The sequence below is a fragment of the Phoca vitulina genome, unplaced genomic scaffold (genome assembly GCF_004348235.1).
Source record: "Phoca vitulina isolate PV1807 unplaced genomic scaffold, GSC_HSeal_1.0 scaffold33, whole genome shotgun sequence".
NCBI lineage: Eukaryota > Metazoa > Chordata > Mammalia > Carnivora > Phocidae > Phoca > Phoca vitulina.
Window position 1 is genome coordinate 1 of NW_022589736.1, and position 245,036 is coordinate 245,036.

At 51.2% G+C, this 245,036-nt stretch overlaps 17 protein-coding genes, 1 long non-coding RNA gene, 16 other non-coding genes and 1 pseudogene across 44 annotated transcripts; 12 read left to right on the plus strand and 23 right to left on the minus strand.

The window, feature by feature from the left end:
• Nucleotides 1–6: 6 nt before the first annotated feature.
• Nucleotides 7–2,689, plus strand: TIGD7 (tigger transposable element derived 7). Its single transcript, XM_032426040.1, has one exon. It carries the CDS (start codon nucleotides 672–674, stop codon nucleotides 2,316–2,318), a length of 1,647 nt encoding a protein of 548 aa, XP_032281931.1. The 5' UTR covers nucleotides 7–671; the 3' UTR covers nucleotides 2,319–2,689.
• A 4,342-nt stretch (nucleotides 2,690–7,031) lies between these two features.
• ZNF263 (zinc finger protein 263) lies at nucleotides 7,032–14,482 on the minus strand. Of its 3 annotated transcripts, XM_032425960.1 has the most exons (6): nucleotides 13,820–14,482; nucleotides 12,770–12,950; nucleotides 12,248–12,321; nucleotides 11,844–11,970; nucleotides 10,226–10,342; nucleotides 7,032–9,735 (listed from the first exon to the last, which is right to left on the minus strand). In XM_032425960.1, the coding sequence occupies exons 1-6, from the start codon at nucleotides 14,204–14,206 to the stop codon at nucleotides 8,567–8,569; spliced, it is 2,055 nt and encodes a 684-aa protein (XP_032281851.1). In that variant the 5' UTR covers nucleotides 14,207–14,482; the 3' UTR covers nucleotides 7,032–8,566. The 3 variants fall into 3 exon arrangements, with proteins under 3 accessions (XP_032281851.1, XP_032281853.1, XP_032281852.1); XM_032425962.1 differs by lacking the exons at nucleotides 12,248–12,321; nucleotides 12,770–12,950; XM_032425961.1 differs by lacking the exons at nucleotides 11,844–11,970; nucleotides 12,248–12,321.
• A 1,866-nt stretch (nucleotides 14,483–16,348) lies between these two features.
• LOC116645592 lies at nucleotides 16,349–18,831 on the plus strand. The gene is made up of 3 exons (XR_004301975.1): nucleotides 16,349–16,390; nucleotides 18,406–18,520; nucleotides 18,707–18,831. It is a non-coding gene; the product is annotated as an uncharacterized LOC116645592 (long non-coding RNA).
• Nucleotides 18,832–34,622: 15,791 nt separating this feature from the next.
• Nucleotides 34,623–49,432, plus strand: MEFV (MEFV innate immuity regulator, pyrin). The gene is made up of 10 exons (XM_032425731.1): nucleotides 34,623–35,687; nucleotides 37,835–38,671; nucleotides 40,236–40,618; nucleotides 41,047–41,142; nucleotides 44,450–44,680; nucleotides 45,061–45,083; nucleotides 46,906–47,021; nucleotides 47,201–47,233; nucleotides 47,580–47,612; nucleotides 47,776–49,432. Exons 1-10 carry the CDS (start codon nucleotides 35,411–35,413, stop codon nucleotides 48,327–48,329), a joined length of 2,583 nt encoding a protein of 860 aa, XP_032281622.1. The 5' UTR covers nucleotides 34,623–35,410; the 3' UTR covers nucleotides 48,330–49,432.
• Nucleotides 49,433–52,429: 2,997 nt separating this feature from the next.
• On the plus strand, nucleotides 52,430–64,224 carry ZNF200 (zinc finger protein 200). Of its 2 annotated transcripts, XM_032425732.1 has the most exons (5): nucleotides 52,430–53,026; nucleotides 53,716–54,046; nucleotides 54,644–54,735; nucleotides 55,075–55,195; nucleotides 62,149–64,224. In XM_032425732.1, the coding sequence occupies exons 2-5, from the start codon at nucleotides 53,800–53,802 to the stop codon at nucleotides 62,898–62,900; spliced, it is 1,212 nt and encodes a 403-aa protein (XP_032281623.1). In that variant the 5' UTR covers nucleotides 52,430–53,026; nucleotides 53,716–53,799; the 3' UTR covers nucleotides 62,901–64,224. The 2 variants fall into 2 exon arrangements, with proteins under 2 accessions (XP_032281623.1, XP_032281624.1); XM_032425733.1 differs by lacking the exon at nucleotides 52,430–53,026 and having other exon boundaries at nucleotides 53,165–54,046.
• Nucleotides 64,225–68,956: 4,732 nt separating this feature from the next.
• On the minus strand, nucleotides 68,957–74,495 carry LOC116645488 (olfactory receptor 1F1-like). Its single transcript, XM_032425734.1, is given in 4 exon segments — nucleotides 68,957–69,608; nucleotides 69,611–70,108; nucleotides 70,111–70,336; nucleotides 74,406–74,495. Coding segments are annotated over 4 exon segments (942 nt in total). The 5' UTR covers nucleotides 74,430–74,495; the 3' UTR covers nucleotides 68,957–69,414.
• Nucleotides 74,496–77,937: 3,442 nt separating this feature from the next.
• LOC116645368 (olfactory receptor 1F1-like) lies at nucleotides 77,938–81,424 on the minus strand. Its single transcript, XM_032425499.1, has 2 exons — nucleotides 80,497–81,424; nucleotides 77,938–77,948 (listed from the first exon to the last, which is right to left on the minus strand). Exons 1-2 carry the CDS (start codon nucleotides 81,422–81,424, stop codon nucleotides 77,938–77,940), a joined length of 939 nt encoding a protein of 312 aa, XP_032281390.1.
• A 7,737-nt stretch (nucleotides 81,425–89,161) lies between these two features.
• Nucleotides 89,162–89,234, minus strand: TRNAR-CCU. Its single transcript has one exon. It is a non-coding gene; the product is annotated as a tRNA-Arg (tRNA).
• Nucleotides 89,235–91,979: 2,745 nt separating this feature from the next.
• TRNAP-AGG lies at nucleotides 91,980–92,051 on the minus strand. The gene has a single exon. It is a non-coding gene; the product is annotated as a tRNA-Pro (tRNA).
• Nucleotides 92,052–92,524: 473 nt separating this feature from the next.
• Nucleotides 92,525–92,597, minus strand: TRNAK-CUU. Its single transcript has one exon. It is a non-coding gene; the product is annotated as a tRNA-Lys (tRNA).
• A 4,098-nt stretch (nucleotides 92,598–96,695) lies between these two features.
• On the minus strand, nucleotides 96,696–96,767 carry TRNAP-AGG. The gene has a single exon. It is a non-coding gene; the product is annotated as a tRNA-Pro (tRNA).
• Nucleotides 96,768–98,175: 1,408 nt separating this feature from the next.
• TRNAP-UGG lies at nucleotides 98,176–98,247 on the minus strand. Its single transcript has one exon. It is a non-coding gene; the product is annotated as a tRNA-Pro (tRNA).
• A 3,083-nt stretch (nucleotides 98,248–101,330) lies between these two features.
• Nucleotides 101,331–101,403, minus strand: TRNAK-CUU. Its single transcript has one exon. It is a non-coding gene; the product is annotated as a tRNA-Lys (tRNA).
• Nucleotides 101,404–102,446: 1,043 nt separating this feature from the next.
• On the plus strand, nucleotides 102,447–102,519 carry TRNAR-CCU. The gene has a single exon. It is a non-coding gene; the product is annotated as a tRNA-Arg (tRNA).
• A 7,236-nt stretch (nucleotides 102,520–109,755) lies between these two features.
• Nucleotides 109,756–109,827, minus strand: TRNAP-CGG. Its single transcript has one exon. It is a non-coding gene; the product is annotated as a tRNA-Pro (tRNA).
• Nucleotides 109,828–113,683: 3,856 nt separating this feature from the next.
• Nucleotides 113,684–113,756, minus strand: TRNAK-CUU. The gene has a single exon. It is a non-coding gene; the product is annotated as a tRNA-Lys (tRNA).
• A 4,126-nt stretch (nucleotides 113,757–117,882) lies between these two features.
• Nucleotides 117,883–117,955, minus strand: TRNAK-CUU. The gene has a single exon. It is a non-coding gene; the product is annotated as a tRNA-Lys (tRNA).
• Nucleotides 117,956–118,180: 225 nt separating this feature from the next.
• TRNAP-AGG lies at nucleotides 118,181–118,252 on the plus strand. Its single transcript has one exon. It is a non-coding gene; the product is annotated as a tRNA-Pro (tRNA).
• Nucleotides 118,253–121,223: 2,971 nt separating this feature from the next.
• On the plus strand, nucleotides 121,224–121,296 carry TRNAK-CUU. The gene has a single exon. It is a non-coding gene; the product is annotated as a tRNA-Lys (tRNA).
• A 3,183-nt stretch (nucleotides 121,297–124,479) lies between these two features.
• On the minus strand, nucleotides 124,480–124,551 carry TRNAP-UGG. Its single transcript has one exon. It is a non-coding gene; the product is annotated as a tRNA-Pro (tRNA).
• A 1,101-nt stretch (nucleotides 124,552–125,652) lies between these two features.
• TRNAK-CUU lies at nucleotides 125,653–125,725 on the plus strand. Its single transcript has one exon. It is a non-coding gene; the product is annotated as a tRNA-Lys (tRNA).
• Nucleotides 125,726–132,582: 6,857 nt separating this feature from the next.
• TRNAR-CCU lies at nucleotides 132,583–132,655 on the minus strand. Its single transcript has one exon. It is a non-coding gene; the product is annotated as a tRNA-Arg (tRNA).
• Nucleotides 132,656–134,130: 1,475 nt separating this feature from the next.
• On the minus strand, nucleotides 134,131–134,203 carry TRNAR-CCG. The gene has a single exon. It is a non-coding gene; the product is annotated as a tRNA-Arg (tRNA).
• Nucleotides 134,204–135,025: 822 nt separating this feature from the next.
• Nucleotides 135,026–137,449, minus strand: LOC116645670 (annotated as a pseudogene).
• Nucleotides 137,450–141,434: 3,985 nt separating this feature from the next.
• ZNF213 (zinc finger protein 213) lies at nucleotides 141,435–147,751 on the minus strand. The gene is made up of 6 exons (XM_032426039.1): nucleotides 147,440–147,751; nucleotides 145,797–146,309; nucleotides 144,963–145,086; nucleotides 144,485–144,555; nucleotides 144,158–144,281; nucleotides 141,435–143,089 (listed from the first exon to the last, which is right to left on the minus strand). The coding sequence occupies exons 2-6, from the start codon at nucleotides 146,193–146,195 to the stop codon at nucleotides 142,407–142,409; spliced, it is 1,401 nt and encodes a 466-aa protein (XP_032281930.1). The 5' UTR covers nucleotides 146,196–146,309; nucleotides 147,440–147,751; the 3' UTR covers nucleotides 141,435–142,406.
• An 8,917-nt stretch (nucleotides 147,752–156,668) lies between these two features.
• On the minus strand, nucleotides 156,669–174,435 carry ZNF205 (zinc finger protein 205). 5 transcript variants are annotated; one of them, XM_032425953.1, is made up of 8 exons: nucleotides 174,240–174,435; nucleotides 166,770–166,881; nucleotides 163,783–163,920; nucleotides 160,749–160,962; nucleotides 160,341–160,432; nucleotides 159,823–159,943; nucleotides 158,171–158,269; nucleotides 156,669–157,992 (listed from the first exon to the last, which is right to left on the minus strand). In XM_032425953.1, exons 3-8 carry the CDS (start codon nucleotides 163,837–163,839, stop codon nucleotides 156,860–156,862), a joined length of 1,716 nt encoding a protein of 571 aa, XP_032281844.1. In that variant the 5' UTR covers nucleotides 163,840–163,920; nucleotides 166,770–166,881; nucleotides 174,240–174,435; the 3' UTR covers nucleotides 156,669–156,859. The 5 variants fall into 5 exon arrangements, with proteins under 5 accessions (XP_032281844.1, XP_032281843.1, XP_032281846.1 ...); XM_032425952.1 differs by having other exon boundaries at nucleotides 166,770–166,983; XM_032425956.1 differs by having other exon boundaries at nucleotides 156,674–157,935; nucleotides 166,770–166,983.
• A 5,753-nt stretch (nucleotides 174,436–180,188) lies between these two features.
• On the plus strand, nucleotides 180,189–183,807 carry ZSCAN10 (zinc finger and SCAN domain containing 10). Its single transcript, XM_032425568.1, has 4 exons — nucleotides 180,189–180,471; nucleotides 181,177–181,241; nucleotides 181,415–181,475; nucleotides 182,246–183,807. The coding sequence occupies exons 1-4, from the start codon at nucleotides 180,219–180,221 to the stop codon at nucleotides 183,805–183,807; spliced, it is 1,941 nt and encodes a 646-aa protein (XP_032281459.1). The 5' UTR covers nucleotides 180,189–180,218.
• A 3,560-nt stretch (nucleotides 183,808–187,367) lies between these two features.
• On the minus strand, nucleotides 187,368–193,686 carry IL32 (interleukin 32). 2 transcript variants are annotated; one of them, XM_032425922.1, is made up of 7 exons: nucleotides 193,600–193,686; nucleotides 190,293–190,344; nucleotides 189,087–189,125; nucleotides 188,873–188,932; nucleotides 188,460–188,486; nucleotides 188,220–188,282; nucleotides 187,368–187,765 (listed from the first exon to the last, which is right to left on the minus strand). In XM_032425922.1, exons 2-7 carry the CDS (start codon nucleotides 190,314–190,316, stop codon nucleotides 187,451–187,453), a joined length of 528 nt encoding a protein of 175 aa, XP_032281813.1. In that variant the 5' UTR covers nucleotides 190,317–190,344; nucleotides 193,600–193,686; the 3' UTR covers nucleotides 187,368–187,450. The 2 variants fall into 2 exon arrangements, with proteins under 2 accessions (XP_032281813.1, XP_032281812.1); XM_032425921.1 differs by lacking the exon at nucleotides 193,600–193,686 and adding an exon at nucleotides 190,460–190,518.
• A 1,388-nt stretch (nucleotides 193,687–195,074) lies between these two features.
• On the minus strand, nucleotides 195,075–203,863 carry MMP25 (matrix metallopeptidase 25). The gene is made up of 10 exons (XM_032425920.1): nucleotides 203,654–203,863; nucleotides 203,137–203,269; nucleotides 201,552–201,693; nucleotides 201,184–201,476; nucleotides 196,688–196,864; nucleotides 196,514–196,598; nucleotides 196,263–196,345; nucleotides 195,819–195,971; nucleotides 195,489–195,746; nucleotides 195,075–195,359 (listed from the first exon to the last, which is right to left on the minus strand). The coding sequence occupies exons 1-10, from the start codon at nucleotides 203,741–203,743 to the stop codon at nucleotides 195,088–195,090; spliced, it is 1,686 nt and encodes a 561-aa protein (XP_032281811.1). The 5' UTR covers nucleotides 203,744–203,863; the 3' UTR covers nucleotides 195,075–195,087.
• A 16,966-nt stretch (nucleotides 203,864–220,829) lies between these two features.
• BICDL2 (BICD family like cargo adaptor 2) lies at nucleotides 220,830–226,984 on the plus strand. Its single transcript, XM_032425883.1, has 9 exons — nucleotides 220,830–221,213; nucleotides 223,492–223,706; nucleotides 223,844–223,961; nucleotides 224,038–224,184; nucleotides 225,049–225,240; nucleotides 225,344–225,493; nucleotides 225,936–226,066; nucleotides 226,293–226,413; nucleotides 226,512–226,984. The coding sequence occupies exons 1-9, from the start codon at nucleotides 220,932–220,934 to the stop codon at nucleotides 226,671–226,673; spliced, it is 1,518 nt and encodes a 505-aa protein (XP_032281774.1). The 5' UTR covers nucleotides 220,830–220,931; the 3' UTR covers nucleotides 226,674–226,984.
• Nucleotides 226,985–227,052: 68 nt separating this feature from the next.
• Nucleotides 227,053–229,781, minus strand: THOC6 (THO complex 6). 2 transcript variants are annotated; one of them, XM_032426016.1, is made up of 13 exons: nucleotides 229,701–229,781; nucleotides 229,012–229,127; nucleotides 228,841–228,905; nucleotides 228,647–228,750; nucleotides 228,526–228,563; nucleotides 228,394–228,442; nucleotides 228,199–228,270; nucleotides 228,003–228,105; nucleotides 227,863–227,912; nucleotides 227,707–227,769; nucleotides 227,498–227,608; nucleotides 227,277–227,411; nucleotides 227,053–227,199 (listed from the first exon to the last, which is right to left on the minus strand). In XM_032426016.1, the coding sequence occupies exons 1-13, from the start codon at nucleotides 229,737–229,739 to the stop codon at nucleotides 227,119–227,121; spliced, it is 1,026 nt and encodes a 341-aa protein (XP_032281907.1). In that variant the 5' UTR covers nucleotides 229,740–229,781; the 3' UTR covers nucleotides 227,053–227,118. The 2 variants fall into 2 exon arrangements, with proteins under 2 accessions (XP_032281907.1, XP_032281909.1); XM_032426018.1 differs by lacking the exon at nucleotides 229,701–229,781 and adding an exon at nucleotides 229,572–229,658.
• Nucleotides 229,782–229,784: 3 nt separating this feature from the next.
• Nucleotides 229,785–232,201, plus strand: HCFC1R1 (host cell factor C1 regulator 1). Of its 2 annotated transcripts, XM_032426019.1 has the most exons (4): nucleotides 229,785–230,238; nucleotides 230,537–230,593; nucleotides 230,703–230,831; nucleotides 231,068–231,450. In XM_032426019.1, the coding sequence occupies exons 1-4, from the start codon at nucleotides 230,144–230,146 to the stop codon at nucleotides 231,201–231,203; spliced, it is 417 nt and encodes a 138-aa protein (XP_032281910.1). In that variant the 5' UTR covers nucleotides 229,785–230,143; the 3' UTR covers nucleotides 231,204–231,450. The 2 variants fall into 2 exon arrangements, with proteins under 2 accessions (XP_032281910.1, XP_032281911.1); XM_032426020.1 differs by lacking the exon at nucleotides 230,537–230,593 and having other exon boundaries at nucleotides 230,110–230,238; nucleotides 231,068–232,201.
• TNFRSF12A (TNF receptor superfamily member 12A) lies at nucleotides 231,685–233,721 on the minus strand. Its single transcript, XM_032426021.1, has 4 exons — nucleotides 233,578–233,721; nucleotides 232,713–232,817; nucleotides 232,398–232,532; nucleotides 231,685–232,312 (listed from the first exon to the last, which is right to left on the minus strand). Exons 1-4 carry the CDS (start codon nucleotides 233,669–233,671, stop codon nucleotides 232,257–232,259), a joined length of 390 nt encoding a protein of 129 aa, XP_032281912.1. The 5' UTR covers nucleotides 233,672–233,721; the 3' UTR covers nucleotides 231,685–232,256.
• Nucleotides 233,722–236,291: 2,570 nt separating this feature from the next.
• Nucleotides 236,292–237,144, plus strand: CLDN6 (claudin 6). Its single transcript, XM_032426093.1, has one exon. The coding sequence runs from the start codon at nucleotides 236,479–236,481 to the stop codon at nucleotides 237,142–237,144; it is 666 nt and encodes a 221-aa protein (XP_032281984.1). The 5' UTR covers nucleotides 236,292–236,478.
• A 1,048-nt stretch (nucleotides 237,145–238,192) lies between these two features.
• On the minus strand, nucleotides 238,193–239,369 carry CLDN9 (claudin 9). The gene is given in 2 exon segments (XM_032425784.1): nucleotides 238,193–238,402; nucleotides 238,404–239,369. Coding segments are annotated over 2 exon segments (654 nt in total). The 5' UTR covers nucleotides 238,932–239,369; the 3' UTR covers nucleotides 238,193–238,276.
• Between the last annotated feature and the right edge of the window lie 5,667 nt (nucleotides 239,370–245,036).

A 245,036-nucleotide genomic window follows, 5' to 3' on the forward strand; every position in this document is an offset into this window, starting at 1 on the left:
TACTAAACAATTGTTCAGGAATGCCAGCTCTCCAGACATCCCAATGTTAGGATAGCGTGGACTCTTTATCCAGGTGGGTGGCCTGCTGCCCAGTGAACACTACGTACAGAGCACCACGAGCACTTTTGTTTCTGGCAGTGAGGTAAAATCAGGTCGTTTTGGAAGGGGAGAAGCCACTCTGCATCTGTGCTACATAAGATTACTCTCTATGCCTTTGAGGCTTTCACACTCCCTTCTCAAGCACTACTTTTTATGTAGACTCTCACTTGGCTTTGTTCTTGGGGACACATCTCACCTCTGCTCCTGTTGTCTTTTTCTGTGTTGAGTTAGGGAGAGTATGCAGGTATTCCTGTTATTCCTGACTGGTGCTGCTGTATCTGTCAAGAAAGGAGGAGGTGGATGGGGTTCTGAGAACACATCATCCATATCTTGCAGGAGCAACAGCTAGATAGGGCTTTGATAGTGGTGGCTTTCTGAGTTCCTAAGACCTTCATCTGTAGACTCACACTTCAGTCATGAGCCTTTATCCCTTTTAGCCCAATACCCTTCTGTACAAATGCCTGTGCCTTTTGGGGCTTTAAGCTAGTTTTTTGTTTTGCTTTTAATTTTTTCCAATTCAGTAAGGCTTTTCCCTCTTTTTCTCCTGTTGGTTGTTTGAAACAAAATTCACTATGAATAAAAGAGGGAAATATACAACATTGAATTTGGAGGAGAAAATGAAGGTTCTCAGTAGGATTGAAGCTGGACGATCTCTTAAAAGTGTAGTGGATGAATTTGGAATCAGTAAATCAACATTTTATGACATTAAAAAGAATAAGAAATTGATTTTGGACTTTGTACTGAAGCAGGACATGCCATTAGCAGGGGCTGAGAAGAGAAAAAGGACAACAGGAGCCAAATATGGTGATGTGGATGATGCAGTCTACATGTGGTACCAACGGAAACGCTCAGCTGGTGTCCCTGTTAGAGGTGTGGAGCTTCAGGCTGCTGCAGAGAGATTCGCACAGTGTTTTGGGCGAACAGACTTTAAAGCTAGCACTGGTTGGCTTTTTAGATTTCGAAATAGGCACGCAATTGGGAATCGAAAAGTATGTGGGGAACAAGTCCTAAGTTCAGCTTCAGAAAATGTTGAACCATTTCGACGAAAACTGTACATGCTTATCAAAGAGGAGAAACTGAGTCTAGCTCAGCTGTACAGTGGGGATGAGACTGACCTCTTTTGGAAGTCAATGCCAGAAAACATTCAGGCAAGCAGAAAAGAGATCTGCCTGCCTGGGAGGAAAATAAACAAAGAACGGTTGTCTGCTCTTTTATGTGCAAATGCAGATGGAACTCATAAGTTAAAGTCAATCATTATTGGAAAATCAAAGCTGCCCAGAAGTGTGAAAGAGGACACAAATACCTTACCTGTGATATATAAGCCTAGTAAAGATGTTTGGTTCACCAGAGAATTGTTTTCAGAATGGTTCTTTCAAAACTTTGTTCCCGAGGTCAGGCATTTTCAACTTAGTGTTTTAGGATTCCATGAAGAGGATGTCAGGGCCTTGTTACTTCTGGACAGTTCTCCAGTTCACTCTTCCGCCGAATCACTAACCAGTGAGGATGGTCGAATAAAATGCATGTTCTTTCCCCATAACACTTCAACCTTGATTCAGCCAATGAATCAAGGTGTGATCTTGAGCTGTAAACGACTTTATAGGTGGAAGCAACTTGAAGAGAGTCTTGTAATTTTTGAAGAAAGTGATGATGAGCAAGATAAAGGAGAAAAAGGAGTTTCCAAGATTAAAATCTACAACATAAAAAGTGCAATTTTTAACTGGGCAAAGAGTTGGGATGAAGTGAAACAAATAACCATAGCAAATGCATGGGAAAATCTTCTTTACAAAAAGGAACCTGAATATGATCTTCAAGGCTCAGAAGATGGAGATTATAGAGAAATCCTGGAGAAATGTGGGGAGTTGGAAACCACACTGGCTGATGATAGAGTGTGGTTCAATGGGGATGATGAAGAAAAGGGTAGCCCCGCAAAAACAAAAAGTGGAATTACAAAGGAAGTTGTTCAGAAAGGTGGAGGAGCTGAAGAGCAGACTGCTGAATTTCAGTTACCTGCTGTCAGAGAGAGTTTGGACTACCTACTTGACTTTGTTGATGCCACACCTGAGTTTCAAAGGTTCCATTTCACACTGAAAGAGATGCAACAAGAAATAATTAAAAAAGAGTTCCACAGTAGAATCCATTCTAGGATTGGTAGTTTTTTGAAACCCAGGCCTCGTGTTATGAAGGATTCCTTCAATATGCCTTCAACTTCTAGTAATTAGATTTTGTGTTTAAAGGTTTCTGTAGTTACGTATGATGCAGACCTGTTATGAATTGTCATTGTTTTTATCAGCTGACCTCATTTTGCATAGCACTGCCCATTTATATATTGTTTATAATACATACAATTTAAAAATAAATTTCTTTAAAATATAAAAACATTCATTAATCCATTTTTATTTCTGTTTTAGCCAAGGATCTGAATAACGAAGAGTTATTGTCCCAGATTATCTAAGGTGGAATGGATGTGGGAAAAGCATTACATTCTATCTCATTCAGAGCATATAACAAGAAGCTATATGCTGACTAGTTCTAGTTATTTTTTAAAAGATTTTTTAAAAGTACATAAAATAAAAAAATAAAAAGATAAGAGATTTGGTTTTCAGTTTAATGGTGTGACATGCTCTGCTTTCTTAAATTTGTACCACCTGCTGTCCTCCCCTTCTCATGCAAGTAACATGCTGATTATAGAAGATACATATTTAAAAGATGAAAAGCACCCAACATCTGTCGACCAATGATAGTTTAACACTTTGGTATATTTCATGTATTTAAAAAATAGGCAGATTACTTGGTAAATACAAGTTTTTATATCTTATTGTGTTAACATGCTTTAGGCCTTGGCATTAATAAAACGTTAGCATTTGTTTTAAGCCTAGGGTAGAATGGATTGTGGAAGAAGTTGATGGGAATGTCAGATGAGTTTACTGGACAGCTCTCTAGTTCCTTTTAAGTCATTGCATCAAACGCCCCACCCCCACCCCACCCCCGCCACAGGTAATACATTTCCAGAGTAAATGACCGGCAGTCACACCCTTTTGAAAAGTATTCACTAATTCTGGAAGCCTCACGTTGCCTTTCCGTGCTAGGTACCGAGCCTGGTGTTGGGCATTGGACTTGAATTAGAGAGAAAACGAATAGGAACAAACCACCATTCAATGTGTAAGTGCTAGGTGAGTGTGGAGAGGGCTTTGGGAGTGTTTGGGTAGCAGGGGAAGTATCTAAGAGGGTCAAGTGTGACTTCTGAGCTGAGCTTTAAAATTTAGTGCTGGCAGTAGCAGGGCAGTCCGGGCAAAGAGCTCAGGCTCTTCGATTTGAGAGTGAATCTCCCTGGGAAGCTGCAAGATCCCTGGATGGTTGCTGTAGGAGCAGCTGGCAAAGAAAAGCAGGAAAGACAGGTCCGAGCCAGATTTTCATGCTAGGTCATCCTAGGATTTCAGACATCCGTCTGGGCCCACGTAAAGTTCTGTCGGTTCGACATCCTAAATGGCTCACCTTTTGTCTCCACTTCTCCCTCCCTGCTGTTCGTGTCCCGGTCCAGGCTGCCATCACCCCCTGACTGGACAACTGCATCAGTCTCCTTTCTTGTCCTCTCCCGATCCTTTCTCATCCTGTAGCCCCTTCGTGGGCTTCCCATTGCATTTAAGCAAAGACTCCTGACCTCAGGTCGGCCTGCAGGCCCGCCCTTCCCGGCGCCTGAACCTCCCCTTTCCCGGCGGCCACACCACCCAGGTCTGCGCTCGCCCCCTGCTGGACCACGAGAGCCGGGCCCGCTGTAGGCCCCGGGTAAGCGCACACCTGAGAGACCGGGGAAAGTTTCGGGGAGGGTTGTAGCGCCGCCGGCGTCCGCTGGGAAAGAGGGAGAGGGAAGGCTGCGGCCTGGTGGCCCGGCCCAGCCCTATGAGCCGAGAACTGTGCGGAGCGCCAGCCAGTGTGCCAGAGCCACCGGAGCGTGAGGGCGGGGCGGCCCTAGGGGCAGTCGCGGCCCGGCGCAGCCATAGGGCGTCCGCCAAGCGGGCCAGAGTGGCCAGGGGGAGAGGTTGCGGGTGGAGAGCGGGCCCGTGAGACGGGCGCAGCCATAGAGTGTCAAGGGGCGGGCCAGAGCGGCCGGGAAGAAGGGGGTGGGCCCGAAGGGAGGAGAGGCCGGGCGCAACCATGGAGTTCCTGCCGGCGAACTAGAGAGGCCGGAGTGGGGAGGCGCCGCGCCCTAGCTTTCCCCGGTCCGGGAGCAGAGGCCGCCAGAAAGCTTGGGCGTAGGGTGAGGGAAGGTTTGTCAGGACTGGGCTGCCGAGCGCCCGCCCCGTCACCTCCTGTTCCTTCCCGGGCTCGCGCAGGAGCCGTTCTCGGTCGGGCAGGAGCGCAGGCGGGCGGTCAAGCCGTCAGGAAGGGGCTGATGTCTTTGGTTCTGGAAATATTTTCAGGACTAGAGCTCCTCCGAGAAACCCAGGCACCTCACTCTCGTTCCGGTGGCTGAGCCCCCGCCCCCCCCCCAGAAGAACGGGAAAGAGTGGGGATACGGAGGCAAACACGACAACGCATTATGTCCAAAAACATACCCCAGGATTTGAGAAAGAAACAGTAATTTCTTTCCTTACCCTTTCTTGCCTGCGGAAATCTGACCACCTCCTCAGAGCAGGTTTGGAACCTGGCGTGTCACCAGTTTTGATCTCTGCCTACAGCTTCTGGGACATTTCAGTGATAAATTGAGGATATTAACTGAAAGATTTGTCCAAATGTGTTGGTGTTCTGAGCGACTTTTAATCAACCATTTTCTCATTGTTGAATTTACCTGGACCATTCCCACTGCCTAACTGCCTACGTGAGGCATCATATAGCTCCTTTTAGTAAAAATGACTTGATCAGAAAGAATTATGTCTCCCTTTCAACAGTGGAAGTCAAATTTTAATCAAGTGTTCGCAAGCTAGATTGAAGGCTAAAGGGATGAATGCACCTCTCTTTTTTCTAATAAATGCACTTTTGCTTTAATCTTAACTATTTTTGAGTTGCTGACACCCAAAGAAGTTAGCCCCCTAGTGCTAATAAATTTGCTAGAACTTTTTAATGACTTAGTTGTTTCAAATGTTTGTGAAACATTTACAAAAATTACAAGTCCTAAAGCAGTGGTGGTGATTCTGCACTTTCCAAAATGCTATCAGTTGACAGTGTAATTCAACAGTAAACTCTTCATAAAAGGGCTGGGGGTATAGAATCTTAAACTTCAGATTATGATATTGAGACCCATAAATCCTTCCCTTACTGCAATAAAAATTCTTAGTGATTGCTGATGTTGTTTTCTGGAGAAACAAATTGTTTAATACTTTTTCCAGTCTCTGGCCTTACAAGCTTTGTCCTCAGTGATGTCTGGCCCGCTGCTCTTAATTTGCCTCTGCCAGGTTTTTTCACAGTGCTTAAATGTAGTACCAATTCTCCACCCAGGAGTCCTTCCTTCTGTTGGTCTTCTGTGCTACCTTTGCTCCAAGGACTGTGGCTATTGCTCAGGGTCAGTCCACATCTCCCAGGTCTCCTTTGTACCCATCTGGGCTGAGGGGGCAAGGGTCTTTATTGCCCCAGTGTCAGTCTCCCATTGACCTAGGAGCCAGTTGGAGACTTCTGGTTTCTTTTTCAAGGACTAGTGGGTAAAAGTATAAACGTAAAAAGTGCGTGTGCAGCATTAAAGTACAAATGTAAGGGGCGCCTGGGTGGCTCAGTTGGTTAAGCGACTGCCTTCGGCTCAGGTCATGATCCTGGAGTCCCTGGATCGAGTCCCGCATCGGGCTCCCTGCTCGGCAGGGAGTCTGCTTCTCCCTCTGACCCTCCCCCCTCTCATGTGCTCTCTCTCATTCTCTCTCTCTCTCAAATAAATAAATAAAATCTTTAAAAAAAAAAAAGTACAAATGTAAGAAAGCACACATTGGCCATCCCTTGCAGTGACCTCGTGGGAGCCTGCAGTAAGGACCTCCAACCTGCTCTTTGATATAACCACAAGGAAAGAAATCATCATTCCTGCCTGTCAGTAACAGAAATTTCTGCCAGCATGGTCTTACATTGGCATCAGTGGCAGGTGCTTAGAAGGCAGTCTTGCCAGTATTTTCTGCGCACAGATGACACCAATAGATGAATACTCTCTGTGCCAGGACCTGAGCCAGATGTTTTGCATGGAATATTCTGTGAAATCATCTCATTAAAACAGCCAAGAACAGCTCTGCTTGTGAATTAGCTAGAAGGGGAGCTAAACGGGGGGCGCTTCCTATTGGAAAGCCTTTTTAGTGCAGGGAGTGAATTTCTGGGGGCTCTCATTGCTCTAGCCTGAAGCTGCAGTGCTCCCAGTAGGAGCAACAGCACTTGCACCACTATCAGATCTGCATGGGTGACACTATAGGGGAGAGGGGTGAAAGGGAGGGGTGCTTTCCATTCTCACGAGATTTACAATCCATTTAAGTTGCAATCTTAACCAGAGTGCTTAGTAACAACATCAACTTGACGTCACCCACACATTTCATGGCATTAGCAGCCACACCAATCAGTCCTAAATTAATCTCTCTCAAATCTTAACCCTCTCTCCTGCCCCTCAAACCCTGCACTACCCCTGCCCTCTTATGGAGAAAGGAAGAGAAATAAGAAACTAAGATTTTTTTTATTCTTTTCAAAGGTTTTATTTGCCAGAGAGAGAGAGCCAGCGAGAGAGCATGAGAACACAAGCAGGGGGAGCAGCAGGCAGAGGGAGAAGCAGGCTCCCCCTGAGCAGGGAGCCCGATGTGGGGCTCGATCCCAGGACCCTGAGATCATGACCTGACCCGAAGGCAGATGCTTAACCAACTGAGCCACCCAGGTGTCCCAAGAAACTAAGATTTTTTAAAAAACTGGCTCAGAAAACCAAGGACAAACTCATACTACACTGAGGCAGGGCTGAGATAAGATGATCAGGAAATGGGGGGAGGGGTATGCACGGTTGTTTCCCTCACTTAAAATTAGTGTATTTGATAGCCAATTGCCAGGTAATGTTCCACCTTTTTCTCCCAGAGAACAGTTAGCTATCTTCCTCCAGGGCCAAATCCTGAGAGGTTTTCCTGGCATCAGAATTTCCTACTCCTAGAATACTTCCTGGTAGTCTACCTCTTTCTCATAGATACACATTCCTGGATTCCTATTCCCGATTCCCCATGCTAAAATACAAAGCTTTACCCTAAAAATTTTGCCCTTGCCTCTATTTTCCCTCCATTAACAGGCAATAATTCAGTTATGTCCTGTCTTTGAAGAGCCATTTTCCTTCAGCTTTGTCACAAGAAAGTAAACATTCTAAACAAAGAATCAAAGACATTTTTACTGCTGTCCACCACTCAAAGGAAAGAAGCCTTCTAGGAGACCCTTATGACAACGTGACCCCAAGCAGCCACTGGGCTTGACCCTTTGTTATCGCGAAGCAGTCCCAAGCTTGACCTGTCAGGGCCCCACCCTACCTCAGCCCTCCTCAGCCAACCTCATCCAAACCTTCTTTGACCAACCACAGAAAAAGCAGGTCCTCTGGCCAAAGCAGACAGGAAACAAATCAACACGGAGGCCAAGACAAAAGGTCCTCAATGAAGAGTCACACACGCTCATGTTTCCTGAAGTATTTATTACCATCCAAACAGATTTTCAACAGGGAAAGGCATGATCCCTAATTTCCCCAGCATCCACATTTGCAAAACCTCCCAGGGAACCCCGCTTTCATAGAACCCTCTGAAGACCCCAGAGCTCTGTTTCTTTCTTGGACAGAAGTGGGGTAAGTCTTAATCTCTGCAAAGGTGCACTAATTCAAAATCCGGTTTCCTCTGCCAACACCTGGGCTGAACTGCAAACTCCATCTTACTATTTCCCTCAGGTCTCTGGTTCCTCTTGGTCTGAGGTGATGGTTATAAGCCCGGCCTGTGCATGGGCCTTCCCATCCGAGAGGCGCTGTGGTGGCTGCCCTGGACTGCCCATGGCTTCCCAGCCAGGGCTTCTGGGGGAGCTGCAAGTCGCCAACCAGTCTTCTGTGGCCATGAGCTGGTTTCCAGAATACTCCGCCCTTCTTTGGTCCCAGGCCTCAGGAGCCCAAATGCCCCTGCTGAACATTCCAAGTGAGGAAGCAGTAACGGAAAGTCACACGGATTCCCAAAGTTGTTGGGATAGACAATGGATATAGTAAGGCACCCAAATCACAACCTGGCTAAATATACCAAGGGAGTAGGTGTACCCTGGGACAAGAGGCTTCATAGAGAAGGTCACCTCGAAGACTTGCCACCCTCAATAGTTTGGACAGAATTCTGTTTTAGTTCTACACTAATCCTTTGCTGCCTCTGCACCTCCCTCACAATGACCCCCACCTTGTTCCTCTTTATAGTAATTACTTTAAAAACAGATCATTTGGTGGGCTGGGCAAAGAAGACCAGCTCTTAACAGGACTCTGAGTATGCCACCTTATCTGGGCCAAAGAGAAATCCCATTGTTTCTATCCCGTGTGAGTTCTCTGGTGACTCATAAGGCGTGAACTCCGAGAAAAGCTCTCTCCACATTCAGAACATTTATAGGGTCTCTCTCCCGTATGGGTTCTCAGATGACGAATCCGATTGGAACTGTGAGAAAAACTGTCTCCACACTCATGACAGGTATAGGGTTTTTCTCCCGTGTGAATTCTCTGGTGCCTGATTAAGTTTGATCTATGAGAGAAGTTTTCCCCGCAAAGGTTACACTTATATGGTTTCTCCCCTGTGTGCGTTCTCTGATGTCTGGTGAGGTGCATGCCCTGCCGGAAGCTTTTCCCACAAGTCAAACATTCAAAGAGTTTTTTCTCTGCCTTGTGGGTTCCATGATTTGTAAGAAAGAGGGTGCTGTCACTCACTGCTTCCCCACACTCAGAGAAGGGGTAAAGCCTCTCTTTCTCATGAGTTCTTTCATGTATGACAAGGTGTGAACTGCGAGAGAAACTTTTCCCACACTCAGCACACTTATAAGGTCTCTCTCCCGTGTGAATTCTTTGGTGTCTAAGGAGGTTGGAACTATGAGCAAAGATCTCCCCACACTCGGGGCACTTGTAGGGCTTTTCGCCTGTGTGTGTCCTCTGGTGCCTGTGAAGGTTTGAGTTGCAAGAGAAGCTTTTTCCACATACGTTACATTGATAGGGTTTCTCACCCGTGTGGGTGCGCTGATGGCGAGTCAGGTGGGTATTCTGACTGAAGCTTTTTCCACATTCCAGGCACTTATGGGCCTCCTCTCCCAAGTGTGCTCTGTGTAGTGACAGAAAGTGTGGGTTCCCACCAAAGATTTCGCCACACTCCACACCCATACACAGTCTCTCTGCTGCATGTATTCTCTGGTGCCTAATTAGGTTCGAGTTGTTAGAGAAATTTTTGCCACACAAGGGACATAAGTGGAGCTTCTTCGGCTGCAATTCCTTTGGTCGCCCCAGTTCTCCGCAACTTGTGGCCCCCACTAAGGACGGCTCCATCCCTTCCTCTGGGGGAGGCTCCCAGTGCCCTTCTGCCCTGTCCCGAGGCCTTCCCTGCTCAGGACTCCAGGGCACCTCCCCTCTGGCCTGGCCAGGCAACAGTGCCTGTCGGTGGACGCTCTCAGGGGAAACGGACTGAGCACCTTCTTCCTGGTTCTCAAACTTCTCTTCTCCTGGCAGAGCAACAGAAACCAAACCCCTATGTTATTCCTACACCAGAAGAAAGGAATTCCCACATATCTGCTACTCCCTGGAGGTCAAAAGCCCAGAAGGGCTGGTTCTACCCCAGTTTCCCATTTTCCTCATGTAGGTAGTGCACTCTAGAGAGGAAAAGGGGTGGGGCCATCGCTCAGGAACCAGCGCTCACTCAGACCAGTCCTGAATTCCCTGTACAGGCAGGCCCCCAATTCCCTCTACAACTAAGCCTCCAGCTTCTGCCCTGTGGAAATGGGTGGGATGGAGTACAGCTGGGACTAGGGTGGGGCCCAGGGGTGAATGCCTCCTTGCATTCTGTACCCTGGGATGGAAGTGGGCAGTGGGGACACAGGAAGCAATGTATCTTCCTGGCAACAGTGATGAGCTAGTCCTACACCCAAATCCTCAAATGCCTCCCTCCCAACAGTGGGAGGCTAGCTGGGCAGGCTGCTCATCTTCATTCCTTACCTGGAGCTGGGCTTCTGAGACTCAGGCCCTCCTTGCAAGTCTGAACACTGGGATCCCATGGCTTTCCTCCTTGTTCCACATGGGTGCTCAGGGTCTCCTGACTAGGAACCTGAGACTCTGTTTACAATGAAAGAAACAGATTTCTATGTCACCGTTTTTCTCTACCAGGCAGAAGAAACAAAGATAATCTTGTTCCCCGCACTTAGTGGACATATCCACAGAAGGTGCAATAAGTCTGATAGCAAATACTTGGAATGTACACTCAACTGTTCTCAGTAATTACCTCCAGAGAAAGAAATTGGAGGAGGGAGACTATGGCTTTTTTTTCTTTTTACACTTTTGTAGTACTTGGGACCTTCTGCAATGAGAATGTATACTTTTGTAATTAAAACAATCAAACAAACATGATTAGAGTGATCAGTTCTTGAGGAATTGTTTAATATTATAAAAGAGCCCTGACTCTCACAGATAAATATAAACTAGAACTGAGTTCCACTAGACAACTCCAGGAGAAAATATAATATGATGGACAATCAGAAAGAAATCTGGGGCTCTGGGAGGACCCTGAGGTTAAAACCCAAAAGCACCATTCCTGTGCTATGCTAAAACTAAAACCGCATTCCAATCCCAGCAAACAATGGACTTTAAACAGTTTAGTTCTAAGAACTTGTGATCCAAACTTCTCTTCCTATGCAGCACTCACTGAAAGCTCTGCTTAAGTTAGGGCACCAAGCCAGGCCCAAGGATGGATAACCTGGACAAGATCCCAGTGAAGGGAACCAAACCCAGCGGTGACTCCTATGCAGAATTAGTGCAAGTGAGCTGATACCTGTGCCTCTTTACAAACACCTGATGTATGAAAAAAAAGTGCGTGTGACTCTTTTCTACCATGTGTTAATACAGCTATAATCAACTGTAACATATACAGAATTGTTTTACATTAAGACTTCCCACAACTTTTTATTATGAGAATTTTCATACATCCAAAGTTGAAGGAATTATACAATACCTGTACACTCTTCACCCAGATCCAACTATCAGTTTTTTGTCATATTTCGCAAGCCTCATTTTTAATCTCTGCATAATAGTTCAACACATAGATGCATCTTAATTTATTTATCCCGTTTTACACATATATATCATTTTCAAATTTCCAAAAGGCCTCCCCCATTCCTGAATTTTTAAGGGCTGGGATAACTGCTAAGCTGGAATATTGATGCCAGTGCCCCCTGAAAGTTGGGGAAGGGCCTAGAAATACTAATGAAGCATAGAAAATACAAATGAGGTCAGAAGAATAAGCATCTCAAAATTGCAAGGCATCAAGAACTGAGAGTCTGTGTGATGTGGGGGTGGGGGAGGCTGTCAATGGATTTGATTTGCTCTGCCCTGGGAAGTCCATAAAGCTCACATTCCCTGCCTTCAGCTCTGGCAGCTGGGGGTCATAAGTTTGCCAACTGTGCCACCTGCCAGATGTTTAAATGATCCTCATTCAGGGGGCTTTAGAAAAAGGGAGGTCTTCTGGCAAAACTCAGAACTTATGTCCTGGAGGTGAGTGGCTAAAGGACAGGCCCCTGGTAAGAAGCGGCTCAGTCTTCATCCCTGGAAAAGAAGTCCTTACCCAGTGAGTCCACATTCTCATAACTCTCCTGCACCGTGTCCCTGGAGAGGGCCCTCTTACTAGGATCCTGATGCCCCCACTCCTCCTGGGAGATGTACATAGCCACGTCCTCTAAGCTCTCAGGCAACTGAAACAGCACAAGATCTCCTTTAGCCCGAGGCACCAAGAACAATTCAAGCAGAGTCATGAGTTATAGGGGCAAAACCCAGGGTGCCAAGGACACATTTCATGGGGAAGAAGGGTGCCAGGCCCACAAGTGAGGTGTGGAGGAAATAAAGAAGGCGGGGAGGCTGCGCGTGGTGAGAGAGAAAGGATCCTCTCTGAGAGGCAAAAAGACCCCATCCCCACAAGAGCAACTGCGGGGAGAGGTACTGGGGGGGAGACAATGGGAACTTCCACATCACCTGGGGCCCAGTCATCTCCTTGTCTTCCATGTTTCCTTCAGCAGGAAAGAGAGAAAGCCAGGGAGCAGACAATGCTGAAGTGACAGAAATCATGATGAGAATGGCATTTGTAATTCTTGGGAACCCAAGGATTATTACAACACGGTATCCATTCCCCAACACCCAGTCTCTGCTGAGGATTGTACAATGAGCAAAAGAAGGCAACAGAGGCATAATAAAGCGATATCCAAAATGGCGGGGTGCGGGTAAAAAACACCAGTCAACTGCCCTGCTGGCCTGCAGCATTGAAGTCCTCAATCATCCAAAGCTCTAAGTGTCTGTGCTGGGCTTACTTAGAGATCCCCCTCCCGCCTCCCATCCCCAGAAGAACCCAAGCCACCACTTTTAGGTCCTTCACTCCACATCTGGGAACCCTCAGATCAGAAATTCCCTCACCTAGGCAACCGTACTCCACCTGCTGGTGTCAGGGGGCAACCCCGAAGCCCCTCCTCCCTCCCACCTGCCCAGACAACTGTTCCTCACCCCTCTCCTTTACAGCTTGGGGGTCCCTTTTGGGGCTGGGGCCTAGCAGCTCCTGCAGCCTGGGGCCAGGGCTTCGCTCAGTCTCCATTGGCTCCAACTTGAAGCTCGGTGACTCTCGTGCTGTTTCCAGAGGCAAAGGCTCCTCCAAAAGCACTTCTGTTCCCCGCCTATGGTTTGTGACCTGGGAACCAACCCACATCACTCATCATCACAACAGGGCCCGACAGGAAGGGAAATTAGTACAGAATTCTGAGGGCAAGCCTTCGACAGAGAACCACTGGCAATCCTTTTGGATCCAGCAAGAGAGAAGGATGGTTCACACTAAAAGCTTTCCTGATCCTCCCAGCATGGGAGAAAATAGGAGGGGAGGGTGTCCGCTCCCAGGGCACACCTTCCCCACACAGCTCTCTGACACACCTGACTTCCTCTTGCCTCCCCCCACTCTTTCTATATGCTTCCATTCCTCACTCCTGGATAAGTTAAACTTGGGTGACCCTGGGGGAAAATGCCCTCAAAACCTCACTGACAAACTGTTTTCCTAAATTCACTAGTAACCTAACCTAGCTCTGCAGAGGAGACCAGACTGCTGCACTTAACATAACAACAGCTAACAGCCATTAAGCACTATTAGCCAGTAGTGTGATCAAAACTACATGATGCTCTCCCTGCAACCCTCAAAGCAACCCTAAAAAGATGTTTTATCATTCTCACTTTACCAGTGGCAAATCCGAAGCCCAAAGAGATTAAGTAACTTGCCCAAAGTCACAAAGCTACGGAGCAGAGTGAGGATTTGAACCCTGCAAATTAACTCTGGGGGTCACATTAATGCAGACCCCCGCCTCCATGTGGAAATAGGGCATTCTTCATGGCTCACTCTGTCCTTCCGGGGAAAACCTGGAAAATGAGTCTTCCTGACTAAACTATGAAAAGACCTCTTGCCCATATAAAGTCTACTCGGGGGACCAAGTAAAGGTATGGAGAACAGGGCCGCCGCAACGTCCTAGTCCTTGGGGCCAAACAAACCGCAGATAAGACAGCTCTTTCTCTCACCTGTAGTCGCAGCCTCCCAAGCTCTCGCTGCATGTCCTCCACAAGGGTCACCGCTTCCTCGCCGCTCTCAGGATGCAGCTCCTGCACCCTGCTCTGGATCTCCTGGGGCAGGATGGTCAGGAACTGCTCCAGTACCAGCAGCTCCAGGATTTGCTCCTTGGTACGCATTTCAGGCCGCAGCCACTCATGGCAGAGCTCCTGGAGCCGGCTGAGGGCTTCCCGGGGCCCAGCTGCCTCTTGGAAGCGGAACCGTCTGAAGCGTAAGTGGGAGGCCTCAGGGCTGGGCCCTGGATCTGGCGGGGGCAGCTCCTGGCTCCAGGCGCAGTCCTCCTCCAGTTTCACTATCAGGAGCCCTTCCCGGTCTTGGGACCCCGGGCCCGACGCCATCGTCAGGCCCCGGGAGCGCCTTGGCCCCGAAACCAGCTGCGCCCGCCCAAGAAGTCTCCCCGGGCCCCGCGGCTGCAAGTCCCGGCCAAGGAGCCCAGCTCCAGCCCGGGCGCAGCTGGCTCCGGCACCTTGGCCTCAGTCGATCACGGGCGCCGCCGCGCCAACCCCGATCCAGTCACCCGCAGGACGCCCCCCCCTCCCGCCCCCAGGGCAGGACCTGAACGCCGCGCTTTCACGCTCGTCGCGGTCTCACGCAAGACTAGGTGCTTGGCTTCACGCCGGAAGTCCCAGCGCGCGTTAGGCGACCACAGCCAACGGCGCAGCCTCGGGACCAACTTCCGGGTCACGATCAGCGAATTCTAGCGCCCATTGGGACAGGTCTCGCCACGGACCCGACCAACCAGAAGGGAAGGTTTGCCTGCAGGGGCGGGACGAGCGACGGGCCAATTGGAGACGAGAGGCGGGGCAGGTAAATTTAGTGGAAAACAAGCCTAAGGAGGGCGTGACCGGTGGACTACCGGATCAGAATTCCCCGGAAAGCTTGCTAAAGTGAAAATCCCTGAGCCACGCGAAATCCAGTGCGTCAGTGTCCGGGGGCGGGGGGAGGGGGGGCAGCAATCTGAATTGTTAAGCTCTTTCCCCAGAGACAAGTTTGAGAACCACTGCCCCGATTTAAGGGCAGTCCCCACCCGCTCCGGTTATTCGGGGCTGCTGTAGAGGGTCCTGTGACCCCGACGGCCTCAGAAGCACGCAAGCCAGGGTGCTCTCCGCCGCCGCCGCGCGGCGCCCGGGGGAGGGCGGGAAGTGTGCGGACCCGCCCGGGTAAGCGTCGCCCCGGGGCTTGCCGGGAGACGTAGTCTGTGGCGCGCCCCGCGCCCCGTGCCGGTGCCGGCGCCCGCCCGGCTGCAGGTACCCAGCGGTGAGGAGTTACGCACCGCGGCCGTGCGTCCCGCGGTTTGCTGTTCCTCACCCGGTTAGGGCCTCGTTCCTGGAGGCTGGACGTCCCCGAGGGCTCTTGGAGGCCCGGGACGTGCCGCTTATTGTTCACCCCTGCGGGGGCAGGATCGTTACTCAGCTCCCTCCTAGGTCCTAGGTCTTGTGATGAAAGCTGTGAACTTCACTGCGAGGGGCTAACGGAAGGAAACCCCAAGAGTTGGCTCAGCATCTCCTTTCCCTCCGGCGACATTCAAGACCGTGGGCTCAAGAAATAGAGGCTTCGTAGGAGTGAATCGTGACAACCAGTAACCTCTTATTGAGCGCCTGCCTAATGCAGCTGGGCGCTCACAGCACACAAAACTGTGAGACGGAGACGCTATTATCATCCCCATGTACGGATAACAGCACCAAGTGTCAGTTAACGCCCTGTTCGGGGTCACACAGCTAGTCTGTCGCTTTATAAAGTTCAAGGCTGTCATAATAGTAAGGGTGATGTGAGGACGGAGAGGCTGGCTTTGGACGACTGGCTGGAAAGAGTCCTGAGTATTTTGGTTTTTTTCTTGTGCTCGAGGGAAAGAGGTCCACAGCTGTTGTGGCAAATGTGGCCTTAGCAGCCGAAGAGCACGCAGGCAGGTATACGTCCATTTCATAAACCCTTGTTGAGACATGTGACCTCAGAGTCCTCTAAGGCCATTTTCATGTTTTTGACATATTTCAGGAGACTACAGATTCTAACCTAATAACCACTTCGCTGGCATTTACTACGTTATCTCAAACAAGTTATTCAATTTCACTAATCCGCAAACTTCAGTTCTCTCATCTGTTTTGAGGGGATAAAACTATCCCGACCTTGTAACATTGGGTGAGGATTAAATGAGCTAACGTGTAGGATGCTTAGAATGGTACCGGGCACTTAGTATGAACTCAGTGTAATACCAGCTGTTACTAATGCACAGTCAACTCCTGAAGGCTCACCCTATCTCACAGAAAAGCCACTTGGATTTTTATTGCAGGATGTGGGACATGGGAATGTTTGCAAAACTACACATACCTTGAGATGGGAAAGAATGAGTCATCTGTTATTTAAGTTTAGGGTTTTTTAAAAAGATTCTATTTATTTGACAGCACAGCAGGGGGAGCAGCAGAGGGAGAGGGAGAAGCAGGCTCTCCGCTGAGCAGGAAGCCTGGGATCATGATCTGAGCCGAAGGCAGATACCCAATTGACTGAGCCACCCAGGCACCCCTAAGGTAAGGTTATTAATGGAGACTTGAAGCTAGATGGACTTTCTGAGTTATTAAAAATTACTGTTAATATTCCTCCTCCTTTTCTTTGAGGCCTATTCAGACAGAGAAAATAGCTGGAATATTACTGGGAGTGGGGTTACAGGCCAGTAGATCTACAGGGGCTCATTCGGGGCACGAGTTCTTAACCTAGAGTCCATGAAATTATGGAGCAGCACTGTCTAGTAGAATTTATTGCAATGGTAAAATGCGGCTCATGTTCCTAAGTGCCACTTGGTGGCTACTGTACTGGCTAGTGCAGCTCTTGGAGGGTCACAATTGTTGGATTTGGAGATCTTTTAACTTTTGATACTGTATGCAGAACTGCATGTATATGTGTATCTTCTAGGAAGCGGATCCATGGCTTTCATGAAGTTCTCAAAACCACCAAAAAAATTAAGAACCACTATTTTAGGTCTTTGGTGAAAAGTAAGTTCAGGGAAGTAAATATGCCCTCTGGCAACCATTATTGATTCTGCTTTCTTATATTTTCTTGTCCTCGGCTGTCGGTGGCTCCCTATTATAACCGAGAAAAACAAATTTGAATCTCAGATAAAGAATAATCCTGGCCTTAGCTGTCATGGTCACTAGATTCTGTCTCTGGAGCTGCTTTCAGTCCTTACCTAGGTCTTATAGATTCCACTGCACTCAAGTGGGGCAGTTGTCTGTGCGTGGTTTTCAAACCGGTATTTGATGAAATACACAGTGTTAAGACTTTTTGGTCTGTGCTCTTTGGTGAGGGAGCAGAAAAATAAGCAGCTCCTCTCAGTCTGAAATGCTGCTTTCCCTGCCTCTCCCCTGAGGATACCCTGGCCTCCAGGTTTCTGCCACCCTAAGCCTTTGCTATTTGCCACTCTTCCCAGCTTTGATTTGATACTACTTTACTGGACTACAGATTTCCTGTGATCTATGGCTCAGGGTTTGGCTTTACATGTATGAAATTACTCTTTGATCTTACTCTTAGCTTTGAAATTCAATTATAAACAAAATACTGACTTAAAATGCATTTTACTTTTATTAATCTGAAATATGTTGCCTTTCTCCATGAAAATAATAAAATAAGGCATTTTGCTCCACTTTCTGTATTTTGATAAAATGTCCAAGAATTTAAGTTTTCCTTCAGATTAACATTAACCAAACTAACTTGCTAATGTTGTTTGGTAGTGTTAATATTTAAACATTTTCCTCATGTTTATTCCTCATATTTAAACATAGTTCTCATATTTAAACATTTCCTCATGTTTCCTCCTTGTATCATGAACCACCATTTACCAACCCACACTTTATTGCAGAGCAGTAAATTTTGTCAGGGGTGAGGAGGGGTAAGAAGGGACACAGAAGGAGGTTGCAAGCTATAGCTGCTCTCAGCGAGGGAAGCAGTGGTAGGACATAACAGGGAACTAAGCTGGACATGATTTTACTAACTGTCTTTGGCTTGCCAGAAACACTGTTAGATAGTTGTTTCAGTTAACTTCAAGATAATCCACTTCTAGGCTTCAGCTAAAAGAAACATATAAAGACAATATTTGCTGGTCACCACCAACCAAGTTCAGATATCAATTTTTATTTGAAAATCTCTTAACTGAAATTAATCCAGGACACAGTTCCCAAACTCCCACTTTTACCTCTCTCTCTCTCTCTCTCTTCTTTTGGCATTTTAGTCCTGACTTAGATAATTCTCTTAATAAAATATTCAAAAGATAATATAAAACTAATTTAGTGCATTGATTTTAACACAGAATTAATTCACTCCTCGTCCACTGATTGGATGGAGGACAATAGCCTTGAATTGAGCACAAAAGCTTTCCCCTCATTTTGGTTTTATATTAACACTGAAATATTGCCTGACAGAGGCTCTAGGTGAAATCATCCTTACTGAGGAAATAGATAGAGAGAGGCCATCTGCCCCAGAAATCAGCCTGAATCCAGGAATAATCAGTGGTGACCCAAACTCTTATGCTTCCTGTTTTTCTTGTGGCCAGGATATCCAGTACCAAAGCCTGGCCTGAGCTTCCCAGCAGAGCACAGAGAAGAGCCATTGGTAAAAGGACTGCAGAATTCCAAAGAAATGAAACAAGGATTTGGCTTCAAGTTAAGGTGAGTGTTCACTGGATACAAGGGAAGAAAGAAAAGAAAACATCAGACTTAATTGGAGTAAAAAGCTTTGAGATTTACTTAGGCGTTTCTATCATCCCATTACTGGTTTAATACAACTTTTTCTCCCCCTCACTTTGTTTCCCCTCGGAACAGGACGACATTTTCAATTTTCATTTTTTCTCTCAGGTTTTAAGATCAGGAGAGACACAGATATGTACCTGCAGCTATTTGGTCAACTAATCCTTAAAGAATATCCAATGGAAAAAAGACAGTCTCTTCAACAAATCGTGTTGGTAAAATTGGACAGCAACATGCAGAAGAATGAAATTGGATCGCTTTCTTATACCATACACAAAAATAAATTCAAAATGGATGAAATACCTAAATGTGAGACATAAAACCATCAAAATCCTAGAGGAGAACACAGGGAGAAACCTCTTTGACCTCGGCTGCAGCAACTTCTTGCTAGACACATCGCTAGAGGTGAGGGAACAAAACCAAAAATGAACTATCGGGACTTTGTCAACTGCACAGCAAAGGAAACAATCAACAAAACTAAAAGGCCACCTACAGAATCGGAGAAGATATTTGCAAATGACATATCTGATAAAGGATTAGTATCCAAAATCTATAAAGACTTATCAAACTCAACACCCAAAAAACAAATAACCCAGTTAAGAAATGGACAGAAAACATGAACACTTTTCCAAAGACATCCAGATGGCTTACAGACACATGAAAAGATGTTCAACATCACTCATCATCAGGGAAATACAAATTAAAACCACAATGAGATGCCACCTCACACCTGTGAGAATGGCTAAAATTAACAACAGAAGAAACAACAGGTGTTGGGGAGGATGTGGATAAAGGGGAACCCTCTTGCACTATTGGTGGGAATGCAAACTGGTGCAGCCACTCTGGAGAACAGTTTGGAGGTTCCTCAAAAAGTTAAAAATAGAACCACCCTACAATCCAGCAATTGCACTAGTAGGTATTTAACCCAAAGGATACAAAATAAAGTAGATATTTAACCCAAAGGATACAAAAATACAGATTCGAAGGGGCACATGCACCCTGATGTTTATAGCAGCATTATCAACAATAACTAAACTATGGAGAGAGTCCAAATGTCCATCGTCGACCGACGAATGGATAAAGATGTGATACACACACACACACACACACACACACACATACACACACACACAGGAATATTATTCAACCATCAAGAAGAATGAAATCGTGCCATTTGCAATGACATGGGTGGAGCTAGAGTGCTAAGTGAAATAAGTCAGTCAGAGAAAGACAAATACCATATGATCTCACTCATATGTGTAATTTAAGTAAGAAAACAGATGAACATATGGGAAGGGAGAAAGGAAAAAGAAGGAGAGAGGGAAACAAGCCATACATGATTCTTTTTTTTTTTTGTAAAGATTTTATTTATTTATTTGACAGAGAGAGACACAGCAAGAGAGGGAACACAAGCAGAGGGGGTGGGAGAGGGAGAAGCAGGCTTCCCGCAGAGCAGGGAGCCCAATGCGGGGCTCAATCCCAGGACCCCGGGATCATGACCTGAGCCAAAGGCAGACGCTTAACGACTGAGCCACCCAGGCACCCCGACCATACGTGATTCTTAACAATAGAGAATAAACTGAGGGTTGATGGAGGGAGGTGGGTATTAAAGAGGGCACTTGTGATGAGCACTGGGTGTTGTATGTAAGTGAGTCATTGAATTCTACTCCAGAATCCAGTATTGCACTGTATGTTAAATAACTAAAATTTAATTTAAAAAATTAGGAGAGACAAAGAAGCTTCTTCAAAGCAGAAAAAACCTGGGAACTCTGCATCCATTCACTGTTACGTTAGAATGGAATGCTCTCTGAGGTTCTGTTTTACAAAAAACAAACAAACAAAAAATAGAAAATCAACTTGGAAATCCCAAGACTTATAACTTATAGAGCATCAAACCACTCTATACAGAGGAAATCCTGAGAACTTCACCCTAGAAGAATCTCTCAACATTAGACTCCCTGAGCATCAGGGGACTCATTCAGGAAAGGAGCCTCACTAGTGCCCCAGCTGTGGGAAAAGCGTCCTTCGTTCAGACCTTTATAGACACCAACATCTCCCAACGGGGGAGAGACCCTGTGAATGCATTACACTTTATGGAAAGCAATTTGATGGTGTGTTTTAAGAATCATAAATTTTTTTCCTCTTTGATCAAGTAGTTCCACATCTGAGAAACTATTCTGAAGGGGAAAAACAAAACAAAATAGCAACAACAAAAATTTAAAAGTTTAGAAAAGTCTACACACACACACACACACACACACACACACACACCCTCCAGTGGTTCCCCACTGTCCTGATAATGAAGCACGGACTCCTAAACAAGGCCCTGAACTGTAGCAATAAGCACTGCAGTTGACTCTTGCTACCACAAGTCAAAATCACTTTCTTCTGGGCTCCCATGGTACTTTGTTAAGACCTTATTTTTTAGCACTAAAAGTTTGCCTTAACTCGGAGGGTTAGTTACAATCATACTATGACCTGTGTCCTCTTCTGCCCTTCCAACACACATACATCAACGTCACATACACTGGAGTATAGGGTAGAGAACATCAGTTATTCATCTCTTCATCCCTTAAAGTTCTGTATACACAATAAACATTAATAAACGTAGCAGTGAATCAAGAAAGGTGTGAAATACTCTTGAAAACTAAGAATCTAGGCCATTGCATGGATAGTGCTAGTTATACTTCAGAGCATTTTGAAAAGATAAGAGCAAAAAACAGTGTCTGCCTCATAAGCACTACAAAGATTAAGTAAAATATATTTAAGTGCAATTTCCATACGAATTAAACTTTCAATAAATACCAGTGTATTTAATTTTGTTAAAAGATCTATTTATTTGGGATGCCTGGGTGGCTCAGTTGGTTAAGCGTCTGCCTTCGGCTCAGGTCATGATCCCAGGGTCCTGGGATGGAGTCCCGCATCGGGCTCCCTGCTCCACGGGGAGCCTGCTTCTCCCTCTGCCTCTGTCTCTCATGAATAAATAAATAAAATCTTTAAAAAAAAAAAAGATCTATTTATTTATTTGAGAGAGCAAGTGCATGAGTGGGAGAGGCAGAGGGAGAGAGAGAATTTCAAGCAGACTCCATGCTGCACCCGACATGGGGCTCCATCTCATGACCATGAGATCACAACCTGAGCGGAAATAAGAGTCAGATGCTTAACAGACTGTGCCACCCAGGTGCCCCAGTGTATTTAATTTCTAGTCTCTGTTTAATGATAAAAGCATTTAAGGCTATGAGTTTTCCTCTAAGTGCAGCTTTGATTATTTCCCATAATTTTAATATACAATATTCTCATTGGTCATTTCAAAATAGCTTGTCATTATAGTTTTTATTTTATTTCCTCTTTTAGCCGAATTGGTCAACTGGTCAAAAAAATTTTCCTCTTAAATTTTTTTTTCCTGCATTGATTAGAAAATGAGGTTCATTCTACTGTGCTTGAAAAGTTCATTTACGTTTTCCTGTAGACTTATATTTGATAAGGCTTGTTAAGTATCCCCAAGGCCCTAGAAAACAAGGTTCTATTTATAGGACACAAATGTAGTCTCGGACCTCTCAAGTATTTTTCTATCTTTGGAAGCACCCTTGATGCTTGTGTAAAGGAGAAGTGAGGGAGAGGAGTTTGGGTTGCTTCCCATTCTGCCTCCTTGAGGTTTTTTTACTTCCTCTTCCCTTGTTAAGAGGCTTTAAAAACAAACAAACAAAACTATTTTATGGACTTGGGGTGCCTGGGTGGCTCAGTTGGTTAAGCGTCTGCCTTCGGCTCAGGTCATGATCCCAGGGTCCTGGGATCGAGCCCCACATCGGGCTCCTGGCTCAGCGAGGAGCCTGCTTCTCCCTCTCCCTCTGCCTCTCTCCCTACTCATGCTCTCTCTCTGTCTCTGTATCTCTGTGTCTCAAATGAATAAATAAAATCTTAAAAAAAAAAAAAAAAACTATTTTATGGACTTTACACAGCAATTCTTAATAGCTCCCTAGCTATTAAAGCTAGCAGTGAGAATAGAAGGCCAAAGGGCCTTGGAGAGGCTTCATCCCTTTATCCAGCTGAGACAGTCTTCCCAAAGATGCCATAGCTGTTTGTCTTCTTTTTTTTTTTTTTTTAAAGATTTTATTTATTTATTTGAGAGAGAGAGAATGAGAGACAGAGAGCACGAGCGGGAAGAGGGTCAGAGGGAGAAGCAGACCCCCTGCTGAGCAGGGAGCCCGATGCGGGACTCGATCCCGGGACTCCAGGATCATGACCTGAGCCGAAGGCAGTCGCTTAACCAACTGAGCCACCCAGGCGCCCCTGTTTGTCTTCTTGAAAGCAGAAAAAAACCACAGGGACCACGTTAAGATTTTTTCAATTGTGACCTTCCAGAATTTGCAGGGATTCTTTCACAATGTGTTGTCTAGACTAAAATCAAGGAAATCAGGGAACAGACTGGTGACTGAGCCTCCAAGGGACTCATGACATGGTGGGGGTGGGGGAGGGGTGAGGGTGAGAGAGTACACATAGCCCTCCTGCACATGCAGTCAGCTTCACATTCCTGAAGAAACAAAGGGCAATCCAGGAAACTGATCTTTAATTCTGAAATGAGTACTAGTCTTAAAATCCTCTCTCCATTTCTAGCCTAGTGATCTGGGCAGAATAATCTCAGAAACACCCAAAGCTCAGACTTAAGCTTACAGGCCCAGCTCCCTGCTTCCTCCCCTTGAGTCCCCTGTAAGGATGTGGAACAAGGTGGAAAGGAGAGCTCACCTCTTGGCCTCTCCTCATCACTTATATTCAGTTCAGTCAGCCCCCAAGTCTGTGTGAGTCTGGGGGTTTGAACAACTGGCATTGGGGATTTTTTCTATCCCCAGAATGAGACAAGTCACCCTCTAACCTGTCTTTTCCAGTTGATCAGACAGGATTTCTCAGAAGTCTAGCAAAGCCTATCCCCACATTTTTTAAGCCTCCTAGAAAATTAAGATACTATAAAAACTGTGGTATAGTTTACATGTTTGCATCTAGCATTCTTAACACCAAACACAAGAACACAACTAGGTGTTTTCCTGGAGAGAACTTCAAAAATAAAAAACTTGAGACCTTTCATAAAGGTGAGACCATACCAAATGGCCCTAAGAGAAGCCTATCCATGCCTACTTTGCATTCTATAGTAACTCTTTAGTCACCTCTCTAAAACTTGGGCCCCTTCCTAAGGGGAAGGGAGAGTGTAGGGGAGCAAAAAAGAACAAGTGGCCCCTCACCTTGATCTGGGGTGGGGGCACACTTCCAGTGCCTTATCTCTTGAGACAGTATAGTTCACCCTGGGCAGGATGGAGTCCCTCCTCCTAAAATGTTTTTCTCAGGGTTGTCCAAATGCTAGAGAGCCCCCAACATAAAAGGTCTTGCACTTTCCACTTTGTTGACTAGAAGAATTTGCTCTGGAATCTCACCTAAGTAGTCTAACTACCCTGAGAGTACCACACGTAGGCTCTCCATTCATGGGCAGTCCAGAGGTGCCTAGTTTCTTACAAAATAGAAATAACAAAAATCAAGTAAATAGACATCATAACATGTTAATTGTGAGGGATGGTTACATAGGTAATTATGTTCTGTGTATTAAAAAATATATCCATCTCCAAGGAAAGAAGCATAATGGCATAATTACCAAGGTTATTCCAGGCAATCTCTGACTATTGGTTTGAAGCAAGGCTTACACTCTGGCCACAAGAAGAAATCTCTTCCAAAAACGAAAAGGAAAAAAAATGTAGGTTCTGCTGTGGGGAGGGTGGTGGGGAACACAAGAGATGGGGATCTGGGTCCTTGGCCCTGTCAGGTCTTCCTGTCCACCCTACCTGCTCTGAGATGCTGGGAGTACCCCTCAGACCTTTGCATTTTTTTCCTCAAGACCTTGCTGACAGACAGATGAGCCATTCACATGAGACCTCTATTTCCCAAAGGCTCCCTTCTGTCTCCTTCTCCCAGAAACTCAGGGTTTGCCAAGTTCCCTGTGGTTCTATCAGGCAGCTCCAACAGGATAGAGCTTCCCCTGGGAAGTAAACAGGCAGCTTGTAGGATTTATGTTACTTCAGAAAGTGCCATGTTCTCTGTCCTTATAACCATTTGCTCAACCACAAGGTCCTTGAGCAAAGGACTTACAGAATAGGAGTCAGACCCAGTACAGGCAGAAGCTGCCCACAGAGATGCTTCATCCCTGGAGCTGGCTGCGGTAAGCAGGTGAAAGATGCAATCTCCTTAACTGGAGAGCTTGAGGGGGCCTCCGTGGAGCATGGCAGTCAACCCTGGAAAGGGAGGACTTGGCTTTAGCCATCAGTCAAAACTTCTTGCAATTCCATGACCAGATTCACACATCCAACCCACTGCTTTGCCAACAATGACTGTTGGCTGACAAGTGCTAAGCAGCCACTTCTGGAAACCACTGGTGCCGGAGAAGTTACTAAAAATCTAAACCAGAGGTTCTGATCCTTATTAAACACTGGAATCATCTGTGGAGCTTTAAAAAAGTCTGACACCTAAAATAGTCTTGGTCTATTAGGGCAACTATAACAAAATATTACAGCCCGGGTAGGTTATAAACAACAGAAATTTCTCTCTTTTTTAAAGGTTTTATTTTAAGTAATCTCTATGCTCAATGTGGGGCTCACATTCACAACCCCAAGATCAAGAGTCACAATGCTCCATTGACTGAGCCAGCCAGGCACCCCAGAAATTTATTTCTCACAGCTCTGGAGACTATGAGAAATCAGGGTGTCAGTATGGTCAGGTGGGTGCCCTTTTCTGGGTTTCAGACTGCCAACCTTTGTGTCCTCATGTGGTGGAAGGGACTTCGGAGCTCTGTTCGGGTCTCATATACAAGAGGATTAATCCCACTAATGAGGGCTCCACCCTCATGACCCAAGAAACTCCCAAATGTCCCACCCATCTAATACTATCACATTGGGCATTAGGATTTCAACCTATGAATTTTGAGGAGACACAAACATGCAGACTATAGCACCTGGGTGGTACCCCTGGACACTCTGATGTATTTTGTTTGGGCAGCAAGAGTTTTTAAAGCTCCCCAGATAATCCTTTTTTTTAAAGATTTTTTTATTTATTCATTTGAGAGAAAGAGAGAAAGCGCGCAGAAGCAGAGGGAGAGGGAGAAGCAGACCCCCTGCTGAGCAGGGAGCCCAATGCAGGGCTCGATCTAAGGACCCTGAGATCATGACCTGAGCTGAAGGCAGTCGCTTAACCAACTGAGCCACCCAGGTGCCGCCTCCCCAGATGATTTTAAACATTTTTTTAAAGGTTTTATTTATTTGTCAGAGAGAGAGAGAGCACAAGCAGGGGGAGTGGCAGACAGAGGCAGACAGAGAGGCAGACAGCAGGCTCCCCACTGAGCAGGGAGCCCGATGTGGGACTCGATCCCAGGATGCTGGGATCATGACCTGAGCCAAAGGCAGAACTGAGTCACCCAGGTGTCCCCAGATGATTCTAATGTGCAACCAAAGATGAGAACCACTGAGCTAAACATTAATTTGCAGAATGGCATAAGAAACTTGGATGGAAGCAACAGTCCTAGTAGAGGATTTCAAAGAGACTGTACATTTGCAATGACTGGTGAGAGAAATGAAAGAGGTGGGTGTGCTCTGCTGGAATGAAGGTCACTATAAATCATAGGTCAGGGTGAATTTCCTGTGAAAAGTCTTTATTTTTAACAAATAAGTGTGGTAGGTTAAAAACAGCTACAAATTCCTTATTCCTTATTGAGAGGGGGTTCCTGGACTAACCTTAGTGACATGCTTAGGCAACAGAATGAAATGGAAGTGACTTTCTGAGACTACCTAAGAAGTCTTAAAGCTACCACCAGAGGCTTCAGGGAAAGCTACCTCTGGGAACACCAGCTGCCATTTAAGAAGGCTGATTATCTTGAGACTGCCATGCTGTGAGGAAGCCCAAGCTGTGCACCTGGACAGAAATGGATGTGCAGTAAACTCTAGCTGTTCCAGCCATCCCAGCCCAGGCACTCCACATACAAGTGAAGAAGTCATTTGGATATTCCAGTCCCAGCAGAACAAGGGGGAGAAGAAACAAGCAGTCACCCAGAGAGCCAGTACCGAGGCCCTAGACACAGCCCCAGTCAATTATAGCCATTCCAGCAATCTGCAGACATAGGAGCCACCCCAGTTGGAGCTCCAGTCATGCAGCAGACATGAGTTGTCCCTCTGTGTCCTGCTCAAAATCCTGATCACAAAATCATGAGAATAAAAAGGGTTTTTATACCACTAACTTTTGACGTGTTTGTTATGCAACAATAGTAATACATGAATAATCATTGTACAAGATTCAAAGAATATAGATGTATACAAAGAAAGTGAGGAAACTTTTCATCACCCCCTTATTTACTTCTACTTATTTTATCTATCTATTTATTTATTTATTTATTTATTTATTTATTTTACAGAGAGAGACACAGCGAGAGAGGGAATACAAGCAGGGGGAATGAGAGAGGGAGAAGCAGGCTTCCTGCGGAGCAGGGAGCCTGATGCGGGGCTCGATCCCAGCACCCTGGGATCATGACCTGAGCCGAAGGCAGACGCTTAATGACTGAGCCACCCAGGCGCCCCTCACTTCTACTCATTTTTATAGATAACAGTTGGCTGTACATTCTACCAATCTCCTTCTGATGTGTTCACATATATGTATTTATTATGTGTAGTACATGTTTTCCCAGTTTTCCCTTTAATAACAGTGTGCCTGGATCAAGATGAACAGGGCTTTCTTACTCTTATCAGATGTACAGTATGCCACAGTATGGGTGTACTACAATTGTACTTACTATCTCCTCTACTGATGGACATTTAAATTGTTTCCAATTCTTGGTTTAATAAACAATTCTGCAATGGACATCTTGCAATGCAACTTTGTGTACACTCAATAATTGTTTTAGGATACTCCCAGAAATAGAATAATTGAATTGAGGAGTATGTGCATTTTTGAGGTTTTTGGGGTGGTAAAATACACATAACCTAAAATTTACCATTTTAACAACTGTTAAGTATACAATTCAGTGGCATTAAATGCATTCACATTGTTGTACAACCATCACCACCACCCATCCCCAGAACTTTTTCATCATCCCAGACTGAAATTCTAACCATTAAATAACTCTCCATTACCCTCCATTCCCAGCCCTGTTAAACACTATTCTACTTTCTGTCTCTGAATTTGACTATTCCAGGTACCTCATAGAGGTACAATCATACAACAGTTACCCTTTTGTGTCTGTCATGTGTTGTGCCATGTATCAGAGTTTCCTTCCTTTTCAAGGTTGAATAAGTAGATAGGTCCATCACTCAGCCAGTGTCACACAAATGGTTAACTGTAGGCAGTATTCTCACTGAGGCAGTCTGACTCCAGAGCCTATGCTATGAAGGCATATAAGGCACTCATATGATATATCACACACAAAGTGCCCAATATATGTTAGCTTCAATCATAAGTGTCACCCATGTGTTTCTCTATGGGCACAGTGTGCTTTTTAAAAACCATTTTCCTAATCCTCTGCACTACAATGAAAAAAATATTCCAGTTCATGAGGTTTTATTTAAGTTTTTTTATAAAAAATAATAAGCAGGGACACCTCGCTGTCTCAGTCGGTAGAGCATGTGACTCTCAATCTCAGGCTCTCAATTTGAGCCTCATGTTGGTCATGGAGCCTACATACATACATACATACATAAACAAATAAATAAACACATAAATAAATAAATAATGAGCAAAACATGAAAGTCTTCCTCTAACATTAGCTTGCTATATTTTCTGTTTTGCCTTATTATTTTACACTTAGAATATATTCACGGATGATTTTTCATGTGTCATAAAATGTTTAAATGCTTATTGAAAAACACAAAAACATAGAAGACACAGTGAAAAGCACAACCTCTATCCCTAATTCTACTCTCTGGAGGTTGCCATGGTATTTCTTGTTCCCCTTTAGATATTTAAATTTTAAAATATTTTTCCTGTTATTTACAAACGTGGGATTATATTGTCATGTTGTACTGTAAACATGCTCTTTTTCACCTTACATATTGACCATCTCCACACATTAGCATACAAAAACCCACTGCAGGGGCGCCTTGGTGGCTCAGTCGTTGAGCATCTGCCTTGGCTCAAGTCATGATCCCAGGGTCCTGGGATCGAGCCCCCCATCGGGCTCCCTGCTCCTCGGGAAGCCTGCTTCTCCCTCTCCCACTCCCCCTGCTTGTGTTCCCTCTCTCGCTGTGTCTCCCTCCGTCAAATAAATAAATAAAATCTTAAGAAAAAAAAAAAAGAAAAACCCACTGCACATTTTCAACGGATGCGGTGCAGTCCATAGAACAGATTCACCAAAATGTACTCAGCCAGTTGCCTGGTGATACTCATTTAAGTCGTTTACAGTTTCTAACTAATTGGCAAGTGTGGCAGGCAAGGGAACGTTCCACAGGGTTACAAGGATTTGAGTAAGAAAGTGCCCCTCACATTACCATGGAGGTGAATACAGTCTAGTTATGTTTACCTGAGACTAGAAAGTAGTCTTGATGGGAAGGACTTAAACAAATAGAATGTTGGGACTAGAAATACAGATAGACCGTCTCGATCGGTGTTCCTCCCCCGCTCCGCCCTCGGTGGATCAAAGGAAATCTTCCTTGAAGGTGAAATATATAAAACAAAAGTACGGGCGGCTTTGACTGACGGGAGGGTCCATACCTAGAGCTCCGTGCCAGGTTCCTCCTGGCAGACTTCAGGAAGTCACGAATCCCCTGAAATGACACACGAAACTGCAGGTCCATGTGCTTTTTTTCTCAACAAAACCATTATCTCCACTGCCCATAGCATTTCCCTCGATTTTTCAAAATGAATCACGATAGAAGTTTAAGAATCGGTACCCTAGGGTTCCTGGTGTTTGAAAACCGACAAGATGACAGTGCTGGCGTCGGGCTGAATGAATTCCTTTCACTGCTCTCGCCGCGAGTGGAGACCAACCCCCTCTCTGTAAGTCAGGAGACAAGCGCCCTGGGGCAGGAGTGCCGCCTGACCAGCCAGTCTTCGTCCCGGCACAGCAACGGGTGCACAGTAGGCACTTGGTAAATACTTGCCGGTAACACGACTGAACGAGGTCTAGGGGCTCTTAAAGGGTGGAGGAATGTAGGGAGCCACGCTGCACCGCAGCCCCCGGGCACCCTCGCCCTCCAATCCCGGGCCGCGGGCGGCCGCGTCGACTGCCCTTCTTGGGGTCGTGCCCAGGATACCAGCGGCGACGGCCGCTCCGTGGAGACACAACTATAGGCTGCTGGGGCTGCCGATCCCGACCACGGCGCCGCGCCCCAGCACCCCTGGGAGACATAGGCCCCGCTGAGCCCGCCCACTCGCCCTCCGATTGGCTCCGCTTACTCCCTGGGCCCCCTGGAAGATGTAGTTTAGGGCGTGGCCCTCGGACACACTAGCGCGGCTGCACGGGGGCCGGCCGCGGGGCGCGTCGCGCCTCCTCGGGCTTTCCCCCCTTGGGGCAGAGCCCGCGGGGCCCCGGACACAGTGTGCCGGGTTGTCTCTACTCCAGTGCCTGCCAGCCTGCCTATCGGGGCTCTTCGCTGACACTTCCGTTTTATCCTCGGGCTACTCTTACCGCGGACAAACCCCCTCCCGCCCAGGCCGCTTCCCCTCAGAGCGACTGCCCCCAGGGGGTTGCTGCCGGGCGTGAGACCCGCGGAGTGGGGTCTTCCTGCCCCCACGCGCGGAAGCGAGCGCGGCGGCGGGGAACCGCGCGCTGTGGGCGGGGGTCTCGGAGGTGACGGCTGTTGCGGGGGCGGGGATCCTGTGTCCGGCCCTCGGACGCCGCCCACGACTAGCCCGGCGCTGCGCTAGGCGCTGGAGCATCAAAGGACCTAGCTGACACTGACCCACGGTGCCAGGCTCTTTAGCATACATTATCTCATTGAAATTCCCAAACCACCCATTTGACAGGAAACTCAGAGACGTCGGGTAACTGGCCCAGGCCACAAGTCCTAGATCTTGGAGTCCCGTTTTTTTCCCCCACTATTTTGTGCATATTCGAAACTTACTGAGTAGGCATTGACCGAAGCACCCGGAGCAGCTGTGCCGCGGGTAAAAGGACAGGGAGATCCGAGTGGGACAGGATTATGTAAACCAAACCTCAAAGGGTGCAAGGGAAGGGAGAGCAGGCAACTGGGTTATTCCCCTTCACTAACATGTAAGCCTTTGGCGGTCAGGGACTGTATGCCCACAGCCAGCCTCCTAGAAGGGTCCCTAGAAATAGTAGTAAAACAAAATTTTTTCAGTGTTTTAAATTATAAAATGTTTAAATATGTAAAAAAAAAAAATTAAAGAGTAAAATGAACACCCACTTATCCTCCGTCTAGATTTAACAATGAGAATAAATAATGTGTATAGCACTTTAGAGCTCATAAAGCTTCTTGCTTGGCGTTACCATATTGCAAATGAAACTCTCACTGGTGGACCAATCCGGGAACTATTCCGACCCCACTACTGTACAACCTCCACAAGTCAAGTCCACCTAGGAAGCTGCCTTTCTGTCCCTGTTTCCATCCTGCTCAGGAGGTTGGAGGTTGCACCAGAACTTGGTGTGCTCTCAGAAAGCCCAGTTACAAGTATGTTTCCCAGTGGGAGGTTCATTGCCTGGAAATTCACTTTGAAATTGAGATGTTAGCCTCTCAAAGTCTCAGATTTCTCCCTTAAAATTCAATATACTGGAAGGTGAGGAAGAGTTTGGGTCACAATGGGATCCATTACTTCCAACTCCGGATTAACACAGGAACTCTTCCATGATCTTGCCTACGGCTCTCTCAATAACCCGTATGTACTATATTTAACTACCACAAACTTCATCATGATGGTTGTGGGGACAGGACTGATATCTCCTTGGAGGCTAAGCTAATTATAAAATACTTTTTTAAAACTATCCTTTTCTTTTATAAAAGTAATACATATTGATTTTAAAAAGCTCAAAGTGATGCAAAAATGAATGGTTAGAAAGTGAAACCCTGATGGAGTAAGTTAGAAAGATGAAACCCAGGCATGGATTTAAGGTTGGGATGTCTGGGCTGTGCATTACTTAAGATAAGAGCAGAGGCTGAAGTAGCTCTGCTTGCAGCAGCTGCGATGGATTTAGATTTGTCATGTTGTTCCCAAATAAGGGCACACATACACAGAGGCACAAGAAAGATTTCGTCGACACTCCACTACCACTGTTCAATCAAACATTCAAAAGTCACCCTGAGAGTTATATTCATCTTTTCACATCTCTTCATTTTATTTATTTATTTATTTTTAAAAGATTTTATTTATTTATTTGAGAGAGCATGAGAAGGGGAAGGGTCAGAGGGAGAAGCAGACTCCCTGCTGAGCAGTGAGCCTGATGTGGGACTCGATCCCGGGACTCGATCCCAGGACTCCAGGATCATGACCTGAGCTGAATGCAGTTGCTTAACCAGCTGAGCCACCCAGGTGCCCCCACATTTCTTCATTTTAAAAAAATTACCTCTTTCAGCTTCTCTTGACCTAGAAATGCCACTACCTCACAAGTAAGTCCATGCCTTGGAGCAACTAGGTGGCTCAGTCGGTTGAGCGACTGACTCTTGGTTTCACCTCAGGTCATGCCTCAGGGTCATGATCTCAGGGTTGTGAGATTGAGCCCAATGTGGGGCTCCAAGCTCAGTGGGGAGTCTGCTTGAGATTCTCTCTCCTCTTCCTCTGCCCCTCCTTCCCCCCCACCCCTGCTTGCTTACTCTCTCTTAAAAAAAAAAAAAAAAAAAAAAGGCAAGTCCATGCCTCAGAATTGCTCCCTGTTGCAAAAGGTATCACTGCTATTGCAAAATATCCTGCTATAGACTGGAAAGCCCAGTTCCTGCCCAATTCTGCTGTGGGTGTGTTAGTTTGAGCTTAAAGGAGTTTGCTGGCCAGTCAAGACAGGGTTAGGGACCCCAGGAACAAGAAGGACTGTGTGTGTTATTGCACAATTTCAGTTGTCTCAGGAGTGGGAGGCTCCCTGTGAGGTGGCTGTGTTACTGCCTTCTGAAATCTTGCACAGGTCATGATCCCAGAGACACTCGGTCAACACCCTTCCAGCCCAACCTGAGAATATCACACATCCAACATTTGCACCACAAATATGCATGCATTTGAGTCCATACATTTTTTAGGGAGTATGTTGGGTTTGGGGTTATTTTCTCAGCAGGATCCAGAAAACTGGATGCTGTCAGCTATTAAACCAAAAGCACTGAGTAATCTGTAAAATAGGAAGTATGTGGACCAAGTGGATAGTAAGATAACATTCAACCAAGCAGAACTCATCAAAGCCTTGGTCCCAGCTGGTCACGCACAGGCTGGTCACACACAGTGTTGTTTGTTCTGCCAGGCATCAGAATGTTGTAAATGACCTGTGGGAGTGGTCAGAATAGCCCATTTTGAGTCTCATTGGACAGCTGAAAAAAGTGATATCTGGGGTTAGTGAGGAACAGTAAAATAATAAATTATTATCATGCACGGAGACCATTCTGCAAAGTGGTTAAAAGAGGCAGTTTGAATCCTGGCTCAGTCACTGAGCAAGTCACTAAACCACTAATCCTGGCAGTGAGGATGATGAATCCTGCCCTGAAGGCATGCTGCAGAGATTTTAGGAGATAACGGATATAAAGCAAGCTGTGCCTGGCACAGAGTAACCACAATTGTGTTAACAAAACATCTGGGGGACCCTGGGTGGCTCAGTTGTTGAGTGTCTGCTTTCGGCTCAGGTCATGATCCCAGGGTCCTGGGATCAAGCCCCGCATCGCATCGGGCTCCCTGCTCAGCGGGGGCCTGCTTCTCCCTCTCCCACTCCCCCTGCTTGTGTTCCTGCTCTCGCTATCACTCTCTGTGAAATAAATAAATAAAATCTCAAAAAAAAACAACATCTGTAAGCCAAAAACTTCATGAGAAATGCAGAAAGCTTAAACCAGGACATGCAAATGATGCCAGCTAAGTGATAGAAATATAGCCATTTTGCAAGTACCATTGTAGCAACTGATTTAGGAAAAGATCATCAATGAATGCTAAAATCATGGGGTGAAAGATTGTAGGAGAACAAGACATTTCCACATTCTCAGGTTACTTACTAATTACAACAAAAAACATCCTTTTACAATGGAGACATCTTGAGCACCTGAGTATACCTTCAGTCTAATAATGAGGAAATGATGCACAGATCTAAATTAAGGGACATTCTGCTTGGAACAGACTTTTCAAAAACATTGACAGAATTTAAAAAGGCGGGGAAGTGTGAAAGTGTTCTAGTAGAAGCAGAGTATAGAGATGTAACAACTAAATGCAGTGCAGGATCTCTGATTGGACCCTGGGTTGGAAAAAAAAAGCTGTCAAGGACATTATCAGTCCTTTGGAGAAATTTGATTATGGACTCATTATAGTATTATAATGATGTTAATTTTCCTGAGTATGATAATTGTATTCTGATTATTTAAAATAATATCCTTATATCCTTGTTCATTGTACTTAGGGTATGTAGGGTATTTGGAGTGATATCTGATAATGTTTTCAATTCATTACCAAACGGTTCAGAGGGGAAAAAAGGAAAAATGAAGTGCATGCATGTGTGTATGTAAGAAAGAGAATCACTAAATACCGTAAAATGTAAACAGTTGGTGAATCTCGGTAACTTTTCTGTAGGTTTGAAATTTTTCAAAACACAAAGTTGGGGCTAAAAATCAGAGTATGCAGAAAGACAGAAGCAGTTAACTGGAAGAAGTCCGCTCACCCACATACAACTTCCATTAGCTCTGGAATGACTTCTGGAGCCCCACATTGGGACATGAGCTCCAAAGGACACCTATGTCTTTTTTCACCCTTGTTTCTCCACATCCTGGCAGGGTGTCCAAAATATGTGTTCAGGGGCACCTGGCTGGCTCAGTCAGTAGAGCATGTGACCCTTGTTCTCAGGGTTCTGAGTTCAAGCCTCACATTGGATGTAGAGCTTACTTAAAAAAAAACAAAAACCCAAACACAAGCAAAAACAAAAAAAAACTTGTTCAGTAAAAGTGCATGGACAAGCATCCTCCCTCATGGGTATGCTCTCGGGAAGCCAGGCAGAGTAGAGAACACACAAATCAGGATGACAGTTCCAGGCATAGCGTTTTGAGCCTTCGTGATGCTGAAAGTACCAGACAACTGGAACTACATCAACAGGGGTGACACCAGGGCTTGTGTCCTGGCAGTGTCCTTCTGGCTTCACCTCCTTCTTGGGCAGGGAAGGGCAAAACTTGCAGGGCTACATTTTTGCCCCCAGCCCGACCCTCCCCACCATTTGCTCTGGAGGGCCAATAAAATCCCAAGAGTCTGGAGGAGAACAACTGGCCAAAGAGACTGACCCTCATCATGGTCCTCTGCGGCGTGGGACCAGGGAGAAGAAGCATCTGAGTGCCTGCCCAGGATCAATACTCTGGAATCCAGCCCCAGCCCCTCCTTCACATACTTACCGCTGCTCTGCTGGGCAGTATGCGAAGGTGAGGGCTGGGGCACTGGAGGACCATGTGGCTGACCTTGAGCCCTCCCAGCTGTAAAAGCCTCCAAATCTGTGAGAAAGAGAACGCAAGTGTCATCACTGGGAACAAACAAATGATGACACTCATAGCTCAGTTCCCGCCAGAGCGCAGAGCATTTCCTGTGCCTTTTCCGTTATTTCACAAACAGCTTCTTTTTACCCACCCTCTGGGTTCCAGGGCAGACGCTGTTTCAGACAGCTAGCTTTGGCCTCTCCTGGTCAACACCATGATCAAGGCCCCCAGTGACCATCTGCTGGACTCCCTGGAGGAGCTGGTGCCCAGTGACTTTGACAAGTTCAAGTTTAAGCTGCGGAACACCAGCCTGGAGAAGGATCACTCCCGGATCCCCCAGGGCCAGCTCCTGAATGCCAAGCCAGTGAAGCTGGCCACTCTGATGATCACCCACTATGGGGAAGAGTATGCTGTGAGGCTGACCCTGCAAATCCTGAGGGCCATCAACCAGAACTTCCTGGCAGAGGAGCTTGACAGGGCCATCAGACCAGGTAAACAGGCCCCATGCTCCATTCCTCTCCCAGTGTGACTGCTGGCTATTCATGGGATGGGGTAGAAGGTGCAAGAGGGAACTTGTGTTTAGACCACTGTGTTGTGACTTGGGGGGTTAGGAGTCCCAAGTCTACCATGACCCCAGTGACTCTGGCCGAGCAAGTCCTTTCTGCTGCTTAGGTCTTTGGAGCTGGGTTAGTACAGCTAAGGCTCCCAATGGCTTTAAAAAAGGGCGAGGGAAGCTGAGATTCTCACTGTGGGGCAGAATCAGGAGAGCAAGAGCTAAGATGCCTGATCTTAGAGGGGCCCTAACTTCATTGTGATTAACCCCTATGTACAGACCAGTATCTTCAGGAGAGAAAAAAGGGCTTGCTAACTGACCATATCAGCTGGGTGGACCAGTAATCTTCACATTGAAATCCACCTATTTTCAGTTTTGAGTTCTTCTTTGACACATTTCACAAAGGTATTCTAAAATTCTCAATTCTTTTCCTTCCTTTCATCTTTTCTCTTTCCTTGTTTTTCTTCCTTCTTCTCCTCCTTGTTCTTCTATTCCTGTTTTGCTGTAACTTCCTGATTTTATCCCACCGTGATCAACGAATGTGGCCTCCATGTATTTTTCTGAAGTAGAATGTTTAAATAACATAAAAGTTCTCCACTCTTTGAAAGACTGATAGGACTAAACCATAATCTGAGTCCAGTGTAATTTGATGAGTAGAATTTTTAAGTTACCTTTTCATGTTTCAAAACCTGGTTATTGGGATGCCTGGGTGGCTCAGTTGGTTAAGCGTCTGCCTTCGGCTCAGGTCATGATCCCAGGGTCCTGGGATCGAGTCCCACATCGGGCTCCTTACTCAGCAGGGAGCCTGCTTCTCCCTCTGCCTGCTGCTTCCCCTGCTATGCTTTCTCTCTCTCTCTCTGACAAATAAATAAATTTTTTTAAAAAACCAGAAACAATAAAACTTGGTTATTAGCATCTTTAGGACTTTCCCATTAGTTCTTGAGCCAGTTTGGGGAACTTAACATTTTCCTAGGAAGCAAAGTGTTTGCAACAGCAAAGTGTTTTAAACAACTCTGAAGCAATTTTAATAAGAGCCTCTTCTACCACAAATTAAAGTGCTGATTACAGGATATCTTCATTTCTTTATTAGAGTAGTGGTTTTTAAGTTACATCCAGGGAAGATATTTCAGGGATTCTTTAGAATGTTAACAAACACTTAATCCAAATTTTATTAATTTTTCTAATTTACAAAACCAACAAATTCATATTAAAATGTGTCATTAGGGGCGCCTGGGTGGCTCAGTCGTTGGGCATCTGCCTTTGGCTCAGGTCATGATCCCAGAGTCCTGGGATCGAGCCCCACATCGGGCTCCTTGCTCAGCCGGGAGCCTGCTTCTCCCTCTTCCACTCCCCCTGCTTGTGTTCCCTCTCTAGCTGTCTCTCTTTCTGTCAAATAAATAAATAAAATCTTTAAAAAAATGAAATAAAATAAAATGTGTCATTAACCAAATTTTGAAATGCTAGAGGCCACCAGGGTGATAGTTTGTGCTGTACTTGAACTCCTTTTTATGTAGACCTTGGAATTAAGCCTTTCCTGTCATTTCTGTTTAATGAAACTGTATCCTGAAACTTCCAACCAAGCAAGCTGTTTAAAAAAAAAAAAATCACCATTTACACTTACCTGTGTGTTAGGATTTTCTTCACATCGTGAAACCAAAGAATAAAACAGAAGTAAATTAGTTTCTGAAGTTTTAATTGTCCTTCAAAATGTTTTCAAATTTTTGTGCCAAATACCTTAATTCTTCTTTATTGATGGATTTTATAAGTGAGTTTTATACACCTATAATCACACACACATTTATACCAGTAAACTAGGGGGTTTATTTATTTTATGAATTGAGAATTTTGTGTAAGACTTTATATTGGAAACAAGTTCTCCTGCCAAAGAAGTTTGAAAAGCACTATTTGAGAAATATATAACAAATAATTAGCATTTTCTTATTTAAGGGTAATTGACTGTTGTTGCCTAGAACATTCTGAACTTCTGTAATTTCTGAGGGGATTTTTCCTTCTCTCCCTTCTCTCCCAACCCCTGGCCCTGAACACCGCACAATTTCATGCCTTTGCATCCTGTTGTCTTTGCAGAGTATCTGATACAAGAAAGTGGCCCAAACAGTTCAGCAATGTCTTGTTCCTCTGGGGAGAATAAGCCCAAGGGCCTGAGGATACCAGATGGCCTGGAAGGTGATAGGCAGTGGCAAAGTGGTGATGGGGCCCTCAGCCTGCCACCCAGCCAGCATGAGGCTGGAAGGGGGCCCCAGAAGAAGCCTCAGAGCAAACGGAGAGATCAGAAGGGCTCTGAGGGCCCGGATGTGCTGGGCAAGCCAGGGGCCAGAAGCATGACTCTGTCCCCCAGGAGAAGCCTACTCCCTGGTAAGCCACAGGGGGAGAAGGGGAGTCCTAGTGTCGGGCTACGCAGGAATGCCAGCTCTTTAGGAAGGCTCCAAGGACTTGACTGTGGGTCGCTTACTGTATCCCGAGGAAGAGTAAAATCCAGGATCTCTGAAGAACATTTACCTTCAGGGAAGAAGCGACCCAGAAGTCTTGAATTTACCTTTTTTTTGGGAGAGAGAGAACCTCCCAATCCAGAAACTCTTCTGCCTCAAGAGAAAATAAGAAGTGATCATCCAGACTCAGCAGCCACCGCCAGTGAAGTGGCCACTCTGGATGTAGGCGCTACTGTGGCTCCAGAGAAAGGCTCCAAGAATCCAGAACAGTCCACGATCCTGACGAGGGGAGTATTCAGGAATACACTTTCCAATGTATCACTGTCTGGAGACCAGACGACCTGGGAGCATCCAGAATCTACAGGACCTTCAAAGAAAAATGGAATTGAGGGTCAAGAACCTTCTGAGACCTTGAGGGAGGTGGTAGGCAGTGAGCTCCACCAGCCTTCAGGTCCAGAAGTCCCTCCTTCTTCAGGTAAGAAAGGACCCCAAAACTCAGAAAACCTGGTATCCTTAGGAATGGTGACCTGTGCAGGTGTTTCCTCACAACACCAGATCCCTGGGTGCCCCCTGATGTGAGGTAGGCTGTGAATCCTGAAAAAAAATGCACATATGCACATCTTCATAAAATGTTGCATCAAAGTTCAAGTTCTTAGACACTCTGAAATCCTATAGAATTCCAAGGAATTCATGGACCCCAGCTTGAGCATCTGGGAAAGACTGGGTAAAAATACCTGCTTCTCACAATGACCCCATGGCAGTATGTCATGGGACTGAGATTCTGCCATTCACCTCTCTGGGCAGGGAGGAGAGCTGTTGGCTAAAATCCTAAATCTCTTTTACTAAGGAGGCAGAAATTGGGATTATGTTGGGTTGTGGATGACAGAAACACCAAAATAACGCTAACTGAAACAAGGTAGAAGTTTGTTTCTCCTTCACATAAATAACACAGATGGTCCAGAACAGATGTGGTACTCTATGGGCCAGGAACCCAGGCTCCTGCTGTTTTTCTGCTCCACAAAATTTGCTCTCAAGCTCATGGTCTCAGAGGGTGGCATCCTCATTCCAAGCAGCAGGATGGAAGGACAAAGGAGAAGAGTATCGCTTAGGGAAAGTTTCCAGAAGTTTCTAGAAGCTGTCCATGATGCCTTCATTTATATCCCTTTGGCCAGAATGTAGTCAAATAGCCACACCCAATTGCAAGAAATGGTTTTTTTGGGGGGGGTGGGGGAGGGAAGCAGCCATCAATTGATGGGCAGCAATCAATTCTATCATAAGGGAAGGAGGGGAGAATGGTTACTGGGGGGGCCTCCCATAGTCTCACTTACAGATGTGATATGAATTCCTGGGACCTTGTGAGAGGTGGTGGGAGGGGACTAATGAATTGAGTGAGTCTCTGTTTCTTCTTGTACCTTCTGTCATTTCTGCTTTATGAAGTTGTGCTATGGTCTTGGGGCACAGCTAGTCATACTGTTTGTCATCATGGTGGATTATACCCTTCATCCTTATAAAGTCAAGTCCCTTTCCTTACTTCCATTTAATTCTTCATGAACCTGGATGTGAGGAGAGGTCCCTTTAGTTCTTTCATTCAACACACACTTCTCAAATCCTTACCATGTGCCAGGGACTCTGCTAGGGATCAGGCTATGAAAGAATCACTGTCCCCAGGGGGCTCCCACTCGAGTCATGAGCAGCCTGGTTGGTTTTAAGTGGCAAAGCAAACACTGGTCAGAATGTCTCACTGCCTTTATATCACCTGCTAGATCTGTACATGTGTGGGAGGAAGGCATAGAATTTATAACAAAAGCCTTTTCTTTAGGATAAATATCCAGGAATTCCAAGTCTCAGGACTGTCATGAGATCTAGCCCTTTGCCCTCACTTTTGCTGGGTGGTTTGCTGCCTTGCTGGAGCAAAGTCAGGGGAGGACAAGTTAGAAGTGGCCACAGTCTAACCAGGAACTTGTGTGTCCCAAGCATGGGCTCTCTATCTCTCTCTTCTTTGTAGCACCTCTTCATAACATTTTGGGTTTGTCACTCAGGAAATTTTTCCACTGCCATGGCCCCAGGGAAGCCACAGGATGAGGCTGTGTATCCCCTTTGCCGTGCCCAGGAAGGAGATGATTCCTGCAGATACTCCGTTGCTTCTAGGTATCCTAAGACCTCAGGCAAATGCTCACCCAGCAGCTTCCTAAGCCTGGCCTCACTCACAGTAAGTAACTCTGAAGACTACAAGCAGCAAGAAGGCCTGCAGATAGCCAGCTTGAGTCCCAAGTCCTTGCCACAGTGTGAGCGACACATGAAGCAGGTCCAGCTGCTCTTCTGTGAGGACCACAAGGAGCCTATCTGCCTCATCTGCAGGCTGAGTCAGGAACATCAAGGCCACTGGGTGCGCCCCATCGAAGAGGCTGCCCTGGAATACAAGGTAGGGCTTCTTGGGGGTGGGGTGGGGAGGGGCTTTTAAAAGTAGTCAGGGCTACTTTATTTCCCAACCCTGGGATGTTGGTGCATTAGTCAGCATCCCTGGTCTGTAAAGTGGCAAAAACACAATATAAACCAGACCAGCAAAGAGGGAATTTACTGGTTCATGTAGCTGAGGTCCAAGGGCACTAGCTTCAGGTATTGCTGAATCCAGGTGCCCACATGTCATTAAGAATCTCTCTCTCATCACCTCTTGGATCTGCTTCCCTTGGTGTGATGGATTCATTCTTCCTTTCCTGGGCACCATCCCTGTGCTCTTGGCTGCAGCACCCTCAGCTTTACTCCCTAAAGCAGATTTTTTCCCTCTAGAGTTGGCACCAACTAAAGATGGCAGAGGCCAAGTTTAGGCTTCAACAAGTGCCCCTTTTCCAGGAGCAAATTCAAAAGCAGCTGGAGCATCTGAAGGAGTTGAGAAAATCTGGGGAGGAGCAGAGATCTCAGGGGGATAAGAAGACTGCGAAATTCCTGGTAAGGTCAGGGGTGTTCTGTGGCCAATCCTTGCCTGAGTTCACCCCTGCAAAAGGAGGGAGGGGACCAAAAGTGAGCAGGGGGTCCCCAAATTATGTTCTGGTTCATAGAGAAGCAGAACTGATCACCTATTTAGAATCACCTGCTCTTGAGGGGGCAGGGAGGTAACAGGAATCCAAGGATGAGCTTGTCCCTGGAGAGGGAGACCCACCCTCAGGAGGGAGGGAAATCTCTGAGGAGCCTGTGCTTTCTCATATTCACTACAAAATGGTTTAGAGAAATTAACACCAGTGGCTGTCGCTGAGGGATGGGATTGAGGAAATGGGAGGAGAGACTTTCCATTTTAAATACTCCTTTGTATGGTTTTTTTAAATTGTTGTCCATTTTTTTTTAATACGGAATTTTAAAATTCAAATGGTTAGACATTTTCTTTAAAACTGTCATTTTGTGATGCCACGGATTTCAATAAATACACTTGTTGCCCTTCCTCTGTTGAACCTGGACACATAAGTTGCTTCCATTTTCCCTGCAAGCAAATTCAGCTACCCCAAAGAGCCTTAATTTGTCTGACCCATTTCTGTTGGCTGGATCCCATCTCCCACACCACAATGGGAAACAGGCAAAGATAACAAAGGGCAGGAATGGGAGCGGGCATGGCATTGGTCCAGGTGTCTAACTTGGGAAACTCATGAAGTGTAGTAAAAGAAAACCCCTTTCTAGGGCACCAAGATGGCTCAGTCAGTTAAGAGTCTGACTTGATTTCAGCTCAGGTCATGATCTCAGGGTCGTGAGATCTGAGCCCCATGTCGGGCTCCACACTGGGTGTGGAGTCTGCTTAAGATTCTTTCTCTCCCTCTCCCTCTGCCCTTCCCATCATCACATCCCCCTCCCCTGCACTCACCAGCTTTCTCTCTCTCTTTCTAAAAAAGAAAACACCTTTCCTATAATGCCAGGTGGCTTGGAACTTGTGGGTGAAGCAGAGGTCAGGGATGCCCCCCACCATGACAGTGAGGCAGAAGCCTGGGCCACAGTGAAACTCAGGGAGACAAGAAGGTCTGGTCTTCCCTTAAGACACTCAGTGACATGAGTCCCCGTGGAAAGGTGGTTGTTTTCAAGACTTCTGCTCATCCTCCTTTCAATAATCAAAATATATATATAATTTTTTAATCATATGGAAGGGGGAGGGGAAACTCTTTTTTACAGCACAATGTCAGCTAAAACAAGTATGGAAGAATGGTTATGGGGTGCCTGGCTGGCTCAGTCAGAGAGTATACGACTCTTGATTTCAGGGTTGTGAGTTTAAGCCCCAAGATGGTTGCAGAGATTACTTCAATAAATAAATAAAAACTTCTAAAAAATCTCAAAAAGGAAATTTTCCACTATACAAACACCAGTATAACAATCAACACCAACAGAGATCATCAACAAATGCTAAAATTTTTCACAGAAGATCATAAGAGAACAGGATATTGACATCCTCTAAGTACCACTCCTCCAATTACTTAGTAATTATAAAGGAAATAATATATATTGACAGTGGAGAGATGTGGCAGACCCCTCCTCAACCAAGTGACTGATCTCCGTATCACAATAATGGTGATGGACAAACTGAACACTCTTTGCCTCCCCATGGGCTGTGCTAGGGAGCCCAGCGCATTAAGAATATGGTATTCTTGTCTAAGATGCTTAACCTGAATTTAATCATGAGCAAAATTATCAGACAATTTTAGAACATAGGCCATTGAACATGACAACTGACCTGTCCTCTTTAAGGAAAAAAAAGCCAACGTTAGCACCCTCAACAACAAAAGGTGAGGAAATATTTCTGGTTCAAAAGCACTAAAGAGCTCAAAATGATGAGACTTCCTAAGTCCAGTCTTAGAAGATTCGAAGGGGCTTCTCCCTCCATGGAGGAAGGAGAAGGTTCCCTAGAGCCACTTCATGTTTCCACAGAAACTCTGGATAGAACATGGGCCAGGGGCGCCTGGGTGGCTCAGTCATTAAGCGTCTGCCTTCGGCTCAGGTCATGATCCCAGGGTCCTGGGATCGAGCCCCACATCGGGCTCCTTGCTCTGCGGGAAGCCTGCTTCTTCCTCTCCCACTCCCCCTGCTTGTGTTCCCTCTCTCACTGTGTCTCTCTTTGTCAAATAAATAAATAAAATCTTTAAAAAAAAAAAAAAAAAAAAGAACATGGGCCAGATGGCTGACCTATGTGCAATGGTAGTAGAAGTCAAGTTCACTGGGTGCCTGGGTGGCTCAGTTGGTCAAGCGACTGCCTTCAGCTCAGGTCATGATCCTGGAGTCCCAGGATCGAGTCCCGCATCGGGCTCCCTGCTCGGCAGGGAGTCTGCTTCTCCCTCTGACCCTCCCCCCTCTCATGCTTTCTCTCTCTCAAATAAATAAATAAAATCTTTAAAAAAAAAAAAAATAAATAAATAAAGAGGAATTACCTTCCTCTTAAAAAAATAAATAAATAAATAAATAAATAAAAAAAGAAGTCAAGTTCACGTACAGTCACATAAATGGACTGACTGCCTTCATTCAGAGCCACATTGAGGACCTTCTGCATGCCAGCACTTTGGTGGGAAGTAGAGAGAAGTCTCCTTCCTGGACACTTTGGTAGTCATAACCTTGTCCATTTACAACCCCAGGCATATGTCATCCTCACACTGGCTTTCAAGGAAGGAAAAAGATGACACCAGATATCTTAGTGTCCTGTGGCTGCTATTACAGAGTACCACAGACTGAATGGCTTAAACCGCAAAAAAGAAATTCTCTCACAGTTCTGTAGGCCAGAAGTCCATAGTCAAGGTGTCAGCAGGACTGGTTCCTTCTGAGGGCCGTGAAGGAGATCTTCCAGGCCTCTCCCCTCAGCTGGTAGATGTCATCTTTTCCCTGTGTTTTCTTCACATGGTGTTCTCCCTGTGTCTGTGTCCCAACTTCCCCACTCCAGTGGCCCACTCCAGTATGATCTCATCTTAACTAACTACATCTGCAATGATGCTATTGCCAAATAAGATCATATTATTTAGGTACCAGAGGTTAGGACTTTAACATAAATTTTGGAGGAGATACAAATCAACCCAGAATACTAGGTTTTAGGGCATTTTACAAGAGCTAGTCCCTGCCACCTTCAGTCTGTTCTGGAAGGTTCTGGCCCATTTTGTTTCCTTCTCTGAAATCTAGTCCTCCAAGAAGCTGAGGGATCCAGCCTCTTAGCCACCTCCAGGAGGTGGGCTTCTTGGGATTCCCTGGGCACACACATCCAGCACACTGCATAGACCCCTACACCTTTCTGTTCCCCCAGAAACAAACTGAAACCCAGAAGCAGAGACTCCGGCACCAGATGGAGCAGCTGTACCATCTTCTGGAGCAGCAAGAGAAGCTCTTTGTGGCCTCAATAGAGGATCTGAACCAGACCATTGGCCAGGTCAGGGAGAAATATAGCACCCAAGTATCCAGAGACATTGCCCTTCTTGACGAGCTGATTGGGGAGCTGGAGGCCAAGCAGTACCAGCCGGAATGGGAGCTCATGCAGGTGAGTGTGGCTGGGTCTGGCTTCCCCTGCCCGCTGTGCCCAGTAGGATGACATAGGCTCCCAGCACTGCCATTAACTCTGCCCAAGTCAGTACAAGACAAAGGTCTTGTGCCCAGACCCCTTTGATGAGCTGTCAGGGGCCCAGGGTGGCCCAGCTTTCAAGGGATCCCCTGGCATCTCCCAGAAGAGAAAAGTAGGGTTTGGGTGCAGTTCTGTTGCAAGCCCCACCAGGCTGCCACTTTGGGTGATGAAAATTAGAATGGGGGAGAGATGCCCCAGTTTTGCTGACACCCCAGGGCTGTGAGCCCAGGAGGTAGACCAAGAGTCAGCGCAGCCCCTAGGAGACTGGTAATGGAGAGCTTCCCTCTTTTCTCTCCTAGGACATCGGAGTCACCCTGCACAGGTACCGAGAGGTCCCCTCGTGTTCCCTTGGGTATCCTGCAGGAAGCAGTGGGGGAGGCATCCCTAGGAGGGAGATGCTCCCAACCCTGGGTCTGTGACACCTCCTGGTTTCCTCCTATCTCCTGCAGCTTCCTAAGGCCTTTCTGGATTTGTGTAGGGAAAATGGGAGTGTGATCAGGAGAGACAGCATGGGCTGAAGACTGGAAAGAACGAACACAGCTTATCGTGCTAATGATGGTTCCTAAGAAACCTCCCTAAAGATTGCAATTTGTCTCATAAAAACTGTTCCTGCAGAAGTGCCTCCCTCCCTGAGGCCGCAAGTGCTTATGGTCTCAGGGAGGGAAGCACTTTCTAGGAGTGGAGATGCTAAGCCCAGACAGGGGAAGGAAGGGGAGGGAAGGGAGGAGGCTGGACATTACAATCACCCCACGAGCTTTACAAAATCCTGACATCCAGGCCCTGGCACACAAATTAAATCCAAATCTTCAAGAGTGTGACCCTAGCATAAACTTTTTTTTCCTCTTTTTTTGGTGGTAAAATACATATAAAATGAAATTTACCACTCTAACCATTTTTAAATGTGCAGTTCTGTGGCATTAAGTACATTCATATTATTGTGCAACCAACACCACTATCATCTGTAGCACTTTTTTATCCTCCCAAATGGAAACTCCATACTACTAAAACATAACTCCCTATTGCCCCCTCACCCAGGAAGCAAGGAATGGCAACCACCATTCTATGTTCTGTCTTTATGAATTTGACTACTCTAACTGCTTCATATAAGTGGAATCATACAGTATTTGTGCTTTTGTGTCTGGCTTATTTCACTTAGCATAATGTCTTCAAGGTTCATCCGCACTATAGAATGTGTCAGAATTTCATTCCTTTGTAAGGCTGAGTAATATTCCACTGTATGTATATACCACAATTTGTTTTTCCTTTCATCCATCAATGGACACTTGGGTTGTTTCCACCTTTTGGCTATTGTGAATAATGCTGCTATGAATATTGCTGTACATATATCTGTTTGAGTCTCTGCTTTCAATTATTTCTTTTAAAGATTTTATTTATTTGACAGAGACAGAGAGCGAGAGCAGGAACACAAGCAGCGGGAGTGGGAGAGGGAGAGCAGGCTTCCCGCCAAGAAGGGAGCCTGATGTGGGACTCGATCCCAGGACCCTGGGATCATGACCTGAGCCAAAGGCAGACGTTTAACGACTGAGCCACTCAGGCGCCCTTCTGCTTTCAATTATTTTGGGCATATACCTAGAAGTGGAATTGATGTGTCATATGGTAATTCTATGTTTAGTTTTTTGAGGAACCACTACACTATTTCCCACAGTGTCTGTACCATTTTACGTTCCTACCACCAATGCACAAGGGTCCCAATTTTTCCACATCCTTGCCAATACCTGTCATTTTGATTTTTTCAAAATAATAACCATCCTAATGAGTCATATCTCACTGTGGTTTTTTTCTTATTACCATTTTTATTTCAACGGAAAAGGACTAAAGAGGTATAATTAATTTGACATAGATAATTCTAGGCTGATCATTTCAATATTAGCACCATTTTAAGGCCACTATTAAAACTCACTGTGGTTTTGATATCAGTGGTTTTTATAACTCCCTAGGTGATGCCAATCTGTGGCCAAAGTTGAGAACCAGTATTTAAAACTCGGAGTCCAGAGAGGACTTTCTTTGCCAAGCCCAAGTGGGCTGGGTGTCCCCTGTGGAGCCTGCACCTCATTTCCACCTCATGGGAACTTGGGCTACCCCCATGCACCAGCCCTCTCTGGCCAGCAGTCTTTTGTCTCTAGGGTCAAGATGGCGACTGTTCCTAAGCCATGGAACACTCCTCCAGAGGTGGAAAAAAAGATCCACTTGATCTACCAGAAATCAGAGTTTGTGGAGAAGAGCATGAAGTCCTTCTCAGGTAGGTGGGCTTGGGGGAAAAGGGGAGGCACCTGCTCACTTCCTCCCTGATGTCCATGTAGCCCAAACCCCTCTGGCATCCCTTCTCCAACTCCCATGGCCTTTCTGATGCTGCCTTCAGCCTCTTCCTGATCTGTCCCTAGATGGGGAACCTAACTCAAGCTCCCCTTCTTCTTTTAGAAACCCTGCGTTCAGAAATGGACACCTTTAATTGTGAGTATGGTGATGGCAGAATGCTTGCCAGGGGTTACTGTGATATTCCCTATGCTGTTGATTTCTGGGCATTATTTAGAAGAGAGAAAAACACCTATAACAAAGGCAGAAGAAAGCCTTCATAGGCTCTGTGCTGGACTTGTTGGCTGGGTCAACTCATCAGACCAAAGAGTCACCAAGGCAGTCTCCAGGGTCTAGGAGGAATGGGGTTAATCCAAGCAAAGGAAGCAAGGTCCTGAGCTCGGGTAGGGGTCCTTGTCTTTCCTTGTTGTGGGGACCAGGGTACATTTAGCCTCTCTGAATTGGAATATTCAGGTTTTTCCCCACATCTTCTTTTTCTCTGTAGTTCCAGAACTGATTTGCGCTCAGGCACATGCCGGTAAGTGCCCAGACTAAGGCAAGTGGACTTCACCTGCTGGGTCCCTGTGCTGACCTCTAGTGCATTCCAGAAAAATGTCCCTATCCATGTTTCCTGGAGGTGGGGAGGACCCTGGGTACATGCCCATGGACCCCCCAGCTAGGTATTCTAATTCTCTCTGCAGTTAATGTGATTCTGGATGCAGAAACCGCCCACCCCAACCTCATCTTCTCTAATAACCTGAAGAGCGTGAGACTTGGAAACAAGGGGAATCGTCTACCTGATAATCCAGAAAGATTTGATAGTTGCATCATCGCCCTAGGCCTTCCAAGCTTCCTCTCTGGCCGCCATTACTGGGAAGTGGAGGTGGGAAACAAGACAGGGTGGATCCTGGGCATCTGCAAGGCATCCGCGAGCAGGAAAGGGAGCATGACTCTGTCACCCGACAATGGCTACTGGGTGGTGATGATGATGAAGCGGAATGAGTACCAGGTGTCCACCATTCCCCCAACACGCTTGCAGATAAGGGAACCCCCCAGACGTGTGGGCATCTTCCTGGACTACAAGGCTGGAGGAATTTCCTTTTACAATGTAACATACAAATCCCTCATCTACACATTCACCAGTTTCTCTTCTTCTGGGCCCCTTCAGCCTATGTTCAGCCCCGGAACACATGATGGAGGGAAGAACATGGATCCTCTGACCATCTGTCCAGTGGGTGACCAGGGGCCTCACTGAATGCCCAACACTTTGCATCTCTCTTCTGGTTCCCAGCCTTGTATCTTGAATCTGTACACTCAACTGTCATTATTGAACACCTACTGGGTTCCAGCTGCTGTGGGTAATATAACAAAGAGCCTATGGAATGGTAGCAGAAATAAGCTGGGTACCTAAATATTGGTAAACCAAGGGTGAAGAGAGCACATGTACTCATGACACCTCAGAGGAAGAAGTACATGGCTGATGCTTAATAAATCCTTGTATGAATTAGCACCCTAAGATGCCCCTAAGGCAGAGATCTCACCCTCATTTTCCCTCAGAACTCTACGGCAAGGATGTGTCGCTTCATTCTATCCTCCTCTTTCTTAAGGACTTGCAAAGCTGAGAAATGAAACAACCAGACTGGATTGTTATATTTTTGTACCTGGATTAATGAACTACGGATCTTAAGAGTATTGGCTAGGCATCATAAATAAATCAATTAGAAAAGTTGGTCATAATTTCACTCAGTTTGCACTCAATTTGTTGTCACTTAATCAATCATTGTAAGATCCCATTTCCCTAACGAACACCATGAAAAAGATGGAGCTGCTATAGTGGGAAAACATTTGACAAATATTCCAAGTATCAGATTTTTAAAAATTCTGTCCTGATCTGTATCTGAAAATCTGTTCTAGTTCACAGATATCCCCTCTATCATCCCCCATTTAAAGAGATGTAAAGAGAAAGGATGTAAGGGGAAAAAAGGAATCAGATGAAGATTAGGCTCCAAACCCCTCCTACCCCAACTCATCTTTCCATCTTCACACTAGAGTCTAGGCTGGACTCAGCTTCTCCATGATTGTGGCCCTGGTTTCTTCATGGAGCTTTGTTCTATGAACATAATCCATACTCTGACAGAGTTCATGTGCTTTATTTGCTTAGCTGTTCCCAATTCTCCCTTGCTATAACCTTTCCAAGAGCAGCTTCCTGTATTTTTTCCACCACCTCCCCATACACATATTCTTTTCTCCTGTTATTCCCAAAATGGCTCCAGAATGTGAACTATTTCATAACACTTGCTACAGTTGGCCATACAATCCTTCAGAAAGATTAAATAATGTTTTATGCCCAAAGCAATATTTGTCATTTAAAATATTTTGCTCATTTGGGGCGCCTGGGTGGCTCAGTCAGTTAAGCGTCTGCCTTCGGCTCAGGTCGTGATCCTGGGGTCCTGGGATCAAGCCCCGCATTGAGCTCCCTGCTCAGTGGGGAGTCTGCTTCACCCTCTGACCCTCCCCCCTCTTGTGCTCTGCTCTCTCAAATAAATAAATAAAATCTTAAAATAAAATAAAATTTTTGGGGGTGCCTGGGTGGCTCAGTCGTTAAGCATCTGCCTTCAGCTCAGGTCGTGATCCCAGGGTCCTGGGATCAAGCCCCACATCAGGCTCCCTGCTCCGCGGGAAGCCTGCTTCTCCCTCTCCCGCTCCCCCTGCTTGTGTTCCCTCTCTCGCTGTGTCTCTCTCTGTCAAATAAATAAATAAAATCTTTAAAAAAATAATAATAAAATAAAATAAAAAAGTAAAATTTTTTGTTCATTCAATAGAGATATAATGGGGTTTTACCTATGTTTTAAAATTAGTGAGGTTGTGAATTTTCCATGTGGACTTCTATCTTTTGCTTCATTCCACAGAAACAGTACAGCTTCTTTGACTACTTGCTATGTGGAATCTAAATATTGAACTTAGTTGTCTGTAGTACTTCTTCAAAAGTATTTTATTATTTTTAAAGTTCTATTTATTTGTCAGAGAGAGAGTACAAGCAGGGGAACAGCAGGCAGAGGGAGAAGCAGGAGCCCTGCTGAGCACGGACCCCAATGTAGGACTTGATCCCAGGACCCTGAGATAATGACCTGAGCCAAAGGCAGACGCTTAACCCACCAAGCCACTCAGGCATCCCTCAAAAATATTTTAGATACTAAACATTTGTATTTGTACAATGAAAATTTCCCTGTCTGGTGTTTCTTTTCTTTTTTTTTTTTTTTTAAAGATTTTATTTATTTATTTGACAGAGAGAGACACAGCGAGAGAGGGAACACAAGCAGGGGGAGTGGGAGAGGGAGAAGCAGGCTCCCCGCGGAGCAGGAAGCCCGATGCGGGGCTCGATCCCAGGACCCGGGATCATGACCCGAGCCGAAGGCAGACGCTTAACGACTGAGCCACCCAGGCGCCACCTGGTGTTTCTTTTTTTAATTGAGATATAATTCACAAACCATAAAATTCACCTTTTAAAGTGTATAGTTAAATGGGTTTTAGTATATTCACAATGTATACAAACATCACCACTAAATCCAGAACATTTTCAAAACAAGCCCTGCATCCATTGGCAGTCACTTGCCACTCTCCCCTTCCCCCAGCCCCTGACAACTACTACCCTACTTTTTGTCTCTATGGATTTGCCTATTCTGAGCATTTCATGCAAGTAGAATCACACACTATGTGGTCTTCTGTGACAGACTTCTTTCACTTGGCATAATGTTTTTGAGGTCCATCCACGTTGCAGCATGTATTAGTACTCATTCCTTTTTTTATTGCTGAATAATAATCCATTATATGGATATACTACATCTTGTTTAGCCACTCATCAGGGTTTTTTTTTTTTAAAGATTTTTGAGAGAGAGGGGCGCCTGGGTGGCTCAGATGGTTGAGCGTCTGCCTTCAGCTCAGGTCATGATCCCAGGGTCCTGGGATCGAGCCCCACGTCGGGCTCCATGCTCAGCAGGGAGCCTGCTTCTCCTTCTCCCTCTTCCTCTCTCCCTGCTCATGCTTTCTCTCTCTCTCTGTATCTCTGTCTCAAATGAATAAATAAAATCTTTAAAAAAAAAAAAAAAGATTTTTGAGAGAGAGAGAGAGAGCATGAGCGGGGGGCGGGCAGTGGGGGTGGGGCAGAGGGAGAAGCAGACTCCCCAGGGACCGGGGAGCCTAATGTGGGGACTTGATCCCAAGACCCTGAGATCATGACCTGAGCTGAAGGCAGATGCTTAACCGACTGAGTCACTCAGGTGCCCCAACATTAAATTAATGTTCTTTTGTCTTCTCTTATTGGTTATCAAATTCCATTTTTTTGTATATAGTATAAGGACACATTCTGTCTTTCCAGAAGAATAGACAATTTTTTGCTAGCACTATCTATTTTACACTAAGTTGAAATGCTACCCTTTCATATAGGTCCATGTACAGTCAGATCAACTTTGGCACTTACTATTCTTTTCTACTGTTCTATTTATTTACTTCCAGTTCAAACCATACTGCTTTGATTGAAGGAGGTTTGTTTTTTTTTTAAGATTTTATTTATTTATTTGACAGAAAGAGACATAGCGAGAGAGGGAACACAAGCGGGGTAAGTGAGAGAGGGAGAAGCAGGCTTCCCGCCGAGCAGGGAGCACCACGCGGGGCTCGATCCCAGGACGCTGGGATCATGACCTGAGCCGAAGGCAGACGCTTAACGACTGAGCCACCCAGGCGCCCCTGAAGGAATTTGTTATTGTTTGCTTTGTTTTTGGTTTTTGATGTCTGGAAAAGCAAGTATCCTTAATTTTAGAAAAACTTTTGGTACCACACAGTTTTAACACTAGACTGTAACATATTTTAAACCATGGCTAAATGAGTCACCTATAGTTAGCGTTAAGAAAAAAAAAATTCATTTATATTTTTACTTTGGTCACTCAGGTGGAGGCTGGCGTTACATAGAGCAATAAAGCAATCCCTGCCCCGGGGTTGTCACAACGCTGATCAGTGCCTCACTGGGGAATGAACCGAGTATGGGAACAACGCAGGGAGAAAGGGCGGTTGGGCCTCCCTGAGAGGCTGGGGACGGAAACGAAGGCGACTGGAGAAGGATCACTAGCATTTCTCAGAAAACAAGATGCCCCGTTCAGACCGCAAGGTAGAAGCTGGCAAGCGGGGAAGGGAAGGGTCGCCCGGTTCTGACCTATGGGCTGCCCTTACCGGAAGGGACAGCTGTGACAGGACCGAGAACCAGGCATAGACCTTGACCCGCCACCCACTCACCGCTTCAGCGGTCCTTCGACACACTCTGGATGCTGCGGCGGAAACAGCCGCAGCCTCTCGCAGATCTTCCGGTCCGAGAGGCAGCCTACTTCCGGTCGAGCCCGGGGAAAGCGGGGTGGGGTGAGGGTGGGATTGTCCCGCCCCAACCGCCGCGCCTGGCGGCCTCCCATTAGCTGTTTGGAGCCGAACTACATTTCCCAGCAGGCCATGGAGCTACACCGCCAGTACCTGGAGACGAGCCAGCTCGTCATGGAGGATTGGAGCTAAACTTCTGCTTTCCGTCTCCCAGATGGAGCCACAGAAACAGCGGTTGCCTCCAGCCCGTTCTCCCTCTGGCGCTGAGAGCTCTGCCTGTCGTCCTCGAGCATCGCCTTCTCAAGCGCAGACTGCCGGCTCCGAGCGGGGAGACCAGGCTTCCGAACCGGAAACGAGGCACCGGTTGTGACGTATCGGCTGCGGAGGCGCCCGGCCTCCCAGAAGGCACCATGTCCCGGCCGTCCTCCCCAACTGACGGTTCCTCACGCCAATAGTCACCGGCGGCCTGTGAGGACACTCGGAAGGGCGAGGGGAGGGCTCGGCCTCTCGCGCCTAGTTTCCCGGTCTCTCTGCGCCGGGGTCTCTGGGCCGTCCCCTGCGAGCGCCCAGGGGCGGCAGAGCCCCTGAGAGGTGAGAGGCTCCGCGAGGGCGGGAACCAGGCTGAGGTGGCCTCTGGGGAGCAGAGCTTGGTCCGTTGCTGGGGGAGCCTGGCCGGCTAGGGAGTCGGGAACGTACCCCGGGCAATGCCGCCGCCTGGGCTTTGTGTTAAAGGTACTCCTTGGCCGGTGGGAGAGGCTCCAGAATGGGCCTGGCCAGCTGGGCCCCACTGTATGGTCTCTCGCCGCTCTCAACAGGGCTTTCATGGCGGAAAGGAGTCAGCAGGCCGCGTATGGACTAATCGTGCTGCCTTGCGTTTGCTCCTTGAGCCATCAACTGCCCCCCGAAGGGCATCCGAGGGACCCGCGGTCCAAGGTGCGCAGTACGGCTTCATTTAATGGCTAGGCCAGCTTCTAAGCAGATGCCCTTGGTACTGGACACCAGGTTTCCTATCTTCTAGCCCATTGCTCTTCCCAGTGGAGCTTGCACTTCATGTTTCTCAGGAGAATGACTCCTGGGGTTCGGATATCCTCCGGCTTTCGTTCTCAGAGCTTCCTCTCAGGCCTTGCTATGAGTGTCTAGTTCAGCGACCTTCCGTTTCAGTTAGGAGTTCCTCACACCAACTTGTCTTTCCTTCCGCTTTAAATTTCATGTGGCCTCACTATCCTGGCCGTATATTGGACCTGGTTTTGTGGGTAAACCATGGTTTCTCTCATCTGCAGCTCGGCTCTCTGACAGATTTCCTTCAGTAAGAGGTGACTCCTGAAGCTCTGCAAAACGAGTGTGGTGTGTGATTGCAAGGCGTGATGGCTGCAAAAGTGGTTCCAATGCCCCTAAAGCCAAAGCGGTCCTTTATACTGAGAGTTCCTCCGGACTCCAAGCTGGGCCAAGACCTACTTCGAGATGCTACTAGTGGGCCCAAGACCATCCACCAGCTGGTTCTGGAGCACTTCCTCACCTTCTTGCCCAAGCCAAGCCTGGTCCAGCCCAATCAGAAAGTCAAGGAGACCTTGGTTATTATGAAGGATGTGAGCTCAAACTTTCAAAACAGACGTAAGAAGCACATGCTGTTTCACTAGAAGAGAAGGGAATGGTACTAGGGGCTGAAATAGGTTTTTATGTTAGTAATGAATTCAAGTTAGGATAGTGGGTATTGAAAAAAGTTGATTCTAATGTCAACCTGTTGGGGAGAGGGAGTATTTTTTCTCAAGCTGGAGTTTGGATTGCTGGGTGTGTGTAAACCCATAGAATAAACAGTGTCAGTTTTACCCAAACGTTGGGAGGGTGTATATCATTTTAGGATAAAGAAATGTGGATGAATTGTTGAATTGACTGCAGTTTATGTGGAATTTTGGAAATTTTGTGCTTGTTGTGGGCATCTTCAGACATTATCCTCCTCCAGCCTTCCCTTTAGTAGTAATGGGAATTTTAAAAGTTCTTAAGAGAATCATTCTTTTCATAATGAGGAGACCCTATATAGGTTCAAGACCCTGTGGTTTATGGCTTGAACTCTTCCTGGGCTCACAGAAGCAGAAAAAGCCATAAGTTGCCTTCGGAAGGAGTGAGGACAGTGAGGCCTTAAGGTGTGGTTAGGGTTCCCATATTAGAGTCACTGATTTTTCCATTAACTACAGCTTCCTCTTTACCCAGTGCAACCTCATCCCATGGTGAAGCTTCTGCCCAGAGAAGGAATCCAGCAGAAACAGGACACAGTGTCTCTGTATTTGAAAACTGAGCCTGAGGTGGGTTTGGTTTTCCCATTCACTGTTTTGAGTACATCACCTTCTCTGCTCTTTCAGCGCTCCCTGCTCAGCCAACCCATGTATAAAAACACACTCTTGGGAGTCAGTAAGGGGAGTGGGCTTGTTTTTCACTGCCTCCTTGGATATTTCTCTTCTGCTTGTCCTTTGGCTCCTCTCTGAGCCTGGCTCTCTGGTCCGTGCTGCATCTGCGTGGAACTTATAGTCCCCTTTCACCTTCCCTTCCCTGATCGTTGGGTTTTGGTCTTTTTTGCCAGCAGAGCTGTCAAAGAACCAAAGAACCTCTGTTATTAAGAGGAAGGGGGCCTATTGCTCTTTCAGGAACTGGTGGTCCTTGAGGATTTGAATATATTTCATTCCCAAGAAGAATGTGTGAGCCTGGATGCTACTCAACAGCCCACCTCAGAGAAGGAAGACAATGTTGGGGAGATGATGTTACTGGGTAAGAAATCTTGTGTGTTCATATTGAATGCTGTGGAAAAAGCACATTCTTATGTCAGACTTTTTATTTTTTTTATTTTTTAAAGATTTTATTTTATTTATTTGAGAGAGTGAGAGAGAGAGCACAAGAGGGGGTAGGGTCAGAGGGAGGGGCAGACTCCCCGCTGAGCAGGGAGCCTGATGCAGGACTCGATCCCGGGACTCTGGGATCATGACCTGAGCCGAAGGCAGTCGCCTAACCAACTGAGCCACCCAGGTGCCCCTTCTGTCAGACTTTTTAAAGACCTGATTAACACTAGCTAAGTATATGGTCACACACGTTTAATTTTTGTTCTATCCCATGTGGCATAGCCTACACCAGCTGTGGCGGCCATTTTTCTTATATCTTTAGGGCAGCAAGGGCTGAGGAGACTTGTCTTGGTAAGCAAGACCTGCAGCTGATGTACTGACGTCAGATATTCAAACAGGTAGAAAATGCAGGCAGATTGTTTCTGAGTCCATTTTCTGGATTTAGTGCTAGTCCCCCAACAGGTGTATTTTTTTTTTTTTTTTTTTTTTTATTTATTTATCTGACAGAGAGAGACACAGCAAGAGAGGGAACACAAGCAGGGGGGTGGGAGAGGGAGAAGCAGGGTTCCTGCCGAGCAGGGAGCCTGATGCGGGGCTCGATCCCAGGACCCTGGGACCATGATCTGAGCTGAAGGCAGCCGCTTAACTGACTGAGCCACCCAGGTGCCCCTAACAGGTGTATTTTAAATTAGTGTTTTCATTGGACCCAGGACTCTTAAAGTCTTTTTTTTCCCTTGATGTCTAGTAGCTGTGAAGTCTACTAGTGTGAATGAAAATATATCCCATGTTGATGGCAATAATATCTAGCACTTATCAAGCACCCATGTGCCATTATGTACAAGGCACTAGTCTGAGTGCTTTGCATGCATTTATTATCACATACATTTCTCACAAAAGTACTGTAGAATATAGGAATTATTACTATTTTACAGATGACAGAACTGAAGCAGAAAAATGTTAAGAAATTGCTGAAGTTCGGGCAACCCTCTCAGGTCCCCTCCCTCTTCAGGAGCCTCGTACTATTGCTCAATAAATTTTGCTTTCTTTCCCACCAAAAAAAAAAAAAAAAAAACCACACAAAAACAGAAAAGAAATTGCTAAATGTTACACAGCAGTAGGTAGCAGAGCAGGGATTTGGACTCAGAGAGTCTAATATCAGAGCTTTCAGTCTTAGCCCAGAATTATACTGCCTTTTTGCTGCATTTCTCATAACTTTTTCAGTGAATTGCCTATATGGTTGGTGAATGGGGCCTTCTTCATTTGTGCTTATTTCCCAGTAATGGTTAAAAAGTATTCTTTTTTTTTTTTTTTTTTAAAGATCTTATTTATTTATTTGATAGAGAGAGACATAGCGAGAGAGGGAACACAAGCAGGGGGAGTAGGAGAGGGAGAAGCAGGCTTCCCGCTGAGCAGGGAGCCCGATGCGAGGCTCAATCCCAGGACCCTGGGATCACGACCTGAGCCGAAGGCAGACGCTTAACAACTGAGCCACCCAGGCGCCCCGGTTAAAAAGTATTCTTATATGAAACTACATATGAACTCATCTGGCAGCAGCTTCTCTGTAAGCTAAGAGATGATTCAGCCTTTTTCTACAAATGCACTGCTAACCTAGAGTCAGGAACCCTCAAAAATCATTTTGCTGAGTGCCTAATACTTTTTACTTTGCCTTCAGGGCTGTTTGCTTCTGAGGCTGAAGTGGAACAGAAAGTGGGTTTTGTGAGTTGCTGGGGTAACAAAAATCAAATCCATGAGTGTTGAACTCTGTAGTTGTCTTACATTGTGTGGTCAGGGTAGTGTGGTACATAGAGAGTCTGCTTAATTTCCCACAAGTTATTCTATGTAATATTTGTTTAAGATTTTATATATTATATATATGTATATATATGTGTGTGTACACACATTTATTTATTTATTATTTTTTTATTTATTGTAAATTCTACACCCAACATGGGGCTCCAGCTTACGACCTGACAACAAGCATGCTCTACCAACTGAGCTAGCCAGGCAACCCTAATATTTTCTTATTTTAGAGATAAGCATAAACAGATCAGATTTATTACACTGAGTTTTTCTCAGTCTTGGGTAAAATTAGCATATATTTTAGGTGACTGGTTGGTGGGTATGTTGCCAATTCCAGGAACACTTTGGTCATGGACCTTGAAGCTCTCAGGCCCAATCCTCACCCATACCCAAAAGCTGATGATTTAAACCAACATTTAATAAATGCTACTTGCTGTGTCCTTAGGTAGAGTTGGATTCTGGAGTTGATTATCAGTGGGTTAAAATGATACATAGTGCCCCATTCCTGCCCTCTAAAGCTTCCAATTTGTTTTTAAAAGATAAGTCATTCACATAAAAAGATAAGCATTATGAAACCATTGTAGCTATAAAGGCTATGACAAGGTCAAGATAGGATTTGGACCCAGGAGCAGAGTTTGGAAGAAGATAGATTTGATTTCAGATGAGATTGAATCCATGATAGGAAATAAAGTGAGATTATTTTCTGGGCACTTGAATATTAGGAATTGGAGGTCACATGTAAAGATGTAGAGATTTGGGAGCCATCAGTATATAGCTGACATTTGAAATAGTAACATTAAGTAGTTTGGAAAGGGAAAAGTGTAAGGGAATGAACTTGTGGGGACAGGAATCACAGGAGAATCCTTGGCAGAGGAGGATAAACTGTGTGTCTCAGTTCAAGTGAATCACATAAAACAACTGAAAATGTAGAATAGAACACTTAAATTTTCAGAGATAAGTTTCTGTGGTCATATCTGCCCTCTACTGTGCTAAGAGAATATAAGCCTTTTCAAGATTGATGCAGATTGCCTACATACTATACAACAAAGACAGACTCAATAGATTCTAAAAAGTAGAAATAACACAATAGGATCTATCACAGTGCAGTACAACTAGAAAGTAATAATGAAATTGGAAAAAAAAGTTCCCTTCACCAAGAAATGTTTAAACTATTAAGTAACCTTGGGTCACGGGAAATACAAATTAAAATTACACAATTTTTCTAGGGGTGCCTGGGTGGCTCAGTCAGTTAAGAGTCTGCCTTTAGCTCAGGTCATGATCCCAGGGTCCTGGGATTGAGCTCCGTGTTGGGTTCCCTGCTCAGCAGGGAGCCTGCCTCTCCCTCTCCCCCTGCTTATGCTTGCTTGCTGTCTCTCCCTCCCTCCCTCTCTCTCTCTCTCAAATAAATAAATAAAATCTTTAAAGAAAAATAAATTTTAAAAAATTACATAATTTTCCTAGCATATACCCTGTTTCAGAATCTATAGTATAACACAGAAGTAGATTTGAATGAATGGGAAGAAATACCATGTTGACTAGTAAAATTTAACATTAAAACGTCAGTTCTCCCCAAGTCGGTTTATGAAGTGAATGTAATCCCTTTAAAAATACCAGTAGGATTTTTCTCCCTGGAACTAGACAATCTGATCTCTAATTCAATTGGAAAAATAAATATGAGTAACCAGGAAAATTGAGAAGAAGAGCAGTGGAGAGGAAGGGCCTCATAAAGGTGTTGGGACAACTCAGCCATTTGGCAGATCATACCCTACTTTGCACACCAAGAAAAAGCCCCAGCAGATTCACTTAGGAATACAAATGACCCATAAACACATGAAAAGATGTCCAGCCCTACTCATAATTAGAAATGCAGATTAAACTTATACCAAGTTACCATCTTATTTCATCTATCAGATTTCTAGAAATCAGAAACTTAACACATTGGTAGTGAAGTTGTTGGGATACAGGTATAATACTGGTGGACATGCAGACTGGTACACTCCCTATATATGGGAATCTAATATTAAAGATGAATTTACCTTTGATCCAGCAGTCCCACTTCTGAGAATCTATCCTACAGATAACAGCACACATTCAAAATAATATGCAAATGAGGTTATTCATTGTAGTATTGTTTGTGAAAACACAAGGTTGAAAACAATCCAAGTGTCTCTGCAGGGGACTAGTTGGATATGATGTGTCCACACAGCATACCATGGTAATCGCCATGCACTGGAATATAATGATCAAAATAAAGTAAGTTATATAAGAAGAGGGGAGAAAGGAAAATCTATCATCTAGAGAAACAATGGAAGAAAAAAAAGAAACTAATAAAAACTGGTACCTATCTGGGCGATGAGTAGAATGGATGGAGACAGGGACTGGAGTAAGACTTCTTAGCATATACCTTTTCATATTTAGATTTTTGAACCATATGAACCATATATTAGCTACTAAAATTTTTGTAATCTTAAAAATTAGTACACTGGGACATCTGGGTGGCTCATTCAGTTGAGCATCCAATTCTTGATTTCAGCTCAGGTCATGATCTCAGGGTTGTAAGATCAAGCCCCACGTTGGGCTCCACACTAGGCATGGAGCCTGCTTGGGATTCTCCCTCTCCCTCTGTCCCTTCCCCTCCCAACTCCCCCAACCCTGCTCATGCTCTCTCACACACATGCGTTCTCTCAGATAAATGAATAAAATCTTGAAAAAAAAAAAAAAACAAAATAGGGAAACCTATCACTATTAAAATCATTAACTGGATAAAGCAAAAAGATAAGAAGTTAAGAAGAATAAATATTGGGGTACCTGAGTGGTGCATTCGGGTTAAGTGTCTGCCCTTGGCTCAGGTCATGGTCCCAGCATCGGGGATGGAGCCCCACGTTGGGCTCCCTACTCAGCAGGGAGCCTACTTCGCCCTGTCATGCCCACTTGCGCTCTCTCTCGTTATCTCTGTCGCTATCTCTGTCTCTCTCAAATAAATAAAATCTTTAAAAAGAAGAATAAATACTGGGAAGGGAGGGAACCAAAATATGGTTTGTACTTAGAAAATCTAAAAGGATCGGGCGCCTGGGTGGCTCAGTTGGTTAAGCGACTGCCTTCGGCTCAGGTCATGATCCTGGAGTCCTGGGATCGAGTCCCGCATCGGGCTCCCTGCTCAGCAGGGAGTCTGCTTCTCCCTCTGACCCTCCCCCCTCTCATGCTCTCTCTATCTCATTCTCTCTCTCAAATAAATAAATAAAATCTTTAAAAAAAAAAAAAAAAGAAAGAAAGAAAATCTAAAAGGATCAACAAAAACATCTGTAATAGTTTTAAAGTAGGTAGATAGGGAATGTTTAACAATAGCATTCTTAAATTAACACAAAATGATGGAAGCTGTCATTCAGAATGGCTATAAAATAGTAAACCACAGGGGCGCCTGGGTGGCTCAGTCATTACGTGTCTGCCTTCGGCTCAGGTCGTAATCCCAGGGTCCTGGGATCCAGCCCTGTGTTGGGCTCTCTGCTCAGCGGGAAGCCTGCTTCTCTCTCTCCTGATTCCCCTGCTTGTGTTCCCTCTATCGCTGTCTCTCTCTGTCAAATAAATAAATAAAATCTTAAAAAAAAAAAGGAGTTAAGTATAAATATAAGTTATAAAGGAATGGCTAGAAAATAGAAAATTTATCAGATTTTGATACTTTTTTATGATTAATTTGTGGAGTTACAGAGGAAGACTTCAGTTAAATATTTACATCAGTAGTGATTGACACAGATTGATTTGCAAGATGTAAAATTTATTTAAATTTATAAAAGTCTCAGCCCAATAAATTACTAGTTTGCAATAACAAAGTACAAAAAAAACTACAATGAAAAAGCATTTTATACCTATTAAATGTTTTTAAGTTCAATCTAATGCTGGCAAGATTAGGTAAAATTGATACCCACATGTTGATGGTAGTATTAAAATTGGTAAGCTTCTTTTGAAAGAAATGTGGCAATCTCTATCAAGAGCTGTGATAATTATTGCCGTTTGCTTTGACCCAGCATTTCATTACCTAAGGTAGTGAATGAAAAAGAAAACGCCTTTTGGTGTAAAACTGCAAAGTCCAGCAAATATGCGTATTCCAGGCTGTGATCAGCCACATACTGAAGTGGTCGATTTAACCCTTTATTTTCAGCAAGTTGCCCGGAGTTTTGGAGGTCTCTTGTCACCCCATCTTTTCACGGCATACTTTTTTTTTTTTTTTTTTACACTTTGTTACCTAGTCTTTATAATCTTTTTATTTCACACAGACTTCTTTTGGAGGTATAAATACAGAAAAGTCTACAAATCATAAGTGTTCCCCTCCAATTTTCACAAAATGTACACATTTGTCTAACCACCACTCAAATTGACTATTCCTTGCACCCCAGAAGTCCGTCTTGTGCCCACTGCCCAATTACTACTCCCCTTCCTCCCCTAAAAATACCACATTGTTTTCTACCATAATTTATAGTTTTGTTATTTGTGGTAATCACTGTAATGCCCAAATAATCACCCACTGAGTGAATATGATATGCCTTCATTATTTTTGGTCATTTGAATTGTTGCCAGTTTTTCACTATATAGGACTATATAGTATAGGACACCATATGGTATTATCTAATTCTATAATACCATAATATTTAATGTAGTGAAAACCTAGAAATAACTCATCTTACTGTTCACTTACTAGCCTCCTAAAGAGTATGAGTGGTACCCTTTTTAGTATTTATGTCCTTCATCCCTTGGTCCTTAGCTCACTGCTTTACACAGATATAATAAGATCAATATGCACTTTTTGAGTAATTAGTGCCTATTCAGAAAGCAAACATATGACATCGGTAGTCCCACTCATTTTGTTAAAAAAAAAAAAGAAAAAGACTGTGTGCTCACATTGCATAGAAAGATTTATCAGTCATATATTCCACTCACAGTAAGAGTGGAAAAGGAATGTTGATAATGATTATCTGCTAGTCCTCAGATTTGTGACACTCAAGATTATTGTTTGATGAGAAATCTAACTTGTTTTTTTCCTGCCTGGTGTCATATCCCTCAAAAGTTGCTAAATTCTCTTTGTTTCCACAGTTAATGACATTAATCCTGAGAGTGAAGATCTTCAGAAGGAAACTGTAGAGAATGAAGATCATAGAGAAGAGACTTCAGATTGTGATGAAGTAGATTATTCTGTGGTCTCTGAGGAATCACTAGATTGCCAAAAAGAAAGACTAAATACATCTATTCCCAAGCAAAGGAAAATGAGAAATCTTCTAGTTACCATTGAAAATGATACTCCACTAGAGGAACTCTCAAAATACGTGGATATCAATGTGATTGCACTTAGCCGAAATCGGAGAACAAGAAGATGGTACACTTGTCCGCTGTGTGGGAAACAATTTAATGAAAGTTCTTACCTTATTTCCCACCAGAGGACTCACACTGGAGAAAAACCCTATGACTGTAGTCACTGTGGGAAAAGCTTCAATCATAAAACAAACCTTAATAAACATGAGCGAATCCATACAGGAGAGAAACCTTATTCATGTTCTCAGTGTGGGAAAAACTTTCGTCAAAACTCTCATCGGAGTCGCCATGAAGGAATTCATATAAGGGAGAAGATATTTAAGTGTCCAGAATGTGGGAAAACCTTCCCAGAGAACAAAGAATTTGTGCTTCATCTGCAGAGTCATGAGGCTGAAAGGCCATATAGTTGCAAAAAATGTGGGAGAAGATTTAGTCGGCTGTCCAACTGTACCCGGCATGAAAAAACCCACTCAGCTTGTAAGACCCGAAAGCAGAAATGGGATCAAGAAAGGTCTGATGATCCTGCCTCAACCTGAAATGTTTCATAAGGAATTCTGAATTCCCAGGCTGTCTGAAAATATACAGATATGTGAAAACCTCATTATAGCCAGAATTGGATAAATACCCATCTTGGCTAAAACCTCAAATTTTTAGAAGATTCACAGGGAAGAAAACATCCTCAAGGGCTATACCTCAGCATCCAGGATTAAGGAGCTTTATACAACAGTGTAGAAGCCACAGATCCCTTTCCCAAAATGGCTTTGAATATGAGTCTGGAGGCCACTCACCTGCAAGGTGAACAGAGTGACTCAATGTATATGGAAAGCATATCCATTTTTTCCCCCACATAGGAATTCACACTTGAGACAAAAAAAATAATGCGAAGGTCCTTATCTGGAACTGTGTTCCCCTGAAAGAACCAAACTACTGATTTGTTAAGCCAATAGCTTCTGTTAGCAATTGACATAACCTTCTAAGAATACCCTGTTAAAGCTTGAGTGTTGAAAGGGATTGTTTACTCTGGAATATAGGAAAATACAGCGATTGAATGTCAAAGACTTACTCTGTCATTTTTATGTGATCTAAACAATTGATCTCAGTAACATTTGCATTTTATAGTGAAAAGTGACTTTTACAGGAATACTTTTCACAACATACTTTTAAAGTATCTACTGTTCTTACTGTATTTTGTCCAGCTATTGCTTAGACAGCTCTCTCATGCCTTTCCATTGCCAAAAGAAGTTTGGATCGCTCAGGCCCAGCCACCCAGCCCCATTACTGGAAAAGCTCTTCAGAATCTTGTCCCTCTGATGAGCCAAGAAGAAAACCTGCCTATAAAAGAAATCCAAGAGCCTGAAGAGGAAGATGAAGACATTGGCTTAGACCCATGACTGGTCAATAACCTTACCATGTGCTTAATTCCCCTCCAAGCAGTCATCAGACCCTTGGCAATGGGTGGTCACTACCTCACAAGCAAAGTGTTTTATATTTAGCAGTTGTCTCCAGTGGCTAGCTCACATTGCGCCCCTCATGGAGACAAGATTCCAGAGTCTTCATTGTAGTGGATATTTGTTCTTTCGCCTGATACCCAGACTTTCCTGACTTGTCTGCCCAGAGGCAAGGCCAGCGGTGCCTTCACGGGACCGATCCTGTGGTGTGTTATTTTAAAGATTTTTTATCAGTTTTTGCTTTTTTTTTTAGATTTCCTAAGGCTTTACATTGGTATTTTGATTGAAATAGGTTAATCCTATAAACTGTTTGAGAAAACATGTTAGCTTTATAAATTTTGTTTCCCATCCAGAAACATGCCTTTCCATTTATTAAAGTATTATATTCCTGAGTAAATTTTTCTAATTTTCTTCATGTAAATTCTATACAATTTTGTTATTGTAAATAGTTTTTTCATTGTATTTTTCTAGCTGATTATTGTTCTTACATAGGAGTTATTTTTAATTATATATTTGTGAAACTAGCCACCTCATTGAATGTTGTTAATCTTCAGTAATTTCTCAGTTTCTCAATTTGTGGTTCAAAATTATACCACCCACAAATAATAGTTTTGTTCTTTTTTATTTTTTAAACATGTAGTTCTAAGCTTTGTTTTGGTTCGAAGCATACTAAAAAAGGACCTTTGATGATACAGTTCAGTCCTGAGTCCTAATTCAAACACTTAAAGGCCACATAAAAACTGTCCTTTATCAACTTTGTATTTTGAGCCTACAGTACCCTTTAAAAACCAGGGACAAAACTGGCTGCCAGCAATGTTATTCTCTTATTTCTTGAGAAGACTGGCTGGGGTCTGCCTGGTTATCACACCTAGAAAACAAAGGCTAATTGGCTGCCAAGCAGTGACTGGAGAGGGTGGGGTCCATGGGGCAAGACTGTTCTGTCCCCTATGAAAGGGTCTGACCACACAGTCCTCAAGGCCTTTTGGTGTGTGATACTCCCACGACACAAACCCCCTCTCCACACCAGGAGGTGCCCTCAGTGCCCTGGGCTGTGGTGCAGATGAGGACCCGTGCAGTCAAAGTCGTTGGCAACTACTGTCCCCAGAGGCTGGGGCCTGGGCGCCTGACTTCCCTGCACCTACCCCCTGGGCCCCAGAGGGTCTAGAACAGAATGTTCCTCACTCCTACCCTTGAGCTCAGAGCAGGATGCCCAGGGTCAGCATCCCCAAACAGGAGTACACTGGGAAGGTGTTAGATGAGAAAGTGCTCAATAAGGAGCTGACAACCAGTTAATGAAAAACAGCACACAACAATGAATGGTCTTCCAATAGAGCAGCAAGGGTCAGAACATCTGAAGGACCAGATATCCGATTCCAGTAGCAACTACAAATTGAAGGCATGCATCCCCTAAAGATGCAGCACAAGGCCCTGGGCTGTAAAAGGAAGCCACATATCCATGGAATTTCTTAAGGTGGGAGGTGGGGGAGAGGGGACATAGAAATTCATTAAAATAAAGAATACATATGCAGCTCCACATTGACAAGTGCTAGGAAGCAAAGGATTCTAGAAGAGTGTTACAGGTGGATTTTCCAGAGAGGACTCGAGAAGTGGCCTTTACACTGAGACGGGATGGATGAGATAGTGGAGGAAGGGGGCAGCAAGGGGATATTTCAATAAGAATACATGAACAATTTTTAGGTAAGCTTGAATGGCTACAAGAAGTATGAAAGAATCTTCAGGCTTACTAGTAATCTAAGAATTATAAATTTGAAGAACAAAATGTCATCTTAGGTGTATTAAATGAGCAGCATGTGTGTGTATATGTTTGGCTTGGCAAAAGGGGAATATTAGCACTCATCTATTGTGACAATGTTAAAAAAAATTACTACGTGTCCCATCAATTTATCTTCTCAATATAAGGAAAAATAGAACAGAATACTGAAAATTAAACACAACCTAAATGAATATGTATAATACATAACTAATAAAAAGCAATGCTTTTATCTTAGTTGGCTGGGTGGGTCTCATCCTCTCCATTCCCTCTTTTTTAAAAAGATTTTATTTGAGAGAGAGAGCAGGGGAGAGGGGGAGAGGGAGAAGCAGACTCCCCACTGAGCAGAGAGCCTGATGCAGGACTTGATCCCAGGACCCCGGGATCACGAACCGAGCCGAAGGCAGATGCTTAAGCAACTGAACCACTCAGGCGCCCCTCTTTCCATTCTCACTTGAGCCCACTCCAGTTTCAATTCCAACACTTCACTGAACATTTATAGAATATTTCACCCAACACCAGCAGAACACACATTCTTCTCAAGTGCATGTGAAACATCACCAAGATGGACCACATCTGGGCCATGAAGCACACTTTAGCAAATTTTAAAAAACAGAAATCATACAGAGTATGCTCTTAGATCGCAGTGAAACTAAACCAGAAATTAATAACAGATAACTGGAAAATACCAAAATATTTGTGGAAATTTAACAACACACTTCTAAATAACAGGTCAAAGAATAAATCTCAAGAAATTAAAAAATATTTTGACCTAAATGAAAATGGAAATACAACTTACCAAAACTTGTAGGATGCAGTGAAAGCAATGCTTAGAGGGAAATTTTTAGCACTGGATACATATATTAGAAAAGAAAGATCTAAAATCAATAATCTAAGTTTCTACCTTGAGATCTACAAAAGAACAGGAAATTAAGTCCAAAGTGAACAGAAGAAAATCCATTAAAAAAAAAAAAACAATAGAAATCGATAAAATTAAGAACAGGAAGTCAACAGAGAAAACCAACAAAATCAAAAGCTGATTCTTAGAAAAGTTCAATACAACTGATAAACCTTTAGCCAAGCTAACTAACAAAAGAGAAATGGCACTAATACTACTGCCAGGAATGAAAAAGGGGTCATCACTATGAATCCTTTGGACCTAAAAAGGACACTAAAGGAATATTATTGTGAAAATAAGGGAAACTTTATTTTTTTCTTAAGTAGGCTCCACATCCAGCATGGAGCCCAACATGGGGCTTGAACTCAGGACTCTGAGATCAAGACCTGAGCTGAGATCAAGAGTCCAACACTCAAATGACTACACCACTCATGCACCCCAGGAAACGTCACTTTAAATGGAGTGGGGAGGCCAGAAGGAGGAGCTCTCACACCCTACCACTCCTCATCAATTACAGACCCAACAGGAACAGAAGCTTTTTGAGTAGATACTACTTGACTACCTCAGCAGGAGAAAGAAAGGTTTTCTCCTTGCCCAGCAATAACCCAGACAATGACAGTCACAACTCAGTCAATGAGGAGGCACTACACTTTGGAACTCCCAGTTAACTCCAATGGACTTTTTGCTTATAACAGCCCCTCCCAACTCCCCACCTTTCTCTATAAAAGAGCAGTCCTCTACTTCGTTTTCAGGGATTGCCTGTGGTTTTGCCACTGCTAGCATGTCCCAAATTACAATTCTCTCCTATTCCCAAATAAACCCATTTTGCTAGTAAAATAACTGACAGTTTTACTTTTAAGGTTAACATTATGAATAACTCTATGCCCACAAATTTTATATTGATAAAAGGATAAAACAGGAATAAATACAATTATAAACATATATGCATCTAACAAGACAGCACCAAAATACATGAAACAAAAGCTGGTTTCTTTCAAAATTTCAAGGAACAGGTACTTTCTATCTTATGAAGAATTCTTGGATATATAGACTAAAAATTGAAATGTTACCATTTATTCCATTAGGCAAGCATATCAATACACAAATATGACAAATATATAAATCACATGTTAAACTCAGAAACATCCTCTGATTCTGAATTCTCTGTTTTATACAAGATGTCATTTTACCTATCTCTCTGAAATTAAGGGAAACTACACTATTTTCCTCTTTGTTCCTCAAAACCCAGAGCATCCTGTTCAGTGATGTTTTAACCAGTTTCGTATGTTGGTCAGATTTTTATGTTCTGCAATCATTTTCAAAGTAAATTTAGTTATACTTTTAAATAGTATATTTCCCTCATTTTTTTTTAAGATTTTATTTATTTATTTGTCAGAGAGAGAGACAGAGAGAGCACAAGCAGGGGGAGCGACAGGCAGAGGGAGAAGCAGGCTCCCCACTGAGCAAGGAGCCCAATGCAGAACTCAATCCCAGGACGCTGGGTGAAGGAAACCACTTAACCGACTGAGCCACTCAGGCATCCCTCCCTTATGGTTTTATTTTAGAAACAGAATTAATAGGCAGCATATTTTCCTAGAGCAACTTGATAGAAATATATAAGTACAGTAAAATAAAATTGTGGAGACGATATAGTAATTTAGAAAAGCTTTATTACAAAATTATAGCAGAAAATCAGGATATAAATTAGTAACTACGTAAAATATCTCTGCACTGACATAAATTGAAGGCAGGGTGGAAAAAAAGATGCAGTTGATTGACATGGCTGAGATTCTGGAAGATATTTGTTTAACTTACCCATATTCCTGCTGTAATGCTGTGTGACACAGAAAGCTCAGGTAAGAAGATAAAAAATAATTCCTTGAATGCATGGCAAAATTAGGGCTTCTTGGAGCCCTAAATGAACCCTTCCCTTTCCTGCCAGTCTGGCTCTCCAGTAAGATGTCTTCCTATCTCTATGTCTCTGTTGTGAGAAAGAGAAATCAGCGCTGACATACAGGAGATTTCCTGGCATTCACAGCTAGCTGTCAGTGCTCTCCCAATGAACACAGACACTATCAGTACCACACAAGGTCATTCTGTGACTGTTATGGCGCAAAAAGAGATGACTCTGTAATCATATCTGAACACAAAAACGTGAACACTGTCCAAGCCACAAAAATAACCAAACTCCTCCCCCCTATGCTGGCTGATATGAGTCACTACTACTTCTTTGCCAATCACAGCTTTGGCCTTAGTCTAGTCTTCCCTCCTCTTAGATAAATTTTTTTTGAGAGAGAGAGAGTGTGGGGGGTGGGTTGCAAAGGGAGAGACAATCTCAAGCAGACTCTCCATGGAGTGCAGAGGCCAATGCAGGGTTCAATCTCACAACCTTGAGATCATGACCTGAGCGGAAATCGAGCCGGATGCTTAACCAACTGAGCCACCCAGGCGCCCCTCCTAGATAAAATATTTTCAGATACTCAATCAGAATCATCCCCACTATGTGACACATGTAATCCAGAGCACAGACCCAATTCTTTAAGTCCTCACTAAATTCACCTCACACAAACTCAAGTCTTTTAGTATGTCCTGTGTAGCACCTTCTTACTAAGATGCTCACTACTCCCCATGGTATGTATTCTCCCTTGTGAGCCTAATAAACCAGAATTATTCAACAAGACATATATATTCCTAGTCAGTTTTGGCTGGAGGGCACTGACAGTTCTAACAGGTGATTTGGTAAAAGGATCTCTCTTTCCACCTTTAACCTGAAGTGGCTATATCAAGTTTGATCTCCCAAGACAGAAACTAGAATAATTTTCAAATGACAAATGGCTAAGTTGTGCACAATAGAAAAAACAAATATGATCTTCTTAGAAATTAGTTCCTTCCAAGATTTTCTTGGCCCATTTCATTACGAAGTAGAAAAAATTTCATAGCAACCACTTTTCCAAGAGCCCTTTTATGTCTTTGTTTCTCAGGCTGTAGATGAAGGGGTTCAGCATGGGAGTCACCACTGTGAACATCACAGCAGCTGCTATATCTGTCTCAGCTAAGTGCGAGGATAAAGGGTTGAAGTACACAGCAATGATGGTGCCATAGAAGAGAGAAACCACGGCCAGGTGGGAGCCACGGTGGAGAAGGCTTTCCATTTTCCCTTTGTGGACAGGACTCTTAGGACAGCAGAGGTAATACGGACATATGAAGCCAAGATGCAAATAAATGGAGCGATCATTATCAACCCTACTTCGAAAAGAATCATCATCTCATTGAGGTGTGTGTCAGAGCAGGAGAGTTTCAGGAGGGGTGTCACATCACAGAAGAAGTGGGGGATGGCATTGTCTGCACAGAACGAGAGTCGAGCCATCAGCAGGGTATGCAGTAGGCCATCCAGGTTGGCAATGACCCATGACCCAGCAACCAGCAGGGCACAGAGCTGGTGGGTCATCTTTGTTGAGTAGTGTAAGGGGAGGCATATGGCAACAAAGAGGTCATAGGCCATCACAGCCAGGAGGAAATTGTCCATGTCCATGAACATGAATACAAAATACATCTGTGTGAGACACCCAGAAAAGGAGATGGTCTGAGTCCCAAGTATGTAGTTGGCCAGCATCTTGGGGACAGTGTGGAGGAGAAGCAGATGTCCACAAAGGACAGATTGCTGAGGAAGAAGTACATGGGGATGTGCAGGCGGGAGTCCACGCCGATGGCCAGGAGGATGAGCAGGTTTCCCAGGACCGTGGCCAGGTACATGCTCAGGAAGAGTACAAAGAGGAGCTGCTGCTGCTGGGGTTGCCTGGAGAGCCCAAGGAGGAGGAACTCAGAAACACTGGACTGGTTTGTCCCTCTCATGAGCTAGATGCAGATGCAGGGAACAGAAGCAGAGCTCAGAAACCTAGAAGCTATGGCTCTGGATACAACAATCCAAGCTCCACCCACACGGTCATGTTAATGAAACCTGTATTAGAATTGCTCAGTCAGGATCCACCCCTAGTCTCTACACCCTCAACTTCCAACTCCCAGTCCTAGATGACGGTGGTCCCACTGGACTAATCTTTAAAATTTTGTCAAATAGAAAAACAAACACAGACACAAACAAAGCCCTTCTCTGCCATGTATGTCTCTATGTATGTATGTCTCTTTTAACATTCCCAGGCTTTCTCCCACTTCTTAGTAGCTTACAGAGACAAGTAAAACAGTTGATTATTATCAGTGTATCTCAAGCTCCAGGTGATGGATTCAGAACTCTATCATTCCCTGCATCTGGAAGATTTAACAAAGGAGGTTCTTCAAAGAACTTCCCTCATTAGTAACTATACATATAAATAACTTCACTCATTAGTAAAAAATATATGTGTGTGTGTGTGTGTGTGTGTATGTATATGTATGTATATATATATATATATATATCTCCTGTTATAATCTTACCTAGAAGAAGTTGGTACTGTGGATAGCAAGTTTCTTTACCTCTGAGGAACCAACCAATGTTCTTCTTTATTATAAGGTTTGGAAAGTATTGGAAATATTGGTAGATCCTGAGTGAGTGAGAAGCAGAATTCATTGTCTAAGCCCTCTGCACAGAGAAGGATGTTTAGGGGAATTAGAAACAGGTATTTACAGTGGCTTCCATGGCCACTGGGACCAGATTCCCTGAAAGCCTCATCAGAGACAAGTGGGAAATAATTGTCCCATCTATTTCCTGGTCCCTGTGGACCCAACAATGATGACAAAGTATAAGGATCTAACCCCTGGGTCAGAACTTAGGAGATAACTATTCAGGGTGTTCCTGTTATGGAGGAAGAAGTTGGCTTTTTTTCTCAACCAAAATTATGAGGTAGGAAATTACCTAAGCTTTAGAAGGGTTACAGAATTTGGGAAGCCAGAAAAGCACGATAAACGCCCACCAGAATCCACCCCTCTGGTTGCACACATTAACACATATCCCTCTTACCAATTTATGCTTCAGTAGGAGAGACACTATCTGGCCTAACATAACACAACTATATTTCTCACAATATGGGAACAACTCAAGCCCATCAGTTACTGTATCCAGGTCTATAACCAGGATCTCGGCTACTCCAATCATGTTCCCATCATGACATTCTATTACTTCTAAATCAAACTTGAAAGCTAACCAATAACTACATATCCTATGTGTATGTAAAACAGAGGGACAAAGGCAGAGAAAGGAAGAAAGCTAGCTGGCAACAATAGAGAGATAGACACATAACAAAGGAAGGAGGAAAATATGACTGGACATTGTAGTCTTCATTTCCACAGGTAGCCATGAACCCTTAGTTGATATTAATAATTTTCCTTATCTGCAATCTAATTCATGTTCCCTTTGTCTTTAGCCAGCATCTCAGCTGTTCAAGTTTTTAAAAATCGATATAGTAACCCGAACTTTCATGTTGGAGAGATTTGACCTCCTTACAATCCTGCCCAAATAAGATGATCTAGTCTTTCATTAGCTGCCATCAGAAGACATGGCCATTCCAGAATCCACTCCAGGAGATCTTTCCATCCATAATCCTCTCTGCTACCAGTGTGTAACAGCAAAACTATTTTTTAGCCATAGTCAAAGTCATAACAATATTAGACTCTCTTTTTTTGGTCAGTTCATCCAGCAGCAAATTGAGCCCAAATTGACCAGGAAGAAGCCTCTTCAGAGCCCAGTGTTCCTGGGATAAGAAGTAAAATTTTGCAAGTAGATCATTAGGTATTACAAAAAGTAGTGCCCACTTTTACCTCTTGTTTCCTTGCCCCATAAATTCCTGGTTGGTAGAAAGTTCAGCAGATATTGTCCACTAGTATGAAACTTACATTGTATCCTGTAAAACAGCACCCTAACCTCACAAGGTAACCTCAACTGGTGCCCAAACTGAGTCTTTAAAAGACCATTTCTCTATTCCATAAGGTCAATTGCTCCAGGTGTTGGTGTACAAGTAAATTCCAGTGAATCACATGGACACCAGCCTTATCCCTTGTATTAATTATCTATTGTTGAGTAACAACTTATCCCCAAACTTAGCAACTTAAAACAGTAAACATTTATCTCACACAAATCCTGTGGGTCAGGGCCTGGTAATGGTTTAGATGAATGGTTCTAGATCAGGACTTGTCATGAGACTGCAGTTAAGTTGTCAGCAGGGACCCAGTCATCTGAATGCTTGACTGTGGCTGGAGGAAGGGCTTCCAAGATGGTGTCCTCACATTACCTGTGGCAAGAAAGCCTCAGTTCCTCACATCAATTTCTCCATAGAGCTAACTTGATACGTCCTTGCAACAGAGTAACTGGTTTCCCAGAGCAACTGATTCAAGAGAGCAAGATGGAAACCACACTATCTTTTGTGATGGAGCTCCTACAGTCACACACCATCATTTCCGCAAGATTCTGCTGTTTACACAGTGCAACGGACAGAATGGTTATGTCCCCACAACATTCAGATGTTGAAATCCTAACCTCCAAGGTGATGGTATTAGGAGGCAGTGCCTTTATGAGGTGATCTGGTCATGAGGGCAGAACCCTCACTAATGGTATTAGTGCCCTTATAACAGAAGGCCTGAGAAAGCTCCCTTGTCGCTTCCACTAAGCGAGGTTACACTGAAAGATTGCCATCTATGAACCAGGAAATAGGCTCTCACCAGACACCAAATGTGCCAGCATCTTGATCCTAGATTTCCCAGCCTCCAGAACTGTGAAAAAATACATTTCTGTTGTTTATAACTAGCCAGTCTATGGTATTTTGTTATAGCAGCCTGAATGGATTAAGACACAGTCAGCCCAAATCAATGTGGGAAGGGATTACACAGTATCAGGATCACTGGGGGCCATTTTGGCAACTGGTTATCACATTCTTTTTTATTAAGGATTTATTTATTTATTTGAGAGAGAGAGAGCAGGGGGAGGTGCAGAGGGAGAGAGAGAGAATCCAAGCACTCTCCACTGAGCACGGAGCCCAATCCAGGGCTCAATCCTAGGACCCTGAGATCATGCCCAGAGCCGAATCAAGTCAGATGCTTAACCGACTGAACCATCCAGGCGCCCCTCACATTTCTTTTATGATAAAGTGAGTTCCTTACCTTGAAACGATATTTGTGGGATGCAGATGGGGTAGATCCATTCATCCCTAATACACAGCCTATCAGTCTTTAAGCCTCAGGTTGATTAGTGCCTTTTCGTGTATATTAGTTTCCTTTTTCTGAGAGCTTCTGTACATTCCCAGATACCTATGCTCACAAAGGTTTTCTACCTGTATCACACCATTTTCATTGTATCATCTTGATTAAGTGACAAGTGATACATGGAAAGTCATAAAGATCCTAAGTCTGAGGACCAAGGATCACACCTTAACCTCTCCTTTACGTTTGCAGTATAGGCCACTGTCTCCAGAACCAAATGCATACATCAACATTGCCTCCTACATCAGGAATCTTGGAAGCTTAAAGCAGCAATTCTCAAACATTAACGTGCACAGAAATCACCCAGGCATGTTGTTAAAGCAATGAATCTGAATCAGGAAGTCTGGGATGCAGCCTGAGATTATGCATTTCTAATAATCACCCAGGCAATGCCTGGTCCTCGGAGTACAGAGGCGCCCTTACTCTGAGAAGGGCCCAAGCCACCTACACCCGCTTTTGCGCTGCTGGCTCCTCAGCCAACCTCGCCTTTTGAAAGGATATCCAAACTGGAAGTCAGACCTTGACTTCAGACAGTCCCAGCCTGTGGAAATAGAAGATAGGATTCCTGAACACCTGTGACCCATCCTAACCAGGAAGGGAAGACGATGGGGCAGAGCTCTAAAGGACCGGAGCAGGTGCAGCGGAAGGCTCATGGGACCCGCCAGTTGCCCAGGTTTTGTGGGCACCAACCCCAGAGTGCCTCTTTACGCCATTTCGGGGGAAAAGAGTCAGAGCCACTTACGGCAACGTAGAGCCCCCATTCCATGCTGGAGTCACCAGCCTGCCGCACTTCGGAGAAAGACTAAGCCTCACCTCCTCGCAGAGACCTTGCAGAGCGGAGACTCCGCTCCTCCTATCTAATTGGGCAAGAGTACGCTGGGCGGGGGCGACGCAGCCTCTGACTGGTTCCGTTTGAGGGCGGGTACAGCGCTTCCGGGAAGTGATTCCGACTGATCCGCCTCTCCCTCGCTGCGCCTGCGTGTGGCCGACTGTTTTGGGGCGGTCCTGCGGCTCGCCGGCGACTCCAGACACCCGGTGGGCGGGGGGGACGTGCGAAATGTGCGACAAGTGCGAAATTAAGGGGCTCAAAAGGCTTAGTAATCAAAGTAAGTAATATTTCAGTGCAGTGGTTTTTTGGGGGGGTTTTTTTTGCAGTGTTTTTTTTTTTTTAAAAAGCAAGTTAATGCAAAAAATCTTTTAACAAAATATAAGAATTTTAAAGACAAGCTGAAAGTTAATATTATTTAACACCTTCGCTTAGTCAAGAGAAATTGTGAAATACGGCAGTTCTCTCAGTTGAAACAGGCAAAGAAGATTCTGAAAACATTACTGATGAGTTTACTCATACTAAGCTAGTGTCAAAGATAAACACAGCCAGACATTAGGTAAAGCAGCGAAAACTGATTTTATTCAGTAACTACTGAAGGTAGGGGAAGGAGCTGAGCTCCATTCCATTTTCTGCAGAGGTGATTGGGCATTTTAAAGGGAGAATGAGGAAGTAGGGAGCGGGAATAGCAGAAGCTTCAGCAGTCAGGGAAATGAAAAATTACAAAAAGCTGGATGAGAGGGTTGGTCCTTGTGAAACCCATCTGGGTTTGCTAATTGGCCCTTATGGAAGCAAGGCTCCTACCCTACCATACAGACAGGATCCCTATCTTCAGGTGTTTCTGGAACAAATGGTACATTCTTTTGGCAGCCTTGATTTTTCTGAGGCAGGCAGTAAGGGCACCTAGGGTCATCCTACGGATGTGGCCTTGAGCTGTTGGGTGTTAGTTGTTCAAGTCTTTTAGGCCAAAGTTGAACATAGTCAAGAAGAGGGAGGAGCCTGATTAGAGTTTGGTCAAGGAGGGACTCTATCCTTGGAAAAGTAAAATTATAAAAGATTCTGATTTGGGTGTAAATAAAATATTGCAGTTAAAATAATGTGAGTTTAGGGGTTCCTGGGTGGTTCAGTTGGTGGAGCATGTGACACTTCATCTCAGAGTCCTTGAGTTTGAGCCCCACTTGAGTTAGGCATGGAGCCTACTTAAAAAATAAATAAAATAATAAAATAAAATGTGAGTTTAAATATACCTACTTTTAAATTTTTCAATATTTTTGCAACCACTTTAAATGTAAAAAAAAATAACCATTAAAAAATACATTAAAACACGCATATCAAGTTTCATTATGGCTTGGAAGGTCTGATGTGAGGTGGCAGAGAGCTGAACCAAGCCCATCAACTCCTTTAGGAAACTTCATCATCCTCTATAAGTAACTTCCCCATATTGAATCAGTCATATAATCATTTATTCACATGAGAGAATTGTTGAGCAAGCACTATATTGCAGATACTATTGAAAAATCTGGTCCCTGCACTCATGGAGTACAGCCTAGTTGGGGTAGGGAGGACAGGGAGAAAAACACAAAATAATTTCCTCAGCATACTGACTTCTGCTTCTCATTATTCATGAAACATGCACTTTATATGAACCAGACCCAGGAACTAACACTCTGTGTGCAAATGTGAATAATGACTCATTTCTTATTTCAAGGGCCTTATATGTTCATAGTGGAAGACCCCATAAGAATGCAAACACCTGCAACTGAAGGTTGTACAGGTCATATGGAAAAGATAAGGCAAGCAGTCCTATTGGGGTGGTGTATTGGTTTCCTAGGCCTGCCATAACAAAGTATCATAAATTAGGTGACTTTAAACAACAGAAATGTATTCTCTTACAGTTTTGGAGACTAGATGTCCAAAATTAAGGTGTTGGCAAGAATGGTTCATTCTGGAGGCTCTGAGAGAGAATCCGTTTCATGCCCCTTTTCTAGCTTCAGTGGCTGCCATCAACCCTTAGGGTCCTCACTTAGGATTGCTTAATGCCAACAATCCTTAGTGATGCTTGTAGATGTACCATTCCAGTCTCTGCCAATCTTCACGTGGCATTATTCCTGAGGATCTTTGTGTCTTCACATGGTGTTCTCTCTGTGGGTAGCTGTGTCCAAATTTCCCTCTTCTTAGGAGGACAGCAGTCATTGAAATTGGACCTACCCTAATCCTGTATGACCAAATCTTAACTTGATTACATCTGTAAATACCCTATTTCCAAATAAGGTCATATTAATAGGTACTAGGAGTTAGGACTTGAACATCTTTTGCAGGCTGGGGGACACAATCCCACTCACTACAGTAGGGAATAATATTGAGGAATGATAGGGAAGTAGAATGCAGAGCACTTAGTGACTGATTGGATATGTGGGATTATGGCAAGTGTAGGAGGATTGCAACATTGATTGAGAACCACTAATTGAGATAGGCAGTGCAGGCAGGAGAGAAATGCATCTGTGCTTGTTGGGATGGATCATGGTATGATGGTGGCAGTGTGGATTCCATGGGTTCCATTAGGAAGTGTTGGGTGTGAAGACATCCAGTCTGGGCAGAATGGATATATAGGTCAAGGGGAGGTCTGACAAATATGGATTCAGAAGTCACAAGAACATAGATGTGGTTAAAGACACGAAGTAGATGTGATTGCCCATGAACAGAGTATAGACGGAAAAGAAGTCCAAGCATAAAACCCAAGAGGAAAACAAATGTTTATAAAATGGTAGAAGAGGAGGAGGTGGCAAAACAAATGGAGCAAAGAGACACAGAAACACGCAGAGATCAGTGTTTAAGAAGCTAATAGAGTAGTGAGTTTTAAAAAGAAACTAGTGGTAAACAATGACACATGCACAGAAAAATCAAGCAAAATGACTGAATAGCAACACTGTATTTTGTAAAATTATTATCTCCAAATAAAATACTAAATGTTGTTTCAATAAATAGTCACTAATGCGGCAAAGACAGTAATACTTAACCTTTGATTATGCAACATGGTATATCTGTTCTTTTCCTTTGTTGTCATTCTGTCGTTGTTACTATTATTAAAAGACCTCTCACGGGGCACCTGGTGGCTCAGTAGGTTAAGCATCTGCCTTCAGCTCAGGTCATGGTCCCTGAGTTGAGCTCCCTGCTCAGCGGGGAGTCTGCTTCTCCCTCTCCTTTGGCCCCTCTCCCTCCCCCACCCTGCCCTGCTCTCAGGATCACTCTCTCTCTCTCAAATAAACAAATAAAATATTTCTTTAAAAAGCTAAAAGACCTCTCAGATTGGGTTCTCCAGAAGCACATGCTATCATTCCCCTATTCAGTATTAATAGTTTGCAAATGCAATAAGTGTCAGGAGCCAAGCTTTTTATGGGTGTCCAAGGTGAATAGTTTATGCGTGTGATCCCTGAGCATCTCAAAGTCTTTAAGGAGTGCCTAAGGGCAAAGAGGAAGGGGGAGAGGAAGCAGCAATAAACAGACTACACAGTATCACATATATAATAACTCCAAGAGGAGTTTTGTGTGGGAACTCAGGAGAGGGAATGAGAATCTCAGCCTAGAGGAATCACCAAAGACTTCATAGGGGAAATATTGACTGGGATCTTGAAGGTTCAGAGAAGGTTTTCCCCTCAGGGAGAAAGACTAGGCATCCTGAACAGATGAAAAAGCAAATGTTAATCTGTTTCTTCAAAATCAAAGGAACACCTTATTGCTAAATATACCCCCATAAAGCAAGGCAATCAAATTGGAGGATGAGACACTGCCACAGACTGCGCGCCCCTCCAAAATATTAAAATGTTGAAACCTAACCCCCGATGTGTAGTATTTGGAGGTGGGACCTTTGGGAGGTGACTAAGTCATGAGTGGGGGACCCCTCATGAAGGGATTAGTGTCTTCATAAAATAGACCCCAGAGAGCTTCCTAACCCCTTCTACCACCTGAGGACACAGAAAGAAGAACCAAGAAGCAGGCTCTCATCTGACACTGAATCTGCTGACACCTTGATCTTGGACTTCCAGCCTCCAGAACTGTGAGAAATAAATGTTTGTTGTCTCAGCTACAAAGTGTATGGTGTTTTTGTTAGAGCAGCCTAAACAGACTAATAGGAGCACTAAAAATTATGAAGTATTCTTTGGATCCCACGTGAGGCTCAGGAATGTGAGTTCAGCCAAAAGACCAGCCCTCGCAGCCTAGGAACACTTGAGCCCACAGAAAACTTCAGTGACTTTTTCACCTCTATTGTTATTACTCTCATTAGGCATCAGATTTCTTCTTAGGGTTTCTAGGCTCACTCTTCATAATGAGCAATCATAAAGTACATCCAAAGCAGCATGATTGTCAGCTCAGAAATTACATTAGAACCCCCTGGGGAACTTAAAGTGGGAAAATGCCAATGCCTGGATCCCACTCCAGAAATTCTGCTTTAATTGGTCAAAGCTTGGTCCAGCAACCATATATATGGTGTCAAAACTCCCCAGGCGATACTGTCATGTAACCACTATTGAAAAACACTGCCTTAAATTCTGAGAGCATTTCCAAAAAGGAAGTGGAAACAAATTTGGTTACATGTAAATTTTTGGAGTGATCACCTAGAAAGGAAAAACTTGACCTTTATGCAAAGAAGGTTTAAATACAGTAATTAGAGGGCGCCTGGGTGGCTCAGTTGGTTAGGCGACTGCCTTCAGCTCAGGTCATGATCCTGGAGTCCTGGGATCGAGTCCCGCTTGGGGCTCCCTGCTCAGCAGGGAGTCTGCTTCTCCCTCTGACCCTCCCCCCTCTCATGCTCTATCTCATTCTCTCTCTCAAATAAATAAATAAAATCTTTAAAAAATAAATAAATACAGTAATTAGAAACAAAATTACCTATTTAAAGGAGCAGGGTTGTACTTAACACTAAGTTCATTCATAACTGTCTATTGAGAGTATTTATTCTAAGTTCCTTGCAAACACTTTGATAGCTTCATTTCAGTGAGTTGCCAAAGATTAATATGCCTGGGAAAATAGGTCCATTATACTTTCATCACTAAGAGCATGTCTTCTCAGATGTTGGCGGGGATGCAGAGAAAGGGGAACCCTCCTACACTGTTGGTGGGAATGCAAGCTGGTGCAGCCACTCTGGAAAACAGTATGGAGGTTTCTCAAAAAGTTGAAAATAGAGCTACCATATGATCCAGCAATTGCACTCCTGGGTATTTACCCCAAAGATACAAAAGTAGGGACCCGAAAGGGTACGTGCACCCCGATGTTTATAGCAACAATGTCCACAATAGCCAAACTGTGGAAAGAGCCAAGATGTCCATCAACAGATGAATGGATAAAGAAGATGTGGTGTATATATATACAATGGAATATTATGCAGCCATCAAAAGGAATGAGATCTTGCCATTTGCAACGACGTGGATGGAACTGGAGGGTATTATGCTGAGCGAAATAAGTCAAACAGAGAAAGACATGTATCATATGACCTCACTGATATGAGGAATTCTTAATCTCAGGAAACAAACTGAGGGTTGCTGGAGTGGGGGGTGGGGTGGGAGGGATGGGGTGACTGGGTGATGGATACTGGGGAGGGTATGTGTTCTGGTAAGCGCTGTGAATTGTGCAAGACTGTTGAATCTCAGATCTGTACCTCTGAAACAAATAATGCAATATATGTTAAGAAAGAAAAGAAGAAGAAGAAGAATGTAGCAGGAGGGGAAGAATGAAGGGGGGGAAATCGGAGGGGGAGAAGAACCATGAGAGACGATGGACTCTGAAAAATAAACTGAGGGTTCTAGAGGGGAGGGGGGTGGGAGGATGGGTTAGCCTGGTGATGGGTATTGAGGAGGGCACGTTCTGCATGGAGCACTGGGTGTTATGCACAAACAATGAATCATGGAACACTATATCTAAAATTAATGATGTAATGTATGGGGATTAACATAACAATAAAAAAACTAAAAATAAATAAAAATAAATTTAAAAAAATATAAAAAAAAAGAGCATGTCTTCTTGCCCATCATTTTTTGTAGGGCCTTTTTCAAGTCCCTGTTCCTCAGGCTGTAGATGAAGGGGTTCAGCATGGGGGTCACCACTGTGTACATCACAGTAGCTGTGATGTCCTTCTCAGAAGAGTGTGAGGACAAAGGGTTGAAATACACAGCAATGATGGTGCCATAGAAGAGAGAAACCATGGCCAGGTGGGATCCACAGGTGGAGAAGGCTTTCCATTTTCCCTTTGTGGATGGGACTCGCAGGACAGCACAGGTAATATGGATATATGAAGCCAGGATGCAAATAAATGGAGTGATCATGATCAGAGAACCCTCAGTCAGAATCATCACCTCATTGAGGTGTGTGTTGGAGCAGGAGAGTTTCAGAAGGGGTGTCACATCACAGAAGAAGTGGGGGATGGCATTGTCTGCACAGAACGAGAGTCGAGCCATCAGCAGGGTATGCAATAGAACATTCAGGTTGGCAATGACCCATGACCCAGCAACCAGCAGGGCACAGAGCTGGTGGGTCATCTTTGTTGAGTAGTGTAAGGGGAGGCATATGGCAACAAAGCGGTCATAGGCCATCACAGCCAGGAGGAAATTGTCCATGTCCACGAACATGAATACAAAATACATCTGTGTGAGACACCCAGAAAAGGAGATGGTCTGAGTCCCGAGTATGTAGTTGGCCAGCATCTTGGGGACAGTGGTAGAGGAGAAGCAGATGTCCACAAAGGACAGGTTGCTGAGGAAGAAGTACATGGGGATGTGCAGGCGGGAGTCCACGCCGATGGCCAGGAGGATGTGCAGGTTTCCCAGGACCGTGGCCAGGTACATGCTCAGGAAGAGTACAAAGAGGAGCTGCTGCTGCTGGGGTTGCCTGGAGAGCCCAAGGAGGAGGAACTCAGAAACACTGGACTGGTTTGTCCCTCTCATGAGGCTGGAAGCCTGAGTCCAGAGGCAGATAAAGCAGGAAAAATTCAAAAGCCTGGAAAATGATGGTTAAAGTGGAGCAACTAAGAAGACTGCAAGGAGAAAGGCTATGTGACATCAGTGAGGCATTAGAACCTTGCTCCCTGTGTGTTTGGCCAATGATGGTCTTTTCTGTGCCACCATTTTTTCATTAGCAAAATGAGGGCAGTGCCTCTGGAAGGACATTGAAAGACTGGGACAATGGTTGTATCCATAAATTCTTTTTATGTTTGAACTTTCTATCATGACCTTGTATCTTCAAATAGTGTCATAAATCACTATAGATATAAGAATATTAATAGACAGGGGCGCCTGGGTGGCTCAGTTGGTTAAGCGACTGCCTTCGGCTCAGGTCATGGTCCTGGAGTCCCGGGATCGAGTCCCGCATCGGGCTCCCTGCTCAGCGGGGAGTCTGCTTCTCCCTCTGACTCTCCTCCCTCTCATGCTCTCTGTCTCTCATTCTCTCTCTCTCAAATAAATAAATAAAATCTTTAAAAAAAAAGATATAAAAAAAGAATATTAATAGACATATTAATATTTATAATGAGTACTGGAGCACATACGTGATTACCATAGAGACTGACATATAGTAAGCATATATCCTAATATATGGATATTGATGTCATTATTATCATTAGTGGTGTTGCCTTAGAGGACATTTTTCAGGTCCATTATCTCTAATGTGGACATGTTACACATTCCTAACATGTTTGCTCTGAGGATGATATCAGTGATCAATCAATATGATAATATTGCTGCTGCTGCTTCCTGGGCTCACATTTTCTGAGCACTTTACAGAGCTCTGAGCCAGCCCTTCTTGGTTATGTCCACTGAGCTCCCTCAATCTAACCTGTAAAATGGAAATGGAAATGACCCAGAGTTATGGACAGAAACTCGGCCAATTGGTTCTCTCCACAGTTCAGGTCTCATAAACATACAAGACATATATGGCCATGACTAGGTGATTGCAAGGGATGGTTGATGATCTCAGAACTGTTTCTTTGGCTCCACTTTAAAGAAAGATGCAGTGAGGAGTGCCCCCACAAAAGGTCTGCACCTTAACAATCAGTTATTGATAAAGTCCCACTGATCTGACTCTTACCCCAGAAAGAATGGCAGTCATCACAGTCACCAGAAGTCCCAAGCTTGCTTCACTTTTCCAGACCTGGCCAGAGATCATTGGTTAGAGGAAAAGGGACTTGTCACTGGTGTTTTCAGGCTGTTCGCTTGAATAAGGGTTGGAGTACACAGACTCAACCCTTGGTGCAGGAAGGATGTTTGGGGGAATCAGAGGACCAGCTCTTTACAAGAGCCTCCATGGCCACTAGGGCCATATTCCCTAAGAGCCTCATTAGAGACAAAGAGCAAGTAATTGTCCCTTCTCCTCCTTGGGCTCTTTTGGATCCAACATTGATAATAAAGTCCTGCCATCATATTGCTGCTTTAGAGCTTGGCAACATTGGAAATGAAGCAATCTTCGGGGAAATCATTAGCAATAATTTTTCTGCTAGAGAAAACTCACAATCCTATATTTTATCCTCCACCCAAGCTGGGGTGCTTTCCTTGTTAGGAAATATACATGATGCTGTATATGAATTAAGAGAATAACATTTGGATTCACACAGATGTGCACTTAAATCCCAGATCCAACATTACCAGTTGTATGATCTTGAGAAATCTATCAACCTTCACAGAATCACAAAATAATGTTCATCTTGTACAGATGTGCAGATTAAATCAGGTAATATATGTTAAACATCTCATGACCCCTAATCTCATCAATGCACTGGGCTTAGACCATGTCCACTACGTGGAGGCTAAAGATACTAAGTGATATTTATATCCTTCACTCTCTGCTCAATCATCTATGTTCTGGATAAATGTCATTTGGAAATAGTGTCTTGTGTTTATCTTCATATGGCAATAGTCATTTTTATAAGGTGCCAGTTGACAAGTTTTTTATTCTATATTTGAATTTGGGGGTAAATGTGGTAGAATAGGAACCACTGTTGAGTCCATTTATAAATTAGTATGACATGGATGCCAATAAGGAACGTAGAATTTCTGAGTCTAATAGTTACCACTCCATAGTACTGAAGGCAAGATCTGGCTTTATTTTTTTTTTTTTAAGATTTTTTTTTTTTTATTTGACAGAGAGAGACACAGCGAGAGAGGGAACACAAGCAGGGGGAGTGGGAGAGGGAGAAGCAGGCTTCCCGCCGAGCAGGGAGCCCAATGTGGGGCTTGATGTGGGGCTCGATGTGGGGCTTAAAGTGGGGCTCAATCCCAGGACCCTGGGATCATGACCTGAGCCAAAAGCAGACGCTTAACTGACTAAGCCACCCAGGCGTCCCCTCACCTTAACTTTTAAAACAGCTTACTAATTTATCCTTTTGTCTTAAGTGTTCCTTCTCCAGTCCTTTGTTCAACTCAGCTGAGGGAACAACTAGTGGATCATAGTAACCAGATTTTTTGTTCAAGGACATTCTTTCCCATTTCCATTCTTTGGATCTGTTTGGGAAACTCCTCCCCTCCTCCATTTAGTCCTGATGATAATGTACGTCACTGGATTCTCACATGGAATGCATTGGATTTATGAGCCAGGATGACCAGAACACCCCACTCTCCCATCCAGAGTGGTTGGTTCAGATTTGGGCATGGATCCAAGAAGGAATGATCACAGCCTTGCCTGGAATTGATAAGTAAACACTGGAAGAGGCACTTGGCTGGCTCAGGCAATAAAGCATGTGACTCTTGATCTTGGGGTCCTGAATTTGAGCCCCATGTCAGGGGTAGGGTTTACTTAAAAAATTGCAAAGCCTCATTCCAAATCTCTGTACTCTGTATCATCCCACAGTGCCTATACCCAAAAGGGAATAAATCTTTTTTGAAAGTTTAAAAATAAAACACTGGTAGAGAGAAGTTCTCTGTACCCAGTGATTGCTAGTCTAGGAGGATGTGAGTTTGGAGCTACTGGTGGCCATCTTGTCTGCTACATGGAGAGAGGCAGTCTGCAGAATGAAGTCAAACAGAAACAAACCAAATAGATAAGAAGTACAGGTCCTGATGTCATTATTTGGGTCCCTTCATCTAGCCCTGCTTGAAACTTGCAAGAACTTTGGACTTTGCACTTACATCCACCAATAGATTCTACTTCTCCTTAAGCTGATAGGAGTTAGTTTTCTATCACTTGCAAACAATGTCTTTAGTAATCCAGTGACTATTTTTCCCCTCTTCCACAGATTCTTGATAATTAACATTGTGAGGTGTTTTTTGGCCTGTTTTTGGAGATAGAATGTACAGAACTTGATATCTGATAACATGTGTCTGATGGATACATGAGGACTCATTATGACCCTGAAGTTCTTATGTTGAGTTACTAGGAGTAGGTGAATATTTAATAAGACATCATAATCAGGGGCACCTGAGTGGCTCAGTCGTTAAGCGTCTGCCTTCGGCTCAGGTCATGATCCCAGGATCCTGGGATCAAGCCTCCCATCAGGCTCCCTGCTCGGCAGGAAGCCTGTTTCTCCCTCTCCCACTCACCCTGCTTGTGTTCCCTCTCTCGCTGTCTCTCTCTCTGTCAAATAAATAAATAATAATAAAAAATCTTTAAAAAAAAAGACATCATAATCAGCATGAAGAATACATTGTTCGTAAATAACCCAAAGTGGAAGATCAGTTAGAGTAGCACTCTGGTTTCCAGAAGACATTTTTTTTAGTGATTCAACTGCCACTTCTGATTGAAGTGTATGGCTTTTAGGAGTAAACCTTTAATATTATCAACTCAGGAAAGTAAACTTTACAGTGCATAAGATCAAAAGCTTTATAGGTACCTTAAACCTCAGTGGGGAGTCTGCCTCTCCCCGAGCTTGTGTGCTCTCTTTCTCTTTCTCTCTCTGCATCAAATAAATAAATAAAGCCTTTTTTAAAAAGATAAAAAAAACTTCTGCACAGCAAAGGAAACAGTCAACAAAACTAAAAGGCAACCTACAGAATCAGAGAAGATATTTGCAAATGACATATCAAATAAAGGGCTAGTATCCAAGATCTATAAAGAACTCAAGACCCAAAAAACAAATACTCCAGTCAAGAAACAAGCAGAAGACATGAACAGACATTTCTCCAAAGAAGACATACAAATGGCCACCAGACACATGAAAAAATGCTCCACATCACTTGTCATCAGAGAAATACAAATCAAAACCACAATGAGATACCACCTTACACCAGTCAGAATGGCTAAAATTAACAAGACAAGAAATAACAAATGTTGGCAAGGATGTGGAGAAAGGGGAACCCTCTTACACTGTTGGTGGGAATGCAAGCTGGTGCGGCCACTCTGGAAAACAGTATGGACATTCCTCAAGAAGCTAAAAATAGAGCTACCCTACAACCCAGCAATTGCACTCCTAGGTATTTACCCCAAAGATACAGATATAGTGATCCAAAGGGGCACACGCACCCCAATGTTCATAGCAGCAATGTCCACAATAGCCAACACACACACACACACACACACACACACACACACACACATTCCTATGCAATGGAATATTACTCAGCCATCAGAAAGGATGAATACTTACCATTTACATCAATGTGGATGGAACTGGAGGGTATTATGCTGAGTGAAATGAGTCACTCAGAGAAAGACAATTATCATATGGTTTCACTCACATGTGGAATATAAGAAACAGCACAGAAGATCATAGGGGAAAGGAGGGAAAACTGAATGGGAAGTCATCAGAGAGGGAGAAAAACCATGAGAGACTCTTAACTATAGGAAACAAACTTGAGGGTTACTGGAGGGGAGGTGGGGGGGATGGGGTAACTGGGTGATGGGCATTAAGGAGGGCTCACGATGTGATGAGCACTGGGTGTTATACACAACTGATAAATTACTGAACACATCTGAAACTATGATGTACTATATGTTGGCTAATTGAATTCAAATTAAAAAATATAGAGAGAAAGATGATAGAAATAGGAAATCTTCATTCTTTAACTCCCAGTGAAATAAATGTTTGAGACAATGATTATGAATGAATGTTAAAATAATATGTAATAAGTTGTTGGGGAACAGGATATTCACATAGTATCAAATTATATCACTTTACAGGTTACTTGCTAATTTCAAAGAAGGGAAATATACCATTATAAGAATTGCTTTTATTAAGTCACTGCCACGAACTATCTTTCCCAGTGACACGACCTTTACCAAGTTATCAAGTAGCATCACTAATACCTTCAGTTGCAATGCAACACCATAGGATGTATTGAAGCGTTCTCTTTTTCCAGTTCCACCAGTGAGAAAACTGGTTCCCATTAGCCTCAATATATTAAGTTATCTGCTCAGCCCTCTGTACATAGCCCATTTCCTGACCCCACCAAGCTGCCTTCTAGGTTGGCCATGGCAGGCCACCCTGCCCTGCCACCTGGCCCTGTGCCAAGCTAGCTCTCCTGTCAGATCTCAAATGAGAACTGTTTGCACCAATATTTATGGGCTTGATTCTCTAGACCAGTGGCTCACAACCATGAGACACTGGACATACGGAGACACTTTTAGTTGTCACAACTATGGGGAAACTACTGGCATCTAGAAGGTAAAGGCCAAGGATGCTGTTAAACATTCCAGAGTGCACAGGATGGCCCCGTACAACAGGGAATGATCTGGTTCACAATGTCAAAAGTGCCAAGATTGAGAATAGAATACATGTAATTAAGCTGATATAGTACTATGCACATCATCTTTCTGAGTCTTGCTAACTTAAGTTTCATTCAAGGACATCTACTGGGCATGGATTTAAGGAAAGTCGGCTGTCCCACCCTTCTGCTGCCTAGTGCGCAAGCAGAAAGGGACGCCTATGCCCACCGTGGGACTTGAACCCAAGACTCTGGGATTCAGAGTCTCATGCTCTACTGACTGAGCTAGCCGGGCACATGACTCTGCCATATCTACTCAGAGAAGAGTGTAAATACCGTTGGCATGACCACCAGGATAGAGCAGGGCCACCAGGACTGTTGGCTGAAGAAGTGCACACAGCAGAGCAGGATTTGGCCCAGGTCTCCTGGTCAGCAGATGGCTCAGGGACTCTGCTGGCCAGGATCCTGAGACAGGGGCTCAACAACAAAACCCACCCAGCAGGAACGCACCCCCTAGCTCGGAACTTCTGTCTTCCCATAAGCTGTAGGTCCCAAAGGCGCCCCAACATACCCAAAGCCACTGGCCTCACAGAGTTATTCATTCACTCATTGAACACCAACTCTAAGTATCTACTGCAATACAGCAGTTAACAAAATGGATTTTTTTAGGGCGCCTGGGTGGCTCAGTTGGTTAAGCGACTGCCTTCGGCTCAGGTCATGATCCTGGAGTCCCTGGATCGAGTCCCGCATCGGGCTCCCTGCTCAGCAGGGAGTCTGCTTCTCCCTCTGACCCTCCCCCCTCTCATGTGCTCTCTCTCCTCTCATCCTCTCTCTCAAATAAATAAATAAAATCTTTAAAAAAAAATTTTAAAAAAATGGATTTTTTAAAACGGAAGAAGAAAGGGAGTTGGATTCCGGACCAGGGGACGATGCTGCTTTTCATTTTTGTTTTCTTCCTCACCAGGCTCGATGCCTGCAGCTTAACAGAGCACACCAACATTTAACCTCAACAGGAAATGCGTTAGGCATCTTCTCCTGTTTGATTGACCCTCTCTCCCGTTTTGATACTAGCCCTGCTCGCTTTCATTATTAAAAGAAGAGAAAAAAAAAAAAGCCCATTGGAGGTGGCTGCTCTGAGATTTGATTCCAGACCCCGCGCACCTGAGCAAGAACGCAAGCCTGGCATGGCATTTCCGAGGACACGGGACCTTCCGGTCACCAGAGTGCTATTTTATACGCCAAAGACAGCGTTTGCTAGACACCAAAATCCTGGCCTGACACCAAGACTCTAACAAGGCACTGGAGGAACTATAAAAAGTCACAGAAGTAACTCAGTTGAAACAACAGAACTCCAGGCAGAAAATCACCCACAATCTTAACCCAGATCAAGTCAACATTACCGTTGGCCCGGGTCACCTCGATTCTCTCCACACGCCCATTCAGTTCTGACATTGACCTCTCACAGGTGCAACCTCTGCTCTCCACATTTTCTGTTTACCTCTTGAGCTGCATACTTTGCATTTTGCTAGTCTCTATTTTCTCCCCTTGCCTGTGTGGCCCTGAAAGTTCACAGCCTTTTACACCCATTTCTTTTCTGGGCACTCGTGCAAAAACAACTGGGGTTTGGGAGTTACTGTTTGTTTTAGAAAAAGGGATCACATGACTCTCATAGAGGGATGTTTCAGATCAATAGACCAAGGTTCTTTTTGAGGTTGAACAACATGAATGTGTTACTTAGCCAATTAATCTTGCACAGGCATCAGTACTAAGACAGATTTACACAAGTGTGGATAGTAGTGGTAGGAGTACATTGCTTTTTCCCTTGTGATTGGATAGAAGACAAGAAAACCTCTCACTCTTACTTTAAGGATGGTGCAGCAAACTCCTTTGAGTTCCACAGGTTTTCCCCTCAGGCTGTAGTTCGCTCTCACTCTTACTTTAAGGATGGTGCAAACCTCTCGGAGTCCCACAGGTTTTCCCCTCCCTTAGGCTGTAGCTCTTCGTGTAACCTAATCTAAAACACCCGTCACACACCTAAAGGTCAGGCTGTCCTATTACCCCAGGTGGGACTCGAACCCACAACCCCTGGCTTAGGAGGCCAGTGCCTTATCCATTAGGCCACTGGGGCAGCTGCCAAACGGTTTGCTTACTGGCTAGAAAGAGTTCCGGAGATTGGTGTGGGTATTCCTCAGAACCAGGCTGAGTTTCTTTGGCGTTCCAGCGTGCATTCAAAAGCCTTCAGGAACAGCTGTAAACGAAACAAACTCGCCCTCCTCTGCGTTCCTGCGGCTCCTCGGGCACCGGCTTCGCGGAGTCTGGCTCTTCCGTTTCCTCCAGAGGAGTCCCACGCTCAGAAATGCACTGCATTCTCCTTCAGATGAATGGATTCAGAGAGCAGTAGGGGACTCCGGTTGGATCAGTCGATGGTGCATCCGGCCTGGGCTGCGTTCGGTCCTCTCCGGGCCCAGCTTGAACAATGACCCGGCAGAGGCAGGGCTGGGAGGACCTGCGGGACCCACACAGCGTGCAGTGGGGAGACGACCCCTCCAGACCCTCTGCGGCTCACCCACAGGCCAAAGTCAGAGCCCTCTGCGCCGTGGTCCGGGGCTGGGCGCCACAACTCCGGGCTTCGTCGTGCTCGCTTCGGCAGCACATATACAACTCCGGGCTTCGTCAGACGGAGAGAGGCCGGAGGATTCTACCCTGGACCTCGCCCTCTAGGCTCGGGTGCGAGAGGAGGCACAGAGCTCCAAACCAAACCCCTCCCCTTGGGGCTGTCCGAAGCTGAAGGCTCAAGTGTCGTGGACACAACCCTGCAATTTTCCTTGAAATTCACTGTATTCACCGAGGTTTGTAATTTATCCAATGGTAAAAAAAAAAAATCAATCAATCAGAATCCGAAGCCTCTCAAGATTCTCTCCCCATTCCCCTAAGAATTCCCGGGACCTCAGAGCCTCCCCGCGCCACACCTCCGAATTTATCCTTTATCATTCGTGCAACAAGATTATCTAACCTACCGTCCATATTCGAATTTCCTCCAATAACGTTCTTTATGGCAAAAACAAAAGAAAAAAAAATCCAGAACCGAATCAGAGAGCACACTTTGCATTAGTTGTCGTGTCTTCTAATGTCCTTTGTGCCTCCTGTCCTGGCAATCTGACCACAGGCCCAGAAGAGAAGGCGGCAGGCAAGGGGCTGGAGCTGCCATCCCTGAGACTTCAGGGGAGCGCGCCTGGGAGTGAGGGGACCGCCACCGAGAGAAACTAGGATGCTGTAGACGCTGGGTCCTTGTTGGGGTCGGGGCTTCGCCCTTCCGGTGCACGAGGTCTCCGTACTTGCTCGCCTCTTATTTAAAATTATTTGCATGGGCGCCTGGGTGCTCAGTTGGTTAAGCAACTGCCTTCGGCTCAGGTCATGATCCTGGAGTCCCTGGATCAAGTCCTGCATTGGGCTCCCTGTTCGGCGGGGAATCTGCTTCTCCCTCTGACCATAACCCCTCTCATGTGCTCTCTCTCATTCTCTCTCTCTCAAATAAATAAATAAAATTTTAAAAAAATAAAAATAAAAAAATAAAATAAAAAAATAAAATTATTTGCATTTTAGCAGAAGGTGGGAGAAGGAAGAGGCCCAAAGCAACATGCTTTCCAGAGCCGCTGGAGGCCAGTGGGGGTGGGACGGGTGTATTTCTGTGCATACGCATCTTTCGGGGTCACAGATTCAAGGGGGAACTCAGGAGCAGGTCCTGGGCTTTGCCTTCGTCTCGCCGGTTTGCGGAAATTGGCAAATCCCCTCGGTGGGACCGCCGCTTGGGGATCCACGCACCCCTCTGCTTTTCCACCTCCGTTTAAATGTGGCCAGGATTCCCCCCCCCCTCCGGCCGCTTTTAAGTGTGCTTGTTTGTTTTGAATATCCAACGTTTTCCGTTGTTTTTAGCTAAAATGTTGGTCCCCCAAATCCCGCCCATTTGTGTTACTGGAAACCGCGAGTCTCTCCTGGAATGTTTTTCTTTGTAGTAATTTCCTTAAAGCTGTTAACAATTTTTCAAACCAATAAATAAAGGTTAAAAAAAAAAAAAACTTTAGGACAGAGATGGTTGCCCCGGGAAATCTAACTCTACAGGCAGCCTGGGGCGCCTGCGTGGGCTCTGGAGGAAAGAGGACATTGGGCCTGAGCTATGCCCCCGGCCCACGGTTGCCCGGAAAGCGGGGAACCTGCATCCTTTATGGAAAGCAGCTCTCAAGGATTGAAACTCTTTAGGGGTCAAAGTCAAACCCTACCTGGACCTCCAATCTCCTGGACCTCACAGCCTGACCTTCCGAGAGGGGCACAGGACCCTAGTCCTGACCGCACTCGGTCCCCAGGCCGGAGCAGCACCAGGGCAGGCCTGGGAGCGCCCAGGTGAGAGGGACAAGAAAATGGAGGGAGGAGGTGGGGAGAGAAAAGGGAAGAGGGGAGGAGGGCCCAGGCGCCTCCTCAAAGTGCGTCACCCCCACCATCACACCTCAGTAGTGCTGGCGTATAAATTCCTGGGTCCTCAGCAGGGGGTGCTTGGAGTGCCGCCGAGAAGTACTGGACTTGAACCCTCAAAGGGGTGACTGCGGGGGAGCGTTGCTTCTCTCGGATTCCCCTTCCCCAAACCGGCCTAGGACTACACCTGACGCAGCCGTGGGAGGAGCGCCCTACCCTGGGATGCCTGCACCTCTGAAGCCTAGGCCTCCAAATTAAATTTTTTAAAGCATCCGGAACCAGCTGGGGACTTTTAAAGATTTTCTTCTAATCTTCTCTTGCGTTGTCCCGTTTCGTCGCCCAAAGGCTGAGGTCTGCCAACAGTTCCTCAATCTCTAAGAGGACGTTTTTGTACCAAAAAACATTAGGGCTCGTCCGGGATTTGAACCCGGGACCTCTCGCACCCTAAGCGAGAATCATACCCCTAGACCAACGAGCCATGAAAGCGGCTTCCTCCTGCTCTCTTTATGACTTCGTGGCGACCCAAGGGTTGGGACAAGCGGGATCAAGGAAGTGACGCGGGGAGGAGATTCGGATTTCAGACCCGCAGGGAAGGATTGAGCTCAGGAGCGGGTGGGCGCGGAAGGAGCTCACAGAGTGGGGAGCAGCCCTCTCATGTCCCCCAATCTGGTGGCCCCAGCATTCACGCAATGAATGCTGCCAGGCAGACGGTCCATGCGTCCTTGCGCCGCCACGGGGGTCACTTCGCTGACATTCCTCGCAACCGCGAGCATGCTGGTCACACTCCGGGGCAAAAGCCACCGAGGGGCCCCCGGTCCCCGGGGCAGCATTGCCTTTCGATTCTAGGTCAGTGGGACGCCTTGCGTGGAAATGCTGATCCCCTGTGGTGCACCCACACTGCTCCCTAATCGTCTCCTGCCGAGTTTCGTGGGCCAAACCAAGAAAACAAACCGCCCAATGTGGGGCTCGAACCCACGACCCTGAGATTAAGAGTCTCATGCTCTACCGACTGAGCTAGCCGGGCATCACCTGATGGGCTTTTTAGATGGTGGGCTGATCTGAAGGTGATGGGAACTTGGCTAAGTAATGAATTGGACCTGAGCACCTGGGGTCGGGTCAGTAGAGTCCCACAGGGGCAGCGAGGGTGCTGCTTGTCCAGGACTTCCCTCACCTTCCCATGGCCTCTAGTTGGGGAACCGGTCTGGGCCCCGTGCCCGCAGGGGCGGACCTGGCGTTAGGCGCAGGAAGAGCAGCCCCAGCACCTAGGTGCACGGGGGGGACAGAGCGAGCGGCGCAGGGGAGAAGGCCTAGGGCAAGATGTACCAGTTTACCTATTGACCCCTTGACGGACATCTGGATAATTCCAGTTTTTGTTTTGTTTTTGTTTTTTGTTGTTGTTGTTGTTGTTTTGGCTGTTAGAAATATGTAACAACTATAAATATCGGAGTACAGGTTTTTGTGTGAACATAAGTCTTCATTTTTCTGGGATAGACACCCAAAGGTGCAATTGCTGGGTCACATGGTAGTTACATGTTCAGTTTTTAAAGAAACTGCCATAGTGTTGTCCAGAGTCGCTGGACCGTTTCCATTCCCATCAACAATGCATGAGTAACCCAATTTGTCTGATAAAATGTTCAATAGAAAGAGAGCATCAGCATCCTTGTGGCATCTCCAACCTCAAAGAAAATGTCAAGGTTTCACTATCAGGGATGAAGTTTGCTGTAGTATTTTGTAGATAATTTTGGCAAGTTATGGGTATTATCTCCTTTTGCTGGTTTACTAAGCATTTTAAAAGTCATGAATGGAAGTTAGATTGTATTGAATATTTTTCCCTGAATTTGTTGCAGAAAGCAATAGATTTTCTTTTTCTAAGATTTTATTCATTTATTTGAGAGAGAGAGAATGAAAGAGAGCACATGAAAGGGGGGAGGGTCAGAGGGAGAAGCAGACTCCCTGCCGAGCAGAGAACCCGATGCGGGACTCGATCCAGACACTCCAGGATCATGACCTGAGCCGAAGGCAGTCGCTTAACCAACTGAGCCACCCAGGCGCCCAGCAATAGATTTTCTAACGTCAAATCAACTGCACTCCCTAGATAAACTCAACTTGGAAGCGGTATATTCTTCTTATAGGTCATAAGATTTGGTTTGCTAATATTTTAAGATTTTACATCCATTTTCATGAGTGAGATTATAGATTATGTGGTTTTAAAATTATTTTTCATATTGTCTATGTTGTTGTTGTTTTTTAATGTAGGCTCCATGCCCAGCACAGAGCCCAACAGGGTGCTTGAACTCACAACTCTGAGATCAAGTGTCAGATGCACAACCTACTGAATCACCCAGGGGTCTCTGTGTTTAGTTTTGATACCAGAGTTGTGCTGGCCTCCTAAAATGTGTTGTGGGGTTCCATGTTCTATTCTGTGAAAGCTTTTGTGTGAGATAAAAATTTTGTGTCTTGAATGTTTGGTAGCGTGCTTCACAGCAACCATCTGAGTCAAGAATCTTCCTTGGAGGATAGTTTTTGACTATTGATTCACTTTCTTTATTAGTTTTAAGATCATTTACATTTTTATTCCATTTTGATCCCAGTAAGGCATGTTTTTTAATTTTAAAAAATTATGTATTTCTCTAAATTTTCACAAAGGTGTTTAGCATATGCTTTTATTATTTAATTATGCAATGACTGTGAAGTCATTCTTATTCCCGCTTTGCGTTGCATGTCTCTTCCTTTATTTCTTAATCAGTATTTGCAGAGTTTTATCAATAGCCCTAGCTTTTCCCAAGATTTGCCTTCAGGACGTGTTATTAATCTCTATAGTATGCTTGTTTTCTACTTCATTATTTTCATATCTTATTATTTTTTCCCTAACTTCTTTGGGTTTATTTTTGCTGTTCTTTTTCTAACTTCTTGCCATTAGTTTTCAATCTTTCTATTATATGCATCTAAGGCTATCAATTTCCCTCTAACTACAGTTTTAGCTATATCTTACAGGTTTTGGTATGCAGTATTTTCATCATCATTTATTTCAAAGTATTTCTAAATCCCATTGTAATTTCTTCCTTAGCTCATGGAATTTTTAGAAGTATGTTGCTTAATTTGCAATCATATTGGGATATTTTAGGGTTTTGTTTATTTTTGTATTATTTATTCTGACCTATTCTTAGTTTACCGTTTCTCCATCTTTTTTTAAAGATTTTATTTATTTATTTATTTATTTGAGAGAGAGAGAGAGTGAGAAACAGCATGAGAGGGGACAGGGTCAGAGGGAGAAGCAGGCTCCCCGCCGAGCCAGGAGCCCGATGCGGGGCTCGATGCGGGGCTCGATGTGGGGCTCGATGTGGGGCTCGATGTGGGGCTCGATGTGGGGCTCGATCCCAGGACTCCGGGATCATGACCTGAGCTGAAGGCAGTCACTTAACCAACTGAGCCACCCAGGCACCCTGTTGTTTCTCCATCTTTTTTAACTGTTATATACATCTATTGAATTTTGTTTCAATTTTTGTGTATTTTTATTTTTAGAAGAATATAGATCTTTTGCAATCTTTAGATCATTTTACATAGCTTCTGTTGTCAAAGATATTTTAGTCTTCATTTATTTATGCATAGTAAGAATAGTTGTATTATAGTCTGTGTCTAATAATCTTAGCATCTAAAATGTTTGCAATTTCATTTCCATTGCTTGTTGTTCCTTGGTTATTGCTCATGGTGCCTTATTTCCTTGTTGTTTTTTGTTTGTTTTGTGAGTTGCCCATTTTCCTTGTAAATTTCTTTGTGTAGGGAATTCTGTGAGATCTAGAATAAAAGTGTATTTCTCCACAGACAATTTTTACTTCTGCCAGGGGCTCAAAGACTTACCATACCATTCATTAATTTAGCACTTAAATTAAATCTTCTACTTGAGGGTTTTTTTTCCCCTCCAATTGGTCCTCAAGTACACAGAATTGGATTATTCATGATACTTGGTTCATGGCACACTCTCAAACTCACCCATCCTAAACAAAAAGGAAGACCATGCCACTAACAGTTGTCCAACACCTTGGTCCTCCTCTCCGCTGCATTCTCCTGATTCCTTCTCTCCAGTGTAACCATCCTTCAGATCCTGTAGGAGGCAGATGCTCTTGGCACACCTTGGCACTCTTCTTTCCACACATGCTGAAGGCATTTGCTGGCAAGCACTTGTGACTCCACAGAAGGACTTTCCCTGGGCCCTTGGCCTGACAAGGGGGGAAAGGCTGGAGGAGTTAATCCCCCCACCTCCCCTGAATCCCACTTTCTTCTCAGCCCCAGGTACTGAGGGAATGTTTTATAGGAATTCTGTGCCTGAGGCATCGCAGCCTCAAGGTTCTGCAGAACAGATGTCCCCCCTTGCAGAGCTCTTGAACATGATTTGCGAGGCTTTAGTAACATGTATGAGAGATTCTCTAACACAATTTTAAATTGTTAACATCTGTTTGACGTTTGGGCCGATGCGACAAGGAGTGGGGATATAACTACATAGGATCGTAGCCTCCAGCAAACATGTCCACTATTGTTCTTCAAATGCTTAGATTTTCAAACTTTCTTGTGTTGGCGGGACCCGGTCCGCTTCTTGCCCCGTGAAGGTGACCCCAGTCCACACACAGCCGGAGCTGCAGAAAAGGGCAGAGGGGACCCCAATGGGACAGGCACTGGGGGTCAGGGCCCAGGCAGGGGAGAGCCCCAGGAGGCCATGCCCAGGTGAGGAGTGCCGGGCTTGGCGTCTGGAGACCCCTAGGGCCAGGCTGCAAACGCCAGATGTCCACGGCCTCTCCTCAAGCTCCTTGACTCCTGAGCCCGGGACTGGGCTGGGGGCCCAGGCCTGCCGCGCCAAAGGGGTCGGTTTGGAGAATAATGGGCTCTTAGAGCACAGGAAGGAAAGACCTTTTTCTCCTACCTCGGTGCTTCGAACTCCGAATGACAAAGTAGTATCGGGAGACAGGGCTCTGGCGACTGGGCCCCAATTAAATTTTAAAAGCAGCGGTGGGCGGCACTTAGCCAGCCTGAGGCCTTTTCAAAGTCACCTTTCCCGGGGTCGAGCTTCGCGGCCTGGCGCACAGATCTCAGGCCAGAATTCTGACCCGCATCCGGGAGACAAAAAGGAGGGCTCGTCCGGGATTTGAACCCGGGACCTCTCGCACCCTAAGCGAGAATCATACCCCTAGACCAACGAGCCCCGCCGGAGCGGGCCTCCAGGCTCCTCTTTATGACCGTTGTGGCATCCGGGGCGGGACCCGCAGAGCAGGGCGGGGAGGGGACTCCGGCTGCAGACTAGTGGAGAACCGCTAAATTCAAGAATCCGTGGGCGTGGAGGGAGCCCAGCGCTCCCTGAGCCCACGAAGTGGGGAGCGGTTCCTGCGTGCCGGCCATACGGTGGCCTCCGCGCTTGCGCTCAGCGCTGAGTCCCCGGCCGGGAGGGGCGGGCGGCCACCCCGGCAGGCTGTCAGGGCGTCCCCGCGCCGCCCTTGGATCACTCTGCAGGCGCTCCTCCCGGCTCCTCCTAGCGCGCAGCGCAGAAGCCGGTGAGGAGCTCCAGGTCGGACGCGGCAGCTGGACGGCTCAAGAGCGGGACGGCGGCGCGTGGAGGGTGCTTGAGCCGAAGTCACTAGGAAGCCCGCTTTGGAAAACGCCGCACCCCCACGGTGTGGCACCCAATGGGTGGTTACTAAACGCGTGCGGAGTGCATGGAAGAAACAGCCACCACCATCTGCCTCTGCCCCTTGCCCCCGCTCTTCCAGGCTGCGCTCCCCTCTCCAGTCACTGGCAAGATCAAACCAAGAAATCCGGTTTCCGACGTGGGACCTACAACCCACGAGTGACGTTGAGAGTCGCTTTGTTATGCTGACTAAACCAGCCGTCCTGCGCTAGGTGCCATCAAACGGGAGGGGCTGGCCCCTGGAGGGAGGTGGATCAGGCCACCAACAAGACCCCGAGCCAGGACGACTCAGGGATGCCCTCCTCTGCTCAGCGGGGGCAAGAGGCGGGTCTTCTGGTCCTCAGGTAGTGGTGAGGACAAGGAGCCCGCCCTCAGGGCAGAGAGACTGCGTCCAGGGGTTCGGGGTCGGGTCCTAGGCACTCTGCTGTCTCTGTGTCCTTCCCCGTGTGGAGATGTGACCCAACCCGCGAGGATCCCGCAGATCTGGACTAGCAGCTTCGCTTTGTACTGTCTGACCACCACCCCTCCGGATCCAAGGCGCGAATTTCCTAGCGCTCTCATCTGGGAAGGCCCCAGAGAACTGAAGTTCTACCCGCAGAATCCCGGGTCTCTCCCCCCGCCCAAAAAAAAAGGCAACTTAAGTAAGAGTAGGGCTCACCCGGGACTTAAGCAAGGATCATCTCGAACTAAGATGAGATCTGTACCCCTAGAGCAGCCAACGATGCACTTTCCCTTATTTTACATAACCTCCTCCTACTTCCCAGAATAGTCTCCTTCAACCTCATTACCGCGCAATCCCAGCCTCAGGAGATACATACTGTCTGCGTCTGCCGGAGCCCTAGGTCCCTCACCAGCTGAACCATCTGGAGCCTCAGCCTGGTAGGTGCCGAACTCCACTGAAAACGTAGAGGGGAAAAGATGAGGGAAAGGGCTCGTCCGGGATTTGAACCCGGGACCTCTCGCACCCAAAGCGAGAATCATACCCCTAGACCAACGAGCCACCTCGTTCTACCCCCTCCTCCTTCTGCAGCTGACGCACGCGGAAACACCGACATCACCCCGAGAGTTCAGCTGTTAACTTGTGCACCTGTGAAGCCGGCTCTATGCGTTCGCGGGTTCGCAGCTGCTGTTTCAGACCGACAAGCTCATCAACGGCTGCACGTGCGGCCGGAGCTGGCCCAGCTGGAGGAAGGCCGCACAGCTGCAGCTCTCTAACCCACGGCTTCCCAATTACGCATCCTGATCGCAGCGGCGCACAGGGGAGGGCTGGTCTTCAGCCCAGGCTGGGATCCAGTGACGGAGAGAGACTCTCAGCAGTGCCCAGGGTGAACTGCGGGTGGTGGGGGGGGGGCCACAGTTCACCCCCAGTCCGTCGCAAACTGGGAACGATGCTCTGCCCCCAAACCGCAGCGCCTATTTTCCTGGGCTGAAGCCCTCTAAATTGGCCCCGGACAGGGAGACAGAACAAATACGGAATTCCCAAACTACTGAATATTGGGAATCAGGACCCACTATATCCCTCTACTTGATTGATACCTGAATCAAACTCTCCCACATTATGACCCCATGAGGACTGGAGCGTGGGCAGCATTGCTGAGCGAGAGGAGAAGCTGGCAGCAAAAGGAGTTTCCAGGAGTATAATCCTCGCTTAGAACAAAAGAGGATCAAATCCCGGAGGAGCCTAGGTTTTCAGACTTTCTTGTCTTTTAATTAGGGACAACCTGCTGTGTTCCCAGAGGAGGAAAACCCTTGTGGAATTCCTTCCCAGGGACCTTGCTAACAAGGAGTGAGGAAGCCCTTGGTGTCGGCCTTAAAGGGTCCTGGTCCTTGCCCTGTCCTGGGCGTGGGTGCTGGAATGACTACTCTCCCTACTCTCAGGAACGGGAGTCCAGAAGCACCCATGGGATGCCAATCCTGGTACAAGGGGCAGATGCTCTGAGGGCAGGAACCAAGTATGGCTTCCTGGGTGAGCAGGAATCTGCTTTTATCACCTCACACATTGTGCACCCAACAGAGCACTTTTCAGGCAGGCGTGGATAGCTGGGACCAGAGAAACAACCCATGTGGGCGGGAATCCTCATTGCCTTCAACCGGCAATAAAAAATCTAACTACTGTGAGGCTCAAAGCCATGACCCTGAGAATAAGAGTATGGGGTCCCTGGTGACCATATGGGTGTTTTTGCTGAATCTCTGCATTAAAGCTGAGTCTCGAATGTGGGCAACACCAGGATCTGGACCAGACTGTCGACATTTCCAGCCTCATACATCACCCTCGACCCTGACCCCAAAAGTCAGACGCAGGCTGAGACCCCTGATGGTGTGAGGCGCCAAGTTGGAGTCCAGTCCTTCTCTGTGCCTTGATGAAATCCAAGGTCACCTGTTGATGTCCCCAAGACCCAGCACCACCCTGAGGCTTCAGGAGGAGGGTGTGTCGGCCTGAGACCACTCCAGGGATATACGGAAACTTGAACCCCTTTCTCAGAGGGGTGGAAAACAGGCCTGACCACTCGATTCCTCCCTCATTCCCTCGAAATATTTTGTTGAACTCCAACACCGAGGTCAGCCCTTGGGATCCAGCTCCTTTGCAGGGAGTGGCATAAAGCCAGGATCTGCCAACTTGGGACAAGAGGCTGTTCAGGTTCCTGCCCGAGAGGTCAGGAGGAGTGCGAAGTGGGGACGCAGGAGAGGCGGGGGAGGAGAGAATAAACAGGGGCCCCAGAGCACCTGGGCTTCCCCCCGCCCAGAGATGCCTGGCTCAGGGGCGTGGGTGGGGAGGGGTGGACAAGCAGGCTGGAAGCTCAGACAGGAGTTAATGCTTCAGTCTCAAGGCTCTGTTCTAAGTGCTTTACACAAAATATAATTTAATATCCCAAACAAATCTTTGAGTCATGAGTTGTGATTATCCCCACTTAACAGATGGATAAACTGATGTCCTTGAGAAGCTGGGTCTTGTGGGTCCAGATCTGTGGAGTCCAGCTGGAAAATAGTGGAGTCAAGTCCTGTAACCCTCCTGCAATCCAAAAAGAACTGCCCAAGATTTGTGTTCTGCACCTTCCTCATCTAGGGGAAGGCTCAAGACTCCAGACCACAAGCCATGGAAAATTCCCAGTGCAGGATCTCTCCAGGAAGCAGAGTTCCCCTGAGGCTGTGGTTCAGGGATGGAGTCTGTGCAATGAAGTGTGGCTCAGGGACAAGGGTCAGCTCTGTGTATCCACGGTGACACATGGGACCTCGACAATGGGGGGGGAGAGGGCATCAGCAACCCCCTCCCCCCACCTTCTCTACTTTCAATGCCTTTGCTTTCCATTGTAAAGGGACCTAGAATTGGGACCCACCATTCCATCCACCCCTCAAAAATGTCTCTGTGCAAGAGAAGGGCTTGTCGGGGATTTGAATCCAGGACTTCTCACTCCCGAAGCAAGTTGTGCACCCCCAGATTAACAAATCCCTCAAGGTCAGTTACTTCATCTGCCTCTCATCCTTTCATGGAAGAAAGTGGTCTTGACCCTGGTTCTGTGGGACCTGGAGACATCCACTCTTCTGGCAATCACTGGCTGGGCCAGGCTCCGGCCGAGGCTGCGAGTACAAGGAGTACTAACTTGCCAACAGGATGACTGCAACAGTAGGGCTGTGAACAGGGACAGGGTCTCCTAGATGCTGAAGGGGGTCCCTGGAGAGAAGCCCTGCCAGGCTGGAGTAAGGAAGGCGGGCACAGGGGGAGGAGGGCCACCTGTATGGGGGCAGGGAGAGCAGAGGGCCCCAGGAAGTGGCCCTTGTCACCTGGGTCAGGTTTAATTTTAAACGTATCTATTCCTTATTCCCTGAACTGTCCTCACCATCACCTGGGCTCCTGGCTTTCTCTCCCCATCCCTATGTTTAAGCCACCGCCACCCCTAAAAAATAAAACTCCCAAGGTAGAGGAAGTGCCTCAGAATGTCTCCCCTGAAGGTAAAAGTTACACCCAAGTACCGTGTTCTCTTTTCCTCATAGAATGAGCAATCAGGAAGTTTGTTTTCTCGGGAAGATCTCTCTAAACAGGGTTAGGACTTGTTGAAAGCCTGCTGACGCACAAAATGTAGAGCCCGCCCAACGTGGGGCTCGAACCCACGACCCTGAGATTAAGAGTCTCATGCTCTACCGACTGAGCTAGCCGGGCGACAAGAACCCGTTCTGGGCGCTCTGTCCTTTGTTCTGAGGCCTCAGGTGACTTGGCTGCAGAGGTTCTGGGGGTTCGACCGGAGGACACGGAGGGCTTCTCCAGCCCCCCCAGGCCTGGGGACGGGGTTCCAATCCTTGAACCGTAGACTACTCGCCCACGCCGCCACAGCGGAAGAACCGAGCCACCTCCTCCGGCCTCAGACAGACTCGGCATGCTCAGGGCGTGGTTTGGGCTCTGGGCTCGCCGAGTCCGCACTTTGTGGTGGGCCAAGGGGCCGCGCCGGTCCGAGGGCGCGGGCGGAGGTTCCCAGTTCTCCCCTCACCTCGTTCCTTGTCCGCAGGTGCCGGGGTCCTTCCCACAAGGGTCCCTCTGTCCCCTCCCCGCGACGCGGAGGGACACTTCTCCCCAGCAGGAAAAAGCCGCAGCGACCAGCTCTCCTGTGCTGGGCACTATAGTGGGGAGACACTTCCCGCCTTGCCCCACCTGAAGCCAACAGAATCTGGACACTTGCGGACGCCCAAGACTCAGGCGCAGGGACGGTCGCCCCCAAAACAAGCACCGTACCTTAAACCAAAGAGCCAGAACGAAGACGACGGGTGCGGTCCTTGGTGACTCTGCCTCGCCCTCCTCACCGCAGGGGAAGGGACCTGGGGGACGTTCCCCCCGATAACACAAAGGGGAGGGTGAGATTGGGCTCGGTGCTCCGGAGTCCGCGGGCCATTCCAGAGACGCACACGCAGGGAAGCTTCCATCCGCCGCCCGATGGAGCTGGGAGAGGCGGGGATCGGGCGGCTGCGGAGCTGGGGCGGCACCGGGACCCGACCGGACCGGGCGCGGGGTGGGGGGAGGTGCCAGGACACCGCACCTGCTCCCGGCCCTAAACGAAGAAGCAGCACAGCCAAACACCCGAACAGAGGTCGCCCTGAACTCGCGGCCCCTCGCAGCAAGGGCGCGCGAGACACGTGGCGCTGCCCACCGGCTCCTCGCCGGAGCGTGGAAGGGGGCGGGTCCTGACGGGGAAGCCTGCGCACCAGGGGCACGCCCCGGTGGCCTAATGGAGAAGGCACTGGCCTCCTAAGCCAGGGATTGTGGGTTCGAGTCCCACCCGGGGTAGGGCCGTCCTGTTTTGGCACTCCTGTGCTGGGTGGTTTCTGCTGTCAAAGACTTGTCAGCCACAGCTGAGCCCTGCACCTCCTAGGACCCCCGAGGTTGGGGCACGGGTGTCTCTTTACACCCGTGAAGGTGATAAAAGGAGGGACTGGGTGGGCTTTGTGGAGGGAGCACACCGGAGCTACCTGGGGGGTGAGGGGCGTGTTACAGAGTGGAAAACACAGGCTGGTTTGGCTGTTGATGGGTGGAGTTGAGGGCTGAATTTTTCTTTTTTTTTTTTTTTTTTTAAAGATTTTATTTATTTATTTGACACAGAGAGAGAAAGCACAAGTAGGCAGAGCAGCAGGCAGAGAGAGAGGGAGAAGCAGGCTCTCCACTGAGCAGGGAGCCGGACGTGGGGCTCGATCCCAGGACCCAGGGATCATGACCTGAGCCGAAGGCAGCCGCTTAACCGACTGAGCCACCCAGGAGCCCCGAGGGCTGAACTTTTCTCTGGGCCACCACCCATTAGCCCTTTGGTTTAATTCCTCTGGCTTCCTGGTAAAGGGGTGAGGAGTGGGTCCTAATCCCTGGAACCTGTATGGGGGGGTGGCTTTTCTAGCACTTTGGAGGTTTGGGGGGGGCAGGAACAGAGTTAATGGAGAGCAGAGAAAGACCCATGGACAATACCTGGCAGATCTTCGTCCCAATCTGGGCCCAAATTCAAGAAAGAAACATCTAGGACAGTCACACATACCTTCAAATTCTGAGCCCTTGGGGTCCCAGAATAACAATCCGAAGAGCGAATCCTAGACTCCCTTCCCCAAAACCCCACAGCTCCTTAGAGGAGGAGGATCCACCACTGGTGGCTCTCTTCATTGAGAAACATGACAACTGGACCCCGAGGAAAATTCTTCCACCAACAGCCTTGCCTGTTGGACCAGGACCAGGCTCTAGTGTCCCTCAGCAGAGCTGTGTTCCTAAGTCTCACCGGTGGGGTGGGGTGTGGCCCCGAGGATGCAGAAGTCCCGAAATTGCAGGTGTCCACTGCAGGGCTGGACCCTGGTGGTGACAAGGAGCAAGCGGGAACATGATTTGACCTCTGATATGTCAGAAGAAGCATGGAGTGAGTCTTCCTGACAGAAATCAGAACGCTGGAACTCACAATTAGTGTCCAGTTAATGACCTATTCGAATCAAGTTCGAGGGTGGGGGAGCCTTTGTCTTTCCCTCCCTCAGGCCTGGGGACCAATTCGGCCACATACCAGCCACGGAGCCCATCCGTGGAGTGGATCCGGGGCTACCGCCCGAACGTCAATGCGAGCCGCAACCCTTTTTGGAGCCCCGCCCCCCCCCCCCAGACACACACACGCACACCCGCACTCCCCGACAGCCCCGGGCCAGGCCCCACTCATCTTTGTCCCTACCAGCCCCCGGTGGTAGCAGATTTCCTCGCCCCTTGTCTGGGATGATGGGATTGGGGGAGGAGCGGGATAGGAGGTCGTGGGGCCACCTGTCCGCAACCCCAGACCTTTCGGCTGTACTGAGGCCCTCTGTACCTGGAGGGGTAGATTCCAGGACGGGCCACGCCTCCCTCAAGGCCTGACTCGCCCTGAACTTTCTGGCGCCTCCCGAAGTCCTCTCATTAGGTGGGGGGTTGCTGAAGTTTCCTGGCTAGCTCAGAAAAACCCTTCGTTTCAAAACTGTAGAGGGGCGCCTGGGTGGCTCAGTCGTTAAGCGTCTGCCTTCGGCTCAGGTCATGATCCCAGGGTCCTGGGAACAAGCCCAGCATCGGGCTCCCTGCTCCTCGGGAAGCCTCCTTCTCCCTCCCCCACTCCCCCTGCTTGTGTTCCCTCTCTCGCTGTGTCTCTCTCTGTCAAATAAATAAATAAAAATTAAAAAAAAAAAAAAAGACTGTAAAATTGAGCCCCACCTTGGACATCAGACTTTCAGGGATGCAGCTGCTGATCAACCGATTTTAAAGTTAATCAATCCCCCAATTGCGGATGCCGACACCTCAGATTCGGTGCTTCTGTGAACTGCTGGATCCAACACTTGTATGTACCTGGAGAGTGAGGGTCTTCTGTTTTCCCCTCCACACGGGCAAAGACCCTCACAGCTGGCCAAGGCCAGAGACGCCCACACTGGGCCTCTGCCCTTGGTTCATTTTACCCTGAACAAAGTCTACATTTTGAGAAATCTGAGCCGGGAGAGGGTGCACGATCGATCGTTCTCGGGACTGCACTAGCTGCAGGACCGCCACAAAAGAATTGGCAGGGGTTTGCATCCTCCCAGAATATAATATAGACAGCACCACTCTTGGTGGCTCTCAATTAGGTCCTCTAGTCACAGCGGGCATCTGAACCCGGAAAGGAACTGGGGGGAGGGGCGTCGGCTTCTTCCATTAGCTGATTTTCTCAGAGATTCCCTAGCACTCTGAGCAATAAATGGGCCAAATATTGATGATGCAGATCTTTATGTGGGTGCTTGGAACTGAGAACCCTTTCTGAGGTTGGGGAAAATGGGATGGGCAGTGGCCAATGAGCCCAGGAAAAAGGCCAGCATGGAGCTCCAAATGCAGACTGGGAGAGAGCTTTGTAGTCTACGGAGTAAGCTAGCCAGGCACTGGGAACTTTTCTGTGGTTCTTTAAGTCAAGGAGGAGCCTCAGCTTCACTCTCTCTAGAAAAGCAAAGTCCCAGAGTCAGACTCAAATCTGTTGCTTAGCCCTCAGCAAAGCCTAACTAGGGACCAATTGTGTTTATGGCTGCTGAGAACACCTGCCCTTTGTGGACCCCAATACTGAGTGTCTGGGCCCCTGCTTGCTGTGTTTTTCATTCCTGGACAGTCTATGAAACAAAGAGAAACCCTCTCCTAGGCCAAGCCCTGGTTCTATCTACCCAAGTTTAAAAGCAAGACCTTAGGGGAACCTGGCTGACTCAGTCCAGGGAGCATGTGACTCTTGATCTCAGGGTTATGAGTTCCAGCCCCATGTTGGGTGTAGAGATTGCTTAAATAAATAAATAAATAAATAAATAAATAAATAAATAAAATTAATTTAAAAAAATAAAATAAAGTCTTAAAAAATACATAAAAACAAGCCCTCAAAAGATAAAACCATTTCTAAGGAATCTAACCACATCCTAGAAAAATGCTCAAGAACATGTATAGGAATACAAAAATGTCCAGCACCCAACAAAGTAAGATTATAAACATCTGGCATTCAATGAAAAATTAGCATACATGAAAAGAAGCAGGAAAATATACCCATAGTCAGGAGAAAATCGTCACTACTCAGAAATGAAGCAGATGATAGAATTAGTAGACAAGGATATTAATACATTTCTATATCCAAGAAGCTAGAGAAAACATTGAATATGTTAAGTAGAGATGTGGAAGATATAAACAAAAAATAGCCAAATTAACCTCTATAAATAAACTATAACATTTGAGGTAAAAAGTACACTGGATGAGATTAGTGGCAGATTAGACATGGTAAAAGAAAAGATTAGTGAACTTGAAGGCATAGCAATAGAAATTATTAAAATAAAATCCACAGAGAGGGCGCCTGGGTGGCTCAGTTGGTTAAGCGACTGCCTTCGGCTCAGGTCATGATCCTGGAGTCCCTGGATCGAGTCCCGCATCGGGCTCCCTGCTCGGCAGGGAGTCTGTTTCTCCCTCTGACCCTCCCCCCTCTCATGTACTCGCTCTCTCTCATTCTCTCTCTCTCAAATAAATAAATAAAATCTTTAAAAAAATAAAATAAAAAATAAAAAAAAATAAAATAAAATCCACAGAGAGGAAAGACTGGAAACAAAAGATCAGTGAGCTGTGGGACAATTTCAAGTGGCCTGATGTGCATAATTGGACTACATTTAAATGGGATAGACAGAAAAATATTTGAAAAAATAATAACAAACATTTCCAAATTTGACTAAAACTATAAATCCACAGACACACACACCTCCAAAAAACTGAACAAACCTCACGCACAAGAAATACAAAGGGAACTACACCATGGCATATCACAATCAAATTGCTTAAAGTGAGTGATAAAGAGAAAAATCTTAAAAGCAGCCAGAGAAATGAGATACATTATTTACAGAGGAACAATGGTAAGAATAAAAGCAGATTTCTCCTCAGAAATAATGTAAGCTAGGAGACAGAGGAGCAAAATCTTTAAAGTTCTGACATTAGGGCGCCTGGGTGGCTCAGTTGGTTAAGCGACTGCCTTCGGCTCAGGTCATGATCCTGGAGTCCTGGGATCGAGTCCCGCATCGGGCTCCCTGCTCAGCAGGGAGTCTGCTTCTCCCTCTGACCCTCCCCCCTCTCATGCTCTATCTCATTCTCTCTCTCAAATAAATAAATAAAATCTTAAAAAAAAAAAAAAAAGTTCTGACATTAAAAAAAACAAAAACAATCTAGAATGTTTACATGTAAAAATCAATGTACATTTAATGACTAAAAAAAGAAAGACCATATGATCATCTCAATACATGCAGTAAAAGCATTTGACAAACCCAATGTCCTTTCCTAATTAAACAAACAAATAAAAAAAAAAAAACACTTCAGCAAACTAGTGTTGAGAGGTAGGAGGGGAGATAAAGAGCCATAAAAAACTTTTAGAGGTGATGAATATGCTCATTACCTTGACTGTGGTAATGGCTTGGGTGTACACAAATGTCAAAACTTATGAAACTGTCCACTTTAAGTGTGTACAGTCTGTTACATATCACCTATGCTTAATAAAGCTGTTTTTTTTCACGACCACAAATTCTTTGCCACTCTTTCCCCTGAGAGGTGAGGTCTGTATCGCTTCCCCTTGAATCTCAGTGATTTCTTCCCCCAAAAAATATATAGCAGAAGTGAAACTGTAGAGGTGCCAAGGTTGGGTCCTAAAGAGAGACACAAGTCCCATCTTGTTCAGTAGAACAAGCATGTGGGAGTTCCAAAGTTGTTAGGTAAGAAATTCAGTTAGCCTGGAGCTTCCGTGCTATGAGGAAGTCCAAGCCACATGTAGAAATCATGTGTAGATGCTCCATTCCACAGTCCCAGCTGAGCTGTTCACACGACAGCCATGTGAGTAAAGGAGTCCACAGATGCTATCAGACTTCAAGTTTTCCCAGATAAACTCCAATTTAACAGGTATAGATTATATCTGCTATTCCCTGTTGAATTCCTGACCCAAAGAATCCATAAGCATAAAAACATATTGTTTTATTTTATTTTATTTAAAGATTTTACCCATTTACCTTAGAGAGAGAGACTGAGACAGAGAGCAGGGTGAGGAGCAGAGAGGGAGGGAGAGAGAGGGAAACAATCTCCCGCAGAGACCCTGCAGAGCAGAGAGCCAGAGGCAGGGCTCCATCCCAGGACCCTGAGATCACCACCCAAGCAAAGCAAGAGTCTGACGCTCAAGACCGAGCCACCCAAGTGCCCCCAAACATATTGTTTTATACCATTAAGTTTGGCAGTGTTACCCAGCAACAGTAACTGTCAAGTGGTAACTATTAAAATAAAAGGTAGCAAACATATGGAGGTTCTAGGGGCCCCTGGGTGGCTCAGTCATTCAGCGTCTGCCTTCGGCTCAGGTCATGATCCTGGGGTCCTGGGATCAAGCCCCACATAGGGCTCCCTGCTCGGCCGGGAGCCTGCTTCTCCCTCTCCCACTGCCCCTGCTTGTGTTCCCGCTCTCGCTATCTCTCTCTCTGTCAAATAAATAAATAAATAATCTTAAAATATATATATATGGAGGTTCTAGTTAGTGCAATAAGATAAGTAATTAAAAGGTATAGCTAAGGATGGGAAGTAATTAAGTAATACTGCCATTATTCACAGGTGACATGCCTGAATATATAGAAAATTCTATAGATTAGAATTAATATGTGAGTTTCACAATGTCACTGAGTCCAAGATTAATACATAAAAACTGATTGTATTTTCATATATCTGCAAAAATTAGAAAAGTATATCCAAAGTGATATAATTCACAATAGTATCAACAACATCAAATACCTAGCAAAAATTCTAATGAAAGATGTACAAAACCTATCTCAGAAAAATATAAAACACTATTATAAGTTAAAGAAGACCTTAATAAAGAAGATATACATCACGTTTATGACTTGAAAGCCTCAATATAGTAATGATGTCAAATCACCCAGAACTGATCTACAGAATCAATGCTATACCAATCAAAATCCCAATCGCTATTTTTGTGTAAACAGACAAGCTGATTCTCACACTTACAAGGAATTGCCAAGGGCCAATAATAACCAAAATAAATTTAAGAGACTAACACTCCTGGATATCAAGACTTACCCACAAAGCTAAACTGGTTTGGGCACAAGGGTAAACGAACCATGGAACAAAGCAGTGAAGTATTAAAACAACATATACCCAGACTCTTGATTTGTGAAAAAGTTTGCACTACAAATCAGTGGCAGAAAGGACCATCTTTTAAATAAATCCTTCTGAATCAGAACTGTCCCTGATTAGCAGTTGGTGAAAGTAAGGCTGCATGGCTAAGCGTCTTGTCCAGAGCCCAGAATCCGGCTGGGAGGATGCCACACCCCCCTCCTCCCCCGTGCTGTGGTCCCTAAACCGGAAGGAACAATCATGAGCTCAGTCAGCATTTGGACCCAGGACCTCTATCCCCCACACCAGAGTCATGCCTCTGGCTCAGCGCGGGGCATTATTGCAGGCCACAAATAGGAGCCGCATCTTCCAATTAAAATTTTCTAGTAGCACATTAAAAAATAATAACAATAAGTAAAAAGAAACAGGTAAAATTAATGGTAATCATATATTTTATATAACCCAGTATATCCAAAATATCATTTCAACACGTAGTAAGATAGCTTACTTTTCTGGGAACGCGTCTTCAAAACCCGACGTGCATTTTACACTTAGAGCAGCACATCTCAGCCGGAAGGGCGGGAGGAAACAGGTGTCCAGCGCGGGGAACGCCGTCGCGGACACAGAGTGGAGAGGAGCTGGGCGCGGGCTGGCATGCTCCTGCGGCACACGCAGGCGGGCTGAGCGCGAAGTTCACTGTGGCCCCTCCGTACCCGAAGGGGCCAGTCTGTACCCCGAAGCCCCGCCGCTCCCCACAAAACAGCCCGTACGCAGCAAGCGGTCTGTCCCCGTCTGGTCCCCAGGATGGGCTCGAAGCGGAGCGCAATACGCCAGGTGGGTTGAGAGCCCATCCTGAACTCGATGTTCCCGTGTAAAATAATAGTAGAGAGCTGGGATGCATGCCGTGGGCTCGTCCGGGATTTGAACCCGGGACCTCTCGCACCCGAAGCGAGAATCATACCCCTAGACCAACGAGCCTCGCGCACGACAGCACCTACTAATGCTTCCCCCACAACTGTTTGTATCGCGCGTGGCCCCGGTTCATTCCAGGGTATGCTGAGCGGCTCCTGGAAGCCAGGCGTGGGGCTGAGCGTTGGGGTGACCGTGGGGAGACCCCGTGGACCTAGGTGGGCAGAGGCAGAGCAGCCCAGTCCCAGGATGATGGATCCCCGGAGCCGGATCGATTCCTGCCCCCAGGGGAGTGGGGAGCATATTGTAGGGGAGGGGAAGACGAGGGGCTTGGATGAACCGGAGGCCCCGAGCTGAAAGAGCACTCGCTCTGCAGGGGATCCTGAGGCCTCAGGCGGTGCGGGCTGTGGGGACTGTGGATGGTGGCTGGGGAGCAGACCAGAGGAAGGCGACTTGCATCAAGTAGGTGTGTGCCCTCGAATCTCTTGAGGAGGAAAGGGGAAGGAAGAGATGATGGTTCCATGTTATGCGCCCAGCTCCAGGGCTGCCAGTCTGGGCGCAGGGGAAGGAAGTGCCCGCCTGTAGCAGGTTCTGGTTCTCCCTTATTGATCCCCAAGCCCCAGGGGGTTGGTGACGACCCCCTTGGGGGCCTTCCGCAGTTCTGAGCAAATTGTTTCCGTGGGAAAGGCAAGTCAAGGCAGGGTAAACAGTTTAGGATTGGCTAGATTGAATAATTCGGTGGGATATGGGACATAGTGGCTGTCCCTAGTTGTCTGGTGTCTGACCCTGGGTGATTTAGGGCAGGGGAAATACGGGTTGGTGTGTCAGGTAAGGAGGTAGGTGGGTGGGCGTATGGACTCAGAATTGGTTGGTTTGCATCTGAAAGGCCTATTAGCAGGCAAATTGTTTACTATCTCTAGGGATTAGCTAGCTGGGGAGCAGGGGCAGTCTCCTCAGCTAGCAAGTCCCCCCCCCCCCAGATGTCAAATCATAGAATACAGAAAATAAAAACCAGGTGTGATAATACAGGTGTGAATTGCATCAAGTGTTTTTACAAACATTTATCAAGATCATGTGACTTTTCTTTTTCAGTCCATCAATATGATTGACTACTTTGACAGACTTTCTTGAACATAAAACCAACCTTGCATTCCTGGAATAAATCCAGCTCACCCTTATTTTACTGCTCCAATCTTTTTAAAAGAAGTGGGGACAATCACGCTGGGGAAGTGGTGGACCTTTCTCCCTGGGAAATGCCCAGGCTGGCTAATTTGAGCCAGAAGAGGGTGCATTGGCCCCCAGCTCAATCCTGGCTCTGCAACTCTCAGAGGCCAAGGACACAAGTGACTCCCAGTTCCATTCCCCAGGTGCTCCCGTGACACAGGGTCACGTGACTTTGCTCCTTGGTGACTTACAGGTAGACCCTACACTATCAGGAGTTGTCACACAAAGGAAACTATTTGCAGCAAATAAGGAGATCATGGGGAATAATTTCTTAAGCCGTGACTCCCCAAGTAGGGGTGGGTGGGTTTCTTTTATTTAGGGTTAGGATGAATATTCAGAAAGAGGAGTTTTGTTCCCTCGTGTAGGCATGTAGAGGAGGACAGGCATAAGGTTGTGTAGGTGTACTTAGAAAACATGCCTATACTATGTCCTATGTTATGCTAATGAAGCTTGTGCTCCTCCTGGGAGGGGGGAGAGTGTCACATTATAATGAGGTAAAGGTCACTGCCATATACTCCATGGTCCATCTGCACAGGTGTGAGTCAGTGGTGGAGCTCAAACTGGTCTAGGCTGGCCGGAGCTCCTGGCTGTCACTGGGAGTCTTGCTGGTAATAGTTTTACCGTCATTAATCCTTTGGAGCACAGTTTCACAAACTGACTAGAGGCTTTCCATCAGGATGTGGGGCTGGTGCAGTACCCAGAGCCAGTTGTCCCAGCCTCCGGCCCTCCCTCCTCTGTCTCTGCACCTCCACCCCTGCCTCTCCTGGGATATGGACCCAGATCCACTCTAAAGCCCCTGAGATCTAGGTTTGAATCCTGCTCCAAGGTCATACCTTGGCTGGTTAGGGCTCCATCAGGTATTTTAGAGGACTGGGAATGCCACCTGGATGGCTGTGAGACAGAGAAACTAAAGGAACCCCATGAAAAACCACTTTTTTTCACTCTTTTTCCTGTTTCTATTCTCGATAGGACCTACACCTCTGCCTTACACACACCTTATAAGACAGATAATGTATGTTCTCCTTGTAAAGGTCAAGGAGTTAATTATTTCTTTGGAGTCTTCCAGCACAACAGATAACATCTAAGGAGTGAAACTGTGCCCCAAGGGGAGTCGTCATGAATGTTTTCCAAGACCACTGACTCATCAAGACCCCCGGCTTCAGGGCATAAGCGACTTACGGGGAACCTTTAAACACTCCTCTGTGTTCCTGGATGCCTGAGAAGACACATGCATGGAACCACCTCAATAAAACCCTAGGCCCCAAGCAAAGACAAGACTCACTCTTCTTTCCCTTCTGTCTACCAGACATTCTGTCCATATCTACTCTATGTCTTCAACAAACTCTGCTCTCACTTCCTCTCTGCTCACGTTTGGTTTCTATGCTGCACGAAGCCAAGGACCCTCTTGGCTGGTCCTGTGAGACCCCCTCTGGGTCCAACCTGCATCAGTTGCATTCATGCACATGGAAACATCTGGCTCTCCACAGCCCAGGTGCTATGGCAAGGGCCACCACCCAACAGCAAGGAGGTTATGATGAAGCTCCACTTTGGCTTCTAGAGCCCTGATCTTTCTGTCAAAGGCAGATCAAGAGTTCAGTGCTCTGCTCCCTGAGTTAGCTGGGGACTGGAGCAGATTGGAGATGTTCTCTCCATGTTGACCCAGCTTCAGGTGAATGGAGCCCTTCTCCCTTCTCTGAACTTCCCAGCTGCCCAGCCACCTTGGACACCTGCCACCCTAGGACTGGGTCTCCTGGAATGGGGGAGGAAGTTTTGAAACTTGTGCTATGGAAGGGCTCCAGGTTTCTTCTCAGAGTCTAGGGATGATCAGACAGACCCTCATGGGGGCAAAAAATCTGATTGCCCCTGCCTGTGAATTCTGTTATATGACCCTGAGCATAAGGGTTGGTGTGTCCCCCATGCTTCCAGCCCCTCCCCTTCTCTCCATCCCATCCCCACCACCTGGGAAAAACCAGAGCCCTGCCCCTGATCCCAGCTGGGAAAGACTGCGTTGGGACCTGGCAAGCTGTCCTTGGTCTGTGATTGAAACTCAAGGTAATTTTCACAGGACTGAATTCCTTGCACTTGTGAGGGAACTGGGGAGAGGGGAGAATTGCAGTCTGTGCATCTCTAATGAACTCAGAAGCCCAGAACCAGGAGGCAAGGGATTTCACTCCTTTATATTTAATTCACATCTGCACCCACTCCGGGAAGGTCCAAGGAGTCAGATCCAAGGACCACATCCACTCCAGGGGACCAGGCAATTGGGCAGTCCTAGTCTCCTCAAAATAGGAAATATGCTCACCCGTGGTGGGGGGGGCGGCGGCGGTAGAGGGCATGTGAGTGTGCTGTGTGAGAACCCTGAATTGCAGGAACGACTCCCCAGAGCTATGCTACTTGTGCTGCGCATCCATGGACTAGAAACACACTAAAATCCCATAATACAAAAGCAACTCAGGTCCACAATCTGTGTGGAGGGGACTAGATTCAGACCCCTTCCTGAGCAACTCGAATGCCTCACCTTCTCCTGGTCCCAGGCTATGGGTCTTCCCTGGCAGCTGCAGGTCCAGCACAGGGATTTGGTCTTTGGGTCCCCCCGGAATTAGGCCCTGATATCTGAGTTGTGCTAACTGCTTGCCTTAAGGTTAAGGCCTGAGCACCTGAAAACATTAATTCTATTCACCTGGGCTTGTAAAAAGCTATGCGCCCAACATGGGGCTCGAACCCACGACCCTGAGATTAAGAGTCTCATGCTCTACCGACTGAGCTAGTCGGGCACAGTACCTTTTTTTCTCCTTCAAAGGGAAAGGTGGGCAGTGCTGGGGCAAGAAGCCCTCTCTCCCACTGAACTTCCCCATGATCAGTACTGTTTCCAATAGGATTCCCCCTGCCTGAAACCGTCTGAGAACCTCAGGATTGAAAGCTGCGAGGGGGTGGGACCACCTGGCCTGAAATTCTGGGACATGGGCATGAAAGGGGGCACGCTGACCCAGAGGGACAACAGAAGGAGGTCCAGGGGCCCGGCGGCACTGGGAAGCCGGTTCCTGGGTGGCACCGAGTCCCCGAAACCCCACGATCCCTTTGTCCAGGATCCCGCACACTGGTGAGGGCTGTGCTAAAGCGCCTTCTTCCCTCCCAGCTCTGGGATGGAACCAAGGCTTCCCCACAACCGTCCACCCCTCAGGTGGGACTCGGGAAGCTCTGCACCCTCTTGCAGACTGGGAGGACAGGGTAGTGGAGATCAAAGTCACTAGAGGTAAGTGGAACAAGGTGCCCTTCTCTATAGTGGTCCCTAGAGTATGAGTCCCCCTGGGCCTCTGGGTCTAAATCCAGGAGGAGTCTTACTTTCAAACTCTCAACGTCTCCTCCCCCTATCCCCATTCCGCATACCCTCCACCCCACCCCACGCCTGGCTTTGGGGCGGACAGTGGGGTGTGAACCAGGAAGACCCAGAGGACCTGCTGCAGGGGAGGCCCCCAGTGCCCCGGGGCGGGGGGGGGGGGTGTTACTGCGCAAGCCACCTCTTCCTTTCCAGTCGGTTTCCAGAAGACCGCCCATCCATGAGGGAAAACGAGCGCGGCGCCTCGAGGCCCCACGCAACCATCCAGCCAGGGATGCCACTGCGGGGGGAGGGTTGCTGGACTGTGCCCAGCGCCGGGACAAAGAAAGGGATTTCGGGGGACCCAGAGCCGCGCAGGGGCTTTGGGGGCTGAGCCCACAAGAGGACGGGCTTGGCCGAAGCCAGGAGCCTCTGAGTCTGCCCCGGACCCTAGTCCCCCTTTCTGTGAGCAGAGGAGACACGGCTTTGGCGCGAGGCTCACAGCCCGGGCTTCCCCGATGGGAGGGCGGGACCGCCCTAGTCTCCGGTTTGAGTCCCCCAGGGAACCTCCACGCGGTCCTGGAGCCCCCTCGCCCCCAGCTCCAAGGCGGCCCAAGTTCCTGAGCCTCGGCCCTGGAGGGAGGTCCTGGTGACAGAGGCTCTGGAGAAAACTGATCCTTGGGACTCTGGGCCTGGCAGTATCGAACCTAGCTCTCTTCTGGAAGGTGAGCCGAATCTGACACACTGCTGCCCCTGGGCCAGGGGAAAGCAAGTGGACAGAATCAAAAAGAGAGAATGGGGTCAGTTTGGATCTTTGGTCTAGGGGTAAGGTTCTCACTTGGGGTGCGAGAGGTCCCGGGTTCAAATCCTGGATGAGCCCTTCTTTTTCTTTTCCAGATGGTCAGGTTGTTGCCCCCTAAGGGGGCCAAAGTCCACCCAAGGCCAGGAAGGAACAGGGACCCAGAGACCCATCATTACACATGACGAGGATTAAAACACCTTCCAGTCTGCAGAGCAGGCCTGGACCTGCACTTGCCCTCTGCTTAGACTGTTCCTGTGTCCTCCCCTCCCCATCCCTACCCTCATCCCCACCATTTGGCATGGAGCATGGGCAGGGGAGGAAAGACAGATGATGTTTCCCTTGACAGCAGATCCCAGTGTTCTGGGGTGGAGGGAAGCTGCTGGGCACAGGGTGCCCAGCACTGGGAGCATCTCCAGAGGATTGGTCTTAAAACAAGATCCAGATGCTTGCTTAAAACAAGCATCCCAGACTGCAGATATGACGGCACACTCCTCCCTGGCCAAGCCCTGTCTCACCCACGAAGGGATATTGAGTTAGTATGTCAGACAAGTGAAGGAGAGAAGTTAGAGCCACCAAGGATCACCAACCAAAGGCACTTTTTTTTTGGCCTAAGGATGTTTTTCTTGTTTTAGATGTGAGAGGTCCTGAATTCAATCCGAAGAGGCTTCCTTTGCTGAAGTAGGCAGTGTGGGGCCTAGCTGTGGTGTTTTTTCAGACCAAGAGGGAGGGATACCTGGGGTTTTGAGCCCTCAGTATTGGGGATGGCTAAGCGGTTGGCCTAGGTCAAGGTGTCACTCAGACACTGGCAGGACCCTCAAGTGGGACTGGGCTCAGGGTGCAGCCACTTCCAAAACAATCACCCCAAACCTCCACCCAAGGAACCACCAGCATGAGCTCGCTCGGATGGCGGCTACTTCTGTTCCTAAAGCACGCAACCTCTGTCCTCAGGGTGATGCTTTTGGCTTGGTTCTGTGGTTCCCAAATTGAGTCCAGAGGCACCTTTGTAGTATTTTAAAATTCCCAGGGATATCTTTAAGTTTTGAGGGAAACAGCAATACTCATCCATCAGACACCATATTCTGTGAACTACTAGCTCAAGGCAGTTGAGTTTCAACTTTTGACGATGCTGTATTTTTGCAAAGCTGGGTTTTCTGCAGTATCTGCGTAAGTACTGCAAGAGAATTGATGTGGAATAGGAACTCGGAGACTAGCCATCTGATTCCGAGGCTGGAGAAGCAGTACAGGCCCACCAGGTGCACATATCCCAGTAAAAAAGAATTATTATTTAAAAAGAATGCAGGGGTGCCTGGCTGGTTCAATCAGTAGAGCATCTGACTCTTGATCCTGGAGTTGTGAGTTTGAGCCTCACATTGGGGGTAGAGATTACTTAAGCAAAATTAAAAAAAAAAAAAAAAAAAGAATATAAAATTACCTTTTTTTTCAAAAATGTAATGTACAGGGTTGAATGGTGTTCTCCTAACATTATGGCCACTCAGAACCTCAGAAGGTAGGGTCTTTGCACACAGAATTAATGAAGGTGAGATCAACCTCGAATAGGGTGTGCCCTGCCCCAATGATTGGTGTCTTTATAAAAAGATGATATGATTATATGAAACACAGAGGCTCATGGAGAGAAGAAAGCTATACGATAATGGAGGCAGAGACTGGAGTGATGGGTCCTTAAGCCAAAGATGGCCCAAGCCACCAGAAGCTCGAAGAGGCAAGGAAGGGTTCTTCCCTAGAATCTTTAACGAGAGTGGAAAGGGTGGCCAGATGGTACCTTAACCTTAGACTTTGGTCTCCAGAAGTGTGAGAAAACACATTTCTTCTGTTCTAAGTTGCTCAGATTGTAGTAACTTGTTATGGTAGCCATGGGAAACTATCAGAGGTACTGGGTTGGCAAGAATTTTTTTCCCAAAAAGCGACTAAGGTGTATGGACTTAAGTACCTAGTAAACTGAGCTTTCTTTTACCTTAAAAACACCAGGAAAGATTCTCGAGACTAAGAGTGCCTTGAAGGGAGAGATGTGGAGACTTCTGGTAGGAGTGCCAGCCACAGGCCTGAGACCTGGAGCTCCAGGGGTCCAGGGGAGGGGTGAATCAGCCACTGTGGTGTCTCCCCCAGAGTAGTCTTGGTTCCCACCAAAAAAGAAAGAAAACCCGGTCCTATGAAACACTGAGCCAGGCCTTTTTAACAGCATAAACCGTTGCAAGAGAATAGAAGAAAATCAGCTGATGGGAACCCTATACCCTCCTTCTCAGACCTCTCCCCCAAAATGGAAAACAAAACTCCCTGCCTCCATTTCCCTTTCACTGGGGAGAGTGGAGCAAAGTTCAGAAGCCCTCCAAATGAGAGGCCACTGACCTCCAGGTCGGGATAGGGGAGGGAAATTCTGAGCAGTCCTTCCTCAGGCACTGGGGTGGCCCTGCTTGGGAGTTTCCTCCTGGGAGCCCCACTCAGGACCTAGAGACTCGTGCCCCCTCCTGACACCCCCCAACACACACAGACTTGGAGCTCTGGGTTTGAATCCTGTTCCCCAGTCAAATGCGGTGGGGCAGGCATTCTCAAATTACCAATCTAAAAGATACAGCTATGTGTCTTCTTGGGCCAGGTATTCAAAAGCACAGAGAAGGTGCGAGGCTTTGGAAAGCCAATCCATGTTGCAGAAGTCTCTCTGGAAGCATCTGCCACTGGCCTAGATTGTTAAAAGCCTCTGTAAATGATAGGAAATAGTTTCCTTGCATTGTGTCCTCTTAAGGCTTCTTTAGCAGTCAAAACCACACGCCCGACGTGGGGCTCGAACCCACGACCCTGAGATTAAGAGTCTCATGCTCTACCGACTGAGCTAGCCAGGCAAAGACACAAGCTCTCTCTACCTCCCTGCTACTCTAAGTACCAAAGGCAAGTACTGCAAAAGAGGCCAAAGTGCATCCTGCCTCCAGGGAGGTGGTATGGGCGCGCGGGCCGGGGAGCGGGAGTCACTTAACCACTTAACCACTTAACCACTTAACCACTGCGTGGGAATGGGAGGCGGTTAACTAGGGTGTGAATATAAGTAGAAAGAGGCAGTAACCAGGGGTGGCTCGTTGGTCTAGGGGTATGATTCTCGCTTAGGGTGCGAGAGGTCCCGGCTTCAAATCCCGGACGAGCCCTAGCCTTTTTCTTCCCACAAACGCTCTCGGAGCCTCCCAGGGCCAACCTGCAGGAACAAAATCGGCCTGATGTACCACCGCCCACGGAGCGCGCTACCCTGATTGGAAAGGACAGAGTTCCTTAATCTCTGAGGCCTGAATTTGAGCTCCACATTGAGTTTAGGGAGCTGAGGCCTGCAGAGAGTGATCTCCAGAAGCAGCCGGACCACACGCACGTAGGGCGCCGCAGCTTCAGCCCCGGACTCCCTCGCCCTTCTCGCACCCCCCTGCAGCGACTGAACTCCCCGGTGGTTTTCCCTGCCTGGCCACCAGGGGGAGCGCTGAGCCAGAACGGCTGGGCTGGGAAGCCGGAGACCTTCTCCCGCCCGAGGGGCAGGAGGACCCAGACAAGGCCGGGAAGCCCCCCAACTATGTTCCGGGTGAGCCAGACTCTGGCTGACGCCCGCATTGCCCCTTGTGTTAATGACCAGTGAGGGTTCAGAGAGCCTCCCGGAACCCCCCCCTCCTCCACACACACACACCCCCTTCCCCGCGGTCCCACTGCAGGAGGGGAGAATAAGGCGACCGGGTAGAGCCTGCCCTGACCATGCAGCTCACCAAATGGACACTTTGACTTCAGCCCCAGGTTCTCCTCACCTCCCCTTTCCCTTCCTGGGACCTGAACAAAAACTGCAGGACCACTTCGGCCTGTGGCCCAGTGCCCAGCAGCAGCCTCGGATGCTGGGCTTCACTGCAGTCTCTAATGTTGCCCCAAAGTTCTCTTTGTCTGGTGGGCTGCCCCACCTCCCCCCAGCCAGGGGGTGACAGCAGAAGCCTCGTGGGGAGCCTGAACTCTCATTCCTGCCTGGCAATCGGGAGGCCCCACCTTGTGTGAACTGCCCACACACACACAAAAAGGTGGAGTCCTCTTCTCCCACCACAGGGGCCCATTGTAGAATTATAGAAGATGTAAATAAGATCTAGAGTTTCAAAGCATAATAAGGAAAAGGTCCAAGATGCAACTGTAAATCACTGGTCATACTAAGAACCAGGAAAATCTCAACTTGAAGGAGAAAAGGTGATTGAAAGGCACGGACACAGATTTTGGAACTGTCTGAAAAGGAGGGGAGAGGTGGGAAAGAAGCCATCCTAAAAATGTTTGAAGAAGCTTTAAAGAACCCGCTTGAAACAAATTTAAAAGTTGAAAGTGTCAAAGAAACAGAAAATATAAAGAAAAACCACATGGAAAACTTAGAGCTGAAGAATGCAGCAAATGAAATGAAAAGCCTAATGGCAAACGCATGGACAAGATGGAAGAAAGAATCAGTGAATGTGAAGATAGAACGACAGAAACAACCCAATCTAAAGAACACGGAAAATAGACTTCGGAGGAAAGGAAGGAAGAGAAAGAGGAAGGAAGGAGGAAAGGAAGGAAAGAAGGACAGAGCCTCAAGGATTTGTGGAACTTTAACAAAGTATCTTATGTTGGAGTAGCTGGAGACCCAAAAAGAGAAGCAAGACGGGGCTAAATGTATTGGAAGAAATAGTAGTGGGACTTTATCTGTGTATTTCTTATAATTATCTTTAAATAAGCTCCATACCCAACGCAGGGCTTGAACTTACAACCCTGAGATCAGAAGCCACGTGCTCTACCAACTGAGCCAGCCAGCTGCCCCTGTCTGTGTACTTTTTAAAAACAGACTTTGTTTTTTAGAACAATTTCAGGTTCACAGCAAAACTGAGGAGAAATACAGAGCTCTCACAAACTCTCTGCCCCCGAGCATGCACAACCCACCTTCCTCCACTTTTTTATTTTAAAGCACATATATTATTGCTTCACCCATAAATGCTTTTCACTTTTGCCGGGGGCGTGGGTGGGGCGGGTGGTGGCAAATATCTATACAAATAAAGTCCTTTTGTTTTAAAGCACCCTTAGTGCCGTGCACACAGCCAACACCATTAAGGATGATACCTTCTGTATTCTCTCTTCCCTGGTCTGTGCGCAGGTTCCCTGCTGCCTCCTTTCTCCTCTCTGCACTTGGTTGGCTGCATTCAGGATGCAAGGCAGGCGCCCACACGGCAGTGGGTGGAGTCTGAAATCTCAGGGGATCCTCAGTAGATTCCCTGAGGCACACCAGCTCCAGAGCTTGGGGAAGGGGAGGAGCAGAGAACTGCTAGGTCCCACTCCCAGCCCGTTTATCTGAAGTTCCTCCTTGCTCTGGAGAGCCAGGCCAGGACGGGGGCGCAGTGGGGGCTGCCCCCACCCAAACCCCACCTGGGGCTCAGGCCTGCAGACCCACAAGGACCGACCCTCTCCCTCCAGGGACGCCTTCGCTCTCGCCCCCAACTCCCGGGAGACTGGATCCGGAGGCAGAGAGAAGGAGGCAGGAGTCACGGCAGGCACCCCCGGGTCTCCAGAGCCTTCCTCCATCCACTGCCAGGTGGCAGGTTCCAGCAGCTCAGCATCGCCCGAGGGCAGACCAAGAAGGCGTGGGGCGAAATATATATTTTTAGAATTTTAAATAAAAATACATTGATTTTTAGATTATTCAAAGGGAGTGGGAGTTTTCATGCGAACAAGTGGAATCTGGTGGGTCTCACAATTATTTTAAGTACACAGGTTTGCTCGATTACATAAGGGAGGATGGTCCCGTCGCATTTCTCCAACTCCATGCCGCACGTCCCTGGGTAGGGGGGTCAGCGGGCGCCAGTGGGCTCTGAGTCCCGTCCGCGCTGCAGCGCCCCCCGGCCGCCGCGGAGCCCACCTGTCTGTGGGTCAGGGTCGCCCCTCAGCCTCCATCTGCTCGGGCCTGCTCCCCGGCCGGGCCGGGACGCCGCCGATTCTGAGCAATTCCCACATGCAGGGTGCCCGGAAGGGACTCCAGAGGTGGCCACGTCCCTGCTGTCCCCAGGACTGGCTCCACCCGGCCATTTTGTACCGTGCACAGTGGATCACATTCTGAAACTCAACCACTGCAGCCTCGTGGCATCCGCCCGGCTAGCTCAGTCGGTAGAGCATGAGACTCTTAATCTCAGGGTCGTGGGTTCGAGCCCCACGTTGGGCGTCCTTTTGAACCGAGACTTTGCACAAACCTCTGGGACCTCTGCGCAATTCCTGGCATGTTTGGTTTAGGTACAATGTCTTAAACGCACCAACAGTGCAGCTGGGGAGGGGCAAACTGTCACCTTGCCGAAGCCATCAGAGGTGATGAACGACCTCCCCTCCTTACACTGGGTTCTCCAGCCGCTTTATTCCTCAACTTCCTCTTTGAGGAAAGTAACCTTAGAAAGGGGTCTGTCGGAGATTGGGACCTCTCTATGAGAGAAAAGCCACCTATCCCAGTTTTCTCTTGGGTTCAGTCAAGGGAAGGAGCCAGTGGTATTACGGGTCCAGCTAAAGGACACCACGGCCGGATGCCACGTGCACAGTCCTGAAGAGCTGAACTTTTACTAAGTTGTCCCTTTGCGGGTCAGGGTGTACCTGGGATTCCAGGGCACATCATCACTCAATGTGGGGACGCCCCCCAGGACAGGGGGCACCAGACCTATGAGTAGGTGAGGGTGACAACCTGGGTGGGCACGACCACATGTCCTGGTGAATGCAACACCACGATTGCCAAACACTCTCAAAAGTAGGGCTCGTCTAGGATTTGAGCCTGAGACCTCTTGTAACCTGAGAATCATACCCCTAGACCAACGAGCCACCCCTTCTGGCTCTGGCCTTGCTGGTTGGGGACTGTCCCTCTTTCCTGTGGGTGTTGGGAAGGATTTGATTCAGGTCTCTATGGACAAGAGGAGAATGGGGGGTGGGGGTGGTCAGCATTGCCACACATGAAGACTCCAAGTCAGCAAGTCCCCAGTCCAGGTTTTGGGGGTGACTGCTCCGTTGCTCTTCCCCTCTGGTGGAAAACAGACCAACACTTGGGAAAGCTCCCCCAGGTCCTCCTTCTGTCACCAGGCTAAGGGCTGGGCTCTGGAATGAAGCTGAGAGCAGGGTTTGGACACCCTCCCCCCCACCCCAACACTGCCCAGGGCAAGACCATACCCTCTCCCATAGGACCCCACCCCTCCCAAGCCACACACTGGAGGGACCCACCACTCTGACCTGAGCGTCACCCCCACGTCCGCCCAGGGATCTGCCTCCTGGATTCCAAGATGCGCATCCCAGCACAGGCACAGTCAGAAGGGACCTTAAGGGATGGTGGGTGTTCAAATGTAAAGAAAGGATGAGGTAGGACATTAAGAAATTTTGGTAGCCCTCAGGGGAGATGCCCTGTCTTGCCACTGCCCATAACTGGGGTCAAGATGCCTCTTTGTCCACTGAGCACACCTGGACACCTGGCCTTGGGGTCCAGACCTGATCCAGCCACTCAGGTCCAGCTGGGATCTGGGTCTGCTGCACACTGGGCCTGTCTCTGGTCCATCCACACAGGTCCAGACCCCACTTCAGCTCTGCTGGGGACACCATTCATGCCTTGAAACGACTGGAAAAAGCCAACTGTGGGCTCCTTGGGAATTTGAAGCAGAAGGGAGAATGTGCTCTCCTCCACAGAGACCTTCCTCTGCTGAACCCCAGCTAAAGCTAAATCCAGGGAAAGGGGTGCCTGGGTGGCTCAGTCAGTTGAGCATGCAACTCTTGGTTTCCGCTCGGGTAATGATCTCGGAGTCTTGGAACCGAGCCTTTGCATCAGGCTCTGTGCTCAGGGGGAAGCCAGTCTCCTTGTCTCTCTCTCCTTCTGCTCCTCCCCGTGCTCTCTCTCTCTAAAATAAATAAATAAAATCTTAAAGAAAAAAAAGGGGCTAAATCCAGGGCTGGGCGTAAAGATGGGGAGCAGACCCCGAGGAAGGGAAGCTGCTGACTCAGAAGAGGATTTTGGAGAGGAACCATCCTGCTGGTGAGGGGGTAGTGGTTCCCCCTTAAGGGATGGGAGTCTTAAAGCGTTCTGGCCACAGGAGAAGAAAGTGCTGGCCAGGGAGCTTGATTACCCCGGTTGACCTCCACCAGGCCTCAGGTCTGGAGAGGCCTCCCCTGGCGTCCCACTGGGCCCCAGGGTCTGTGCAGACCTGCTCCCCTTAGGGACTCCAGAATCAGGAGGCATAAGAGGGGTGCCACCCTGGGCTTAAGTGAAGAAACCAGGGTCAGAAAGGAGGCCCCACCGGTCTGCACACACAGGGAACTCTGCCTGTACTGCGGCTGCCTGGTAAGGGCTCTGTGCCATGATCCCCAGGCCGGATTTGACTCTGGGCTTGAGATCAGGAAGCTCTTCCCAGACTGGGGGCCCCTGAAATTTCCACCAAGGCCTCCGGCCCTTCCCATATTAACCACGTCTTTTATTTTCTGTACTCTGATACCTTGACATCAGAGTCTCGCTGACCCTGGAGAGGTTTTCCTTCCCAGGGTTGGTCAATTCCTGGAGATAGCAAATCCTCCTCAACAGGGCATTTCAAATGCAAATCAACCATTCCAGAGTCCACAGCCCCCAGTCACCTCTTTTAGCAGGCTTTCACACTGGGGGTTACTATCCACCTGCCAGGATCACCCCAAGGCCAGGAAACAGACAACTAGGGACAGAGCTATTTATGTTCCAGAAGCAGCTGAAGTTAGTGCCGACTAGCAGGTCTAAACCTGTTCACTCTGCCTCACCTGTCTCACCTTCACTGAAACTACAAGAAAGGCTCTGGACCGCATTTTCTCGAACTTTCTCTGCTTCGGGACTACCCGGAGCCTCTCCTGTGCCATCCACACCACCCCCCAACCCGGGCCAGGCGTGCCCCTCTGCTTGGGAGCTTTGAGTCACAAGCCATTTTTTCAACGGCTGCATCTGCTGGGCTCACCATACCTCAGTAGTAATAAAACCTCTGGAAACACTGCTGTTCTTCCAGGGGGGCTGGGGCGCCTTGGGGGGCCCTGTGCCCTTCTTGGCCCCAACACTAAGGCTGAGTCCTTCCCCATGCCCAATTTCCACTCTGGTTTACTTCCTTCATCTGTGGAAGGTCCTTCTGGTAGCCCCTTAAGGAAAAAGACGTTTGCAAACGACCTTTTACACCCCAAAGCAAAAAAAAAAAAAAAAAAGAGTGTCCAGAGGAAGTTGGGTGGTCACCCCTCAGGCTGGGACTACCTGAGGCTCGCACACAGGCACACAGACCAGGTCTCCTGCTCTCGAAGAGGCAGACTGACTGGCCCGTGGGGGACCCAAGCTTCCTCTGGCCCAGGACGTCCCGCGCTTTCACGCACCGGTCCAAAAGGAGGGCTCGTCCGGGATTTGAACCCGGGACCTCTCGCACCCAAAGCGAGAATCATACCCCTAGACCAACGAGCCACCCTGAGACCATCCTGCTAAGGCTTGTCCTTGGAGGCCTGTGCCCTGGGCTCGGCACTCCCGTCCCATGAGTCCTGGCTTCCTGATCCCTCGGGAAGGTGCACGGAGGGAGGTTTCGGTTTCAATTCCAGAAGGGGACGGGGATGCAGTGCAGCCAGGACCTGGGGGGTGGGGGGGAGAGCGCCGGCCCACTCGGCCCCAGACCCTCAGGCCCCCGGTCCCCTGCCCCCAAGAGCACGATGGCCCCGCCCCTGCCTAGGGCCACCCGAGCAACCAGAGGAGGTGGCAAGTGACACTGAGGAGGGAGTCTGTGTGGCCCGGGTGAACAGGGAGGTCTCTCATGGTGGATCCCAGCCCAAAAATTTCCCCAACGTGGGACACAAGTCCAGGACCCTGAGAATGAGACTCTGCTGCCTCCCAACTGGCCAGCTCGGCCGAGCCTCCATCTCGGGGAAGGACCCCGGGGCTCCTGTCCTCAGTCGAGCCCCCCCTTGACCTGGGCTCCGCCCCAGAAGCCCCTCGAAACTGTGGAACGCCGATGCAGGGGTCCGAACTGGGGTCGGGGCTCACTTCCTCCCAAACGGGCAGCTGCACGAACGCTCCAAACTTTTACGCTCTCAACTTCTCTTTCGTCTTGCGCTCACAAGGGGTCCAGCACCCACCTGGGGAGGAGGGTTTTCCCGGCTTGTCCCCGGGGCCGGGCCCTGGAGTCTTACTGATTCGCTTCTTGCTGTCCACTAAAAAGGGGGACAGCTTGAAAGTGAGGGATCCTCCGTGGTTGGAAGCTGCCACCTCTCACATCCTGATCGAGGATCACACCGCGTTCCTTACGGGCCAGCTCCAGTGACACTCAGCCCCATGCCCTCGTCCCAGACTTTCCGGCTCCCCTGAGCCGCTGGGCCACACAGACCCGCGGACAGGACAGGACAGCAGACAGTGGCCTGGCGGCCACCTCGCTCCTCGCAGAAAGGACCGCGGATTCAGCGTTGCAGTGCCGGGGAGGCAGCGCACCCAGGATCCAGGACCTGTCCTTACCGGTTTCAGGACAGCAAAGTGCCGGAGTACCCCAGTCCGCCTGCGCAGCGGCAGCACCCCACGCCTGCCCGGCTAGCTCAGTCGGTAGAGCATGAGACTCTTAATCTCAGGGTCGTGGGTTCGAGCCCCACGTTGGGCGTGGCTTTTGTCCAGATAATCATACAACTAAACAGGTGACTGGGTCTGTATAAACTAGAACTCTTACAAAGGGGAATCTGTCCCTGTTCCAGGGAGGCCAGGACGCTGAGAGCCAACCTCAAATCTCACCAAGGCAACTTGCTTCCATTGTTTATGTTCCATTATATGTATTTTGTAATTTTAAAAATTTGAAATTTATGCAGAAGTTCCAGGTACAATACACACAGTGATCAGAAGCCTCTCTGAGGAGCTCCCCTTCTAGGAACTTCCTTCAAGTTGGCAAGATCTGGGCAGGGGCTAACCAGGCCAATCCAAGAATATCACCCAACATAGGACTCAAACCCACTAACTTATGCTGTTAAGTCTCAACTCTACAGGCTGAAGGAGAGCTACAACGGACGACTTGGAGTGGATTGTCAGCTAAAGGTGGAACCTCATCAACTCTGGCCCTGAGTGGGGACCTATGTGGGGCCCCATCTGTATCAAGGGTGCCCCCCTCCCACACCCTCACCTTCTCCAGTACTGTGCCCCCACCCAAGCTTCCCTCCCGGGTGGGCAGAGAAGTGGCAGGCCAGCCTTGTCCCCACTCCTCTCCCCTTTCTAAAGTAGAAAGAAAATTAGAAATCGTGGGATACTCTGAGTACAAGTTAGTGTGTCCACTCGTTGAGAAGCAAGCAGAGAGGGAACTGTGGGTTCCTTTCTGTGGAAGGTAAGAGAGCCCAAAGGGTTAGCGACCCGGATCCTGAGGCTTGGCATCCGTGAGTCAGGATGTCAGGGCGTCTGGGTAATCTGGGTTTCCAGGGGTCCATTCCTCCCGGTACCTCTGCTGCTCTAGCAGGCAGCCTCTATAGGTCCTGGCTCCATGTCAGAAAACCCACGCTTCCCCGGGGGTGCGGGGCTAGGGAGTGAGGAGGCACCTGCCGGTACCTCTTGGTGGCTGGGCCAGGGCACCCACCCATCCAAAAAAGACTGTATTGGGGGCCCTGGGTGGCTCACTCAGTTAAGCGACTGACTCCTGGTTTCAGCTCAGGTCATGATCTCAGGGTTTTGAGATGGAAGCCCCACCTTGGGCTCTGTGCTGAGCGTGGAATCTGCTTGGGACTCTCTCTCCCTCTGCCGCTCCCCACTGCTCACTCTCGATTGTGCTTTCTCTCTCTCAAATAAATAGATAAATCTTTAAAAGAGAGAGAGACTATATTTATAAGAGTTCTCTGGGGAAACAGAACATAGAAAAGATGGAAGAGACAGATGTTTGGATTGATTTTAAAGAATTGGCTCACAGGATGGCCACTGGAAATTCCAGCAAAAGTAGATACTGCAGTCTTGAGTCAGAAGGCCTCAGAGGTAGCCTTCCTTCCTCCTGGGGAGAGTCTTTGCTCCTGAGACCTTCAACTGACTGGATGAGGCGCACCCACATTGTGGAAGGTAATCTGCTTCACTCAAGTCTACTGATTTAAATGTTAATTGCATAAAAAAAAAAAATACAGCAACATTTAGACTCGTGTTTTACCAAACATTTGGGCACCAGAGCCTGGCCAAGTTGATATATATTAACCATCATGGGGTCTTACCAAGTGCTAGGCTTCTTTCTTAATAATAGGGGATGCAAGCTACACCAGCTTACCTTCTTCTCCGGGTATATCGCAGTACCTGCCAGACCAGACAACAGTCACTCCCAAACTTCTCAAAGATGCTGGTTCCTCCCCTCCACTGCGCATGTGTTATTTCCTTGGTAAATGGCATTTCCTCCAGGCACTGCAAGATTCGAAGTCAGCAGCAGGTTTTTGCCCTGATGATGTAGGACCACTCTAGCGTGCCTGTGTCTCTGTCCCTTCTGATTCCTTTCTTCAAAGTTTGCCGTGACATTTCTCGAAACTCTACTTCATTTCAGGAAGCCGTGCCAGCTGAGTATTATAACCAGGCGGAGGGACCCTTGCCAGGGTGTTAAGGCTTGTGTCAAGGAAGAGTCCCATACAGATCATCTTTTCCCTTTTCCAGCTTTTTATTCTCCCCACCCTGATCCAGGACGCATTACTGCTGACATGTTACCCAGGTGCTACAGCGCTCGGTTTAGAGGTCCCCTCCTCCTGAGCAGTGCCCGTAATTTCTCAGTTGAGATGGAACCCCAGTATTCGGCCTGGTGGCCTGGAGGAGGAGTAGAATCCTGAAGAAATGAAACATTATCTCCTAAGTATCTGCCTCATCTGAGTTTCTTCCCAGCCTTCAGGCAAGAGGGGTGGAGGCCTGGGCCACATCTGCAGGCTCAGAGAGTTTGAGTCTCCATACATTGCCCCAGCTAGCCCCATTCCAAGTTTCTGGGTCCCACTTCTTCCCTCTCAGCACCCTGACTTTGGCCTAAGAGATTTGCCCAGGGTGAGAATTCTACTTTTTCTCAGCATCTGCTACTTTGACATGGAGGCCCCAAGCCTGGCCTTCAGCTTCATTAGCCCTTCAGCTGAAGGACATGTGGGCTGCTTTTGGGGCTGCCATTGTGCTTTGAATTGGTTATTAGTCGACACAAGCATGTCATTCTTTTGTCTTAGAGCGTTAAAGATGCTCAACAACAGCCTAACCAAGGAGGTGAAAGACCTGTGCCCGGCAAACTGTGAAACACTGATGGAAGAAACTGAAGACGATGCAAAGAAATGGAAAGACATCCCATGCTCATGGATTAGAAGAACGAATATTGTTAAAATGTCTATACTGCCCAAAGCAATCTACACATTTAATGCAACCCCTATCAAAATACCAACAGCATTTTTCACAAAACTAGTGAAAAAATACTCACTCACTAGTATTTACTCAGCCATGAAAACGAATGAAATCGTGCCATTTGCAAAAATACAGATGGAGCTAGAGAGTATAATGCTAAGCAAGATAAGTCAGTCAGAGAAAGACAAATACCACATGAGTTCACTCAAATGTGGAATTTAAGAAACAAAACAAATAAAGGGAAAGGATAGGAGAGAGACAAATCAAGAAGCTGACTCTTAACCATAGAGAACAAACTGATGGTTACTGGAGAGGTGGGGGTGGGGGGTGAATAGGTGATGGGAATGAAGGACTGCACTTGTGATGAGCACCAGGTGATGAATGGAAGTGTTGAATCACTATATTGTACACCTGAAACTAATACAACACTATGTTCACTAAGTGGAATTAAAATAAAAACTTAAAAAACAAAGATACTCGACAGGAGCCACATCATCCCACAGTCCCTACCAGACCTTTCCCACTGTGTCCCTGAGGTGCCCAGAGCCACGGGACAAGTGCAGCTCATTTCCTAACCCCTCGGGTCTATCCCAGGTCTGAATAATCGTACCACTGGGGCACTCGAGCGTTTCTCAAAACACTCCCCGCCACGGCTGGTGTAGTCCTCTGTGCCAGGCGGCCGGCAGCTGATTCAACTTTAGAATCTCCTTCTGAGAGTCTGGTTCCAGCTGTGGAAGGACAACCTTCCCAGGAGCAAGCCTGAGGCAGGGATTTCTGTATCATCCATGCACGAAGAGAACACGCTCAGGAGGCACCTGTAAGGTAGGGGGTGAGGGGTGGGGGGACAGGCAGGTGTACCAGTTATTATACTCATCTCCCGGCTTCCAACTCACCCTTCTAGACCCTACTGGGCTGGGGCGGGGGAGGGGGGGGTGGTACTCTGCTTTGCCAGCTGATCCGCCTTAGGTTTTGCTGACCGGAGGCAGAGACTGAGTGGCTGAAGGAAGGACCCACTGCTTCCTGTTTTCTGTTCCCGCCATGCCGTCCCCCCTCCCCCCATCCATGCAGCAACCATTCACTCCAGGAATAGCAACCGAATCCAGTTAGAAATTTCCTAACACTCACAGAATCCGCCTCATCGTGGCTCATGAGAGACTCCGGCGCAAGCTGCCTGCGGTCCGTGGGACCCTCCTCGGAACTCAGAGACACCCATGCTAGCTGAGCGGCACTCTTTCTCTGAGATCTGCTCTCAAGCTCCTTGGGGCCCTCTGCACGCTTCTGACTTTTAATAACTGCAGCCTCTCCCCTTGGTCCTGCAGCCCTGCAGGTGGTAGCTGCTTTTGGTTTTACCTTCCTGCCTCCTCCACCTCATTAGCCACTCTTTATACCTAGTTAATCATTGTTCTTTCAGTAGTCTGTTAACATCAGGGATGGCTTTTCTTTTCTCCCCCAGGTTTACTGAGATACCATTGACAAATAAAAACCATACATATTGAGGGTGTTCAATGGAATGGTTTGATATCTGTATACATTGTGAACTGATTCCCACAATCAAGCTAATTAACATGTCCATCACCTCATGTGGTTACTTAAGATCTACTCCCTTAGCAAATTTCAAGCACACGATACAATGTTATTCACTATCATCACCATGCTGTAGATTAGGTCCCTGCAACTCATTCATTGTACCTTTGACCAACCTTCCCTTTTTCCCCCAATACCCACGGGTGGGTTTTCTGACTGCTGCCTGGACCTTGATTTGGTAATGAGTTTGGGCTTGGACGCAACTGAGCTCCTTGCCAATGGGAAACAGGACGTGGGTCATTGATGGCACATGGTGGCATCATGATCAAGCCACGTATCGCCTAGTTGATTATGATGAGGCAGTGCCCGGAAGGACCACGTGGCTATGGTCCTTGACTGTTGTGGCAGGAAAGGTGATTATGAGGACTGTAGCCTGGAAGGGATTCTTCTGGGGGCACTGGTTTGCTCACCGAAAGGAAATGACAAGACCAGGTCTTGTTCAGAAGCTCAGGGACAGGGGTGGGGGGATGGGTGAGCCCAGTGGTGGTGGGTATTAAGGAGGGCACGTATTGCATGGAGCACTGGGTGCTATACACAAACAATGAATCATGGATCACTACATCAAAAACTAATGATGTACTGTATGGTGACTAACATAACATAATAAAATAAAATTAAATTAAAAAAAAAAGAAGCCCAGGGATATTTCATGGCTGCCATAAAATAATCTTAGAGCTGCAGGGCTGATATTGCTAAAGATCAAACCCATCCCTGAATTACACCTGTTATGGAATGACATTGGAAGTTGAGTTCACAGCCTCGGGGGATCTTTCATGTGAAAGAAATGGCAATGATTATGAAGGAGTGGGGTCAAAGACGGGGAGCCCTCTGGGTGGGCTCAGACAAAGTTGAGAATCCCGAATTCCTGAGCTTCCTTGCCGGTAGAATCAGTCTGGAATCTGTGGAAAGGAGCCTTCCGTGTTTGAATGTCCTATAATAATCTCACCTGGAGCACTTGTCTTCCAAGGGGATGCAAGTGCTCCACAAAGCCCACACCAACCACCCTTGTTAGTACTGGCCCCATGACTTCAGCCAGATCAGCATGCTGTGGGCAGTGAGTACAAAGGCTGACGCAGCAGAAATAGCTTATTCACCCAAAGAATTGCAGGGGGTGCTCATTTATGCCAGTAGAGACCGAGGAGATACATGTGGGAATGAACCTAAGGGTGCTGGAGTAAGGAGGATGAGATACGATTGTGCATCTGGTGAATTTATTGACCTGGGAGCACTTCCCAGAAAGCCTGTACTTAACATGTTATTTTGTGCCGCTGAATGTGGTTCTGCCAGGTTTCTTGGTTGGTTGGCTAAGCATTGAACTCAGTGGTAGCCTATGTTTAATGAGACTGAGATGTGAGAATGTCCCTGGCATCAAGTAGAAAAAGGAAGCCAAAGACTTAGTGAGATGGGGCTGTAGACACCCACCACCCACTGACAGCACCCAGAGGACATTCCTTTCAATAAGGCATTGAGAAACATTGGCGAGGGAAGCACCAGCATCCTTGGATAGCTCTGTGGTCCCCCAGTCTCCTTCCACGATGGTGGGAGACACTGCACTGAGATGACATTCTTCATTCCAGGGGGAATAACAGAGTCCCGGATATTTGGGAAAGTGGGAGAAGTAAGACCAGAACCAGAGGAACAGAAGAGTCTCATTCATGGTTTTTAAAGGCAAAAGAGAACTATATTTTTATATGTGTATATGACAAAGCTCCAGTGGTCTTCCCTTCTACGGGCATGTGGCATAGGAGGTTTCTGATTTTACTCTACACCATGTCCTGCAGTTTGGGAGATTTTTACCTCCAGGATGAAGACAGGGATTGCATGGATTAACAAAAGAGAAAACTTTATTATGGACTACTTCAAACACGCACTAAAGCAGAGAAATAGTATAATGTATCCTCATGTCCCCCAGCTTAAGCCAACTGACCAATAACCTTGTTTTGTCTATACCTCCAATCAACCCATTATGTTTTCCCTAGCTTTATTGAGAGATAATTGACAAATAAAAATGGTATATATTGAAGGTGCACAATGTGATGATTTGATACACATACACATTTGTGAAATATTTACTACCGTCAAGTTAACACATCCATCCCTTCGCATAGTTACCTTTTCTGTGTGTGTGGTGAGAACATTTCTGAGCTCCTCTCAAAGCAGCTTGCAAGTATACAATACTGCATTAATAACCATTGTCAGCACTCAGCCCATTGTTTTAAAGCAAAACAGTTGTCATGTAATTTAATCTCTAAATAATTGCCTTGGGTCTGTTTATAAAAAAATATATAGAACCACAATAAAATTAATACACCTGGAAAAAGGAACAATTATTCCTTTATATCATCAAGTAGAATGGATGGTTATTTTTTAAAAGTGAATAATGCCAGTATTCCTTTCTGAAACCTGGAAACGTGCACCCCTTATTAGAAAATACAGCACAACCAATTTACTAGCTAGCTTAGGACTTCGTCTGGATAACCTCCAGGAACCCTTAACTTGGCTTCCTCCCCTGGGGAAGCATTTCATTTTTTCCTTGGAAGAGGTCTAAAACTTAACCCTGTGTACCCCGGGTGGGACTCGAACCCACAATCCCTGGCTTAGGAGGCCAATGCCTTATCCATTAGGCCACCGGGGCCGACAATGGATATCTTGCAATGGTCCTAGACCAGTCTCTCCATCACCTCCCCGTGGTTCCTGCCGGTTACACACGGATTCCTGGCTCTATCCCGGCCTCCCCCCGGCCTGTCAACACCCAACCTGGCCGGCGGCTGGAGCATCCTCCGACCCCGGAGAGAGAGCACACGCGCAGATGGAGCCCAAAGAACTGGGTGGCGCTCAGTTCGTAGGACTTGGGTGTGATCCTCGCTTAGGGTGCGAGAAGCCTGGGGATCAAATCCTGGGCGAGCTCTTTCCTTCTTGTGGGAGAATCCGGGTCTGGTGATAACTGCTAGCAAGGAGTTGGCTATGCAAAATGTGCGAGAGAAGAGAAGAGGGGTACCAGCCCGGCGATTGGGAAAAGTGCCATCCCTGTCCTTGTCCTCCTCCCTACACTGCCCCGTAGACAGGAGGTGTTACCTGGGTCCAGGGCTCTGCGGTTTTTAACAGACCAGTGGCCTGAGGTCTTTGTCCTAAGCGCCTTCCGCAATACCTCAGGCTAGCTGTGTCGGTGGAATATGAGATTCTCACCGTCAGAGAACCCATCCATAGCTTTCCCACCAGAGGACGGGTGTTCTTTCCATCTCCAAAATGTTCAACTTAACGAATTTCAAACCGCTGAAGCATCACAAAAACGATAAACACCCCAAGGACCCCAGGTCACCTGCGCCCACCTTCCCCAATGAGGGCTCTGGCTGCCACTGCCCTGGCGGTCACCGGGTGGGAGGAGGTTACATCACTTAGGTCACCTGGCTTAGCCACAATCCCCTGGAGAAAACTCGGTTCCGCAGGTAAAGACATTTTTTTCCCAGGTAAAATGATGACCCAGTCCTGGGCATATTCTTTATATTTAAACTTTTAAATATACATTCACACAAGTCATTTAGGTATACTATCATTGCAAGAAATCAAAATATTCGATTTTTTAAACATTTTATTATGGTAAAAAATATTTATATATAACGTTAAATTGGCCAATTAAGCCGTTTTTAGGTGTACGATTCAGTGCCATCAGTTACATGCACAATATCATCCAACCGTCACCACTATTTCCGATTTTTTTATCACAATAATCCATGACATTTTGAAATGCACCTGTGCTCCGACCCCCTTGGGACAACTCCCCGCCCCCCTGCAACAATCCAACCCCTCCCCTCGTTTGTCACAGCTCTGGTCAACTGAACTATATTGGCCTCGTCTGAGGCTCCTGGACTCGCTGCGGGTGGTTTCAGGTTCTGGCCTGCGTTGGGCCCCGCAGCGCCCTCGGGGTCGCGGGGGCTGCAGACCAGGCCCTGGCTCCCGAGCTGCGCGCCGGCAGGGGCTGGGCGGGTTCCCGGGTGCCGCAGGGCGGGGCGGCGCGCGGGGGGCACCGCCCAAGCCTCCAAAGGTTCCGCGAAGGGCGCAGTCCCGACAGAGGGAAAATTTAAAGTCGAGGGAGGAAAACAAACGCTGCAGCGACCACGAAGGGACTCGAACCCTCAATCTTCTGATCCGGAATCAGACGCCTTATCCATTAGGCCACGCGGCCCCACCAATAACAATCCCACAGCTTCTCTCATAAAGCTGGTCCAGGCGCCTGCGTGGTGCGCCGGAATGCGCATGCTCCTACCGGCGAGGAGCTCCTCCCCCTCGGGCCCTGTGTGGGTGGGGCTGCGAGCTGGGGCCCCGCGCGGAAATGAGCCCCGGCGGCTCGGCGACGACAGCCCTAACGAGCTGTACCCCGAGTTCGAGCCCCGGTGAGGCCGCGCAGGCTCCTACCCTGACTGGCGGCTTGGGAGCTCTTCCCCCACGTGGCCCCAGAGCGCGTTGGGTGAGGGGCTGCCCACTGCTCCCGCAGCCCACATGCTTCCTCATCACAGCACCGATGAGCCTGCAGGGCTCTGTCCAGTCTTGTGCTCCCAGACTGGACTCTGACCGGCGTGAAGGCGAGACCGCATCTCCTGCACTCCCACGGCCCCAGCCCCGGGCGCCGGCGGGGTGCGCGAGCTGAGACAGCGATGTGGGCCCCGGCTGCCCCCTCTTGGAACATCGAGCCCAGCCTAAGGCCGCGCAGGGTTCCTCGGTCCCTCCGCCCGCGGGAAGGCCCAGCCTCCGGCTCCCGGGAGCACAAATGCACCCTTGCGGAGTGCCAGGCACTTGGCCAGCGCTCTCTCACTCTGTCACCTCCCTGAGGGCAGACACTGTTCACGGGCACAGCGATCGTTGCACGCTCCCCGAGCCCCGCGCCCGCGCTGCTGCGCCCATTTACAGAAGAGGAACCGGGAGAGGGGATGGAGTCGGCGGCGGCGCTGGGCCGTGGCACCCGCGGTCGGCACTCGCGGTCCGCACCCCGGGGCGGCAGCGGGCGCAATCAGGCCTGCAGGCAGAGCCGGCGCCTCAGCGAGCTGCGGATCTCCAGGCAGGCCTTGCGGCGCTCCTGGCAGTCGGGACCCAGCACCTCCAGTTCACACACCCGTCGGTTGACCTGCGAGGACCACACTCAGCCTGCGCCCAGGACTCCCGGGTCCCTCGGCACCCAGCCTGGCGCCCCGTGGATGGGAAGCCCTAAAATTTCAAGTGCTGCCTTGCCATCGTGGGCCCTCACGGGGCCTCAGGGGCCTAACCGTGAGCCCCCTGCCCCTGTCAGACGTGCCCCCCACACGGCAGGAAAGGCTCCCCACCCAGCTGGTTCCCCCACCCTCAGCTTGTCCTCAGTCTGAGGGGCTTCAATTCCCTGCCAGCCTGGAAAATTATTCAAACAAGCCAATCACATCCTCCTGCAGGGACCAGGGGCACCCCACCCACTCTTACTCTGAAGCCTGCGGCCCACGGCCCCTGCTGGTTCACTCTGTTCCCGACTGCAACCCCCAGGGGCCCTGCGCGGTGGGCGGTGGCCTCCACGCGGCAGTGAGTATACCCGGCTAGTAACTTCTGTGGCTCTCATTGGCCAGCCCCAGGCGCCCTGTGTCTGGGAGGCGATCAGAACACCAGGGTTGGGGAGAAGGATGAATCCAGCCCCTCTCCCCACGTCTCTGCCCCTAACCCCAACACACCTCAGTCAGCAGCTCCAGGAGCTCTCCCCCCGGGGTCAGCTCTGAGGACCTCCACCAGAGTCTGGATAAAGTCCGAGCCCTTCTCATCATCCCGATAGGCTACACAGCCTAGGCCAGAGGACCAGGGTCAGAGTGTCAGACTTGCCCACCCCCCCCCCCCCCCCACCCCACCCCCCGCTGCCTTCCAACCCCCAGGGGCTCTTTGTTGGTAGAAATGGGCCTACAAACAGACAAGACCCCAGGGGTCAAGCAAGGGAATGGTGCAAAGAGCAGGAACTTCTGGCTTCTGGAACAACTTGTTGCTTGATATTTGTGGGGTGAATATATAATTTGACTGAATATGGAACACACATTCACTGCGAACCTACCCTGTGCTGGCCGGGCCCTGAGCAGGGGCCTGAGGCATATCCCTCACAGAATTTACAGCGCTCAGCACAGTCAGCCCTCATTGTGAGCTCACCGTCGTTACTATTATTATAAATCATAAATATGGAAGGAAGATGGCTTAACTGCAACTGAGCTGGTGCCCCTGTGCCCCACCTGCCCAGCCCTGGCTCCCCTAAAGCCACTCCAGGCCCTTGGCATGCATGTCCAGCCAGGATACCCTGTGTAGCAGGCTTTCCTGATGACCCGTCGCCTTACCCTCGGCATCAGGATGTCCGCTTGGTCAGAGCTCCCCAGAGTGGGACCCCCAGAGGAGCTGCCTGCAAGAAGGATCAACTGCATTTACCCAACATCCTGGGACTCTACCAGCCCCAGGGGTCCCCCCAAGTCTGACTCAAGGGCACACAGGGCAGTCAGTGGAAGGAGCCCAGGGCAGAAAAGGCAAATTAAAACTCAGCTCTCAACAACAACAACAAAAAAACTCAAATCTCAGCTCTGCCACCTACCAGCTGGGTGAACTTAGAAAAGCTATCTCACCTTCCTGCCTCCAGGGTTGTTTTGAGGCTCAAGTAGGGGCAGAAGCCCTCGATTTTCAAAGGCCCTTGCAGTTTAGGAAGGTTTTCCTTCCCATCCTCTTGGCAAAGAGGATGCAGGTAGCAGCAGGACCCCAGGTCAGAGCCCTGGAAAGGCACGGCGGACAGCCCTCCCACCAGTCCTGCCCAAGCCCAGGCTCCAGAAGGAAGGCACACCCACCCTGGGCTTCAGCATAGATCTGGAGAACATCAGCATGCAAGGGGGTGGTTGGTGATGCCCGCAGCCAGCGCGCCGGAACCAGGGGAGAGCTCTGGGCCCCACACTGGCATCCCTCTGCCCTGGAGGTGGGGGGAGATACGCAGATCCTTTTGCTCAGCAGATACCTAGGGGTGCCCCCAGGGGTCCACAGCCCAGCGCCCAGAATGCCAGGGCAGGCCTGCCAGGCTGGAAGCACTCAGAGCACGGAACGGCATGTGCTGAGGGTGAAGTGCTCAAGTTGGTGGACCTAACTTCTAGGAGAGGCTAGAAGACGGCACGGGCGAAGTGCCAGTGAGAGGCCCTCCTGGAGAAGGTGGGCAGCAAGTCCTGGGAGGCTGGGGGCTGCGTGTGCAAAGCTAGGGCAGGAGGAGGCAGGTGCGAGGCCAGGACCTGGCCTGGCCTTCGGGGGGCGGGCCCCACTCACCCCCACTGCAAGCCTGAAGCAGGAAGATCTTGGGGCAGCCCTACAGGGCCCTGCAGCGGCTCAGCTCCGGCACCAGCACCTCTGGCTGGACCTCCTGCCCGTCTGCCCCCAGCAGCTGCCCCTGTGGCCCCCCAGGGGCCATGAGGGCCACAAGCGCACAGCTCACGGGGACCCCGTGGGTGTCTAGGCACTCTCGGAACTGGGCCATCTCCTCCTGGAAAGCCTGGGGTGGGGATGAGATTGAGGCCTGGGCCCGGGCCTTGGCCTCCCCAGTGCCTGGTGGTCCTCCAGGGAGGCTTGTCCAGGCCCTGCCCACCCTCCTTCCCACCTCCTGCCAGCCTCAGGCCCACAGAGGAAGTCCTTTTTCTAACCCCCCTACCTCAAAGCTGGCATGGCCTAACTGGAGGTGACGTGTGGTCCAGCCTCTTGCAGCTGGGACTTTGGCCAGGGCAGGGAAAATGCTCCGAAAAGTGGAGAGGCGTGAGGGGAGGGCAATGAGCTGACAGGTGTCTGGGAAGGGAGCTGAGACCCTCCCAGGAAAAGCTGGAGGGTCCAGCTGGGGCCTGGAGCAGAGGAGTGGAGAAACAGCGGGGAGGAGGCTGCAGGAGCCCGGGAGGTGAGCTTCGCATGCATGCAGCAGAAAGGACGGAAGCCAGATGGGGTGAGAAGCCCCGGAGAGTCACTCAGGTCCTGGCGGGGGGGTGGCCTTCCCTCAGAGCACCACCAGAACTCTGGCCTTCACCTCCCCTGGGCCGTAGGGTCTGTCCTTAGGGTGGTCTTGAAGCTCAGGGCCTGGCACAGGCCCCCCAGCACCTCCACATCATGCTGGGCCCCAGGCCGGCCTTCGATCACAGACAGGAGGAGAGCGGCTCTGGTCCTGGACAGGTCATACTGAGCGCTGGGGCTGGGTTCTGGCTATAGACAAGTTAAGGAGCATTCAGAGTGGCCTGAGAACCTCCCAGCTCCTCACGTTCCCCCATCTCAGGTCTCCCTGAGCCTCTGCCCCCTCGCAACTGCTGTCACCCCACCCCGTTCCCCTCACCTGGTGCTCCCAGGGTTCCACATCCCCCAGGCACAGCGTACCCCACAAGGAGCTCCGGAGGACTGGGCAGCAGGTGGCCTCTGACTCTTTGGCTGTCCTGTAGAAGACCTGGGGGGGTGGAACCAAAGAACCCCTAGGGGGCTGCTCCGTAGGGGTGCAGTTTGGGGAGGGAACAGGACACTGGCTTCAGGGAACAGCCTGGCTAGCTCATGGCTACTGCAATCTCTTTGGGGTCCCCTGCCAGAATGGAGGGAGCAGAAGACAGACAAAAGAAGGGGAGGGCACGAAGGAGGTGTCCTAATTCAGGTTCATTGTCATGGGCTTCCCTGGACATGGATGTCCTTAAGTGGATAGTGGCCATGCCATTAACCACACCACTCCCCACCCCAGGGATCCATGTGCGCAGAGCTGGGGCGCTCCCTAGAGCAGGTTGGGGACTGTCTGGAAAGGTTCACAGGGTACGTACCACCTGTGGAGGGCACCAGGCTGGGGAAAGCTGTGGAGTGGAGCCGGGGCCAACCTTCACCTCCAGGGTCACTAGTGGCCACCCAACTTCCCAGTGAGACCTTTGGGCCTCGAGCCCAGACCAGAACTGGATGGTTCGTCACTCTGGCTTCCAGGAACCTGCAGTCTGACGGGACAGTCACCGTCTGTGTGAGTGTGAACGGGGCTGGGCAGAAGTATAGGCGCTGACTCGGGGAGCTCAAGGAAGGGCATCACTGACAGCCTGGAAGGGAATGTGTGAGGCTGGCTGGGACAACAGGAGGGCAAGCCAGAGGGAGTGGCATGGGCAAAGGCGTGGAGCTGAGAAGCAGCTGGGAGTGTCTGGGGGATCTTGAGCGGGTTGTGAGGAGGGGCACGGGTGGCGTGGGAGGCAAGGGCTCGAGGCTGATACCTCATGCACAGACAATAAAGAGTCATCTGTACAATGAATGGGGGGGGCGTGTGAGTGACTTGAACTGTCAAGCAGGTTCAGGAGAGCACAGCAGAGCCAGGGGAAGTGAGTGGCACAGCCCCCCTCCCAGGGACCCCCCCATCTGGAGCCCCCACCTCCGTCAGCAGCTGCAGCAGAGACCAGTGAGGATATCGGCCACAGAGCTGGCTCAGGCCAGTGAGGAAGGCTCCAGGGTCAGGGGCCACTAGGTGGAGAAACCGCACGTTGGCCTGGAGGGGAGGTCTTGGCCCTCCTGCCCACCCCCACCCCTGCTCTGCGACATCCCACAACCGGTGTCCCTGCCCAGCCCACTCACCGAGCACTGAGAGCAGCAGGAAAACTTTGGGGCAGCCCCACAGGGCCCTACAGCGGCTCAGCTCCCGGACCAGCTGCTGGGGCTGCCTCAGCTGCCCACTGGGGGCCCCCAAGGGCATCCAGCTGCTCCCGGAACCCAGCCAGCTCCCCAAGGAAGCCCTAGGGCAAGAGCAAAAGTCGGGCCTGAGTCCAGGGAGGCCCCAGGGTGGGGCTAGGGGTGGGTGCTGGGATGAGGGTGAGGGTGGGAGGCAGGTGAGGACTCACCTGGACAGAGGCCTCCCTCCTCTGGCAGCTCTCAAAGCCCAGGGTCCAGAACACACCCTCTAGGACAGTGACTTTAGAGGCTGACACGTCAGGGCTCCTGAGTGTCAGGGCACCCTTGGACCCTGCAAGCCATACTTCCCCTGGGGAGGCAAGGCCAGAGTCAGGCTGGGGTGGGACTCAGCTGAGAGCCAGGAATGGGCTGGACCAGGCAGCACCTCCCCCTACCTTTGTTTCCAGACTCTGTTGAGCATCTGCCATCTGCAAGGCCACCTGCAGGGTCCCAGCCACCAGGAAGGCCATGGGGGCCAGGTGGGGTCTTCCTCTGAGCACCGAGCTTACCCCTGGCCCTGATGCCGATGCCCCAGGTCCCAATACTTGCCCTTTCCCTGAGCCCTGTCCTATCAGCTCTGTTTATGAGCTGAGCTGGACTCTGCTCCTTCCCTGGAACCCTGGGTCTTGGGCCCCCACTGCTTCAGTCCCTGTCCTGTTCTCTGGCTCCAGCGGGCTACTTCCTGGCTGGCATTGGCATGCCCCCACCTGAGCCAGGAGTCTATGCCCAATCCGCTTCTTAGCTCTTGGCCCACCTCCTATCTGATCTCGTTACACAGGAGTATCTCCCTTCTGAGCCAGCCACCAGCACCAAAAAAATCCATGCAGGGCTCTCACCACCCCCTACTCACTCCTGCACAGCACCCACACCACCCACACATGTGCACACTGCAGCCTTGAGCACAAGGGTATGAGAAGTGGTGATGGGTGCTGTCTCACAGACAGAAACCCCAACTGGAGTCATCTGTCCACAATGGGGCCCCAGTTGCTTCATCCAGGAAATGGGGTCCATCATAGCGAGCTCAGGATGAAGCAAGTGTTAAATGGGGGGCTGGCTGAGGAAGGACCCTGGGGCCAGAAAGACTGGTGCACAGACTAAGGGACAGAACGTTCTGTCGCCACCTGCCCCCACCACCCTTTAGGCAGTCCAGTGAGGCTACTACCAGGCAAACTGGGAAGGGCTCTGTGGGGATGTAAGGACCTCTGACCGTGCACCCACCAGCTCTGTGCAGGCTCCAGGTGGAGGCCTTGGCAGGCGAGGGGTGAGATGTCAAGGGCTGGGTGGGGAATGGGGCAGGGTCCATTCTGACCCAGGAGTCCACTCCCGCTAAGGGATCTGAGCAGAGGGACCAGCTTAGAGTTCTGGATCTCCTTGAGCAGCAAGAGCACACCGTGCCCCCCACCAGTCACCCCACACCCAAGCCTGTTTCTTCAGGTCGCCATTGAGGAGAAAAGGAGTGGCCTGGCAATGACCTGCTCAGCTCCCGCGTTGTCCTGCCGGGGTGGCGAGGGGTGCCTCCAGCTGTCCCATCCTGAGCTGCCCCTGGTCCACGGCTCACACTGGCTGACACAGGCCAGTGAGAGTCCTGAGACTCATGGCTGTTCTTTGCGGCCCAGCCAACCTGGAAGCCAAGAATGTGGCTCCACCTGGTGACCACCCAGCACCAGTGCCCCGGGCAGCCCCAAACCAGGAGGCAGAGAGACATGAATTCCAGTACCTCCACCCAGCAACCACATTAAGAACAGATCAGCCTAGAGGAAGTTTCCGTTATTTATTCAACATCTTCTGCTGCCCTTTTGAGACCAGCAGAGCCGAGCTCCTTTGGAGAGCCTGTGGTCTGTCCCTGCGAATGCCCATCTGCAGACAATGCGGACGGCACCATGGAATGCAGTGCTTAGGGAGTCAGCGACAAAGCGCTAACAGAGTGCTAGTGTTAAGTATCACGAACCCCACACCTCTGGAGAGGGGAGCAGTGGGGAGCAGCCAGCCTCCACCAGCCCTGTCCTTGGTCTTCAGTGTAGGCTTCCTGTCCCTGGAGCCACCACCACCCACACCAGATTGGCAGGGGTCGCTCTCAGGGACTCGCTTGGGGGCAAGTCAGCTTCGAGCAGAGGCAGGCAGTTTCCATGTCTCCAGTCGGGGCAAAGTGGTCACAGCCTGGAAATGGGGAGGGATGGGGCTGGAAAGCCCGTGGCCACACCCAGGACCCAGATCCTCCCAGGGATGGGCTGTCCCTCCCAGAACCCAGAAGCATCCTGCAGGTCAAGGCCTGTCCTCCACACCCACCAGAAGGCACAGCTTGGCAGGGCAGAGGGCCCGGCCCACGGACTCAGCTGACATGGCCAGCAACAAAGAGCCATGGGGCAAGCAAGGCCGGGGGGCGGGGGACCCCAGGCCCTGCCAGAGTCCTCACACTTCCTTGATGCCCAGGCCTTTCTCCCACGCTGAGGCCACGGGCCAGGAATGTGCTGGGGCACCAGGAAGCCAAAGGACAAGAGAAACCCGGGAAGCAAGAAGGGGAATGGCCGCGAGGTGGTGGGGACTTTCCACTCCCTGGGAGTGTAGGCTAGGCCTGGGGGCGAGGCGGGGCAGGCAGCCAGGATGGAGGCCGCAGATGGGGGGAGAGAACACCGGGGGCCTGTGGCTGCTTCGCCCTGGGGACACCATCCCCCCCAGCCCCCACTCCGGGTCAGCCGCAGGGCCCTCGCCAGCCCTCAGCCCACAGGCTGGGCCATCTTGGCGTGCAGGCTCTGGTGGGCGATGAGGTGGGCGCGCTGCTTGAAGCTCTTGTCGCACTCGCCGCAGCCGAAGGGCCGCTCGCCCGTGTGCACGCGCCGGTGGTCCAGCAGGTAGGAGCGCAGCGAGAAGCTCTTGCCGCACTCGCTGCAGCCGAAGGGCTTCTCGCCCGTGTGGATGCGCTGGTGGTCGGCCAGGTAGGCGCTGCGGCTGAAGCTCTTGCCGCACTGGGAGCAGGAGAAGGGCTTCTGGCCCGTGTGCACGCCCTGGTGGCGCAGCAGGTCCGACGAGCTGCGGAAGCTCTTCTCGCACGCCTGGCACTTGTGCGGCTTCTCGCCCGTGTGCGTGCGCTGGTGGCGCGCCAGGTCCGAGCCCCAGCGGAAGCGCTTGCCGCACTGGCCGCAGCTGTGCGGCTTCTCGGCCGCCAGGTCTCGCAGCGGCCGCCGGCGCGCAGGCGGCCGCCCCCTCCGCGCCCCCACCGCGCGGCCCACGGGCGCCCCCGGCCGGGCCTCGCCGTCCCAGGCCTCGGGCTCCTCGGGGTTCCAGGACACAGTCACGTCGCCGCGCCCGCCGCCGCCGCCGCCACCGCTGGCCTGGCCCGGCAGCGCCGTCACCGCCTCCTCCAGCCCGGATCGCTCGCTTTGGCTCTGGAGCCCCACACCTGCAAGCCGAGAGGGGGTGGCCTCTTCAGTTCCACTGGGTTCCGGGACCAGAGCTGGGGCAAGGCAGAAACAGGACTCAGGTCCAGAAAGCCCAGGGCGGCACAGGACCCCAGCCTCAGTTTCCTCGCCCATAAAATAGGGACATGATAAACTGCTCACGGAGAAACACTTCAGAGGCAGAGGCCTAGGGTCCAGCTGGGCTGATGCGCGCTGCATAGACACTTACTAATTATACGCCCAACACTTCCATGCCAGTGTCCATACTGGCATCCCATGTCCCACCCTCTGAACCTTGGCTATTCAAACTCCAAAACTGAATAAATTCAGGTAGTTTGTAAGTTATCCAAACCCTTAGTATTTCTTACCAGAAACTGAGAACCTACATGGGTTCAGCCAATGTGGCTGCTCTTATTCCATAAGCTTTTGTCCCTTAAACTCAACAACAGATTTGGACAGGGAATGATCCTAGCCTGCCCACTGTGTCATGTGGATTAAATGAGACGATCCCCAGACAGTGCTCAGAAAGGCTCTAACGAAGAGAGGAGCTCCAGGAGGGTGGCCTCCGAAGAGCAGAGCCCACGCCTTGGCACGCGGACAACGGGTGTTCTGTCAACCCCTCTTCGTGGGGCTAAGGGGACCTCACAACTACTGTACAGAGTCCCAGCGCAGCCCCTTCAGTGTCCGTTGACCTGAGACTCAGATCCCTCGTCTGTGAACCGGGACTACACCTCTATCCAGCAGGTTGTGAGAACCACAAGAAAATGCCCATATGAGAGCTCAGCACAGTGCTGACACGTTGCAAGCACTCATCTTATGGTAACACACACTCAAAGGCAAAGAAAAATGAACACTGGCACAAACGGAAAATCACCCAGGGCTCTTGAAAATAACCAGCGAAAGCCCACTTTCCAGCCAGCTAAGGAGAAGATGGAAAGACTGAGGATTCCAGCAGGGACATACGGGGGTGTACGGCCTGCTTGCGCCCACCCTCTGTCACCGGGACCCCCAAGAAGGCTGTTGCTTCCAGTTCAGAGGAGCCAAGGACCCCAAGGGCACCCACTGCTTACCCAGGGCAACATTCCGGGAGTTCTCTCGCTTTATGTCCCAAAAGAGTTCCCTCTGAGCAGGGTCCAGAGACCCCCACTCTTCCCGGGAGAAATAGAAAGGAATGTCTCCAAATGTCACAGGTCCCTAGAATGAGGTTTAAAAAAAAAAAAACACACACACAACCTGGCTCAGGACTGCCACTCTGGACTCCCCCTTGGGATGGGGAACAGGATACGTCCAGGCAGGACCAGGATGGATGGAAGAGGCCTTGATGAGAAGACAAGGCCCATTTTAGGGACTCGACAGCACCGAGGGCCTCAGAGGGGACAAATGGACTGGTAACTCACATGGACCTCAGAGGTAAAGCAGGTATCGGTTGTCTCTCTGGTACTCCCTTCTTTAAGAGCAGGAAGCTGGGCTGAAGGAAAAGAACAGAGGTTCACAGAGACCAGCCCAGGCCAGGAGTGAGCTCTCACACATGTACATGCACACACATTCCTAGGCTTCCTACAACAGAAATACCCTTCCTGGGGCGCCTGGGTGGCTCAGTCGCTAAGCATCTGCCTTCAGCTCAGGTCATGATCCCAGGATTCTGGGATCAAGCCCCGCATCGGGCTCCCTGCTCCGCGGAAAGCCTGCTTCTCCCTCTCCCACTCCCCCTGCTTGTGTTCCCTCTCTCGCTATGTCTCTGTCAAATAAATAAATAAAATCTTAAAAAAAAAAAAAAAAAAGAAAGAAAGAAATATCCTTCCTGCTACCCTGAGGGCAACGCCCTGGAAGGACCCAAGCCCCTGCCCAGCGATCTGTGCCTACAAGCTTACTCACCACCATGGCTGTGCTGCTCCCAAGGTACAGGTGGCCAGCTTCGTGCCCCCACCTTCATGGGAAGCCCCTTGGCCTGGGGTCCCTGGACTGTAGCCTCAGGTTCCACGTCCTCTGAGGGCACTTCCTGTGCAGGAACCACAACATGCTCATCAGCACCGAGACCAGATGGGGGAGACAGAGCTTAATCCCTGGGAAGGAGACATAGGACACGTCCCTCAGGATGCAGGGGGGTGGGGAAGGAGATCCACATGGGGTCCCAGAAACATCCAGAGGAGAAGGTGACACCAGGCAGTGCTGTGTGCCCACAGACACTCCCTGATCAAGCATGAGGCAAGAACAGCTCCCAAAGGCCAAATCACAGAGCCACTTAGTAAGGGGGTGTGGGGGCAGACCTCCATGCCAAGGGCGGAACTCCACACCCCAGCCACTCATTAGCACCTTCCCCAGGGTCAAGAATCCAACACCCCACAGAGAGCAGGGTTCACATGGACAGCTACCTTCTCATACCTACTCTGCTGCTCTCATTACACATGACTGTATCCCCAGGGCCTGGCCTACAGCAGAACATAAAAAAACATTTGCAGAACCTGTGTGGAGCTAAAACTGCCTTCCTGGAACATGCCCACTTTGGTCCTGCTGCTGCCCTCCAAAGCCACCAAAAAGAAACCAGATTCATTCGGACAGTGTCTGTCAGAAAGGCAACACCTGTTAGGATGCACTCCTGTGGATGCTCCCTCTGGCTCTGCATCCCCACCACCCCTGGAGGACTTGTTTATATGGAGATGGCCACCTCTCTTCAGCCAGGTGCCTCTGGGTGTGGGAGGGGACCCTCACCTGCGACCATGCTTTCACTGGCTGTTTCTGCAGGACCTCCACCAAGGCAACGGCCTCCTCGCCACTCCCTGGACACCGCTCTCGAACCCAGTCCTGGACGCCTCCGGGCAGCACACTCAGGAACTGCTCCAGCACCAGCAGCTCCAGGATCTGCTCCTTGGTGTGCAGCTCCGGCCGAAGCCAGCGGCAGCAGAGCTCCCAGAGCTGACTGAAGGCCTCATGGGGCCCGCCCACATCCCTATAGCAAAAATGCCGAAAGCGCTGGCGACAGACCTCAGAATCCCTGTTGTCTTCTTGCTGGGCAGAGTCCTGCTCCCAGGAGGAATCTTCCACCTTCACAATCAGCAGCCCTTCTCCCTCCCCAGGGGCCTCATCCTGAGGCTCCGGGGGTGCTGCCATTCCCCTGGCCTAAAGCTCAGGACTGGTTGGCCTCAACCTTGGCCTGGGAGCCTGCCCTTCAGTCTCCCAAAGGGATCCCCTGTGGCAGCCAGGTGGACATCTGGACACGTATTCCTGGGGAAAGAGCAAAAAGCAGGAGGGGGGCAGTAAATGAGCAAACACCGCCAGCCTGCTCCTGTCCTTTCCTGGCCCTGAAGTCTTTTTTAGGCTCTCCCATAATGCCTTGCTCGTGTGACTACCAATACAGGTCTACAGCCCCTTATCCTCAGCTTTAAAATCCAAAACTGCCAGGTTTTTACTACCTGGCCTACTGATGTGAGCATATTCATAATCTCCACTTATCTCACTTAACATAAATGTTTCTATGTTTTACAGCAAAAATATTTATGTATTTCTTCAGCTTGTAAATATTCACCAAGCTGTACTTACCATGCGTATTTCTGTATGCGTATTACACTTCAGTAACAAAAAAAGTAATTAATACATTTGATTATTGAGTATTGCTGCAGATTCTGCTGGTGGAGTTACGTGATATACCATGTGTACCGTATTACCTTCGTCAAATCTGAAAACTTCTGAATTCCAAAACACATCTTGGCCCTGGGGTGTCAACAAAGAGCTCACAGACACCAGGCTAAGCCATTTATCCACAGGTACATACGAATGAGTGACACATATTTGTACCTTACATTGCTACTCCTTACAATAGTCCCGAAAAGTATATATTTTGAAATTTTCTTTAATTGCTCTTTTGTTTCAACAAAAAAAGTAACACAGACCATTATAATAAAAAAGGCAGGGGGACTTAATACAGAAACACATAAAATAGAAACTCCCTTCCAAATGCAGTTGCACCCCCCCCCATAAACAGTATGACATGTGACCTCCTGGACTTTTCCCTGTCCATTCACTGAAAATGTATCCATAGAAACGGGAAAAATAAGTGTTTTTGTGTGTTTTACATAAATGAGGTCTTACTGCACATACTATTTTGTATCTTCCTTTTCCACCTAACAATGCTTCTTCATTAGCCACTCTGGGAGATTGCACGGTGTGGATGCGCTCCAGTTTCTTAACAGGTACCTGAGTGAGGCATTCAGCTTGTTTCCAGTCCTTCTCCACTACACACTAAGCACTTTACTTTATTCTTCCACTCCTCACAACACCCCTGAAAGGTACGCGCTCCATTCTCATCCTCCAGTGACCGAGGAGAAGGCTCCGCTCGGACAGGACCAGGGACTCACCAGGGTCGCTCGGCAGGACGCGGCGAGCGGGAACGCGGACCTGGCCGAAGCACCGCGCTCCGACCCCAGCAGCCTCGCCTGCGCTCAGCTGAGAAGCGGCGGGCGGGCACGGCGGGAGCAGGTGACCCCACCCCCAGCACTTCCCAGCAGCGCGCGCCACCTTCGGCCTCTGTCTCGGGGCGCTGGCCCCTGCCGCCCGCAGCCCAGCGCTGGATCTCGGAGCTCCGCGTCGCCGGTCCCGCCCCCGAGACACACACCGCCCACAACTGCCCAGGCGTTCCTAGTTCCGTCGCCAGCTCCCCGCGCCGGAAGTTCGCGCGTGGCTCGCCGGGAAACAACAGAGCGCATGCGCCGCAGCAAGCCCTCGAACTACACGCCCAGAAAGCCCTTCGCCCATTGAGCCCGCCTTCTCCCTGACGGATAGCCAATGAACGGGGAGAATTCCCAGAGTTGGCCAATCAGGAGGCAGCGGCGCCCACCTATGCCCCCGAGCTGAGGTTCGCTTCTAGACTCGTTCTTTCACATTTCTCTGGCCTGCTGGTCCGTGAAGGGCGAAAAGGGAAAGCCAAGGCTGGTTTGTTGGGCCGACACGGCGTCTGGCCCAGCTACGAGTAGAGTGCCCCAAACGCCGGAAGGGATCCGCTGAGAATGGACTCTTCCTTCCGCCTCCGGTTCTTTCCTCGAGTGGGTGGAGGGCGGAGGGCCGAAGGCCAGCGCGCTGCTCGCCCCGGGATACTAATTTCCAGCTTCTTGGCCCCGCCCTCGCCAAAGTCTTTAGCCGCTCCTAGCGGGGCGTGGAGCTTCCTGGGAAATGCAGTCCAGTGAGGGATGCGGAGCCTCCTGCGGCGAGTCTTCGCACCTCGGCCGAGGTCGTGCGGCAGGACGCGGCCCACGGGGACGCTGACCCCGGGGAGCCCCCCGCTCTCCCACCGGCAGGTTCCTCTGCGGGCCGGCGGGGTCCCTGCTGGGGAGCTCTGGGTTCTCCTTTCCATGCATTTGTACCTGCTCCCACACTCTACTTCTCTACCTGCAGATCTGTGGCTCCAGATCTTTTCCTGAAATATGAAGAGCTCTCCTTTTATTTGTTTTGATTATGCAATTATTGCATGCCTAGTGTAGAAAAAATTTAGAAAGTATGGAAAATTATAAAGCTATCTATATCCACAAAGCTAGCACCCCCAATCTGCTCAAATGTCGCTCCCTCCATTGGCTTTTCCTAACTCTATATAAACAGCGCCTCCCCCCCGCCCCCCCGCCCCGCCGCCATACTTCTGCCCTACCTTATTTTTCTTCCTTTTGTCACTACCTGACACACCTACGTAATATTTGTTCCCTAATACGGGACTGTAAGCTCGGTGAGGTCAGCGTTTTCACTGCCCTACTCCTAGCATCTGGATTTGTGCCTGGCACAATATTTGTTGACTAACTGAAGGCAAAAATAACTGGAGGTAAAAAATATATTCTTAATAAGGCCATTCCGAAGTGAGTGATATAGGAAAGACGTTAGGGTTTGAAGCCCACGGCCAAGAAGGATCTCTTGAGACATCTTTGGTGCAAAAAGGTGATTTTATTAAAGCACAGGGACAGAACCCGTGGGCAGAAAGAGCTGCACCGGGGTCATGAGGAGTGGCCCATTACATACTTATATACTTTCAAGTTGGGAGGTGGTTAGGGATAGCGTAAGTCTCTAAGGAATTTTGGAAGCAAGGTTTCCAGGACCTTGAGCTGGCTAGCTATTTTTGGGAAAAGGTCATTTATGACCGTCTAATAAAACCTTGGTCATGAGACCCTTCAGATGTATATCGGAGAGCCATAGGCTTGGGGGATGATTGCCAACACGTACCTTGGGGGGTTTAGAGATAAAGGAAGTTCCCAAAGGAATTTTTATATGTTAAAGTAGACTTACAGGATCCTGGGGGGGGTGGCGCTCAGGCTAGGATTGCCTTTTGCCCTTAGCAAAGTCTTAACATTGAGGCAGTTGAGTCCCTAGAGGAATGTCACTCTGTTTCAAGGACTTGTCAGTGGGCTCTAGAATCTAAAGTAAATTTAATAATTTTTTCTTCTGCCTTTGTTTCCCACACAGTGAGCATTATTAATATTTTAGTCTGTTTTTACACTTCTATGTCCATGAATATTTCTTATATAAATTTGAATAATTCTATGTAAGTAATGTTTTGTTGACTCAAAAGTCTATCAAGGATATCTCTAGGGCGCCTGGGTGGCTCAGTTGGCTAAGCGTCTGCCTGCAGCTCAGGTCATGATCCCAGGGTCTCTTGCTTACCAGAGCACAAGCAGGGGGAGCAGTAGAGGGAGAGGGAGAAGCAGGCTTCCTGCTGAGCAGGCAGCCATATGCGGGGCTCAATCCCAGGACCCTGGGATCATGACCTGAGCCAAAGGCAGATGCTTAGCGATCTGAGCCACCCAGGTGCCCCCATAAATAAAATCTTAAAAAAAAAAAAAGGATATCTTTCTATATCACCATGTATAAATAAAATGCATCTGTTTTGCAGGCTACATAGTATTCCATAGTATGGAAGTTCCATATTTTATTTAAAGTTCCTTACTCTTGGACATTTAGACTGTTTACAGTTTTCTGTATTTGCAAGTCATTTATACAAACACCCACCTTCCAGCATTTGCTTGAACAATTCGCTGGAGGGCATGAGTCCTCTCTGTGAACACTGCTGAAGTGGATGCTCCTGGGCTCCCTCCCCTCTCTCTACTGGCCCCATGGAGAAGTGCACAGAGAAAAAGGAACTTGAAAGCCCATTTTTCTAGGTGTGGACTTACAGTGTTCTTCCATCCCCCTCTATTGGCAAAGACTAACATCAAGTTGGCTACCAAAGGAGAAAGGCTCTAGTACCACAAAGTGGGACAAAATGTGTGTATTGTGGGCTGAGAAATAATAAATTAATAACTGGTACACTTACCATATATTTTATTGGGCACTGCCGGTAGATGACAAGTTATTTGTATACAATGACATTGAAATTGACCACCCAATAGCACTTCTTTTCTTTCTGAAAGTATTTTAGTTTGTTTTTCTACCTAGGAAATATAGTGTGTAAATAATAAAAGTCGAGATTTTCTTTCCAGAAGATTTATATTCATTTCCAGAATTTATACTCATTATTTCCTTAGTCTCAGTCCAGAATTCTCTAAACAATGTAAAAAATTGAGGACAACAGGTATTATTGTCTTGCTTAATGAAAATACTTTTAATGATTTACAATTATCCATTGTTTGTCCCTGATATATATCCATGCTCATATTAAGGAGCATCTATTCTCATTTGCAGCAAAAAGACTACTAGCTGTTCCCCAATATCAGTTTTCTCCTTCTACAGTAAGAATTTTTCAATGGGCACAAAGCCATTCAGAATAAGGAGTAGGGGCACCTGGGTGGCTTAGTTGGTTAAAGTGTCTGCCTTTAGCTCAGGTCATGATCTCAGGGTCCTGGGATCCAGCCCCATGTCAGGCTTCCCACTCAGCAGGGAGTCTGCTTCTCCCTCTCCCCTGCCCCTCCCCACCCCAGTTTATGCTGTCTCTCTCTCAAATAAATAGTCTTAAAAAAAAAAAAAAAAAAAAGAATAACGATTTCCCAGCCTCTCCTGCAGTTAAGCATGGCCATGTATTAAATTGAAGGCAATGAGATGTGAGCAGACGTGATGTATTTATCTTACTAGAAAGGGGTGGGTCCTGTCTTCCTATTCTCTTTTTCCCAGCTGCTAACAGAAATTTGGATATAGTGGCGTGGACTATGCAGATGAGAGTAACACTCAGAGATATCAAAGCAATAAGACAGAAAGTGCCTGGATTCCTGAAGATTGTGGAGCCACCAAACTAGCCCTGGATTTATACCCACGCAGTGATGTGAGAAAGAAATGGGTACCAAGTTTAAGCCACTGCTATTTTGAACCTCTATTATAAACAGAGTGTATACCCTAACTAAATTACTACCTAATAAGAGGTTTTTTTTCATTAAAAATAGAATATAAAGGGGCACCTGGGTGGCTCAGTCGTTAAGCATCTGCCTTGGGCTCAGGTCATGATCCCAGGGTCCTGGGATCAAGCCCCACATCTGGCTCCCTGCTCAGCGGGGAGCCTGCTTCTCCAGCTCCAGCTCCCCCTTGCTTGTGTTCTCTCTCTTGCTGTATATCTCTCTGTTAAATAAATAAATAAAATCTTTTTAAAAAATAGAATATAAGGGGGGCACCTGGGTGGCTCAGTCAGTTAAGCATCTGCCTTCCGCTCAGGTCATGATCCCAGGGGCCTGCGATCCACCTGCGATAGGCTCCCTGCTCAGTGGGGAGTCTGCTTCTCCCTCTCCCCCTGCCCCCCCTTGTGCTCTCTCTCTCGCTCTCTCAAATGAATAAATGGAATCTAAAAAAAAAAAGAAGAAGAAGAAGAACATAAGGGGTACCTGGGTGGCTCAGTCAGTTGAGCAACCGATTCTTGGGTTTCGGCTCTGGTCCTGATCTCAGGGTCATGAAATCAGCCCAGCATCAGGTTCTGTGCTTGGCATGGAGTCTGCCTGGGATTCTCTCTCTCCCTCTGTCCCTCCCACTTGTGCTCTCTCTCTCTCAAATAAATAAATAAAGCTTTAAAAAATAGAACATAAAAATATTTATTTTTATAATTTCTCTGGTGGGGTATTAGATATTCAGAATTTCCATGTCATCCTGACTAAATTTTGATAGTTTTTTCTAGGAAATCATCCCTTTCATCTACAACTTCAAATTTATGAAGATAAAGTTGTATGTAGTATTCCCATTTGATTAAAATTTTAAAAATCAGCACGTATGGTTAAATCCTACTCCTTGTTTTGGGATCCTGAGATAGCACTTGAATGGTGGTGGAGCAGCAGGCTAGGAAGAGCCTGGGTCCCTGCTGACTTTGTGGGTTAGGGCTGCCACACCAGTCCTGACATAGGCTGCCTACCTCCAGCCCACCTGCACATATTATCTTGAGAAATACACTTACATCTTGGTTAAGATCCTATTTTGGGGGCGCCTGGGTGGCTCAGTCGTTGGGCATCTGCCTTCGGCTCGGGTCGTGATCCCAGGGTTCAGGGATCGAGCCCCGCATCGATTGGGCTCCCTGCTCAGCGGGGAGGCTGCTTCTCCCTCTCCCCCTGCGTGTGTTCCCTCTCTCGCTGTGTCTCTCTCTCTCAAATAAATAAATAAAATCTTTAAAAAAAAAAAAAAGATCCTGCTATTTTGGATCTCTGTTATTTGTAATCCTAACTGATCCACTGCCTCACAGGGCTGTTATCAGAATTAAATAAATGAGAGAATACAAGTAGACCACTGAGCCCAGCACTAACTCTTAACACACAGGAAGTGCTCAATAAAGAGTGACTAGTCCCAGGGAGTTAGGTATTGCCAGGAACCTGTCACAGGGGCATGCCCACAGGAGCATAAGGTACATGAGAAGCTGACGGATTTAGGCCCTCCAGGTATTTTTTCCACTTTCCCCTGAACATTTGAGTCCAGCTTGTTCTGGTCAGTGGCCTGTTGGGTTGTAGTATTAATCTTCAAGACTAGCCTCGAACTTTGTTAGTTGAAAACAGAAAAACTGGGGTGCTCTAGGAGGTGACAGAGGTGCAGGCCACGGAGTGCTGTCTTTGCAACCGAGGCAAGGCAGCCTGACTGACCACACACCACAGGCTGGCAGAGGAGCGTGAGGATGAGGAAGGTTGGATCATCTTCATAACCTCCCTTTCTCCACTCTCCGCCATATACCAAGGAGAAACCTCAGCCCACAGTCTCTGGAAACTCTCACCTTCTAGCCTCCCCTTCTGCAGGCACCTCCCACCAGAGGTGTCATTTCAGCTCCTGGTACATCAATCTCTTCCTCATAGCGGGGCCTTTATTCATTCTGCTCCCCTTGCTTGGAAGGTTCTGCCCCCAAATCCTTGTAAAAGGGCTTCTCATCATTCTCCAAGTCTCAGCTTAAATGTTCCCGCCTTGAAGGGGCCCTCTCTGACCGTCGGTTCCTAACATCCTCCATTGCTTCACACGTTCCTTTCTTTCTGGTATTTGTCACTACCTGAAAGCAATGTTTGTGTCACTTATCTGCTTATCAGTCTCCCTCACTAGACCGGAACCCCGTGAGGGCAAGGATCTTGTCTGGCTTTGTCATCGCGTATTCCTCATCGTTTAGCGAAGAACCTGGAATGCACGCATTCATTTCGTATTTGAAAAACGAATGAGTGAATGCAGCAAAGCCCTTACTTAACGTTTCCCTGCCCTTTACCTCCCTCCGCCCGCCACCCAGAGCCACCCCCACTTCCCCCGCACTGGCCACCTCAGTTTCCCCGGCTCCCCCCACCCCCAAGAGGGGTCTCTCTCCAGACGGTTCCCGCGCCCGCGCCCCAGCACCACTGTCAGGCCCTGCTCCGGGGCTCGGAAGGTGCTAGAGCGCCGGCGGGAGGTGTCCGGGCGCCCGCCGAGCTCCAGTGCAGGGGCCATAGGTGGCTGCCGGGATCAGGCTCCCAGAGTTCCCAGCCAGCAACGAGATGCCGGGGCTGGGAGCTCGAAACCGGAAGCAGCTCTGGCCCGGGCTGTCCGGCCCTCGCCCGCGGCCCCTCTAGGACGGCAGGAGGCTTGGCACCTCGGTAGTAGGCCCAGGGTCGGCTGTGAAGGCTAGGGGGGTGGCGAGGTCAGCAGTCCAGGCCCCCATCCTTAGTCCCTTCGGCAACGGCCACCGGACAGAGGGGAAAAGGGAGAGCTTCAAAGCGGAGATTTTCGGATGTTGCCGGGCAACCGTGCCGCTTGGGGAGCGGTGGGGGAGAAAAAGGGTCGTGATTGGCCGGTTCTGCTGCAGCCCGCCCCTCGCCCCGCCCCGCCCCCTGACTGACTAAGGTCTGAGCTGGTGGGCAGGGCCCTCTGGAAACCCATCCTCCTCGCCGCGAGGGCCCTTAGTGAGGTTGGGCCTCCTACCCCATCGACCGCGCCCGGTCTCGCTACTCTGCGGAGTCACCCAAGTGCGGGAGACGCCCCCGGCCTGGGGAGGGCAGCAGGGCCAGCTGGGCCCTCAGCCCCTGCAGCAAGGACCTGGGCCGTGCCTTGGGCCGCACAGGGAGCGGGTGGGCAGCCCGCAGGGACGATTCCCCGCCTCCGCCCTCACCCTCGCCCTCCCTCTGACGGCGCAGGCGCAGATGAAGCGTGAGCAACCAGGTGGGGGCCCTCCAAGGCCGGAAGGCTGCGAGGCCAGGTGTGAGCAGAAGCCAGGAGGAAGCAGGCCAGAGACACCAAGACCCTTCCCTGGCGACCCCCTTCCCAGTCAGCTATCTCTCCATCACCCACCATGTCACGAACACCCTTCAGCCTCACATTCTAGGCCCTTCCACGACATCTCCACTACCTCTGCAGTCTTAGTTGTTCTTGTCAAATGTTTCCTAAATTGCCAAGTTCCAGTTAAAAAATGTTCTCGCCAGCTCTATCCCAGAATGGTAGCCTCTGGATGGGTCTCTAGGCAGAAGTGGACTGAGACCCATGGGGCCCTTGGAATCATGTTCCTCTCCACGGTGCTATGAAAAGGGGAAACGGTTTCTCCAGGTCTCTGAGTTCCTCAGAGGCCAGAGTGGAGTCTTTAAATGATCCCCTGGCTCACTCGACAGATCTCTGAGCTGTTCAAGTCCTGGCACACTGGCCATAAAGCCCAAAGAAGCAAATGAATAGGCACTGTGCAAATACGTCCTCTGTGCTAAGCTTGTACCAAGTTTAACGAGTGTCCTTCCTGCCTCTTTCATCAGAAAACAAGCTCCTGGAAGCTGCAAGCCTGCTTTATGTGAACAAGCCCCCCTCAGCCCCTTACATTGAGCCAAGCTGAGAAGTCCCATTTCTGACTGAGTGACCGGAGCCATGAAGACAAGCTGAAGGGAAGAAACAGCTTTCTTTCTCACGTCTTCAAGAGCCATCTAATTCAACCAGTCCGGCCAGCAACCCAACCCTAGATCCCACTGAGACCTGCCAGACACAACCAAGTTCTGCCTGGGCTCCCACTAGTCCGCAGCTTTCTGGCATCTGGCTGATGACCTGCTCCCCGACTCGCCATCTCCGGCTGAGTCCAGCAGCCTGAAGTTCGAGTCTACAGTCTGTCTTACTCTTTTTGGACAGCCCCACCTCATAACATGCACTAGCCAGCCAGTAGTCGTTGGGATGCATGGAAGCAGGGGTATTCTTTACACAATGAAATCCCTGGACCTGAACCCCAGCTTCCAGCTCTCTGGTTGTTGGCTAAGTTATTGGACCGCTCTCTCGGCTGTTTCCTCATCCATAAGACTGGGACGGGGTCCAATGCTCAGAGTTGTGGAGACTAGAAGCGACATACACATAGCACTTGGCCCCTTGACTGGCAGCTATTATCAGTCAGTCCCCGCTCCTGCTCCAACTCCCTTGAGAGCCGGGAGCCAGCCAGGGCGGCAGCCACCCTGCTGGCCCCGATTCAGGGAGGCAGGTGGAGTCTCAATGGCTGCCCACATGCAGGTGTCCTCAAGGTCAGTCGGCGTCAGAACAGTGTCATCTTGGAAGCCAAGCTGCAAAGTTTGGATAATAAGCAGGCTGAGACCATTCCTCCCCAGGAAAAAAAGAGAATGGGAAATAGAAATACAGAGGTCAGAAAAGCAGAAGGCCAAGAGTAAAAGAGCCAGACAGGGGCAGGTAGGGCAAATTATAAAGGACATGTACAAAGAGGCCAAGGACGTGAAAAGTACCAGAAGGAGCTGACTGCAGCCTCAGAAGGCACCAGGCGGGACAGTGGTCCCTGGTAAGGGAGGAATCCTCACTGGATTACGGCCAGGCCCCAGTGGAAACACATGGAAAATGTCCAGTCACAAAACAGGCCTCCAGTGCCTGAGACAGGAGACAGGGAGGGCCGCAGACAAGGAACATGAGTTCCCAGCTGGCTCAACCCTGCTCCAGCTCCCAAACAGAAGAGCCAAGGGAGGGTCCTGGGCTCAGGGGCAATGTCCCTGGGGACAGGAGCGGTGGTGGCAGCAGACCGCCCCTCCAGGGGGATCCACAGTCTCAGAAGTGGCTGGCTGGCTTCAGGTTTGGAAACCTCTGTGCCCAGAAGCCTTTGCTTGTAAACTTAGGGTCCGGCTGCTCTGGACTGGCCCCAAGTCAGGTCAAGGCTGGGAAAGAGAGTACCCAAGCCCCAACAGCAATGACTCAGGGATGCCTCAGCCGTGCTGACATGGCTGACCCTGGAGGCCCCCCGGTCGGACCCACCGCCAGGGCCCCATGAGACAGAGCATAAGCGGTGGCTAGAATTCCAAGGCCTTTAATTTGCAGCCAGCGTGCCCGCGCCTCGCCCTAGCTCCTGTGTTGCCATGCCCCACCCCATGCCAGCACCTCCCACTCCCTTCCCACACCCCTTCTCACGCTGCCCTCACGCCTCCCCCCTGCCCGGCCTCCTAAGTGTGAGCAGGTGGGGGTGCCGCCAGAGCCCCCGCCGCCCCCAGCATCAGCATGGCCAGGGCCTTGGGCCCCGTCGTGTGGATCTTCTCGTGCCGGTGCAGGTTGGAGCGCCGGCTGAAGCTCTTGCCACAGAGGGGGCAGGAGTAGGGCCGGACGCCACGATGGGTGCGCTGGTGGGCGGTGAGGTGTGAGCTGTGACTGAAGCTCTTGCCGCAGTCGAGGCAGTGGTAGGGCTTCTCGCCCGTGTGCGTGCGGTTGTGCGCGATGAGGTTGGAGCGCTGGCTGAAGCACTTGCCGCACTCGGGGCACGGGTAGGGCTTGACCCCCGTGTGGGTGCGCTGGTGGGTGACCAGGGCCGAGCTCTGCGTGAAGCACTTGCCGCAGATGGGGCACTTGTGGGGCTTGGCGCCCGTGTGGGTGCCCTGGTGGGTGACCAGGTCCGAGCGGCGGGTGAAGCGCTTGGCGCAGCGGTCACACACATAGGGCTTCTCGCCCGTGTGGATGCGCTGGTGCTGGATCAGCGTCGAGTGGTGGCTGAAGCTCTTCCAGCAGGAGGGGCAGGTGTAGGGCTTCTCGCCCGTGTGGATGATCTGGTGCTGGATGAGGTGCGAACTGCGGCCGAAGCGCTTGCCGCAGTCCGTGCACGTGTAGGGCTTCTCGCCCGTGTGCGTGCGCCGGTGGGTCACCAGGTGGGAGTGCCAGCTGAAGCCCTTGCCGCACTGCTCGCACTTGTAGGTCTTCTTGCTGGCGTCACTGTCGGGGGCCAGGCCCTCCTCGCTGCTCTCGGGGGTGCCCGTTCGCCCCTCTCTGGGTTTCTCTGGGAGGTGGCCCTCCTGGGCCTTCGCGAGGCTGGTGTCGGGCGGGCTCGGTTTCGCCTGCCTCTCCTCCAGGGGACCCGGCTGCCCATCGTCTTTGGCTGGCCCCGAGCTCTGGCCGCTGCCTGCTTGCTGCCCGCACTGCAGGATGTCCCCCTGGGCTCTCCCCACCATGCTTCTGAAAGACTTCACATCCCCAAGGGCTGCCAGGGATGCCAGGGATGGGGCTGGCTCCTCCTTTCCCATCTCAGTGGCTCCTGGAGAAGGAGAGTTTCCAGCAAGAGAGAGACTTCCGTGAGGGACCCAGGGAAATTCTGGAAATGGAGGTAAGAACAAGGATCCTGGAAGGAAAAGCCACCCCCCCGGCAGAGGACAGGAAGCCGGCAGCCTTGCCCCTGGCATGCATCTGCACCCCAGGAAACAGAGGGCCCGCACTGACAAGGGGCACCCCGGCGTGACAGTGACCCACCCACCTGCCACCTCTGCACGCACCTGGCTTCTCCTCCTCATCTCCCATCTGCCGGCATGAGCTCGAGGCCTCACCCTTGCCCTGTCCTTGGGAGGCCCAGAAAGGTCTGCTGAAGGGAAATCCTGGCCAAAAAGAGACAAGAGATGCTGCGCTCAGTCGTGAGCTTTCAGGCTGCACTGCAGGAGACAACCCCCACCCCCACCTGCCAAGTGAGGAGGCAGAAGTGGGGAGGCAGCTCTGCAAACATGGGGTAAAACGACATAAGCTGAAAAATCGCTTGCGGTCAGGTGTCCAGCCCTCTGTGGGAAGCACCCTGTAGGGTAACTGCCAGACCTACTCTCTTCGGGGCTGAGTTGGGCTCCATCTCATTTCCCTGAACGAGCCCCAAGAGCAAAGGGAGAGGGGCCGGGCGAGGTCAGCTGCTGACAACCCCCTTTGTCACACGGTCCCCAGCAGTGTGCCCAGCAATCTCCAGTCCTGCACCTTCCCAGACCAGGGGCAAAAAGGGCTCCTGGGGGAGGGACAGTGGGTGCAACGAAGCCCAGTGGGAGGGCCTGGGAGAAGAGGCCAGGGGTGCTGACCACCTAGTCAGGGACCAAAGGCCCACTGGCCAAGTCCCCTGGGGCAAGGGCCTGGGGATTCTGGTCAAGTCAGTAAGAGAGCAGAGGCCCCAGCCTCCATGCCCTGATCCATACCCTGCTGGAGGGAAGGAATGTGTTGGACCCACCAGCAGGTTTAGGGCATTTGTGAGGCTTGCCGTGGGGCTGCAAATGGGTGCTGAGTTCCCTCTGATCTCTCAGGACTTGCCTGGACCTGCCGCTCTGGGCCCTGGGGAGTGCTAAGGATAGGTGGTAAGCCAACCCGAGATAATTAGAGTGAGCTGTCCTGACTCCGAGGCCCACCACCGAAGTCAAGGGTGGAATGACCAAGCCCCCAGCTCCCCAGACTAGCAAGTGTGCCCCTGGTATGTATGGATGGACAGACAGACAGACCAGACATATGAATGAACGGCAATGAAGGAATGAGCACCAGGAGCTGTCCGTAAGACCTCCTAAATTCTGCCAACAAAAGCAGGGTCTGAAACGGAGGAGTCGGAGTGCTGGGACTTTACTTACCATGAGAAACAATGAGGGGGACAAGGCACCTCTGAAAAAACGACAGGCCCCTCAGGGTGGATGTGACAGCTCAGGGTCTGGGGTCTAGAGAGATTAGCTGGCACCCGTGCCCCCCACTCGCGGCAGGCATCCCCGATCTGCAGCCAAGCTCTCTGCACACACACCTCTCAGGTGGGGCTTTGAGGAGCGGGACGGTGGGAGGAGCAGACGAAAGACTTCAGAAGGACCGAGGAGCAGAACCTCGAGGCCAGCACTGCCCAACATAGCAGCCACTCGCCATGTGGGGCTATTGCAATTCAAACTTGAGCCGGGTAAAATGAAATAAAATATGAACTCAGGTGCTCCAGCCACATTTCCAGTGCCGAGCAGCCACATCGGGCTCATGGGCCCCAGGTCAGCACAGAGCACACGTCCTTCACCAGGAAGGTGTTACAGACCAGAGCAGCCCACATGAACGATGAGAAGGAGCTTAGCCCTGGAAGGAGGGGATGGCGGGACGGCCCCACCTCTGGTACCGGGCCTCAGACAGTGGCCGCCCCAGCACAACCTCGGGCCCTTACCCAAGGACAGCCCATTCCTCTTCTGCAGGACGTCCCTATAGAAGCTCTGCTGCGCGTGGTCCAGCCGCCCCCACTCCTCCCGGGAAAGGTACAGAGCCACGTCCTCAAAGGTCACCGGCATCTGAAACAACACAGAATGCCCACACTCCAGGACACACCAGGACACCGTGGAGGGGCACAATGGCTCCAAATGAGGGCGACCCCTCCCCGGCCTCCAACCTGCTGCCCCGAGTAAGGCCTGTCCTCCAATCTGTCTGATGGTGAAGGAGGACAGCCGCCCAAGGGTGACTTTGGGGGTTGGGGGGGCAATAACAAAGCAGTTGTGTACAACAGAAAACAAAAGACAAAGACAAGGGCCCTTTCCGGCACCACAACCAAAGCTCAGGCTCTCCACGCGCCCCCCTCCGGCCCCCACCCTCGGGTCTGGCGCTCAGATCCAGCCGCTGATGCACAGACATGCCGTTCCTCCACATCCCTGTGCTCTTCCTCCAGCCTTGCACTTGAACAGGGACACTCACCTGGGACCAGGCGGTGAGCAGTGCCGCAGCCATCTGCCGGTCTCTGGTCCTGCCCTCACGAGCAAGCCCGGGGATCTGGGGGGCGGGGAGGGCTGAGAGAGGAGAGAGGTCCTCAGGGCGGCCACCTCACCCTGCTGGGCCCGGCCACTCCCCCTGAGCGGACCGTGCCTGGCTTACCAGGGACACCACAGCTGCCTCAAGCCCCACCCCCAACCTGACCCAAGAAGAGGGTCAGTAGGTTCTGAGGTTGTGCGGGAGTGGCCTCTGAGGGGCAGGTGGGCAGACATCCGGGCATCTCCATGGCAGGAGAGCTTGTGCCCCCCCCCCCATGTTGTGAGCCTCCACCTCTCCCCACAGCCGCCACCCAACAAAGTGCGTCTCTACGTCCCTCTCCATCCCTCTCCTCACCTCCACCAGGCAGGAAAAGAGCTTTCTCCTTAGAGCCCTGGCTTAGGGACACCCAGCCCGGCGTTCCTGGAGCCCCATCCCCCTGCGATGCCCCCTCAGGTTGTGGCTCTTCCGGCTCCGTCTTGATGTGGGGTGACTCCTGAGCGGCTCCCAAAGGCACCATCTCCTCCGACTCAGAAAGCATTTCTTGACAAGGATGCCCATGACCTGGAACCTAGGAATGACAGCCCCCATCAGCACCTGGGCAGAGTAGGGGAGACTCACAGCCGAGCTCCACACCTGAGGGTCCTGGCAGGGGCCACACACACCCAAATGCAAGGCACAGATTGAAGGAGTGGCCTTGTTTTCTTCTCCTGGCCCTGGGGACCCGCACACCTCTGCTTTACCTCCACAAGGCCGGGGCAGCAAGGGAAGGAAGGAAGGCGCAAGGTCGGGCCAGGGGCAGGCTGGCCAGGTGCCCACAGAGCAGAAGCCTCTTCTCAATTCCAGCCTCGTACCTCCCACAGCAGTGTGGACTGTTACTGTTTAACACTGAGGAAACCAAGTGCAGTGGATTGAATAGTGTCCCCCCAAATTTCACATCTGCTCGGAACCTCAGAACATGACCTTATTTGGAAGATGTAATTAGTTAAGGATGCTGAGATGAAATCATCCTGCATTTAGACTGGGCCCTAAATCCAATGACTGGTGTCCTTATAAGAGGAAAAGACATGGAAACACAGAGAAAGCCATGTGAAGATGGAGTCAGAGCTGGGGTGAAGCCAAGGGACACCTGGAGCCGCCAGACGCTGAGAGGCAGAAGGATCCTCTTCCTAGAGGCTGGGGAGGGAGCCCCCCCAATGCTGTGATTTGGGGTTTCTGGCCTCTAGAACTGAGGGAATAAATTCTGGTTGTTACACAGACGCAGGACACTGACGTATCCGGGCTCAGAGATCAGACAACGGCCCAAGATCACACAGCCCGTGAGTGCTCGGCCAAGAGTGGAACTCAAGGGTATCTGACTCACAAGTCAACCCCAGGGCCACCATTTCTTGGAGATGACAGGCAAGTATCATGTGGCCTTGGGCCATTTCCAGCCTGACTGAATTTGGTCACAGAAGTTGGAGTTTTGGGGTTTGGAGAGAAAAGCCCAAGGGTACCACTAACTGTGCCGAGGCCCGTGCCCACCTGGGTCCGCCAGAAGGCAAACCTCCCGGCTCACCCCTGCAGCACCACCCACCACAACGGCGCTTCCAGGGTCCTCCTACCCAGTCCCCACTTCTTCACACCAGCCTCAGCTTCAGCCCCTGGGACGGTGAGGAAGGGGCTCTGGAGTCAGGCAACCAGGGCTCAGATCCAGGCCATCCAGGCCGGCCCCTCACTAGCTGCTCAACCTGGAGCAGGCGCCGCCTTCCCACAAACCTCAAGAGTTTTGGGAAAGTCACTTGCTTTGCCTTGGGAGGCCCCTGGTGAGGCCTCCCTGTCATCCACAACACAGGGATTGGCCAGGCTTCTCCCTCCACCACCCCCCACCTACCGCCTATGTTATTAGGGTCTCAGAGGGAAAGACCCTCAGGCCAGGGAGCCACCTGGGCCAGGCAGCCTCCGAGACTCAGCTGCTCTGCCTCATGAACAGATAACCTGTGAGAAAGAGCTGTGCACTCCGGAACATTCAGGATAAACACAGAGTGGTGCCAATAATTATTATTATTACTCTACTGTGTGAGCTGACAGAATCCAACAGTAGCACAGAATGTCAGGGATGTGTGAGACCCATCGGGTGTTACCAAGGCGTCATGGAAGGGAAAGCAAACAGAGCTGACACTCCTTTGTGCGTCTATGGCATGAAAATGGGACAATTAATACAGACGGTCCCTGACTTACAACGGCTCAACTTAACCAGTTTTCGACTTTACGATGGCACTAAAGTAATAACACATTCAGTAGAAACTACTTCAAATTTTGAATTTGCATCTTCCGCTGGGCTAGCGATCTGTAGCGCGGTCCTCCCTGGGGATGCGGGGGCAGGAGCCGGAGCTCCCGTCAGCCACGCGCTCACGAGGGTGAACGACCGACAGACTGACCGCCATCCCGTTTTTCTCTTTCAGTACGGTATTCACTATATTACATGAGATACTGCTCAGCACTTCATTATGAAATGGACTCTGTGGGAGGCGATTTTGCCCAACTGTAGGCTGATGTCAGTGTTCCGAGCACGTCTGAGTGAGGCAGATTTATAAGCTATGATGTTCAGTAGGTTAGTGTGTTAAATGCATTTTCGACTTCTTATACTTAAAATGGGTTTATCAGGATGTAACCCCAAAGCAAGTCGAGGAAGATCTGCACTTGATTTGTATTTGAACTTAACAACCCCTGGAACTACTAGTTGAGGTGCTGTAGGTTTCTCTGACCTAGGTTCTAGTTGCTGTGGGTGTTATTTTATGTTACAATAGTTACCTGCTCTGAGCCTCCCAGCCACCTAGATGAGACAGGTAGGAACAGCAGGCCCGTGATAGACATGTTATAGGTGACAGTCCTCGTTCCCAGAGGCAGGGGACCTGCCCAAGGTCACACACCTGGCTGTAGCTGACTCATATTCCTTTAATTCCAAGGCCAGTGGCCCTGGTTCCCGCCCCCCACAGGTTGTAATTACACACATAGGCAACAGGTACATGAAGGACTAGGTGCTTAGACCCAGAGAGAGTGGAGATGGGGTCCTAGGCAGAGGGAGGATAAACTGAGGCTTCCCTGCATGCTCTGGGCACTGTTCAGAGACAACCCCACCAGGAGGACCCCCATGCAGCCTCCTTGCTATTTCGTGTGGCCTTTGGCCAACTGACGACTGAAATTGCCAGGCAAAGCGGAGCAGCTTGGTAGCTGTCGATTCCCAGGTGGAAGGCATTCCCTGTCGTACCACCATCCCTTCAACACCTCCCATCACCCCCATCCACCAGCCCTGCACCCCGGCGAGCCTAATTCTTCCTTGCCTTGAAAATCCCCTCCTGCTCTGAGTCCTTCCAAGACATGCGTCCTTCACCCAGTGCCCCGTCCATACCTCTCGGGCTCTCTCCTTGTCCTGGGCAGCGCGGGTGCCTCCACCGTCTGCAGACATTTCTGAGATCAGAGGTAGAAAGCACAGCTGAGTCGTTTCTCCCTCTTGTTGGCCAACCCCCTCCAGCTTCTGGCCAGGAGCCTGAAAGAGCAGGAAGAAATCAGCCAGCGTCTGCTGGGCACCTCTAAAGCACTGTGAAAATCCCCACGCAGGACCAGACCCATCCTCGGTCCCAATCAGAAATAAAGCCTCCCAGATGCCTTCCAGTGACCTCACTCTCTGTGATGGTTTTTGGTCCCTTGCTTGACAGAATGCTATTTTGTATCGTCCCCTTTGTCACTTAAGCCAGGACTCTGCATCTCAGAGCAGCCCAGTTAGGGAAAGCCAGGGCTGACTTGGAATCTGTCTCTCCTGCCATCAGGAGCCAAAAGGTCTGCAGAGATCCTACAAAACAGGTGCTGGGTGTAGCCACACCCGTCACAGCCAGCTCAGCGGGAGAAGCGAGGCCCCACTGTCTCCCCCGCCCAGGACACATACACCCTGCACTTGACCTGACTCAGCCCCGCCTGGGATCCAGAAACTGAGCCGCCTGCAGCTGCAACCACTCTCCAGGTCCATCCTGCTCAGGGGCCTGGACAGACCATGTCCTTCCCCTTCCCTAACCTGGGTCCAGGCCCCCTTTTCTCCCCACCAGCCTGAAGCCTTCCACTTTTGACCCCGTCCCCTCCTGCCAGCCGGCCACCCACATGGATCTCGGGATCCAGGCTCCCTCCCCAGTGCCCCTCTCACCGAGGTGGAGGCAGAGGGGGCACCTCGGGTGGTGGGGGCCCCCTCCCCCAGGAAGGGAGACTCCACAGCCTGCACTGGGCCCGGGGAGCCGGGTGGAGACTGGGATTAGGGACAACAGGAAGTCCCTCCCAGATCCCGTTCCCCACGCAGCTGCAGCCCTACAGGGTTCCCGGCTTCGAGGGTTCCGGGTCTGGGGTCCTGAGCTGGGCTGCACCTGCTCTCGGCCGGGAAGTGAGTCCTAGGTCTGCGCTGCCTGCTCACGATCGCTTTACCTGGCATGCACTTGTGATGCCAGGAAAGCAGGGACGCCAAAATGGGGAAATAAATTCTGTGGAAGGATTCTGACATTTGACATTTCAAAGAGGGCACTGCAACTGTTCTCACAGAAGGAAGGGTACTTTCCTGGGTAGAGGGGTACGATGGTCCTTTTTGACACACAGGGCTTCTGAAGGTCTTATGGTGTCTCCATAGAGACGTTCCTGGATTTCACCTAAGGCCCCCAGGCCGGTGAGCAGGTCCTCTGGGCTCTCCCCAAGACTGGCGTGGAGTTCTGTCTCCCTCAGAGCAAACTTAGCAAACAGGCCTGGGAACTCCCCCCTACCCCCACCCCTGTGCCCCACACCATGAAAAGATGTCAGACCAATCTGATTCCTCTAGACCTCCTCTCCCCAGCTCCGTCTCAAGGCTGGGGAGTGTAACAGGGGTAACGGGGTCTGACCCAGCCATCAATAGGGTCCCAGACTCCATCTCCCAGTCTTGGCTTTCCCTTTGGGCCCTGAGAACCAAGGCTCCCAAAATGGAGGCCGAGACTGCTTCACTTCTAGGTTGAAGAACCCATCTCCCCCCTGAGCAGGGCATAGAGGATGGGTCTCAGGAGACGAGTGGGGCCAGCTCTGGAGTCAGATTCCAGGAAACCTCCCCATGCGCGTGGCGTCCAGCCATCAGAATCCTCTGACCCTTCACCCAGTAAGACAGGCACACGTGGCCCCGTGCCGGCCTACAGCTGTGCTGTGTGGGCTCACAGGGGCTTAACTACTTTAAAACTTAGTTTTCCAACATTTAACAATTAGTAAAGTTCTCATAAAATCAATTTTCTTGAAAAATCAGAACATCAGGCAACCCTGGACTCATATTCCCCAAATTCGGGGGCTGCTCTCATGTAGCTGCATTTGGTCCCCACTTGCCCCTGCAGCATTCTGAATTTGCAACTCTGCTTTTGGAGTTAAGCATGTTTTAGGATTCTGATCTATCCTACTGTCACTTTGATGAACAAAAATATTAGCCTTGGGGTTTGCCTCTGGTCAGTATTTCCAGGAGTTTTAATCCTCAAGGTAAAGAGGGATGTCCAAAGTTGTAGCAAAAGTCAATACGATTGTCAAGCCAGAGAACTATAAACTGAGAAGTCACAGGGGGCTGTGAAAAAGATTAACTACTCAGTCTGTGAATGTTTCTCCATCAACAAGGAACATGACCAATGTCCAGAGTAAGGAGACTCACTCCTGTGGTGACCCATTTCAGCCCACATCAGCTCTAGGCATGCACCGAGTCCCAAAACAGTGGGAGTATCCTGATTCTTGGGCAAATGTTTCTCTACCAGACAAAAGGGGCCACTTCAGGGATGCTGGGGAATCCCAGCAGTTTGGATCCCACCACGAGATCACCTAAACTAAACCAAATGAAGTCTCAACATTTATTTAACTGTTCAGAAAATATTTATTGAGCACCTACTATATGACAGACATTAGCCCCTTCCTGGAGATGAGAGGAAACACCTCCAGGGCTGGCTCTAGGACTGAGCAGGTCTAGGAGGAAGGGTGTTCACGTTTGCTGTGTGGGAACTGCAGTCCCTAAAAGACCGCAGAAAGGCACCAGGGAAAGCAGAGATCAAAAACCTAAATGACTCCAGCAAACAGGCAGCACCACAAATGACCAGTGGCTTGGGTGAAAGATGGTAGTGGGGGAGGGCTGCAGGGGCTTCAAAAAATCATATTTTGTTCAAAGGGGGCAGTTGGGGCTCAATATTGCTAAAGCTTGAGGATTTTTCAAGAGACACCAAAAAAAAAAAAAAATTAGATTTATATGTGAAATATCCCGACTTTTAAATGTCGATGATTCAAATAAAAATTTAAGAACTCCATACAACTTCAGCAGAAAACACCTGCTGTCTAGCTCATGGGGCACCAGTTCCGGGATGTACTCACCTCAGGAGCCTGTCACAAGGACAACTATCACGGATGTAGGCGCTTATCTGGGCTTCAGACGGGGCAAACATTCCCGCATCTGGCGGCTTCACTGAGCTTAAGAAGAGGTCACCTTCAGTAAATAAATCATGATCTACCTTCAGACATTGGCCTGAGAATTGACTCCGGTCCCACAAAAACGGTCAGAATAATAAGAACTAGAAAAAGGCATCACCTGAAGTAAAAGGGAAAAAAATGTTTAAAAAGGAAAGGGAAGAAAGCTTGTACTAATTACGGCTGTTCAGCCAAGCTGGAGACAGGGTAATGCAGAACTCTTATCTAGCCTTAGGAAGGAGAGAAGATAAGGAGAAATAAAGGAATGTGAGAGAGGCCAGGAAAAACAGGAATAATCGAGTAAACAGCAGAGCAAATGCTAACCACGGAAAAAGAAAAAAAAAGAAAGCGGATAGGTGGGCAAATGAGGTGGGGCCCCAGAAATACAAATTTTTTTAAAGCAAGTAATTAAGAACCCTCAGGGCCACTGAGACCAGGGCGTGGACGCCCCCGCGGCCAGCGGCAAGCCCGAGGCCCCGTGCCCTGACGCCAGGCGGCCGCACAAGCCACCGTTCCCGGCCGCGGGGGGCCCACGAGCCCCGCGCCCACGAGTCAGCGCCTTCCAGCCCCCAGCCGGCCGAACACGGACGCGGTACCGCGTCGCCCAGGCAGCAACGCCGCCCCGCCCACGCAGCGTCCCGCCCCACCCACGCGCCTACGGCAGCCACCGGTGATTGGCTGGCGCCCGACGGCCTGGCCCATCCCCCTGTCCAGGGCCCCGCCCCTAGCTGCGCGCTCCCGTCCGCGCCCCCCCGAGGGACAGCCCCGCCGAGGGGGAGGGTCACGCTGGGCGGCCTGCCTCTGGCCGGTGTGCCCGCGTTTCCCGTCCGGCTGCCTCATCTCAACTTCCGGTTTCCCTGCTCTCTCGCGGCGCCCGCCGGTGGGCATCGTGCGCGGGGACAGCCGGGGCGGTGAGGACCGCGAGGAGGACGGCCACGAGCCCTCGAGTCGGCGTCTCGCGTGGGGAAACTGAAGCCGTCTGCGCGAGGGCCCGGCCCCCGGCCCCCGACACTCACCTGTTCTGAATTTTGTTTCAAAAACGGGAGTATAGCATATGCTGCCGACCTGCCCCCTCTGTGGCACATACCTTGTTCAATATAAAAACAGAGAGGACAAAAACCATGCTGTGTCAAAACCAAACAGCCAGACATCCGTCAAGGCAGCGAAAGCAGACTTTATTCAGTAACTGCTGACAGCAGGGGAAAGAGCTGAGCTCTGTCTGGTTTGTGCAGAGGTGACTGGGGTTTTAAAGGGAGGAGGGAGGAGGAGAGCAGGGCCCACTAGAGTCAGGGTCGTGAACGATCACAGACAGCGGGTCAGTGGGGGTGTGACCAGGCCAGGAGGTGTGTCGCTGGCAGGTATGGAAGTCAGCAGTCTATCCTCCCACGGAGAAGGGAGACCGAAGCCAGGTCCCTCCAAAGGAATGGCTCTCCCATGACAGATGCTTCTCGGTTTTAAGAGACACATACTCACAATAATAAACGCTTTTTAGTAAATGCTCTAAGAAAGGGAGGTCAGCTCCTGGCTAGAACAAACACTAAATTCTCCCTGCAGCATTGAGCTTTCTCAGGCAGGGCTGGGGTCATCCTAGCCGTGCGCTGCTGGAAGCCATTCTGGAGTCTGGTTAAGTCTCTCCGTGCTGGTCGAGGAATGGTTATGTGCTGAGAATTCTATAAATCTCAAGCGGTGCCTTGCTGGTTTTAGCTATAGCACATTCCTTTGTATGGCTGACCCAGCAGCCTGCCCATCACAGTCAGCAGAAATGGCCAAGAGGCCTCTTCCTAGGCAGCAACACCAAGTGCTTCCTTCCATGATTGTCAAGGCTAGCAGCTTCAGCCTCAGCCAGACAAGCTGTGGACTCCAAGGCCAGAAACCCCCCAAATTTAATAGGATAGACTGGATATGTTCCCAGAGCACCCACATCCCACCTTCCGGAACACTGACTTTACCTGGGAGCTAAAGACAGCTTACAGTACAGGCAGGGAGGATACACTCTAGTGAAACTAGGCTGGATAGCTCAAGACTCACTCCCGCTGGCCCTTTGGTGTGGAAATTAGAGTAAGTTAAGTTACTTTTTCTTTAGAGATTGGTGCATTTTTAGGAAACCAGGAGAGTGTCATCATCCCAAAATACCCTTCGTTGCAGCTGCCACCTCCTACTATCTCATACCTAAAGTGTCCCCCAGTCTCGGGTAGAGTTTCAGGTTACATTCATTCATGCAAGCCTAAGACACCGAGGCAGGGGGGATAGGGGGACTCAGAAGGCATTCTGCCAGGCTCAGCACCAGAGGACCCTTACTGGAGGCCCCTCACAGTAGCAAATGGCAATGGCACCCAAACACCCACCCTTGATGGCAGTTTCAGCTTATATTTACAACCCTTCATCCTGCTACATTCTCCCTCCCCCATTCCCCAGCCGTCAGACTCCCTCTACAGATCTTGTGGTCTCACACAGAATCTTTTATATTATTTTTACTTCAGTGGGTGTGGAAAAAAAATGTAGAGCTTCCATTTATTTTTACTTTATCTCATCCTTTCAAAAATTCAATTTTGTGATTTTTTTTTTTTAAAGTAGGCTGGGCATAGAGCCTAATGCAGGGCTTGAACTTACAACCCTGAGATCAAGACCTGAGCTGAGATCGAGTCAGATTCTTAACTGACTGAGCCACCCAGGCACCCCTTTGTGAATGTTTTATAATGTGGGGGGGGAAATCAGCTAATGATAAGAATCAGGGCCCTTGGAGAAATGGGTGAGCCTAGGACCAGGGCAAGATATACACAAGATGAATCTGTAGATGGTGGGAGGGGAAAGACTGCAAGCTCTCTAGACAAGTGGGTGGCAGAATATTCTAAAGCTGAACATCTACATATTCTGTGACATACGCGATTCACTCCTGGGTAGAAACCCAGCAGTAACTCACATCCCATGGTCACCAGAGACTTACAAGAACTACTACATGTAGTCCCAAACAGAAAACCACCTACTGTCTAGGTAGGTGGGATGAACAAATAATGCAACAGGGAACACCATTCAGGAAACAGGCAACACATGGATTGGGTCTCCCACTATGGGGTAAGCAAGGTGAAGAATCCTTTGGGGTGCCTGACTGGCTCAGTTGGTACGGCATGCAACTCTTGATCTTGGGGTTGTGTGTTTGAGCCCTACCTTGGGTTTAGAGATTACTTAAAAATAAATCTTAGGGGCACCTGGGGTAGCTCAGTTGGTTAAGTGTCTGCCTTCAGCTCAGGTCATGATCTTGGGGTCCTGGGATGGAGTCCCACGATGGGCTCCCTGCTCAGTGGGAAGTCTGCCTCTCCCTCTCCCCCCTGCCCGTGCTCTCGCTTGCTCTCTCTCAAATAACTAAGTTAAATATCTTGAAAAAAAAAAATAAGAAATAAAATGTTTTTTATAAAATCCTATTCTGTGACTTCATTTACATGAAGTTCAAAACCAGACCAAATGTATCTGCTGTAGTTGGAAGTTAAGATGGTGATTATGGGGGAGGGAAATGGCCAGAAGGGGGCACCAGAGTAGGCCAGGAATGCAATGGCTGTCCTCATTTGATGGAAATTCATCATACTCTTCATTCTTGGTTTATGTACATTTCTGTATGTTACACCTAAAACTTTTGTTAAAAAAAAAAAAATGTGAATGAAGAGAAACCAGTGGGGCGCCTGGGTGGCTCAGCTGGTTACAAGTTGGCCCTTCTGCTCAGGTCATGATCCCAGGGTCCTGGGATGGAGCCCCACGTTGGGCTCCCTGCTCAGTGGGGAGTCTGCTTCTCCTCTCCCTCTGCCTGCCGCTCCTCCTGCTTGTGCTCTCTCTCTGTCAAATAAATAAATAAAGTCTTTAAAAAAAGAGAGAGAGAGAGAGAGAGAAACCAGTTAGGCCATTGCTATGGCCTTGGCAGGTGACAATGGTGGCCTGGACTTGGATGACAAGCAGTGGAAGTACAGAAATAGGCAGATTTGAAAAACATTTAGGATATTAACCCTACGGAACTTGGAGACTGACGAGATGTGAGAATGAGGTAAAGCGAGGGGATCAGGGATAAATCCCAATTTCTGGTTTGAGTGACATGTTTACCAAACCAGAGAATACCAGAGGCACAGAGGTTTGATGTGGAGGACTCATTGAGCCACGTGTAGTGAGGATTTGCTACCTGCCGGGCCCTGGGGACACAGCGGGCAAGGGCAACTGAGCCCCTGCCGTGGAGCTTGCAAGGAGCTGCGTGAGCTTGGTCTTGAACACGAAGACTCTGGGGCATTTATGAGACATCCAGGTGGCAACATCAAGTGCAAAGAGTCGAGAAAGAAAATATAAATACAGGGATATTGGCACCGAGAATGGTTATGGAGGCAGCTATGAAACCAGCAAGGGAGGTACATTAGTTACTTATTGCTGTGTAATCAATGATCCCAAAACATTGTAGCTTAAAATAAATACTTATTATCTCATGGTTTCTGTACCCTACAGGGCTTAGCTGGGTGCCTCTAGCTCCTCAAGCTCAAGGTCAATAGCCGTGGTCAAGTCATCCATTTGACTGTGGGAGAGGGTCCAAGTTGACTGGCCTTGGTCCCTCACCACAAGGGCCTCTCCTCAGACGTGGCTCCCCCAGGGTGAGCCAGCAAGACATGGAGAGAGAGCGCGTGAGAGCCGCCAAGAAATCACAGTCTGTTTACAACCTAATCTGCTCCTACTCAATTCTGTTTATTAGAAGTGAATCACTAAATCCAGCCCCCACCCAAAGGGAGTGGGTTACACAAGGGTGAGACCAACGAGAGGCAAGGATCACTGGAGGCCCCCAAGCCAGAGCCTCGCGGGTGCCAACAGCTACTGCTCAGTAAATGCTCAAAGGTGAGGCTGGTGCAGGACGCTGAGCAGAGACTTTGGGAGAAATGGAGAAAGAGAAGATAGGCAATAAGGAAGGAAGGAGAAGATCAAACCCACTGAGAGGTCCACTGGGAACCAGCGACCCACGGAAACACGCCCTGTGGCTGACCATCCGGTGCAGGGACAGACGAAAGCCAAGCAAACAAAAAAGCGACAAGTGAATTAGACTGTGGCACATGTGAGGAGGGAACAAGCATGGACAGAGAGAGGACAAAGGGGACACTGTCACAAGAATGGGTGGAAGCAGCCTCCACAAGGAGACTGACATCACTGGTGGACATTTCCGAATGAAGCAGGGGTCGGGGCGAGAGCATCCCTTCCAGGCCAGGGCCGTGAGGAGGATGGAGCTGGCGTGCTGAGACTGAAGGGCAAAGGAAGAGGGCAGAAGATGTGACTGCGGGTGGGCGCCGGGGGTGAGCTGTCTGCATGTAGCTCAAAGGCGCGGTGGGAAACCATAGAGGAGCTTGGAGCAGCAGAGAGAATGGATTCCGTTAAATGATGCTGAAGGCACACGGATAGTGGCAAATGGCAAAGCTGAGGCTGCAGCTCAGGCCCCTGGAGCCAGTGAGACAGACCAGAGGCTTGGGGGGTGGGGGGCGCGAATTTACGGACACCAGAGAAATACGGGGTCGGGCCCAAGGCTCACCTCGTGTTCTCAATATCCCCCCGTGTCTCTGTCCCAGGGCTGGTCCTCAGTGAGGGCTGCGCCCTCCACACCCTGCAATCCTTCACTGCAAGCACCACAGGAAAACGCTGGGGTCTCAGCTGCAGGTAAAGGTGCTACTTAACATGATTTAGAGACAGGCATTTGAGCCGCTGGAATAACCAGAGGCTATTTAATAATAGATAACAGAGATCTTTATAGTAATCGCTCCCAGAGCTGGAGAGGGATTTCTCCCTTTGCCCTGAATTATTCTGAATGGGCGAATCCTATGGAAACAGAAAATACAGGAAAACTTGTCTTTCTTTTGTCATCTCTGAAAAGATGAAAGAGGAGAGAGTAAGACTCCCATCAGTCAGGTGCTCTAACTGGCTGACACTAGAGTTAAAAAATATCTTCATGTTTGATAAGTAAAGTTGTTGTACACGTGAAACTAATATAACACTGTGTTAACTGTGCTGGAATTAAAACAAAAACTTTTTTAAACTATTTTTAAATTTTTTTGGAAGATTTTATTTATTTTGACAGAGAGAGCACAAGCAGGGGGAGCGGCAGGCAGAGAGAGAGGGAGAAGCAGGCTCCCTGCTAAGCAAGGAGCCTGATGTGGGGCTCGATTTGGGACTTGATCCCAGGACCCTGGGATCATGACCTGAGCCGAAGGCAGACGTTTAACCTACTGAGCCACCCAGGCATCCCTAATAATTCTTTTTTTTAAATTAAGTTTTTTATTTTAGGGGCTCTGCCTGCCAGTCCCCCTGCTTGTGCACATACACTCTCTCTCTCACTTTCTCTGTCAAATAAATAAATAAAATCTTTACAAAAATTAAAAAAAGAATTATTAAATCAGAAAACAAAAACAAAAAGATTTCTTGCTTTTGTTTTTTTTTTTTTTAAGACACCAAGATACTTCAAAAAAGAAAATTGTAAGGTAACACCTAGAACAGTTTGTATGCATTTTCAAAATAATTTTAGGAGATATTGAAATATACCCCAAATAGGTAGATTTTTATTAAAAGTCTCTCCTTTGGAGTTGTGTTGATCACTTGTGGAAATAAGTAACAATCCAGCAACTTCACAAGAATTTTCATCTGTTCGCGGGTTCCGCTGGGAGAGGGGAGTGTATTTACAAAGATCAGGAAGAATTGGAAGGGACTTAAATGTTCATTAAGCCCTTTTCTCTGCAAAGTCCCTTTAGTTAATAGAAGTCAAAAGGAATCCCCAGGGGCACTTGGGTGGCTCAGTTGGTTAAGCCCCTGCCTTCGGCTCAGGTCAGGATCCCAGGGTTCTGGGATTGAGCCCCAAGTTGGGCTCCCTGCTTGTGCTCTTTCTCTCTCAAATAAATAAATAAAATCTTAAAAAAAAAAAAAAAAAAAAGAGGAATCCCAGGTTCGGTGACCTGGCTGCCCAGATTGTAAGCCTCACGGGGGCAGCACTTGTCCAGCTCAGCACTGGGTTCCCAGGGGCAGGGACAGCGCCAGACGCACAGGAGGGAAGCAAACCTTTCCCGAATGAATGAGGGGTGCACGCAGGCGGTGGGCCAGGAGCGGGGTTTTTGGCCAAGCAAAGCCCGGGCAGAGGTTTAGGAATGAAGGAGACCAAAAGCTAGTGTTACTCTTGTCTCAATGCGGGCGCCAAGCCCTTCTGCCTGGATGCTATTTTGGTGGTTTGGTCAAGTCGATCTCTGCTTTTCTGACACTTTTCCAGGAAAGGTATCACTTCTGAGTCGAAGGCCTGGAAATCAGTGCTAACAGCGGAACCCCGAGCCTTCCCGCCGCGCTCTCAGCCAGCTCCCCCAGGCCCTGACTGCGGACTCCGATCCTTACCCGGAGAGCGCACGTTCCAGCAGGTCCCCTCCACCGTAGCCGTACAGGTCCCGTGGCCCGCAGCGCAGCCGTCCCCACTCCCAGGGCTCAGACGTGGCCACGTCCTCCAAGGTCACAGCCCCCGGGGCGCCGGTCAGACTTGGGGGCGGGGGCTGCCGGGAGGAATCCAGACCTGCGCGTGCGGGAGGCGCCTCCGCCCGAGGGGTGGGGGTTCCAGGCTCCGCCCAGGAGAGGAGGTTGCCGGGCCCCGCCCAGGGGAGGGGGTTTCCAGGCCCCGCCCCGGGGTCCGGTGACCAAGCCGGGTCCGGTAGGTGGGGTTTCGCAGCCGCTGCGGCTGAGCTCTGGGCGTCCGGCGCGCTGCACACTTCTGAGGGCGGTGGGCCTCGCGGGCCGGCTCCTAAGCCGTTCCGTCCGTCTTGACACATGCCAGCTCTGGGCTAGGTGTGGAGGATGCGGCGCAGACAAGGGAAACACCTCTGTCCACAGGGAGCTTGCGGTCCAGGGAGGCCCACACTAGACAATGAAAATAAAGGAACAAGATAAGCCCAGGTGCCACGTGCAGGGAGACAAGGACCCGGCAGAAGAGCCAGAGCGAGCGCAGGGTCTGGCCCCGACTGATCAACGGGCCTAGGCCGAGGGGCGGCCAACGCCGAGCCTCCCGCCACCGAGCAGGTGTCCCGGGTGCCCGGGACAGGTGGTGCCACGAGAGTGCCGCGGGCTCTGAACCGCGGGTTCCCCGGAGGAAAGCGCCCTACGGGCTGCGGCCAGCCAAGAGCACGACCCAAAAAGACACCTCAGAGCAAAGGGAAAGGCTTGACTTTAGAGGTCGAGTTGGGCTCAAGGCCAGTGGGGAGGTTACATCCCCTCCCGGAAGTCCCTGCTTCCTCTTTGGGAAAGCTGGGACAAAAGCCACCTGGCAAGCTTCTTGGGGAGATCTTAGGTGGTGTTGGTGGCGCGCTTTCTTCCCCCGTCACGTGGTCATGTTTTCTTACCCCGGGACAGCTCCAGCACACCTCCGCATAAGCCGTCTGAGGTCGGGGCCGGCTCCTGTTCACCTCAGCACCTGCAACTGTGCCTGGGACATAGCAGGCCCTTGGCAGAGATCTGTCGCATGAATGAAATGCTAGCAAAGAGCCCAGCGCACAACAGGCCTTTTAAAATGGCAGCTCTGGCCCCCCCAGAAAGTACAGGCTGACAGACCCCCTCCCCACAAGGAGAACAGGAACAGTCCTGATTAGGAGGGGAGCATTTCTTACCTGGAGGGGTAGTTAGACTCTCATTCTCGGTCCCAGGCTGGAGTCTGGCTTAGCCACTCTGTCCTCATTTCTCTGGCCCCGCCCTCTCCCCCACCCCACTCCCAAACTGGGAGGTTAAGGGTTAACTCGAGGAAGCCCCCTCATTACCTGGATGGGACTAGAGCAGGGAACTTCCTGTTCAGTTTTCCCGGAGTCCTTTCCCAGTCTGGCCGAGGCTGACTCTGGCCCTGGGGCCCTCAAAGAACCCCTAGCACTTCCACCTCTGGAGTGGGGACCCCGAGTGGTGAGTTGCAGGGAAGCCTGGGGTGAAGGCTGCCAGGACAGACCTAAGGAGTTCCTAGCAGCTCAGAGGGAAAAGCGGGACCCGGGCCTCAGCGATGGGATGGGGGATTAGGAAGCTGGAAAGAAATCTTGGGAGGATGTGGGTCGTCTATGCTGGGAGCCCAGTGCCAGCCAGCTCTGCAGACCTGTAGCTATGGGGTCATCAAGGAGGCTGGTGGGGCTTCCTGTAGCATGGGCTTGCTGTACCCACTGGGGAGGGTAAGGCAGGCTCCATGTGTCCCCAGGTGGACCGGCCGGCCTCACCAACTCACCCCAGCACCGGGAAGGGAGCCTGGCCAACAGAAACAAGCCAACCAATCTCCTGCCAGCTGTGTCCAGGGAGAAAGGGAGGGTTCCTGGCCGAGGATCCTGGCTCTGGGCTCTCCTGCTGTCTGCATGGGTCTTGTGGCAGCACCTCCAGCCTGGGCAGGTCCAGCCATTGCCTCCCCACCTCTCTGGGCTCCAGATTAAGCTGGTCGAATATTGGAGGGTGGCTGAAGAGCCTCCCACCCCCCACAGATGTGCATATGAACAGAGCTTTTGTCCTGAAGACTGAGGGGGGAGGGAGAGACTCTCAGGCCAACTTCCCTTAAATTCCATCTCTTTCAAACCTTTTGGCAAGACCTCACCTGGAGGTTCCGGGCACCCCTGCGTGTGTCCAGGCCCAAGGGCTAGACCTTGGAATCTCATTCTTTTTTCTCCGATTTGCGCTGTGATATTCTGGCTAAAACTAGGCAAATTGCACAGGGAGGGAGAGAAATTGGGTCCTTTTCTGTTTCTGAGCTTTTGCATAGTGGTCAAGATCAGTGTTCTTACCTTAAAGAAAATCTTGGCTCCACCTGGTGTGACCTTGAGCAAGTCACCCATCCTCCTGGAGCGTGGTCTTTACCCTTGTCAAATGGAGAAATTATAATTTACCACGTGGGCTGGGGTGGGATTAAGCAACCATGAGCAGAGAGCCCATACATATTAGCACTCAGTACCTGCCAGCTATTATTACAAGGTGACTGATTACCCGTGATTGGTTCTATTATTTTGCTCATGCTGCCAAAACAATGAAACAAAAGCCCATTTTCCTGAACACTTACCAGAGAGCTTTTCTGCATCAGACACTTTTGCATGCATTCCTCAGTAAGCACACCTTCCAGGTAGGCATTATCATTCTCATTTTGTTATTTCTACTAACAAACACTGAAGCCCCTTCAAGAGCTAAGGGAACCGTTTTGAACAAGACGCGGTTCCTACTTGCCAAGGGGAGAGAGATATTCAACCATGGTTGTGGCACAGCACGACAGTGGACAGGAAGAGACAGGTTGCTGGTGCGTTGTGGAGTCCCTGCAGAGAGCCGCCAAGGGGTGGAAGGTGCCCCATGCGGGGTCAGATGCCAAATGCGGGAAAGAATGTTGGCTCCGCGGCTGGGCGCGGCTGGGCGGGAGGCTGGGGAGAAGCAGAAAGGGGGAGGCTGCTGGAGAGATGAGCGCCAGCCTGGTCAGGTGTCCAGGATGGAAGCCTGGGTCTTCAGCATCCCCATCATCCTCCTCCTCGGGTGGGAAGTGACCAGCCAGGTTTAAAACCCACTTTCCTCTCTTCTGCCACACCTCATTCCCCCCAACTGAACAGGAGCCTCAGGGAGCCCCCTAGTCCCACAACAAGGGGGCTCAATAAACTGTCCAAAGCTCTTGGCCAGGCCGACTTCTCCCTGGCAGCATTGCCAAGGCTGGGTTACCTCCTTGGCAAATGTCTGTACCTCTGAGCCTTGTTGTCCTCAGCTGTAAAATGGGTCAGTGATGGGACCGACTGTTAGCTGTGGTCATTTGTGTTGTTGCTAAGTAATAATGAGAACTGCAATTGCTAGCACTCCTGCGTGCCCACCACGTGCTGTCGTCCAGGTGCCCAGCACTGCTCTACTCCCTTTATGTGGTGCAAAGTGACGCAAGAGCCTCTTTTCCCTTGCCCGTGCTTGGGATGTCCATGGGGTTTGGGTCAGGGGACAGACTGGGGAGAAGCTCATTTGTAGCCTTGAGGCCAGAGAGCAGGGAGGGCAGACAAATGTTGGAGCTTGGGTTTTTGTTTCCATAAAGTAATTTTGGCCCAAATTAAAATATAAAAGTGCCTCAAAACTCTGGAGCAAAAGTGCTGGCCTATTCAGGACGATGAAAGCCCTCTGGGTTGTACTGAAGGACTGAACTGAGTCCTCTGGGTGAGGCTGAACTTGAGGCATCTCCCTGTTGGTAGATCTGGGCCGCCCCAAAAGGAAAAAGTGAGTAGCCCCTTAGCCCTCTGGCAGGGGAGGGCCTGGTGCGGGCTTGGGAAGAGAGCTTGGGAGGTGGTCCGTGTGTGGAACCATTGCCCCCTGGTGGCCAGTTAACACCTTTATTGCTACTTGGGGGTGGATACTTTCCAGAGAGGTAGACCCAGGAAGAATCCAGAATTTAAAAAAAAAAAAAAAAAATTTAGGAAAGAAAGAGAAACAATGACCTCTCCTGCCCATCACCCAGCTCCCAAGAGTGTACCCACTAGAGGCCTCTGAAGTGGGCAGAGCCACTTTTGTCGGCTTGGGAACATAGCTGTCACAAATTTCTGCCAGTTGTAAGCCTTAGTCTTGGTCTCTCATCTGGAGACCCACCCACCCCTCCCCGCTCTCTGGCTCATCCTGGCCTCTGTCTCTGGCAGAACCCTGGGAAATGAGATTGGAACACCAGGTGGGTGCTCAGCCCTGCACTGACCACCTGGGTGGCCTTGGCCTTGACTGCTGAGAACCACCTCCAGAGCCGGAAAGTGAGAGTCAGGATGTCTGGTCAAGGAGGAATCACATGCGTGAGCTCCCCCCACCCTTGCCGACACATGCACACCTATTATCTTCAAAATTGTCAATTTTTCAGAGACACTGAAAGAACAGCACAAGGGGGGCGCCTGGGTGGCTCAGAGTTCCCTTTGCCCCTCCCCCTTGCTCAGTTAGAGCTCCCTCTGCCCCTCCCCCCACTCATGCTCTCTCTCTCTCAAAGACATACATTTTTTAATTTTTTAAAAAGATTTTATTTATTTATTTATTTGAGAGGGAGAGAGAAAGAGAAGCAGGCTCCCCACTGAACAGGGATCCCCAGCACCCTGGGATCATGACCTGAGCCGAAGGCAGGCGCTTAACCAGCTAAACCACCCAGGCACCCCTAAATAAAATATTTTTTTAAATAATATAAAAACATCCGTCTCCAATCAAAGTTCATTCATTTGCTTGTGTGGCTGTTAGTTTCCTCTAGAGCAACGCTCCCCCTACAGGCGCTTGTTAAAATAACACCGAAGAAACTGGGCCAGTTGTTTGCCGGGATATTCCGAATTCGCAATTTGTTCCATTGTTTCTTTGAGGGATCATCTCACTTGTTTGTTCTTAAGATTTATTTATTTATTTATTCTAAAGAGAGAAAGAGCACAAGTGGGAGAGGGAGAGAGAATCCCAAGCTGACTCTGGGACAAGTGCTGAGCCCCACCCAGGGCTCCATTCCACCACCTCAAGACCATGACCTGAGCTGAAACTGAGAGTCAGGCGCCCAACCGACCGCACCACGGAGGCTCCCCGTTCTTTTTTTTTTTTTTTAATTGAATAAATTTTACATGTAACGTTGTATACCTTAAAGGTGTACAGCATGTTACTTTGGTACATTCATATATTGTAATATGATTGTCAGGGGAGTGATATTGATTCCATTACATACTTCTAGTACACTATTATTGTCTGTATTCATTATATTGCGCATCAGATCTCTGTGGCTTATTTGCTCCTAGTTACAAGTTTGTACCTTAGACACCATCACTCTTATCCACCACCCCCACCCCCACCCGTTCTTATTCCTTGCAATGCAAAGTTGGGGCTAAAGTAGAGCTGGATTGTATCGCCATGAAACATTTTTGGCAACGGCGCATCTTTGGTGCTGCTGCGTGCTCCCCACGGCACAGCAGCGAGAGGCAGGGAAACTCAACCGTCCTGTCTCGGCAATGCTCATTTTGATCACTGGGGTGAAGTTCTGACTGCTGCAGGAAGGGACGAAGAGACAGAACTATCGGTTTTCTCTGCCTTTTAGTGTTTTGGTCAGGCTGGGGCCTTGGGCTGTCCTGCTCTCTGAGTCCTTACCCATGACCAATGAGAGAAGCGCTTCCTCTGGAGGCCACATCTTAGGCATTTCTTAACACCACAGGTGTGGGAGCAGAGAGGGAGAGACCCGAGAGTGGCACCTGCCGCAGTGAGCTACCCCCCAGGCTGAAAGATGCTTGAAGAGCCCGCCCCGGCTGCCCGAGAGCCAGAGCAGCTTGGAGCAGTCAAGCTGGAGGAAGAGGAGGCTGCCGGTCAGGAGGACGTCAGGCATGCACAGGCCAGGCCCCGGCCCGAGGTGGCTCACCAGCTCTTCAGATGCTTCCAATATCAGGAGGACATGGGGCCGAGGGCGTCCCTGAGCCGGCTCCGGGAGCTTTGCAACCACTGGCTGCGGCCGGCTCTGCACACCAAGAAGCAGATCCTGGAGCTGCTGGTGCTGGAGCAGTTCCTGAGCGTGCTGCCCCCCCACCTCCTGGCTCGGCTGCAGGGCCAGCAGCTCAGGGACGGCGAGGAGGTGGTGCTGCTGCTGGAGGGCGTCCAGAGGGAGTCCGGCGCCGTGGGGCCCCTGGTAAGAGGCTGGTGGCCAGGTGGGCTGGACAGCAGGTAGGGAGACGGGGACTTCAGTGCCCCATGAGGAAATCGCTCCGTTTCCCTCCCTCCAATAATTCCTTTTTAACCTCCTACCTCCGCCGCCTCTCACCTTTCCTTGGTCGCATTTCCCTTGGGAGTCAGTAGGACAGGGACTATTGCCCTGTCCTGTCCGTCGCCTAACATAGATGTATTTTGAACAGGATTTTAGTTTTAACACTGGTAAGAATTGTCCCCGGGCAGACATCACTTTGGAGGAACAGGGGGGCTCTTCCCAGGTCTCCAGTCACAGCCCCAAAAAGGAAGTGCCCTCAGAAGGACCTCCAGCCCTGGAGGCACCGAGGGAACCCCTGCCATCCCAGCCAGGGCCTTCCAAGCCCGCTGAGCTGGAGACCTGGAGACATCCCCCAAGTGCCAAGCAGCCACTGAGCCCAGGTCCCAAGAGGACATTCCAGGCCCTGCAAGAGACTGGTGAGGAGTTGGTACCCCGGGAAGGTGGGAGCTGGGAGGCATGGTATGTGAGGGTGGAGGGTGGGGTGAGAAATAGGCAGCCTCCCTCTTTGACGGGGATGGGAGAGAGCCAATGTCTCTCTTGGGGCCCTGGCAACAGGTGCACTCCCTGTAGCCACGTGGAGGGTAAGTCTGGCTTCTAACAGCTCTCCCCACCCCACCCCCATGCTGTCAGTCCCCCAGGGCCCTGTCCTGTGGCTGGAGGAAAACTCCCGAGATCAGGAGCTGGCAGCTGTGCTGGTGAGCTGGACTAGTACCCTCATTCCAGAATGTTCTGCCCTGGATGTCCTCGGCCTCTGCAGTTGTAGCGAATCCATGTCTTCCTTCATTTAAACCTTAAAAGCTCATCATCCCCCTCAGGTCATAGGGGGACCCTCTCTCACCGAGGGTCTCTGCCCATCCTTTTGTTACAGGAGTCCCTGACCTTTGAAGATGTCCCAGCAAAGAAGGCTTGGCCGCGGGCGCACCCTCTGGGTAAGAGGCCCTTCCCGCTTATTACCGCTGAAGGCTCTTTGTGTTTCAAGAATGGTCCCTGAGGCTCAGATCCTACCTGACTTTTGGCCTCTTTGGCTAAAAATGGGCTATGTGGGGTTGGGTGGTTCAGTCGTTTAAGCGTCTGCCTTCCGCTCAGGTCATGATCTCAGGGTCCCCGGATGAAGCCCCGCCTCAGGCTCCCTGCTCATAGGGGAGTCTGCTTCTCCCTCTGCCCCTCCTCCTACTCATGCGTGCACATGCACTTGTGCGATCTCTCTCTCTCAAATAAATAAAATCTTAAAAATATATAAAAATGGGCTATCTTGATGAGGATTCATTCATTTCTTCCTTCGTTCAGTCAGTCATTCATTTATTTTAAAGGCTCATTGTGTCCGATCTAATCATCAACCCCGTTAACTTTGAGCTTTTAAAATGGGTAGTCATTGGGGTGCCTGGCTGGCTCAGCTGGTTAAGCTTTCAGCTCTTGATTTCAGCTCAGGTCTTGATCTCAGGCTCGTGAGTTCAAGGCCCAGTTTGGGCTCCACACTGGGCATGGAACCTACTTAAAAATTAAAAAAAAAAAAAAAAAAAGTAAAGCTGTTACTATGGTAAATTCTATGTTGTTTGGTTTTTACCCTCCCCTTCTGCCCACCCACCAGCTTTGCAGGAACCCCGGGTTTCTTTCTGCTTTGAGGCGTTGAGGTTCTAGGCGATTCCTGGGAGCCTCTAAGAATACGCCTGCCCGTCCCCGTTTTCTGCTTCTTTCCCAGGATTTGAAAACAAAACCGCAGATGAGGAGTTTAAAGAGGAGCCCAAAGGGGTGGCCTGGCCTGCTGCCGTCTCCACAGAGTCTGGGGCAGATGGTCCTGGGGTGGCAGAAGAGCCCCACCTTCAGGTGCTGGGGCCGGGCCCAGAAGTGAGTGGCTCCGGTGAAGGAGGGTCCGCTCACGGCAGGAGTGACATTCTGGAGGTCAAAGTGGCTGGGGAGACACCCAGGTCGGAGCCAGGGATGGAATTCATCTGCACGGACTGCGGGGTGAGCTTCCGAGAGCTGGCCCGCCTGGAGGCCCACCAGCTGCGGTCTCACCCCGGCGCTCGGGCCTTTCCCTGCCAGTGCTGCGGGAAGAGCTTCGGCCGGAGTTCCATCCTCAAGCTGCACATGCGCACGCACACGGACGAGCGGCCACACGCCTGCCACCTCTGCGGCCACCGCTTCCGCCAGAGCTCACATCTGAACAAACACCTTCAGACTCACTCCTCTGAGCCCGCCTTTCTGTGTGCCGAGTGCGGTCAGGGCTTCCAGCGCCGGGCCAACCTCATGCAGCACCTGCTGGCGCACGCCCAGGACCAGAAGTCCCCATGCGTCCCCGAGACCAAGAGCGAAGCGCGCGAGCTGGCCGTGGTCCTGTGCTCTCACTGCGGCCAAACCTTCCAGCGCCGCTCCAGCCTCAAGCGCCACCTGCGGATCCACGCCAAGGACAAGGGCCACCAGTGCTCTGAGTGCTCGGGCAGCCTGCGCCCAGGCCCCGAGCGCAGGCCTTACGTGTGCGGGGACTGTGGCAAGGCGTTCCGGCGCAGCGAGCACCTGGGGGCCCACCGGCGCGTGCACACGGGCGAGCGGCCCTTCTCCTGCCAGGTCTGCGGCCGCAGCTTCAGCCAGAGCTCCCAGCTGGTCTGCCACCAGCGCGTGCACACGGGCGAGAAGCCCTACAGCTGCCCGCACTGCGGCAAGCGCTTCGTGCGCCGGGCGGGTCTGGCCCGCCACCTCCTGACCCACGGCGGCCCGAGGCCCCACCATTGCACCCAGTGCGGCAAGACCTTCAGCCAGACACAGGACCTTGCCCGCCACCGGCGCAGCCACACGGGCGAGAAGCCCTGCCGCTGCAGCGAGTGCGGCGAAGGCTTCAGCCAGAGCGCCCACCTGGCGCGCCACCAGCGCATCCACACCGGGGAGAAGCCCCACGCCTGCGACACGTGCGGCTACCGCTTCCGCAACAGCTCCAACCTGGCCCGCCACCGCCGCAGCCACACCGGCGAGCGGCCCTACGGCTGCCCGACCTGCGGCCGCAGCTTCCGGCGCAACGCGCACCTGCAGCGGCACCTGGCCACCCACGCGGGGGCCGGGAACGAGGCGGCGTCCCGGCAGGCCGAGCCCCCCCAGGAGTGCCGGGAGTGCGGCAAGAGCTTCAGCCGCAGCTGCAACCTGCTGCGCCACATGCTGGTGCACACCGGGGCCAGGCCCTACTCGTGCGCACAGTGTGGCCGCAGCTTCAGCCGCAACTCGCACCTGCTGCGGCACCTGAGAACGCACGCCCGCGAGACCCTGTACTAGCCTCACCCGGGTTCCGCCGGGCCTGCCCTGCGCGCCTCTCCCCGGTGGCCTGCGGAGGACGTCCCGCTGCCCCACTCCCCCGGCCTCCCTCTGGCTCCACCAACCCTGCGTGTTAGTACACCCGCCCCCGCGCCGCCCCAGGCATCTCTCCCTGGCCTCAGGGCTGTATTTCAAAGTACCTAAAGTAAAACGGCCTTCTTGAAAACCACTCTTCTAATTTTTTTGAGATCCACCAAAACGCTGTCTGTTACCCTCAGCACTGTGACGGGGATGCCTTTTCCCTTCCCTACCCCAGCTCCTTCTACAGTACTCTAGATAGGAGCAGGCCCAGAGAGAGCCCCGCCCACACACACACCCCCCGGAAAGGCCCAGAGTTGGGGGGCTGGCAGAGGGGTGCCAACTCTCGGAGCCAGCTGTGAGGAAGGCCACGGAATGCCGCCCTGGAATTTTTCCTTCTCTGGAGTCTGCCCCTAATCTCTGTTGTCCAATACAGTATCCTCTAGCCTTATGTGGCTGCTTGAATTAATTAAAATGGAATAAAATTTAAATTCCCAGATTCTGGGTTCTTACGGGAAACCTTGTTTTTGGAATGTAGGTAACTAGTTCAACTTGAAGATGCTAGCAGATGAAATGAAACCTGCTTGATGTTCAAGTTGGATTGTGGGCTCGAGACCCCTAATGACCCATGATCCTGTAAACCCAAAGCTGGTTTGGCTGATTTCCACACCTTCTACCTACCAGGCAATTTTGGCCTCTTCTCTACTCTGGAAGACAAGTTGTTTTTTTCACAACTAATAGACAGGTTTAAAATCATGTGACTTCTGTTAAGACCACAGGAAAGAAAACAGCCCCCCTCAGCTGCAGAGGACACACATGCTCTTCCTGCTTCTGTCTGTGGCTTTTTGTACCCACACTTTTTTTTCTAAGTTGTTTTTGTCCCTCCGACCTGACACGTAATTGCTGTTTAGCAGATGCTTGTGAACATGAAGTGAACTCGTCAACAAGTGCTCACGGGACTTGGGGATAATCCGCTCCCAAATGTGGGAAAGTAGAGATGGTTCTTGGGCACAACTGAGTGGGAAGCTCTGAGCCTGGGGAAGGTCTATGCTTTTGGGGTTTGGGAGGAAGATCAGGTAGGGTACAGAGAGTCACTGGATGTCACAGAACAAATTAGACTCGTGGAAGACCCCAGAGCAGAAAATTTCAAGAAGATAATTTTCTTAGTCAACTAAGAGAGTAAGGAGTTGGGAGAACCCACAGCATTTGGAGGCTTTATTATTTCTTGAGCACCTACTGTGTACTAGGGAATGTGCTGGGCTATTGAGGAGAACAAGGCCTGAAATAGAAGGGAGAGGCAACCACAGAAGAACTGGGGGAAGGGCATCCCTGGCAGAGGAAACAGCATGTGCAAAGGCCCTGAGCTGCTGAGCAGGCAGCTGAAGAACAGTGTCCCTGAGGGAGCTCTGTAGGAACCTGATGATACAGACCACCTTAGCAGCCAAGGTTAGAGTTTATTTATTTATTTATTTATTTATTTATTTTAAAGATTTTCTTTATCTGACAGAGAGAGACAGCAAGAGAGGGAACACAAGCAGGGGGAGGGGGAGAGGGAGAAACAGGCTTCCCGTTAAGCAGGGAGCCTGATGCGGGGCTCGATCCCAGGACCCCAGGATCATGACCTGAGCTGAAGGCAGATGCTTAACTGACCGAGCCACCCAGGCGCCCCAGTCAGAGTATATTTATGATGGGAAGAGGGGACGGTTTTAAGCAGGGAGTTACTTCATTTTGCAATGAAATTGTTTTGACCTTGGTGCTAGATAGATTTGGCTTGAAAGAGGCAAGACGAGGGAGACCAATGAGAAGAGCCTGGAAGTTGTCTAGGCTCTGGTTGACGGTGATTTTGATGTGGCCATGGGTTCATAAAAGCCCCTGACGGTCAGCACAGGAGGAGGGTTTTCTCAAGGGAAATCAGTGCAGAAGCCACAAGGAGAAGTGGCAGTTTGACACAGGGTCACTTGAAAATGCAGGGCAAGGATCTAAAACAACCCAAATGCTGACAGGAAGTGGGGAGAGAGGACACGGCCAAGGGGAAGATCCCCCCAACACTCTCCCCTGTAGGGCAGAGGCTGCGAGCAAGCAGGGTCCCTGAGGATGATCAGGGCCACCAAGAAGCTACTAGCAGGGTATGCTTCAGCCATTGTCGCCTCCTGCTGGACTCACAGGTGGCCCCCAGGCAGGCGATTTTTCTAAGAATCAAGAGTTTCTTTCCTATGATCCAAAAGGGTCTGAAGAAGCTGACCGACAGGAGAGGGGAATGCTGACTCACAGAAGCCCCCCCAGTCCTTGAGGCCTCCTGGCTCCCAAGCCCCTCCCCACATGCCTCTCTCACCTCAGCATCCTTCTCAGACCCAGGGGAGTGCCTGTGGTTCCCTGCCCCAGGCCCATTTCCTCCTTCCTTCCCGCTCTGTTCTCAGGTCGGCGCCCTGGAACCACCCCCCTCAGCGCCACCTCAGCGGCCGCTATTTGTGGCTGGACACTCCCAGTGCAAAATCTGTGTGCAGCTGCCAGAAGCAGGAAGTCAGTGGGGGGCGGGGGAGCTTGGGGGAAAGGAGGAGGGGTGCCTGGTAGCTTAGTCAGCTGAGCCTCAGTTTCAGATCTGGTCTTGCTTGAGCTCATGTGTTGGGCCTGCACTGCATTGGGTTCCCCGCTCAGCGGTAGTCTGCTTGAGAAAGAGTCGCTCTCTGCCTCCACATTCTCTCTCTCTCTCTCTCTCTCTCTCTCTCGCAAATAAATCATCTTAAATCAACAACAAAAAAAGAGGGGTGGCTGGGTGGCTCAGTTGTTAAGCATCTGCCTTCAGCTCAGGTCATGATCCTGGGGTCCTTGGATCGAGCCCCACATCGGGCTCCCTGCTCAGCGGGAAGCCTGCTTCTCCCTCTCCCTCCCCCTGCTTGTGTTCCGTCTCTTGTTGTGTCTTTCTGTCAAATAAATAAAATCTTAAAAAAAGAAAAAGAAAAGAAAAATGATGAGCTGACCTGAGCCCTTCCAGCCCTGGCCTTCTCCTCCTCCCCCCAGTTCCTGCATTTGCAGACCCACCCAGGCCACAGGCCGCAGGCCTAAGACGTCACTCCTGCCCCCCCCCCCCCCACCCCCCCCCCTCCCCGGCCCAGGCAGGGGTCCCCCCCCCCCCGCACCCGTCCTCCCTCCTGCCCCCCCCCCCGCCATGCCCCAACCCCAAGGCCTCTGATCTTGGAAGGAAGACCGAGGAGCTTCTGTGGCCCAGCGAAGGATGAAGACTCGGGTCAGGAGAAGAAAAGAGGGCTGAAAGCTCCTCAGGCCCGAGCGCCCTGCTGCTCTGGGAGCACCATTTACTGAGTCTCTACTATGCATCAGGCAAGGCGTCGGCCTTCCAGTCCTCACCACGAGTCCGTGACCAGTTGTGACACCGGTGTCCCACGTACAGATTTAGAGCGGTCAGGTGGACCCCAGTGCGGGTCCACGTGACATATGTCCCCCCCAACCACTGGGGCCCCCTGCTCCCGACACCATAGGCACTCCGCTGGGTTTGACCAACTTTTATTAAGACACCATAGCCAGAGCGACGGGCCAGCCCCGGGGAAGGATACCGGTCAGGGGGGTTTGGCTAGGCCGGGATGGTGCTCCTGAGAACCTGAGTCATGGAGGAGCAGAAATCGTTAAACACACTCCAGATGGCCTCCACCGCCCTGCAAAGGGCCTGCATGCCGGCAACCAGGGACTTCTTCAACCAAGCCAGCACGGCCTGCCACTTCTGCCACAGGCAGCACAGCAGCATCTGAAAGGACCTCAGGGCTCGCTTACAAAAGGACTCCTTGGGAGAGCAGCCCTCAGGACTCTGGTCTTCCAGGGAAAGGACAGAGGACCTCCGGACCCTGGAGCGCAGTTCCTGCCGCACCTCGGGAAGTAACGGAGAGGAGTCCTGCAGGGACGGGGTTGGGGGGCCGTTCAGGTCTTGGCCCCGGGCTGAGGCCTCCCAACCTTCCTGAGAATCTGGGAGACAGAAGCCCGCAGACGAAGCTGCCCGCTTTCCCGCCAGCAGGTCCCCACACGCGCGGACTTCTCCCGCCGACTTCCTCCCCCTCTCCCGGCATAAACCACGGACGTGGTGCGGACCCTGACCAGCCTCGATGGGAGCCCGGCCCCCGGCCCTCAGGGCCCAGCGGACACGGCACTGAGGGCGGAGAGGGGGCTCTTGCCCGGGTGTGCTGGGCGGGGGAGGCCGGTGCCGGGAGCTTGCCACCTCCCCAGTCTCGAGGGGCGTCCCTTCCCCCTCCGCTCAGCGGGGCTGTGTCCATACATGGCCACACCAAAATCCAGACAGAACAGGTGGGGAAGGGAAGCAAGGAGGGCCGAGGCGGGCCCCTCCCACGCACCTGATTGCTGTTCTGATCATGCAGATCCATGGCGGCGTCGAGCAAGGCCTCATCGAAGTCGGCCTGGGGAGAAGAGGGTGCGGAGGCTACCGGCCTGCTCCTGCCTGCTGCAGTCTGCAGTCCCCTGTCACCTCCATGGGGCCAGGTGAGTCACCAGGGAGCCAGGAGCCCAGACCCAGTAACGCGGCTGAGCATCACCCTGGGGACTAAGCTGTGGAGGAGAAGCCATGCCCAACTCACCTCCAGCTGCAGGAGCGCGACCTGCTCCTGTTGGGGAAAAATCATTCGTTTAATCCTCCCAGCGTCTCCCACACTCAGTCTTATCCCCAAGCCCCGGGCTGTTCTCGGCTCGCCAGGCCCCGATAGCTGGGTCCAGCCCAGGGGTCTGGGGACCAGGTGTCTGGCATCCCTGCCCTGTCATCGATATGCCCAGTGACTTGGACACATTCCTAAGCCTCCCTGGGCCTCTGCATTCCTCACCTGTGCACACAGGTGTGAACTGAGAGATTAGCCTATTGCGAGGATCTGTCCAGTGGAAGGAATGGGCAAACCTGGGGCAGCATCTTCATCTTCTCCATCACCACCATCATCGTGAAACCACCCACCCAAGCCAAATTGTAGAGAGCAGGTGAGTGGGGGGCACAGTGACCCACCTGCTCTTGTCCTTCTGGTTGATATTGATGCTTGTTAAAGAAACTGTCCACCATCTGGTGCTGTGAGGGGAGGAGAGGCAGCGGTGGGAAAGACAGGCCTGATCCTCCCCACCCCCGCCCCCAGGGCCCAGGTGGGCTGGACATTCCCAGCTCCACACAGCAGGACCCAGACGCCCCTCACTCCCCCAACCATGCATCGGGAAGAGCTTCTTACCATTCTGGGTTTTAAAGTCTCAGTCAGACTTCTGCCTTCCTGTGGAATAACAGTGACTTTTTTCAGGCTCGTGTGACCTTGCCACCCCCCCACACTTGCTGTATTTGTGCGCACGCGCACACACACACACACGCACACCTCGGAACATTGCTCTGGAGAATGCACGGTCTACCGTGTTACCGAATACCCGAGCTCTCCGTCCCGGCTGACAGTTGGCCAAGGGAAGGATTGGCAATGGCCAGTCTTCTCTGAGGTGGTGACAGAGATGCAGGGACACCCGTGGCCAGAAACGCTTCCTGACTGCAGACTCTGCAGACCCAACTCCCCTACCCAGACTCTTGGCTTGACCCACAGAAATGCCAGGTACACCAGAGCCTCCCTCCCACGTCTCTACCTTAGGGCCACATCTGGGTTCCAGGGCATACAGGGTCTACTGCGATTGGTGCTTCCTCTGGCCCTCTCCAGCTGCCCCACAAACATGTCGGGTCCTAGAGCAACCCCCTTGTCCCACAGCACACCCTGTTCCTCAGGACCCCTGACACACACACAAGACACACACACAGAGCTGCCCCCCATAATTTACCCCCAGACGGGAAAGCTGACCCCACAAGGACCTGCTCTATAAAGTGAATGACTCAGGGACTCCTGGGTGGCTCACTGGGTTAAGCGTCTGCCTTCAGCTCAGGTCATGATCCCAGGGTCCTGGGCTTGAGCTCCTTCGGCTCAGGTCATGATCCCGGGGTCCTGGGCTTGAGCTCCATGCTGGGCTCCCCGCTCGGCTGGGAGTCTGCTTCTCCCTCTGCCTGCTCTGCCTGTCACTTCCCCTGCTTATGCGGTGCGTGCTCTCTCTCTCTCTCTCTCTCTCCCCCTCCCTCTGACAAATAAAATCTTAAAAAAAAAATAAAGTGAACGACTCAGAATGTGAGGCTGTTTGTCAACAATTATTCAGAATTTCAGGACAGTGATTGCAGAGCATTCGACCAAGCAAGCTCAGGCTCATTATGAGACTGGGGCCCTGTTGAGTGCCTCAGACCCCTGCTTCCTCAGGGGGCTCCCCCACTGGTCTAGGAGAATGGGACAGAGCCAGGTGCATGTGGAGGGATCAGCAGGTTCGGGGGCCAGCACAGGTGGGAGAAGGGGGACCCACAGTTCGGAAATGGTATCCGGGGCCCACCGCCCCCTCCCCTCCCCTCCCCCCCTACTCACTCTCGACACCTGGGTGAAGCACATGGTTGTTCAGGCCTCCAGGGGCTGTGACCTGGTGGGCAAGAACAGGTGTAAGGAAGAGTCTTCGGAGAAGCAGGCTTCCCGCCACCCCCACAGAAAGTCCCTTTGGCTGCAGCTCCCTCCCCGGGCCTCCACTGAGCCATCACCTTCTCACAGATTCTCCCAGCTGAGGTTTCTGCTCCTGAGAGAAAGCCGCTCTTTTAAGAGGAGGAGGGTGGGGTTCGGGGAGGGTGGAGCCTGCCCTAAAGGCAGGATGTGGGGCTCTGTGTGTGTGTGTGTGTGTGTGTGACACAGAGACAGAAGCAGAGGACAGAAAGGGAAACTGAAGGGTCTGGGAGGGGTTGGCCATGGCTCTAGCTGTGGCCGCTCCACTCTGGAGTGAGCAGGAATCTCAGAGCCTGGAAACAGGCCTCTTCCCCAACCTCATCAGCCTGAGATGGGGGAGGGGCAGCGGGAAAGTACAGTCTTGGGAAAGCAGACTGAGATGATCCCTGAGCTCTGGAAAATGAAGTCATCCAGCTGGGGGAAGTCCCGAGGAATGCTGGCCAGGTCACTTGGAGCGGAGTGTATCCCAGCTGCCAAGTCCAGAGAAGGTTCCCAGAACCTCCCGGCCTACAGTGTAGCAGGACCTGCAAGACCCCTAAGGTGGGCCCACCGGGCGGGGCGCCTGAACATACTGTCCCATGTGCCCCTGCAGGGGCGGCTGGAGGTGATGCCTATCTGCCAGGGGACAGGATAAAGCCCTCAGGAGAGGTTGGGGATGGCTTGCTGTCGGCCTAGGCCCAGCCGACCAGGCTCTCCTGAGCCCTCCTGGGGCCGAGGGATGCCATGGTCCTGCAACACTCAGGCACCTGTGTGTGGTGGTTGGGGGGGGCTCCCGGGTCCTAGCGTGCCTCTCACACAGCCAGGCCCACCCCCTGCTCTCCCCTTACCCCACTCTGGGGCCAAAGCCCCTCCCAGTTCAGCACAGCCTCTGCCCTCTGTACTGGTGTCTGGGGGTGGGCACAACGAAGTACAACCGCTGGGGTGCCTAAACCACAGACATGTATTCTCTCCCACTTCTGGAGGCCAGAAGTAGAAATCAAGGTGTCAGCAGTGGTTCCTTCTAAGGGCCTTGGGGGAAGGGCCTCTCTCCCAGGCCCGCAGCCAGCCATCTTCATGTCCGAGTCAATCTCCTTGTATGTGTGTCTGTCCTCAAATCTCCCACTTTTATAGGGACAGCAGTCCGATTGGCTTAGGGCCCATCCAATGACCTCGTTACCTTGATTGCCTCTGTAAAGACCCTATCTCCAAATCAGGTCACATTCTGACGTGCTGGGGGTTAGGACTTCAACATATGAGTTTGGGGGGATACAACTCAGCCCCTAACACCCTCAAAGAGGACCTGGGCTCCTGGGGTTCCACCAGAAGGATGGAACTATAAAGCACATTTCCTTGGTGAAGGTCTCACTTGCATTAACTAGACCCCGGCTGGTGTCTCCCTGCCCCTAGGAGCCCATCATTGGTCTGAAACTCCTTTTGCACACCTAGGAGTCCAGATCCTTCCTTGAGCCATCTTTAAATTCCAGGTGGAAAGAGAGAAGACAGCTGCTCCTGCTTCACCTGCAAGTAATACTTCTGGGCTTCACCTGGGGACGCCTCGCTCCCTGACCCCATGGGACACTTGGCCCCTCCATGACTGGCTCACAAAGACCACCATCTGCAGGCATTTTGTATTTCTTTGTGGACTGTACCATTTTCTTTATAGTTTTAGTGAGAAATAATTCACATACAATTCACCCATCAAAGTGTATGATTTTCATCACCTCAAAGAGAAATCCCATACCCCTTAGCCAGAAACCCCAATCCCAAAACCCCACCTGCACCAGTCCTAGGCAACCCCTCATCTACGATCTGTTCCCGGATTTTCCTGTTCTAGACATTTCATATAAATGGAATCACATGGAAATGGTCACACTATGTGACCTTTTGTGTCCGGTTCCGTGCACTCAGCACAGTGTTTTCCATCCACAGTGTTTCCATCCGGCAACATGAATCAGAACTTCATTCCTGGGGCGCCTGGGTTGGCTCAGCCGGTTAAACCTCTGCCTTCGGCTCAGGTCATAAGCCCGGGCTCCTGGGATAGAGCCCCGCATCGGGCTCCCTGCTCAGCGGGAAGCCTGCTTCTCCCTCTCCCTCTGCCGCACGTGCTCTCTCTATCTCTCTCTCAAATAAATAAATATTTAAAGAAGAAAAAGAACTTCATTCCTTTTTATGGCTGAATAATATTCCACGGCATGAGTATGCCACCTTATGTATCCATTCACCTATTGATGGTGTATTTGGGTTGCTTCTACCTTTTGGCTACTATGAATCCTGTTGCTGTGAACATGTGTGTGCAAGTTTCTGTGCACAGGTTTTTTCTTCTCTTGGGTTGACCAGCACTTACGATGATGTTGTTTTGAGTCTAGCCACCCTAGTGGGTGTGACATAGTATCCCATCCCGGTGTGGTTTTGATTTGCATTCCCCTTAGGACTAGTGATGTGGAGCATCTTTTCATGTGTTTGTTGACCACTTGTATATCTTCCTTGGAGGAGTGTCTAGTCTGATCCTTCACCCATTTTTAAACTGGTTTATTTATTGGGGCACCTGGGTGGCTCAGTCGTTAAGCGTCTGCCTTCAGCTCAGGTCATGATCCCAGGGTCCTGGGATCGAGCCCCGCATCAGGCTCCCTGCTCTGCGGGAGGCCTGCTTCTCCCTCTCCCACTCCCCCTGCTTGTGTTCCCTCTCTTGCTGTGTCTCTCTCTGTCACATAAATAAATAAAATCTTAAAAAAAAAAACTGGTTTATTTATCTTCTTGTTATGAAATTGTAAGAGTATTTTGTATATTCTGGATACAAGTCTCTTATCAGATATGTCCTTTGCAAATGTACTCTCCCATTTTGTGGGTGGTCTTTTCATTTTTTAGGGTGTTCTTTGAAGCACAAATGTTTTACATTTTGATTATGGGAGCATATCATTTTAAAAATAAAATTAATCAATTTGACATGGCCTTTTTCCATAGTATACTTAATATATTTTTAAAGGCTGGAGAAGTTTCCACAGAGCATGGTAGTAGCCACAGATTTCACCTTGGACACTCCTCCTTTGAGCTCCCCTAGCCGACTTTTGGGTTCCTCTCTCTGCTTCCTTCTCACACTCATTCTCTCTCCATCTGCCACCCCACTGCCCATCAACTCTGAACCCCAAGTTCTTCTACAAAACAGAGTGATTCAGGTCTATCAAGTTCCTGCAGCCAAACTCACCCCAGGTCCATCTTGCACAGAAGCAATGAAGGGCTTTCTCTCCAATCATTTTCCTTGTCCTCCTGTATGGGGCTCATAAACTTTTAAAATACAAGTTTCCTCCTCCACATATTTTGAAAGGATCCTAACAGAGGCCCAGATTTCTGGTTTTCTGGTGGCTTAGGATTCCCAGTCATGGACTGGTTGAAGACCTCTTGTTGTTGCCCTCCTACTGGTCAGCTTGCTGTGACCCACTGATGGCAGGCAACCTCCTGGCATGCTGGGACTTCGCCCGTGGCCCCCACCTAAGCCAGCCCTGTGGGCTGGATGGCAACCCAAGAAATGGTCGCTAAGTGGCTCCACCCATAGACCAGGGACATCAACTTGACTCTACTGAGAACGTGAAGAGGTTGGCCCCTAGGAGGAAGAACATGGCAGAGACATAGGAAAACCACAAGGCGGGGTGGACAGCTGCTGTCCCAGCTCCCGTGGCCACCCCTCAAGCTTACTCAGATGCAGACTCTTGCATTCAGGGTGAGGGCGTGAGGTCTGCATTTTTAAGTTCCCTAGGTGATTCTAATGTGGAATATTCCAGAAGTATAGTTCCAGAGGCACTGATTTAGATCCTGCATTCTGCGGGGAGCGGGGGGTGGGGTGGGTGAATGAGGTGGCCCACCCACTCATCACCCAGGGGTGCTGAGGAAGCCATGGCTGAGTCCACGGTCTTCCCACCGCATGGAGCTGAGGAGAGTCCAGGAGCTCTCCTTGAGGGAAGCCGCAGGCCCTCCAGCGTGGAGGCACTGAGGGGACTTGTAGGGATAGGAAGGTGTTCTGTTGAACGGACACAGCACTGGGTCCAGAGTGGCACCAGAAAGTAGGTCCACGGGGCTTAGGTTGTGGAGGGTCATCTGGGTGGCCACTGATGTCACCCAAGACGTGGGACACACCCACGGGTGCTCAGGGGTAGTTTCAGGGCTGGGTCTGGGGTCCCCAATCCCTGTGGCATTGAGGACGTCTTGGAAGCGGGACAGGGTGGGACAGTCCTGGGAAACTCGGAGCAGCGGGTGGAGATAGAGGCTGGGGTTCAGGTCCCCAGTCAGGCCATTCCTCTAAAGCCGGAACAGCCCGGAGCTGCTACTGGGAGCCGCTGTTGCCAGGCGGGGGCAGGGCTGCAGTCGGCTGCTGTGCTCCAAGAAACACCCGCTCTTCCGAGAAAAGGAGCGTCCTGCGGTAGGAACGCGCCGCCGCAACCGCGTGGGTGCAGGCCAGGGAGGGGACGCTGAGCACAGGACTGGTCCAGTCTAAGCGCCAGCCATTTGTCCCCGGTCCCCAGGGCTTAGCTCCACCCACATGCTCCCAGCTGCGTCCCCGCAGAGTCCCGCCCCTGGGAACAGAGGATGCGCCTCCGCGGCGACTCAGGACAACACCCCCCCCATACACACACACACACACACACACACACACACACACACAAACACAGCCAGACCCGCGGTGGAAGACCCGTCCCCCTTAACGGGAGACGACGCCCCCCACCAGCACGGCCAGAAGGGACAGCAGGAAGGACAGCGACGGCCGCCCTGAGGCGTGATTGATCTCGCACGAACAATCGCAGGTCCCAGGTTCCAGGGTCGCTTTGGGGGGCCTGGGGGCGCGTGGGCCAGCGCTGGGGGCCGGGCAGTCCAGCCACTTGGGGCCCATGGGTTGCGGGGCCTCGGGCTCGGCCTTGACGCTGCCCTTGGGGAAGCGCCAGTAGTGGGCGCCCTTGAAGAAGTAGGTGTCACCTGCGGGGGTGGGAGGAGACACTTCGGGGGCCGGTCCAGGCTGCCCCTCCCGCGGGCTCCCCGAAACCCCCAGGATGGCCCCTCTCCCCGTCCCCGCGGCCTCCAGCCCCTCCCCGCACCCTCTCCCACCTGTGTTGCTGACGGTGACATCGTCCGGGGCGTGAGGCGCCCCTTCCCAGAGACTCAGGTCGCGGGGGTAGCCGGGGTCCGGGCGCGCCGCCGCCTCGTCGTAGCGCCAGTAGCGCTGGCCCCGGATCAGGTAGGTCTTCCCGTTCAGCGGCCACGAGAACACGGCGTCCACCTCCTCTCCCGCCGGCAGCCCCAGCTCCGTGAGCGGCCGCGGGGCGCCCTCCAGCTGCCGGTCCTGGAACACCCAGAACTGGGGGCCTGCGGGGGAGCCGGCATGTGAGCAGGTGCGCCCCCCCGCGCGGGCCCAGCCGCGCCCCGGCGCCCACTCACCGCTGAAGAGGAGGATGCGGCCGTCCGGATGCCGGGCGTAGGCGGCCTGGATGACCTTGACCTGGGCGGGCAGCCCCTCCCAGAAGCGGTGGAGCCGGGCGGGCCGGGGGGACACCAGCTGTCCCGAGGGCTGCAGGCGCCAGAACCAGGGGCCTGTGGCGGAACAAGGGTCGGGCGTGGGGGCAGGAGATGGCAAGAGGCCTTCGCCCTCAGAGCGCGTGGCTGGGAGACAGTGCTGGCTCTCTGTCTCCCGCGGCTGGCGGAGCAAGTCCGCCTGGGTTTTAAGGGTGCAGTGGCTCTGGGGTGAGCAGCTCTCCTAGGCTTTGCCTTGTGTTTTTAGCACTGAAAGTCCTGCATCCTGGGAACCCCCACAGGCGTGGTGGGTCATCCTAAGGGGGTAGGAAGCCAACTCTATGGGGTCAGGGGAGATCTGGAGTGACTCACCTTTGAAGAAGAAGATTTCACCACGGATGTTAGCGACAGCGTCAAAATTGCCATCACATCGGTCAGGGATGGGAAGAGAGGGGCTACAAAGGAAAGGAGAGGTGAGCAGAGAGGGGCTGAGGCTCCTGGTCTCTTTGCTTAACTGTTAGGACAGTCCTATGAGGAAGGGACTCTCACCGTGCCCATCTCACCAAGGACCACACTGAGGTTAGGGACTTGACCCCAGGTCATACGGCCGGAGAGGGACTCACCTGTTCGGGGGCAGGGCAGGGGGCGGGGGAGGAGGAGCCAGGGGTTTCCTTGTGGGCTTATCATATGGGGTTTGGGGCACCTTCCCTGTGGAGAGAGAGTCAGAGAGGCGTGAGTTCCCAGACCCCGCCGCAGCAGAGCCCACAGGGCCAGCCGCCCTTCCCCAGCCCCCGTACCGTAGAGCTGCTGCAGGCCTTCACGGTCATCCTGGGACAGGCGGTACTTGTGGGGGTCGCCCACCGGGCCCTGGTAAAAGGGCCTCATAATTGAGTCGGGTGCTGAGGAGTGGCCCAGGCCCAGGGCGTGGCCAAACTCATGGACAGCCACAGCAAACAGGTCAGTCCCCTCACCATCTGGGGAAGGAGGGAAATTGGGCTAGAGCTGTGCCCCTCCCCCACACCAGGAACGAAGGCCGCCAGGAAGCCCCTGGAGTGGGGCCGGCCGGCAGACAGGAAGAACCAGGAGACCCTCCAGAGGTGGCTATACCCAGACCCTTCTGTGAGCCATTCTGTCCTTCTTGCGTGCATTCACTTATTTGGTAGATTTTTTTGAGTAGCCTTGTCTGGCAGTTCTGGGAACTTGGGTACGGGGCTGAAGAGACCCACAGAAGAGGTAAGGGAAGGGGTAGGAGGAGACAGTCTGGACAGACGAAGGGGTGACCTTTCGGATGTAGCGCCGGCTCCCAAGCAAGGAAGCCTGTGCATGCAGAAACACTCTGGGGGGGAGCAGGAACCTGGGGGTGCATGCATTTCTCTCAAGGAAGCCCCAGTCCCGCTCCAGTCTGTGGTCAGAACTCCCCACCCACGGTCTCCTTGGCCTCGGTTCCCAAGACCTTCACCCCACTCCCACCCCCATGGTGCTCCCCCTCCTCCCATGTGCACCCCGCCAGTGCCCCCATCCCCTCAGTCCTCTGTCACCCTCCCCATCTCCCCCTTCCCACAGCCTCCACCCCTCCCCTGCCTCCCTCAGGTCCTGGGCTGCCTCCCTGCCTCTGCAGCTTCATCCATCTCCTCAGGCAGACACTCAGACCAGTCTGCTGGCCCTGGCGGCCAGCCTCGTTCCCAGCCTCTCTGACCACAGCCTCTTCCTTGGGGACCAGCCTGGGTGCCAGGAGTGAGCCTCTTCACACTCCCAGTTGCTGGCCAAGTCCCAGCTCCTCATCGATCCACCTGCTATCTCCTAATTCAGCCGCTGAGAGGCCAATAGAGCAAGACTGCAAGACAGCCAGAGAGGCGAGCAGCTGCCCAAGGAAGCACAGTTTCCACAGATGTTGATCTACTGCCTGGAAATCTCTAACTCGGGCCAGCACTGTTGAAAGTGGATTTACTGGAAGGGGCCTGGTGATCCGAAAAGCAAATTTCTCTCAGCCCCTAAGGTCTGCTGGATGAAAGTGAAGAAAGAAATGCGTGGCTGAGTCTTAAGAAGAGTAGCAAGTACTTGCTCTCATTCTCCTCTCACAAAACCTCTTTCTTCTGTCCTCATTTGACAGGTGGGAAACTGAGGCACAGGGAGGTCAAGTCAAATGACAGTATAGCCAAGTACTCTGGCCGTATTGTCCTGCCTTTCAGCAGCGACTTCAGATGGTCTTGGTCAAACCGTGTACGTGTTGATGGATTTGGTCGTTGACTGTGGGTTTTCTTATTGCCCTGAGGCCTTTTTCTGAGAAACTGGAGGAAGCTGGGTGTCTACATCAAGTAGATCTCCTTCATCCCTCACCCCTCCTCCCCCTGCTTTGCCTCCCCTTTGGCCACACCCTTCCTCGCACCCTTCTCATGCTCTGCAGCTGGGGGAAGACACACAACTGCAGCCCCAGCCCCAGCCCATGAGATTCCCGGTGGCCAGTCTTCGGGGGTCCTAAACACCTCCTCTCAGCTCTGCTCTGGACCTCATCAGACAGCTCCTTTGCACTCTCCACTAGCCTCAATTCCAGGCCCACAGCCCCTCAAGCTGCTCCCCAGCTCTGGCCCCCAACTCTTAGGTGACAAATGCTGACAAATGTGTTTCCTATTTCATCAAGACAGACCATCCGATGCAATCTGTAACTTCCTGTGTGCCTGGGCAGATACCTCCGCCTCCTCCATGCTCGCCTCCTGCCTCCTGCCCTGCCCTGTGCAAGGACCCTGCTTCCCTTACCTCCTCAAGGACAAGGACAATGCCCCACCCACCCCTCCATCCATCCCTGCATTCCTGCACCCATGTGTCTATCCATCCACCCATCCTTCCATTCATGCATCCATCCATCCATCTGTCCATTCATCCATCCATCCATCCATCCATCCATCCATCTATCCATGCATGAATCCATTCATCCATCCCCCATCTCTTTCTTTCTATTGGCTCATCCAGCATCACCAAGTGCTCAAGACTCCCTCATCCTAAGCCACCCCAGTACCTATCTGCCCCCATCCACACCCCTCTCCTTCCCTAGCAAGTTCTGTCGTCAGTGGTCTAAACTCAGTCTTCACTTCCTCGGCCCCTCTCACGCCTAACCTCACTGTGGTCGGGACTCCTTCCCCACCCGCCAAGTCTGTAGGCACCAAGGTCACTTTGTTCTCAGATGATCACATCCAGGCCCCTGTAATTTACTGGCCTGGCTTGCTGCCCTGCCCACTGCTCCCTGTTCCCCTCGTCACCCTTGTTCCTGGTCACCTGTGGGCCTGTTCTTCCTCCATTTCCTTTGGTTCCTCCTCTCCTTCTACCCTCCCCTCAACTGTGGGGCTCTCCACAGCTCTGTGCTTGACCTTCACGTTCTACACTCTCCTCCCGGAACCTCACCACCCCCCGAGTGCCACCAGGCCACTCTGCAACGAGCAGAGTGCTCCTGCGTACGGGCCCTGTGCCGACCGCTGTAGGTGAATTAAAAGCCCACCTGCCGGCAGGTACTATTATAATCCCCATTTCTCAGATGATGAAACTGAGCACGGCGTAGCAAGTGGAGGAACCCTGACCGGAGTTTCGCTGCAAGCTGGCGTGCTCAAATGCTCACTTCTGTGGATGCTGTGGGCACCTCGCCCAAGTCAGAGCCCGTGTGCTCATTCCCTGGCTGCCCCCTTCCCCAGAAAACGGCTCTCCCTCCTGGCCGGCCTCCCTGCCGCGGCTCACAGCCAACGGCGGATTGCTGAGGGACTAGAAGAGCTGGACCCCTTGCCTCCAGGCAGGACCAGCCGTGTGGGTCAGGCTCCTCTCAGCTGAGACCGCATCCTGACTAAGCTTCTTTCCCCAGCTCGCTCTGGTTTCCCTTTCCCCTACCAACATATCCTGAGAAACTGCTTGCACAAGAACTTTCATCTCGATCTCTACTTACGGGGAAGCTGACCTAAGTGAGAGAAGCCCCAGTTCTAGAGTGAGACACTCGACCACGAATGCACCGCCCACACTGAACGGCCCACGAGCGCTGCAAACATACAGCCAACCTAAACTCCCCTCTGCCCTCCGAGAGCCTGCTCTTCCTCCTCCAGGGGCCCCTGAGTCAGAAACCTAGCCATCACCCCTTCCTCCCCAACCCCTCTGCCCCCAGGATCCGGTTAGATCCCAGTCTTGCCCACCCTGACTCAACTGTCCTCTGACCCACATCACCCAGCACCATCCCTTTCCTGGACCCTCCAGAATGCAAGACCTTCCACGGCTCCTGTTCCCTTCCCCCATCCTCCCCATTCTGTCCCCGTGCTTCCAAGGCCCTCTTGTTATGAGACACACACTCTCCGTCCCGGCACCGTATTTCGGCCTTCCAGCCCCCCATGTCCCCCTGTGCTCCTACCCCTGACGACCCTGGACTCAGCTAGCTCACCGGCTTGTGCTTTTCTCTGCATCCTCCCCGCAGCCCTACATGCCCCAGGGCAACAGGACCTGGTGTGCTAGTTGGCCCTCAGTATACACATGTGGGGTGAATAAAGTCACCACTTCTAGGAAGCCCCGTCAGTCAAAGGCTTTGGGTAGCCTCTGAGCACCACAGGCTGGAGGACTTCCTCTGCTAGGATTCCCCCAAGTTGTGTCACCATGTGTAGCAACTGCCAGTTAGTCTTCTGACTCAGCTGCTGCAAGGGGCTGTTTTCACCTCTTTTAGTCCGCAGCTCGGAGCTGGACGCCTGAGAGGCCTCGGTGATGGGTAATGTTCTGTGTCAACTTAGTCAGACTATGGTGCCCAGTTGTTTAGTCAAACACCAGTCTAGATGTTGTTGTGTAGGTTATTGTGTAGACGTAATTAACATCTACAATCAGTTGACTGTAAGTAAAGCAGATCATGCCCCATGGTGGGTGGGTCTTGTCTAATCAGTTGAAGGCCCGGAGAGCAAAACCTGAGGTTTCCCAGAGAGAAAGGAGTTCTGCCTCAAGATTGCAACATAGAAATCATGCCTGGTTTCCAGCCACCTCGCTTGCTCTGCAGATATCAGACTCAGGACTGCAGCATCAACTCTCACTTGAATTTCCAGTCTGTGGGCCCGTCCTATAGATTTTGGGTTTGCCAGCCTCCACAATCCTGTGAGCCAATTCCTTAAATAAATCACTTTGCACACACACACACACACGCACACACGCACACACGCACAGCACTGGTTCTGTTTCTCTGGAGAAGCCCAACTGATACAGCCCCCATCGATACATGTGATTCAAACCGAATTCTTAAGGACAGACAGACCTGGGGAGAGGACCTCTCAGAATAGGGAGATTGTACCTTTTGACCCATAAGTCCATGTCTCCTCGTCATCAAAGTGAGTGTCCCCAGAGATGGGGTGTTCCCCGGGGAAGAAGGCATGGGCTAGGGTACCTCCCTGCCCGTCGAAGGGGTAACTGTCCTGGTGGTATGCCCGGGCAAAGTCGATGAGGATGTCGGGCTCTGTTGGGTCCTGAGAAACCAGCTCCTGGAATTTGAGGCCTGACTCAATGCCCCAGGTGGTCAGGGCATGGTGCATGAGGGTCCGCACCGTCTCCTGGGTCAGTGCTGAGCTCTGCGGGAAGGAGCGTACCCTGGGGAGACAGAAGGCAGCCGGTCCACACGGGGCCCAGCAGGCAGGCCAGGGTGGGGTGCGCACCAGGACCTACCTCCACGTCAGGGTTTGCTTCCTCCACGTGCTGCCGCTCAGAGCGTACCGGCGGCGGCGGCGGCGCCTGACCAGCTCCGCCACCCCCAGCAGGTCGGGCAGGGAGCAGCGGGGCCTCTGCATGGTGGCCACCGTCACTGGGTCTGGGGGAGAGGGTGTGGGGGAAAGGGATCAGCAGGAGGACAACCTGCTGTAATCATGGTACCCGCTAACCTTCCACGCGGACACACTGAGGCTCAGAGACGTCAAACAACTTGCCCAAGAAGGCCTCGCAGCTCGGATTTGAACACGGGCTAGCCAGGTCAGGTAGCCAGCTCAGATCAAATTAGGACCCCGCTCTTCAGGGCAGTGTTACCCTCTTCACCGGGCCCTGGATGGACTGGCTGCCTCCGTGTGATGCTCAGCTCTGGGATCTGGGGGTCCTGCTTCCCTGAGCCCTGGCGCTGGGACTCTGGAGAAAGGAGCCACGGGGGTGCAGTGCAGATCCCTCTCTGAGGCCGGAGCCCCCTGGGAGGTTGCTTGCCCATACCTCATGCCCTAGGTCCCTAGTCCTCACCACATCCTAGAGTCCAAAGCCCCCAGGCTGGCTGGGCCTCTGGTCTCCCAGGTTAGATCTGCCTGGAATCCCCTTTCCTAGTTCAGCTCCCTTCCCAGCTGTCCCCTCATCTTCAAATGAAGGTCAAACCTCACCTCCTTGGTTGAGGTGACAAAGAGTAATGGGGCACATACAGATGCTAGACGCTACTTGGCAGTAGGCAGGACAGAGAAAGGTCCTACCTCCCTTGTAGCTAGCCAGCGTTCCCCCAGTTCTCTCTTCTTCCCCATTTTACCCGACAGATGAGCCTCTCAGCTCTACCTCCAAAATATGCACCCTGGATTCAACTGCTTCCTTCCTGGTCTCCATTTCCACCTTCCATTCTCCATCAGCAAGCAGAGGAAGCTTAGAACTGTAAATCCAATCCAATTGTCTCCCTCCTTCAAACACTCCAGTGGTTTATCATGCTTGTAATCAAACCCACCTTTCAAGCATCGCCCCCCACCCACTCCCAATTAGGTTCTTGCTTAACTTTTCAATCCTTCTCTCATTACACGACACACCAGTTTGTGCCTACCACAGGGCCTTTGCATTTCCCTGGGACACTCTTCTCCCACATCTTCCCATGGTTGGCTCCTTCTATTTGTGTCCTGTGAGTTCTTTGTGTCATTCGAGCTCCTCTCACCCCCTGACACCTTTCAGAGGGATCTGCCCTGACCAGCATTTTATTTTCTTCAAAACACGGATCACTATCTGAAATTATCTTGCATATTTTTGTTCTCGATCTGTGTGCGTGTCCCATGAGAGCAGGGACCTTTTCTGCTTTGTTCCTCACTGCACCAGCAGAGCCTGAAATGGCCTTACACGTAAGAGATTCTTAGTAAATATTTTTTGGAAAAGGACTGCCTGAGAATCTCATGGGTTTGGCCCCAAGACCAGCATTTCATAGCTCCTGTGATTCAGGTGCATGCTGAGGTTTAGATACTGCTGGCTAATGGTCAGGCTGGGTGCAGAGGCAAGGCTGGGGAGGGGTGTGGGGGGGTCTACCTACCCAGGAGGCCTGTCTCAGGCAGCCCGGCAAACCTCTGCATGACCTTGATAGCATCCCTCAGCTTTTCAGGGCTCTGCAGCTGGGCTTGGGCAGGGTGGGGTGGTGGCAGATAGCCATAGCGGGTCAGCCAGTCCTAGACCATAGGAGGGAACAGGGGAAGCGGATGAGTGGGAGAGACACCCCCTTCCCACCACCATCCTGGAAGTCCCACCTCTCGCCAGGCATCCAGGCATCCGGAGCCCAGGGGGCCCAGCCCCGGTGACTGCCTGCTGTCCATCTCAAAGTGCGGGCTCTCCAGCCCTGGGTTGTGTCCGGACCCAAGAGTCCTGTCCTCCACCTCCCCACCCCTACCCCTCAACAGATCTTCAAATCAAAGCCCCAAACTTGATGGGTCCAAGAATCTGGGTCCCCAGACCCCATCCCCAGTCACTCTTTGGACAGTTGAATCAGCTCCCAGCCTGGTCCGGACCCCACCCCACCCCGCAGATCCCAGGAGCCCCCAGACCCCGGCACTCACCACTCCCAGGCTCACGTCCTGCGCGGAGAGCTCCCGGGCGCGCGCGGGCGGCGGCAGCAGCGGGAACAGCAGCGCCAGGAGCCTGAGCATGCCCGCGGGGCTCGAGGGGACCTGCCCAGGGCCGCTCTGGGGACCTGGGGCAGGGGGTCCGGGACCCGGAGAGGCTCGGGGAACCCTGAGCGAGCTAGGAGGGGTGGGAGGGGGGACCGGGGGTCGCGCTGCGGGTCCGCGACCCTGGGAGGCACCACGCGGGGGACCCGGAGACGTCCAGCGGAGGGCCCAGGTGGACCGGGGTCGCTGCGGGTCCCGGGAGGGTTGAGAAGGCCCGGGAGGGGGCGGAGGTGCAGGATCCGGGTGCGCGGCGGCGGCCTCTGGGTCCCGGGCCGACCCTGCCGGACCCCGCGCGGCGCGGGCGGCCCCTCCCTCCGGGCGGGGCAGGACTGCCGCAGCAGATGAGCGGTGGCGGCCGGGCGACGCCAATGGCCCAGCCTTCGGACGCCCAGCGAGCAGGCGGGAGCCGGCTTCGGAGAGCGCGGGCGGCGCCGGTGGGGGGCGGCGAGGAACCCCTGCCGAGCGTCCCCGCCTCCGATGCCCCGGCCGCGCCCGCAAGTTTCTCTTCCCAGAACCCGGCTCCGCTGGGACTCTCCGCGGCACGGCTCGTTTCTGCTTTCTCCACCGCGCGCAGCCCGGCGGGTGAGGGGAGGCTCCGGGGCGCCCCTCCCCCCGCCCTTCCGGGAGACCCCGCGGCCGGCAGCCGGAGGCTGGGACGCTTCCCTTCGCCGCGGGGTCCGGGGCCGCCTCCCCGCCCGGCTCTGCTGGCGCCCCGGTGTGCGCGGTGCCGCTGCCCGGGCTCCCCGCCTTCATTCCCCGAGCCCCGTGAGCCGCGCGGGTCTCTGCGTCGGCAGGCGGGGGTCCCGGCCGCCCCGAGACCGCGCCCCCTCCCGCAGGTGCTAGACGTGTAGGATCCGGTGCCAGGTGCGCAGAGTCTGGAGCGGCCCGGGGCGGGATTTGCAGGACGGAGGAGGGGGTGAACCGGAGCGGATCCGGCAGAGACTTGGGGACCCGTAGAGCCACGCCTCACCCCCGCCGGGGAAGCCCAGTGCTAGGAGGCCTTGCGGCAGGAGAAGGACCGGGAGGAAGGGGGGGGGGGGGGGCTTTCCGGCGAGGGGAGAGGTGCGTGCGAGTCCAACAGCTCTGTCTCTGCAGCAGGGCAGCGATGGGGCCCCCTGCGTTTTAGATAAAATAAATACTGAGCAGGATTAGCGAGCTGGAGATACAAACTAAAACACTGAAATCCTGTATGCGTCCAAGCCAGCTGCGCTAACAAAATACCACGGACTGGGCGCCGGAAACAACAGACATTTATTTCTGGAGGCTGGAAGTCCAAGATCCAGGTACCGGCAAGGTTGGTTTTTCCTGCCATTTCAATTCCTCCCCTGGGTTTGCAGGTGGCTGCCCCCGGCTCGTCCTCACCTGGTCTTTCCTCTGTGCCCGGCACCCCTGCTGCCTCTGGGCACCCACATCTCCTCTAACCGTAAGGGCACAGTCAGGCCACCCTCACGGGCTCGTTTTGCCTTCGCTGCCTCTGGAAAGGCCCTGCCTGTAAAAGCAGTCACGGGCTGAGGTCCTGGGGATTAGGACTTCAACACAGCAGTTGGGGAGTGTGGGGTGAGAACACAGTGCAGTCCATGATAAACCCCATGTGTAATAAAAACCTGCACTTCGCCTTCCCAGCTTCTCCTTTATTCTCAAACCGCACTCAGGAGGCTTCTGACACCAGGTAGGTGTTGGGTTTTCCCCAGATCAAAGCATTATTTGGGACACCAGCTGAGTGTCCTGCAGCTCAGTTAGATTCTGGCACTCACTGGAGGTACCACAGACCCCACAGGGTAAGGGCTCAGTCCCTCTTCTCCCCAGCCCCCCACTTCAGATGCCAATCACTAGTAGTAGGTCCCTTGGTTACCCACAACTTTTCCCAGCTTGGCTACAAACTGGAGGTTCCTGTGAGCCCCTCTCCCCTCATTCCATTATATGCTAGAACAACTCACAGAACTTGGAGAAACAAGTTTACCAGTTTATTATGCAGTGAAGGATATAACAGAGGATACAGATAAACAGCCAGATAAAGAGATACATCAAGTAAGGTCCGGGAGGGTCTTGAGAACACGGGCGCCTATTCCTGTGGAGCTGGGGGTGCCACCCTCCAGCATGGAGATGTTACCAACCCCGAAGCTCTCCAAACCCCAAACTTTGGGGAGTTCTATGGAGGCTCATCACATGAGCATGATCAACTAATAACTCAGTCTCTGGTCCCTATCCCCTCCCCGGGTGATGGCAGATGGGGCTGAAAATTCCAAGCTTCTAATCACGGGTTGGTCTTTTAGCCTCTGTCCAGGAGCTCTCCGGGAGCTCACCAAGAGTCACCTCATTAGAACAAAAGACACTCCCATCACCCAGGAAATTCCAAGGGATTTAGGAGCCCAGTGTCAGGAACTGGGGTCAAAGAGCAAATGTTAGAACAAAAGATGCTCCTAGTGCTCTTACCACTTAGGAAATTACAAGAGATTTAGGAGCTCTGTGCCAGGACCCAGGGGCTAAGGCCCAATATATGTATTTTCTTCTATTATTTCACACACACACACACACACACACACACACACACCCCTGGTCTCTGGCCACGGGACCCCTTGCAGCAAAATGATATGCACCTCAGGTACTGCACATTACTAGTATCCCATGCAGTCCTCAGTAATCATTCCAGTCCATCATCCTATTGCATGAAAATGTCTCTCAGGGTGAGGCCACTCGGGTTTGCAGGCTTCTCCTCAATCTTGTCAGGGTGCAAAAGCAGGAGTGGTCTCGGCACATGTATGGCTTCACCCTTTTGGATGTCTGGTACAATCGAGCTAAGATGACAACATCCATCTCTTGCTCTGAGCCTCTTTGGAGGTATTCATGGAATACTGGATTTCCCTTATGACATAACTCGTTTATTCATTACTTTCCCCGTAGCTACTATTCTTCCTTTTCTCCATTTGCACCCAAACTCCCCGGCCTCTGGACGGGACGTGGGGTTCTGCCACTGTGCTGGTCTAGGTCGCGGGCAGGAGCACCAGTCTAGCAAGTGCTTGCTCTCAGCCCACTGCCGTCCACATAGGGTGAGTCAGGTTACAGGGGTGCGGCTGCAGAACTAGGGGGCTATGTTTACCACCAGCCAATATGGCTGCTTTTACTGTTAACACCAATTCTGTCAGATGGGGTGACGGCACATCCCGCCCCGTCAGGCCCGTAGGAATTCTGACACAAGGTTTAAAATGCAATTGTAGTTTCTTGTTCTGGAGCCCTCGCTGGGTCAGACACTGGTCATATGACCACTGCATCAGGGAGGGAAAAGAGCAGATGAGGTGATGTGGGGATCCTGGCACCTTCCCCACGCCTTCTTCCCCAGATCCACCGGAAAAGCAGAGAGGACGCTCCTTTACCCCACTCGTGTTCACGGTGAGTGTGAGCACACACCTGTGAAGGCTGTAAGCCAGCCCTCCCAAACTTTATAAACACCCCCTCCTGTTTTAGACAACCAATGTTTTAATCGCCTCTTCCAATGCTCTACCAAACTAGTCTCTGAGGAGGCTCTCTCTCTGCCCATTGTTGGACATTACGGGCTGTAAACGGTGGTCCTCGGTCTGAAGAAATGGTTGGCTGTCGCCTCTTCTCTGTTCTCGTTATTTTATGGCTCTCTGAGCATTTGCATCCACCTGGTTGAGTCTCTCAAGCCAGACTGTACTTTGGGGATGGGGCTGTGCCTGACTGGGGAATGTTTCCTCTAACTGCTCTTGTAAAGCAGAAGGCGGCGATCCGATCCCTGTAAGCTTGAGAGCCAACGGAGTAGTGCAGGGAGGGGCCCCGGCTCTGTGCTCTGGCCCTTGTGTAGACAGTGTGAGCGCCTCCCAGCGACGACCACTGGGACTTTGGACTAGAGAATATTCCATTTGAGGGGTATTTACTACCTTGGGGTAAAGGAGCGTCCTCTCCTTTGCTCAGTCAGCAAAGCCCAGCCCAGAGTCGGCGTCTCTTCCTGTCGGGACCCACCTGCAGCCTTCGGGATGACCGGCGTCACCGTGACGCGCCAGCACGTTCAGGACCTTTCCACCAGGGAATCTGCCACATGGCCACCTGCAGCCTGTCTCTTTGGCTGGCAGACAAAACAGCTCCTACTGGCATTGTGCGCCTGAGGCCACAAGAGGAATGTGTCGATTCGGCCATCGGTGCCCCCACGTCCACTCATTTTGTGGACATGTTAGGTGAGCACATGGGGATATCTGCTTGTTGAGTCCAGTCACCTTCCAAACCTGGAAGGGGGTTCTTCTGAGCAGCTTCAACATGCCCTACTTTCTTTAATGCACCCTGCAAAGTCCCACAGTGATTCCCACGGGACAGAGCCTCATATGGGCACCTCTGTGTTGGGCCGGGTCGCCACTGTCCTCCTGCCTGCGAGTCAATAGAAACCAAAACATCAGGGTTTTTACCCCTGTTCAATTCTTCCTTCACAGCTGGAAAAACAGTTCGCAATTCAGCCCACCGGACTGACTTGTTTGTACCTTCTTTGATCAGAGTGGTGGCCTTCCGAACAGGATGTTGCCCGTTCCCTTCAGAACGGCCATCCACAGAGAGCCAGCAGCTCTTTGTTGGTCAGGGGGGAGCTGTTTACGGGGCACCGTCCAAGGGACAACAGAATCCAGCGGCATCTTATGCAGTTCCAGAGCCAGCCCCGGGAAAGAGGCTCAGTGCTCAGAGGTGTCTCCTTGCATTCCCCAGGCAGCACGGTCCTGCATAAGCCATCTTCCATTTTATCAGGGCACGCTTCTGGGCACTGCCGTCCCCATGAGAGTGTTTCTCTGACATTACCCAAGACAACACGGGTATAACAGGTGCCAAGATCATTTTAAGTCCTTCCCTCACCAGGGTAACTTCAGTTTATGTTGGGGAGCAAGGTAGTAAATACCCCTCAAATGGAATATTCTCTAGTCCAAAGTCCCAGTGGTCGTCGCTGGGAGGCGCTCACACCGTCTACACAAGGGCCAGAGCACAGAGCCGGGGCCCCTCCCTGCGCTACTCCGTTGGCTCTCAAGCTTACAGGGATCGGATCGCCGCCTTCTGCTTTACAAGAGCAGTTAGAGGAAACATTCCCCAGTCAGGCACAGCCCCATCCCCAAAGTACAGTCTGGCTTGAGAGACTCAACCACCTCATGTAACACCTGTTCCAACATACCAATTCTCATACTTTTACCTTAATTCCATCAACCCTTACATTCCTGACTGTTAACCTCCATTTAGGACTTAAAGCACTAGCGCTCTTAACCCATTAGGACAAAACTCACAGGTTTTGGTTTTACAATACAAAGTAGGGGACATGTTTCCTAGTATGACATAATAGCCATTTGCATAAAACATTAGGTAAAGGAGTCACAACCTCCTTCCATCAGGCCTGCCCAAACATTCCAACTTGTACAGTCTTACCAACGCTTACATTTTTACCTCCCATCTAATTGTAGCCCAAGTCAGGGCTTCACCAGTGGGTCTTGGTGGCACAGTGCACAGGACTCCTACGTCAAGGGGTCTGGGGAGCTTCTCTTCTCCACCCCGGATCACTCATGCAAAAGGCCTTGGATCAGAGAAGATCCTGGGAAGATGGTGGAGGAAGAAGCACTGGGAACTGTCTCCCCACCTGGACAACAACTGCACTAATAGAATCTAAAGTAACCACATTAGAACTCTGGAGTCCTGTAGAAGGCTTACAACTTCCAGCAGAGGCTCCAGAGGGTAAATTGCCATCGATTTCAGCTCTTCCCACAGTAGCAGCCTCCGGCCCCCAGCCCCACACAGGCAGCCAGCCACGTGGTACGTAGCTCGCAGGGTGAACTAGGGTGGACGAAAGGGACCCTGTCCTCCAAGTATCAGGAATCTCAGCCCAGAGGTGCACAGAGGTGGGCAGCCACTGCTGTCCCCCACCCCCTGTGACAAGCCCCTGTCTCTCCTGCTGAGGTGACTTCCAGGGGATTTGAAGGGCTGGTGCCTTTATCCCCCATTCATTGTTCCCTTTTCCGCTTTCAGGAGCCAGACATTAAAAACTAGAATGTTCAAAACCACTGCATATAATGGAGACAGAGAATAGAGTAGCATGGTGGTTACCAGGGGCTGGGCTGGGGGGGGGAACTGGGGAGATGTGGTTCAAGGGCACAAACTAGTAGATAAGTAAGTCCTGGAGATTTAATATCCAGGACAGGCATTATAGTCAAGAGTCCCGTATCACACACTTCAAAATTGCCAGGTGATGAGATCTTAGGTGTTCTCACCACGTGGAAGAAATGATAATGATGTTGGCGTGCTCACCCGCACCACGGTAGTATCCATCGCTGTGTATAAACGTGTTAGACCAACACCTTCAGCTTACACAGTGTTCTGTGTCCATTATACCTCAGCTAAAGAAAACACCAGCCCCCACCCCCACCCCCAAAAACCAGAATGAAACAAAACAATTGTGCATATGGGAGGAATGAGAAAGCCACTGCACGTGTCCAAGGAAGGGCTCAGATAAGACCTGGGAAGACGGCAAGTGAACCCTGCAGGCTGCTCCCAGGCACAGAGACCGCCCACGATCTTTGCAAAAACAAAAACAATCAATAAGCACAATAACAAAGTGGGTGGGAGAATCTGGTGTCCAGAGCTAGGGCATTATTAGACTCAAATGTCTAGTGTGCCACCAAATAATCACCAGGCCGGCTGGCTGGCTCAGTCGGTGGAGCAGGTGACTTTTTTTTTTTAAGATGCTATTTATTTGTTTGTTTATTTATTGAGCACACAGTGGGAGGGGCAGAGGGAGAGAAAGAATCTCAAGCAGACTCTTCCTGAGTGCTGAGCTCCATGCAGGGTTTGATCTCAAGGCCCTGAGATCAGGAGCCCCAGCAGGTGACTCTTGATCTTGAGGTTATGAGTTCAAGGCTGGCGATGGGTGTAGAGATTACTTTAAAAAAAAAAAAGAAAAAAAAAAAGGCAGGGTCGCCTGGGCGGCTCAGTGGGTTAAGCATCCAACTCCTGGTTTTGGCTCAGGTCAAGATCTCGGTGTTGTGAGATCCAGCCCTGCATGGAGCTCCATGCACAGTGGGGAGTCTGCTCTCCCTCACCCTCTGCCCCTTCCCCACTCTAAAATAAACAAATAAATCTTAAGAAAAAAAAAAAGGCATACAAGGAAACAGGAGAATATGGCCCACTCAAAGGGGAATAAAATAAATCAACGGAACTGTACCTAAAAAAACCTAATGGCAGACAAACACTCTTAAGATTCTACTTCTTTTTTTTTTTTTAAAGATTTTATTTATTTATTTGATAGAGAGAATGAGACAGAGAGAGAGAGCATGAGAGATGGGAGGATCAGAGGGAGAAGCAGACTCCCCGCCGAGCAGGGAGCCTGATGCGGGACTCGATGCAGGACTCGATCCAGGGACTCCAGGATCATGACCTGAGCCGAAGGCAGTCGCTTAACCAACTGAGCCACCCAGGCGCCCTTAAGATTCTACTTCTATGAGGTACTTAGTGTCATCAAAACCACAGGGACAGAGAGTAGACGGTGGGTGCCAGGGGCCAAGGGACGGGGTGTGGGGAGTATTTAATAAGGACACAGTCTGGGTTTGAGAAGCTGAGGAGGGATCTGGGGGCAATGGGGTTGATGGTGCACGACAGTGTGAACATCGTCAGTACCACTGAACATGTGAGATGGTAAAGCTTACATCTGTGTGTTTCCACCAGAGTGACAAAAAAGATTGATGTGGAAAACAAACAAAAATAGCCAGGCTACTTGGTTAAACAGATCACACTGCATGGTCCCACGCATATTTAGTAAGTGCGAACTAGTCAATGGTGCTAAAAAGCAGATCAGTGCTTGCCTGGGCAGGGTTGGGGGAGGCAAAGGGCACGAGGTTAATGTGGGGGTGACGAATACCAGGATAATGATAACGGTTTTAGGAGTGTATATATGCATCAAAATGTATCAGACTGTACACTTTGAATATGTGCAGTTTATTGTATGTCCCTCATATCACAGTAACACTTTTTGGAAAAGAGTTTAAAAAAAAAAAAAAAGTGATTTGGGTCCCCAGGGAGGGGTTGAGCCAAGGGACCCTGGCCCCGTTGTTCTCCATAACCTGACTGATCTGCCCAACCACTGCCCCGGTTGATTGCTGGTCAGGCTTCTGGTTGTGATCTCTGCCTCCTGGATTCTACAATTTCTCCAAGCCAGGGTCAATAGAGAAGACTCATTTGAGACCCACGGTGCTGTAGTAAAACCTTTGTTCTCATTCCATCAATTCAGCGTTTATTCACCCCACTTAAAAGAAACCTTCTAAAGATTTTCACCCTGCTGGGATGTGTACTGCCACTCCACTCTTCCCTCTCTTTCTCCTCTTTGTTTCATTTCTATCAGTATTCACTTTGTTCACTTTATTCCTTAATAACTGTTTAAATTTTCCACGCTGCTAAGACCAGCCTCTTGACTCTCTCTTCTGACTCCTCATTTTCTCATTAATTAATCTAATATTAAATTTTTTTTTTAATTTCATGTATTCTCTACGTCCAACATGGGCTCAAACTCACGACCCCAAGATCAAGAGGCTCATATGTTATTGACTGAGCCAGCCAGGTGCCCCACACATTTTCATTTTTACTAAGACCCACAAGAGGAAGCAGAGACAGCAAATGCAGTAAGATTTCCCAAACTGCCCTTTGGCTTTGCAGCAGATTATATGGGGTTCCCATGCAAAAGGGCATCCCTTAACCACAGCCTTTACCATGACCTGAGAAACAAGCATATTCAGAGGGTGAATGTCCATCATGAAACTTACATACAGCTTACATACATGGCTTACATACAGAGCACATATGCTGCTTCATCTGGGGTGATCCACTTGGCATTTATAAGGGGGAAACAGACGGCCCACCTTCTTGGGGGAAATGGTCCTTACAGTGGCTTTTATCCCATCTGCCAGGCTGGCTGTTCCCTCCCGTGTGTCTGGATCATGTGCAGCCATCTGTGATAGTTTAATAGGGAGCCGTGGGTCCTGACTCACCCAAACATGTTCTTCCACTCTGCAGCATTCACAACCAAAGACAGGCCCCACGTGAGTCACTCTCACAATCCTGTCAGTAAGGGCTCCTCAGGAAGCTGATGATAGCAATCTACGAAATGAAACAACTCCTTCACCCTGGCCCCTGGTTTCAGTGGCTTCTTAGTTTTGCCCTTCCCCTACATTGACTACCTCCTTGGTGAGCAGAGGTCTTAGAGGTACTTTTTGTTGTCACTGGATAACTTTTCCCTTGGGGAGTGGCTTTTAGGCAAGTGGCTGAAGCTTAGATGCACCCAAACCGAGCTTGGTCCAGCAACAAGGTCAGACCCAGCATTCTCTTTTAATTGCATTTTAACTATTACAGATAACCAAGGGATTGAATATTTTGCCTTTTCCTTACTAGTTTGCATTTCCGTATGCCTCCAGTGAACCAGCTCTCAGGGAGTTGGTAACTCTTACCTGGAGTGACTGAGTGCAGGACAGGTGCTGCTCCCTACCATGGGTGTAGGAATCAGAGGCTCCTTGCTTGTCACCCACCTTTTTGCCTTTCTTTTCCCAAACCATGTTTCTGTGAGTCAGGGCCATTCTAGCAAATCCCAGTTCCCCGACACCAACTGTAATGAAAACCTTGTGTCCCTGGCACCCTGATTTATAAGGGTTTTAGGAACTTTGTGCCAGCAACTGGCGGCATATATAGATATATAGATATACAGATATAGACACACATTTTTTTCCCTATTATTTCACACCATGTTTACCATCAGATTGGCAGAAATCTGAAAGTCTGATGATGCCAAGTTGTATCCAGGTGTGAGCCAGGTGAAACTCATGTGCTGTTGTCAGGAGTGTATTTCGTGGTTGCCCCACTATGGGATCAAATCTTCACACAAAATTTGGTTCAAATGTGAAGACTGATGAGGCCACTCACACCAAGAGACTATGACAAGATTGATTACTGAGATAATGAGGCTTTCTATGGGGAGCATGGCCAGCCCCCAAGCAGATCTGAAATGGCTTGAGAGAGCAAGGAGGTGCTCTCATTATGGCTGGGGGGGGGGGGGCCTGGGCTGAGGGCCCCTCCACACTGGCCAGGGGTTCCCTGATTTAAATTTCCAATCCAGTGCCAGAGAGAGAGCACCAGGGCCTTCTTATTGGCTTGCCCAGATGTGGAGCACAAGGGGAAGAGGGAGGCATGTGGCTTTAAGGCTGTCAACTATCAAACATCAAAAATGGAGTCAGACTCTTTATTACAGAGTGTAAATTAATACCTACACTTTGCAAACCAGTTTGGCCATATTTAATAAAGCTAAAGAGCATAATCTCCGTGGTGGATAAAAGATGGCTGCAAATTCTTTGTTACTCCTCCCATTGAAAGGTGGAATCAAATCCTCTCCCCTGGAGCCTGGGCTGGCCCCAGTGGCTTGATCAGTAGAATGCCATAGAAGTGATGGTCCTCGGGGTTGAGGTTCTCAACCTCCAAGGCTGAGTCTTGAGAAGCCTTGCAGCTTCTATCCAGGCCCCTTGAACCCTTGTGCTGGGGCAAGCAGCTGCCATGTCTGGGATAGCCATACCATGAGGACATCCACGCAGGCCACAGGCAAGGGCCATGTGGGGAGGGAAATGCCGACTGGCCCCAGTTGATCCAGTGACCCAGCCATCCAGCCTGGGCCTCAGATGTGGGAACCAAGAAGACTTTTGATGACCCCAGCCCCAGCCACTATTTACGTGCAATTGCACGAGAGCCCAGCAGCAAGAATCTGCAGCAGAACCCAGCTCACCCTCAAAACTGTGAAATAGAAAACCAAATTGCTTGAAGCCTTCTAAGTTGTGGAATGGTCATTATGCAGCAGCAGGAGAACAACGGAACACCTCCCCCCACTGATTCACTCTTCTAGATGGATAACAGCATTAGGCTCCCACCCACGTGTCCATGGAGGTCTGTGTACAACGATGTGCATTAGAATGTTGTTTATAACACTGAAAAAGTGCCAAAAGATGAAGTCCTTCACTGATAGAAGAGTTGAGAAATAAATCGGGGCATAAACATTGGATGAAAAACCATACAGCTATTAACAAACTACATCCAAATGCATTTTTAGGGATAAATCTCAGAAACATTCTGGAAAACAGCTGCCTGGAGTCCTTTTTTTAAAAGATGTTTTCATTTTTAAGTAATCTCTATATTCAACATGGGGCTCAAACTCACAACCCCAAGATCAAGAGTCATACGCTCCACTGACTGAGCCAGCTAGGCGCCCCACAGAGTCCTTAAAAAAGAAAAACCAATGTCCTGAAAGACACATAAAAAGACAAGCAGACTATTTTTACTATTTTTTGTAAGTAGGCTCTACACCCAACATAGGCTTGAACCCATGACTATAAGATCAAGAGTTGCATACTCTATAAACTGAGTTAGCCAGGTGCCCCAACAAGCAGACTATCTTATTTTATTTTTTAAAAGGTTTATTTATTTATTTAAGAGAGAGAGCAAGAACGCGAGCAGGGGAAGGGGCAGAGGGAGAGGGAGAGAAGCAGACTCCCCCTGAGTGCAGAGCCCACAACGGGGGGGGGGGGGGGGGCTCTATCTCATGATCCTGAGCTCGCGACCTGAGCCAAAATCAAGAGTCGGGTGCTTAACCAACTGAGCCACCCAGGAGCCCCAATGGACTATTTTAGATTAAAGGAGACTTGAGAGAAATGACAGCTAAATGTGGTCCTTGATTTCATCCTGGATCAAAGAAAACATCATCTAAAAAGGGCATTACCGGGAACATTAGAACATGGGCTGTATACTAGGTAAGGTTATTGTATCTTTTTTATCACTGTTCAGTTTGTCACATGTGATAATGGTACATGATTACATAGAATATCTGTGCCCTCAGGAGATGCCAGCTGAGGTAGTCAATGGTTTAGCAAAATGTGTGCGGATATGTGCTGTGTAAGAGAGAGATAAAGCATATGTGGCAAAATGTTCACAATTGTGAGCCTACATGGAGGGTATTCATTATATTATTCCTGCAACTTTTCTTGAGGTTTGAAATTTTTCAAAATGATTGATTCCACTGATACATACAACATGGATGGATCTCAGAAGCATTATGCTAAGTCAAAGAAGCCAGGTGCAAAAGACCATATACCATACATTATTCCATTTAGAGAGCATTCTGGAAAAGACTAAATGACAGTGACAGAAAGCGGATCAGTGGTCGCTGGGGACGAGGTACGGGAGAGAGCCTGAGAGAGCAAAGGGGCTTGGGGCACTCTGGGGATGAAGAAAGTGCTCTCTACCATGATTGTGGGAGGAGTTACACCACCACATATATTTGTTAAAAACTCATCAAATGAAACACTAAACTTGGTGAGTTTTATTATATAAAAATTATTCCTGGGGCACCTGGGTGGCTCAGTTGAGTGTCCCACTTTTCTTTTTTTTTTTTTAAGATTTTATTTATTTATTTGTCAGAGACAGAGATAGCGAAAACAGGAACACAAGCAGGGGGAGTGGGAGAGGGAGAGGCAGGCTTCCCGCCGAGCAGGGAGACCGATGTGGGACTCAATCCCAGGACCCTGGGATCATGACCTGAGCTGAAGGCAGATGCTTAACAACTAAGCCACCCAGGCGCCCGAGTGTCCCACTCTTGATTTCGGCCCAGGTCATGATCTCAGGATCGTGAGACTGAGCCCGGTGTCGGGCTCCGTGCTCAGTGCTCAGGGGGGAATCTGCTTGGGATTCTCTCTCTCCCTATCCTGCTGCCCCTCCCTCCCCTGCTCGCACGCTCTCTCTCTCCCCCAAAAATATATAAATAAATAATTATTCCTTGTAGTGGGTTGAATTGTGTCTCCAAAAAACAGATGTCCGAGTCCCAATTTCCAGTCCCTGAGAATGTGCTGTTATTTGGAAATAGAATTTTTGCAGTTGTAAGTTAAAGATCTCACAATGAGACCATCCTGGACTTAGGATGGGCTCTACATCAATGAATAGTGTCCTTATAAGAGAAAGTAGAGAGAGATCTGAGACCCAGGGTCACAGAGAAGGCCCAGAGGGGGAGGCCATGTGAAGAGGCAGGCAGAGGTTGGAGAGGTACTCTTCCTAGCCAAGGAACATCCAGGGTCTCTGGCAGCCACCGGATGCTAGGAGAGAGGCACGGAATAGAATTCATCCTCGGAGCCTCTAAAAGGAACCAACCCTGCCCCCACTTTGATTTTGGACTTTTGGCCTCTGGAACTATGAGACAATAAATCGTTGTTGCTTAAACCACCCAGTTTGTAGTAATTGATTACAGCAGACTTAAGAAACAAATACCTACTTCCATAAAGCTGAGTTTTTTACTTTGTGTGGGTTTTTTTAGATGGGAAGAAACTTGGAAACATCAGGTTAAAAGGAAAAAGCGAGCTGCAGAACAACGCATTCAGTGTGAACTATTTTATATAGAGGTTTAAAGCACTCCCAACAATACTACTTATTGTTCATAGACTTTGTCTATGTCGTAAAAGCCTGCAGGCCCCTTGGTCTGGACCTGCGCCATTCCCACGGGGTTGCCTCTATGGCAGGGGGCATCTGCTGGCCTCTGGACGCCAGCATCGACTGCCCACGGCTCTGTGAGGTCTGTGGAGTCTTCCCCAGGGAGCAGACCTTGGAGCCAAGACTTGGCATAGCAGGGGCCCAACAGGCTTTGGGGAAGGTGGGGGAGAGCGTTCTAGGGTGAGCATGTGCCTGGAGGCTCCAGACAGCGGGCTTGTCGGAGGGCTGGCTGGAGAACCTGTAAGGGCTGGCTGATCTTCCCCTCCCTTCGCTGGCTATGTCCCAGCCTCCCTGGGGCCTCCCTGGGGCCACTCTGCCCCTCTGATCCATTTTCCTCCTGGTATCAGTGAGGAGGCTGGGGGAGGGGAGCCGAGGGGCAGGGAAGGGGCTGGGCAGCTGGAGGCCAGAATTCCTGGGTCCAGATGAGGCAGGGCGCTGATTCAAACATCCAAAGAGTGACTGGGGCTGGGCCAGGCAAACTGGGCTGAGGGGCCTCCCATTGCAGGCACAGGCGGATCACTGGGCGTCCCTGAGCTGGTTTCGGGTCCGAGAATGGCATGACCTCACAGGGTGGCGGTGAGGAGGAGATACACTGGAACGTGGGTGGTGAGTCACCTCTGCGGCCTTGCTATGGCCCTGCTGAGGGCCACCAGCAGGACTTGACCCTTCCTTAAGCCCCACAACCCTCTAAGCTAGCAACTGACAGGGAAAGTGAGGGTTGCAGAGGTTAATCAGCTAAATGACCCAGGCGCGCCCAGCTAACGTATGGCCAAACTGGGATTTGGCCTGAAGCCATTGATGCCAGTGTCCATGAGCCAAGCTCCTGTGCTGTATTGCTTTATAGGTTCGTTTCTGGTTTGTAGGTCTATGCCCCCTCCCAGCTGCTGGGTGGAGCTTCGAACGTCCTGGGAGGAAGGCCTTGACCACTTCATCCCCAGGTGAGTCCAGCCCCCTGCCTGGCAGAAGGGGGGCTCAGGGAATGTGTGCTAAGTATGGGTGTGGGTGGGGCTCAGGGTGACCCTGGCATTTGGAGGGGTCAGGTGGTGGCACCAAGGGGAGACTGAGGCATCTCCAAAGTCCACCAGGCTGTCGTCACAGTGCTGTGGCAAAACAATGGTGGCCTCACTAGGCCTCACATGCAGCCCTCAGACCTGTTTGCAAAGGAAATGGGCACCCCTCCTTTGCGTTGGCAGGAAACCTTCTCCCAGCCCTCCTGGGACCCAGCAGTCCCAGCCCCTAAACCACCCCTCCAACGAGTCCTTGCACCCGTTTTCCCACAAGTCAGGAGGTCCAGCTCCCATCTTCCTTATTTCTCTAGAACCCAGGCAGCTAGGCCCCAGTCCCCCAAGACTCAGGAGTCCCGACAGCCAGCCAGAGGCCTGGGAGCCAGGTGCCCCCAGCTGACAAAAGCCAATAGCGCACATCTCTGCCCAACTTCACATTCAGTAATGTCCTCGGTAGCTTGAAATCAGCCGGGCAGGGAGCACAGTACCTCAGAAACTGCCAAGTCAACAAACTGGGGCTTTCTTTTTCCCCAGAAAGCCTGTTGTGGAAGAGCTACCCGCACACCAGCTGTTCCAGCTCTCCCTTTGTCCCTGCCCCCCAGGCCAGGAGGCCCCGGACCGCGCGCCAGGGAGCCCTGGGAGTCTGGAGGGACTCATCCCCCGCATGCCCAGGCTGCCTTGGGCTGGACCCGGCCCTGAATCCTCCTGGTCTCCACACCGAGTCCTCTGTCCTCGGACTGGAGCATGGGGTCCAGCCTCGTGCCACCTCGAAACTGAGAGCCCCGAGTTCAGAGGCACACACGCTGAGGTCTCAGCACGGGAATTAGCACACACCCTCAAGTCACACTTCTGAGGTTCACATTCAAGTTCTGTCGGTGTAGCCCCAGCAAGTTAGGGGTCCCCCCTCAGCCTCAGCTTCCTCATCTGTAAAATAGGATGATAGCAGTTCCTGCTTCCTTAGGATGTCATAAAAGTAAACTAGTTGTGCCCATAAAAGAACTTACTTAGCAGAGTGCTTAATATGTTATATTTGTCCTTGTTGTCATTCTCAGTAATGTCGTATCCCACAGGGCAGTTGTGAGGGGAAAGGAGCTGACGTCTGTGCTCAGCGTCACCTGCACCCCACAGGTGCTCAATTAATGGGGCCCATGGTTTCTGACGGCAGCAAGATGGGTCGGTGCCGCAGAGCTGGGTGGACGCGACTTTTCTTCAGCCCCGCCGGGCCATTCCGGCCGCCAGGGGGCGCCCCAGTCCCGCCCGCGGCACCGCCCCCTCACCTGCGCCGGCCGGGCACCTGGCGCCGCCTCCGGAAGAGGGGATCGGGGACCGCGGGGACCTTGGAGGGAGCCCGGCCGGCGTCGGTGGGTGAGAACCTGGGGGGCGCCCGAGGACAGGGGCCGTTGGAACTTCGGGCAGGACAGAGTCGGGGCGAGCGGGCGCCGGGGGTAGGGTGGTCCGGCCTGACTCCTGGGGCCGGCAAGCGGGGGGCACGGGCAGGAAAGTAGGTGGTCGCTGAGCTTCGGACGCCTGGGGCCGGGGGGTCGAGGGGCTGGGGACCCAGACGCCTGGGTCGAGGTCCTAAACAGCAGCTCGGTGCGAGGAGGTGCGAGGAAGCGGGAGGAGGAGGAGGAGGGGCGCCCCCGGGTCTCCAGAGCGGGGTCGCGCCCACAGGGGCCCACAGGGGACACCTCAGGAAGACTCTGGGTCCCCGCTGTGCTGGGACAACCGCGACAACTGGGTCCTGCGGCTAGGGCTGGGCTTGGACACCTCGGGAGGAAGGGACAGGTGTGTGTGTGCATGTGTGTGTAAGGGGTGGGGGGACCTCCAGAGGGCTGGAGGTGGGGAGGGTGCCAGCGAAGTCTGGTGTGTCTCCTCCTTCTGAGCCCCTGAATGGCTGGGTCCTAAGCAGCCCTAGGAGAGCACCACCAGGCTCCCGTCCCCAGGGGCGAGCAGGGAAGTAAACAGAAACCTGGAGTGGCAGGGCGCAGTCTGCTGGCACAACCTGTTACCTGGCCCTGCCCTGGGCCTGACCCGGGGCCCCTGGGAAAGTGGGGCCAACACTCCAGAATGGGAGGACTGGATCTGGGCACCTGAGTTCCAAGGGGACCAAAACACTTGGATCTTGAGAAAAGAGGAAAACGGACCAGGATACCTGGGAGGGCAGGGGGCCAGGGACCTGGACTTCTCAAAGAGGAGGGGTCCGCACACCTAAATTCCCAAGGCCTGTATTCTTGGGAGGGGAAGGGACTGAGCTCATCTTGAGTCCTGAGTCTCTTAGAACTTGTGTTCTAGGAAGAGTTTCCCAGCTGGTGAGGGACTGGGAGCCAGAACAGCTAAGGTGTGGGCCGTGGAGGGCACTGTCAGTAGTGGGGGGCACCTGCGGTCCTGGGGCACTGGGGCAACGGCAGCTCATTTCCTTGTGCTCCCTGCCTCAGTTTACCCTGGGGACATTAACGGAGCTGGGTGGCCAAGACACAGATCATTAACCCTGCATGGCCCAGGGACGCTTTGGCTGCAGGACTGAGAGGGCCAGATGTTGCCCAGCAGGGGGCAAGTCCCAATGGGCTGCAGAACAGAGTGTGCGGCAGCTGCCTCTCCCCACTGACGCACCTGTGCCCACAGATGCTGCAGGCGCCATGAGCTCCCCACAAGGACCAAGCTTCCTGTCGGGGCTGCTCTCTGGAGGTGCGTCCCCCAGTGGCAATGAGGGCTTCTTCCCCTTTGTGCTGGAAAGGCGGGACTCATTCCTGGGAGGGGGCCCAGGGCCCGAGGAGCCCGAGGACCTGGCCCTACAGCTGCAGCAGAAGGAGAAGGACCTGCTGTTGGCCGCAGAGCTTGGCAAGATGCTTCTGGAGCGCAATGAGGAGCTACAGCGGCAGCTGGAGACACTGAGCGCCCAGCACTCTGAGCGTGAGGAAGTGAGCTGGTGGCACAGGGCAGGGGTGGGACAGGGGACAGGGTGAGCAGACGGAGGACAGGTAGGAGGGTCCAGGTGGGCGGGCAGGTGGGAGGCAAGTGGGCAGGGGGAGGAAAGCCAGGCAGGGGGATGGCCCAGTCTTGCTGGCAGTTAAGAACACGGGCTCTGAGGACGAGTCGAGATCTGGCTTTAGACCTCTGCCTGGCTGTGTGACCCTGGGCCAGCCACTGGCCCTCTCTGAATCTTGGGTCTGGCTCCTCGGCAGGATAGCGCAAGCCCAGCCAGGAGTTATCGGGTTTCTCCTCCCTGCCTTGCTCTGGGCTCAGCCCTTTCCGTGCATTATCTCCATCAATTCTCGCCTAATCCTGGGAGGTAGAAGAATTCCTCCCTCTGCCCAGGCTGTCCCCAGCCACACAGTCATTCCAAGGGTCACATCTGGCCCCCTAGACACCCTGGACACCACTGACTCCAGCATCCGTATAGCCCCAACCACTGCCCCCGAGATGGGGAGTTTATGCCCCTCACTTCCTCCCCAGGCCACCTAATGGGCATCTCAACATAAGTGGCGCTCTTGACTCTGACCCCATCACTGGTGGTCCTCATCCCGGCTTCCCATCTTCTCAGGACCAGAGCCCGAGCATCTCATGACCTCTCTTCTCCCACGTGTGCAAGCCCTGTGGATTTCACCTCTAAACTAGATCTCGAATCCACCCACTTCCCGTGGTCTCTGCAGCCTCCCAGCTGGCCGCAGCCAACAGCACCTCTGCCCCAGCCCCACAGCCGCCTCCTCACTCATCTGCAGCTTCCACTCCCGCCCCCAGCAGCCCATTCTCCATGCTCCATTCTAGGGCAGCCAGAGGGATCTTCAAGAATTGCAAATCGGATCATTTCAGTCCTTGCCTAAAATCCCCCAACGGCTCACCATCACACTTAAAATGACACTGAGACTCTTCACCAGGGCCCGAAAGTCCCCGCGCAAGGGCCTCGGCCGGCCACACGGCCATCCTCCCCTAGGACCTCTTTTCAGTTCCTTGAGTAACCCACATGTGTTCCCTCAGGACCTTTGCACCTGCAGATCCTTGGTGTAGCCCTCTTCCTTCCTACGCTTTAGGTGTGAATTCAAACATCACTTTCTCTTTAAAGGACCCCCCAACGTACCCCACTCTTCTTCATCAGAGTTTCTTTACAGCCCTAACATTCCCTCTGAAATGACCAAGTTCGAGCATGTGTCCGTTTGCCTGTGACTCTCTGGAGTTTAAGCTGCTGGAGGCTGGGAACTTGGTGGTCTCGCGTACTGCACATAGCCAGACTCCACAACGAGAGGAGCTCAGAAAGTACTGGACGGATGGCTAGGTGGCTGGAACCCAGAGGTATTAAGGGACTTGTTCAATCACAAAGCAGCAGCAGAGCAGGGCGCCAGCCAGGACAATTGGACCCTGAACCTGGGGATTTAATCCGAGAGTTGTGTTGCCCCCACAATATTTGGTTAAGAGTTTGGCCACCTGGGTTGGAATCCCTGCCTCACTGATTTACTGTGTGTCCTTGGGCCAGGCATTTAACTTCTCTGAGCCCCAGATTACTCATATATAAAATAAGTACATTAACAATTCTAACTGTGGTTGATTAAATGAAATGGTACCAGGAAAGCGCTAGCACAGGGCCCGGCAGAAGTACCTGCTGGTATTTGGAGCAGCATATGGTTAGCGCCGCCTTCCTGCTTTGAGAGTTTATAGAGAGTGGGGGCGAGAAGCTGGCCCCCCGACTTGCCTGCCTCCCCAAGCTGGGCACCTGGGTGTGCCAAGAGCGTCCCCCTGCTGGTTGGACAGGTTTTGGGGAGGGCACGCAGAGGCGCGGGGCCCAGGCGGGGCTGGCCAGGGTTAATTAGAGGGAGCTGGCCGAGAGGAGCTGGGGGAGAGGGGCTGAGCGGAGGCTGAACCTCCAGAGCCCCTGGAACATCGGTTGGCGAAGCCATGGGCCGGGGCTTAAATTCTGCCAGACTCAGGCGCCAAAAACGGCGCCTGCGACTTCGGGTCCAGAAGCCCAGGCAGCAGACAGAGGTGAGCGGCCATCAGGGAGCCCCACTCTCCTCCGGTCCCAGGTCAGCTCCTCCTGCCTGACCTGGAAACCTCTCCACTCCCCCTCGCCTCCAAGGCTCTGGTTTTCACTCTCTGCCTGCTTCTCCCTCTTGCTTCCACGCCTGTCTCAGACCCGCCCGGACCCCTTTTGCATCTGTGTGTGTGTTCACTCCAGCCTCACCCCCTCTGTCCCGGCCCCCACAGCGGCTGCAGCAGGAGAACCATGAGCTCCGCCGGGGCCTGGCAGCGCGGGGCGCAGAATGGGAGGCCAGAGCTGTGGAGCTGGAGGGGGACGTGGAGGCCCTGCGGGCCCAGCTGGGAGAGCAGCGCGCCGAGCAGCAGGGCAGTGGGCGTGAGCGGGCGCGGGCCCTCAGTGAGCTCAGCGAGCAGAACCTCCGGCTCAGCCAGCAGCTGGCCCAGGTGGGAGAACCGACCCTGTGTCCCCGGCAGAATGAGGGCGGATGCCTGTGTCCCAGTGTGGGGGTTGGTGCACTGGGCTTGGGGTCAAGGCTTAGGGCCAGCTGAGGACTCCACTGTCTCCCCCCCCCCCCCCCCCGGCCCCCCCGACCGAGCAGGAGCTTCAGAGAGAACTGGATGGCCTCCGGGGGCAGTGCCAGGCTCAGGTCCTGGCAGGAGCAGAGCTGAGGACGCGGCTGGAGAGTCTGCAGGGGGAGGTGAGAGCCAGCTGGGGCTGGGGGTGATCCGGGGCTGGCCCAGCACCTCCCCTCCAGCTCTGAGGTCTCTCCCCAGAACCAGATGCTGCAGAGCCGCCGGCAGGACCTGGAGGCCCAGATACGAGGCCTGCGTGAGGAGGTGGAGAAGGGCCAGGGCAGGCTACAGGCCACCCACGAGGAGCTGCTGCTACTGAGGCGGGAGAAGCGAGAGCATAGCCTGGAGGTGACCAGTGGGGTGAGGGCAGGGGGGTGCATCTGGCCAGGGCATGGGCCACTGTCTCGGGGCTTCCTGGGAAATGAGGCCAGAGAGGGATCCCGGGGAGCCCCAGAAGCTGGGCCAAGAGAGCACGGGCATTAGCCCAAGGGCAAGTGGGAGCCTAGGAAGGTGACTGATCAGGGGTGGTCTGCCTTTAGAGTCTGGCAGTTAGGAGGCCAGGGGGTAGGCTGAAGCCAGAGATGACGGGGGCTTGGACCAGGTCTGGGGCAGTGGAGATGGACAAAAGGAAATGACAAGAGGCAGCACGGCCTGATGTTTGAGATCTCAGAATCTTGCACTTTGTGGTGAAATAACGTGGGCCCTTATCCCAACACCCCTTCCTACTATTGTGGGACGCCCAGCCTCAATTTCCTTGTCTGTGAGAGGGGATCGGAATGGTAGAGAGCCGCGGTGAGGGTGAGGCACTCAGCACAGCGCGGGCTTAGAAGGAAGGATCAATAAACGCTGGATGACGGCATTAACGAGTAGCAGGCCGACCGGTCGGGGAAGGGGGCGGGGCTCCGCCAGGTGACCTGATGGGGTGGGGCTGGAGGGAGGGTGATGGGAAACTTTAAAGCCAGGGCACCTGTCTGCGCCCTGCTTTATAGACGAGGAAGTTGGTATCTGCCGAGGGGAACTGCGCGGCCCAAGGCCGCCCAGCGATCTGGGGGTGGGAGCAGGATCCCTGGGGTGCTCCGACAAGCAGGACTGCCTGGCTCTGGGTGGCGCGCCGGCGCCCCCTGTAGGCCGGCGGCGGGATGAAGGCGCCCGGCGCACTGGCTGACTGCCCACGCTTCTGTCCTTCTGTCTGTCCCTCCTGTCCCTCCGCAGCTGGAACGCGCGCGCTCCGAGTCCGGGGAGGCATTGAGCGCGCTGCGGAGGCTGCAGAGGCGCGTCTCGGAGCTGGAGGAGGAGTCGCGCCTTCAGGACGCCGACGTGTCGGTAGCCTCACTGCAGTCGGAGCTTGCTCATAGCTTCGACGGCGACCAGAACCAGAAAGCGGACGGACGCAGGGACGCCCCGGTGAGCTCGCGGCCCACTAGCCCCCACGTGCCATGCAGACTCCGCCCCTCTTCCTTTTCCCAGGAGGTCCGACACCTCACTGACTGATTCCTTTGGCGAACAGAACACTCGGTCCCCTGAGCTCCAAGAGGCGTTCAGCCACCAGCCTTCACCCCAAGAGGAGAGCCTGGAGCCTCCCAAGAAGCGAGCATCTCTAAGGCCAGGGGAGATACTAGAGGAGAAGGAGGCCGAAGTGGCCCGGCTGCAAGATGAGGTGTGGCAGTGGGAGCATAGCGCTGGATGTAGACCCCCTCCCAAGGCCAGTTTCTCTTGCCCATCTACACCTCTTGAGATTTTGCGTACTAATTCCCCCTCTACCTGGATCTATCTTCATCCCAACAAACTTGTAGTCATGCTTCAGAAACCAGCCTATACGCCACCTCTTCCAGGAAGTCTTCCTGGGCCGCATTCCCCCCCTTTGTACCACCTCCTAATGCTTCTCCCAGCATCCTTTCTGCAGGCTTATACCACCCACCCGGCCCTGCCCCCACCCCATCCTGCACCAGCCTGGGGGCTCAGAAGATTCATCTCCAGCACAGGCCGTGGCTGCCCCGAGTGTTTGTGGAGCAGGCAGGGGAGGGCCTAGAGACCCGAAGCCCTGGCTGCTGGGAGATCTAGAGGCCTACCTGCCTCTCTTCACCTTCCCCTGCCCACAGATCACGCTGCAGCGGGCAGAGTTACAGTCCCTGCGGGAGGAGCTGCAGAGGCAGAAGGAGCTGCGGACACAGGAGGACCCCGAGGAGGCCCTTAGCGGCGCCCTCTCGGATCGGGATGAAGCTGTGAACAAGTGAGCTTCTCCCACCATCCACCATAGCCCCAGTGGGACTACAGGGCACCCTAGGCCTTCGATTCCCCCACACGTGATGTAATTATCCCCACCCACCAGGAGCCCTCCAACCTTGCTTCCGGTGTTAGCGGCACTACTCCCGTCTGGGTCCCCGCAGCGTCCCGCCACCCCCGCTCGCTGAGGCCCGAGCGCCCTAGGACCCTCTCTCTGCCCCTCTTGCCTGCAGGGCGCTGGAACTGTCCCTGGAGCTCAGCCGCGTCTCTCTGGAGCGGGACTCGCTCTCCCGGGAGCTGCTTCGCACTATCCGCCAGAAGGTGGCGCTGACGCAAGAGCTGGAGGCCTGGCAGGTGAGGGGCGGGGGCCTGAGGCGGCGGGAGCCGGAAGGGGCGGGGTCAGCGCACGCTGACCCCCCCCCCCCCCCCCCCGCCGGCTGCTGGGCCCGCAGGACGACATGCAGGTGGTGATCGGCAAGCAGCTGCGCTCGCAGCGCCAGAAGGAGCTGAGTGCGGCCGGATCTGCCCCTCGTCGCGCCGCACCGCGCTTCTCGCTGCGCCTGGGCCCTGGGTCCGCCGGCGGCTTCCTGAGCAATCTCTTCCGAAGGACCTGAAGGCTGGGCGAAGGGGGCCGCCCATGCCCTCTGGTTCACTTTCCTCTTCTGGCCAGTGTAGCACCAGAGCCCTGATTGTCTTCCAGAGGGGGCTGGTGCCTTCCCCGCCCCGGGAAGCCGGGCAAAGGCTCAATGGGAGCAGGGGCCAGCTTTGGGGGCCAAGGGTCCCAGGTGGGTGGCGGGGCAGGTGAGGCAGAGCTGAGTTTTCAATCTATATAGACCTGTATTTTCTAAGCACCCTGGGTCTGCCATGCTCCAGGGCAGAGATGGGGGTGGGTATTTATGTATCAAGATCAAACAGTAATATATAAAAATCATTACACCGACTTGGCCTCCATTCTTCGGAAGAACATGAATGGGAAAATAACCTGAAAATTTATTTATTAAAAAAAAAGAAAGAAAAAAGCACTCCAAATCCCTGGGATGGAAGAGGTGTTGCCAGAGGTCAGAAGGACAAGGAGAAGGCGCGGTAGCCCAGATTGGTGAAGACATCCACCCGGCAGCTGTTACCTGCAGCTGTCAGGACCTGGAGGCAAAAGGGGGGTGACTGGCCTGTCCACATATGTGGCCCCCCAGACTCCCGCAGCCCCTTGCAGAACCCACCTTGCACTCGGGTGCTGCTGGCTGCTGGTTGAGACTGAGGCTAAGCAGCCCTGGGGAGGAACCAGGCACCTGGGCCTTGAGCTCCCCACTCAGCTGCCACTGGTTGACACAGCGGCCCTGGCCAGCAGACAGAATCTGTGGAGGGCAGGGAGGGGGGTCGGGGGTCAGGACTGGAGAGGGGAACTGGGCAAAGGTGGCAGAAGCAAGACAGAGGGCCTCACCAGGTCCTGGTAGAAGGTGACGTGTTTCTGTGGCGCCCGCATGGGGAAAATGGTGGTGGGTGTGGAGGATCGGAGGTGCCAGAGGGTAAGTGCTGGGCCGCCTCCACAGACCTGGGCAGAAAGATGGGAATCCCCAGCCACTGTAAGCTCAGGCCCTCAGCTGGCAGGGCCCGGAGTGGTCACCCCATTCTACACCTCGCCCTGCTCACCATCCAGTCTGAGTCAGTTGCCAAACATCCGATCCAACGCCCATTGTGGGGTCTTGAGCACTCCTAGGGGGAAGGACGGGAAGAGAGAAGGAGATGAAGATACAGGGGATGCCTAGGAAGGTAGAAGGGAGGACAGGGCATGGGGTGTGCCCTCACCTCATGCTTATACACCTCGATGGTCTGGACTTCCTTGGCTGTGCGGAGGTCTGTGGGGAAAGAACCATGAGAAGAGCCCGGCTGGCCCCAATCTCCCTCGCCGCCATCTCATCTTTCCCTCCAACCGGACACTAACTTACCCCAAAGTCTCACGGCTCCATCCTCGCCACCCGACAGCACTTCAGGGCTCCGCTCCCGCAGTGCCAGGCAGTGGATATAGTCCGTGTGGCCCCGGAGGGCCCGCTGCAGGAGGAGGGCCGCTGTCAGGAGGAGATCCAGGAAGAATGCCCCTACTCCCATCCAGCCCTGACCACCCCAGCTCCATGGCTTGCTCACTGTGAAGGCCCCAGTCTCGAGGTCCATCGTATGCAACTGACAGTCTCCCCCTGCCAGGATGAGAGAATTCTCCTACAGAAGAAGGCAAGGTGGAATCACAAGTCAATGTCGAATCAGGACAGGAAGAGGGGAAAGGCTTTTAAGTTTGGACCAAGAACAGGGCAGAGTAGAGCCCCAGTCACAAAGGGATCAGACCTTGGGGACGAGAAGCAAAGCATTGATCTCAGGCACTTCTAGGCTGGTCCTGGGAGAGAGAAAGCGAGGTCAGCTCCGATGAGGCGCTACCTTCACCCCCAAGTACCTTCTGCCCACATGGCCCTAGCTCACCTGTATGGGGGCTGACGCCGCCACAGCTCCTTACAGCCCTTCACGGAGGAAAACACTGGATCATGTCAGAGGCTCGCTGGGACCAGGAACCCCAGCCGTCCCCCAGTTCCACACTCCTTACCTTCTTGAGGATCTCTGCCCAAAGCCAGGCCTTCACCTCCCCATCCCCAGCACTGAGCAGATGTCGATCAGTGGAGACCATGCTGTAGACGGGCCCATCATGGGCTAGATGGAAATGCAGGACCTGAGTGACCCTGTCCTGTTCCCCTCCCCTACCCGGGGGTTCTCTAAGCCAGACTCAATGGCTGCACCCACCTTGGAATGTGACCACAGGCTTCTTACTTTCTTCTTTGGCCTCAGAGCTCAAAGCAGCAGACAAGCTGAAGGGAGAGGGGAGGGCAGCCTGAGAGTCAGAAGCAGGGGGCATCAGTCCCAGGGGGTACAAGTGGTAGAGCTACCGGGTGGTGGGAGCAGGGCTGAGGGTACCTGAAGATGGCTATCTGCCCATAATTGTTGCCAGCTGCCAGGAACTTCCCGCAGGGTGAGACACTCTGGGAGAAAATGGTCATGTGGAGCCGCTGCAGGGCCTGAAACACTTCCATCTGTGGGGAGAGGCTGCATGGAGGCTACCTGGGACATCTAGGACCTGCGAGTCAGACTCCTTCCTGCTTCCCCTGCCGCCTGTCCGGCCTCTCACTGCCCAGATCGCTCAGCCATCCTTTGAGGCGGACCACCAAGTGGGTGCCTGCCCATTGAGTCCCAGGGCTTGCTCCAAGAACAGGGTGAGGAAGCGGGCACCTGAGGCATGACGTCTACCGGGACCTTGAGCAAGCACCCAGCCTGGCCTCCAAGGTTCCTCAAGTGTCAAATGGAGCTCACGGGAGACTGTCACAGGTGTCTGAGCTCCTGTATCGAGCTTCGCATACAGCTGCCTCATAATAAGCGCTTAAAAAGTGGCTCCATTACTCCAGTACAGAAAAACATACTGACTTCTAATCCCTACCCTCCTACTTTCACGTTAGGCCCCTAAGGTCTTGCTGCGTTACCCTCTCGCTCCCGGGTCACAGTCCGAGTCCCACGCAAAACAGAGCTCAGGGCACGACTCCTTGCCGCCCCTTCCCAACGGGTCATGGACTACAAACCCCAGAATGCACCGCGCACCACGCCCTCCTCACCTGACCCAGAGGTACAGCGTATGGCACAGCTCGCTCCATATGGGGAACTACAAATCCCAGAGTGCTCAGCGCGACGCAGCTTCACGCGTTTGGACGTGCCCGCGAGCGGTTCCCCTTTGGGGCACCGCACAGCCCCAACACCGCCGGCCGTCCCGGCGCGAAGGCGGCCGCCGAGTATTACCCAGAGCCTCAGGATCCCAGGTGACCGCCGTGAAGATCGCCAACAAGAAGTAGCTCCCACCGCAGCCCCGCTACTCCAGATCCCCTCCCCCACCTCGCCGAGCCCACCGGCCTTCTAGCCCCGCGTCGCTCGCCTTCCGCGCCTGCGCAGAACCTCGCCGCCGCGCCCGCCTAAAACCACGCCCCTCGCGCTGGACCACGCCCTCTGAGGCTCCGCCCTGTCGGCCGGATCCCACCCTCTGCCTGCAGGACCCCGAACCCAAATGATCCTGCAGCAGCCCCTGGAACGAGGACCCCCAGGTCGGGCCCAGCGGGACCCACGGGCCGCGTCGGGGACGCCCCGAGCCCAGGACGTGAGGTGTGTGTAAGGGCACTGGGTGGGCCTGGCCCAGGGGCCCAGGAGCTTTGGCTGTGGGCTCAGGGCTGGTCTGCAAGATGACACGCGGTGGGGCGAGTCGGCAGGGCCTGGGCATAAGCTGAGACTGGGCTGAGAGTTCTGAGGCAGGCTGCTGGCTAGGCTGGGAGATGGGGTGACTTAGGTGTCAGCTGAGACGGGTGGTCTGGGGACTTCCTGGCTTACACTGCAGGCACTGGAGAGCAGATCCTGGGGATGGGGCCAAGAGGGTGGGGTGCACCTGGCTTTCTTTTCTTCCCAGCTCCCCTCTCCGAGGAGCTGTGCCCATGAGCACCAAGCGGCGCCTGGAGGAGGAGCAGTGAGTTTGGGGGCAGGGAGGGACTCCCAAGACCTCTGTCACATTAGGTCCCCATCAGACTGCCACCAATGTGAATGTCCCAGCCTGCCTTTCTTCTGTCTCTCCCCAGGGAGCCCTTGCGAAAACAGTTCCTTTCTGAAGAGAACATGGCCACCCACTTCTCTCGACTCAGCCTGCACAATGACCACCCTTACTGCAGCCCCCCCATGGCTTTCCCCCCATCTCTGCCCCCACTCAGGTAGGCACCATCCACCATCCACCGTCTGGGCCTTCTGGAGGATCACACCCCATCTTGGAGCCAGTCTCTAGGCCCTGCCTCATCCTGCTATTTTTAGCTTCTAGCCAACCTCTGTTGTTTCCCATCTTGGCTCCTTGGAAGGTGCTGGCAGCCCAAGAGCTCTTGGGGACCTGGACCTGGTGGGAAGTGGCTCTTCCAGGCCAGCCTCAGCCCCATGCTGTTATTTCCTTTTCCAGGAGCCCTTGCCCTGAGCTGCTTCTCTGGCGCTACCCTGGGAACCTGATCCCTGAGGCCCTCCGGCTGCTGAGGCTAGGGGACACCCCCACCCCCCACTACCCTGCCACCCAAGCTGGAGAGATAATGGAGCTCTGAGTGCTGGTGGGCAGTATTTCTGCCCACCTTCCTTCTTCCCCACAACAGAGAAGACCAGCATCCCTACTGAGGGACCAGCTGTCCTAAATATTCTCCAGACTAGGCCTCTGGGCCCCAGGACCTACCCTCTACAGAGGAGGACACTGAATCCCACAGAGCCCTGGGGAGGGAGGGGCAGGAGGGACAGGAGCATGGGAAGGGAGGCATTCCCCCCAGAACTGAATAAAGATTGCCGAGCAAATGAAGGCTTCAGTCTGGAACCCTGGGGCCTTTGGGAAGGAAGGTGGGAAGGCTGGGGCGCTGGATGCTTGGGGTTTCTCAGAATCTTCCCTGGAAAAAACGGTCAGGGGCCCGGCCAGGTCCTGGCAGGCTGGGCTCAGGCATTGAGAATGTGTGAGTCAGAGCCTCACCCCCACCCCCGCGGCTGACTCACTCCTCCCTCCAGCTCTGGGAAGTTGGGCTGGGGATCATGCCACTCTCCGAACCATTTAAAGTTAAAGATTCTTTTATTAATAAATTCTCCCGCCCTTCCAAACTCTCTCCCCAAAATAAATATTTCCCCCCCTTTGGGGGTTGGGGGGGACAGTGTTTTAGGGCCAGCCCCCCTAGAGGGCCAGCCCCCTAGTGTTAGCAACAGGTCCCTAACCCCCCAGACAGAGACCCCATGGTGGAATTTCAGTACATCTGAGTGGGTGGGGCCTGGTGTTGTCTGGCCCTCAGGTCAGCCTGGCCCTCAGGCCATGGGGGTGGAGGGAGGGACGCCTTGTGCAAATGCTGCGGTTCCTTAGTGTCAGCTGTCTGGTGTGAGCCCACGTGGGTCTCCTTTCCTGTCCTGGAGCCAGAGACAGGGCAGTCAGACACCTTGGAAGGCTCCTCTGAAGCCTGGGCCCAGGCCTCGGAGAGCTGATTCACCAGTCCCCCATCCCTCCACACCCCTGTGGTTGGAAGAGTCTGGCTCTGGCTGTCTCGGGTGAGGGAGCGGGCTCCAGAATGAATGAATGAATGAATGAATGGTGAGTGGGTGGGGCCTCCTGCTGGCAAGGGCTCTCACTGTCACTGGATCAGTGCCACACCAGGACAGCCCTCCCCGCCGGTCTCCTCGATGGGGGCTGCAAAATAAGAAGAGGCGTGGTCAAGAGCAGGGGAGATGTTGAGGAATGATTGGGGGGGGGTGGGCGGGCCTGGCTCACTTACTAGTAAACTTCTCTCTCCTGCGGCACCGTCTCCAGACCAAGAAGCCAGAAAGCAGTCCCAGCACGAGAGCTAGGCTCAGAGCACCCCCCAAGATGGGCCACAGCAGTGGGAAGGAGGCTGGAGGGGCCGCAGCGCCTGGGGGCAGGACTCCAAGTTAGACCTCGCCCCTTTCGGTACTAGCCCCGCCCCCTAGATCAGAGCCCCAAGCCTTTCCCCCACCTTGGCCCCTGCCCTGATCCGATCCCTTCCCCACCCCAACCCCCCCCCCCCCTCCCCCTTCCTCCCCCCCAGCCCCCCCCCCCCCCCCCCACTCACAGCCCAGGCAGAAGTCGCTGTGCGGTCGCGCTGGGCACGACGCGCAGTCCATGCACTTGTCGAGGTCCGCGCTCCAGGAGCTGCCGCGAGAGCAGGGGGTGGTTCCTGGGGAGGGGGCCGCGGGTCAGAGGCTGGGGCGGGGCACGGCTATTCTGGGGGCTGAGGTCAGGGTCGGCCGGCTCGAATAACGTGAGTCACCGGCGCCCTCCCCCCGCATTCCTCACAGGTGACCGCACGGCCCGACCGGGACTCAGCAGCGTGGGGGAAAGGGGGGCCTAGCGCGGGACGCTGTGGGGGGGGGTATCAGGTCCCCACACCACCACCCCCCGCAGCCGGCGGGTGACTCACTCCTGGGCACCGGGCCCGACCCCAGTCCCTCCCCCCCGCATAGCTGGGCACTGAAGTCACCGGATGGAAGGGGGCACCCCACATGGTATAGAGGGTACAGACCCCCGTGCCCTCGATACCGCACCCCCCCCCCCGAGACTCTTCGGTCACTGGGGCCAGACAGACCAGGTACTGAACAGGATGGGGGCGTGCCTTCTCACCGAAGGAGACATCCCGCCCTCAAACTTTCTCCCTCTACTTCCGAGTCTGGACTTATTAGGACAGAAGCCGCCCCTCCATTTGAACAGGGGGGAAACTGAGGCTGGGACTGCGGATGAAGTTCGGAGCGGGATGAACCTCTCCTGGCCAGGGAGGGCGGTGTCTGGAAACCACCTAACCCCGAATCCCCGTGTCCGCCTAGTTCCCCCCAGTTCGGCCCCGTTCTCTGGGTCCCCAATGCCGACTCCCCGATCCCCGGTGAGAGGCTCCCCGGGCCCCCGCGGCCTCCCGCCCAGCCCGGGCCCCGCCCCCGGCGTACCTGGCACTCGCTCCCCGACCGCCGCGCCCAGCAGCGCCAGCCCGAGCCCCAGCACGAGGAGCCGCGGCAGCGGACGCAGCGGACCGGGAACCATTGTGCGCGTCCGGCGGCCGTGGCCGTCTGAGCCTGCCGCGCGCGGGCCGGGGCGGACAGCGGCGACCCCGCCTCCGCCCCCGCCTTCCGGGGCGGCTCCCTCGGCTCGGCCCGCCCCGCCACCGGCTCTTGGACGCCCCGCCCCGCCTGGCCCGCTAAGTTCAGTCATTCGCTCCACAAGCACCAACTCGGTGCGCCAGCGGCTGGGACCCCGCAGGGACGCAGACCTGGCCCTGTCCTGTGGATGCTGAAGTCCGGGAAGTTGGGGGTGGGAATCAGACACGAACAACCCATCTCAAAGATAACTGCAGCTTTCGGAAGGGAAAAAGAAGGGGGGGAAATCGGAGGGAGAGACGAACCATGAGAGACTATGGACTCTGAGAAACAAACTGAGGGTTCTAGAGGGGAGGGGGATGGGGGGATGGGTTAGCCCGGTGATGGGTATTAAGGAGGGCACGTACTGCATGGAGCACTGGGTGTTATACGAAAACAACGAATCGTGGATCACTACATCAAAAAACGAACGATGTATGGTGACCAACATAATAAAATAAAATGTTAAAAAAAAAAATAACTGCAGCTTTCTTAAGGGCCCCGGGATATAATGATAACGACATAACAAATAATAATAATAAGTCTTTAATTTCTACCTTAGGACATAGCTACACAGTAAAATGTGGGCTTGTTGTCTCCGATTTTTCCGAGTATGAAACTGAAGCTTGGGAAGGTTAGGTGAGTTCCCAGGGTCACAGCACTAGTAAGTAGCGGAGTCAGGAGCCAAGCTCTGGCCCCATGCCCTGTGCCCTGACCCACTGCGGGCCGGCGTTAGCCAGCTGAGGTCCCAGCGCCCGGGCCACATGCGGGCGCAGCGGCCCCAGGCTCGAGCGACCCCAGCTGACGAGGTTGAGATTCGCGCGCCCGCGATCTGGAATGGGGTCTCTGCCCCTCCCCGGGGCGGTGGTCCAGTGACGTCACTGCCTCTTTAAGACCCCCCGCCTCCGCCCCCGTCCGCACACTCTGCGGTTCCTACGAATCCCTGTGGACTTCTTCGCAGGTGAGCCGGGGGAAATGCCAGTGTTGGAGGGGAAGAGGCGGACTCCTCGAGGAGTGGGGTGCAGGGGGCGTGGCGGCGTGGGTGGGGGTGCATGTAGAGAACTTGGACTTACCTGGGTGGGGGGGCCACCGGGGCACAGCCCCTGGGCGGGGGTCTGCACCGAAGCCGCGGAGAGCTGATCAGGTCCTTCTGCAGCCACGGAAGGGTTAAACGCCCCTCCCCCTCCCCGGGACAAAGGCACCGAAACCCGGGCGCCCCTCCCCCACCTGCGCTGCTCTCTGGGGCGGGGCTCGCCTCCCCCTCACCTACCGGAGCGGACCCTGCTGATAACCGCCGCCATTAAGCCCTTCCCGCAGCGCGGCTCACAGGCCGGGGGTCTGCGGACCCTTCTTCGGACCGGACTCAGAAGGGAAATAGGGGTCGAAAGCAGGAGGGGGCGCCCTCGGACCAAGGTGGCCCCGTAGTGTGCGGAAAGAGAAGTGGTCGAGGGCAGGGGTAGGGTCTTGGAGGGGAGAGGTGCCGGGTGCATAGGCCGGCGCTAACACCGCCAGAGGCGTGGAGGGCCGACACCCGGGTTGGGATGAGCGCGGTCTGGGCCGCCCCGTCCGATCTCCCCCGAGGTCTTTAGCTCCGCCAGGTATGGGCGGGATGCAAATGAGGAGTGCACGGTCTGTCCTCTGGCCACACTGCTGGGGCCGGTGCTAAATTCAGGTCCAGATCGTGTGCGGGAACTTAGGGTAATGGAGAGCCCCAACAGGACCCCGAACAGAACTGACCCCCGAATTGAGCCACAACACTAAGTGAGATGTGAAGGGAGACAAGTGAGGGGCCGGAGCTGCTGCCCAGGGGCCGGTTCACTGGACACACTCCAAGGGTTTAGGTCCTTTTAGGGGAATTGAGTCCTGAGAGGTTGGCGTTTTGAGCAAGAAGGCACAAGAAAATGTCCCCAACCTTGGAGGTATGTTCAGGGTGACCCTAAGGGAGGGCAGAAGAGCAGGACCCAGTGGGGCAGCAGGTAGCCATGAGGAAGAAGTGCTTTTGGGTGAGAGGGTGGTATTTTTTTTTTCTTCTTCTTCTTAATTTCTCCTGCCCCTCTGGAGTTTGCTGCTGGGCTGGGCCAAGTAGGGCCAGGCAAGGCCAGAGATGAAGGATCACCTGAGACACAAATGTCATTACCCTCCTGGGGATATGGAACCAGGTTGGGGTGAGGGGTTTGGACACAGCTATTGGGTGGTGGGAGGAAGCTGGGATCTCTAATCTTGATTTTGAAACTGACAGGTTTTGAGCTTGAAACTCATGGCTAGAGCCAACCCACCATCTGTGTGCCCCAAGGAGGCCATCTGGAAATTGCCCTCTCTTTTGTTTTGTTTTGTTTTGTTTTTGCTACTTTGCTGTCTGATAGAATGTATGCAAAGTGGCTGGGGCGGTAGACTAGCATCAGTATAGGCTTCATGTCTCATTTGCACTCAAAGCAGCCAGGACTGGGTCACTTACTTACTTGCTCTTGTTAGTCAAGACAATCACATAACCAAGGAAAAAATTACATGCTCAAACATCAAGTGTTCGTTTTGCCCATGAGAAAATGAGGCTTGGGAAGAGTGCCCTGCCCATGGTGTACTGACTTCCTGAGTTCATACTCTCGCTGCCCTGTGTGGTGGCCACAGCTCATTGGGAACAAAGGGTCTGGACCAGCCTGTCTTCACGTTAGTCTGCTTCTGTCCCCCAGTGCAGCTCCTCTCAACCTCAACTTTGCCATGGCTTCCGCTGGTCTGCAAATCCTGGGGATCATCCTGACACTGCTTGGCTGGGTGAATGCTCTGGTGTCCTGTGCCCTGCCCCTGTGGAAGGTGACCGCCTTCATCGGCAACAGCATCGTGGTGGCCCAGGTGGTGTGGGAGGGGCTGTGGATGTCCTGCGTGGTGCAGAGCACAGGCCAGATGCAGTGCAAGGTGTACGACTCCCTGCTGGCACTGCCCCAGGACCTGCAGGCCGCCCGCGCCCTCTGCGTCGTCGCCCTCCTCTTGGCCCTGCTCGGGCTGCTCGTCTACCTCGCGGGAGCCAAGTGCACCACCTGCGTGGAGGACAAGGACTCCAAAGCCCGTCTGGTGCTAGTCTCTGGGATCATCTTTGTCATCTCTGGGGTCCTGATCCTCATCCCCGTCTGCTGGACGGCTCACGCCATCATCCGGGACTTCTACAACCCCCTGGTGTCGGACGCCCAAAAGCGGGAGCTGGGGGCCTCCCTCTACTTGGGCTGGGCGGCCTCTGGTCTTTTGTTGCTGGGCGGGGGGCTGCTGTGCTGTACCTGCCCCTCTGGGGGGTCCCGGGGCTCGAACCATTATATGGCCCGATACTCGGCATCGGCCGCACATGCCACCTCTCAGGGGGTCCCTGAGTACCCCACTAAGAATTATGTCTAAATCTGGTAGGGGAGTGGAGACTCCCTCGACAGTAGAGCCTAACCCCCTGAGCTGGAGACATGGAGATGGTAATCCAGACAGCTTGGGGGCTGTTTTTATCTTTTTCGCTTTTTGGGGGAGGGGAATTTTTAAAGTTCATTTGAAAACCTAACCAAGGAACCCAAGTCTCTCCTGGGCTCTGCTGCTGGTATTTCTCACCTCTGGATGATGGAGCCAAGGAGGTGATGCTTCACAGATTCTAGATCTTTCTCCACCCTGGACATCCCCATCTTGGAGGCCAACCTGGAGCTGTGGGCCAACATAAGGCTGCCTGCTGTTGAGGTGCTTTCAGCCTGTTCCCGAGTCCCTCCTTACTGGTCAGGCCTCTGGAACCCCTGGGGGCTCTTGAGCCTCACAGATAATAAATCACCAAAGAACTGCCCGCCTCCAAGTCTTCTGACCTCTGGCTCCTCTATCTTGAGTCCCGAGTCCTGTCCTGGATGTGCTGTAGACCCCCCTCCCCCACCCCGATCCTCTCACCTTCAACCCCTGCACACTTCTGCCACGCCTCCCCCCATACACACTCACCAGTTTTTGCTAAATAAAGCATGTCTTATGAAGAGCCAAGGTACAAATTCTCTGTTTATTCCCAACTAGTAGGTGGGCATAGAAGGTTGGGTGATAGACTGGGCCTCCTGGCCTGGACCTCTAGATGCAGGTGGTGGCCAGACTGGAGAGGACCCACCGCAGGCAGGCGTCCCCTCCTTATTTTGGAGCCAAGGACCTGCTGCCCTTTGGGTGAAGCCCCAGGCTCCTGGGACAGGGGTGGCCCCAGAGGAAGAGGACGGACAGCCTAAGTTGTGGACCACAGAAGGAAGCAATTTGTCCGGGGGAGGTAGGGGCAGACCAGCACACCCATCAGCTCTGGCTCTGCCTGGGTGGAGGTAGGGGAAGGGCTCGTGGGGACCCCACTGAAGAGATTCTGGACTCAGCTGGGGCAGCTGATACTAGGTCTAGCCAGGCCCGATTGGAGCGTCTGGAAAATGGGTTTTGCCCTGGGGGACGGGTTAGCAGTCGGGGGCAAGGGTCAGAGCAGGGCATCCTGCACAAGGTCAAGGCTCTGAGCCGCAGGCTTCCAGGGACACTTTCCACCTCATACGTAGTCCCTCTTGTCCAGCCCAGATGCACCTGAGCGGGAGGGGATGGAGTAACCCAGCCTCGGTCCTCGGGGCCGGTCGATCTGGGGTGGAGGGCACGTGCAGCAGAGGAGGCCCCCCCCCCAGCATGAGCAGGGCAGCAGCGGCCCAGCCCAGGTAGAGGGAGGCCCCCAGCTCCCGCTTGAGGGCCTCGGCCACCAGGGGGTTGTAGAAGTCCTGGATGATCGCGTGCGCAGTCCAGCAGACGGGGATGAGCACCAGGATCCCCGAGAGGAGGAGGAGGACCCCCGCGGTGAGCATGATGCGGGCCTTGGCACCTTCGTCCTCCACGCAGGTGGTGCACTGGGCCCCAGTGATGGCCATCAGCAGCCCGAGCAGGGCCAAGAGGAGAGCGACGACGCAGAGGGCGCGGGCGGCCTGCAGGTCCTGGGGCAGCGCCAGCAGGGAGTCGTACACCTTGCACTGCATCTGGCCTGTGCTCTGCACCACGCAGGACATCCACAGCCCCTCCCACACCACCTGGGCCACCACGATGCTGTTGCCGATGAAGGCGGTCACCTTCCACAGGGGCAGGGCACAGGACACCAGGGTGCCCAGCCAGCCCAGCACAGCCAGGGTCATGCCCAGGAGTTCAAGGGCAGTTGAAGCCATCTGTCCCCTCAGGTCTTCTTAACCCTAGACGGCCTGGTTGACTCACAGGGGTGGGTCCGATGCTGCTGGGTGGGGGTCTCGGTGCCCAGCACGAGGGAAACACTGTCCTCGGCCAGGACTGTCCTCACATCTGTGGGCCTCTTGCAAAGCACCTCTCTTTGAGCCCCTCAAAGGCCTACCTCTGACCCCAACACGCACCAATCAATCTCACAGTCCTGCTCAGCGGAGTCGCGGTGTCCTCTCGAGGGCCCCGTTGGCTACCAGATGCCCAGTGGCTGCCTCTCCTGCCACCCTGCAGTCACGTCCCGGCCGCCGCTCCTCCTGACCCACCTTAAGCTGAGAAGAGCCTTGTGCCGCCGGGGGCCCAGGCTCACACGGAGCAGCGCAGCCTCTGTGGGTGTCACCCGGGGACTCGGCCGGCTCCCAGATGCAGGCGGGGTTTTGAGGTGGAGGCAGGGGAGGGGCAGCAAAGCCAACTGGGAAAGCCGGAGCTACAGGGAGAAGGCGGGGCTAGGGGTGGGATGGGGAGCCTGGGAGGGGGTACCGTGACCGGATCGGGGAAGGAAAGAACCTCCGTGACTGTGGGAATGCAGGGACAAAGGAAAGGGGAGACTGAGGACCAGCTGGGGAGCGGGGAATGGGGGCGTGATGGAGCTCTGGTAGGCTCAGCAAAGAGAAGCGGAGGTTAAGCTGCCTCCCTGAGCCGCCGCCTCCTCCCCCAGCAACTCCTCCCTGTAAGCTTTTCTTTTCCTGTTGCAAACACACCCAGATCCCCCAGTATCGCACACCCCAACCCCGCTCATGTCCCCCTGCCTGCCCCAGGAACCCGATCTGTCTCCAGTCTCAGCCCAGTGGCCCTGGCTGCTCTCAAGGGAGGGGCCCCGCCTGTACCGTTCCCCAGGCGACAGGTGCCTGGCGCCCAGCTCAGGTGGCATCACCCAGGCAACGGCCTAAAAAGTTCCCTCCACACACACTTCTTCCTCGGCTCAGGTGTGCCCTTCCCAGGCCCGATACTGAAACTGAGGGCCGAGCTGAGCTGCCGCAGGTCTCTAGGGCCCAAGGGGTAAAGAGTCTGTTGTGGAAGTAGGGGAGGGGCACACAGGGGTCTGTGGGCGAAGGGGGAAGAGTAGCAGAGACAGAAGCCCTGGATGGGGGTGAAGCCTCAGGATCCAAGTCTTTTCCATGAGGAGTAAGTGATCACTCTGGAGGGGACCCCATGGAGGAGGGCAAGAGGATGAAGCCCAGGTGAACCCTTCCTCACAGTCCTCAGGAAAGACCCTCCGCTCCTGAAGACCCCCTCGGAGCCTGTGATTCCCCTTGTGGGGGACAACCTGGGACTCACAGACTATAACCCAAATCCTGCCATCAACTAGGGACAGATCATGGGAGGTCAAGGTCCTTAACCTCCTTAGGTCAAAGACCCCTGTGAGAAACCTTATGGGACCCACAAACATGGGCCCCTCATCTTGGGGGTCACGTACTCCCTCAAGCCCCTTCCTGGGTGCTAGGAACTGAGGGAAAAGGAACGGGGGTGGGGGACGCTGATGAAAATTCCTTCCTTTCATACACTTTCCTGGGTGGCTGGCGGACCCTCTAAGGCAGAGCTGGGCCCCCATCTGGAAGAGCCTCTCACTTCCACACCTCCTGAGGATGGCCCACGGCCTGTCTGCCCTATGAGGAGGCACCCCTTGATGGCCTGGGAACTAACAGGGCCACCCCCCCACCCCCGCACACATGGTCACTCACTGCACCTCTCTAGGGCCCTGGGAGTGGTGTGCACTGGGCGCCTCTTCGCCCATTCAGTGGGGCTTACTCTATAAAGGATTTTAACTTCAGGTGGGTGCACTGCTTCTGGGAATGGGTTTTAGCACTTTGGGGAAGAGAGGTTTATATTTTCATCAAATTTGCAAAAGGGTCAGTGACCAAAAGAAGCTTGAGACAACTGCTAAAATGGAGACTGAGGCGAGCACCCATGAGTGGGGCTGTAGGGTAGAGTGCCGTGGCCCGGTGGACATGGCGGGGAGTGCGAAGGGGCCAGAGCCGGCCGCGGCTGGGCCAGCTGGCTGTGATGGGCCTGGGGAATCTCCGGGAAGTTTGTCCAGCTCATCCAGCCCCTGGGGCCCTAGATTTCATGGTCGGGAGGGGCGGCTGAGGAGAAGGACAAATAGAGGCAAGCCTCGGGGCCTGGAGGAATCCGGACACACAGGTTGAAGCAGTTGTCAGGAGGCAGCAGGGAGCCCGGGTCTGGGGCTCTGCGAGGGGCCCAGCAACCCTCCCACGGGGCCTCCCATCCTGGGCAGCCCAGCCCAGGGTCTTTTCTCTCTCTAGGCTCAGAGAAAGCCCTGGGCTTAATGAGACCAACTCATCCTGATTTGCCCAGAGAGCTGGTCAGCCTGCAGTCGGGCCTGGCACCAAGGACCCCTCAGTTCCACAGATAGGTCCAAACCCCCAGCGTTGTGACAGGACCAGTGGGGTGCCGCGGAGGACCCTCACTGTTTTAGATCCCAGTCCCTCTTGGGCTCAACATGTCAACACTCAAGCAGAGAAGACCTGCACACTGCCAGGGGTTGGCTGGCCACGTGGGAGGTGGTGCTCAGAGGCTGAAGACACCGCCCTTTCACCCCAGACCAATCTGTACCAGAACTGTCTTGGCGGGGGGCAGCTTCGGCTTCCTCCCACCTGTCTACTCTTTCCCCTCTTTATAAGACAAGGCACCCCCCACCCAAGGCCTTCAGGGAGGGTGAAAGTGGGGCAGGCTGTGCGAGAACAAGGGGAGGTCGAGAGGTCACCAGGGCTGGTCAGACAAACCGCCAGTAGGAGGGGTAAGCAGCGAGGGTGGATTCCCGGGGCACCCAGGCAGGACAGCCTTCCCACCCTCAGCCCTCCTTAGGCCCTCTCTTGGGTCCCCTGGTCCACCTGGACTCAGTGGGATCTGGGAACCAAAGGGTTAAAGTTGGGGCCCAGCGGGGACTGTAAATAGGGCTGGAATGCCATTGATATGGAGAGGTGGGGACTCCCTCGGGGTGGTTACCACCTCAATGGCACTTTAACACGTCCGCTGGAATCCCCACCCCCGCCACCTCCGCCCAGGAAAGAGGTGGGGGAGGGAAACCTGCCCCAAGACACTACTGTGGAGGGAAACTGAGGCACGGGGGAAGGGAGGGCAGCCTCGCCCCGCTCGCTGCTTCAGGGGGTGGCAGAACTGGACCTGAACTTTGTTCTCTGGGAGGGCAGTGGGGTGGGGCCACTCCGCCGGGACTGGGCTTAGATGGGGGAAGGGCAGAAGAGGGTTAACTCCAATCCCAACATCTACCACACTTTTTGAGAAAAGTGTGGCCCAAAGACAAAGGAGGGGAACTGAAGGTCCGAGAGCCACCATGGTACCAAGAAGAGTATGGGGTGGGCTTGGGGACAGCACAACCCCAAGGGAGCATCAGCCTCTGCTTTGGGGAGGTGCCCAAGGCCCCAGACTTTATGGGTAGAAAAGCCAGATCCTCTGGCCCCTGAAACAAAAGGTGCAGATGAAACCCTGGGGTCCCATGACAGCTGTCTACCCCCATTTTACAGACAAGGAAACAAGCTCCAAGAGCAATGGGAACTTGGCCACGGGTCCTTGGGAGAAACAGGATAAGCCTGAAGGAGCCCCAGACCCTGACTTCAAGGCCCAGCACCCAGAGCCCAGTGCTGGAGGGTGAACTGGGGCTCCTGGTGCCTCTTTCCCCAAAGGCAGCCGGGAGCCCCCCACAGGCCACCCCACCCACATCTTGCCCCATTCCTCCCCCACCCCCGCCTGCATTCCCTCCTTCCCCTGACTCTTCCAGGCACCCTGCACCCTGTGCTGGGAAGCCTCTGCAGGGAACTGCATCTGGACCTGATTACACCAGGAGCTACCCCACCTCTGCTGCACCTTCCCTGTGTCTGTGTCCACCTGCTGTGGGCAGCCTAAGGGACGCTGGGGCAGACCTCTCTGGGCAAGTCACAAGCGCAGTAACCTCAGCTGCCTCCTGGCTGTAAGAGGGAGGGAGAAGTCTGCCTTGTTTACCCCCAGGGTCACTACAAGAATTTGCCCAGGTGGGGAGCACCCCATGCACCTTGGGGATCACCCTAGGCACTGACGTGACACGAGAGTATCTTGTTAACGGCACCATGGCCGTTTCACTCGCAAACCTAGTCAGACTCCGTGGATCTGAGAGCAATTAACCTTATTATCTGTCGGAACTGTCAGCTTTCACCCGGCCGCAGTTATTCATCTGGGGTTCAGAGGGCGGGGTCGCCCCTCACCTCACTGCTGTGATCTTTAAAAGCATGCGTTCAGTCTTGTCCTTCCTGTCTGACTCTTAGCCGAGGAGCGAGGAGAGGAGAGCTGCAGAATGCAGAGGGGTGCAGGAAGCACGCCGGCAGGAATGGGAACTCAGCCAGAATTCAAGAAAGGGGACAGGCAGTCATTAAGGTACTTGTGCCTTTGGCTCCTGCTAAAGGATGCAAGGGCACCCAAGGCTCCAGGTCAGTAAGAGGGAGGGTGTCAAACACAGTGGTCAGGGAAGCTGGGAAGACAGCTCTGGAGGTGGGCCAGCCCCTCTGCGGGGAGGACACTACCTGTAATGATTGCATGGTGGCCCCCAACACTGGCCAGGTCTTAAGTCCTGGAACCTGTGAGTGTGGCCTTATTTGAAACCAGGGTCTTTGGAGCTGTAATTAAGATAAATTAAAAACCTCAAGATGAGATCATTCTGGATTCAGGGTGGGCCTACACCCAATGACAGGTGTCAAAAGAGAAAAACAGAAAGATTTGAGACACACAGGGTAAGGTTGTGTGAAGACGGAGGTGAGGCTGGAGGGACAAAGCTACAAGCCAAGGAACGCCAGGGGCCACCAGGAGCTCCAAGAGGCTGAGGAGGATCATCCCCAAGAGCCTTGGGAGGAGCACAGCCCTGAATGCCTTGATTTTGGACTTCTGGTCTCCAGAACCTTGAGAGAATAAATTCCTTTTATTTTAAACTGCCCAGTTTGTCGTGATTTGCTACAGCAGTCACAGGAAATTCGTATGCTGCCTTTCTTGCTAGTGGGTCCCAGGCTCTCAGAGGTTGCCCAAGGTCAAGTTGGCTTCCTGATACCACTCTTGAGCTGTAGAAGAGCCCATTGAGATAGGACATCTGCCTGGTTACCTGAGCCCAAGCCACCTGAGTAACAAAGGGAACGTTTATTCTGGGTTGCACATGCTGGGGAGAGCCTGGCACGGTGGGGGTGGAGGCGAGGGCAAGCAAAGGTGAGGAGAGAATAGGGGCTTCCTTTCATGACTCACCTTGGGAGCTTTCCTGTCCCGGTGGGGACGACCTAGCCCTTGCATGTGATGCTGCGGCTCTAGGGCCCAGTATCGGCCATCCGTCAGCACCCCTGTTCTTCCGAGGCACCCATGCCTCCAGAACCCTTGGATCTATTTCAGTTCAAAGTCTGACTCAAGACTTGGAAGGCAGCATGTGGGTTTCCCAGAAGCCATACACACATAGTGGGGAAGGGCCTTGTGATGGCACCCAAACCCTTCGTTTTATAGGGGAAAATGAGACATTTTTCAGATCCAGTCAGAGCATTTCAAATCTTGTTTTCATTTCCTCAAGCCAAGTGCAGTGGGCGCCCCCCACCCCCGCCCCTGTCCCCACGGTTCTGATAAGCAGCCCACTTATCAGCACAGGGGATGAGTTACGTTCTCAAATAACCAGGCAAGAGGCTTGCTGTAGGGCGGTAGGGGAAAATGGAATAAAGACCCTATTCTTCAAACGAATTTATTTTTAGACTTGCTGCTTCCACCCCAAAGCTGGGCCGCTCCCCTGACACTCCCTCCCTCTTGCCCAGTCTGGGCTCTGACCCACGCTTTCTGAATCGCCAGTGGGGAAGGTGGTGAGGGCGCCCAGCCCGGGTGTCCCAGGCGGGGCTGCCTACTCACCCGCCCCGCAGCCCCTCGGGGGCGACGGTCTCGGAAGGGCCGGGCCGTCAGCAGGGAGGCGACAGGAAGAGGTGCGGCGGCGGCGGCGGCGGGGGGAAGGCGGGCAGCAACCAGGGGGCGCGGGGCGCGGGCGGTGCCAGCAGGCTGGAGGGCGAGGGCCGCGC

What these genes read in the sequence shown, in the direction of transcription:
- TIGD7 (XM_032426040.1), top strand. Translation starts at nt 672, where the DNA reads ATGAATAAAAGAGGGAAATATACAACATTGAATTTGGAGGAGAAAATG.
- ZNF263 (XM_032425960.1), bottom strand. Translation starts at nt 14,206, where the DNA reads ATGGCGTCGGGCCCGGGGTCCCAAGACCGGGAAGGGCTCCTGATAGTG. An exon ending in CCAAGCTGTAAAGGAGAGGG is followed by an intron (nt 12,322 to 12,769) that starts GTGAGGAACAGT and finishes CTGTCACTTCAG; the next exon opens with CATTGTCTGCTCCCTGGCTT. An exon ending in TCTCAGAAGCCCAGCTCCAG is followed by an intron (nt 9,736 to 10,225) that starts GTAAGGAATGAA and finishes TTGCTCTGCCAG; the next exon opens with GAGAAGAGAAGTTTGAGAAC.
- MEFV (XM_032425731.1), top strand. Translation starts at nt 35,411, where the DNA reads ATGATCAAGGCCCCCAGTGACCATCTGCTGGACTCCCTGGAGGAGCTG. An exon ending in AGAAGACTGCGAAATTCCTG is followed by an intron (nt 41,143 to 44,449) that starts GTAAGGTCAGGG and finishes CTGTTCCCCCAG; the next exon opens with AAACAAACTGAAACCCAGAA. An exon ending in TTGCGCTCAGGCACATGCCG is followed by an intron (nt 47,613 to 47,775) that starts GTAAGTGCCCAG and finishes TTCTCTCTGCAG; the next exon opens with TTAATGTGATTCTGGATGCA.
- ZNF200 (XM_032425732.1), top strand. Translation starts at nt 53,800, where the DNA reads ATGGCTGCAAAAGTGGTTCCAATGCCCCTAAAGCCAAAGCGGTCCTTT. An exon ending in CTCAAACTTTCAAAACAGAC is followed by an intron (nt 54,047 to 54,643) that starts GTAAGAAGCACA and finishes CTCTTTACCCAG; the next exon opens with TGCAACCTCATCCCATGGTG. An exon ending in TGGGGAGATGATGTTACTGG is followed by an intron (nt 55,196 to 62,148) that starts GTAAGAAATCTT and finishes TTGTTTCCACAG; the next exon opens with TTAATGACATTAATCCTGAG.
- LOC116645368 (XM_032425499.1), bottom strand. Translation starts at nt 81,424, where the DNA reads ATGAGAGGGACAAACCAGTCCAGTGTTTCTGAGTTCCTCCTCCTTGGG.
- ZNF213 (XM_032426039.1), bottom strand. Translation starts at nt 146,195, where the DNA reads ATGGCAGCACCCCCGGAGCCTCAGGATGAGGCCCCTGGGGAGGGAGAA. An exon ending in GGAGCAGCACAGCCATGGTG is followed by an intron (nt 144,556 to 144,962) that starts GTGAGTAAGCTT and finishes CTTTTCCTTCAG; the next exon opens with CCCAGCTTCCTGCTCTTAAA. An exon ending in CTCCCGGAATGTTGCCCTGG is followed by an intron (nt 143,090 to 144,157) that starts GTAAGCAGTGGG and finishes CTCGGCTTGCAG; the next exon opens with GTGTGGGGCTCCAGAGCCAA.
- ZNF205 (XM_032425955.1), bottom strand. Translation starts at nt 163,839, where the DNA reads ATGTCTGCAGACGGTGGAGGCACCCGCGCTGCCCAGGACAAGGAGAGA. An exon ending in TCTTTTCCTGCCTGGTGGAG is followed by an intron (nt 160,433 to 160,748) that starts GTGAGGAGAGGG and finishes CTCCTCTCTCAG; the next exon opens with CCCTCCCCGCCCCCCAGATC. An exon ending in TGCTCACCGCCTGGTCCCAG is followed by an intron (nt 159,944 to 160,340) that starts GTGAGTGTCCCT and finishes GTGTTGTTTCAG; the next exon opens with ATGCCGGTGACCTTTGAGGA.
- ZSCAN10 (XM_032425568.1), top strand. Translation starts at nt 180,219, where the DNA reads ATGCTTCCAATATCAGGAGGACATGGGGCCGAGGGCGTCCCTGAGCCG. An exon ending in AGGAGCTGGCAGCTGTGCTG is followed by an intron (nt 181,242 to 181,414) that starts GTGAGCTGGACT and finishes CTTTTGTTACAG; the next exon opens with GAGTCCCTGACCTTTGAAGA. An exon ending in GCCGCGGGCGCACCCTCTGG is followed by an intron (nt 181,476 to 182,245) that starts GTAAGAGGCCCT and finishes CTTCTTTCCCAG; the next exon opens with GATTTGAAAACAAAACCGCA.
- IL32 (XM_032425922.1), bottom strand. Translation starts at nt 190,316, where the DNA reads ATGTGCTTCACCCAGGTGTCGAGA. An exon ending in GCTTCACCCAGGTGTCGAGA is followed by an intron (nt 189,126 to 190,292) that starts GTGAGTAGGGGG and finishes GTTATTCCACAG; the next exon opens with GAAGGCAGAAGTCTGACTGA. An exon ending in ATGATCAGAACAGCAATCAG is followed by an intron (nt 187,766 to 188,219) that starts GTGCGTGGGAGG and finishes CCGTCCCTGCAG; the next exon opens with GACTCCTCTCCGTTACTTCC.
- MMP25 (XM_032425920.1), bottom strand. Translation starts at nt 203,743, where the DNA reads ATGCTCAGGCTCCTGGCGCTGCTGTTCCCGCTGCTGCCGCCGCCCGCG. An exon ending in GCCTGAGACAGGCCTCCTGG is followed by an intron (nt 201,694 to 203,136) that starts GTAGGTAGACCC and finishes CCTCTCCCCCAG; the next exon opens with ACCCAGTGACGGTGGCCACC. An exon ending in CCGCATCCTCCTCTTCAGCG is followed by an intron (nt 195,747 to 195,818) that starts GTGAGTGGGCGC and finishes GCTCCCCCGCAG; the next exon opens with GCCCCCAGTTCTGGGTGTTC.
- BICDL2 (XM_032425883.1), top strand. Translation starts at nt 220,932, where the DNA reads ATGAGCTCCCCACAAGGACCAAGCTTCCTGTCGGGGCTGCTCTCTGGA. An exon ending in AGCACTCTGAGCGTGAGGAA is followed by an intron (nt 221,214 to 223,491) that starts GTGAGCTGGTGG and finishes CGGCCCCCACAG; the next exon opens with CGGCTGCAGCAGGAGAACCA. An exon ending in ACGGACGCAGGGACGCCCCG is followed by an intron (nt 225,241 to 225,343) that starts GTGAGCTCGCGG and finishes TTTGGCGAACAG; the next exon opens with AACACTCGGTCCCCTGAGCT.
- THOC6 (XM_032426016.1), bottom strand. Translation starts at nt 229,739, where the DNA reads ATGGAGCGAGCTGTGCCATACGCTGTACCTCTGGGTCAG. An exon ending in TCGAGACTGGGGCCTTCACA is followed by an intron (nt 228,106 to 228,198) that starts GTGAGCAAGCCA and finishes CTCCTCCTGCAG; the next exon opens with CGGGCCCTCCGGGGCCACAC. An exon ending in TGGAGCCGTGAGACTTTGGG is followed by an intron (nt 227,913 to 228,002) that starts GTAAGTTAGTGT and finishes CTTTCCCCACAG; the next exon opens with ACCTCCGCACAGCCAAGGAA.
- HCFC1R1 (XM_032426019.1), top strand. Translation starts at nt 230,144, where the DNA reads ATGATCCTGCAGCAGCCCCTGGAACGAGGACCCCCAGGTCGGGCCCAG. An exon ending in CCCCGAGCCCAGGACGTGAG is followed by an intron (nt 230,239 to 230,536) that starts GTGTGTGTAAGG and finishes TTTTCTTCCCAG; the next exon opens with CTCCCCTCTCCGAGGAGCTG. An exon ending in CGGCGCCTGGAGGAGGAGCA is followed by an intron (nt 230,594 to 230,702) that starts GTGAGTTTGGGG and finishes GTCTCTCCCCAG; the next exon opens with GGAGCCCTTGCGAAAACAGT.
- TNFRSF12A (XM_032426021.1), bottom strand. Translation starts at nt 233,671, where the DNA reads ATGGTTCCCGGTCCGCTGCGTCCGCTGCCGCGGCTCCTCGTGCTGGGG. An exon ending in GGTCGGGGAGCGAGTGCCAG is followed by an intron (nt 232,818 to 233,577) that starts GTACGCCGGGGG and finishes CCCCCTCCCCAG; the next exon opens with GAACCACCCCCTGCTCTCGC. An exon ending in CAGGAGAGAGAAGTTTACTA is followed by an intron (nt 232,313 to 232,397) that starts GTAAGTGAGCCA and finishes CTTATTTTGCAG; the next exon opens with CCCCCATCGAGGAGACCGGC.
- CLDN6 (XM_032426093.1), top strand. Translation starts at nt 236,479, where the DNA reads ATGGCTTCCGCTGGTCTGCAAATCCTGGGGATCATCCTGACACTGCTT.